Raw genomic sequence first — 288,358 nt, forward strand, 5'->3', positions numbered from 1 at the left:
GAGTAAAATAATGATGAGGATGAAGATCCCAAGTCCATTATGGGCCATTTCTCTCCAAGAAGTGTCAGGAGACTCAGGAACAGTTAGGAGCAAATGGTGCAGCTGAATCGTCCTGGGCTTTATAAAAATGAGCTACGGAAGCTGGTTCTTCTCTTGCTCACAAAACTAGTCAAAGTGCTTCTGTTGGCTGCAGTATAAGGTGGCTCCTTGTTCTCCCACCACAGGTTAAAAAAAGCTTCATTTTGGCTACACTTCTTGGCTGCTTTGCATTTTGACAGATGATTTTTATCCCTGGTACATCACATTTGGTTTTCCCTCCATTACTCCTGTACCTCCCAGAATACTGGTGTGTTTGGGAAGCCTAGTTTTTAAGTATCAGATTATAAACATCTGAAACTAATGGTGCTCAGTGAGAATCAAAAGAATAGTTCTTATTTAGAAGGCACTCTAAGGTTTACATAATTCTTTCTACACAAGGCCATGTAAGTTAGTACAAATATTTGTTTCTCTATTTTGCAGGTGTGGAAACTGAGGCCCAGAGTTATAAAATGAATTGCCTAGGATCATAAGTGTTAAAGCTAGAACTCAAAGTTTAAACTCTCTGATTGTAAATCCAGTGTCCTTCCAACTATATACTATATACATGGTCACCAGTATATAAGCCCCTATTTATTGAAAAAATATATAGTTATAGAATCTTAGAGCTCACTTAGATAAGGCAAATCAACAAGCTTTTATTAAGTGCTTGTTGTGGGGTAGGCACTATGCTAAGCATTGGGAATACAAAAAGAAACAGTCTAACCTTCAAGGTCCTTACATTCTAATTAGAGAATATATAAAAGGAATACTGGCCTGTGGGTCTAATGGGAGATTGCAACCTGGTGAAAAATGAAGAAATGGTTAGCCTGAGTGTCCTTCTTAAATGGAAGTCCTTGGAAGAGCCATCCAAACAGAAGAAAGGGCAGCAAGGGCAGAAGACACTTCTGAGGTGTGAATTCCAGGGCTAAAGTGACCTTCTAGTATATGGAGTATTCTGGGGCATAATGGAAGAGTCTAGATTACAGTCTAGTTTAAAAAAAATGAATTTACTCCAAGTTCATTGCCTGAATTTTCCATATTAGAAAATTAAAGTCCAGAAATAGTAAGTAATTTGACACAGGTCATTTGGTCAATTAAACATGAATTAAGTGCCTACCATGTTAAATACTAGGGATACAAAGAATGGCAAAGAATGGTTCTTGCCTTCAAGGATTTGCCATTCTAATAGGGGAAAGCACCACATAAAAAAGAAGCTGAAATCCAATCTGCGGTTGGGGGTGAGGCATGATGGAGTTCTGCAGAAAGGAACCAATGACTTGGCCATCCTGGGCATCTTCCTTAAATGGAGTATGTGAGAGGAGCTCTCCAATGTCCGCCCTCTGTCCTCTCTAGTCAGAGGGTGAGATGAGAGGAGCCCCTGAGGCAGGAGGTGCTGAGAAGGTGTGGGTTTCAGAGTTGATGTGATCTTCCAGGAGTTCCCAGAGATCAGTCATTTCGTGGAGGATCTGAAAGGTCACACTACTTATAAGTGGAGTGTGGTTGAGTGTGTGAACCCTTTTCCTAACTTCCAATTCAATGTTGTTGTTGTTTTTTCCAATGAACCAAGTTGCTTGCCTCAATTCATCCTTCTTTCCATTTCCCAAAAGTGGTATATAAATCATGGGAGAAGTTGACTGGTACATAGATGATTAAGTACAAGTTATGGATGCTTGGATATGTTGGATTAGGGAACTCTTCCTGTATTTACCAGGAATCATAGGGAAACTTGGAGAGAGGATATATTACAGCCAGAAATCCTTAACTTGTTAAAAGTTAAAAGTTTAACTTGCTAAAAAAGGAGGTATCTCACTCCTCAGGGAAAATATTTGCTTATAGATAAAATTTGCAAAGACATTTTCTTTTAATAATCATTTTAGTGAAATGAGACAGTGAGAATAATAGCTAGCACTTAAATAGCATTTTAAGGTTTGCAAAGTTTACAAATGTTAATTCACTTGATTTGCATTAAAAAGTACTGTTCACATTCTCAAGGGTAAGATATCTCTCTCTTTTCCTCCTATTAAGTTTAATTGTGGGCCCAGTTCACTGTACATCCACAGAGTCTTTCCCAAGAGACATGAGCTGATAGACCAATTCCATGAGTACCATTTCATATTATAAGCAATACAATAGTATTTGTTTTTTCCTGTATAGATAGCCACAATTAATTCCCTCTTTTTTTAAAAGGACTATAAAACTTACTTGGGGGTTCTGTAATGTTTTAGAAGGTTGATACAATTAGAATAATGGCATCCCAAACCTTCCCATCTATAAAAAATCCTTTTTTCCATTTGGATTCTTCACTGCTTCTCTCTGAAACACACCCATCTTTTTAATGCCAGTGTTCTTCAGGTGATCCCATATGGCTGCCAAGCAAGTAACACCACAGTTAAAGTTGTTAGTTGTTCAAAGGGCAACAGTAGAGAGATGCATGGTGTAGAAGGGTGGCCTAGAGTAGACTACCAACAAAGAACTATTAAGGCTAAGTGGTAAAAAAATATTCTTAGAAATGTATAATTGGCAGATGAAGTGTGCTGGTCACATGATGACAGTGAAAGATAAAAGATGTGAAGCTTATATACTCTACAGAGAGATCTAGAGGAAGTATGTTGGGTGGACATCTTTTGGAGTATTTACATGAGGGTATGGCCAACAACTACAGAGGATGGAAAGGACTACATGGGGTGGAATCTGTGCCATTAGGGAGAATAATAATGTACCTAAATGTATAAATAAGATATGTAATATATAATTATGCAATATATGAGTATATATACAATTTAATATTAGAAAATATTTATTACATTTTAATTATTAATTATATTTATATATAAAATTAATACAGAATATATAAATAGGTTAAAATAATAATGATGTACCTAAATCTACAAGATTCCAGAACTATTGAAGTGTTGAAAAAGTAGTGAGTTTCCCATCACTAGAAGTATTCAAGTGGAGGCTGGATGACCAGTCAACTCTTGTTGTGGACTTTAGAGGGAAATCTAACTCAGATTAGACTAGATGATCTCTGGGGTGCTTTCCAGTTCTAGGGCACCATGATTCTAGGTTGTAAAAATAGACATTGATGTACATTTGGGAATGGATCAATATTGTCTTTGGATAAAATTCTTCTCTTTGATTCAGCAGATGTTTTCACTCCATCTCCTAAATTCTCTTCCTGGGAAAATCCTGTGTAATAGTGATTTCATGCATGGAGAGGTAGCCACGGAAAAGGCTGGGTTTCCTTTGAATCTGGGTTGCATTCAAATAGGACCTGTTTGAGACAATGTTTCCTTTGTCCATACGAAATCCACAGATATTCTCTACCACCATCATCATTACCCTGCAAACATACTAGAGACGGTCTTTGGGTCTCTTTTTTTCCCAAAACACAAGGATAGAGGAAGGTTGATATAATGGGAAAAAATGCCAGAATAGAAGCTAGGAGCCCAGGGCTTGTGTTCTTGGATGGACTCTACCCACCACTGTGACCTTGGACAAGTCATTTTTCCTCACTGGTTACCCTCCACTATAATTCAACATCAGGCATCAGACTAAAGGATCTCTAACTGATACTCAATAAGCATTTATTAAATGGCTGCCATATGCAAGGCACTTTGGGGAAGGAGTCACAATGTATACACAGACAAGTAAATACAAAGCTTACTCAAAGGGGGATCAGTAAAGGACTCTCCCATTGGAGGCAGAACCTGGGCTGAGCCTTCAAGGAAGCTAAGGATTTCAAGAGATCATAAAGTAAGAAAGAAAAGTGTTCCATGCCTGGGCAAGGCTATGCATATGAGAGATGGAAGACTATCTGGGAGAACAATAAATAGGCCAGTGTGACTGAAACACAGATCTCATTTGGGCAGTAATGTGAAGAGTGTCTGGAAAAACAATCTAGAACCAGGGTGTCATTTTACATGCAAAATACAGGAGTTCATTTATCCTCTTAGATCCAACAGAGAGGCACTAAAAACTTCTGAGTGGGGAAATGACAAAGTCATACTTGTCATAGAAAGATTTTTTTCAGTAGTTATGTGGAAGATGGATTAGAGAGGGAAGGCACTAGAGGAAGGGAAACCACTAGAAAGCTATTTAAGTAATCCAAGTGAGAGGTGACAATGGCTTGAACAGGGGTGGTGGGCTTGTGAGTGCAGAAAACATGATGAATGCAAGCTATTGTGGAGGTAAATTGACAAGATTTTGCAAGTGGTTGGTTGTAAGAGTTAAGGAAGAAAGAAGAGTAGAGAGGATGATTCTGGGGCTGTGAACCTGGATAACTGGAAAGATTATGGGGCATTAAGCAAAATGAGGAAAATTAGTAGAGAAGGAACATTTAGAGAAAAATATAGTGAGTTATGTACATGTCGAGTTTGAAATATGTGAGACACACAGGTGGAGATGTCTAACAGACAGGTGGTAATATGAAACTGAAATTCTGGGGAGACATGAGGGTTGGATATGAAGAGGAGGCATTAAGTAGTGCAGTGGACTGAGTGCTGGATCTGGAATCAGGAAGACCTGAGTTCAAATCTAGTCGTAGGTGTTAATAGCTGTGTGAGTTGGGGTAAGTCACTCTTCTGCCTTAATATCTTCATCTATAAAATGGAGATAATAATAGCACTTACCTCCCAGTGTTGTTGTGAGGATAAAATGAGACAATATTTGTAAAGTGCTCTGCAGATTGTAAATGCTGTATATATGCTAGCTATCATTGTTATTCCTCTGATTCCTATGTTTGTGATTCATCTGCATAGCGATAATAATGGAAGCCATGAGAGCTGATGAGGTTAGCAAGACAGTGTGGACAGAAGAGATGAGAACCTCGGACACACCCTCAGGGAGCAGGTCATGGATATTGATCCAGCAAAGGAGATTGAGGAGTGAGTAGACAGGTAGAAGGAAAATCAAGGATCAATGTCGTGAAAAACTGAAGGAGTAGAGAGTATCTAGGAGAGGTATGGTGGGGTAGGTGGCTTAAGAAAGAAAAGTGAAGGTTTGGAAAAAATTTTCCCTCACCCAAAAGTACAGCAGAAAGTGGAGCCTGGCTGTGGTACAAAGTTCTCATTAAGGAACTAAAGTTGGAAAAATGAGTAAATCAAAGAAACCCCTAAAATTATACTAAATTCTTATAAGTCTCTGGGTTCCCCCCAAAGAGAGATTAACTTTATAACAAATGCAACGATTTTCTACAAAGATGACATTAAACATATAAGAAATGAAGCAAGAGACAAATAAATAAATAAAATAAATTATTTATTTTTCACAGCTGAGGCACATGAGAATAGTATACAAACACAGAAGAAGGGATGGAGGTGTGTGAGCATCAGATGAACCTTATTTATCTGAAATGGACGAATGAAGGTTGAACTCACACACACAGACGCAGATACAGACACAGACGCAGACACACACGCACACACTATTTGGTATAGAAATCCATATTCAACAGGGAAACAAGCAAGGATATTGAGGAGGAGGGAGATTAAGAAGGAAGGTAATCCAGGGAGGGAATAGTTGCAAACAAAACAAACATCCTGATGGTGGAGACACAAGTAGGATAAAGGATGAGAAAATAATTAGAATCCAAGAAAGGGGTTGGGCATCTAATATACAATTTTATACTTTTATACAATTAAGCAAATTGCTGAAAAATTATGGAATATGAATATAATGGAATATTATTATACCACAAAAAAATGAAGGACAGCTTCTGAGAATCCTGAATAGAATAAATTGATGCAAAGGGAAGAGGAGGAGAATGAGGAGAACAATTTATACAAAGAAAGCAACATTGTAAAGAAAAAGAACTTCAGAAAACTTCAGGATTCTGATCAATGCAGTGATTAGCCAGGTCTTCAGAAGACGTTTGATGAAACATGTTACCTGACAGAGAGGTAATGGACCCCAGGTGCAGAATATGATATCATTGTGTGGATATCACTGTGTGGATATCACTCTGTGGATACTTCTGGCTTGCTTGTTTATTACAAGTCTCCCCCTAGCCTTAATAATATCCCAAAAAGAGGACCATCAAAACCTTTTAAGAAGCAGACAGAAGAGAACAGAATGAAGTTCAGAAGCGAGTATAGACAAGCTGGGGAGTTTTAAAGTAAGGTGAATTGATTATAGGGGTTTTTAAAGCAAGGAGTTTGAAATGGAGATCCATGGTTTCATGTAGAATCTTTTTGTATTCTGATCTGTGTATGGAACTGCCCTTTTTTGGGGTGTTAAAGTTGAAAACAAATACATTATTTAAGTGCCTACTATATAACAGGTGCTAGTTAAGTGATGAGGAAGCAAATACAAAAGAGATAATTCCTGCCTTCCAGGAGCTTATATTCTTTTTAAAATTAACATTAAATTTTCTCTCCCTCTCTTCCCAGAAGAAAAGCAAAACCCTTCTAAGTACCATGCATAGTCAAGGAAAACTATGGCCATATCCAAATATGTATGTCTCATTCCACATATTTAATCTATCACTTCTCTGTTAGCAGATGGGTGGCATTCTTTATCATTGGTCCTCTGGAATTATGATTGGTCATTACGTTGATCAGAGGTCTTAAGTTTTTCAGAACTGATCATTTTTATAAGGTTGCTATTTTAATATACATTGTTTTCCTGGTTCTTATTGCTGCACTCTACACTAAATCCTACAAGTCTTCCCAGATTTCTCTGAAATGGGAGGAGCTAAATTTTAAGAGGGAAAGACAACTCATATGGGGAAGTGTGAACTAGGAAAAGTCTGGGAAGTCACAACAATGATGAGGAGAGTCCCAGGGCAATCAAGTGACCATCCTTTGATAGGAGGTAGTGTTAATTTGATTACTGTTTGTAGAACAACAGATGGAAAGTTGGGGTGTAAGAAGGTGAGGAAATGGCACTTCTACAGTGACATGGCAGGAAAAAGGCTGGTGCAAAGTGCATGTAAGGGTCTAGGGATAGCTCTAGGCATGGTAGGTTCTTAACAACTAGAAAAGCATTGCTTCATATCAGTAGTACCCAAAATAGCTTTCCTCCTTCAGGGCACGGTTACTTGAGGTTGATTAGGAGAATGCAGCAGCAGCAGTAATGTAAGGATGGCATGGCAGGTAGATGGTCAGGGCGTGGTCAGTGACAAAACCATCCTGATTTTCGAGTCTTGCTTCACTTTAAAGCACCAAGAGACTAGCTGTCTCAACTCAGGATGTTATATCTTGTTACGCCACCAGGTGGCAGAAGAAGTTATAGCTGCCTCAGGTATTTGTGGATAGAGCCCCTGGTCTAGTGAGGTGTTGTATTTGATAAGGCTAGATGGTGCTCAAAGACTAAGCTATGATGCCTCACTCCTAGTGCATGCATGAAATGCCAGTTTTTGCCAGCCTCCACTTTGCTTAGTGATTTCCTTGTCTCTTTATATAGACACTCTGGGCCAGACTTAATCTAAGCCAGTCTGGTGATTTAGACTTGGGAGTAAAATGCTTGTGGACCATAAAATACAATAAAAAAATATTTTGCTAATTAAAAAGGATATAATTCCTAAGGTTAAAAAGTTAGCAATTTGGATAAAAAATGACTCCTGGCTGCCTTCATATTCACCTTGGCAACAGGTCAAGCTAGGTTATTACCAGCCAGGCAGTAGCAACTCTCATGCAACTTTCAACTCCAGCTCTCTGTGGGCTGGGCAGCAAGAAAACCCAACCAAATTGAAGCCTGAGAACAATCTTTCTATCTTTGTAAAGGCAAACCAGTCCAGCCTACACAAAACAGGATAATTCATGAACCTGTTTAGCAAAAATAATCAAGCAAATGCAGAAAATCCTCAAAGAGGTATAGCGCTCCAAAAAAGGCATCACTTGTGTTTGGTTACTTAGGTTTTCTATGGGTAGCTAGGTGGCAAAGAGGATACAAGGCTGGTCCTGGAGTTAGGAAGACTCATTTTCTCGATTTTAAATCTGGCTTCACATTTACTAGTTGTATGACCCTCAGTGAGTCACTTAACCCTGCTTGCCTTAGTATCCTCATCTGTAAAATGAGCTAGAGAAGGAAAGCGCAAGCCATTCCAGTACCTTTGCCAAGAAAACTCCAAATGGCATCATAAAGAGTTGAACACAATTGAAACAGCTGAACAACACTTTGATTTCCTAGGGTATCAGGGAAGCCTTATCCTATAAGGATCTCATGTCACAATAAGGTAAATTTCCTACATCTGCTCAAAAGTAATTTTAAAAAATTACATAGACAAGCACTTGCAGGGTGCTCTTGGTGAATTTTTAGGCAGCAGTATTCTGAGAAAGCAATATCCATATTGCTCGTATCAGCTTCCATACTTGTAATGGGCAGAGTGATATTACAGATATCAGTACAAAAGCATTCAACTATGCAAAAAGTTATTTCAAAGAAACTTGTTTGACTTGTGAAGTAAACCCACTAGAAAATGAACTATCGAATCATAATTTAAAAATAAAAGGGCAAACAAGACTAAGTTTTTTTCCAGTGTATCCTTACAAGCTTAGGGCATCCAATAAAAAGAATCCTGGATGGAGAATTTTTTCCAGTGAGTCCTTGAAAATACTGTTAAGTCATGTCTGACTCTATGTGACCTATGTGACCTTGTCAATGGAATTTTCTTGGCAAAGATACTGGGATAGTTTGCCATTTTCTTTTCTAATGTGTCTCGATTTTACAGATGAAGAACTGAGAGATTTGCCCAGGATCAGACAACTGCTAAGCATCTGAAGCTGGATCTGAACTCAGATCTTCCTGGCTCCAGGCCTGGTGGTCTATCCACTATACCACCTAGTTGCCCCCCAAAATGTATAAGATATCCTAAATATACCTCACATGTAGCCTGAACAGTGTTTTACCCCTTCCAGGGACTACTCTCCCAATTCACACTCAAAGGTCACAAGTTAAATTCCTAGAAGAATGACTGCCCCCAAGTTTAAGGTACTTTGCGAACCCACACTTTTAAAAAATAACTCCTGAATCCCTATTGGTATACTTAGCTTTAATAGTCAGTCAGTTGATATAATTAGTTCAAAGCAAAGACATTTAATGACATGGCATGACAAGAATAACAACTACAAAATGTTTCTCCCTCAAAACTGGGGTATTCTTTTCCCCAAATACACATAACTTCAGTGGAAAGAATAGACACATAGAAAGGCAGGAGTGGAAGGAATACATAGAGTCCAAGCAACCCATACCACTGGTATTACAGAACTCTCACTTTGCTGGTATTGTCATGGTCCCCGGTTGTGGCATCCCTGCTCTGGGCAAGTCACTCTGATGAGTTCCCTGGGTTTTCTCTGATCATAGCTCTTCTCTCAATGGCTAGGACTAATTCTTTCCTGACTCATAAAGCTCCTCCGGTTTTATGCCTTGACTGATTCCACAGGATTCCCCAGCCTGGTCTCTACTGGGGGTGACATTTTCTATTGAGTGAGTAACTCTGCTTCAAGATACCTTGTCTAATGGACAGGGAAAAGAGTTGGGATGATGTAGTGGCTAATAATTTAGACTTGGAGCTAGGAAGGTCTGTGTTCAAATCCTACTTCAAAGATATTAGCTATATTTCCATGGGCAAATTATAGTCTCTCTATGAATTTCTTCACCCGTAAAATGAATGGGTTGGACTCAATATTTTCCAGCTCTAAAATATATGATCTTCTATGGTCCTTTCCCTCCCCCAATAACCCTCTAAGATGAGAATGGATTCTCTCTCAAGAGATGGTTCTCCCTCCATAGTTGACTTTCTGTTGCTGGGGGGAGAGGGGATGTCAGACTTCCAGAATTGCTTTCTGCTTCAACCTCCTTTGACAGCCTGTCTCACTATTCAAAGGACTACAAGGGGGTATGGCCCATTCTTTGTCAGCCAATAGTTAGCTGCCCTTTAATTCCATCAGTTTTGATTTGAAGAACTTCATAGCTCACAAAGGTAACAAAATGTAAGTCCTGGGTTCATCATCTGTAAAGTGAATGTATCAGAATTTCTTGACATGCGAAGAAAGCTGGCAGAGTAGTTGTTTTTCTTTTCTTTTTAAAAGAAGAATTAGAACTTATGAGAGGAACCATGAGGAGAAGAAACAAAACAGAACAACAGAGCAGTTATTTTCTATAATATTTTCCAAAACCTGAACATCAAAACAAAGGAAACATGTACCAGGCATAGAGTAATTAACAGCTGAATCCATGAGATAAGAAGACAGAACCCTAGTACAAAGCAAAAGCCTAAAGAATCAACATTGGGCAAGATAAATACATAGAAATCTCACCCAGGAATCCTATTCCCAACCAATTTTATATACCTGCCACAGTGAGCATTAGACTGTAAGGTCTTTGAGGGTAAGGATGATCTTTTGCCTCTTTTTGTGTCCCCAGAATTTATTTATTTATTTATTTGTCATTCTCTTATTTTATTTTTTTCATTAATTTTGTTTATTTTCAGTGTTCTACAATCACTACCATATAATTTAGATTCTTTCCCCCTCCCTCCTTGAGATGACATACAATTTTATATAGGTTCTACACATACATTCCTGTTAAATATATTTTCTCTACAGCCATGCTGTGTAGAAGAATTAAAATGAATGGGAGAAATCATATAACAAACCAAAACATAATACAAAAGAAAATGATCTGTTACATTCTGTGATTGAATTCCATAGTTCTTTTTCTGGATGTGGAAGGCATTTTTGCCTTAAAGACTATTGGGAATTTTTTACGTCCTTGCATTGCAATGAAGTTCCAAGTCTATCAGGAAAATCTCTCACACACTGTGGTCGTTGCTGTGCACAAAGTTCTCCTTGCTCGGCTCCTTTCACTCAGCCTCAGATCACATAAGTCTTTCCAGGCCTCTCTGAAGTTTTCCTGTTCATCATTTCTTATAGCACAACAGTATTCCATTACATTCATGTACCATAATTTATTCAGCCATTCCCCAAATGATGGGCATCCCCTCAATTTCCAGTTCTTGGCCACCACAAAGAGAGCTGCTATAAATATTTTTGTACATGTGGGACCCTTTCCCATTTTTACGATCTCTTGGGGTATCCCCAGAATTTAGCACAGTGCCTGTCACACATAGGTACTTAATAAACATTTATGGATTGATTGAGTATAACTCTGAGTCTGGCAATAGGATCATGGCAGTGACAGTATAAATCTTCCTGCCCTCTCCCCAACCCCACAAGAGATGACAGACATTGATTTTGCTCAGCCAGTGAAGAAAATGGATAGTGATTGAAAGGGGGAGCAGAGGGAAGAATGAAATCTGTGCACAATGCTGAGAGTCACAGACTAGAGGGAAGTGCACAGGAAACCCAGCTGAGGCCAGCCCTCTTTCCCTGGAGGTTACTCAGGAGGATACAAACCCAGGCAATTCTCATTTCCCCAGCACGATGAGACAGAGGCTACCCAGGAAGCTAGTCTTGGGAATTTGTATAGCAGAGGGAGAGGGAAGAACCAAATAGTGAGGATCCCCAAAGGTGAGTGACAGAGAATACAAGAAATAATCTGAAAAAACAAAGAAATCAAGAAAGAAAGCCTGAATAAAAACCTAGCTCACAAAGAGATTAACTAATAAGGAAGAGAATAAAAACAGAAAGAAGGATGTCTAAAACCTCATAGAGAAACCAAAGCATTTGATAAAATATTATAACATGAAGAAAAAGAAACCAGCATTGATGAAAGACTTTGTAGATTCTCCCAAAGAACACAAAAAACCAAGAAAATCTAGAATATTAAAAAAAAATAGAAACTTCTTAAAATAATTAATTAGAAATGAATCTAGGTCAGAAATCATAGCTCTCAATTCAGAACTAAAAACAAACAATAGAGAAAAAAGTAAGATTAGATATATGGAAAATATGTAAATGTTTCCAAATGAGTATAAGCTCTGCAAGTTGGAATAATAGAAATACTTAAATGGAGGAAAATTTGACAACTGGGAAACAAAAGAATTCATGGCTTCCACAAAAGCCAAAGTAACTAGCCTTGGGCGAAAGAATGCACAAAGATTTCTTAAGGATTATAGGTCTCCCAGAAGAATGTAGCAAATTAAAAAAAAAAAAACCCAACCCTGTACACTGTAATTCAGGAAACTGTACAAGAAAATTTTCTCTTTCTTCATACATATATACATACACACATATATGTATATATATATATATATATATATATATATATATATATATACGTGTTTGGAATATAGACAACAAAGAACTTTTCAAGAGAATTCCAGATTGCCATCAGAAAAAACAACGACCCACATTTCAAACTTCAAAGCATGTAGTGGTTAAATTTCATGGTTTTAGTGTAACAAACGTCTTGTAAGCATTCAGCAGAAAGGTATTCAAATATAAAAGAAAGATAATTCAAATAACAGAATTATTCCACATTCCTGAACAATAATGGGAGAGTGGGGATCTTGAAAAGCAAAGGGTTCAAGCTATAACCCAAACAGCATATTCTGCAAACTTAACTATCATTGAAAGAAGATGGATATTTAACGAGAAAGGCATTTCTTCAAAAACAAACAAAAAACCTGAAGAACAAATTAACTTCCAAATATTCCGACAACTGAAGCACAGTTAAAGTATCATTATTGAGAAAAGACTAAATGATGAAACTAATTCTTTCATAGCAATATAGGTTACTATTTTAAAAATAGATTGATTTGTAGTGTAAAAGAAAGGACAAAGAGGGCATCGCCAAGGAACAAAATGTACTAAAGGAGCTAAAATTGAAACAGAACTCAAGACATCAAGAGAAGGAAAGGTTGAAAGGTCTGTGCCTCCCTGGACAGCATTCCACCCTAGAAGAAAGACCGTATGAGTTTGCAAGGCCAACTAACACCCAGAGGAGCAGGGAGACGTGTCAGAGATGGAAAAATGACTTTAATAATGAATACTGACCACGGTGGGGATAGGACCAGATCTCATGATTTTGAATATAGTGTGATTTCCACCACACAATATTGCTTCTATCTGACATTTGCTCCCTTCATAAATTGATATTACATTTCTAACAGCAAGATGTAGCAAAAAAAAAAAAGCAAACTAAAAAAAAATACAGGGAAGGGAAAGGGATACGGTCTACAAAAGCAATGTCATAGACATGGGGTAGAAATGGGATTTGAAACCTATTATTGCAGAAGCTTTAACCTCAGGCACAAAGGATAAAAAAAAATGAGAAGAAAATAAAATTCAGAGTACAGAGTCTGCAGGGAGGAGAAACAGTAAGGAGGAAAAATCAAAGAAAAGCTAATTGGAAAAAGGACACAACAACAAAAAAAGTTACTTTAAGAGGATAAAAGTGAGGAGGGTAGAAAAATTTGAATTGAATTCTTTAAATGGTCAGGGAAAGAGAAGACCCAAAAGAAGCAGAGAAAGAGCTAAAAAGGAAGAAAGAGAAATGGACAATTTACATAAATTCAAAGGACTTGGTTTAGGGCAGTGAGTCTAAGGTACTAGACCAGTATCAAGTGCAAACAAAACTAACACATAGACAAAGTACTGGCTTCAAAGAGGAAGGGGATAAAAATCAATCCTAAAGAAATACATGGAGGAAAATGAAAGCCTAACAATCATAATTTAAAACATGAACAATAAAAAAATAAAATGTTATAATGTATAAAAACCAAAGCCCCAAAATCTGCTATATTCAAGAAATAAATCTGAAAAACAGATGTGCATGGAATTAAAATGATAAACTAAAGCAAAATTTACTGCTCATTGAATGAAGACAAGAAGGTAGGAGTTGCAATTATGCTGTCAGATATCAAGAGAGATAAAGTGGAGGTACTGGGCTGAATGATCTTTAAACTCCTTAATCATGTGAGCAGATGTTCCCAGGATATACTGAAAATATTACATTCTATCAACTGCATGTGATCAAAGAGACATGCCTTGAGGCAGAGGCAGATGATAACACTTGAGGAATGAGTTCAGAACTTTATTGATCACCCACACTGGTCATAACTGGGATTAGTATGTCCCACTTGGTTGACTAACCCACAGAATCAGCAGTAACAGAAGCAGAATTGCGAGAAGAATGTTGTGTCCTGTTCAAGGAAGGACCATTGTGTACCAGTGATTAAGTACACTCCTGGGCAAGGAAAGGGCAATCTCTGCCTGGGGCCAAAGAAGAAGGGTTCATGTTGGGAATGAAACAAGTGAAAACTGAATAGTCAGGCTGAAATTGGACCAGGGTATCTGTGGAGCGTGGAGAGGTAGGGGATGAGATAAATGGAAAGATTGGTTGCCAGTCTGAGATTTATGGTTAGGAAACCCTTTTTAGACCAGAAAGACAATATGCATGGAGTTCTACAAAGATGACTAAAGTTAATTCCCCAAAGTGTTAGTCTCTTTATTGTGGAAGTTTGCATTATCCCCATAATGTTCTTAGTTTATCAAGCCTCTGGTTGACTATGCCTCTTCATGTGAGGTACTTTCACAGAAGCCCTTCACAAAAGAAAAAACAAAACTTAAAATTTCTCTCAACACTTAATTCCCTACAAGGTATATAGATATAGGCCTATGCTATCTCATTCTCCCCAAAACTTTCCCTGCAAACCCCCCAAAATAATTTGGGATCAATTCTTCCTTATCACATATGTGCATTAATTCTTAAAATTAAAATATATTTTATCGTCAGGCTCCATGTCTCCAAATTATAACTTCCTTCTATTTTTTAGTGATAATTTTCCTTTTGTATCATCTTTTCCCAAGAGTCCTTTCTCCCACAGCAAGCCACCCTTCACCAAGGTAGATGATGCATTATAGTTTGACTGGAATATAGATTAAATAATGCATGAACAGAGGTGAGGGTAAATTTGGGCAAGATTGTAGAGGATTTCAAATGACAAGCTCAGCATTATTGGATTTCATACTATAAACAATGGAGAGGCATTTAAAATTCTTCAGCAAGAGACATGATCAGAGTTCTGTACTAATCTTCCTTGTGAGTGAAGGATGAATGATAAAGAAGAAAGACCTTTCATCCTCGGCCCCAATTTATGCTGATGGCCTTTCCCCACTCTTTCGCCCATACATGCACTTTCCATCTATCTCCTCATCTCACATCACTCAGATGTGTTTTCCCACTATTTCCTCCTTCCCTCCCTTCTTAGGTGAAAAGGTGACCTTCATCTCGCCAAAGTCAAGCCCTCTATGTTCACCTTTAGTTCCTTCCCTCCTTCTTTCTCTAGCATTTTGTTCCCTCTATATCTTATCTTCAGTCTCTCCCAATCTATTGACTTCTTCCCTGATTCCTACAAACACACTCAGATTCACTTCATCCTTTAAAAAAATCCCTTATTTAGTCATACCTCTCCTGTTACCTGTGTTTCGTTTGTCCTTCACAGTTAAACTCCTTGAGAAAGCCAGCTGCACTAGAAGTTTCCCACTTTCTCACCACTTACTCTATTGAAAACTCTCTGAAATCTGCTTCTGACCTCATCATACAATTGAGATTTCCTTCTCAAAATTATCAGTGATTTTTAATTGCTAAATCTTGTAATCTTTTTTCAGTCCTCAATCTCCTTGACTTCTTGTCAGCATGTGACATTGTTGGTCACTCTCTCTTCCTTGAAAGTCTCTCTTCTCTAGGTTTTCATGATATTGTTCTCTACTGGTTCTCCTCTTATCTTACAGTTCCTCAGTTTCCCTTTTTCATTCTTTTTCCATACCACACCCACTAACAATGAGTGTCCCCTAAAATGCTGTCTTGAACTCTTTTTTCTTTATATTATCTCACATCTCCAATAGATAAAATTTTCTCTTGAAAGATGATTCCCAGTTCTATATATCCAGTTCTATTATCTCTTCTGAGCATCCTGAATCACTAAATATCTTTTATATGTCTTAAAATGGATGTCCCATACGGATCTCAAACTCAATGTGTTCAAAACCGAACGTATCATCTTTCCCTTCCTCAAATTCTCACAATCCTTTGAACTTCTCTATCATTGTTGAAATCATACTTATAATTTCAGTCACCCAGGTTTACAGTCTATGCCATCCTCAACTCTCCAGTCTCACTCAATTTATATATTCAGTCCATCACCAAATCTTGTTGTTTCTCCCTTTACATCTCTCATGTATTCCATTCCCTACTGCCTGTACTTTGGCTCAGGTGATTACATCTTTATCTGGAGTATAGCAATAGTCTTCTAATTGATCTACTTTCTTCAACTTTCTCCCCACTCCAGTCCATTCTTCCCTAAGCTGTGAAAGTGATTTTGCTAGAGCAAAGGTCTAGGTCTAAGTATTCATTAATTTCCAATGATTACCTCAAGTATGAAATATAAAGACCTCTTTTTGACACTTAAAACTCTAGCCCTTTCCTATTATAAGATGTATGTTCTGGATCTCTGTCTCTCTGTCTCTTTGTCTCTGTCTGTCTGTCTCTCTCTCAAAAGCAACTCTTGTTAACATCTCCTCCTCAGGGTTCTCAGGTACTCTGATGTGATTGGGATGCCTCTTCTCTCTGCCATTGGCTTGAGTCCTCATTTCCTATTTTCTACTCATTTTTAGGGTCCAGTGACTAGCACCCCAGTTCCATTTAACCACTTAACATTGGATAGCTTTGACAAAAGAATATTGACTTCAAAGACATAGCCAGAACAAAATAAAAACATTTTCCCCAAATCTAAAAGGCATAATCCCTGCTTCACAACTTTGGGGAGGGGATAGGGATTAGCCTCCAAATTTAACTCAGTTGCTAGACAGCATTTGTCCCACCAAGTTCACATCCAAAGATAGCATTGCCGCTGGGTTCTGTGAGACTGGAGTCCCAAGATAATTTCAGATGATTTCTATATGTTCCTCAGGGGATAGGTTCTGGATTGGCTCTAACACTTGACCTGGATTCCTAGACTGCCAGATTTCTTAGGCTCATGCCTTAATTTTTTTTAATAGTCCCCAGGTTTGAAACTCCACTCTCTTCAACTAGAATAGAAAAGAATGAACCCAAACCCAAGAGAGCCCTGTTTCTCAGGGGTCACATAGCCTGGGATAGTGGGGAAGAAAGCCTATTACTATGCTCATTGAATGCCATAAGTGAGGGAATCATCTCCTCCCTAGAAGGAAATCCAGCAAAATAAGAACCAGACATGGCTTAGGTCCCTTTGAAAAAACAAAAAGTTGCAGTTTTGCAGCCAATGAAAAACGATTCCTCTGAACCACATGGTGGGCCAAACAGAATTAGTTACAGAATATCCATGCATGCTCTGGTCATCATGATTCTCCCAGATTCAGCTCCCTAATGTACTCCATGTGGAAATGCCATTTAACAAATTAATGGGGATCTGAACATGGGATCCCCATATGCTAATTTTCCAGTCTTCTTACACTTCATTCTCTTCCACAGGGTTATAATCCAGCTATATTGGGCTACGTGATCTTTGTTTGGGACCCTCCATCTCCTGTCTCCAGGCCTTTAGACTGACTCTCTCTTTTCTTTTTAATACTCTTCTCGTTTCAGTTTCTTGCCTTCCCTAGCTTTCCTCAAGACTCAACTCAAATCCTACTTTTTCCAGGAACCTTTCCCAGTTCCACACCTCTCTCCTGTTAATACCTTCTTTTGAGATGCCCTTCTCTCCACTTAGCTGGTTATTTACATGTTATTTCTCCCTTTAGACTGTGAGCTCCTTGAGTCCTAGAGACTGTCTTATTTCCAGTGCTTAGCATACTGTACTAGCATGGCAATACTAGCACTGTGCTTAGTGAGAGAGGTGTTTGTCCAAGAAGTCTTGCTCACTCCCTTTTCTATTACAAAACCCACAGTCTGCATGATTCTTCTAGGGAAGAAAAGATTAACTTTCTCTCCCAATTCTTTCTTTCCTTTTTTTTTTTTTTTTGGTAATTTTGGACACCATTCTGCTTGAAAAGAAAGGCGGTGGCCCTGAGCAAAGGCTTGGCCTATAAACTTCCAAAAAGCTGTGAACTCTCAAAACTGAGGTCAGACTGGGACCCCAAAGACCACCAGGAAGATCAATATACTTGGTTGTTTCTGGGGCTGGGAGTGACAAGGTAAAATCACAGAATCTAGAGCTGGAAGAGTATTTAAAGATCATGTAGTCCAAACTTTTCATTTTATACAGGATGAAACAGATCTAGAGAGTGGAAGTCAGTTGGTCAACAAGCATTTATTAAGCACCTACTATGTGCTAGGCACTGTGCTTAGGGCTGGAGACAAAAAAAAGGCATAATCACCATTCCTGCCCTCAAGAAACTCATAGGCTAATGAGGGAGACAGCATGCAAAAAACCAATGTACTTAACACGTAGGTAACTGTAAATGAAACAATCTCAGAAGGAAGGAACTTGCTCAGTGTCACCCAAATAGTAACTGAGCCAGGTTTTGAATCTTGGTCCTCTGAATGTAGATCCAAGACTCATCCCACTGCCATCCACTGCCTTCATTTCTTGGGACAGAATAATAAGTTATTATAAAGACAGCTTATGTCATCCACTTCCTGACTAAGCAGTTGAGTTCAGAATAGAAATTCAGGTGGGTGGCTGAATGGCCCCTTTAAAGACGAGGAGCACATTTATAGCCACTGCACAAACATTACTTTGAGCTGAATAATGTCTTGCTGGATTGGCATGGCATGAGGACTTTGGTTCATAGGTATCTGTTTATACCACTTTGTCCTTGGCCCAACAAAAGTTTCCATAAAGTTTCCCCAGAATCTCAAATTTAGACAAACAAGCCTGTCTAGGCTCCTTTGGAAGAACTTACAACTTTGTGGCTGTTTGTTATGCTGAGGATGGAAAAAGTAGGAAGGCTATGGCGGGACTTCTGTCACTGACCTGTTGCCAACCTCTGGAAACTCAAGTTTGGTGCATGGGATGGAGGAGGGTACTGCTGATTTATAAAACAACAGGAGCCTGCTTGGAGGATGTATATATATATATATATATATATATATATATATATATATATATATATATATATATATATATATATATATATATATACACATGTACATATAGTATATCCAAGATACCATTATGGGGCTGATTACTGAGATTAATGATAATGGATGTGATGAGGTTCAGACTCTAGGCGCGTCCTTGAGCTCCCCTGGAATTTCCTCACTTAACCTGGCTTTTCATACTCAAATTGAGCTCTCTGTTTCTCCTCCCAGAATCTGAACTTTCATATTCAAATTGATCTCTTCCTGTATCTCCTCACAGAATCTGGTCTTTCATACACAAATCCGTGATCATTGTCTGTTATCCCTTGATTGCCCTACCTGCTTCCCACCCAAACCCTCCATTGTCTATCTTCTGATAGCCTCCAGGTGTTTCCAGTCTTTGACCCTCCTTGGACTTCTCAAGACCCTTCTGAAACCCCTCCTCCCATCACCCTGGACTACCAGACCCCCGCCCCCCCCCCCCCCTCCACATCCCTCCTATACTCTTTTCTGTATTTAAGTCCCACCTTGCCTCCATGAAGGCGCTCAGATGCAATCCAGCTCAGACTCTGTCTAGCTGGGATTGTATCTGGCCCACTTGTGAATACAAGAGTCACAAGTGCTTAGGCTCCTTAAGAGGCAACCCAATTAGGCGAATCCTTAATAAACTTTGTTTTCTTTGGCTTTAAGAAGGCTTGAGTCGAATTCATTCGAGCACGACCCGGACCGTTGGTATTTTGGGGTCCCCATCACCATAAACCTCTTCAGATGAACATTAGACTTTCTATTGGGAGAATTCTATTTTCTGTAGGAGGACTTTCCTAGTCTCACACATTTCTTTCTAGTTCTCCCTCTCTGAGATTATCTCTGATCTCATACTATATATGTGTGTATACACATATATATACATACATACACACATACATATATACATATACCTATGTATATATTTATGTGTATATATATACACATATGTGTGTATGTGTACATATGTATGTTATTGTTGTTTTCAGTGCTGTGTCTGACTTAGTGACTCCATTTGGGGTTTTCTTGGCAGAGATGCTGGAGTGTTTTGCTGTCTCTTTCTCTGGTTCATTTTATACGTGAGGAAACTGAGGTAAAAACGGAGTTAAATCACTTGCTCAGAGTCACACAGTTAATGTCTGAGGCAAGATTTGAACTCATACAGGAGTCTTCCTGAAATGATTGTGCCACCTAACTGCCCATATGTACGGAGCTGTTTGCATGTTGTCTCTCCCATTAGAATGTAAGTTTCTTGAAAGCAGGGATTGTGATTGTTTTTTTCCCTCCCATTTCTTTGTATCCCCCACACTTAGCAATATGCCTGGCACATAATGAACATCTAATAAATCCTCATTGACTGACAGAGAGGGACCTTGGTTTAAATTCAAGCCTTGTCACTATTAACTGTGTGACCCTAGGCAAGTAAAGTTTTCCTTTCTGAGCTTCAGTTTTCTGATTCATGGGGAGACAAAAGTTCCTATACTAACTGCCTCCTGGTGCTACTGTAAGTGCAAGGGTGCCTGCTGTGACTGTATCTATATGTATGTGTATATATATGTATATATGTGTGTATATATAAATATATACATGCATGTATGTGTATACATATGCGTATGTATATATATATATATATATATATATATATATATATATATATATATATATATATATATATATATATATAAAATTGTTATTATTTTTTCCTTGGGCCTAGGGAGATGATGACTCAGAGAAACCCTACTGGCAGAGGAGGGGTGTCTGATGATCCTAACACAGAAGGGGATGTGTTACCCTGCCTCCCCCTCACTGGGGATCTCAGTGAACCCACATTTGTGAAGAGCCGGAAGTCCCATGATAAACGGAGAGTGATGTGATCCAAATGCACACGGCTCAGGTTTAGCATCCTCTCTTCTCTCTTTTGTCCTTAAATTGGGACGTTCAGGTAGCCAGGAAGACAACCAGGGTAAATGTGTCCAAACCACATCCAGTGTGGTTGTGAAGTCACGATACTAAGAAGGCAAAATGAACAGAGACCAGTCTCATGGGAGAATCTAATAGTGAAGCAGAGACAGCAATAGGACTCTCAAGGAAAGAAGATTCTCAGTCACCGATTCTGTCAATTTTTGTAAATCCTTGTGGGTAGGTTAGTTTTGGGGGAAAATGGGGGGGGGGGTGCAGTGGATAGAGAGCTGGCCTAGAATTAGGAAGACTTGAGATCATATCTCCCTTCAAACACTTCCTAGCTATGTGACCCTGGGTAAGTCACTTAACTCTAAACTGAGGACAAAATTAGCACCTGTCTCTCAGGGTGGTTATGAAGATCAAATGGGATCATATTTGTATGGGCCTGGCACACAGCAGGCACTTAATCAATGCTTGTTCCCTATCCTTCCTGCCCCCTCATCCCTCTCCCTGATGACATCGATTACTGTCCAGGGTCCTGAGATGTGGCACAAACATTGATTCCCCAGAAACTGTGGATATATATGGTTTAGAAATCCTCCTTGGTCACACACAAATACCCAAGATGGCAAGTTGGAGGAGCTGCAGGAAATGGCTGAAGGAGAATATCTCCATGTAGAAGCATTTCATCTATTTCCAAGGGTATACTGAAGCCAGCACAAACTAGCTTAAGAGAGCTGATTGTCAAAATTTCAATATGAGTATTTACACATAATCAAGGCTTGATTAATTGTTTTACTGTCTAGACTTAAGAAAAAATAAGAAAATGAGGAAGAATATTAATAATGTAGATTAATCTTTAAAGTATGTCAGGCACCTGCACCTGCACCTTCTGAGAGCTGGTTGTTAAATATTTACCAGCACGCTTCCATTTCCTTTCACTTTATACTACATAAAATAAACTCAGTGATCACAGTATGCTGTCTTCAAATTTGTGAATATGGGGGGTCCTGAAATGAGAGAGGGGAGTCCAGACTGATTGGGTGAGGTCAAATGGTCTAAGTAAAGACTTTATATTTTAATAATTTGAGTAATATACTATTTCACACTCTAGGTTAATTCCAAATCACACCATTAGGGACTGAACCAACACATCTGTTGAAGCTCTAGACTTGGCAGTAGGAGGAGTAGTCTTGGCACCTGCAGGCTAAGTGCCACCTGGTGGCCAGTGAGGATACTGCAGATTTTTAGGAAAGATTCCAAATTTGTGTTAGAGAGAATAAGATGAGGCCCCTTGGCTGATGGATCAAGTACAGCACCACATAGGGGACAACCCAGACATCGCACTTCATGAATAATTAATCCAGTAATAAAAGTGTTTTCTTATAGGCTTGAGAAAAGCATATCCTTAGTTGTATGTGCAGGTTTAAAGTGTCTGAATCTGTCTTGGAATCTGTGAATGTGAGGGGTCCTGAACTGAATGAGGGGAGTCCAGACAGATCTAATGGTTTGTACACAGACTTTATATTTTAGTAATTCGAGAATTATTGGCACAAGTTTCATATGAGAAAAGCATCTTGTGCAATTTAGAGTATCTTAGAAATATGAGATGATCACCAAAATTGTTGCTAGTGACTCCTCAGAGTGTACACCCAGCTTGTGGTTTTCCCCAACTCTCTTTTATTGATTGGCATATCCCTATTGGGTTGTTTGACTGGTTCAGTTCAGCACATGAACAGGCTGGGATCCTGCTTCTGGGGCGGTCATGGTGACATTGTGTATGAGTTAAAGGGATATGTGGACCTCAGAGGGAACATGGAACGTATGTGGTCATCCTATGGCTGGTTCTATTCGCCTGTCCCTCTAGGTAGGAGTAGCCATTTTTGATTGACTGAATAGTTAAAATTATCAGAGTCCTTGAAAGGGTGAGCATTGGTCATGTCTCTTCACTTTTATTCAGCAATTCACTCATAGCATTCTGTGAGACATCATACTATTGGGGCAGAAGCCTTGACTTTTAAGATGACGTGACCCTGAGACATGGGGCTTGCCCTTTGCCCTTTTTGTTTGTTTTTTCTGTTCTAGTTGAGGAGAACAGAGTTTCTGACCTTGAGAGTTTTGAAATGTCAGGAGAGTGTGCCAGGAGAGAGTCAGAGTTCAGGTCAGGCTTTTATGCCAGTTTGGCATCAATGCCCCAAGAAATAGGGAATAATTTTTGAGGGTAACCTTCAGAGCCCCAGTCTGGCAAGAGCTGGAATGAGAATTCTTCCAACAGCAAAGCCCTTGGATGTGAAATTGGTAGGACCAGGGCAATGTTGAAATTGAGCTAAGCTGCACGATTATTTCTTCATAGACCAAAGCAGTGTAGGGAAAAATATATCCTCTGAGCTGTTGGACAAGAAAGAAACATTTGTATCTTTGTTTTTGCTACATTTTTGAAGTGAATGGGTCTTTTTGAAAGATGCCTGATGTTGGGTGGAACTGGTCCATGGTTGTGGGGGGAGCATAGTTTGTGGAGGCTCAAACCAGTGGTAGTAAAGGAAAAACATCCAGGGGGCTCCTCAGGGTGATCTGGAGCACTGGTAGGGGCAGATGTAGTATTTTGCCCCTGGAAAAGTGAGCCAGTGCATGCTCACTACACAGTGGGGAAGCAGAGAGACTTCCTGTTGCATGTACAGCAGAAGTTTTCTTACCAGTCAATATGGGGAGAACACCTCTACCTTCTACTGGATAGAGCAAAAAGTCCAGAGGAAAATGTTCACTCCCTGACAAGTGACTAGAAGTCTGAGGGAAGTATCTGCTTTAGTTCATGACCATGAAGAGGGAGAGACAATCAGGGTTAGTTTGTTAAATGGGAGAAAAGTAGGAACTAGGAATACTGACTAAAGCAGTGTAAGTCTGGCACCAAGCAAATGCAACAACAGATAACGGTTGACAAATTTTCAAGTAGTACTATGACTGCAAGATTCCTGGCACTAAAATTTCATTGCTACCCTACCCTACTCCCCACCTCATCCCATCTGTCTTTTGGAGGAACTCACTTACCAAAGTCTTCTGGGAAGGATTAGAAGGATGCTATTTGGTTTGGTGGGGACAGTAGTGTGTGCTGGGATTGCTTTAATTATCCTTTCCTCACTCCATTTCATCCTCCATTCAGCTGGGCCTTCCCTCTGTGATTACCTTTCATTTACACACTCTGTGTGTGTGTGTGTGTGTGTGTGTGTGTGTTTTGTGCATGTCAGAACTTTGGATTTGACTGTGCAACATGGGACACACTGGCACAGGACCACTCAGCATGGCGTGCCCACATCAGAAAGGGTGCTGTGCTCTTTGAGCAAAGCAGAATTGAGACTGCACAAAGTAAATGCAGGATGAGCAAATTTGGGGTATCCACCCCAAATATTCACATGGACTATCTGCGCCCTACCTGTGCTAGAACATTCGGAGCTTGTATTGGTCTGATTAGCCACAGCTGGACACACTGAAATTTCACTTTATCATGGTGATGTCATTTTGGTCCTCTTCAAAGATGAAAGACAACAACCAACCAACCAACCAAAAGAATGTCAGCTCCTTGAGGGTAGAGATCATGCTTTTGCCCTTTTTTTGTATCTATCACACATAGAACAGTGTCTGGCACTGTTGTTGTTGTCTGCCTCTTTGTGACCCCGTTTAGGGTTCTCTTGGCAAAGACGCTGGAGAGGTTTGCCTTTTCCTTCTCCAGTTCATTTTACAGATGAGGAAACTGAGGCAAACAAGGTTATGTTACTTGCCCAGGGTCACCCAGCTTGAAAGTATCTGAGGCTGGATTTGAACTCATTTTTCTAACCCAGAGCTCTATCCACTGCACCATCCAGCTGTCTGGCACATAGCAAGCACTTAAAAAAAAGTTTGTTGAGTAGCACATCTAGGTGGCACAATGGATGATAAAGCTTTGAGTCTGGAGTAAGGGAAACCTGAGCTCAAATCTAGCCACAGACACTTACTAAATACATGATCTGGGGCAAGTCATAACCTCTGTCTACCTCAGTTTCTTCATCTATAGTTGCTGTGAAGATAAAATGAAGCAATATTTGTAAAGTATTTTGCAAATCTTAAAGTAGGAGAAGGGAAAGGGAATAAGCATTTATATAGCACCTACTGTTTGCCAAGTTATGCTTTGCAAATATTATCTCATTTGATCTTTTTATTAATACTATGAGGTAGGTGCTATTATTATCTTCATTTTACAATTGAAAAATCAGAGGCAAACAGTAGGTAAGTGATTTGCCCAGGGTCACACAGCTGGTTAAGTTTCTGAGGCTGGACTTAAACCTTTGAATTCCTAACTGTAGACCCAGTGCTCTATCCACTGCCTCGATTATGCCATATAAATGCGAGGTATTATGCTAGCCACCTGGTTGAACTGCTGAAGCAATGCTTCTAAAGCAGAGGGTCATATCGCCCTCCTATTTAATAAACTCTGGTAGCTGCCTATTATCTTTAGGATGAAATATGAAGTCCCCTGTTTGGCATTTAAAGCTCTTTATCACCTGGTTCCTTCCATCTTTTCAGGCTTTTTGCACTTAACTGCCTTCTGCAGATTCTCTGATCCAGCTGTACCTACTTGTACAGGACTCTCCACCTCCCATTCTGGTCCTTTGCAATTGCTTTCTCTCTGCCTGCAATATTCTCCTACCTTCTACCTCCTCCCTTTCCTGTCTTGCTTCAAAATTCAGCTCATGTCCCACCTTCTGCAGGAAGACTTTCCCAGTAAGATTTCCCAGAAAGCTAGTGCTTTCGGTTCTGAAACCACCTTCCATCTATTGTGTGCATATACATACACATGTGCTTGCATGTATATACATACACATATAACATGTATGGTGCATACATATGTATGCACACACATACCAAACTACATATGTACGTGTGTATGTGTATATTTATAGATAGATGTAGATATAGGTGTTATCGTTCATTCGTGTCTGACTCTTTGTGACCCCATGGACCAAAGTGGTCATGAGATTTTCTTGCAAAGATAGATACTGAAGTGGTTTGCTGTTTCCTTCCCCAGTGGATTAAGGCAAACAGAGGTTAAGTGATTTCTCCAGGGTCACACAGCTAGTAAATGTCTTCAGCCAGATTTGAACTTAGGTATTCTTGACTCCAGGCCCAGGTCTCTATCCATCTAGCTATCCGTCCCTCTCTCGCATGTGTCCAGTCACTTACATGCTAACTTCTCACTGTAGATTATAAGTGATGTGAGGGGTAGGAATTGTTTTTGCCCTTTTTTGCATCATAATCATTTGGCATTGACATTTGGCTTGATAAGTGCTAAATGCTTAACAAATGCTCTTTGACGATCATTACTTATTTCTGTCCCAAAGAAAATGTATTATTATTTCAAGTCTTCCCAGGAGAAATGGAAAGCTTTCAATCAGGAAAATGCAAAGAAAAACAATGACAGTGAGGGTGGAGGGGGAGCACTCTGCTATTTCTGGCACTGCCTGTGCTATTACTCAGGCTGCTTAAAGAGCACAAGAGGCTCCTACAAAATGCTTTGCTAAAATCTAGATAAACTAGCTCTGCATCATTCCTCAGATCTACCTGTCCGATAATTCTGTTATTTAAAAACACAAAAAGGAGATGGGGCTACTCTGATGCTTTTTCTTGATGAAGAGAGGCAGGTTCTTTGTGATTCTTGCTTCCTTTTCTACAAGTTAATACAATTCAACAAGCATTTATTAAGCTTTTACTATTTATTGAGAGGCACTGTGTTAGGCACTGGGGATAGAAAGAAAAAAGGCAGCCAAGTAATCCCTGACTTCAAGGAGTTTATGCTCCAAAGGGTTCAAGGTTGGGGAACCAGCAGCCTGGAGGCCACATATGATCTTCAAGGTCCTTGGGTGCAGTCTTTCAACAGAGAACAAGTTTTATAGAACAAATCCTTTTATAAAGAGGATTTGTTCTGTGAAGTTTGGATTCAGTCAAAGGGCCACACTTGAGGACCTAGAAAGCCACGTGTGGCCTCGAGGCTGCAGGCTCCCCACCCATGAACTCAGACCATGATCCTCTAGGATCTCCTTGTAAACGTTAGCTTCACTTAGGGAAGCTTCCCTCCCAACCCCCTCAGCTCCCTTTTTTTGATAAGCTCCTTGAGGGTAGGGATTATCTTTCTTTTCCCTTGTATTTGTGCCACTGGGATTAGTCCAGTGACTGAGACATATTAAGTACTTAATAAATGTTTTATCTTTCTGTATATAATCTTTCTGTTATCTATCTACATATATCTATCTGTTATTTATCTATCTATTTATCTGATACATCTCCATTGAAAAGTACATAGAAGGTGATTTGAGGGAGGAGAGAACATTACCAATCTAGATATTAGGAAGACCTAAACAGAATCCTCTAATGTGGTGTAGACGCAACCCCAAGTTCTCAAAGTCTATACCGTGAAATACAAGCTAAGGAAAGTGCTACCCTGCTTTAAGTATAGTCTTGCCAGAAATCATTGCAACCATTTGCCAAATGTGGTATAGTAGAAATTAAATTGGACCAGAAGATTCAAGTTCTACTACTAGGTCTGCTACTTTGTGACCCTGGGCAAGTATCATGAGTCATACTTTAACAATACAGTCTATAACTTTGCCAGGAATCTAGTCAAGTTCAATGGTTTATAGTTAGCAGACTCCTTCTTTCTAATATATTACAATATCCCATCTCATTCCATTCTGCCTGGGTAGAGGCCAATATACCTCTTTTCAACCTCCTGTCTATTCTCAGTGATTTTCTCCTTCAGGTGTGACTTCAGTTTGGGGGCTATTTCCTCTTCCAGTATTCTGTGGCCCCGGCCCTCCCAGGAGTGGTCTTATGATTAGTAGCTTTTATGCTGCTTGTCCTTGGCCAAAAACAGTGAGCCTTGACAGTCATTACTTAGGGCTCTTGTGGCTTTAAATGAAAGATCAGCTAACCTATACACCACACAGATTAGAATCATGGAATCAGATTCTATGAGGGGGCCTTTTTTGTAGTGGGAAAAACATTTGACCTGGTTTCATAGAGTTGAAAGGAACCCTAGCGATCCTTCAATTCTAACTCCTTTATTTTACAGAAAGGGGAAGTTCCTCATCTCACAGATAGTAAATATCAGAGTTAGGGTTGGAACTCAGACCCTTTGGCTCCAAACCCAGGGTTCTTTCCATCACATGGATAATGGACAATGTTCCTATGTTTTCCCAGTCACTAATGTAGTGAAGCTGAGCTGTGTACTTGCTCCTATGCTTTTTAGCATGATGTTTTCAGTGATGTCATCAGACACCTTCAAGAAGGATGATGATGGCTGTGGCATCAAGATCAGCTACCACATCGATGGTAAATTGTTTAACTTGAAAAGGCTACAAGCCAAGACTAAAAGGGAGGGAAAGTTGGTGTGCAAGTTTTTGTTTGCAGATGATTGTGCTTTCAATGCAGCCTCTGAGGCTGAGACAAAATAAGGATTCTCTGCGACTTCTGTTAATTTTGGCTTAATGATGAACACCAAGAAAACAGGATCTCCACCAGCCAGAACCATAACATCCACATGTGAAACCATCAGTTATAGTAAATGGAGAAATTTTGAATGCTGTGGATAAGTTAACTTACCTTGGCAGTATGCTTTCCAAGGATGTACACACTGATGCTGAGGTTGGTGCATACATTACCAGAGCTAGCTCAGTGTTTGGAAGGAAAGTGTGGGAGAGAAGAAGTATTAGGCTGCCTACCAAACTGAAGCTTTACAGAGCCCTTATGCTTACCTCATTGTTATATGCCTGTGAAACCTAGACAGTATACCAGTGCCAAATCAGGAAACTAGAATGCATCCATTTGAATTGTCTTGGGAAGATTCTGAAGATCATTTGGCAAGATGAAGTACGGATACTAAGGTCTTTTCTCAAGATGAACTGACAAGCATTCAAACTGTACTGCAGAAGATGCAACTCTGATGGACTGGCCATGCGTTAGAACTCAAAACATACATTTGCCTAAAAGACTGCTTTATGGAGAACTCACACAAGGCAAGTGCTCACATGGTGGCCAGAAGAAGTGATACAAGAACACTCTCAAAGTCTTTCTGAAGAACTTTGAGATCCATGGGAGACATGGGAGATACTGGTACAGAGCCATCCAGCATGGCATGCCTGCATCAAAGAAAGTACTGTACTCTATGAGCAAAGCAGAATTGTAGTAGCTCCAAAGGAAATATGCAAAAGGATATGCAAATTTACCTCCAGGCTTTCATATGGATTATTTGTGCCTGAGCCGCTGTAGAGCCTTCTGAGGTCATATTGGTTGGATCTGCCAGAGTCGGATGCACCATACCTTGGCTCCAAATTTTGATCCTCTTTGAGAATGAAGGACAACAACCCACCAACCACCAACCACCTAAGTCAGGGGACCTGAATTCAAGTCAAGGATGCTGGTCTGAAAGCTTAATGGGGCTATTAAACAGATAGACAAGCAGGCAATGGGCAACAAACATTTACTAAGTGCTTACTACATAATAAGCAGTGAGGATATGAATAGAAGCAAATATAATATAAAATGTAAACAAAAAATAAGACAGTCCATATCCTCAAGGAGTTTACAGACATTGAAGGCAAATGGAAAGAGGAATTGGGATAGGGAAGGTGGGAGGAGGGGCATGGTGGTGAAGTCAGGTCTTTCTGACTGGAGGCCCAGCACTATCCACTGTGCCGCCTAGGTGCCATCCTTTCAGATCCGGTGAGGGGATGATGTTTTCCCTTAGCTCTTCTCTAGGATTTATCTAAGAGCTCTCTCTTTCCCAAGTTTTCCAACAAAGAGTTGAGCTAATGTTATTCAGGAAGTCAAACATTTAGGTAACGTGCTATTTCTGAGTCTGCTTCTTTGAAATTTATTTTGAGGCTGACTGGGTTTCTTCTGTGGTGAACAACCAGCCTAGAAGGCAAGCACTATTTATCCTTGTTATACACAGAGAAAGTACAGTCCAGAAGGGGGAAAAATTCTTCATGATTACTGGCTGCGAGCCTCTGGAGGCTAAGCTTTGAGGAAAATCTCTTTCCACTTTGGACAAAAACAACGAATGTCTTGTCCTTTCTGAGCACTTGGTAGCCTGTGTGCCTCCAGTCACTCCCTTTCTAAACCGTCCTTCAAATACTGCCAGGTTAATCTCCCTCAGGCATTGCATTACAGTGACCGCGTCACTCCCCTGTATAGAAATACTTAATGGCTCTTTATTATATACTTAGTAAGATGTTCAAACTCCTTTGCATGGCATTCAAGGCCTTCTACAGTCGCAATTCAATGTGTCTCTCCAGCCTTATCTCACAGAACTCACTTGTTCTTCTTTTTCATTCTAGTCCCACTAGTCTTCAGTGGAATACACCCTGTACATGCCTACCTCCTTGCCAGTCCTTCAGTAAACTAGACTAGGTTTAAACGACCATGTGCAGAGCCACCCAACCCAGATTAGAGCCATCTGACCCAGAGTCTGAACCAGATCATGACCCTATCACAAGGGCTTTACTCAAGGCAGCCCCCCACTCACCCATCCACTCATACCTTCAGCTCTCCTGTTTGGAAAAAGAACATACTCCTTCCCCTGCTCTTGCTTCTCCACTGCCTTATTCCTATTCAACTCAGCCCCCTCCATCCTTAGCTCCTATTCTCTTTGGTGCCCTCTTTTCATGTGCCCTCTATAAAACCTATTCCATCACTAACTAATTCTTTCCTTCATCCTACGTCTCTTCCTCTAACTCTTTCAGTCTTCCTGTGTTCACTGAAACCCAGATTTCTACCAGATACCTTACTTCTACTCATCCCTTGGAATGTTGGTTGTCTCTTATCTCATGACCTCCAACACATGGGACCAGGAAGAGGAGTTGGCACACTCCTTGCTCCCCACTGTCACTTTCCCATTCTCCTGCTTGCATCACTATACAACCTCTCTTCCCTTGAGGTTTATTGCATCCATTTATATCAGCCAGTCCATTTTCTAATTACTTTCTTCTGTTGGTATATAGGTTTTCCCCCACTTTGCTCAATGACAATAATACACAATCAAAGTTTGCAAAAAGCTTTGTTCACAATAACTCTATGAGGGAGAGAGTACAAGAATTGTTATTCCTCCTACCCAGATGAGGAGACTGAGGTCCCAAGAGGTCAAAAGATTCATCCATAATCACACAACTGGTTAATGTCTGAGGTGGGGTTTCAAAACCAGGTATCCTGACACCAGGCAGAATTCCCTACAGCACATCACCTTTCAAAGAATTCCGTCCCTGGCTTCCCATCTTCCTTTCTGCCACACCTCTGCTCTCATATTTGAGGAATTTAATCTATCTCTTAATGTCCCATCAAACACCTGGGCCTCCAACTCAACTCAACTAAGCAAACATCTATTTAGCATCACACATATGTAAACATTGAGGGTGCAAAGACAAAAATGAGAGTCCCAGACCTCAAAGACCTTACATGAACCAACTCATCTCCAATAACCTATGTCTTCAAAAGAACCATCTTATCTTAGACTTCAACATCACCCCAAACTCTGTCACTTTTATAACACTGAACACTAAAATTTTTCCATCTGATCATGAGCAACAGTGCCTCCATTTCTCCTTCTGCCTTATTTCTCCTACATATAGTCTTCAGTTACATTCCTTCCCTCAGTGGACAGAGCACCAGTGCAGGAGTCAGGAGGACCTGAGTTCAAATCTCACCTCAGACACTTGACACTCACTAGATGTGTGACCTTGGACAAGTCACTTAACCCCAATTGCCTCATCCTAGGTCGTCTCTGGTCACTGGATTCAGATGGCTCTGGAGGAGAAGGGAGACTGGTGATCTGCACAGCATGGCATACCTGCATCAAAGAAAGTGCTGTACTCTATGAGCAAAGCAGAATTGTAGTAGCTCAAGAGGAAATAATGCTAAACAAAGGCTCCCAGACTTATATAGACAGAAAGCTATGTAGCCTATGGGATGATTTTAGGGTTTCTTATGGGGGTTGTAGATTTAGGGACAGGATAAGTCTTTCAAAATAAGGATATAGGATGAATGACACAAAATAAGGGAGACAAGGGAATCTTATGACCCAGGATGGGAGAAGACAAGGAATTTTATGATCCAGGATAAGGGGGAAGTCTTATGGTATTTCAAGATAAGGGGAGACTTTAAGGTGCCAGGGAAAGAGCAACTCAACCCTTAGGGAACCTTAATATCAGGAGAGTTTAGGGTACCTTTAGAGGATAAACCAGGGAAAGGGCAACTCAACCTTTAGAGCAGCTTTGTATCCACATCAGGGTGAACTTGAAAAGAGTACTGGAGGTTGCTGAGTGATTGTGGCAGAGGGAGGTGCTAAAAATGTCTATGGAAAGCAGCTCTACCTTCTAGTCCTTTGTGTCTAGAGCAGGGAAACCTGCAGCCTTGAGGCCACATGTGGCCCTCTAGGTCCTCAAGTGTGGCTCTTTGACTGAATCCAAACTACACAGAAGAAATCCCTTTAATAAAAGGATTTGTTCTGTAAAACTTGGATTCAGTCAAAAGGCCACAATCGAGGATGTGGAAGGTCACATGTGGCCTTGAGGCTCCAGGTACCCCATCCCTGGCAGAGATAAGTTGTTCAGTCATTCAGTTGTTTCAGTTGTGTCTGACTCTTTGTTACCCCATTTGGAGTTTTCTTGGCAAAGGTACTGGAGTGGTTTGTCATTTCCTTATCCACTCATTTTACAGATAAGGAACTGAGGCAAACAAGGTTAAGTGACTTCTTCAAGGTCACACAGCTAGTAAATGTCTGAGTCTGGATTTGAATTCAGGAAGATGAGTTGACTCCAGGCCCTGCGCTTTATCTACTGTGCCACCTGCAGAGGCTTATCTAGTCTTGGAGAGGGTGCCAAATGATGTGGTGTCTTCAAGAGAAAGATTGGTTTCAGTGAACTCCAGAAGATGGAAAGAATGTCAGGTGAACACCTATGGAATGAAGGACAATCTGCTAAAAATAGAAGGCAGAAGAGATTAGGAACTGGGGACAACCAGGAGCTAAGTTACTATGAGGAGTCTATCCCCAATAATTCCTGATTCTGGGCAGCCACTTGGCATGAGTCCACAAGGCGGGTCAGTGAATGTTTAGAGTTCTTTAAGAACCCAGCTTTAGGGCTGAAAGGATCTTCAAAATACAGAGCATCAGGGCTGACTGAGATTGGAGAGATCTAGTCCAAGCCTTTCATTTTATGGAAAAGAAAACTGAAGCCCAGAGAGAGGAAATGATTTGCCTAACGTCACATGGTTAGGTAGCAGTGGAGCTGGGACTCAAATTCAGGATTTCTGGCTATAAGTCCAGCATTTCTACTATTTCACTCCTCTGCCTTGAGGGCACTTGGGTGAGAATAAGAAAGCAAAGGTAGTGTATAGGCTGGTTACACTGAACCAAGATCAGTAGTTTCCAGCCAGGATGCATGTTGCTGACTGATGCCTCTATCTCAGCAAAAATTTGTTTTACTTTATCACTTCAAATCAACCCAATGGAATAAATATCCATTAAGAGTCTGCTTTGCAGACATCTGAATTCTGTTCTAGAAAGATATATGATCTTTTTCCATAGGAAGCTCACAGTTTAGGAGGGAGAATAAGACACAAAGGAACAATTATAACAGACATTACATGTCATGTACATATATGTGTGTATGTTTATACACACACATATTGTTTAGTCATGTCTGAGTCTTTGTGACCCCATTTAGGGTTTTCTTGGTAAAGATGCTGGAGTGGTTTGCCATTTCCTTGTCCAACTCATTTTACAAAAGAAGAAACTGAGGCAAATAGGATTAAATGACTTGCCCACTGTCACACAGCTAGTGAGTGTCTGAGGTCACATTTGAATTCAGGTTCTCTTGACTCCAAAAAGACTGTTTTCTGGAGAACTCACACAGAGCAAGCATTCACATGGGTAGAAGAAGCAATACAAGGACACTCTCAAGGTCTCGCTTAAGAACTTTGGAATTGATTGTGTGATATGGGAGGCACTGGCACAAGGCTGCTTAGCATGGTGTGCCCACATCAGAGAGGATGCTGCGCTCTATGAACAAGACAGAAATGAAACAGATCAAAGGAAACACAGAATGCACAAATTTAGAGAATGCACCCCAAAAGTTCACGCAGACTATTTGTGCCCAATCTGTGGTAGAGCATTCTGAGCTTGAATTGGTCTGATCAGCCACAGTCTGACACACTGAAACTTGACTCTACCACAGTGATGTTATTTTGGTCCTCTTCTAGAATGAAGGGATGGGCATTTTCCTTCTAGAGAGATCAGAAAAGACGCCCTGGAGGAAGTGGTATTTGAATTGCATTAGGTTTAGGGTACCTCCTTATTTTTCTAGTCTCATTTTCTCAAGATTGCTTTCTCTATTTTTTTCATTGTTGCTAACTGGCTCAGGGGATGGAGAGCTGGCTGGGCCTGGAGTCAAGAAGTTCAGATCCAGCCTCAGATACTCACTAGCTCTGTGACCCTGGACAAAGTCACAACCTCTGTCTGCCTCAGTTTCTTCAACAGTAAAATGGGGATAATAACAGCACCTACCCTGCAGAGTAGCTGTGAGGGACAAATGAGATAATTATTTGTCAAGTGTTTTGCACTGTGTGCCTGGCACATAGTAGGTGCTTTGAAAAATGATTTTTCTTACTAGTCTTTATCTTGGAAATTCAGAGCTTGTCCATCTCCCTTTCTTTCAAAGTTCAGTCCTTCCTCAGGAGTTTAAGATCTAAGCTAAAGGAGTCCTTTCCTGCTCAATGTGTTGCCCAGACAAGTGGTGGTGGTGGTGAAATGTTGATTCCTCCCTATGGTTAAGACAAGTAATATGGAAATTAATGTCTTGTTGACTAGGATTAAGTGACCTAAGTCCCAGGTACTCAAGACCCCATTTAAATATAGCCCATCTCCCAGCATGTCGACCAATCAGAGTTGATTGACATCCCAGGGTAGGGGAGCAGTTTTCCACTGTAACTCCCATGCAATGCGTGTCAAGCCAGCTTGAGAGAAACTAAACCGTGGACACATGCACCCTAAAATTTAAATTTTATTTTTTTGCCCAATTACATATAAAAAAATTTATAATTTTATATAAATATAAATTTTATACAAAAATTTTATATTAAAAAATTCCTTTAAAAATAATTTTTGAGTTCCAAATTCTCTTCTTCTCTCCCCTTCCCTTCTCATTGAGAAAGCAAGCTGTTTGATATAGGTTATACATGTGCAGTCATGTAAAACATATTTCCATGTTAGGCAGGTTGCCAAAAAAAAACACAGACAAAAAAAAGAAGAAAAATAAAGGTATGCATCAGTGTGCATTCAGACTCCATCAGTTCCCTCTATAAGAGATGGATAGCATCCATCAGGACTGTCTTAGAGCATCATGTTGCTGAGAACAGCTCAGTCATTCACAGTGGATCATCATACACGATTACTATTACTGTATACGATGTTTTCCTGATTTGAAAAGAGATAAAAGCGCTGACAAATAAGGGTAACCTAGTTTAGGGGTAAGAGCCCTGGACTAGGTACCAATAATTGCTAGCATTTATACAGCACTTCAAGATGTGCAAAGCATTTTACAAATACCTATGTTATCCTTACAACAACGCAGAGAGGTAGATACTAAGATTATGCCCACTTCATAGATGAGCAAAATGAGGCAGAGGTTAAGTGATTTACCCAGGGTCCCACAACTAGTTCAAATCTAATCCAGTACTCTATCTGCCAAGAGGGATTATGGCAGTTCTTGGCCCCAGAGGGTAGATTAGGAGCCAGGGCTGGGAATTTCAGAAATATACAATGATCTAAGGAAAACTTGTTAACATTTAGAACTGTCTCGAAGTACAATGGGCTGCCTTGGGAAGTAGTGAATGTCTCATTTCTCAAGTGGAGGCTTGATAAAAACTTGTCAGGGACTCTATGGAGTAGATTTCTCTTCAGGCGTACATCGGACCAGGTACTTTCTGAGGTCCCTTTCAGCTCCGGGATTCTATGAAATCTAACCCTGAGAGTGTTGGCTCTGCACCTGGCGAGCCATGTGACTCTTGGCAAATCATTTCCTCTCTCTAAGTCTTGGTTTTCTCATTTTAAAAATGGAGACAAGAAGGCTCTCATTCCCTGCTGTCACAACGCTGTTGGGAAGAAGAGCCTTTGTAGAATTTAAAGCATTATAGAAATAGAACTGACATTGGAAAGCAACGTGGTCATAGTGGGAAAAGATAGGACTTCGGATCAGAAAATTGGGATTCAAGGGCTGCTTCTACCACTAATTACTTTTATGACTGGGAAAATCGCTTCCCTTTCTTGAGCTTCCTCATCTGTAAAATGGGCAGAGAGATACCTGCACTACCTACCTCACAGGGCTATTAGAAGAAAGAGGCTGGGAAACTGAAAGTTGTATAAGAATATGAGAGACTGTAATTCTCCATGTACCCATCTTGAGATCAACTTTCTAAGCTTGATTTCACAAACAACATGATCTGAAAACTGACCCTGATGGGTCCAGGTAAACAGGTATCACAGAGCTAATGCATTCTGAAGGGAAAGATCTGAAGAAACTCTTCAAAGCCCACTAGATGGCAGAAAGACTGTGTCCAGTATAGACTGAATCCCACAGTGCACCCAAGGCTTCTGGTCAGAGTGGGGGTGGGTGAAACATTTCTTCAATTGCTTCATTAATTTTTTCCTTACCCACAGGTTTTAGATCCCTCCCTCCTCCTTCTCTTTCTCCTCTCCCACCCATGGATCAGTGACGTAACCACAGAAAATAGTACGTGCCGAGGCTCTAACCCTGTGTGTCAGATGGCCCTTGTGTCTCTAGGAGCATCTGACGTCACAGAGATTTATGAAGGAGACAGTAAGTCCTCCACTGTCCCCGACCTAGCAACTGGAACCGGGAACAAGCTCAGCTCTTACCCGTCAGATAAAGAACTTTTTTTTTTTTTCAGGATTTAAAAAAATTTTTTTTTATTAGTTTAGTCTGGGTAAAAAGGGGGACGGGAGGGAAAAAGTATTTTTTTTTTTTGGTGGTCAGCTTGTTTTTTTTTTTTTTTTTTATTAAACTTTTAACATTTATTTTCACACAATTTTGGGTTACAAATTTTCTCCCCTTTTTTCCCCCTCCCCCCCCAGACCCAAGTTTTCTAATTGCCCCTGTGACCTATCTGCTCTCTCCTCTCTCCTCCCTCCCTGCCCTTGTGTCCGTCTTCTCTTTTGTCCTGTAGGGCCGGATAGCTTTCTTGACCCCTTAACCTGTGTTTCTTGTTACCCAGTGGTAAGAACATTACATTTGGTCCTAACACTTTGAGTTCCAACTTCTTTAGCTCCCTCCCTCTCCACCTCTTCCCCTTGGAAGACAGGCAATTCAATATAGGCCATATCTGTTTAGTTTTGCAAATGATTTCCATACTAGTTGTGTTGTATAAGACTAGCTATATTTCCCTCCATCCTGTCCTGTCCCCCATTACTTCTATTTTCTTATGGTCCTTTCCCTCCCCATGAGTGTCGACCTCGTATTGCATTCTCCTCCCCATGCCCTCCCCTCTATCCTCCCCTCCTTCCTGCTTGTGCCCCTGTCCCCCACTCTCCTGTATTATGAGATAGGTTTTCCTATCAGAATGAGTGTGCATTATATTCTTTCCTTTAGTGGAATGTGATGAGAGTAGATCTCATGTTTTTCTCTTGCCTCCCCTCTTTATCCCACCACTAATAAGTCTTTTGCTTGCCTCTTTTATGAGAGATAATTTGCCCCATATAACTTCTCCCTTTCTCCTCCCACTGCTCCTCCCCTTCTCTCTCACTGCTTGATTTCATTTTTTTTTTTTTAGTATATGATCCCATCCTCTTCAATTTACTCTGTGCACTCTGTCTCTATGTATGTGTGCGTGTGTGCATGTGTGTGTGTGTGTACTCCCACCCAGTGTTCAGATACTGAAATGTTTCAAGAGTTATAAATATTGTCTTTCCATGTAGGAATGTAAACAGTTCAACTTTAGTAAGTCCCTTATGATTTCTCTTTGCTGTTCGCCTTTTTATGGTTCTCTTCATTCTTGTGTTAGAAAGTCAAATTTTCTTTCCAGCTCTGGTCTTTTCATCAGGAAAATTTGAAAGTCTTGTATTTCATTGAAAGACCATTTTTTCTCCTGAAGTATTATACTCAGTTTTGCTGGGTAGGTGATTCTTGACTTCAGTCCTAGTTCCTTTGACTTCTGGAATATCCTATTCCATTCCCTTCTATCCCTCAATGTAGAAGGTGCCAGATCTTGTACTATCCTGATTGTATTTCCACAATACTTGAATTGTTTCTTTCTAGCTGCTTGCAATATTTTCTCCTTCACCTGGGAATTCTGGAATTTGGCCACAATGCTCCCAGGAGTTTCTCTTTTTGGATCTCTTTCATGCGGTGTTCTGCGGATTCCTTGAATATTTATTTTGCCTTCTGGTTCTAGAATCTCAGGGCAGTTTTCCTTGATAATTTCATGGAGGATGATGTCTAGGCTCTTCTTTTGATCATGGTTTTCAGGTAGTCCCAGAATTTTTACATTGTCTCTCCTGATTCTATTTTCCAGGTCAGTTGTTTTTCCAATAAGATATTTCACATTATCTTCCATTTTTCGAATCTGCGCGGTATGTTCTGAGATATCTGTCTTTCTCGAAAAGTCCAGAGCTTCCATCTGTACCATTCCAGATTTGAGAGATCTATTTTCTTCAGTAAGCTTTTGAATCTCCTTTTCCATTTGGTTAATTCTGCTTTTGAAAGCATTCTTCTCCTCATTGGCCCCTTGCACCTCCCTTGCCAGCTGAGTTAGGCTAGTTCTCAAGGTGCCAATTTCTTCAAGATTTTTTTGGTTCTCCTTTAGCAGGGAGCTGATCTGTTTTTCATGCTTCTCCCTTATCCCTCTCATTTCCCTTCCCAGTCTTTCCTCCATCTCTCTAACTTGATTTTCAAAATTCCTCTTGAGCTCTTCCATGGCCCAAGCCCATTGGGTGGGCTGGGACACAGAATCCTCGATTTCTGTGTCTTTGCCTGATGGCAAGCATTGTTCCTCCCCATCAGAAAGGAAGGGAGGAAGTTTTTTTTCTCTGATAAAGTACCCTTCAATAGTTTTATTTCTTTTCCCTTTTCTTGGCATTGTCTCCACCTAGTGGCCTGACCTCTGAATGTTCTCCTCACACCCACCTCGCCTCCTGGTCCTCCCAGCCAGCGTTTGGGGACTGAGATTCAAATGCTGCTTCCCGCCTTAGGATTTTTGGCGGGGGCAGGGCTGCTATTCAGTGTTAAATTAGGCTCAGGTGCTGATGTCAGGGGCAGGGCCGCCTCTCTGGCACAATTCCCTCAGGGGGTTTATGCACAGACCTTCCACAATGGATCCAGGCTCTCGTCCGTTTGGGGAGCCCTCGTCCCGCAGCCGCCTCTCAGCCCCCACCTCCCGGGGGGGGCCCGAGCTATGGGGACACCTCACTCCCCTCTCAACCCACCAAAGAGACTCTCTCACCTACCCCCGTCAGTCACCTGTTGGTGGGGGGCCCGTGCAGCTGCTGAAGATCCCGCCTCCGGATCCCTCTCAGAACTTTGTCTCTGGGAGCCTCGGCCGCCGTCGCTGCCGCAGGTCCGGGCTGGGCACCGTGTCTGTAGCGCGACGGACCTTTTGCGAGAGGTTTGCAGGTCCCTCTGTGGGTGGGGGGACCCGCGTGGCCGCTGGAGACTCCCTCTTTCCCACGGTGTTGCTGCCGCGGCAGGGCTGCTCTCCTCTTCCCGCCCCGGTGCCCAGTCCCTGGCACGAAGGTCCCCCCGCGAGAGGTTTGCAGGTCTCTCCGGAACAGAAATCTCCCTCGCTCCAATATTCCGTGGTCTCTGGGTGCAGAATTCGCCCTGGGTTAGTCCCCTCTGCCGTTCTGTGGTTTGTGGGTTCGGAGCTATGTGTATGGGCGTCTTTCTACTTCGCAATCTTGGCTCCACCCCCCAGATAAAGAACTTTAAGATAAATGGGCTTCTTCAGATTCATCATCACAGATTCACAAAATTTTCAGCGTTGGAAAGGACCTCAGAGATCATCTATCCCCATACCTGTGAAGTGCTCATCTTGCTTTTACTTGGGACCTTCAGGGACAGGAAACCCAAGGCTTCCTGAGCCCCGCACCCCCATCCCATCTTGGGATAACTCTAACTGTTAGGAAGTTTTCCCTTATACTGAGCATAGATTTGTCTAGGTGTCATTTATGATTGCTTGTCATCGTGCCCTGAGAAAATAGAACATCAAATCCCTCTTAGACATGAAAGAGCTTCCCATACTTGAATGTCCTCTCTGACATCCCTCTAAGTCTCTGTCAGGCTAAATGCTTCCAGTTTCTACATCTGATCCTTACATATATGATTCTCTCCAAACTCCTCACCACCTTCATTAACCTCCTGATTACTTGTATGTCCAGTGATAGAAATCTTTTTCATTTATTTATTCATTCATTTGTTCATTCATTCACATTATTATTGTCTTTCCTAAAATGTGGTACCCACAAAAGGGCAAAGAACTCCAGAGGTGGACTTCAGAGCTAGAGAGACATTAGGACCATCACCTCTCTCTCAGATTTGTGGTTGTTATTCAGTCATTTTCAGTCATGTCTGACTCTTGGTGACTACATTTGAGATTTTCTTGGCAAAGATACTGGAATGGCTTGATATTTCCTTCTCCAGCTCATTTTACAGATGAGGAAACTGAGGCAAACAGGGTTAAGTGAATTTCCTAAGGTCACATAGTTAGTGTCTGAGGACAGATTTGAACTGTTGGGCCTACCATGTCATACTATTGACTTATATTGAGCTAAAAACAATTATGACAGTAATAATAATCCTTAAGGTTAGAGCTGAGACCTGGATCTCTAGCTGCATGCGTGACACTGGGTAAGTCACTTCCCCCACTCAAGGACTCCCTTTCCTGCTCTGTAAAATGAGACAGTAGGACAAGTGTAGGTGATTTAATTCAGTCCTTCAGAGGAAGTGGTAGGAAGTCTTTCTGAAGCTCTTGGCCAGTATTGAGCATCTGTATGAGAACTGGAAATGGCAAAAGCCTGTTATGTACGACTTTTCTAGATGAGAACTGGAACATAGGGGGAAACCTCCTGCTGCTTCTTATGCCAGGGGGAGAACTCTCATATCTTCTCCTCCTCCTCCCTTGAATAAAGCCAGGGATGTGCCATGGCCAGCTTGCATGTGCTCAGGAGAGCTGGTTGTTAAATTTTCAGTGTGGGCATTTACATTTTGGAAATAGGCTAATGATAAAAATTAAAATTTGAATTATTGTCTTGCTAATTGTCTAGACTTCAGAAATTGATGAAAATATTAATAATGCAAGTTAAACTTGTGTGTCATGTGTACATTCACCCCACCCCATACTAGAGAACTGGTTGTTAAACCTTTACCAGCATAACCCTGGTAGAGCACTAGATTTGGAGTCACAAAAACCTAGGTCAAATTCTGACTTAGACACTTACTAGCTGTGTGACGCAGGGCAAGTCATTTATTTAATCTTCCTCAGCCTCAATTTCAACATCTGTAAAATGGGGATAACAATATCTACCTTATAGAGATATTGGGAGGATTTTTAATTCAGTGCAATCCCACCCTTACAAGATCAAACAGAAATAAAGTGCTTTGCACATTATTATTCCTGATTATTTATAAGTTGCCTCCTTGGAGGACACACTCCTTGAGGGTAGGTTTTGTTTCTGCCTTCTTCATACCACTATTGCTTAGTACAGCATGGTTTAGGTAGCAAGCATTTGTTGACTTTGGTCTGAGTCTCCTTCCTTCTCTCCCCCACCCCCCTTCAAAGCCGGGTCTCCTGACTGCAGAGCCAATGCCCTTTTACCTGTATCATACTGTGCCTCCCCCCCACAGATACAACCACATCCATGGCATATCTCCTTTGAGGGTAACAGGGGAGGGGCTATTACCTCCCCTGCCCATCCTGTCATCATTGGGCTACTTGTGGTTGTGTTGCCATGGTGACTCAGCTACTTACTGGGAGGATGCTGGGAACTCTGAGAGGAATTACATTTAACCCTTTCTGAATTGAGAGGAACTGAGAAGAGGGTCTGGCCACCTGGAGATCTCCTCTCTCCTTTATTCCAGGGAGGTACCACAGTCTACATCACCTAACTTGGGCAATCCAGGAATGAACAGTCCCAAGGATTTCTGGGGAAATATCTTTATAGGTCCTGTGACTCCTCTTGTCAGTGGCATTTTAAAACCTCTCCTCTGTTCCTCTTCCCCCATCACTGTCCAAGATAAAGAGGTGGGACTAAGATAATTTGTCCTTTTTTGAGTTGGGGAAACAGAGGCTGAGCGAGAATAAGTGACTTTCTTGAAGTCACATAATAACATGATGAGGTGGATAATTTTAGGATCTCTTTCTCCATTTTATAGTCCAGGAAACTGAGACTTAGAAAAGATGAGTGATTTGCTCAATTTCTCACAACCAGTGTGTTGTAGACCTTGACCTGCAGCTCAGACCCATGGGTCACATAACATTTCCGTGAGTAAAACTTGGTAAAGCTCCCACAGGAAGTCACCTCATGAACCATGCCAAAAAACCCAACCAAAGAAACCTTTGGGATGTATCAGGATCTTGGTATGAAACTTCTAGGTCCAAACAGAGAAATAATGTTGATTTAAAATGACAAAGACATAGAAACCAAGGTACTTGGATAACTATTTCTTCCAGATCCGTCTTGAGCATTTGCATTCAGAGAACGAGGGTCTGTTTTAAAAAAATCTAAATCTTTTTCAAAGCCTTAGGGATTTAAAGTCAACGCCATCAGCACTTACTGCTCTGTGGTTTCAGGCTCATCCACTGTCTGATCAGCAGCAAATATTCAGCTCCCTCCATGGGCAGGTAGGGGAAAGGAGGGCAGGGAAGAAAAGGAGAGAGAGAAGGGAGGAACAGGGAAATGAAAGAAGGTACAAGGAAGTGAGGGGAAGAAGGCAGACACAAGCATTAATTAAGCACCTACTGTGTGCTGGGCATTGTGTTAAGTGCTTTACAAATATTATTTCATTTGACCCTTCCTGTGAGGCAGGTGCCATTTATATTATCAACTTTTTCCAATTGAGGAATCTGAGGCAAAGAGAAGTTAAGTGACTTATTCAGGGTAATATAGCTACTAAGTGTCTGAAGTAGGATTTGAACCCAGGTCTTCCTGACAAAGGGCTAGCAATCTATCCCCTGTACCACCTAGCTGCTTCTGAAGAAAGGAAGGGAGAGAAGTAAAAGGGAGACAAGAGAGGAAGGAATAGGAGAAGAGAGGGAAAGAAAAGAAGGGAAGGAAGGAAAGAAGGAGAGAGGGAAGGAAGGAAAGATGGAAGACAGAGCAAATTCACTAGGACTGTCAGGTAAAGGGGTCTCCAGGTCTTGAGACAATACTGCTTCTGGAAGATTATAGCTTAGGGTGACTCTCACATATAACAAACACTAATCATGATACATGTACTTTACGTCCCACAACAGGTGGGGGCAATGGGGGGGATGGTCACCCAAATGTTTACATGATCACTAGCAAAATGTTTTCTCCTTTTGTTGGCCTTTATGTTGGGATGGGATATAGTGACAATAGTTGTGTTATTAGATATAGAAAACTCCTCCATCTAGGAGGCAATTTCTAGGTCTGCCTTTCATCTATGTGTTGTGGTTTGGGGTACTGGGCCCCCCAAAATGTAAGGGTGGGGGGGAGGTCTGTCTTGAAAGAATTCAACCATTTAAGCCTTCCAGTCAAAGAAGAGAGTTTTATTACCAACACCAGTATGGCAGGCAAGATTTCTAGTAAATCTGCATTATTGTAACACCAGTATGGCGGGCAGATGGTTACATGGAGGTTCTGTTTAGCTTCTCCTATGTCTACTCTGCTCTGTGACATATTAAACACATTAAAGACTTGTGATGTCATCCATGAGGGCTCTCCCTTACATGATGCAGATTACAATTTCTCTACAAATTGGTAGAGAGACTTCTAGAGTAGCTATGGTTGAAAAATTCATCACCTGTACCAGCTTGTAAAGAACCTCTCTGAAATTTAGATTGCAATCACACTTTGTGGGACCCACATTGAAGCCATTATGTCACATTAAATCACACTACATTACAGTCCAAGACCTGACTCTGCTGGTATTGCTTTTAAGAATCTAGAGTTGCCTCCATTAGCCATTGGAGGAGTGCTCCAGTGAAGGATACAAAACACATACAACTCATTTTACCTTAATGGGTTGAGTAAAGTTCCTGGAGGTGAATGGTGTTTGTCTTGCTTCCTGGACTCAGGTAGGGTGGCTCTGGACTTACTTTACCAAGATGTCCATAGCTCTTGGCCATTTCCACACCACAATGCCAGCTAGTATAACATCCCTGCTTCTTCCTCTCTCCAGCTTCCTTTTATGTATTTGTCTTTCCCTGTTAGAGTATAAGCTCCTTGAGGGCAAATACTGGTTTGCTTGCTTGGATTTGTCTCCCCTTACACTTAGCACTATTTTCTAGTAAGTGCTTGATAAATTTTCTATCTAGTCCCTGATTCTAAGGGGGTGGGGGTGGTCAGAGCTGAGCCCTATAGTTGGTTGGTTGTTGTCCTTCGTCTTTGAAGAGGACCAAAATGACATCACCACTGTAAAGTGAAATTTTAGTGTGTCTGACTGTGACTAATCAGACCAATACGAGCTCTGAATGCTCTACCACAAGTTGGGCACAGATAGTCTGTGTGAATGTTTGGGGTGGATATCCCAAATTTGTGCATCCTACGTTTACTTTGTGCTGTCTCAATTCTGCTTTGCTCAAAGAGCACATCATGCCATGCTGAGAGGTCCTATGCTAGTGTCTCCCATGTTGCACAGTCAGAATCAAAGTTCTTGAGAGAGACCTTGAGAGTGTCCTTGTATTATTTCTTCTGGCCACCATGTTTGTCTGCCCCATGCAAGTTCTCCATAAAATAGTCTTTTTGGCAAGCATACATTTTGCATTCGAACAACGTGGCCAGCCCATCGGAGTTTTGCTCTCTGAAGCATAGTTTGAATATTTGGCAGTTCAGCTTGAGCAAGGACTTCAGTGTCTGGTACCTTATCCTGCCAGGTGATGCTCAGAATCTTCCTGAGACAGTTCAAATGGAAGCGATTCAGTTTCCCGGCATGGTGCTGGTAGATTGTCCATTTTTCACAAGCATATAACAATGAGATCAGCACAACAGCTCTGTAGATCTTCAGTTTGGTAGTCAGTATAATACCTCTTCTCTCCCAGACCTTTCTTTGGAGCTTCTCAAACACTGAACTAGCTCTGGCAATGCATGCATCAACCTCATTGTCGATGTGTACATTCCTGGAAAGTACACTACCAAGATAAGTGAAGTTATTCACAGCATTCAAAACTTCTCCATTTGTTGTAACTGATGGTTCCACATAAGGATGATGTGGTGGTGGCTGATGGAGCACCTGTGCTTTTTGGTGTTAATTATTAGGACAAGTAAGTGCTTGATAAATTTTCTATCTAATCCCTGATTCTAAGTGGGGGGGGGGGGGGGGGCGCATCAGAGCTGAGACCCATAGCAGATGGTAGCTGAAAGAATGGGTTCTATGGCCCTTGGTCAATGCTTTCCTGGTATAGAGGGTTGAAGTCAGGAAGTCCAGAAGCATCAGACAAACTTGCCAAGACTAATAAATTGGAAGAAGGGTAAGAAGGAGGACTGCAGGGCGAGAGACAGTAAGTAGTGTCTGACATAAGCCAGGTCACAACAGGAATCAAAATAAAATCTAAGGGAATGAATGGGTGGTGAGGTGTGGCTGCAATAATTCCATATAAAGAGAAGAAACAAGGCATTGAACTTGTCTTAGAGTGCTCTGACTCTGCTGTGCCAATGGGTCCCTCTGTGGGCATATTTTATACTGGGCTCTTCATAGTTGGCCCCAGCCTCTACCTTCTGAAATTCCTTCATCAGCACAACCCTCATTATTCTCTAGAACACTAGCAATGCCACCCAGAAGTGAAAAGAGTTAGTACTTTTTTAGCAATTGGGGGTACCAATTTGTAAAAAGAATTTTCTCAACAAGTCTACTCCTTCAAGTTTGCGTTCATTCAAAAACATAGCTCAAGAGCTACCCCTCTCCCCAGTGTATTTGTCTTTTATGGGTAGCTGAGTAAATTTGCCTTAGACTAGCAGGATTACTTTTTATTTGTTTAAAATGCAATAGGCATTCAGTGAATACTGCTTTAATAATTGAAGTTTAACAACATATCATACCAGAATTAAAAGGCTATAAAACTCACCTTCCCTTTAGTAGTCAGGATCTGAAGGAAGCACCCTGCAGGCCATTGGAGCTGGAAAATATTTCCTACAACCTTCTCTACCCTCAGACCAGTCTTTTCATAATTCAAATCACCAAGTTTGCAAAGCACTAAGTGAAACTGAGCCAAAAGGCAGCTTAACCTCCTTTTAAATCTTGACCAGTCAGTGAGAGGGCACAATTAGTTAAAAGCAAAAACACTGAATTAAATAGCATAGTTAAAAAAAAAAAAAAAAAGGCAATAAAATGGTTAACCCTAGGTCATACCCTCCCACCACCTCATTAGTGGAAAGAATGGGCCCATTTGGTGATACATGTAACCAGGTCCACAGGTGGAAGGGGATTAATGGGAATTCTTGTAGCTAAGAACACATGAGGAGGACAGCGTAAGTGAACAGTGCAGGTATGTCAATGTATTCTGGTGATGTCATTGTGGTGTTGTAGCTTCTGGTAAGGCAGCTAGGTGGAGCAGTGGATAAAGCACCAGTGCAGAAGTCAGGAGGACCAGAGTTCAAATCTCACCTCAGACACTTGACACTCACTAGATGTGTGACCTTGGCCAAATCACTTCACCCCAATTGCCTCCTCCTGGGTCATCTCCAGTCATCCTGATGAATATCAGGTCACTGGATTCAGATGGCTCTGGAGGAGAAGTGAGGCTGGTGACCTGCACAGCCCTCCCTCACTCAAAACAAAGTCAATTGAGAGTCATGTCATCATTTCTCTGACTGTGTGGTCTTCTTCAGCGATGAAGGACACACATACTCAGCTTCTGGTAGATGCTGTCCCTGGTGGTCCTGTGGAAACTGCAGGCCTTTATTGATGCACAACTTTAATTATTATTCCCTTTGGGTCTCATGACCAGTTGCTCAATATTATTCTTGTGGTGTCATGGCTTCTGCTGGGCATATGATTGTGGAATTCCTCTCTACTTCCAACATGTGGCTCCAGCTAGAGTCCTTAGCTATGAAGAGTTATTTCTTCCTCATAGGAGGATGGTGACCACTTCTCCAGATGGTTCATCAAATGATCATTAATCATCATAACAAGGGATCTGAAACCAAACTACTTGATTCTGGTGGCTCAGATCAACTTCTGTAGAAGACTACCATTGGATCATGCTGAGCACTGAGTAAAGGTAATCCACTGTCTCTCCAGGAATCTTCCCCATATTCCATATACATACCTACTGTCTTCCTAATTTCCTTGTTATTATCATCATTCTCCATCACTCAGGTTGGCAACTTAGCATCTTTGGCTCTTCCTCTTGGGCTTTTCCCCTCCCTTCCCCCATCCAGTAAGTTCTCAAGTCTTATTGATTCTATATTCTCAATATCTCCTGCATTTATCTCCTCCTCTCCATTATTAGAACCTCATTATCTCTTGCCTGAACTATCATAATAGACTCTTAACTGGTTTTTCCATTTTCAATCTTTTTTTAATCCAACTTCCACAAAACTGCCTATATAAACTCTCTAATGTACAGGTCTAATTATATCCTTCCTCTCATCAAAACCATCATCATCTTCAATTGTTTAGACAGCATGAAGTCCAAACTTATGGTCCTGGCAGTCAAGCCCTTTCATAATCTGAGTTCAATCTACCTTTTCAGCCTTATTTCAGACTGTATTTCCTTTCATACACACTAACCTTTAGATTAGTGACTCTGTTCAAATCTGGTCATTTCCCACTTTCATACTTTTGTACACACTATTTCCCTCCCCAGTCCTTAGAATTAACTCTTCCCTCGCTCTCCTCACTGATTTCTATCTGTTGACATTCCTTCTTGCCAGCTTAGAAGCCATGTCTTCAATGAAGCCTTCCTTCATACCTCTATCTTGAGGGTCTCTCCTTTATGTGAACTTCTAGTGTGTTCACATTATTTTGTCTTAGAATTATTATCTAATTTCCCCTACTAGCTTGAAACTCCTTGAGACCAGGAGCCTTAGAATATCAGAACAATAGAATATAGGTTGTCAGAATTCCAAGGGATCTTAAAGTATATAATGTCAGAATTAGAAAAGGCCCTAGAAAAAAAATACAATTATCAGAATGAGAAGGAAACTTTGCATGTAGAAGAGGATATCAGAGTCTGAAGGGATTCTGTTTTTTTGGGGGGAATATAGTTATATCTTTTTTTTGGAGGCAATTGGGGTTAAGTGACTTGCCCAGCTAAGTATCTGAGATCAAATTTGAACTCAGGTCCTCCTGATCCCAGGGTTTGTGCTTTCTCCACTGTATCTATTTACTGCACTGAAAGGACTTTAGAAGATTGAATGTTAGACCTAAAATGAATTTTAGGTCAGAGTTACTGAGAGAGACTTTCAGAAAGAACAGAATATTAAGTCTGCAAGGGATCTTAGGACATGGAACAAAATATCAGAGGTGAGAGGGAGTGTAGAGGTCATCTAATCTGAATTTCTTATTTTATTGAGGAATAAATTGAGGCCTAGAGAGAGGAAAATGATTTCTTCAGCATCACATAGCAGGATTGTTCTTTGTCTCCCCTATAATGCCAAGCACTGGGTTCTGCACAGAGTAGGTGCTCAATCAATGTTTATGCCAAGACTAAGTGAATATTTAATCAGTACTCTGGGCATCTCTCTTCATATAAAAAGTATGTATGCATACATTCATGTAAGTGTGGGTGTATATTTGTGTGTGAGTGCATTTGTTAAATCTGCTCCTGCCTGGCTATAATCCTTTGTCTGAGACCTAACCTGAATAAATCATAAAGCACATTTTCAAATAGCTTTGCTTGGCTCCCATTAGGAGCCTACTTATTGCTTGGAGACCAAATATCATCTTACACCGATCAGAAAGCTAAATGTTAGGCTCTGGGCAATCTATCCTTTATGGAAAGAGAGGGGAACTGCCTGTAGCCCTGTCCACACTCTCAGTACCCAGGGCTGAATCAGATATCTGAAAGGGACCTTGGAGATCCATGTAGACTTGCCCCTTCATCCTACAGATGAGGGCAGGATTACCCAGCTCATAAGCAGCAGAGCCAAGACTCCTACCCAAGCTGCTCAACTCCAGGTCTTTCTGTTGTGCCATACTATCTAAGTAACATCCCTAACCAGGGGCCATTCCAGGCAAGGGAGGGTTTAGGACCTTAAAGGTCTAGTTTAAAATCCACATGGTTTTGCACTCGACATGCTTTGCTCTTGTGCTGCACTGATTTTAAGAGAAAAATTGCATTTTATTGGAATGGGTGACATATTAACTCCTGACCTGTTGATCCTCTAACATTTCACAGGAATTATTATTTTCTTAAAGCAAATACCTACAAGGAACAGTGCAGTATAATGCCAAATGCAATGGATCTGGAATCAGAAGACCTGGGTCCTAGAATTTACTCTCCTACTCATACTATTAACTTGACCTCAGGTCTTTGGGTCTTAGTTTCTTCACCTGTAACATTAATAGATTAGGCTCTTGAAAGAAAGGTGATGGATTCAAGATGTGGGATAAGACATATACCTCTTTGGATGTGGCCAATGTGGGAATCTGTTTTGCTTGACTCTATATTTGTTACAAGGGTTTTGTTTTTCTTCTTTTATTTTCATTGAAGGGGAAGTGAAAAGGAGAGAAAGTAAATGTCTGTTAATTGAAAAAAATATTCTAGTTAATGAGTTGAGCTAGGTGCTTTCCAAGGTTCCTTTCAGTTCTAATGTCTATTAAGATCCTTGTGTTGTGGACCAAAATTTATTCAGGCTGGTTGGATGGTTTGGCCTGGATTGAAACAAAATGAGGCACTCCTATGCCATATAACACTTAACCAAATGTAGTTTACCTACCAATAGCGTGGAAAGTATATTCAACAAGGAGAAAGTACTGATTGAGTGACTCAGTATCTGGGCAGGAGGGTTCATTGGCTCTCAGAGTAGTGGGACATCCATCAAATCTGATGAGTGGATCCCTCTTCCACTGGATTAATCAATTGTCAGGGATTACTTCACTGTCATTTGAGGGAAAATAACCCAGCACACACGGCAGAGTCTTAGGAACAGGAGTTTTTGGACCTTACTTTACCTGGGTTTTACTCAGGGAATCTGGGCTTTCTTGACTTCTGAGGGAGTTGAGGGGATTAGGAGAGTAAGTAGTTAATTGTAGGAATTGAATGAATCACACTGACCCGATTTTGTGACTCATTTCTGGAGCTAGCTCCATTCCCTTTCTATTCAATTATGAGTCTAATCCAATTTTGGTCCTGAGAGAAAACTTCATTCAATTGTGGGAACTAGAAGAAAACTTTGTTGCATTGTTTGAACCAGACTTTTGTGGCTGGGAAGCTGGACCACCTCTCCTTCCTGTTTAGAGACTGGTAACCAAAGACCTAGGTAATGCTGACCAGAAAGTCAGTCAGATTCAAAGACGGATGCAAGTTTTTCTTATAATTGTACATCTTAAGCAATCCATATATCTTACCTGAAAACTGGCGCCAATCTGAGAAATCAGCTGTTTCCATGTTCCTTTGATTGCTTCAGACACCGTGGGGAGTGGGACACCTCTTTTTCTGATTTCAGAGAATTACAACTGCTCACTTTCCTCCTCCCATCTTGGAAAGTCACTAATCTTTCATCCAATTAGAAACCAGATTAGTCAATGTTCTAGTGTTTCCTTTTAATTAGGTTTTATTTTATTGTCTTTAATATGTGAAAATCTCTCTCCCCATTTTCAGGGTCTAGGCCTAAACTGAGGAGCTTTGTTAGGCAGTTGGCATGCGTTGCTTAATAAATCAAAATGCTGGAAAGATCAAACCTTTGTTTCATCAGTCATTTCATATTTCCCCCACCATACTTCATTTAGCAGAACAGAGAGGCTACTGGGATCCTTACTGAGATTTCTCAAGCAGGGCCCATTTGGTTCTACCCACCATAACTGGCATAGAAGTTGCCATAAGTGTCCTTATAGAAACTGACTCACAAGAATTTTTGATGGTTCTAACTTCAGTGGTCTGTGCCCCACAATTCTCCAGGGTGGCCTGGAAGACATCTATTGAGTCCTTAGTATGATAATAACCTGGTTCCCAGTATTCAGCAGCTCTTTATATTCAAGTGGGGAAGGAAACCTGGGACCAACTAGTCCAAATTGTTAATATTGCAGAAGAGAAAAACGAGCCCCTAAAGGGGTTAAATGACTTTCTAAGTGACTCATAGGCAGCAAACATCAGAGGTGGGATTTGAACACAGGTCCCCTGATTCCCAGAATGAGTCTTTCTTTCACTGTGCCATACTGCCTCCAAATCAGTTACAATCATCTTACACTTGTCTTTTTGACAACGGTATAAATAATAGATCTTGCACTGTGGAATAGACTCATTGATAAATGAGTAAACTGAGGACTGAGCAAATGATACAGTTTGCCCAATTTAAAAAAATGAGTTTGGGGAAAAATTTTGGGAGACCATATCCTGTATATTGTAGCAGTGTAAAGAAGTGGTTCCTTATTAATCTTTGAGAAAATGAGTCAGTTAAGGTTTGCCTTGCTTTAAGCAGATGACTATCCATCATGATTTCTCAAATTGAATCACCTTGTAGATCACAGGATCACAGATTTAGAGATGGAAGACACTTGAGAGGTTGACCAATCCAACCCCTTCATCTTGCAAATGAGGCCAGAAAAGACTTGCCCAACATGACATAGGTAATGTATGTGTTGTGAGCCTGGATCCTGATGGAAAAATTTTTAAGGAAGAGGAAAAAAATCACATTGGTTGAATGAATGTTGATAAGAAGAGGAGGTTTTGTCTCAGGAACCATAAAAAAAAAAAGCCAGACCTATTTTCTTTGATATATAGATTCATGGATTCATAGATATGTGTGTTGTGTTGCCTATTGGAATGAGAGGTCCTTGAGGGTGGGGACTGTCTCACATTTCTGTTTGTATCCAAAGCAAACAGCATGGTGCTTTGCATATAACCAGCACTTAATAAATGTTTTTCATTCCCCTGTTCATTCATTTCATTCATTTATAAATTACTACATGTGGAAGGGACCACAGAGCCTGTCTGATCTAACTCTATAATGTGACACCAAATCACCTTTTTATCCTTCTAATTGAACTCAAATACTCCCCATCTCATTCCTGACCTACCCTCTCCAGTTCACACCAAACACAATGGATTTCTGCTCAAGGCTCAGTTCAGTCATTAGTTCCTCCATGAAGCCTTCCCTATAATAGCTTCCCTCATGTTTCTCAAAGCACTCTATCTGAACATCTCCGTCCCCTTGTGTCGTATGTTCTTGTTTTTTCTCCCATTAGTTTGTAAACTCCCTGAAGCCAAGGTCTGTGCAATAAATATTTACTATCTAAAACCCAGCATCAAGCAGGGTGTGTTCCCTATGTGCTTAATAATTGATGAAATGAATTAAGTGGAATTCCATGATTCTGGTGACTTTTTTTCTGTTTTTAAGTTCAGATTTGTTTCTACAAGGCTTTTCTGTAAAACAATTTGTGTATAATGCTTACAAAAGGGTGCAGGGAATTCATTTCAGTGTCCTGCTGGGCTCCTGCTGCGAACGGTTTCCTACCTCACTCTGTGCAAAACACTGTGAATTGCTCCTTATGTTCAATCAGTGACAGCCAAGCAGGGGTTAATGCTATGCGTGATATTTTATTCATATTTTAATGTAAACATAACTTGCTTTGTAGGCACAATATAACCAAAGCTCTAAAGCAACAGGGACAATTAAACAATGTTTTAAATCACTTCAATCAGGCTTGAGTTCCAAAGAGGCCTTCACAGTTCCTTAAGGCAAATCAAGACTTTCCTTTGCTCCAGGAAAACAATTGTTTGACTGGAAAGAGGGTAATACAAAACAGCCACTGCAGTAGAGCTCACTTCTCTTCCTCACTGCCCCTCTCTCCTTGCATCTCTCTAGCCCCTGGAATCAGATTTCCTCAGGTTACCTGATCACACATGTTTTCCACTGGCACCACCTATGGTGCCTATAGGTAGTGTCTGGGGGCAGCACTGACCTTCCTGTCTTTGACTGGCACCATGGTAGTTACACTGGCAGGAAAAGTTGGAGAGCACGGGCACCCATCTTCCTTTTCCCAGTCACTGAGATCCCAAAGACCAATTCATTTCTAAACAGAGCTGAGCTCTAGGACTTTCCCCTTGCCATCCCAACTGGGCCATCCCACCACCACCTGACTGACTCTAGCTTTTCTAGTACCTTTCAGAGACGTGGGGTACATAGCTCTGTCAGGGTTCCCCTCAGCCTCCATTTTGGATGTGTTTCTGGGAGAGGTAAGACAAATCAATAAGACATAACTACAGAATGGGACAGAGCCCACAGTAAAGCCTGATAACAGCTGTCACTGCTGTGTGTTATATTTACATACACATATATACCCTTACAGTACACTGCCCATATCTCTAAGTAGTACTAGGATGGAATATACTTAACTCTTGACTTGGAAAAGGGAAAATTCTGTCAATATTAACTAGGAAATGTTTTTATCTTCCATGGAAAATTGCCTTTTGGTAAACTTCCAAGGGTAGTTCCTTCCTCCCCTCCCCTAAATGTATAATGTTACTTACTCATACCATGTATACAACCAAGGGAAACTCCATTCTGGCTTAGGTTTGGCACAATGAGGCATCTTCACAGCAGCCCTCTGCTCCTCCTCCCCCTATCCCCCATGCCTAATGTGAAAAGAGCACTATTTCTGAGGTTTTCAACATGCTACTTCAATGGAAAAGAAATGAGGGTATCTTAGGAAATGTGTAAACATTTTATAAAAGACGTCTTCATTCCCATCACTTTGGGGAGTGTTGGAATAAATATTTGTCATGACTGCCCTGGAGTTCTGCGGGAGAACGAGGGTCCCTCAGTTAGTTAGAGAGATGGGGCCCCACAGGAATAGAAAATGAGCTGAGGCATTAATTAGGCAATGCCAGCCCCTCCCTGTTTCCTATTTTGTTTGGAGGTGGGGGTGAACACGTTTGTCTATGGTGAAGAGAGGGTGGAGACAATTAATCTGAAGCACTTCTGTCTAAGGCCTGGGGATTCTACCCATCCTTGGGAGGTAGCTGTGTTAGCTGTTCCTTACAAAAGGGTAAGGGAAATCGTGTTTAATATTCTCAGAGGTATATGAATGATTAGTTGCTGATTTCAAAGGGATTTAGGTCATTCTACCTATTTGCTTCCAGTGCCAGACTCTGTGTCTGTCACTTAGGGACCAGCCTAGCTGTGTGTATGGGAAGGCTCATCACCAGAGGGTTGGTCACCATGGGATGGATGAATGTTTTTGGCCACAGCCACTTATAAGAACATCTACTAAGGCAGGGAAGGGCTGAGATTTGCATAAGTGAAGGAAGCACCCATACTGATGAAACTGCCGATTGTTTGAAATACTGAAGAATTGAAGGAGGGCAAGTCGTTCCAAAGAGTCTCTGAAATGGCAGCTCTCTGGGAACACCACATATTAAAAAAGATCCAGCTATTTTTGTGTTTGGCTTTAGTCAATGAAAATTTACCTTTTGAATCATCAACAAATGTTTAAGGTTGGCACAAGCTCTGGAAAAGGAAAGATGCCCACTGCAAGCTTCTGCTCCTTAGGGGATCAATACTGAAAGTGGCTTAAATACATCTCAGTTTGGCCTTCTGATGGCAAATGTGCAAAAATCCTAGTATACTTACAGCCTCTCAGGAATGAGTTTGGGCTTCCCACCTGCCACACTTTGTGACATAGTTTCATGAATTAAAAATGTGGTATATAGGAAGAACATTCTGTTGGAGATGAAATGTACCTTCAGACAACACTTGTCACTATCCCACCTCCTGTTTTCTCAGACAGTGCCATCCATTTACACCATCTTTCTTGAAAACCCACAACTTGCAGACCTTTTCCTTACTTCCTGGAAAGAGCCATACAGAAAGGTTTGGAGGAGGTTTCAAAAGAGAGGACTGGGAAATGACTTAACAAGCATGAGAAAGAGGCCCAGTAGTTAGGGAAAAGAATAGCGGTGGTATACCCCACTGGAATGGCTCCAAAAGGCCACTGAGCCATGAACCTTGTTTCTGGTCTACCTCATTTGAATCAATCTGGTCTACATATCCTAAAGTCAGCAATAGCATGACTGGGGCAGAGAGTAGCAGGGCTGGTCGGAAGAATTCTAAGACTTGATCAAATGCTTTTCCTTTTCTGCAAACTCTACCACGTTCATTGCCTGGCATAGAATCCTACAATCTTAAGAGCTGGAAGGGATCTTGGAGTCCAATCCCTCCCTGAAGCAGGAATATCTTTTAGGTGTTGGGCCTGTGGGCTCATCCTAATTTACAAGGCTGTTCTAGGAATACTGAGAGGGAACCACAATAGGCGGACCTCACTCACACAAGGAAGAGGGATGGCATGTCATACCAATGCCGAGATGCGATACTGAGCAGGGTGGGGTGGGCACTGAAGTTCAAAAAACAACAATCAACAGCTTTATAGCTTGGCAGACTGCAGACAAACACAACACACACGGCACTACGGCATTTGTTCACTGGCGCACAGAATAGATTCATTCCCCAGTCCGGTTCCCTTCCTCCATCATATCTTCCCTCCTTTCACTGGGCATGGGGACCATTACTGGATGAACGGCATCCGCTCCTTGTTGTCACTATCTCCCTCATGGTCCTCCTCCTCTTCTCCAGCCTCACTCGTCTCTGTGCTGTCATTGGCCATCTGTAATCAGAAAAATAAATGGTATGGTGGAGCTCTGGGTCATCTGTGATAGACTCTTGAATTTCCCTGACTTCTTAGGACCAGCCTAACTTGTGGCAGGCAGTCTCAGTTTTGGAGTGGTTCCCTCCTAAGTCAGTCAATAAGCATTTATGAAGCACTCCCTATGTGCAAGGCATTGTGCTAAGTACTGGAGATATGAAGAAACCTGTCCTCAAGAAGTTCTCAATCTAACAGGGGAGGCATCATGAAGATGACTATGTACATACACAATAGAGACAGAGTAGATGGAAGGTAATCTCAGAAGGCACACACTAGTGGTTGGGCATGGGGGAGAGGTGGGAGTGTGACTGGCAAAGGGAAATTTGAGAGCTGAGTAGTGAATGAAGCCAGTGAAGCCTGGCTTTCCCTAGCAACGGGGAAATTTGGAAGATGGTAAGATTCCAAGGGAAGGATAAGTTCTGCTTTGGACATGTTGAATTTGAGAAGTCTCTTGCCAAATGTCCATTTCTTCCTCCCTTATGTTTGCACAGTGTGGTTTTCCCCTAACCAATCCCAAAGTCTTTGCCCATATCAGAGAAGGAAAACCAATCAGACACATCTAAATAAGAACCTTCTTCCTAACCATAACCCCCTTTCTCACAGCCTTCCCTGAATCATAGAGATGCCCTGACATAGGGGCCTGGAGAGAGCCAGCTCTGGACCAGGAGTTGGCAGACACAGGGAGACTCTTCTTTGTCACCCTAAGTGGTTATCCAGCCTTGGTTTGAAAACCTCTAGTGACAGGCCTCTGAAGCATTCCCTTCCTTTGGGACAGCTCCAACTGTTAGGATATTACATTGAGCAGAAATTTGTCTCTGCAAGTTCTTTCTCTTGTTCACAGTTCTGCTCCCAGGGACCAATCAATACAAGATGCCCCCAAGTGTGCCTTGTTGCAATGTTAATGTAAGGTTAATTGTAGGTGGGGGGAGTTAAAGATCTTCCTCAACCACTAATAGGCCTCAATATCTTTTGTTAATTTCTATTGAGGCACTGGGTCAGAGGGTTGTGCCCTCTGGCTCTGAAAAGTGTATAAATACTCTGAGGTGAGGTTTTAGTTTGGGGCTTACTCATTGGAAGTATTTGTTTGGCCAGATGAGACTCTGAGTAGCCACTAAGGAGCACCCTCCCCACTTTGAAAATCCAGACATTGGTGCTTCTCTCTCTGGTAACTGTGTGTATACAATGATCAGACAGTTGGATCTGTCTGTTGATCTGTGATGTATGTATTGCTTCTGGTCAGACAGTTGGAAACCCTGTCTGCTGGTCTTTATTTCTCTGTTTGTATTTTCTCTGAAGTTCAGGGTGCTGACTTTTCCCCCTAAACTAAGTGAATGACTTTTGTGCTTGACTAAAATGATTGATGACCCCTCAAAAGTTGCTTTCCTTTTAGAAAAGCAGATCTAAGAACTTGTACAGCAGGCCCTACTGTGTATGCTGGGGGCCTTGCTGTTACACCTGTATTGCATCAACCTATTATTTTTTGGAAATAGTATTTTATTTTTTCCAAAGACATGTAAAGATAGTTTTCAGCCTTCATTTTTTATAAAATTTTGAGTTCCAAATTTTTTCTCCCTTTCTCCCTCTTGCCTCCCTCTCCCCAAGAGAGCAAGCAATCTGATAGAAGTTATATGTGTACAATCATGTAAACATATTTCCAGATTGGTGGGAGAAGAAGCAGCACAAAAGGGAATAGGAACAAAAACCAAAAAATGAAAAAAAGTGAAAAGAGTTTGCTTTGATCTGCATTCAGATTCCATCGTTCTTCCTCTGGATGTGGACAGCATTTTCCATCATGAGTCTTTTGGAATTGTCTTGAATCATTGTATTGCTGAGAAGAGCTAGGTCAGTCATGGCTGACCACTGCACAATGTTGCTTTTACTGTGTACAGTGTTCTCCTGGTTCTGCTCAGTTTACTCAGCATCACTTCATGGAAGTCTTTCCATGTGTTTCTGAAATTCTCCTGCTCATCATTTCTTCTACCACAACAGAATTCCATTACATTCACATACTACAACTTGTTCAATCATTCCCCAATTGATGGGCATCCCCTCAATTTCCAATTCTTTGCCACCACATAAAGAGGTGCTATAAATATTTTTGCACATATAGGTCCTTTTCCCTTTTTTATGATATCTTTGGGATACAGACCAGTAGTGGTATTGCTGGATCAAAAGGTACACGCAGTTTGATTGCCCTTTGGGCATAGTTCCAAATTGCTCTCTAGAATGATGAACCAACCTATTTTAAAGCTTAAAACTGCACTAACACTTTTAGGATTCACTGTTTAAGACCGATCCTGGCTCTTATTAGCTGTTTGATCACAGGCAAGATTATTTGCTTCTTTGAATCACAGTATTATCATCTGTAAAATGGGTTGATTCCTGGTTCATAGAAAACATAAGATTTAGGGCTATATTAGAACTTCAGGGGCAGTGACTTGGTCAAGATCAAGCTAGTAAGTAGCTAAACTGGGATCCAGACCCAGGCCTTCTGATTCTCAGTCTATCGTTTTATTTTGGGATTAAACTAAGCTCTTTCCACTATGTTCATTCATCAAGTCATCCCTAGGTTGGTGACAAAGTGGAGGGTGCCAATCTAGGGGTTTTGCTTCCTAACTTATTGCTTGATTCACTGTGCCAAACTCATACTTCCGCAAAACCTTTTAGGCCTAGCTCAGTGTTGGACACAGAGGAAGTGCTTAATTAATGTTCATTGGGTCACAGATTAATGAATACATCCAGATTCAGCTATCTGAGGGTCACTTTCAATTATCCTGGGATTTTATGCCTACCTAGATCCTGACTTAGGCAATGTGGTCAGGGCACATTCTCCTTGGCTGGCTGCTTCCCTTTTTATTCTAGGCCTAATAGTCCTAACGGTAACATTTAAACACATGTGCTGTGGCCAAGAAGGTGGTAAGGTCTCCATCACCAGTGATGTTCAGACAGGAGCTGACCAGTTACTTTGGAGGAATGATATGGAATGGATGCCTGCTGAGCTACAGAATGCACCATATTGCCTCCAACATCTTTCCTTACTAAGAATTCACTCAGGTTCTCTGTCTCCAGATCCAGCTTACTCTGTTCTAAGGTCCCATCCAATTTGACATTCTACATTTTAGGGCCCTGCCCAACTCCAGTGCCCTCTCTCTATTTTTAATTCATCCTATGTATAGTTTTTTGTACATGGTGGTTTGCTTGTTTTAGACACTGAGCTCCTTAAGAACAGGGATTGTCTTTTGTCTTTCTTTGTATGTTTAACACATAGTTCAGTGCTTGGCACCTAAGTAGGCACTTAAATATTTATTCATTCACCAACATCCTATATTCTAGTGCCACAGGTTCCTTCTAGCTCTGACATTAAATATGATAAGGTCCTTTTAAGTTCTGATATTCTAGGCTTCTGACACCAAATACTGCCTCTGTTTCTACTTCCTTCCTTACCCTGCTAATGAGGCACGTTTTACCCTGGTCTGGCTTTGAAAGAAATAGCAGCCTGTAATGGCAAGAATATAGAATTGGGAATCAGAGGGATGATAGCTTTGGTTCCTCAGATAAATCACATTCCTTCTACTAAAATATCTATAAGGTCTCCTGTAGCCATAAATCCTATGACCCTTGTGAAAAAGCCTGAGGTGCGTACCACAAGGGCTAAAGTTAGGCCTGGGAGTTTTCTACACAGGCAGAGGCTAGGGACTTCCAGGGTTCTCTCCTAAGCACAGGAGAGAACCATTCACCTTCTCCAATAATTTGTTCCATATCCTGGGTCTGAGGGACTCAGTCTTTCTCTTTCCTACTCACATTTTACTGGTCAGGAAGAGACAGATCAAGTAGCCACCAACTGGTGTGTCTACCTCTGTTACAAATAAACAATAAGATCTTGTCCTGATAGCATTTCCCAGTTCAACAAGGGAGGCAGAGCAAACATTTTTGGTAACAATTTCACAGGGGACAGAACTCCAGTTCAGAAAGGAAGAATGACTTGTTCAAGGTTGTTAAGTGGTATGCTTCTTACCTCTAAGTTCTGTGTTCTGTTTACTATGTGACTATGTCTCTCCATCTCCAAAGCTAAGGGATCATGGGATGTGTTAAGAGAAGCCTGGGAAGATCTCAAACAGAAACGCTCAGGAATCCCCAAGAGAAGACAATGCAGAAGAAGGGATAGAAATAGTACTCATGCCCTGTGATGTTTCTGTATAAATGCAGGTAATGTGTAATAAATAAATGAACACAAGGTTTGAACTCTGGGAAGTTAAAATGACTTCAAAGGCATTATAGACACTTGGTAGCATGAAATTCATAACTGAAATATGGTCAAGAAGGAAATGAATTTACTTTTTATTCAAGAAGATATTAGTCAGCTAACATGTATTAAGCACCAACTATGTGAGGGTCACTGTGCTAAGCAGTGGGGATACAAAGAGAAGCAGAAGACAATCCCTGCCCTCAGGGAGCTCACACTGTAACAGAAAGCAGGCAATTAGGTACCAACAAGATAAACACAAGATAAATTAGAGATAACCAATGGAGGAAATACATTAGCATTGGGAAGGATCAATTGCCAGGAATGCTAGGATGTGGAAATGAGGACAGCAGCCCTAGTAAATGCCTAGACTTGGGAGGATTGTCTAGCGAGAAGAACATTAAAAAACTAGGAGTCACCTTATCAGAAACTACAGGGAGATGGGAGGGGGAAGGTATGTATGGTATAAGAAAAATAGAAAGGTGTGGTGATGGGGGGCACCTTAGGTATGGATATGGATAGAAGAGGTGAGAAAGTAGCACTAACTGATAAGATGTATACTTTTGTGTAGGTACCTACAAACTGAGGATTGGGAGGAAGCATGGTGGAGAGCATTTGGATGAAGAGAAAAGGAAGGAGAAACAGACGCAGCATTGTGATAGTAATACATTATAGACTACTAGGCCAAAAGAAGGTGGATAATCAATTCCTAATGCAGATCGCATAGCAAGAATAGAGGCAAAAAACCAAAACAATAGTGAGGATTTTCACTCTGGTTATCTGCTGGTTGTTTTCGTCCTTCCTTGCCAAAGAAGACCATGTTATCAGAGAAATGACGACATGACTTGCCCTTGACTTTGTTTTGAGGAAGGGAGGTCTGTGCAGGTCACTTCTCTTCCAGAGCCCTCTGAATCCAGTGACTTGGATATTCATCAGGATGACTGGAGATGACCCAGGATGCACTGGGAGACCTTGGCCCCTGTAGGTGAAGGTCTTTGCAGGTACTCACTTAGGGTGAGGCAACACCCATTCATTGAATAGGACTCTTTAAGAGGTATCTGCTAATTATCTCTCTGACAAAGGCAGACTTGTTGATAACTTTTTTATCTGCCTTGCTGATAATCTTCCTCCTTCAAAAAGTATAAGAAGCACTGAGGGCAACTATTATTCTGGACTTTCTTCTGACAGCAAGGAGAAATTAATGGAGTCTTGTGAAGGCAGTAACCCCATCATCTTGGAGTTGTTTGTGATCGATAAGGAGGGAAACACTGGACATTCCTTTGTGCTTATAGAGTTCAGAGAAAGGAAAAGAAAGACCTCATGGCCTTAGACTCTAAGAAGAAGGCAGCTCAAAAGAGATGAGAGTCTCACAAAAATGAAATTCTGATGATAACAAAGAAGAAAAGTGAACCAAGAAAAAGTCTTTATAGAGAGTTTTTGAATTTACCAATTTTGTACTGCCTCAGATACTTATTAGCTATGTGACCCTGGACAAGTCACTTAACTTCTCTGTGCCTGGTTTATTTATCTGTAAAAATGGGGATAAGAATAGTACCTACTTCACAGCACTTTTGTGAGGATCAAATGAGATAACAAATGTAATGTGCTTTTCAAATCTTAAAGTGCTATATAAATGCTAGCTATTAGAGCTACTTTGTGAGGGATACAAAAGATGGAAAGAAAGGCATGAAACCAAAGATGGTTGCAAAACGTTGGCACAAAAGCAGTTCAAGCAAAATACATTTGGGAGTTGTAGCAGTTTCTACGCTCAATCTGAATCAAATGGACAATGTAAGAGTGAGAATAGCTAATGCAATCTTGGACTTTATGGAGGCATAGTGTTCTGAGCACACAGGGAATGATCCCAGTATACTCTGCCTTGATTGGGGCACACGAGGTATCTAGTTCTAGGTTTAACATTTTAAGAAGAATATTGACAAACAAGAGAGAGTTCAGAGAAGAGCAATCTACTTGGTGAGGGGGCTGAGACCACTGCAGGTGTGGACTGGTTTTAAAAAACGATGACACTTATTCTGGAGATGAGATGACTTTGGGGAACATGGCCATGTGCAAGAGAGATTAGATTTGTCTGCTTGGCCCCAAAGGCAGAACTTCCAGCAGTGGAGGGGAGGTTGTGGGGAGGCAGATAGGGAACAATTTCTTAACCACTGAAGCTGTCCAAAAATAGAATGAATGGGCTGCCTCTTAAGACAGTAAATTCTCTGCCACTGGAAGTGTTCGAGGAGAGGCTGGGTGACCACTTGTTGGCAATGTTGTAGAGGAGCTCCATCCATTGTGAAGCATTATCTTAATAGTCTCGAGTTCCTTCCAACTCTAGGATGCTATGACACACAAACTTTAATGATCTAAAAAACCCTTCACACTGTAATAAGGAACTATGAAAGTAGAGGTAGTTGTTTCTACCAATAGCAGTTAGATCAGGCATCTTGGCAATGATTGAAAATCACTAAATATTAGATCTAGATGGAGGATCTTAGAAAATCAGCCATCTCATTTTACAGAGGAGGAAAATGAGGCCCAAGGAGCTGTTTCTTAAGGTCACACAATGAGTTGGTAGCAAGACAGAGCCTTAAAATCCAGTTTCCTGACACCCAGCAAAGTTTTCTGTCCACTGAATTCAGTTGCCTCTCTTCAATTTTATCACTTAAGGGCAATAAGATTTCTGAGAATGTTCAGGAACTGGCAGGGTTCCCTGGAGCTGCCTGCTTCCCATCATATAAACAGAAATGGGTAAGATAGTTTTACCTTGATTATAGATATTCAATACAAACAATACAGAAATTCCATAGCAGCCATTTGGAGGCAGATGCTCATTCTGTTTGTAAGTTATAGGATTTGGCGGCCCTCACCCTGGCAGGAAAGAAAACCAATCTATGACTTATGTGGGCTTGGACTAAAGGATGACCGTGAATCTTGAATGATCTCTACTAAGCCTCCACATTTGCTGATTAAGTCACTTGTTTGTTCCTTTTTTCAACAAACACTTCTTAAACATCCACTGTATGTGAGAAACATGTTAAATAAAGTATTTATGGAGCTCACAATATAAATGATATTACAAGAAAAGCATAATAGAGAGGTAAAAACAAAGGGTGCTGAGCCTCTGAGGATAGAAGGCTGGTGGCAGGGGAGATCATCATTGACTGGGAGAAATTAGGGAAGCCTGCCTGGAAGAGGAGGCAGCTGCGATGGGTTTCAAAGGAAGGATAGGAATTAAAAAAGCAAAAGTAAAGGACAACATTCCAGGCACAGGGAAAAAGACTTGATATCATCTCTTTGCACTTTGGAGCACTGACCTGGGAAGGTGGATCCAGAAGGGACAATAAAAGGAGGTAGGATTTGTGTCAAAGGCACAGGCTGTGTGACAGCACCCCATATGACGTACAGTGGCCAGGCTCATAGACTTATTAGAGTAAATTGTAGATTTCCTGAGGGCGAGGACCTTGCCTTAATTGTCCTATCCAGCATAAAGAAAAAGTTCTGAACCTAGAATATATTAGTGTGACCAAGTCACTTTCAGGTGGGCCTCAGTTTTCTTAAATGGGAATAATCATAGTAGGACAACTTGCCTCACAGGGTTTTTGGAAGAAAAGAGCTTTGTACAGCTTAAAGTGGAAGTATGATGGGACAGTGGAAAGAGCACTGGTTTTGGAGCCAGAGAGCCTGAGGACACATCCTGCTTCTGCCCTTAATACTTGAGTGACCTTGGGCAAGCTGCTCACACTCCCTGGTCACAGTTTCCTTTCTGGTAAAAAGAAAGGACTTGACTAGAGGACTTATAAGGACACTGTCAGCACTAGTCAACAGGAATTTAATAAGCTCCTACTGTGTGCCAGGCACTGTGCTAAGTTCTGGGGATACAAAGACAGGCAAAAACCAGGCTTTTGTTCTCAAAGAACCCACAGGCCAATGGAGACACAAGATGCAGACGAGATCTATGCAGGATAAATCAGAAAACACCAGAGGGAAGAGGCCAGATGGCTGATTTTGTGATCCAAGAATACAGAAATATATCCTTAATATGGAAATGGAAAAGTACAGTCTTTTGATGGGGGGGAGAGAAGAGTAAGAGTAATAAGAATGTTAGCTGACACTTATATAGCACTTTAAGTGTATTTAAAAGCACTTTGTGTATCACACTATTGGAAGTTCACAACAACTTTGCAGTAGGTAATATCCTTACTTTACAGATGGGGAAACAGAGGCCATGAGAAGCTAAGGAGATTGTTTACTACCACATAGCACATACATGTCTAATTCAGGAACCAAATCTCTGTTCACAAAGTACTTGGAAAGGAATACTAGGTAAGGCAGGATCTCAGACAAATGTCATATATACTCAGATATACTCAGTAGGCAACAAGGGACTACTGTTAGCTTCTGAGCAGGACCAACATGACCAGAACTATACCAGGGATAACTTAGTGATACGTGTGAATGGGCACTCAACGAGCATTTACTGAGTACTCACTATATGCCAGGCACTGTGCTTCGCTCTGGGGATACACAGAAAGGCAAAAAATGGTCTCCGGTCTTGAGAGTTGGTATTGCAATAGTGCCAGCAGGTGACAGTGAGGTCCTGCCGTAGGCCAGTGGCAGTGAGAGAAGGGCTGTGGAAGGGAAGAGTGTTGAGAACATCCTCTCAATAAGACCTGCTAACTCACTGGATGTGAGAGGTGAAGGAGAAAGAGGAAACATAGACAACCCCAAGGTCATAAACACAGGGTCTTAGAGAAATGGTGGTAGCACATACAGAACGAGTGTAAACAGATCAGAAGGAGCAGCTTTAGGGGAAATGAAAATGGACTTCGTTTGGTGATGCTGAGTTTGAGGTGCTGGGGAGGCAGCTAAGTGGAATGTCCCATAGGCAGTCAGAGATGCAGGCCAGCTCAGGAGAGGACTCAGAGCTGGACACAGAGATTAAGGCACCATCTGCATAAGGATCATACTTGAATTCATGGGTCTGTTCGTTGTGGTTGCCTGTCTTTCATTCTCAAAGAGGTCCAATGACATCAGCAGGGTGATGTGTTGACTTGTAAATGAACTGGATTTAAGTGAGGTAGTGCAAAGTCATCAGTCCTACTCTCTCCTCCAGTCATCAGAATCAAGACATAGGTCAGGATGACTGATGATGGCCCAGGATGCAGTGGGAGACCTTGGCCTTTTCCAGGTCTCAGTTTGTCTGAAGCAATACCCATTCGGTCATTCAACTCATGGGTCTGAATGAGATTGCTAAAGGAGAGTTTGGAGAAAGGAGTGGAGAGAAGCATATTGCAGACAGGTTATTCCTTCAGACCTACCAATCAAAGGATACTGTTTTTTCTCATTAGGAAGTGGGATCAGGTAATAGAATTTGCCCATAACTTATGTTTCCATGTCCAGGGCTACATACTCACCAAGGGAGTTGGGGCCTTTTCTACATCCAAAATTAATTTTCCTATGTTGCCCCTGTCATGGATTCTCTGCATGGCCTCCTTCACCTGTGAGAAATGAACAGAAAGAAATGGTCATGAAGCATAAATCATAACCCAAGGGAAGAAGGGACTCATCAAACATTCACCAAACATCTGTTTACTGCCCACTTTGTATAGGAATCTGTGCTTAGTTAGCATGGCTAAGCATGGGAGGTTGCAGAGATGAATAAAGCCCACATACAGTCAAGGAGCAGGCTAGAATAATTCAATTTATTTCAATTCAATGAATGCTAATTGAGCATCTCCTATGTGCAAAACACTATGCTTAGTGATGGCAGATACAAAGTAAGTGAGACACCAAATCTGTGTTTAAGAAGCTCACAGTTCAGGGGAGAGCAGAGGTGGGGGAGAAAATTCAAAAGTTAAAATCTTATGGAAGTGAATGCTGAAAACTAAAAACAAACAAATAATAAATGTAAAACAAAAAGAAAAAGAAAGGACTATGAACCTCTGGGGGTCCACATGCGTGTCGGTTTCTCTTATAATAAACCTGTTTTTCAGTAAGTCTTATAAAAAAGAAAGAAAAAGAAGTTCACAGTTCAGATGTGTGTGTGTGTGTGTGGGGGGGGAGTTGTTGGTAAGACACAGATAACTCTAATACATAATAATAGGTGATAAGTTCCCAGAAGACAGGACACAAATAACTACACTGCAATTAGAATGGGATAAATGCATAAGAACTGAAAATGGTCATGACCAGTTGAGGGCCTCAGGCTCCAAATTCTGTGAAATTTTTTCCCCTCACTTATTGTATACTTTACACGAAGGTGATTGTGATGAAGGAACGCAGAGGCACTTCTTGTGATATGAGAAAATTTCCCTCTGCCCTTCTCTGTTTACCGGTTTCGTTCCAGCTGAAGTTCCCCACATAGCCCCTCCCATCTGATCCCTGCCCCACATTGGCTGACTTGTTGGGAATGAGAATAATGAATGGGGATCATAATAGTATAACTGATCAAGTATTTTGGGAAGTTTCTTATGTTAACTTTCCTCTAGATCTCAAAGAGATTTCACAAGCAACTGAAATGAAAAGAAATCCCTTTCAGATGATAAGCACCTCTTCTTTTAAAAGCAGCAGTGAGAAGATGGACAACACGGAAACATTTGGGTAAATGAAGAAATATCACCGTCTTCTTCTCTTTGCCAAATTAAAACCGGAGCGTTTCCTTCCCCTCTCAGACAATTATTTAAAGAAAACCTACCCTGCCAAGAACTTCCCCCCACCAATGATATGGATAAATTCTATTTGGAAGTCTAAAGATTACTTTTCTTTACTTAGACCGAAAGAGGGGTGCTTCGCAAATAGAAATGTATAATTGCCGCATCTTGACTTCCTGTAAATCAATAGCAGTGCCTGTCTCCAAGTAGTACATATTGAGTTGGTTAGAAATAGTTTTATCCCTAAACCCCATTGAGCACTAGGTGACTCAGTGAATTGAACACTGAGCTTAGAGTCAGAAAGACCTAAGTTCACATATGATCTCAGATACTTCCTAGCACTATGACCTTGGGCAAGTCACTTAAGGGCTGTTTGCCTCACTTTTCTCAATTGTAAAATGGGATAATAATAGCACTTCCCACTCAGGGTTGTTGTGAGAATCAAATGAGATAATATGTGTAAAGTGCTTAGCACAGTGGCTGGCCTTCACACTTATGTAACACTTTAACGTTTGCAGAGTGCTTCTTACATACCTGTCAAGGACATGCCGGCCAGTTGCTCCATGGCTCAATTTACCAGTTCTGACTTCCTGGGCCAAAACACTCTTCCCTAGTCATCTTTCTCCCCCTCCCCCAATATGTGCTGCTTTCCCCTACTGGCATGCAAAGTAAGCTCTTGGAGGGCAGAGATTGCTTTGTTTTTATGTAATTAATTTTATGCCCATCACTTAGCACAGTGCCTCACACTTACCAGTGATTGTTAAAGTAGAGAAACTGATTCCTTAGGTACTATTCCAATGGCTTTTCTCATCCTATGCTTGCTACAGGACCATGTGCTCTGATATCTGTGTGATTTTAATCGTAAAGCTATTTGTGTTAGAATATGAAAACATACCTCTCCTTCTTTCTCTCTCTGATATCTAGCACCTTATTAATGCTTCAAGGTTTGTAAAACACTATATGTTATCTCATAACCATTCTGTGAAGAGGGTGCTGTTATTTTCCCAATTTTACAGATGAGGAAACTGAGGCAGACAGAGGTTAAATGACTTATCCAGGGTTACATAGCTAGTAAATGCCTGAGCTTGGATTTAAACTCAGGTCTTCATGACTCTAGGTCCAGTGCATTACCTACCATACCACTTAGCTGCCTCTCACTAGGATTATCTATCATTTTTTAAAAAAAATATTATTTTGTTAAAATACTCTACTGGTCTTTTATTTCTCATTAACCCATGATTAAGTCTTGTCCTCCTTGTCCATAAACTATAGGTCCAAAATACAACAGTGCTCTCCGTTTCTCTGGGACAGTAGGAAGAACCCAGGCACAAGGTCTATGAAAACAAAGAGCTCACTATAAAGTAAAACTGAAGGCTGGTCTCTGACTTCCTGAGTTCCACTGGGTATAAATCTTGGAAACTGGGAAAATGACAAGAATGACAAGAACTTCACAACACATAGAAGGAAAAATGTGACGTCTCCTAGATATGTGTGCTGGGTACTTCCCTCTTTGAGCTACCTGGATTGGGGCAGACACACTGGACATTTGTTGTTGTTCAGTCACATGAAATTCTCTGTGACACTGTGGACCACAGCACACCAATACTGCCCATGGGGTTTTCTTGGCAAAGATGCTGGAGTTGTTTGCCATTTCCTCCTCCAGCAATCTGGACATACGTGGGCAAAAATGTTTCTTATGTGGTAAATGCCCATCCGAGATTCATTACATATTAAAAGTCAGCAAATCAGTGATGAACCACTGAATGGACAGTAGGTAGCTACAGCATGTAGTCATGTGGTGTAGAGAGAAACTCCTTATATTTGGAGTGAGAAGCCCTGGATTTTAGGCCTATCTCTGTTACCTAACTTGCAGTGTGATACTGGATAGGTCATTTTCCAAGTCTGGGTTTATAATTTCATCCTATATGAAAGGGATGCTAATATTTTTATTCCCTACATCACAGAGCTATCGAGAGAAAAGCACTTTGTAAATCTTAAAGTGTTATAAAAATATGAATTATATAATTATAACCATAGCAAGAGAAGACGAAACACCCCAATCAACAGATCAGACCAAGACAGGTCATTTTGGTGCTTACTTTTCCTAGGAGATCCCAGGAAACTGATAAAAGCTGTTTCTATTGCACTCTAAGGTTCTTACCCTGTGAAGCAGGAAGCATGAGTATTATCACTACTGCTTCAGGAAACTGAGGTTCAACAAGGGAAAAGAATTTACCCAATGTCAGAGGGCAAGTTAGTGCCAAAGCCAGGGCAGATGGGCTCCTAGGTCTCTTGACCCCAAGTGCAATGAGCTTCTCCATTCCATTAGACTGTTCTGTTTTCTCTTCTGCAAACTGAAGCTAATGATCTCTTTCCCTTAGCTAACTCACAACTAGTGCAAATACCAGCTTCCTGGCTCACATGTACTAGATGATGAATGGAAAGAACAGCTGATGCTATTTAAGAGCCTGAATTAGTTTTTAAGAATTTCTCTGGAGCAGTGGGAAACTCTAGGACCTGTGAGCAGGGACTGCAGAAACTGCTGAGGGTCAGGACTTCAGGCTGGTACACATATTAGCATAGCTCCCTTAGTGCTCACACAGAAAATTAGTTTTCATCGAGTTTTCTCTTGTCACATTTTGATAAAACATGCTTACAGGGCACAAATCAACATGGAAGCTGGACAAGATTTTGAGGTAGGCACCCCAGGTTTGGTTTCTAATGAAACGATATCATTCCATATTTCACAATGAACCCACACTGTTAATGCCAATTTTTCTGGGAGCCTTTCTTAGCTCATGCCCAAGGATAAGTCTGCCTTTCCAGAACCTGAGAGTGACTGGAGGCTTTCATGTTGTCTTCCACACACTAACTATGCTTAAAAATCTCCTCTATTCAATTTATAAACTGTCAAATAAATGATAAATACTTCAAACTTATGCTTGTGCCTGAAGAAATTAGATCACAGAGATGAGGCAATTTTGAAAAGTGAAAAGAAACTCTTTCAGATTTTTCCAATAACTCCAGCCAACACTGATGTCCTTCTTTTTTCTACATGTCCTTCTCCTTGCCAAGGCAAACCCTGGGTATGCACATCCTATCCCTTCCTGTCATCTCTGGCAGATCGTGCCCACTCTAATCTTCAATCTCTCCTTTTCTACTGGCTCCTTCGCTGCTATCTGCAAAGATGCCCATTTCTCCCTGGTTCTTTAAAATCCTCACTTTATCCCAGTCTCTCTGCTAGCTATTGTCCTATATCACCACTCTCCTTCTTTGTCAAATCTCATTTCTTTTCCTTAGGAGAGGCCTTCAAACACTCGGAGGCAAAGGTCATGCTACTCTTTGTCTCCATGTCTTCTTGTCAGGCACACCATCCTCCCAGTCACCCAGGCTCAGGCAACCTACGTGTCATCAAGTCCTCATCCTTTCTCACCCCCATATTCAAGTTGGCCAAATTCTGTTGATTCCCTTTACGATATTTCTCATATGTGCCCCCTTCTTTCCTCTGACACTGCCACCTCCCTTACAGAGGCTATTAACACTTCACACCTGGACTACTACAGTAGTCCTCTGCTTGGTCTCCCTGAAAAGTCTCTTCCCACTTCTGTCTGTCCTGTCAAACTGATATGCTTGATGAATAGGTAATGTTACCCTGCCTCATTCAATAAATACCAGGGGCTCCCATGACCTCCAGGATCAAATATAAAGTCCCTTATTTGGAGTTTAAAGGCTTTCATACAATTGTCCTATCCCTTTGGTTTTCTTACAGTTTCTTCTTTCTACTCTCCCCCACCCCCCAAATTCTGTAATTCATGACAATGGCTTTCTTGCTTTTCCTCACACAAGATACCTCATCTCACAACTCTGCAATTTAACCAGTTGTCCCCCATGTCTGGAATTCTTGTCTCCCTTGTCTCTGCTTCTTGGTTTCCTTCAAGCCCCAGCTAAAATCCCATCTTCTACAACTAATTTTGTTTTGATACCCTTTAATGCTAATGCCTTCCTGTGATTATTTCCATTCTCTCTCTCCCTCTCTCTCTCTCTGTGTCTCTCTGTGTCTCTCTCTATCTCTCTGTCTTTCTTTCTTTGTCTCTCTCTCTCTTTCTCTGTTTCTCTCTCCCCCCTTCTCTCTCTGTCTCCTTTCTCTCTCTCTCTCTTTCTCTCTCTCTCTCTCCTTCTCCCTCCCTCCTCACACACACACAAATACACACACACACACACACACACACACACACTCACACCCCACACAATTTTGTACTTAGTTGCTTGCATGTTGTCTCTTCTAACAGACTGTGAACTTCTTAAGGGCCAGGACTCTATCTGGGTTTCTCTTTGTATCCCCAGTACTTAGCACGGTGCCTGCACATAGCACAAGCTCAATAAATGCTTGTTGATTTCTCTTCTTAAGGCTAAACATCTCAAGTTTCTTCAACCAATCCTTTTAATGGTAGCTTCCACAGGCCTATCACTATCCAAGTTCATAGAATCACACAGACCTTCAAAGACTGCCTAGCCCGACCCTCATTTTACAAGTGAGGAAGCCAAGTCTTAAAGAGGGTGAATGATTTGGCCTGGGGTGCACAACAGGGAGGATTCCAGGTCTCTGACTGCAGAGGTGCTTCTTCTTCTCCTGCATGGACTACTTCCATTACCACCCTCTGTATTTGCCAGTGTTCTTCTTAAAATGTGCAGCCCAGAACTGAATATAATATTCCAGAGGTGGTCTGATTGGGATGCCTTAGATAGGATATAAGGAAAGGATTTTGTCCAGACCCCTAATTTTACAGATGAGGAAACTGAGGCCCAGAGAGTGGAAGCTGACTTGTCCAAAGTCACATAATAAGTAAGAGAGCAGGTATCTCTTCCATAAAGTCAGGTCTGGTTCTGCCTCCTTTGGAAGCAGAGATTCTGGGCTTTATAGGGTTTTCATCCAGGGCATGGTACATGCCATGCCATATCAGATGAGCCTGGATACTTGATAATTTTAATAGTGTGATACTCCTTCCACCAATATAGGTCCCAATCTCTCTATGCCTCAGTCTTCATGAGTTGCTTTGGCCAAAACAATTCATTCCCTGATACTCAATCTTCTGGTGATAAGCTTCTGCACCCTTAATTAAATGCATTCTGGGATGAGACAGAGTGCGTCTCCTGGCCCATAGTGAACATCTTTTCATTTGCCAGGGTTGATCCTTATCCTGCTAGTTAAGCCTTATGGGACCCAACGTTACTTTCACACTTTCAGAAAGAGCTAGAAGAGGGTGTCAGCTGAGGTTCAACACGTATGATGCTCTCTAAATGACATTATTAAAAAGTATGCCCCTGACTGTGGTGAGACTCATTCTTCAAGGTAACTACTTTGGTTTGCTGATTACCTGAGCTTGTAGGAGCTAGAAAGAGACATAGTGAGGGAGTATAACTGGTACAGAATCTTCTTACCTATACTGTGGCAAAGGCAAGGGGAAGACGATACTTGGTTCCTGCAGTGCCAAGGACAGAGAGTTTCATCCTTATCTAGTTTGGGTGACAATGTGGACAATCACTTTGGAGGATGGATTAATTTGGGTGATTACTGCTATAGAGGATATTTTTGAGGTCTCAAAGTGTGATTCTCCCTTTAGTCTTTTGTTTTTTAAGATTTCCCTTATGATTTCAAATGAATTTCTCAATATTCTGTCCAGCTCTATAAAGTCTCCTTCTTGGCAGATTGACTGATATAACACAAAAACAGGAAATTAGGTTGTATTATGACTCTGATCATATCGACATCGTTCAGCCTTGATGACTGACTTTCCCTAGTTATTTTCACTGTTCTTTATGTAAGGGGTGAATTTTAATTGTATCTATGCAGGCCTTGTGTGTGCCTTGTTGGAGTGGCAGGCAATCTGTTGTTCTATTTGTAACCCCTGGCTTTTGCTATTGTTCAGGAAGATCTGAGTTCAAATCTGACCTCAGACACTGATGAGCTATGTGACCTATGTTTGCCTCAGTTTCTTCAGCTATAAAATGGGGATAATAGCACCTACCTCCCAGAGTTATCATGAGGATCGAATGAGATAATAATTGTAAAATGCTTAGTACAGGGCCTGGCAGTAGTAAGTGCTATATAAATGTTAGCTATTATTGTTATGATATTTATATGCTTCTTTCTGGCTCTAACCTGCTGTGTCTCCTAGGATTCTATGGGAATAGGTATGTAGTATAGTAAAAAGAATGATGAACTTGGAGTCAGGATCACTGGACTCAAATCCTGGCTGAATTCAACAATAGATGCTTCAATTAAACATTTATTTCCTTAGAAATTCTGGGCTCAAGCAGGTTCATGTACTTGAGGAGAAATGAGGTGGCAGGGACTGGGGAAATGCCAGGATGTAAAGAGTCCTGGATGGATATTAGAACACCTGGCTTCCAGTCCTAGCCATGCCATTCCCTAGCTGTCTGACGTTAGGCCAATAGTGAGCCTCAGCTTCCTCATCTGTAAAAAAAAAAAAAAGAGAGGATACTAAATGATGATCTCCAAGGTCTCTCTCTCTCCTCTCTGTCAGTCTATTATTTGGTGTCTCCAAGTTTCCACCATCTGCCCAGCATCTTTAGAACTTTCTGTCATCTCAGTTGTTCTGACATTGTCGAAAGGATATTTGACTCCCAAGTCAGGAAATATGATGTCAGTACCCATTCTGACACTAATGACATAACTTTGAGTAGGTCATTTTGTCTTTATGGGCCTTGGATCTCTTGTCTGTAAAATTGGAGATAATACTAGCTCTGTCCCACAGGTTTACTGTGAAGAAAGCACTTTGTAAACTGTAAAGAGCTGTAGAAATGGGAGTTATTTTAATTAATAAAAATAAAGATCCAAAGGCATCATTAAAATATCAGCATGTTAATCAGCATTCACACATCTGGCATTTACTTGTAAAGGCAGTCATCTTTTATCATTGGAGTCCAATTGGTCAGGTCTCCCATGCTGGGATAATGAGACTTAATGCTATTTGATCTTTGTTTAGGCTTTCATTAATGTTTAATAACATTCCATTTCCTCTCAAAGGGTCTGAAGAGCATAGTCATTAGGGTGCCAGTGACGTGGCTGAATAAGTAAAACAACATCCTTCTGCTAAGAAAATGGGAGAGTATGTCCTAAATATAAATAGAACCACTTATCCCATATATCATGTAAGATTTATTTAAATGATAAATATAAAGCTTTTTAAAAATCAGAAATGAGTAATGCCATAATTAAGGAATATATCTACCCAAGTCATCCTTTGAATGTTATAGAATCATGGAATGTTAAAGTTGGAAGGAACTGTCAGGATCATCTAGCCCAACCCACTCATTTTACAGAAGAGGAGGAAACCACATCTAAGGAAGGATATTGATAAGCTAGAAAGCCACCAAAGGAGTGCAATCAGGATGGTGAAGGGCCAATGAACTGAGGATGTTTAACCTGAAGAAGGTTGGGGTTGGGGAAAGGGGCATGACAGCTATCATCTAGTATTTAAAGAGCTGTTAAGAAGACCCTGGGGTTGGAACTATAAGTTAAGTTACAGAGAGACAGATTTAAAAACCTACAGCTAAGAAATTTTCTGGGACACATGACTGGGAAGGGGAAAAAAGAGAGTTCACTTAAGCATTTATAATACAGGACTGTTCTGTTGGAGTGGCTCTCCTTGCCCAAAGTCACCGAATTAGACACACAGCAATCACTGAATCTTAAGATTATGTTTTTATTATGGGCATCAGCGACTTCATCTGAACTGAAACCATTAACCAAAACAGATGTGGATGATAATATAGTTTGTCATCAAATTCTAACAGTTAACAGTTTGAAGGGACCAAAGAGCTTAATCCCTGTCTCTCAAAGGGTCTGGAGGGCATAGTCATCAGGATACCAATGACATGGCTTCATAAGCAAAACAATGCTAAGAAGATGGTAGAGTATGTCCTAAATAGAAACATAACCAATGATCCTATGTAATATCCTTTATGAGCAGGAATATATCTCCAGTATTCTTGACAAGTGCTTGTCCAGAATCTGCTTGCACATTCATAATTACAGAGAACTCACTATTTCATAAGACAGTTGGTTCCACTTTTTTATGTTTCAAATTGTTAGGAAATGTTTTCTTACATCAAAGCAAATCTTGTTGACAGCTTTCTTTGGTTAGTCAAGTCAATAAGCATTTGGTAAGTGCTGACTGACTCTGTGCCACCATCTGTGTTAGATGTCAATGATACAAAGGAAGAGGAAAGCAATCCCTTGCCTTGAAGGAGCTCCTATGCTGAAGGGAGAGACCATGCGTGTGTAAGCAGGCACGTACAAGATGCTTATAGAGTAGCTGCAAAGTCTTGGGTCTGCCTTCAGTGGGTCACTTGTCTTCATGATGCTCTTCCAAATGTCTAAGCCAGGGATCACGTCCCTCCCACATCTCCTCCCCTGGCTAAATGTCTCAAACTCTATTAAGAGGTCCTCCTATGGCAGGTGTCCAGCCAAGGTACCACTCTCTCCATGCACTCCATGTGGATAGCCTTCCTAGGATGTGAGGCCCAGAATTGAGCACAATGGCAGACATGGCCTGACCTGGGCACAAGCCCGCTGGAGCATCCAGTCATCCAAGTTCCCAACTCGGGAATTATTCCTGCCTCTTCAGTGTTCCTCCACATGTTGGCAATTGCCAAGTCTTACAGATTCTACCTTGACATCTACCTCATGTCTCCTCTCTCTGTAAACAACAGTCCAGACCTTCAGGACTTCTCACTGAGACAATTGCCATATTCTCTTAATTGGTCTCCCTCCATTTAGTCTCTCCTCAATCTTGTTCATGTTCTAGATAGTACCTAAAGTGATATTCCTAATTCAGGCAGCTAGGTGGTGCAGTGGATAGAGCACCAGCCGGGAGTCAGGAGGACCTGAGTTCAAATCTCACCTCAGACACTTGACACTCACTAGCTGTGTGACCTTGGGCAAGTCACTTAACCCCAATTGCCTCATCCTGGATCATCTCCAGTCACCCTGATGAATATCTGGTCCCTGGATTCAGATGGCTCTGGAGAAGTGAGGCTGGTGACCTGCACAGCCTTCCCTCACTCAAAACAAAGTCAAGTTGTTTCTCTGATGGCACGGACTTCGTTGGCAACAAAGGACAAACACACATTCCTAACTCAGTCTGACCATGACGTTCCTCTGCTCAGGAGGCTTCAGTGGTGCCTTGTTATCTATAGAAGATTAAATAAGCCTCTGTGACACTCAAATCTCCTCACAGTCTGGCTCTAGTCTGTCTTTCCTGGCTAATTCCACATTTCTGCTCCTCATGAACTCTACCTTCTACACCAATTGATCTGCTTGCAATCCATGCCTTTGAATAGGTTATTCCCCATGCCTAGGAGACTTTTTCTCCTTGCCTCTGCCTCTTGGAACACTGAGATCCCTTGAAAACTGAGTTTGACACTTTGTTCAAGACGGTTTTCCTGATATTCCCAGTCACTGGTCCTTCTTTTGTCTATATCTCTTCTGTGAAGATCTAGTTCCTGGCCCCTCTCCCCACTTGGATGAAAGCTCTTGGAGAGCAAGGCCTATTTCACATTTGTTTTTGTGTCCCAAGTGTCTAGAACAGTGCCTTACGCATAGTAGTAGCTAAACAAACAAATGCTTGTTGATTGACTGAGTGCATATCAGCTTCCTGGTTCAGGACACTTGTCTTCTTTCCACTAAAGCAACCCAACATTAAATTAGCATTTTCTGCTGCCAAATCACTACGCTGATTCATACTGAGCAGACACTCCACAGAATTTGATCATCTCACTTACTGCACAGCACACCACACCCACACTATGGAGGGGGCAGAGATGGTAGTGATTTGCCTAACCCCAAACTAACCACCCAGAAGTATCATTTTCAAAAACTTAATTATAAACAGAATGAAAAGATTTAAAAAACAAATCCCAAATTCCCACAACCACCAGTGAATTAATCTGAATAAGAACAAAGACTTATGCTTAAAACTACTGAATTGGAACAAAATAAGAGTACGAAGGGATTCTCACAACCAAATTTAGCCAATATTTCCTTCAGTTCACTGACAGTCATAAAAAGACCTTATAAAATTCATTCATCCACTAAACATCTGTCAGGTGCCCGAGTTACACAGTTCATTGCAACAGCCACAAATATCAGATACAGTAAGGAACCATAGGGCAGACATTTTGAGTTGGGAGGGTCTTTAGAAGTCATCTAATCCAACATTTTACAGACAAGGAAACCCCCAGAGAAGTGAAATGACTTTCCTGGGATCACATAATTAGTTAGTGGAAGTTAGGATTTGAATCACAGTGCTTTGCACAACCAAATCCTTAATAAAAGTTTATTGAATATTGAATGAGTGTATCAACAAACCCAGGACTTGATTCCTAAGTCCACTGGTTCTTCAACTCTCCCTTAGAAACAAGTCTTATATAATAAACTTAGTGGGTACTTGATGAGCGTTTATTGAACGAATAAAGCAGCGAACGGGGACATTCTTTCAGGTACCAACAGAGATGCTCAGTTACCTGGTTCTTTTCTCCCCATGGGCAACTACAGAGGAAACAGAATTCATATTTGCCTTCTGCATAAGCATCCAATTACTTGAATTCCATCTAGCATATAAAAGAAGTCTCAGAATATTTTTTCACCCTTAATTAACTCCCCTCACTGTCTCCATTCAATAGCCCAGAGGAGCTGGCAGGGGAATCAGCAGTATCTTGCATGCAGACCTGATCTCCGTGGCAACAGATGGGTCATGTGTTGCATGGGCTTGAGGTAGAATAGGAAGGTTACTTTGGCAACGCAACAAAAGGGACCTGCTCTTGCTGAGTCTGACGCAGGATAATCACCTGCAAAAATGAACGAGCAGAAGCCAAGAACAGGTCTCAGCTCAAATCAACAATTGGTCAGAAGGGTCACGTTCACATTTCCACAGGAAATTAAGAAAAGGAAGAGTGGCTCATGTTTCTATAGCAAGTTACAGGGTCAAAATGCTTCGTGTCCAGCTGCTCATTTGATCTAATTATAACGTTAGGAAGGAAGCAGGGTGGGGATTATTAGCCCCCTTTTATTCAGAGAAGCAACAAGGTTAAGTTCAAACTTTTCCTGTTCCAAGTTCCACCTCCAAAAAATCTCTAGTTTCTGTTCTCTCTTTTGCCTCTGTTGCCTGGAATATTGTAATATCCCTCCTGAGTCCAGTCTCTTCTCTTCCTCACGCTTCTTCTAAATAGATCTGGTCCTCACTACTAGTCTCAAAAATCCTCAGTGGCTCCCTATTGCCACTTCAGCAAAGTTCAAACTCCTTTGCCTTGAAGGCTCTTCACACCCACAAGTCTCTATCTCATCTCCAGTCTCATATCATATTATTCCTTCCATGTACTATAAGTTTGAGTCAGACTCTCTGTTCCCTGAGCACACCTTGTTCTCTCCTCTGTGTCTATGTTCACGGTGTTCCCTGGGCCCAGAATGTCCTCCCCATCTTTGGTCCTGGAACTCCTACCCTCATTAAAAATGCATAATTGGACGTCTTCCTCCAACCTTTCTTTGATCTTTCAGCTATGTGTGTCTTACCCCTGACTAGACTGAGTGGGTAGGAGCTATGTGACGTTGCCAGGCCTTGAACTCGGGCCTCCTGACTCTTAGCAAAGTGGAAATGAATTAACATTTAAATTATTTATTCACAGTCATTTATTGGGGCAGAAGAAGGTTGGAAGGTAAAGATGATAGGTTAGTGTCTCCCTCTCGGCAAGGTTTCACCTGTGCCTCACCTGCACACATAGCAAGTTTCAGAGAGTCACCCCAGCATGAAGAAATATTTCCTGGGATATCAAAGACACATCACACTTTCTAAATCAGCAAATTAGTGAACAGCAAAACTGCAGTATACAAATTCTGATTTCTACTTGGCATTTCTTAATAATAATACAATAGCAAACAATAAAGTATATAGTGTCATACATGTCTCAAGAACTATGCTAAAAACTTTACAATTATCTCATTTGATCCTCACAGCAAACCTGGGAGGTAGGTGCTATTTTTATCCCCATTTTACAGATAAGGAAACTGAGGTGAACAGCAGTTAAGTGAATTGCTCAGGGTCACTCAGATAGTAAGTGTCTGAGGCTGGATTTGAACTCAAATCTTCTAATCACCATCCCACCTAGCTGCCTTTATATCTTGAAAGCAGTGTGGTACAATGGAGAGAGTGGTGGATTTGGAATCAGAGGATCTGAATTCAAAATATGAGCCTCTGACACTTGCTGCCAATGTCACTTTGGGGTTCTCTGGCTGTGGTTTCCTAACCTGCCAAATGAGGAGCTTGGGCTACATGATCTCCAAGTTCTCTTGCAGCTCCAGATAGATAGTCCTATGATTTCTACAGAGGCCCTCCCTGCACACACGGGATGGATCCATGGGAAGCAGGATGGTGTAACTAGTCTTGGAGTCAGGTCACTTGGGCTGGGATCCTACCTCATGGAAAAGCACTTGACCCCTGAGATTCCTCCTTTGTGTAATAAGGATGCTAATACTTGTTGTACTACCTGACTCATGGGGTTATTGAGAAAAAAGCATTTGGCAAACCAGAAGTGCTTGGTGTCAGTCATCGTTAATATTTTATATCGACTATTTGCTGGAAGCTCCCTCTTCTCCTTAGGTCTACATTTCAAATTACCTTTAATCACCCACTCATCTGTCCTCCTTCGTTCTCATCTCCGAGGAAGAGGGGTCCTTTCTTGCCAATAACCACCTTCTAAGTGGTCCCTTGATTTCCATCCCTGGACCCAACCCCCATCTCCCCCAGGATCTTGTTTCTTCTCTCATCCCCTCCCTCTGCTTAATTTGCAAGGTCTCCCTATCTACTGACTTCTCTCCTGCTAACTACTAATATGCCTAGATTTCCCCTTTCCTTAAAAGAACTTTTCCTTGACTGTATAACCTTTCAAGCTATTATCCTACATCTTTTCTTCCTTTCAGAGTCAAACTTGTAGAAATCTACAGTTCTTGCCTCCACTGCCTCACCTTCCACTCACTTCTCAACTCTTACAGTCAGGCTTCTGCACCAATCCCTTAATGACAACCAGTCAAACTTCTCTCTCTAAGGGCACCAACAAGCTCTTTGTTGCTAATCACAGGATCATAAATCTAGAGCTGGGAGGGCCCTCAGAGGCCATCTAAACCACCCAGTAACTTCAGAAACGAAGAGTCTGAGACCCAGAGATGTTACTTGCCCAAGGTCACACAGGTACTAAGTATAAGAGGGAGGATTTGAAGCTAGATCTTCAGTATCCAGAACCAGTATTCTTTCCACTGGATCATGCAGTCATCATCTTTATTGACTTCTCCATAGCATCTGACACTACTGACCACCTCCTCCTTTTGGGTAATCTCTTTTCTCTGGGTTTTCATGACACTATCCTGGTTTTCATACTACCTGTCTGACTGTCCCTCCTCAGCTTGCCTTTACAGGAACATAATCCATGCTCCACCTCCTAGATGTGGGTATACCCTAGGGCTCTGTCCTGGACCCTCTTTTCCTGGATACTTGACTTTGATCATTTCATCACATACCATAGATTCAAGCCCATTTTCAGTCTAACCACTGTTTCTGTAAAGGGACATTATTTTTCTAAGTTACCACCCCTCATATTTAATCAATTGCTGAATATTATCAATCCTACTTTCACAGCATCTCCCATATCTAACCCCTTCCCTTAATTTGTACCCCAATCACCCCAGTTCAGATTTTTCATCACCTCTTGTCTAATTTATGACAATAGTCACCTAATTGGGCTCCCCACATTCAGTCTCTCCTCTCTCACATATAGTCTCCATGTAGTTGTCAAAGGGACATTCTTAAAGCAAAGATCTAATCATGCAACTCACAAGCCCAGGAAGATACAGAGTCTCCCAATCTAATACAGAATCCTTTCTTTGACATATAAAATGCTTCACAGCCTGGTTTCCACCTAATTTTGCAGGATGATTGCCTGCATTCTACAATCCAGCCCAGCCGAACTACTTGCTGTTTCTTGTACATGACCTTCCCTCTTTGCCTCTGTGCCTTGGCATGAGCTGTCCTCCATGTTCAGGGTGCCCTCACTTGTCACTTTTGCTTCTTAGAACTCATTGCTCCCTTCAGGCCTCACCTCAAGTGCCTTGTACTACAAAATGCCTTTCCTGACTCTGGGATGATAGAGCTCCCTACCAAATTACATGGTTCCTTCCTTGGTTTCTTTTTTCCTTGGTTCCTTCCTTCCTCCCTCCCTCCCTTCCTCTTGTATTAATTTATCTGTGGATAGTGAAGGGCAACTATGGTTGGAAGTGACCTTGGTGGTCATCTAGTCCAATTGTCTCATTTTACAGAGGAGGAAATTGAGGTGGAAAGAAATTAAGTGATTTGTCCATGGGCAGTAAGCAGTAGAGCAGGATTCAAATTGGAATCCTGTGACTCCAAGTGAGTACAGGAACTCTTTTAATTTTTATATTTATATTCTCAACATAGTGCCTGGCCTGGTCTTTAGGAGCTTAAGATTGCATTAAGATTTTTGGAACATCTTCTCCATCTATGGACACATATGTATACACACACATACATACATATGTATACAATACATATCCCTTCCCTGATAGAATGTAAGCTCCTCAAGGGAAGACACTGTCTGCTTCACTTTTGTCATTGTGTCACAGATGCCTGACATCCAGTAAGCACTTCATGGTGCATATTAATTGAATGATCCATCCCTGAGTTCAGGGACTAAATCTTATTTAAGCATTATATCTATCCTATCAAAATACTCTGCATACAGCAGGTGCATAATAAATGTTTGTTGAACTGAAATGGATTGAATGGGCTCTGAGTGAAGACAGAGTTAACCTTTGCCTGCTAAGTCTCACCTGAATATCTGCCAATCAGCTGGGAAATGGTTTTCCAGAATGAAGGAAGATCTATTACCCTTGGCGATGAGTTGCCATGACAGCAAAACTCAAAAAAGGGCTCAAGATAGAAAAAAATGTCAAAGGACAGGAAGAAGATTCTTCCAGCGATTTCTGCTCCCTGTCAGATTCTCATGGCAGTTTTCTGCTGTAATGAAAACAGTGCGGGGTTGAGGCAGAGTGGCTCAGCAAAGGTTCTGGTTCTACTCTTTACTTCCTGTGTGACTGTGTGACTTCGGACAAAACTCTTGACCTTTCAGAGCCATCATCATTTCCTCTTCTGAAATTAGGGAGTCACACTAGATGACTTTTTCTTTTAAAATTATTTTTATCTTAAAAATAAATATTGACACCTTTTGGTTTTCTGTCACCTCAATTTCCTCTTGGATTTCTCCTCCTCCTCACTCCTAGAGAGCTGTGAATACCTCACTTCTGACCAAATGACTTGTATCAAGGTCCTTGCCAGTTCTAAAATCTAACATCCTATGTCAGGAGATCCTCTCTGTGGGATCAGGGACTCTTTCATTCATTTGCTTATATTATATCAAGTGCCTAGTACAGTGCCTGGCACAGTTGTGGCACTTAATAAGTGTGTGTTGATTGATTGACCTTAGAGCTGCTATTTGCTTACAGATCTCTGTCTGGTCTGATTTGTCCCACTTGGGCGCTAACTATGAAGGGGCAATGCCTCGAGCAAATGCAAATCAATGCAAATCCAGTCTAGGGACCAATTATTGAACCCCTGAAACTCAGACTTGGAAGGGACCTCAGAGGGCAACCTGTGCCTGAGTAGGAAACATCCTTGACAAGTAGTTTTCCAGAATCTGCTTAAAGAATTCCATTTATGGAGAATCTTCTCTCTTCTTAAGGGAGTATAGCTACTTTGGGACAGCTCTGAGTGTTAGAAATTTTTTTTAAACTGATATTAGATATGCTTCCTGACACCTTTAAGTCTCCTCCAGTGATCCTGACACATGCCTGGATTACTTGATCAGTTTTGCTTCTCATCCCCCAGTTTCTCCCCTTCCGTAGACAGTCTACTTGAATGACCTTTCTAAAAATCTTTCTCACAGTCACTTCCTGGCTGCGGTCTCCAATGACTCTTAATTCTATATCTATTATATGATCTATTTATTGAGCAAATCATATTAAAGGAGAGCATTCTTAAAGTTGGCAGGGACTTTAGAGATCATTTGGTACAGAGATTCTCTTTGGTCTCAGGATCCACTCATGCTCTTGAAAATGACCAAGAACCTCTCAAAGAGCTTTGGTTTAGGTGACTTATATCAACTGACATTTACCATATTGGAAATGTAAAAATCTTTGTATTATTATGAAAATAGGTTTGACCTCAAGGATCTCCTGAAAGGGTCCTTGATCAAATTTTGAGAACCACTGATTTAATTCCCTCATTTTACAAATAAGAAAAAGGGAGAAGGAGTGACTTGGCTACTAAGGACAGAGCTAGCATCTCAACTAGAATTATTTACTCCCGGTCCAGTGGTCTTTCTCCTATACTATAATGCTCCTTTTTTGCAACATGACCCTGGGGACACCAACTCTCATATTTTACTAATTCAATGTCTATCTCCTCACACACCCCACCCCCACCCCTTGGATATGCCTTGATGCCAATTATACTGTTTTCCTTGCTAAAATTCTGTATATAATACATACACACATGATTCTGTATACCTTAGGAAGAGTCCTCAGTTAAAAATAATAGATTGCAAAATCTAGAGTTATCTACCCTCATGTCAAATACTTGTAGTGAATTCTCTGACTTGGTACCAGTTTCCAAATGAAACTGTGGACTATGCAGACATTACAGCTCCCTTGTCCAGTCCCACAAATGGACAGAGACCAGTGAAGTCTCCTCAGGAATTTCCATTCTCCCAGAAAACACAAAGACAGGATGGGTTGGTTCCCACATCTGGAACTTACAAGTAGCCGCACAAAACTTACATATAGGGTGAATGAAGGAACAAAATCCAGTACCAACTTAGAGTGAAAAAGCTATGCAGAAGCCCTCAATCTGCCATCCATTCGATTTACATTTATGATCAATGAATTAGAAAGCATTTATTAAGTGCTTACTATATATAAAATACTGCTAAGTGTTTGGGATTCAAATAGAAAATCAAGACAGTCCCTGCTCTCAGGGAGTTAACACTTCAAAGAGGATGCAGTAACTGCTATTGCTCCCCACAAACAATGCATGCATTTTCAATAATCACCAGAGCAAGCCAACTTTTGGGACTATAATTTACCCTCCCTTGGGGTGTGTATGGGGTAACAGCAAGTCTACCCTTTTTACATCTCCTTCCATGTACCATGTACTGTCCATTCACACCAATACTATCTACACTGACATTGGGTCACTGACCCTTGGCTCCACAGGATTCTGTGATTCAGAATTTAATGAGACATGGTTCTCCCTCTCTTCCCTGAACTCTTACATACCTTCTTTTATACTAATTCACAGGAGGAAACTGTTTCCAGTAGAGTTGACTGCATTCCTTGCCTTCTGATCCCCATGATGGGACCCACTCAACCAGCACTCTGATGCCCTCTGCTGGTTTCTGCAAAGGGTATTAGGATACCCCAGGAGCAGTGACGTAGATGCCATCTCATGGCCTTTCTGGCCTCACAGGCCACTAATGGGACAGAAGTGCTGTCATAGTCTCTGGGCTTCTCTAAAGAAACATATTTGGTAGCTGTGAATTTATTTGCACTAGAGATGATGCTCATGTCTTGAGGATGCACCGTGGCAGGCTTCTTTGAATGCTCAGCCTTGGCTGCAGAGATGATTTCAGAAGCCTATTAGATACAGATGTTGCCTTTCATGGGTAGAGAACCTGCATCTAAGTTTCACCGATGAATGATTTGGTTTTGTCTTTGTGAAAGAGTATATAAAAGCTCTGACATAATTAAGGGAAGTAACCCTTGTGGATGTGTGACCTAGCAAGTGCCTCTGCAGGGTCGGCAGTCCCAGCATCCTCAGAAGTTACAGAGACTAAAGACCCTGAGAAGAAAGACTTCATTGCTAAAGTCCTTCGGATTGTCAAGTGGGTCAGTGTTAGAAACCAAAACAGAACAAATGGAAACGACATTGATGCAGATGCATTACTTTATCTCTGCACCTTCAGGATCACTGGCAGTTGGAGTCTCCTCTCTGTGTTGTTTTCCCCATTAGAATGTGAGTTCCTTGAGAGCAGGGGCTTCTTTACTTTTCTATTTGTATCCCTAGCAACTAGGGCAGCACTTTATTATATAGAATGTCTAATAAATGATTTTACATTAATTTTCATTCAAATATAAAACCTCTACCAAGCTGGACCTCAGAGCATTTTAAGAAGGCAACGTGATGGGGTGGAATGAGTTCTGGACTGGGAGGCAAGTTGTTATTGGCTGTGTTGCCTTATTTATAAAATGAAGGAGTTTAATCAAACATGACAATTTTTCTAGTTCTAAATCCTACGATATATTTTAGTGACGCAGGTATGTGTAGAGATTTGAACATTACAAATCCTGGCTAGTAACAGGTGCCTCCTGAATGCCAATGTCTGGATCCCTGGCTGAATGCAGATTTCTTTGTGTTCCTGAGTGGGAGTGTTGCCATCCAACAGAAGAGGTTTGGGGTTTTTGTGAATTGTACCAGAAGGCAAAACTTCTGAGAATGAAGAGTGTTGACTGATGGAGCTGATCCAAAATTATTTTGCTTGTCTCCAAAGAGGTTATGAACAGGGTCACTGGCAGGGATAAAAATTTCCACTGCAAAGTATGACTTGTTCCCTCTCACAAAAAAAAAAACCAACAAAAAACCCCCCAAAAAACTGTTTGGTAAGCAGGTTCAGATGAATTCCACAAACTAAACAGGGTCAATTCTTCTCATTCCTGGCCACGGGGTAAATACCAGGTGTGAGAAGTAGGAGCTATTTCTCCATTCCCCAGCTTGGAAATGGGGTGCCATAGGATTCAGAATTGGAATAGACCTTAAAAGATTATTTACACCAATGCTGTCATTTTACAGAGGAGCAAACTGAGGCAATGCAAGAAGAAGGGTGTTTCCCAAGGTCTTACTGGTAGTAGGAAGCAGAGCTGAGATTCAAGCTCCTGCCCTCTGCTCCCAAGTCAGGTTCTTGTTCCAGTACACTGCCCAAACTCTATAAACAGTGCAGGCTTCAAGAGAAATGAATGCCCTGGAACATTAAGTCAGTTTCAATGGAACACTGACTATTAGGATCTAAAGTGAGAAGGAACCTCAGGGGGTAGATAATCCAATCTGTACCTGAGCAGGAATCCCATTTTCAACATCTTTGGTTATCCAGTCTTTGTTTAAAAACCTGCCTCTGGAGGCTTCTCTGCTTATGGGTGCTCATTGTGAGGGGTTTTCTCCTTATATAGACCCAAAATCTGCCTCTGTAATTTCTACTTGTGAGTTTCAGGTCTGCACACTGGGGTGAAGCAGAGTAAATATAATCCCTCTTTCCTATGGCAATCCTTTGAACTCTGAAGAAGGTCATTGTTTCCTCTAATGTTCTACAGAAAACAAAAACAAAAACAGCCTCAGTTCTTTTAGCCAAGACTCATATGTTATGGTCTTTGGCCTCTTTGCCATTCTGGTCACCCTCCTCTGGTCATTCTCTCTCGTTAAAGTTCTTCCTGAAATGTGATTCCCAGAACTGAACACTTTCCTCTGAGGGAATGTATATATATATTTTTTTGCATGTCATCTCCTCCATTAGATGGAGGTCCTTTGAGGGTAGAGGGCTATGTTTTTAGCATTCTTTATATTCTCAGGAATAAGTATGGTGCTTAGCATCAGAAACCAGCATAGTGACTGACTTACTAGATTTGGGGGCACCTATGTGGTGCAGTGGATAGAGTGCCAGGCCTGGAGTCAGGAAGATCTTAGTTAAAATCCAGTCTCAGACACTTACTAGCTGTGTGACCCCGGGAAAGTCACTTAATCCTTTTTGCCTTAGTTTCCTCATCTATAAAAGAAGCTGGAGAAAGAAACAGCAAGCCACTCCAGTATCTGCCAAGAAAACCCCAAATGGGGACACAGAGAGTCAGATGTGACTGAGACAACAGTATACCATGGCTCCCTAATTCTTTAATTATGAATTTTTTTCATCCTCAGTGTAGGACTTTATATTTAACTCTATTAAATTTCATATTATTCAATTCAGGTCATCCTCCTAGCTGTAGGGATTTTGTTTTTTGTCAAGTTTAAAATAAAAAGGATGCAGTAGCCTGGGGAGAGATGGGGAAGGGGTGTGATTTATGGCCTACAAGGATTCTTTCACTTTTCAGATGAGAAAGCTGAGGAATAATTTGCCCAAGGTCACCCAGGCAATAAGTGGCAGTAAAAGCCAAGATGCAAAGCCAAGTTCTCTGACTCCAAATACTACTTTCACTCTAGGAGGTCACATAGACTCTCCAAAGCAGTAGCTACTGACTGTAGAAGAAAAGGAAAGAAAGAAACACATAAAGGGGATGATATGTCCACAGCAAATAATGTAGAGGTGCTTTGTGTGACCCACTGCTACATCACTAGGGGCAACTTCCAGCAAGGGACTTCCAGTAACTTCCAGCCCTCTCCAGATCCAGGGAAGCTTAAACACCCCCCTCCTCACAGGGACTTATAAAGGCGAGTTTGCCAAGTTCGTTCAAGATCCCCATTCTCCCAAGAACAATATGAGTCCTGAATTCTGGTGCATACCTTATTCTGAAAATAAGAGCAGAGATCACGGAAAGCATCCCTTTCTAATAATGATAATGATGACGACAATGGTGATTTCCATGAATAAAGTAACTTACAGCTTTCAAAACATGCTATCAAAACATATATAACTGAAACAAACAAAGCAACCTGAGTTCATATAACTCCCCCCTCTATGTCGAAGATGTATGATTAGTCAGTGTGGGAAGCGCCTTCACCAGAGACACTATCTATGATTTACAGCTTAGAGAGGTACAGGGGGCTCTGAGAGGTAGAATGACTTGTCCATGGACACACGGCTAACAATGGGCAGAGGCTATTCACAATGCCAGAATACCTCTCTTCCTATTTTTGTTGTTGTCATTCAGTTGTTTCAGTTGCGTCATTTGGGTTTTTCTTGGCAACGACACTGGAGTGGTTTGCCATTTCCTTCTCCAGCTCATTTACAGATGAGAAATTGAGGCAAATAGGGCTAAGTGATTTGTCTAGGGTCACATAGCTAGGAAATCTGCATTTGAACTCAGAAAAATGAGTCTTCTTGTGCCATCTAGCTGCCCCCTTCCCATTATTACAGTAAGATAAAAAAAGCTGATTTTTTTCTTACCACCAAGAACCCCATCAATGAAACCTTAACCACTGAAGACTTTCTGTCAATCAATTAAACAAGGAGAAAGAGTCTCCATACAAATATAAAGACCACACAGACTACTCATCCATAGACTTGGTGGCACAAAGGAAATATTTTCAGAGTACATCAGCCCAGTTGGAAAATTCCAGCTCTTATGGGTAGCTAGGTGGTTCAGTAGATAGAGCACTGCACCTGGAGTTTGGCTCCAGCCTCAGATACTTGCTGCGTGAGCCTGGGCATGTCACCTGACCTCTATTTGCCTCAATTTCTTCACTTGCTTCTTCATTTGTAAACTACTTCCCAGTGTTGCTATAAGAATCAAATGAGATAATAATCACAAAGTGCTTGGCATAGTGCTAGCCACATAGTAAGGATTATATAAATGTTAGTTTATTATTATCATTACTGTTGCTTTTGTTACCTTAGGAATATCACTATCTTCATCATAAAGATAGAGTCATCACTATCTTTTGATACCCCCAAATCATGAAATCTCAGGGCTGGAAGGGATCCCAGGGGCAACTAGTCTGAAGTACATGTGAATAAAAATTCTCCTTCTATCAGAGGTTCTTAACCTGAGGTCTGTGGAGAGCTTACAGAAAGTCTATGGGGATCTAACTTGAATGGAGAAAAATGATACTTTACTTTTACTAATCTTTTGATTCCTTTGTAAACCTATGTATTCTATTTAATGCATTTAAAAATATCATCCTGAGAAGGGCTCCATAGTTTTTATCAGACTGCCCAAAGAGTCTATGGCACAAAAAGATTAAGAACTTCTGCTTTACAATAATCCCTACTAGTGATCATACAGCCTTGGCTTGAAGACCTCCAGTGATGCATTACTTCCCAAGAGGGTATATTCTATTATTGGGCAGGTTCTGATCTTAGGAAGGTTTTACTAGTATCAAGCCTGAATTTGTCTCCTTGCAACTTCTATCCCAGATTTAGTTCTTTCCTCCAAGGTCAAACTGGGTGAATCTAATACTTATTTCATACGCAAGCTCTCCAGGTACTTGAAACTAACTATCACGTCCCTGGATTCTTCTCTAGGCTGAGCATCCTCAATTTCTTCAATTTCTTTGCCTTGCAAGTCACCGCATCCTCCTGGTCGCCTTCCTCTGAATGTATTCCAGAGAGTTTATACTCTTCCTGAAATGGAAGAGAACGGAATACAGAACCCCACCTGTGGTCTGACCAGAGCAGAGAACAACATGGCTGTTGTCTTCCAAGTTCTGGACTCTGCAGTTCCTTTAACCCAGAATAAGATGAAATTAACTTTTCAACAGTGTTGATTCAAACTAAATTTAGAATTCACTAAAACCCTCAGGTCTATGTCACACAAACTGCCATCATATAAAAAGGAAAACCATTTAAATCTCTATGAATTATTGTTTGTTTTATTGCTGATTGAGGTGAGGGATGTGAAACAAGTCATTTTCAGGGGCTTACTCTTCAATTTTGTTTTTCTTATCATAAAATAGTCTTTAAACACCACATCAGGGGGAAAGACCCAGACTGCATTTTTCACTTTCGCCAAACTGATCAGCTTGATATCAGTTGATAAAACAAAATAAATATAAAATAATCCCTGTCTGTAAGCTACAATATACTTATACTGCTTTGAGAACCAAGAGGAAGATATCTTGGTTACCATCTTTAGCAGGATAAGAATATGGACGAGAAATGAATCATAAGACCTAGAACCCAGATCAGTTTCAGCTGTAATCGTACACAGTTGACCAATGAGGAGGTATTCACGTTAAGTCCAAGCAATTAGGTTCAACCTCACATGATGATGATTTATGCAAAGCACCTAGCATACAGTAGGTGCTTAATAAATGCCAACTAGCTATGCAGTGAGATGTTGGACCATGATAAAGACAAAAAAGCAGATGTCTATGGTTATCTAGTGCTCATTATAAAGCAAGGTGGGTATCTTTCTTGGGAGGAATTTCCCTACAGAGAAAATGAAGAGCTCCCCAGAAAGACAGAAAAGCAAATTGCTGGAGATAGTTAGTCACTTAGAGTCATTAGGTGAGGTATACAACAGATAATAAGTGGATTACCCAATCTATATATTGGATTCCAGGGAACCACAAACAGCCATATGCAAAATCAAAACCCTGATGGGAGGAACTAAAGGTTTGGACAATGATCAAAATATCAAGATGAGATGAAGGAAAGGGGAAGAGGATAGAAGGCAGCAAGCACAGAGATGCTTTATTGGGTGAATGCACTGGAATTTCTGCTCACAAATGGAATGAGAGAGAGAGAGAGAGAGAGAGAGAGAGAGAGAGTTGATATCTATATCCACCCTTTCCCCAGATGCCCCAGAGCACCATCTAGGAGCAGGATTAAGGTGACAGGATTTCCTACTTTGCAAAGAATTCATCATGGGATGCATTCTTTCCTATGATAGCCATTTTTTAACTGATCCCACATCCCACCTCTCCCTGCCTGCATAAGAAACTGTGGCCAATTACTCTAATTCTAATTCTAGGATTGACCAATCAGTCCACGAGCACTTATTAGGAGCCAAAAACATGTAAGGTGTTGTATTAGGCTCTGCGGATGCAAATAAAAACCTTCCTATGCTCAAGAAATCTGACCTTCTATTGGGAGAGAAGACACACACTTACATAAATATATGCAGAATATATGCTCCAAATAAACATAAGGCAGTTATGAAAGAAAGGGCAATTGGAACTACAGGGGATTAGGAAAGGCTCATGTAAATTGTACATGGTGGCCCTTGAGCTAAGTCTTGATGGGAGTGAGGGATTCCAGGATGCAAAGGAAAAGCAGAAGTGAATTCCAGATGTGGGGGATGAGATAGAGACCGAAGATGGTGTTATATAGGAAGAACAACAAGATGGTCAGCTGAACTAGATCATAAAGTAGGGGAAGGAGAACAATGTGTAATGAAGCTGGGAAGTAGGCTGGGGTTAGGTTGTGAACAGCTTTATATGGCAAACAGAAGTTGATATGTTATCCTGGAGGCAAGTCAGTGATATGGTAGGATCTGTGATTAAGGACAATCTCTTTGGCAGCTGTATGGAGGATGGATAGGAGAGGAGAGAGACTTGAGACAGGGAGATCACTGAGAAGGCTACTGAAATACTCCAGATGAAAGGGGATGAGTACCTGTTGCATGAGAAAAGAGGTCAGATATGAGAGTTGTTGTGAAAGTGGAAATGACAAAATTTGACCACTGTTGTATATGTGGGCTGAGGGAGAGTTGGGAGCTGAGGATAATGCCCCGGCTGTGAGGCTGGGAGCCTAGAAGGATGATGATGCCCTAAGCAGAACTATTCCAGCTGTTGAATTCTAGGAGGATGGGTCCAGAGGGCTAGTTGGAAAAGTTTTCAGCAGCCACCAGAGTCCAAGCCATGAGAGGGACAGCAGCTGTTGGGAAGGACCTGGTCTCCAGGAAATCCCAAAGGCATTTCAAAGTCAGCATCTCCCAAACAAACTGAATTCTCTTTCCCTCTTAGACCTTCCCTCTTCTTCAAGGGTGCCATCACTTTCCTAGATACTCATGCTCACAACCTTGGTGTTATTTTCACTAGTCTCTCACGTTCACACCACAGAACCAATATGTTGTCTTTCTACCTTCACAGAACCTTTCATATACTTCTCTCCACTCACACAACCACAAACCTGGGGCAGGTTCCCACCAAATGGCCCTCTGGTGGATCTCCCTGTCTCATCTCTCCTCATTCTAATCCATCTTTTACTTACTGCCATTATTTTTTTCTAAAGTGCAGGCTTGACCATATCATTCTTTCCCTGTTGCTGCCTCTCACCTCCTACCACCTCCCCCACCAGCAGTAAACTCTGGTGGCTCCCTATTACTTCCAGGATCAAATATAAAATGCTTTGGCATTTAAAATCTGGTCCCTTCCTAACTTTCCAGTCTTCTGACACTTTACTCACCTTCATATACTCCATCATCCAGGGATACTGGCCATCTTGCTGTTCCTTGCCCATGATGCTCTGTCTCCCCTCTCCCACCTTTTCGCTGTCTGTCCCTTATGCCTGGAACACTCTGCCTCCTGGCTTTCTTCAAGACTCAGCTCAAATCCCACCTTCTACAGGAGACCCTTCCAGACCAACCTCTTGACCCCTCCCCCCACCCCTGTCCTGGTGCCTTTCCTCTGAGATTACCTCCCATTTGCATTTTATGTATCCTACAGGTATAGTTATTTTCTGGTTGTTTGACTCTAACATTGAGTGTGAGCTTCTTGAGGTTGAGGAATGAATCTTTTCCTTTCTTGGAATCACTAGGCTCAACACAGTCCCTGGCACATAACAAAAACTTAATAAATATTTGTTGCCTGAATGAACTTTGGTCATTAAGAGAAGGCTATGAAAAAGAATAACAAGTCCTATGAACCTGAAGCAGCTCCTACTATAAGCCAGAGCCAGTGTGTTTGTAACCTGAGACCTGCCTTTCTCAGTACAGGGAGATTATTCAACAGGATTCATTTTACAGCTTTGCAAAGTAAGTCATAAAAACAACCTATGAGCACCCAGAGGGTCTGGGATACATGTAGGTGGAGGGGGCGCCCACACAGATAAAATCATGGCTATTGTGAAGTCCTGAAATGTCATTGGGTATGGCTTGAAGAATGAAATGATTCCTCTCTGTCTCTCATCCAAATCTTTTTTTTTCAAGGACTGGGGGATGAATAATCAAGTACAATTTCCAAAAACAATGATTCACTGGAGCAGAGATGCCTTTTCTCAAGCCCACTCAATGCCAGCCCCTTTCCTGCTGCTGTTCTTATGGACAATGTGATTAAGACAGAGAGTCAAGCCATGGCCCTCACCCTGCAGAATTAACACATAAATTGGAGACAAAGACATTAAGCTCAGATAGCCTTGGGAAAGACAATGACAAGTCCCATCTGTCAAGAAAGTTTATTTCTGGGACATACAAAATAAGATTGTTCTGAAAGCTTTTGATTCAGTGCCTTTATTTCTTAACATGGGCCATTCTCTCTGCCTTCCTGTTGATACCAGCAAGTCAATGAGATGGCAAAGGCTTATGGAGTTCATACATACAGGTTCTAAGGCCTACAATTCCAAGTGAAAATCTTAGTTTTTTTTTTTTCTGGAATTTACCATTCTGTATTTCATGTCAATAGAGAGCTTGGCAAGGTGAAAAGGGCATAGCGTAGTGGAGCCAGAAGGCAAAAATGAAGGGAATAAGAATTTATATGGCACCCACTATGTGCCAGGTGCTGTGCTAAGCATTTTACAAACACTATCTCATTTGATCCTCATAACAACCCTGGGAAGTAAGTTTTACAGTTACAGAAACTGAAACAGACAGAAGTTAAGTGACTTGCCCATGGTCACACAGTGTGTCTGAGGTCAGAAGTGAACTCAGGTCTTCCTGACTCTAGGCCCAGCATTCTCTCCATTGTGCCACATAGCTGCCTCAATAAACCCAGAAGGGCTGAGTTCCAGTCCCTGCTCTGTCATTCACTAGCTTCTTGGCTTTGGAGAAATTCCTTCTCTTCTCCAGACTTGTTTATGCATTTGTAAAAGAAAGGATTTGGACGAGATGACTATTAACATTTAATATCCTGTGAAGTCTGTAAATCATAGAATCTCTAAGGCAAGGGCAGGGAGGAGACCCCAAGCTCTGGCACATAAGGATCACTTGAAAGAACTGGGAATATTTCAGAGTGAGGAAGAGAAAACTTAGGAGGAGCAGAATGACTGCTGCATGTGTCTGAATGGATCTCAGCAAGATGAGGGTTAGCCTTGTTCTGCTTGATTCCTGAGCAGAGAAATAGGAGCTGTGTGGTAGGAGGGGGACAGGGAGTGGGGAAGGGAGGGTTAGAACAGGTTTCAGCTCAAAATAAGCAAACACTTGACAACATTCAGAGCCAACTAACAATGGAAAGAATGGGTGCCCCAATAGGTAATGAGTTCCCATTACGACTGATCTTCAGTGGAAGGCCAGCAGCCTTGACACCATCTTTGAATTCACTTTTCCTCACCTTACATATCCCATCTGTTTCCTTGCAGTCTGATTCCAACTTAGCTCCAAATGATACCACCTTATTCTACATTCATCTCCTTCAGGCACTCTACATCCAGCCCAGTGGCTTTCTGGTTATGCCTCACATGTGACACTCCATGGTCATGTGAGGACACACAGAGGCTGTCCCTAGATCTTGAATATTCTTCCTCCTAACCTTCACTTCTTAGAATCCTTCATTTCCTTTTTGTTCTCAAAGAGAACCATGGCATCAAGATGATATGACTTGCAGTTGACTTTGATGTGAGTGAGGGAGGGCTGTGCAAGGTCCCCAATCTCACTTTCTTCTCCTGAGCCATCTGGCTCCAGTGGCCTGATATTCATCAGGATGGCTGGAGATGGCCCAGGATGCAATGGGAGACCCTGGCCTTTTCAGGCCAAGGTCTTATCACATTCTCACTTTGAGTGAGATACACCCATTTAATGGACAGGCCTCTTTAAGTAGTTACTCAAGGGATGGCTCCTTTAATCAAAAAAAAAAAAAGTCAAACTGGGAGGGGAAGACCCTCAGGGTTCCTGAGTAAAAGAGAAAGAATTACTATTTAGTAATTCCATTTAAATTCAAATGAATCACCACTAGAATGTACAGGGGGCCTTCCTTCCCTAGGGCCCTTAATTACTGGTGCCTCCTCTCAAATTATCTTGAATTTATTTTGTACGTGTTTGGAATATATTTTTATGTCCATATTCTCCCCTGAAAGAATGTAAGCTCTCAGTAGGCAAGGACTGTTTGGTTTCTGCCGTGATGTCACCCATGCTCAGCATAGTGCCTGGCGTATTATAAGGTCTCCATCAATGCTGGTTGATTGATTGCTAGAAGTTTGAATGACAGCTCATCCTGGATGTGGCAGAGGGATAATCACTCTGCTTGGCAAGCTGTCCTATGAGGCTCTTTTCAATGCTAAGACTCCCTTCTACAGTTTCCCCACCCAGGAGCTCACTGCATATGTAAACACAACATGGCCCTTTAAAATATCACTCCTGCAAAAGAACTGAGAGTTTAACAAACAGAAGGACGGCACTGCTGAGACTTTAGCTAAATGCAGTCACCAGCATATGTTTCTAGTTGGCTGCGCCAAATGATAAGAACACATAAAGTCCAAGCTTTCCTCTTGTCCCTAAGAGCTACAGACATTGTTTGCATGAAACGCCTTCTGGAAACAGAAGGTGTACAAGCCCAAACACAGGTGCTGCAAAGGGAACCAGCAAACAGCTATGGGAGATTTAGAATCCCCATATGGCAGAGCAGGAAGGGATGCTAGACCACAAGATGAGGAGAGGACTTTAGAGAGCATCTAGTTCAACACCATCATTTGACAGATGAAAAAACTGAGGGTTACAGAGGGAACTGACTTGCAGATCACAGCATATAAATGGCAAAGCTGAACCTGAACTCAGGTCTTCAGAATTCTATTCCAGGAGGAAAAGGAACAAACATTTATTAAGCATCTATCATATAACCACTCTGCTTGGCGAGCTGTCCTATGAGGCTCTTTTCAATGCTAAGACCCCCTTCTACAGTTTCCCCAACAGTGTGCTAAGCACTTTATAAGGATGACCTCATTTGATTCTAACAATCCTGGGAGGTGCTTTTATTATCTCCATTCTTACAGTTGTGGTTAAGTGACTTGTCCAGGGTCACACATTAAGTACCTGAGGCTAGATTTGAACTCAGGTTGTTGGGACTCTAGGCCTCATACTCTGTCCACTTTGCTACCTAGCTGCCTCTTTTCTCACTATACCATAACACCTCCCTGCTAGAGGTCATGGTAGCTTGAGGTATATCCAGGGAGGGCGGTCTTTGTATCTCCTGCTGGCCACCAGTCTGTGCCTGGCCTCTGAGCAGTCCCCTCAATTCCTCCCATTCTCTTGACCTCCATTCCTTCCTCTCAGTGTACCTGAAACTGAAGAAGGGTTTAAAATGATTTTTCAGGTAACTAAGGGAAAGGAGATAAAATTACTGAAATTAGAAAACATAGGATGTTATGTTATAGAGCATAAGAAACCTGCTTTAGAATCTATCTTTTATAACCAAAGAGGTTGGCATACCTGCCTGAGCTAATTAGCCTGATTCCTACTCACTCATGTAAAGACAATAAAAAAAAAATAATGATAGCTAGCATTTACGTAGCACTTCAAGGTTTGCAAAGCATTTCACAAATATTAGCTTACTTGATCCTCACAACAATCCTGGGAGGTAATGTGATTATGATCCCCATTTTACAGTTGAGGAAACTAGCTACCTTAAACTATTGTTGTAAAGTACTTTGTAAGCTCTAAGCACTAGAGAAATGTGAGCTTAGAGAATATCTAAGGGGATTTGGAGTAGTTGGTGGGACAATGGATAGAAAGATGAACTTGAGCATTTCCTAGTTGTGTGACTCTGGGCAAGTCACTTCTGTCTGCCTCAGTTTCCTCAACTGAGCCTAGGCCTCTGGATTTCCAGTCCAGTCTGCTTCTCACTGTAATAAAGGGCCTGTGCCTATCTGTGACAAGTCTGATGCTCAGTAGGAGGGGAGACACAAGGATAATTAAGGCAAGAGCCCTGTCCTCAAGGAGTTTACAATCTCACCCCTCATGAACTTTTGAGTCTGGTCCTCATAGGAAGTGTTCATGATAATCTCTGCCTATGTACTTGGCCCAAATCCCACTTCCTTTTCCTGTCCACTTTAGTCTTTCAAACAAACTTCTGGGTGCCAGCAGAGGGCCCTAATCACCATTCTGGAATACTTGGAGGGTTGTCATGTAGAAGAGGGATCAGAATTGAAGTAAAAAGTTGGCCATAAAAGACAGAACTAAAGCACCACTGTCTCATGTTGAGAAGCATCCAAAAGCAAAATGGCTTACGTTGGGGAGTGGTGAGTTCCCCATTTCTAGAAGTCTACAAACAGACCTCTGTTAACTCTCACTTGCTGGAAATGTTGCAGAGATATGTTGGCTTTTTTAGCTGGACCATATGACCTCTTAGGGTCCCTTCCAATTCTGGGATTCCATGTGCCCTCCCCAGCGGTCAGGCTGGGTTCCGCTGACCACCACATCTCACACAGGCCCCGGCCCTGACACCAGCTCCACTTATCTCTCCATGTGTAACCTGATGAGTTATTGTTTTCCTCTTCCTCAAGGATAAGGTCAACCTGCATTAATCCTAGGTTTCCTGTGCAAGGGCAGGTACATAACAACTCCAGTCTTTAGCAAGAGAAGGGAGAGTTCTTTTGACCATCATACATTAATAGCCTGGCCTCCTTCCCTGGTGAAAAGCATGTATCAGCCACAGCTTCATGATACCCACAAACTCAGCTGAATGGCAAAGAGTTCAGTCCCATTATCAGCTGTATTTATCTTCTAACTGATGTGAAATATTTGGCTTGCCCATATGATTGGTATCTTTCTTTTGGTGTTTTGTAACTGTAACTACAGGGAATGGTTTACTGTGGCTATAGATTTCTGTGGCCTTCTTTGCTCCCTTTATATGCTATGTTGGGGTGAAGGTTGGACAGTAGCAGATCAAATGGCAAGCCAGGCAAAGGGATTTCATGGAAGAGTAGAAAGAACACTGGATTTGGAATCTGAGGCCCTGGGTTTTAATCCTGGCTTTAGTCGTTTACTAGGTGGGAGACTTGGGGCAAATCATCTCTCTTCTCTGGACCTTTAAGATGGGGGCAAATTTCAGTTTACTGAGTATGCATTAGGGTAGATAAGACAAGATGAGACACTATCCTTGCACTCATGGAACTTCATTTGGTGGAAGGTTATCGATAAGAATGATACACAGCATTGGAGGTAAATGGATTAGAGCAGCACAGAGGGCTCTGTGAGGCCCAGTAAGGAAAGGTTGTTGCTAATTAAGGGTGATGAGGGAAGGTTTCCCAGAAGAGGTAAAATTTCAGTTGGGGTTTTAAGGATGGGTAAGAATTTAACATAGGTCAGCACGAATGCAGCAGGTCTAGCTCCTGTTTGTAGTCAGTCAGGCAGCGGCATTTATTAGACACTTGCTGTGTGCCAGGTATAGTGCTAAACGCTAGGGATACAAAGAAAGGCAAAAGAGAGCCCTTGTTCTCAAGGAGTTCATTTTCAAATGAGGAAAACTAAATATAAACAACTAGGTACAGACAAGTTATACAGAGTAAATGGAAGGTAACAAGGGAAGGCACCAGAAACTACTGGGGGAAGGAGAGGCATGTTAAGTTCTTCTGCAGAAGGTGGAATTGGACCTGAATCTTGAAATAAACCTGGGGAACTAAGGTGTGGAGGTGAAGAGAGAGGGTATTTCAGGCATAGGGGTGAGTCAGTACAAAAGCATGGAGGGAGGAGATGGACAGTAGTGGGCCCACGTGGCTGTTGTTGTTCAGTCGTTTCAGGTGTGCCAGGCTCTTCATGGCCCCATTTGGGGTTTTCTTGGCAAAGATACTGCAGTGGTTTGCCATTTCTTTCTCCAGTTCATTTTACAGATGAGGAAACTGAGGCAAACAGGTGAAGTGACTTGTGCAGGGTCACATAGCTAGAAAGTATCTGAGGTCAGATTTGAACTCATGAAGATGAGTCTTCTTGACTCCAGGCTGGCACTCTACCCACTGAGCCACCTAGCTGTTCTATCCACATGGCTGTACTGAAAAGTATAAGAAAGGGAAGGATGTGTAAGAGGGCGGGAAAGCTAGGATGGAACCAGGGTATGAAGAGTTTTAAATTCCCCCAAAGAGCAGTTCATCTTTTCTCCCAGAGATAATAAGGGACCTTTGGAGTTTGCTGAGGACTGAGGTGATACGTCAGGCCCTCACTTTAGGAAACTAACTTTGAGAGCTGAGCAGAATGGGGAGAGACTTGAGGCTGCTGCAATAGTCCAGGAGGTGAGTTAAGATGGGTTCGAATCTGACCTCTGACACTTGTTAGCTGTGTGACCCTGGGCAAATGACCTCACACTTCTGGATCTTAGCTTCTTCACATGTAAAATGAGAAACAGGAACAGCTACAACAAAGATAATAGCACCCATCTTTCAGGGTTGTGAGGGTCAGGTGAGAGAATATACGGAAAGCCCTTTGCAAACATTAATGTGCTGCCTATAAGCCAACTAATACTAGTGACTGTGTGGGCTTGGGAAAAACAAAAAATAAAAACTTTCCTTTTCTGGGTCTCAGTTTCCCCATCTATAAAATGACAGGATTGACCATTTCCTGAGCATGCAGGAAATGAATGTCTCATTTAAAAGTCATTATTTCTCCCAGTAATGGAAACTGCTCAAGGCACAACTGGTAATCAATAAATACTTGCTGAGTCACTTTAAGGGCTGGGCAGCGGTGATGCAGAAGTCAGAGAAAGAACAGAAATGATCACAGGGTCATAATGTAGGGCTGAAAGAAGACACTAGAGGCCATCCACTCCAACCTTTCTTGCTTTATAGATGAGGAAACAGGGTCAGAGGTGATGTGACCTGCTCAACAGGACCCAGAGAGGAAATAGCAGGGTGAGGATCAAGAGCCATGTCCTCTGCCTCCCAAAGCAGTGCTTTTCCCAATGCTCTATTTCCCTTTATAAGAGAGTAAGAGCTGAGGGCTGACTCTGGGCTTCCTGCCCAAACTCACATACACTCACATGTTTAAAAAAAAAATAATAATCCTTCAAATTGATGCAAGCAGTAGCATCTTGACTTTGGAAGAAAATAATTACAGCCAAGGTCTCTATGATGTCATTCAAAATGCAGCAAATAGCAATGTCAATCCGCCTCTCACTTGGCTCAAGAAGAATGCCAGCTTCTGGATTCTTTTCAGCCAAGTGACAGGCTTGACAACAAGGGTGCGCCTTCTCCTCATCAGGAACACCCATTCATCGTTCAGCTCACGGTCCTCTAAGAGAAGTGCCTGGCAGAAAAATATAAATCTGCCTTGGCCCAGTGCTCATGAGCTTGCTATAGGAATCTGATGAGCCATCCAGAGACTAAAGTCCCCCCCAAACAAGGGCTACTTTTACACTGGATGTTTGGGGAGGCAATGAACTGCTCATACAGTGGATGGATGAGTGTATGTGTGTGTATATATGTGCATATGTGACCCTGACAGATGGAGATGTAATACTATTTCTTCAAAATCTAGTTTTTATTGGACCCCTCCTGGCCTTCTTTACCCTACTAAGTATAGGAGTAGGGGACTACATAAGGTTAGGACTTTTGAAAGCTCCTTTGAATTAAAGCATGTCCTCCCCCCAGAAAAGTTTTAAAGTTTAAGAGAAATTGACTAAGGAGGAGAAAATGACAAGTCATAGATTCACAGACTCTCAGAACTGAATGGGACCTCAGAGTTCTCTAGTTCAACCAGGAATCCTTCTATAATATCACTGGCAAGTGTTCATCACCTGGACACCTTCAATTCATTCTATCTGGGCAAGGATGTTTTGGATCCTAGTTGTGGTATCCAATGAATTAGCGAAATCTCTCTTACTTCCTTATCATCTGTAAATATGAAAATCATAATATCTATTCCTGTACTCAAGTCACTGCTAAAATTCTGAAGATCAGTTCTTGAGGTTTTCTGCTAGATATTTGTCTCAAAACTGATTGTGGTTTATTATCAAACCATTTCCTGGGTACAATCACTCAACAAGATGGGGAAGTGGGATCACAATCCCGTGCTCAGACAAAAACCTGCGTTACTTTGAATTCACCCCTTTTTAGTGTACACCAATCATCAGTAACTTCCCCTAAGATCCCTGAAGTCATGCATAGATACACACAGGTGAACAGACATCTAGAAGAGGATTTTGCCCTTCCACACAGCACACAAAAGCCATCTTCTTTTGATCAATGTCCAGCGCTCTAGACACAAAGGAACAACACTCATGGACAGCGGCAAAGGGCAGGGGGATATTTAGCAAAGGTTATTACAGGGTAACTATGTTGTGTACTATCCTAGTCCCCAAAAGCATCGCTCTGCTTCTGCAAGCACCGAGGTTTTCCAGCCAAGGAAACCTTTCTGTTAGGTTTGATGGCCAAAAGAGCAAAGCCACTTTTAAACGGGCAAGGAAACTCCCTTGAAATGATCCTGACCTGAAAAAAACAAACAAATGCAAAAATGAAAGCAAAAAAAAAACCAAAACAAAACCCAACTGGATTACATACCTGTCACAGCTTCTGCCTTGTTGAGCAGGTTTGCTCCCAGTTTTCTCTGCCTGCCCTCCTCCTCATCTCCATGTGCCATCAAGGACTAATTCCAATGCCATCTTCCTCAAAGAAGCTTCACCCACACCTCACTCAGGAAGGCTGGAAGCCACTCCTCTTCCACCTACTTGCATACCACTTTATATTCTTCATGTATTAGTTAAAGCTTCCATTTAAACAAGCACCTACCAAAGATCTACAGTGTGTAAAGCATTCATGAACGTGCATTCTAACTCGCATTATTGTTTTGTGTTCAGTTTTTCACTGACATGCACCTCCCCAAGTGGATAGTAAGGGCCTAGAGAAAAGAGACCACATCTTATCTAATTCCCATATAACTTTATAACTCCCATAGTGCTTGGCACACAGTAAGCACTTGATCAATGTTTCATTTAATGAATGTTGATTGCTTGGTGAATAGTTAAGCCCCTGGGGACACAGATCTAGGGATACAGACCTAGGGACTTTAAGTTAAATGTTGATGTCTTTTCAATTGCCCTGATGAACCCTGTAGTTTCATCAACCTTTATTTCTTTGGTGTCTACCCTCATTCTACCTCAGTCTCAAATAGAGATGGGCATATCTTTAATCTCACCGTACTCACCCACAGATGTTCTCCCTCCACAATCTATAATTTTGAAATTCTCCTGGTTGACTATTTCCTAATGTCCTTCCTCTTCTTCCTGTGCCTTGCCCCTTCTAAGCCTTTACTACATCTTCACTGCACCCTCAAGTCATTTCTCCTCTAGCTACATGATCCTGGGGTTTCTCTGACTGACAATGCTTCCCCACCCCCACCCCACTCCCCATCTGTACCTTCTCTTTTCCCAACCCTGGCTTTTTTGCTTCCTTTTGTGTGTCCTCTTCTCCCATTAGATTGTAAGCTCCTTGAGGACAGAGACTGTCCTTTTCATATTTATATCCCCAGTGCTTAGCACAGTGCTTGGCACATGGTAGGTCATTAATAAAAGTTGATTGACTCTAGTCACTCCACTCCTTTCTGCTTTCCCAGGTTACCAACCCTGCTCTGGCATAATTTTCTTCCCTTCAAAAATTCTTCGGTAAACTAGCTTGACTGTCCTCAACTCTTCCACCCTTTGCCTCATTGTTCAATTGTTGACCTGCTGGCACCCATCCTCTTCTAAACCCCACTTCTGGATGGCCCTTTCCATCTTTCTCCATTTCTGGGCCTCCTTGCTGCATGCCAAACCTTTTGCTCTTCACTGATAGACTGTTCATCACACAGGGAATGTCCCAAACCTTTCCTTCTCAAGCAGCCTCGGTGAAGGACCTTTATTCACAATTCCCAGAGAATAAGGAGGCCATCATTTATGAGATTCCTCTCACTACCCAGGCCATCCTTCCACTTTCCTCAGTATCATTTCCCATCCTCTCCTCCTTCTCAGTCACAGAGGATCGATGGTCCTATAGCTTTTCTACATGTCTCCTTTATTTCCACCTGAATGCATCTCAAACTCAACGCATACAAAATGGAACTCATCATCTCTTCCTCTAAGCCTTCCTCTTCCTAACTTCCCTGTTTCTGTACAGAGCTATGCTCTTCTTCATTCACCCAGATGGAAACCCTCAGGAATTATCCTCAACTCTTTACTCTCATTCATTTCTCCCTCAAATCCATTAAGTTGCCAAATCTTGTCAGCCTTGCCTCCTCAACATCTATCCCTTCTTCCCACTTCAAGTCCTCCTCCTCCAGCAGCAGCTCCCTAATTGGTCTTCCTCCAGCTAGCTTCCTCCTTCTTCCAGTTCACACTCCCCACAGTTGCCAAGCTGATATTCCTTTAGCACAGAGCTGATGATGTTACTCCTCTGATCACTGCCTTTAGAATAAAATAGAAACTGTTCGGTTTGGCATTTAAAGCTCTTCCTAGTTTGGCTCCAGTCTGCTTTTCCAGGCTGATGACACACTGCTCCCCCTCAGGTACTTTGTGTTCCAGCCAAATTGGCCTCCCTGCTATGACCATCTCCTGTCTCTGGGCCTTTGTACAGACTGTTCTTATGCCAGGAAGGCTCTTCGTCCTCAGTCCCAATCCTTGGAATCCCTAACTCCCTTCAGACTTGGCTGAAGGACCACTGCCTTCAAAAGGCCTTTCCAGTTCCTCCAATGATCAGTCTCCACCATTATCCACCCTAAGAACCATGTATTTATTTTCTTTATGTCTGTGGACATATTGTATCTATCCCAGTAGAATGCAAGCTCCCTGAAGGGAGAGATTTGTCTCACTTTTGTATCTACATCTGTAATACAGTGCCTATCGCTGTAGTGGGTGCTTAATAAATGCTTGTTAAATGGCAGATAGACTTTTCTTCACATATAATCTGCCCACTAGAATTTTACAAAGTTAGTGAGCTCACAGAGGTGTCACAGGATTTTGATTTGGACCATCTACTCCAAACTTCTCAGCCAATATCTTTAAATTGATTAATAAATGGAGTATTTTTTTTTTGATCCATTAACAGATAGGTTCATAAACAAAGAATTGAGAATCTCTTAGCTGGTAGGGGATTAATGGTTACCTTGTTCCATCTGTATCTGAACCACAGAACCACTGAATTATCACAGCTATGAGGGACCTCAAAGATCATCTAGTTTCACCTGCACTATGTACTCATTAAAAGCCCTGTCTAAGGGGAGGGGAAGGAAGGGGAGAAAATTTAGAACTCAAGATCTTATGGAAATGAATGTTAAAAACTAAAAGTAAATAAATAAATTTAAAAAAGGAATACTACTCCCCACAACATATCTATACAAAGAACAACAGAAAAGTAACATTATAAAATAGTAAAAATGGAATGTTGCAAAATTATAAAGAATAAGCTTGGTCCCAAAGAAGAGATATGGGAATCCAGCTAGCTACCTCCACTCCTCTGCAAAGGTTGGAGTACAGGAGTGTGGAACATTGCATATAATATCAAATTTTTTTGGATGTATTAATTGGTTTTGCTGAATTTTTTTCATTCATTTTTTTTTTAAGATTAGAATTCTTTGCTATATAGGATTGCTCTCTGGGAGAAGGGAGAGAGAAATCTAGGAGAAACAAAAGCAAAAAACAAAATTTATTAAAAAGAGGACTATGTGTGAAGCTGTGAATCTCTATTACATACAACTTATTTTTTTAAAAAAGTATATAATAAATTAAACATGTTACTTTCAAAAAAAAAAATAGAAATCCCCTTTCTACAACATTCCCAACACGTGGTCATCCAATCTTCTTAAAGATTTAAAGCAGGGGGAACTTAAGACTGCCTAAGCCAGCCTGTTCTACTTTTGGATAGCTCTAATGGTTACACAATTTATCCTCACATGAAGCCTAAATCTACCTCTGTGCAGCTTCCACTCATTACTCCATAATTTTACCTTAGGAGTGCTAGTGAGAACAAGTTTAATCCCTGTTCCATATGAAAACCCTTCAAATAATTGAAGATAATTATCATGCTCCTTCCCTCTTCTCAAGCCTAGTCTAAGTCTTCTATTTTTCAGTCCGAATATTCAAATGACTGTCACATGGCGAGGTCTTAAGGTCCCTCATCATACTGGTCACCCTGCACTGGAACCTCTCTGATTTGACAGTGTCTTTTCTAAAACGCACCACACAGAAATGAGCATAGTAACCCAGATAGAGTTCAACTAAACAAGAGTCCAATGGGGTTACTACTTCAGATGTTCTGGATAGTATCTTTGTCCTAAGATTACATTTACTTTTTGCACTGCTTTGTCACACAATTAATTCATACTGAGTCTATACGAGTAACTAGATGACAGAGCAGATACCGTGCCTGGCCTGAAGTCAGGAAGTTCTGAGTTCAAATTTGGTCTCAGACACTTAGCAGCTATGTGAGCCTGGGAAAATCACTTAACTTCCTCATCTGTAAAAAATGGCGATAATACCAGAACCTACTTTTCAAGGTTGTTGTTAAGATCAAATGAAATAATATTGGTAAAACACTTAGCACAATGCCTGACACACAGTAGGCACTATATGAATGTTAACCATCATCATCACCATCATCTTTATTATCAATATCTACTAAACAAGGTGCCCAAATTATGGTAATCACTTAATAAACTCTCATTGAATGACAAGACTTGTTGACTGATTAAGTCCTATATTCTTTCCACTTGTCTAGACACAACTCCCTCGTTTTGTACTTATAAAGTTGATTTTTTGAACCCAAATGTAGGACTTTACATTTACATATGTTAAATATCTCTTATTGGACCAGGCCAATCCTTTTAGACTGTTCAGATCCTTTTGGATTCTGATTCTGTCATCCAATGTAGTTGTTAGCCCTTCTAACTTTGTGTCATTGACAAATCTGAGAAGTATTCCATTTATATCTTTATCTCAGTTATGAAAGAAAGTATTTATTAGCACAAGGCCAGAATGGATTCCTAGAGGTACCTGACCAGCAAGCTCCTCCCACTTTACATTGAGCCATTGAGGCCAAGAAGAAAAAGTTTGATCCTTTTTCCATATGATATCCAGTCAGATATTAGAAGACTTCTATCATGGTTTTTTCAAGTCTTCTTAAAGCACTTTGGGAAGCAAGGCATATTAAAGCACACCGAATGATCTTATCAGCATTATGAAATCCATACGCTCAACAAATATTTATGTATTTGACACTTGGGAAATAGACTTGGGCCCTCTCTCCATGGAGTTTATTGTCAGCAGGGGGAATGAAGGCAAAAGCAGCAAGAAGGCCAAGCTGAAATCTTCTGATCTGTGTAGCCAGACATTTTGTGCTTTGCAAGCCTAGTCCCTACAATTCCTTAGAATTCATAATAAATATAGAGATCAGTGGCTGAAAAGAATCTCTAGTGATGCGTGATGTTATTATCACAACCAATTAGAGACCAAGTAAAGTAGAGAAACTTTTCTTTGGGTCTCTCAGGGCTTTATATTTCTTGCATGAAGTTATAAAGTTGACTTCCAAAGTAATTTCTTGGGGGTGAGAATCATCATCAGTCAGCAAGCAAGTACTAAGTATTACAAACTGTCTTCTGGCACTAGGAAATTGTGTGGGCTCGATGACTCACTTTGTCTGACCCAACAGCGGCCCTGAACACATAAATGACTAAGTCTGATCCAACTCCAGCATTAAATGGATATCTGTCCATATTGCTGAAAAATAAAGAGGTCACTGCCATACAGTATCAGAAACATCCATTAGCATATAAAGGTGTGGATGCTGTCAATCATCTCTGACCCTGTAAAGCTAGTCCTTCCGGGATGTTGTTGTTAATTTGGAACTTCTTTTTAAAATAATAACAATAGCTGACATTTTATAGCACTTTAAGATTTTCAGAGTGCTTTCCATACAATATTTCATTTGATTTTCATAACAATCTTGTAAGGGACTAGTATGACTTCCATTTTACTAATAAGTAAAATGAGGTTGAGAGGAACTGACTTGTCCAAGCATCTGGAGTGGGATAGGAACCCAGGTCTTTCTGATTCCAAGGTTTTTGCTCAATTCACTCTACCACACTGCCTCCCCCAATTTTAGAAGTGGGCCAGAATCTTTTTCATTGTCAAGCAGGAAACAGTGAATGATATTAGAGTATTGTTCCTTTGGTGACGCCATGATTTTCTTTGTGTGACGTTCCCTCTCCAGATGAAGGATGCATTCCTCCCCCACCCATTCCTTACTGTCCTTTTCATCATCCAAGACGGATTCATCTTCTTTCTGCAAAGATGCCCAAACGCTTATCCCTTCTCTGCTCAATATGCTTCAATAGCTCTTTATTGTCTACTGAATAAAGTTTGAAATCCTTAGCCTAGCAGTCAGAACCCCCACATTCTGAAATTTTCCTTTTCAGCCTTTTGCCATACACTAATGATCTTATACTTTACCTTCTGACCAACATGTTCCCTGAATCTTCTTGAAGATCTGCTTTTGCTCTGTAAGCATAAGAAATACAACCCTAAACTTGAGGTAAAAAGACTGGCTGTCACATCCTTCTTCTGATAATTAGTAGTTGAATGACACTGGAGAGGCCACTTTACCTCTATTTCCCTTAAACCTATCCCCAGGATCTAAGGGCCACAATCTACGTCAATGGAAGGGTTGCTCACACAGAAGTTTCACACCCTGACAAGACTGGATACCAACAAATATTTGAAACAAATCATTTTCTCCTTGCCACCTGTTAAATTCCTGCCCATCCTTTTCAACCCAGTTTTACCATTGCTTATTTCATGGCTCCTCCCCCTTGATCCCTTCTCTCAGCCAGTAAATATATCCCCTTCAGAAATGACAGATTGCTTGCAGCTCTATGATACATTTATGAATTATTCTATATCATCAGTCCTTCTGTTTTGTCTGTATACTAGTAATAATAAAATAACAGCCAACATTTATACAGCTCTTACAAGGTGTCAGGCACAGTGATCACATCCGATCCTTACAACAACCCTGCGAAGTAGGTGCTTTTATTATCCCATTTTACAGATGAGGAAACTGAGGTAAACCAGAGATTAAATAACTTGCCCAAGGTTGCACAGCTAGCAAATGTCTTATGCTGGCTTTGAACGAAGGTCTTCCTGACTCCAGTCGTGCTTTACTCACTGCACCAACCTAGTTACAACCTCCATGAGGGCAGGGACTGTGCCTTATTGAAACTTCCTGTGACTGCAGCACCCAGCATATGGTTTTGATGCTTAATAAATGCTTGGATTGAATTGGGTCAGTCAGTCTTGTCCCTGTCTTCCTACAAAACTGCCAAGAGGATGCCCTCTGCCCTGCCTAGCACACAGAGTCTGTTGTTCCAATATTTGAGGGCTACCAGCCCAGCCCAGAGCCCTCTGCCTATCATGCCTTACCCTACTGCAGGATGTGGATGCTTCCTTTCCTGTCACATGTGTGCTTAATAACACTTTATGCAGCTATTCCAAGTCTTTGGCAATAATGCAATAATACGTGAGAGGGTTTGGTTCGTTTCAGTGACACCGCCTTCACTAATGATACAGTAGGGTCACATCTGTAAACCTAGTGTTGGGAGGCAGAACTAGCTCTCTGTCTCACAGGCCCACCAAATTCTGCCATGCTTTTGCTGTGTGAAATCATGACATTTTTGTTTTATTTCAGTTTCTTTAAGTTCCAAAGGGGACCCAGACAAGCGGGGCAGTTGTGGTACTATGATGTTCAATTTAATAAATACTTCAACAAACTGGACATAATAGAAATTCACAGGTGCACAGACTATCTTCTTTTTGTTCTTCTTTGGATATCAAAATGTTTATATTTGTTGGTGTGTGTTAAACTCAAAATAAAAAGGAACATTTTCTGTAAATGGTTTCTGTGACCAAAGCTCCTCCTCTTAATAATCCTTATCAATGCCATCCTATGAGTTCAGTCCTTCATTTTACAGAAATCACACATTCATCTTAAACAAAAGATTAGTGTAACTCATATCCCTTGATACTTTCAGGTACCAAGGCTCTTTCACCACAACCCACCAGGAGAGAAGTGAGTTCAGTGTTACCTTCTCACCCCCACCCCATATCCCATACCTGCCATTTTATGGGTGAAGGAACAGGATTGAAGAGGTAAGGAAATTTACTCAGTCATATTTCAAGGAAGTCATAGATCCAGGACTTGAAAACAGCATCGATTCTAATGCAAGAACTAACTTAGTTCACAGGACTTTTAGTTTAGAATTGGAAGAAACCTCAGAAATCTCTAGTTTAGCAATTCTCAAACTTTTTGCCATCAGGACCCCTTTGCATGCTTAAAAATGATTGAGGGCAGAGTTTTAGTTTATGTGGGTTATATCTATCAATGCCTACTGTGTTATCAAGTAAAACAACTTAGTATTATTATGAAACTAGTTTTGAGCCCACAAAACCCTATAGAAGGTCTTGTGACTCCCCAGGGGCTCCAGACCATACATACTCTGAGAACTGCTATCCTACTTTAATCATTTTACTGAGGGCTAAAGACACCAAGTGGCCTGTCTAAGGTTATAGAGAAAGTGAGTGGCAGACCTGAGATATAACCCTAAATCCAACTCCTCTGACTCCAAATCCTGGATCTTTGCACTATACTGTGCGGTTGGTTAACAAGAACCTGAAAAGCTAGGAAAGGGGATTATTGAACTCTTCCCTTCAGACATCACGTTGAAATATCAGTGCTGGCTATCAGAAAAGTAAGAATCTTACTTCTTCCAGAGCCCATAATGAGTCGACCATGGGTTTGATCTTCTTCTCGTTGTACAGGGCTATGAGTTTGTCCATTACGCCTTTAACCAGGTCTCCTCGGCCCTGTCTGAAAAGGAGGTTGAGGAGCGAAAATCCAGCCATGACTTTGTTTTCTTCATACAGCTTGATGGGGTTCACCTTCTCGACTTGCCACCACTGCAGACGGAAGTGACGAGAGCATTAGAAAAAACGGGGAACAGAAAGAGCCAGTCAAAGCGATGTGACCATGAGAGGGGAAGGGAAGGTGCCACCAAACTCTAAAACTTGGGACGTTTGAGATTTAATTCTTCCATTAGTGATGCCTCCATAACAAAAATAATGATATTACTGACATTTATATGGTATTTTAAAGTGTGTAAAGCGCTGTGGGACCTTGGGAAAGCATGTTCCCTTTATCAGTTTCGACTTCCGAAAAATGGGCAAATTGTAGATGAGCTCTAAGGTGTCTTACAGACTTAATATGCTACATTGTCAGGACCTTTCTAGGTTTGAACTTCTATGTTTGAAGACCTTTCCTAGCCCTAATGTGCAATAGGAAGTCATGGTTTTTCATCCTTGAGCCTTTCTCCAAGTAGCTGAAATCGCATTCCTTATGGAGCACTCATGCATCCTTTGACTTAGAATTTGAAGGGTCTCTGGAGATCATTTCTTCAAACCAACTCATATTAGAGATGTGGAAACTGATTTATCAGTTGTGAAGTTCAATGACTCACATGATGCCAAAAGACAGAAAGTGGCAGAAATAGGATTTGAAATGAGATCTTCTGACCTTCAGCCCAGAGTTCTTTACACTCCACCATGTTTGAAGGCCACCCACAAGCACATACTGCCATTGGCATGGTAATTCAGCCTGCTGCTGCTGCCAAAAGGACTCAGACCCACTCTTCACACCATATGCAGTTTCCAACAGGGACCCTTGTTTTTGTGAATGCTTCAGTCAAACATGTACACAATGCAATTATTGTGTTAACATTGTGCTTATGGGAGCTTGTATTTAGGGGAGAAAAGGGAAAACACTTTGTACAAGTGAATGTAATTTGGGACCAGTGTGCTTACCCACAGCAATCTGTCAGCATTGAGTTAATCACAGAAACATAAAAATAGCTATTCTTATTCTGAAACCAGTCATCAAGAGAAACATTCACAGAGGCATCTGGTCTTTTCATTTTTTTTTCTGGGACAAAATAATTATCCTCCAAGATATTAAATCTCAAAGGAAAAGAAACCTTTAATGCTTATCTCAGAAGGGTAAAGATTATATGAAATGGTTTCAATTAGATGGTGAGTAGAGGAGATGGTGGTAACACAGAGCCATGAAATTGTGGAACTGGAAGAAACCAGTCTCTTCTGCAATCAAATGAGGAGGTTGGAGTAGACAGGCCCTAAGCCTTCCTTCCAGCTCTGATGTTCTGTGTTGATCCTCACAACAGCCCTGGGAGGTAGGCTGTATTTTGATCTCTACTTCACAGATAAGGAAGGAAACTGAGTCTATGTGACCTGACCTAATTTGCTGTAATAGGAGTTAAAAATCTTCTCCATCTATTGATAGGCCTCAGGTGGGGCTATTGAGGGAGGCTTGATTTGGGAGAAGCTTGTTTGTATGGGGGCCCACACCTTTTGCTGGTTGCTAATGAGGCACTGAGTCAGAGGGTCGTGCCTTCCGGCTCTGAAAGGAGTATATATATTCTGGGGTGAGGTTTTACTTTGGGGCTTACTCATTGTAAGTGTTTATCTGGTCATATGAGACTCTGGGAAGCCACTAAGGAGGCCCCCAGCTTTGAAAACTCAGATGTTGGTGATTTTTTCTCTGGTAACTGTGTATGTATGTAATGGCCAGACAGTTGGGTCTGTCTGTTGATCTGTGATATACGTATCGCTTATAGTCAGACAGTTGGAAGCCATGTCTGTTGGTCTTTATTTCTATCCTTTTATTTTCTCTGTTGGTATATGTGATTAAAGAAGATTGTTAATCCCTCAAAAGTTGCTTTACTTTTAGAAAAGGAGATCTAAGAACCTGTACAGCAGGCCCTCCTGTGTATGCTGGGGTCCTTGCTGCTACACTTGCCTAGGATCATACAGCTAGTGTCTGAGGCTGCATTTGAAGAATAAGAATAAAAATAATAGCTAAGCTATATAGTGCTTACTATTGGGCCAGGCACTGTGCTAAGCATTTTATCATTCCCATCTCATTTGATTATCACAACAATCTGGGGGGTAGGTGCTATTATTACCCCCATTTGGTAGATAAGGAAACTGAAGCAGACAGAGGTTAGGTGACTTGTCCAGTGTCATGCAGCTAGTCAGTTTCTGAGGCTGGATTTGGATTCTCCAGCATAAATGGCACAGTGGATCATAACAGTAACTGTACCTTCCAATGTTGTTGAGAGGATCGAAGGAGAGAATATTTCTAAAGCACTTAGCACAGTTCTGGCATACCATAGGCACTTAATAAATGCTTGTTCCCTTCTCCTCAACATCTTATGTCCTAACTTCTATTGGGAGCTTTGACTCCGACATTTTATAAGCATGAGGCACCCAGGTTAATGTGAATTGATTCTTACACGACTGGAACTTCAGATTAACTACATTTCTGAGCATGATGATGTAATAGAATGCCATTAAGAAAATTACAGTCTTCCTGGCAATGGTCACCCCTTCTCAATCCTGCAAGTTGACATATATAATTCTTCTTCGCATCTGGAGTTAGAATCTCTGAACCCTAAAGCTGGACAGAAATGGTGAGGCCAACTAAGTCATACAGGAGATGAGATTCCTTTTACAATATCTCCTATGAGTGGTTGCCCAGGCTCTCCAGCATTGAGGACCTCACTACCTTCCAAGGTGATCCAGGCAGGGTTGGACAGCTATAATTATTACGAAGTTCTTCCTCACATTGAACCAAAAGGTATCTCATTGTAACTTCTACCTTCTGCTTTCTAAGGCCAAATGGCCAAAGTCTAATCCTTCTTAATAATGACAATTACTTAACAAATTCAATTAATGACACTTTGTGACACAATGAATTTAGTTCAACAAGCAAATGAGGTCCTTAATGATGAGTCTCTACAGTGGCACAAGACACATAAGACAGAACTATGGAAGGAGAGAATCTATCGTCCTGCAACACTCTGCTCTGGTGAGATGGCATCTGGAGTGTTGGGTTTGGTTTTGCATGACACATTTTAAACATGGAGAAACATGGAGAAGCTGGAGCACATCACAAGGACACTGGAGACCATGTCTTGATAAAGGGTTCAGTGAAAGGATCTTGGGAGAAGCGTAAGAGAAGGGAACAATATTTATTAAACACCTACTATGTGCCAGGCATTGTGCTAAGCACTTTACAAATATGTTCTCATTTGATCCTCACAACAACCTTAGAAAGTGCTATTATTAGCCCCATGTTATAGTTGTGCTAAGCACTTTACAAATATGTTCTCATTTGATCCTCACAACAACCTTAGAAAGTGCTATTATTAGCCCCATGTTATAGTTGAGGAAACTGAGAAAGAGATTAAATGACTTGCCAGAGCCACACAGGTAGTAAATGTCTTGAGGCTAGATTTGAACTCAGGTCTTCCACTTCCAGTGTTCTATCCATTGTGCCACTGAGATAACTACAGAAGAGAAGACTTAACACAGTGCCTTGGACATAGTAGTACTGCTGAGTCTTCAGTCATGTCCAACTCTTTGTAACCACATTTTAGGGTCTTCTTGGCAAAGATCTTGGGGTGGTTTGCCATTTCCTTCTTCAGCTCATTTTGCAGATGAGGAAACTGAAGCAAATAGAGTTAAGTGACTGCCTAGGGTCACACAACTAGTTAAGTGTCTGAGACTGAATTTGGACTCATGAAGATGAGTCTTCCTGGTTCCAAGCTCAGTGCTCTATCCACTGCACCACCCAGGACATGGAAGTAGGCACTTAATAACAAATGCTTATTATATTGCCTGGAGACATGTTAGCCATCTTCAAGTGTTTGAAAAGCTGTCACCCCAGAAAGATGAGACTCATTTAGTCTGGCTCCTGATAAGAGGTAGGAGCAGTGTTATAGGGACACAGACTTCAGATGTAAGAAACTGCTAATAATTACAGCTATCAGCAATGTGGGATAAGCCTTGAGAGGTGATAACATCCCCATCACTAAAGGTTTTTAATCCAAGGCTGAATGATTTCTTCTGGGGAATGTTCTAGAAAAGATTCCTATTCAGACATAGCTTGGATGAAATGCTTTCTGAGACACCATACAGACTCTGAGACTCTAGCTAGAACATTCAAATTCAGTAAAGGTTCTCAGTACATGGCAATGGGCCCAATACACAAGCAATCTCTGGTTAAATTAAATTGAGCATTTCTTGCATTTTTCCCCACCTACCACACCAGAAGAAAACTGGTGCTAGTAAATTCATTTTTATAGCCATTGTTCTGCTCCTTCAGGCTCTTAAAAATGCAGCATAAGCCTACCAGTGAAAATCAAACACTTTGCTAGGGTGAATAATTTCAGAAGAAACTGATAGTATGTCTGGTACATATATATCTATACTTACTCAACCCTCTAGCAGCACCTGTATTACTTCCAGCATTTGATTGGCTGTGTGACTTGTCCTGGACCTAGAGTCAGGAAGATTTGAGTCCAAATTCAGCCTTAGACACCAACTAGCTGTGTGTCCCTAAGTCACCTAACTTCTGTTTCCCTCAGTTTGCCTATCTATAAAACAGGATAAATAATAGAACCTTACCTCCCAGGGTTGTTGTGAAGATAAAGGAGATAATAATTGTAAAGCACTTAGCACAGTATCTGTCTGGCATACAGTAAGCACTATAATGTTAGTTATTATTATTTGAGGGCAGCCTCAGACACTTAATAGCTGTGTGACCCTGGGCAAGTCAGTTAACCTCTCTCTGACTCAGTTTCCTTATCTGCAAAATGAGGATCATAATAGCACCGCCCTTCAAATGAGAGAATATTTGCAAAGCACTTAGTACAGTGCCTGGCACATAGTAGGCACTTAATAAATGTTTGCTCCCTTTCTTTCCCTTCCCAGTTTCTGATCCCATCTGATCCCAATAGTTATGGGCTTGCATTTCTCAACACAGTGTCCCCTGCACATTCTTAGATTCCCTCCTCATTTCCAAGTCCCCTCTCTGACATTTCAAGAGTAGATAGCTTTCTTCTAACCGGAGTATTTTCAGACCATCCTCTGACACTATCATGGGGTTCCTTCCAAGAGGCTTAACATCCCCAGCTGCTTGGGCCTGAGGATTTTCCCAAGTGCTCTTCTGCTAACTGGCCTTTGTTTCCTCTTATTGCCTGCAGATCTCCAGCTAGAGCCAGCTTGGCTAGGAAGGCACCCTCATACATGAACATGTGCTGCATGTCAGATTTCTACAAATACTCACTGATTTCGCAAAGCTGAAGAAGCTCTTGGTCTCCCCTGTCACGGTGTTTGATGATCCTGTGAAGAAAGGACATGGGACACGAGCCACTGAGAAGAAAAACAGCACAGCGATGCAGTGAAGAGAATACTGGACAAGGAGTCTGAAAGCTAAGGGCAAGTTGTTTCTCCTGTTTTTGTCTCTGTTTCCTCATCTGTCAGCCTGGATGATCTCTAGGACCTCTTCTAGCTCCAGGTCCTAGGAAACAAATTCTTTGCGAAGCAAAAACATTTGTATTTGCCCCCAAATGAAAGGGTTGCCCTTCTTTGGATGCAGAACTGGAAGGAATTTGAGAATATTACACTGGACAGGTAACTTGAGGTAACTCCAAAGTTCCTTAGAAGGGAAGGGGATAAATTGAGAGCAACAAAAGAACTGAAGTAACTGGAGGTCACCCCGCAACAGCAGCAGTGGGAAACAAAAGGGACAAACACACAAAAAACTCAGAACGAAGAGAAGTCTCAGGGAGACCACAGCTTCCATCAGGTGGTAGAGGATCAAGTCTGGTCAGGAGCAGGAGCGATGGTGGAAGCAGAGGAAAGGCGGATTTCAGCTTCCTGACAAGTGGAATTCTCCCAAGGCAGTCTGAATGTCCCCCCAACTGTGGCAGGGCATTTTCTCCACCCTTGGGGCCTGCCATCGGCATACAGATGGCTGTTTCTGAGAGGCTGTAAAACAGACTCTTGCTTAGGTGGGATGGTCTCTTGGTCAGGTTAATGGCCTCTGAGACCCCATCCGACTCAGGCTAGTTATACTGAGCGAGGTGTCTGAGGAGGGCACAGAAGAAAGACACCAAATACAGTCTGGGGCTTTTGGTTTGGGCCCAGCTCTGCTGTCGATTGGTTGAGATGGAGGCTCTTCCTCCCCCTCCCCCCCCAATGCCCTCTCTACGGTTCTTAGTAAAATACAGATAGTTATTGTACTTGACACTAACCTCCTTTTTGTTCCTCATATATGTGACCCTGTCTCCTGGCTCCATGCATTGTCAATGGTTGTCCTCCATGTCTGGAAGTGTCTTCTTCCTCTACCTCCTGACTTCCTTCAAATCTCAGCTAAAATTCCACCTTCTGAAAGAAGCCTTTCCCAATCCTCCTTAATCTTAGGTGCCTTCCCTCTGAGACTATCCCCAATTTATGCTCCATGTATCTTTTTTGTAAACAGTTGTTTGCAGATTGTCTTCCATATTAGACTGAGCTCCTCATGAGCAGGGTCTATTGTTTTGCCCTTCTTTGTATCCTTAGTGTGTAGACCAGCACATGGCATATAGTAGGTGCTTAATAACTCCTTGTTGACTTGACTTCCTACCTCACAAAGTTAGTATAAGAAAAGCACTTTGTAAATGCTAAAGGTCTAGATCAGAGATGCTTAACCTAGAGACCACAGATATCCCTCACCCCACCCAAAGATAGATTTCAGTACATCCATGAACCTGGATGGGAAAAAGTTTGCATCTTTACTTTTATTAACCCCCCTTTTAAGGGGGAGATTGAATTCTCTTTAAGGATTTTTTTTAACTTAATATCTTCTGTTTCTTAACAGTTATCCCCAGCAATCCTTCCCTCTTCCCTTCCCAGAGAGCCATCTTATATAACAAATAGTATTTTTTAAAGAGGGGGAAAAATCAGCACAATATCCTAAAATCAATCAATATGCTGAAAAAGTCCAAAAACATGTATGCGGTAGCAGCTATGGACCGCCCACCTCTCACAAACGGGGGAATTACGGTTCTTTTCTTCTATCTCTTCATTCAAGTCATGCTTGATCTTTATGATTTTCTTACATTCACTTTTGATTTTTGGTGCATTTTTACTAAACTTTAATTGTGCACGCACGCACATGCACACACACACGCATGCACACACAAAACCGTTAAGAACTCTAGGTCTAGAGAAATGGGGATAATTACCTCCCTGGAATGAAAAATGACTCATTTCACATGATAACTTTTTTTTTTTTGTTATTTTTGAAAAAGAGACATCTAAGAGCCCTTTGAAAAAGTGATTTGTGCTGACTTATGTAAGCCCTTCAATGCAACATTTGACTGCCTCACTGAAATCCTTTTCACATGACACACTCTGGGACAGAGGGGCAAGGCATTCATGGGTCTAGAAATCATTCCATCTTGCATCTGCTGATAATTTTTTTTCAGTCTGATCTATCTTGCTCAAGCTGAAAGTACAGAGGCTCATCATGGATCCCACTCACTACTGATTAGCATCTGCTTTGTGGCCTACCTGAGCCAGTTCATGTCTTCTTAGGCAGCGTGGTGGTCCCCTGATACCAAGGGCTCACTGCATTGATACTGGACTTACTGAAAACATGAAACAGTTTAACTACCAAAGCTTGGAACTCCTGAGCTCAAGAGAACCACAGCTTTTCTAGTAGCTGGGATTACAAGCACAGCCATTCCTATCTAGGAGGGCTCTTACAAATTCTGGAACAGGGAATAAATCTTTCTAATGTCATTGTCATCAGAAAGGTCACTCCCTTTCTGCACCCCCAGGATCTTTGTGATGGGGACTGAAAAATGAAGTCTAAAAGAGTTCAAAACAATTTCTTCCAGGAGATCTATATGCAGCAGCAATGAAATTGGACAGTGTTTCCCATCATGTGTGAAAAAGAGCTCTAGGCTGGAGTCTCCTACTTCTGCCCCAAATTCATGTGTGTGACCTTGGGCAAAAGTCACTCCCTCTTATTGCGACTCTGCTTCCTCTTCTGTGACATGAGGGGATCAGATGGTTTCTATGATCCCTTTCAATTTTTAGAATGTATATTCTAGCTCTAACATTCTACATTTCATGTTCTAAGGTCACTTCCAGCTGGGACATACTCTGTTCTGACGTGTAAGGTCCCTTCTAGTTTTGTCACGTTTCGCTATTTGTTCTAAGGTTCCTTCCCGTTCTGCTCTTCTGTGTCCTGGGTCCTTGAGGTCTCTTTCAATTCTCACATTTTGGTTTATCTTCTGTGGTTCTTTCTAGCTCTGGCATTCCCTGTTCTCAAATCTTTTACAGGTCTTTTACAGGTCTATTCTCTGTGTTTTAAAGTTTCTTCCTGATGTGGCATTCTCTGTTTTCCTTTAACATCCCTTCTAGCTCCAGTACTTTGTGCTCTGTGATGTCAGGTCACTTCCAGCTTAAATATTCTGCATTCTGTGTTCTAAGGTTCCTCTCAGACCATATGCTGTGCTCTATGTTCCATGATCTCTTTCAGCTCAGTCACTTTTTGACTCACTATGCTCCATAGTGATTCATATCCAATCTCTCAAGCTCAACCAGTGTTCTACATCAAACATAAACTTTTAAGTTCCCTTTTATAAACCTCATTGTAAAGCCAAAGAATGTCAGAATTGGAAGGGAATTAGACTTGTCAACTGTTATAAGTGTCAGAGGTGATCTCATCCAAGCCTTCATCTTACAGAGGAGGAAAGGGAAGCTCAGAGGAGCGAGGGTGTGACCCCTACCCTGAGTCACACAATAATTTAGTGACAAAGCCAAGACAAAAACTGTTCTGAGACCATGTTCCCACCATGCCATGCTGTCTAATCCTGAAGCTATTTATAGAGTTAACTTTTGGGGCAACAGGTTGAATTAACATACTTTTATGTCCTTAGAATTTGTCCATATGAACTATAGTTCACCTGTGAAAACCATGATTTTCTTTTTTTGTAAAATATATTTTTTATTGTGAACATCAACAAACACAAATAATTTAATATAAAAAACAAGAAAAGGGCCTATATAAGAAATCGAGGGGTTCTGTTATATATGATTTTTGAAGAACATATATATATATATGTATATACATGTAAATATGTACATATAATTTAATAAGGTATTAACAAAGCTGTTAGGTATTTTTGTGTCCCTTTCCACATTTTTCTGTTTTCTTCTGTATGAATATCTCTTGCTACCCAGTCAAAATCAGGCCATGTAATCTGACAAAGTTTTTTGTTTTGTTTTGTTTTATTGTGCACCCCTCTTGCAAAGTCACCTTTAAAGAACACATTATACAAAGGCAAGGTGATGTGCTAGAGACAACGCTGGACTTGGGAAAGGGAGATGTGATTTGAATCCTGGCTCTGTCTACTGTCATGGGCAAGCCACTTTACCTGTTTCCTCATGTGTCAAACTAGGGATAATAATAACTGCCCTATCTATATAACAAGGCTATTGTGAGGGAAGCACTTAGTCCACTTTAAAGAATCATAGAAATTATACCATTGTTATTTCTTGTCTTGAAATTGAGAGCGCCCCAAGAAATTATTTGATTCCTTCCTCCCCACTGTTTGACCCTCCCCCTGATAAAACAAAACAAAACCCTAAACTTGACAGTTGGGTTATTGAGGATATTTTCCCCTTTTTTCATGGATGTGCCCATTACATCTTCCATACTCACCATATAAAATATATGTTCCCAGAGGTTTGAGAAGACTGAGACCTTTTCCTGTATTTTCTCCACACAGACAATCCAACACAATATCTACGCCTTCTGGAGAGATTCTGAATGGTGGAGAAACAAAATATAAGACAGGTATGCTTCAGGGAGCGGAGAAGATTATCCCTTTTTCCCTTCCCTCTTATTATTAGCTATAGATGCCAGAGCTCTGGGACTTTTGCTGAGTTGTCCCTAGCTCCAGAATATCATGCACTTGATTTGCTGCCTCTCTAGTTATCTCTAATTCACTAACTGGAAAGTTAAGGACCAAACTCAATTACAAATAGAATAATTTAGTCAAGAAAGAATATGAAAGGCCTGGAATTTAGGCCTCCCACAAAGTGCTGTTATTCTACCTTCCCAGTCTTATCTCACACACATGACATCCTCCATGTTCTGGCTAAACAAGATGCCTCATCCTCCCCATTTACATCTACTCTCTGATACCTGTGCTCACAATGACACCATCTTTCATCTCTCCCAGGTCATACTCTACTCATCTGTGAAGATCTAAATTGGATGAGATGACCTTCCAACCCTTTGATTCTATGATTCTGCATATTACAACTTTCTCCAGCAAGTGATAACTTTTCTCTTGTTGAGAAGGGCACATATTGTCCCAATTTTCAAAAAAGAGAAAAAAAAATAGGAATGTGCAGCCTGTAGAACAGAACTGTGAACTTGACTGTATTCCTAGGAATAATCTAGAACATTTTACTGAGGAGAAAGTTAAGGCAACTAATTGGCATAGGGGAGAAACTAGACTTGAAGCAAGGTTCAGATCCTGCCTTAGTCACCTAAATAACTGTGTGAACCTGAGCAAATGACTTAACTTCTCTCAGCCTCACTTTCCTTATGTATAAAATGAGTGAGTTGAACTTGATAGCCTCTAAGGTTCCTTCAGGGTCAAATTCTATGATCCAGTGATCCAGGAAGAAATGTAAAAGTAATAAATGTAAATGTACGTTTGGGCTCACAAAACCAAGTTTGCATGCATGAGACTGGAATGTTGTGTCTAGACAATTGTTTATTTGAAAACTATTTGGGGTTTTAGTGGCCTGAAAGCTTCATGGGTCAACAGTGTGATGTGCCAGCCAAGAATGCCAGTTCAATCTTTGCCAACATATAGTGTGGCATAAGGTTAAGGAATAAGGAGGTAGGAGATGGCAGTCTGCTCAAGGAAAGATGACACTGGAATAGGATGCTCCCCTGTGTGCCACATTTGATGAGCTGGAGCAGTGTCCAGAATGGTCTTGAATTCATGCCATATAAGGATTGGTTGAAGGGATTAGAAATGTTTAGCTTGACATAGGGAAGGCCTAGAGGGACATGATTCCTATTTAGTAGTTTTTTGGTCATTCTGACTCTTCATGACCCCATTTGGGGTTTTCTTGGCAAAGATCCATTTCCTTCTCTGGCTCATTTTATAGATGAGGAAACTAAGGCAGAGTTAGGTGATTTGCCCAGGGTCACACAGCTAGTAGGGGTCTGAGGCCAGATTTGAACTTAGGAGGATAAGTGTTCCTGACTCTAGGGCCAACACTCTATCCACCGTGCCACCTAGCTGTTTAGAAATATCTAAAAGGTTGTCATGCTAAGGGGGATTGGAATTGTTTTGATTTGAAGGCAGAATGAGGAATAATGGGTGAAAAGTGAAAAAAGTCAGTTGAGTTTGATAGCTGTCCAAAAGGAATGGGTGATTTCCTAAGGTAAGCAGTCTTCCTTCATCAGAGATGTTCAAGCAAAGGCTTGATGATCAGCTGGTGGGGATGATGACTTTTGGAGGGTGGGTGCTGGACCAGATAGCCCCTGATATCCCTTCCAATTCTAAAATTCATTCATTTTGCAGTTCTGTGTGCACCTGTACACAATGTATGCAATGCAACCATCATGTACTATGCTCTATGGCTATCTGTGTGTTCATTCTACGCCCTTATTATTTTATAATCCCGAAGAGAGTGGGGGCAAAGCCAATGACCTATTGAGACTGGAGATGCCTGCAGTCCCTGCAACAGTAGATGCTTCATAGAAGCTACTTGCATTTCACCTTTTCTCACAGGCATGGTGGGGTGAGAGGAGGACAAAAAGAGAGAATGAAAAGAGGGAGAGGGATGAAATGAAAAAGGAGGAATGGAGGAAAAAGGCAGGGAGAATAACTGGAAAAGAGCAAGAGGGAGAGAAAGAATCCAGAAGTAGAGTGTAGAGTAGGAAGAGAAGAATAGAGAGGCTCTGATTGCTATCTCCCCATATTCAAAGGGCTTTCACACAGAGGAAGAAATCAACCTGTTCTGCTTAAGTCCAGGCAGGAGTGAGGGGTCGGGTTCAGGGGAGGGGGAGGAGCTTGGTACTCCCTAGAAATTAAAAATGTCTGAGAGTGGAATGGGCTCCTTCTGGAAGCAATGAATTCTCCTTCCCTGGAGATCTTCAATGGAGGCAGGACAACCATGCGTGGGGAAACTGCAGAGGGAATTCCTGCTCCAGCTATGAATTGGATTAGATGCTTCCTGAGGTCCTTTCTAGCTCTGAGATACTGATATTCCATGAATGGCAGATTCCTTTTTCTAAAGCAGTATGTCCTTAGGCACAAACTTCAAAACTGCAAAATATTTAGCAGTAATTAGACTTTCTGCTTACAGCCTAATTATTGAGAAGGCAAAACCAAATTCCATTCATCTGTGTCTATTATAAATCACCCTGTACCAAAATGCCTGATCTCAGCTATCAGCACAGCTGTAAACACATCAGCAGCTCTCTTTAATTAAGTAATTAAGTTAAACAGCTGGGCCTTTCTTGGAAATGAAACCCCCTGAACAGGCCAAGTCCCAATTTCCTAATCCCCCAAATCAAGAACTACCTGGGTGTCCTTCATACCTACAGTGCAATTATCTAGTGGCTGAGCCTGGGGGAACATTTCTCTGTCCCTTCTTTCTCATACTTTAAGAAACAATGAACCAATGTATAGGTGACAACTGGAAAAACAACCCCCTGCTGAGAAATTATTTTTCACTACAGTTCCATTCTATCTCTTTAAGCCTTAATCTCCCTCCATCACAGTGTACATTCTAACTAAACTGGCCCACTCTTCATCTAGGCTCCTATCATTTTTATCTCTTCCCCATGCCTACAATGGTCTCACCACCCACCCTCATCTCCTTTCAAAGCCCATCACCTTCCTTGAGGATCCTGCTTACAATGATTTCTTATAGCTATATCAGACACTTCCTTATCATATTCTTGTTTGCGTCTTATGTCCCCAGGTGTATCTCTAATGTGCCCAAACTGATCTCACCTAGGTTATAAACTCTTTTGGGGTAGAATGTGTTTGATTTCATCTTGAAGTCTGATGGGTTTAATCTGAGTTTTGATGGGCTGAACTTGGACTGGGATTATCTCCTAGACTGCCTGCAAGGCTCCCCTCCCCACCAGGATAAGAACCTTTTCATTGTTTGGTCAACATGACCTGTACACCATCTAATTGTGAATGGAAAGCATGAAGCCTGTCTCATATCAAAAGCCACTTAGGCAATGTAGAGAATCAATGTTCCCTTGGAAACCATCTCAGCTAGACATAGAGGATGTTTGATATCATCCTTTTCCAGCGGCAGAAAACTCCTCCCTCCACCCCCATCCAAATCATTTGCCAAACCTGGTTGATTCTCCCTCCACAACATAGTCTGCATTCATTCATCTCTTTCTCTCCACTCACACAAACACCACCTAAATTTATGCCCTGGTCTTTTTTCACCTGGTTTACTGTAGCAGTTTCTAACTATTCTTCCTGCACCCAGGGGCTCCTCCTCCTATTCATCTTCTATACAGCTACTAAACTGATATTCTTGACATCAGTTCATTGACTCTGCTAAAGAAATGCCAGTGGTATGTGTTTAATAAGAATGTATATGTAGAACCCATATAAGACTTCACACTGTCTCGGGGAGGGAGGAGAGAAGGAGGGGGAGAAAAATCTAAGACTTATGGAAGTGATTGTTGAAAACTGAAAACAAATTAATTTTTAAAAAAAAAAAAGGAAAGAGAGAAAAGAATGCTAAAAAAAAAAAGAAACATCAGTGTAGTTCTCTACTGCTCCCTGAACCGAACACCCCTCCCCTCTGCCCCTAGCATTTAAAGCCCTACCCAATTTGGTACCAACCTATCTTTCCAGGTTGATGGCACATCTCTCTCTCTCTCTCTCTCTCTCTCTCTCTCTCTCTCTCTCTCTCTCTCTCTCTCTCTCTCTCTCTCACACACACACACACACACACACACACACACACACACACACACACACACACACTCTCTATGGTCAGCCAAGCTGTTCAATTTCTTCCCTGCCCCCCATCAGTGGAATGTTTTTCAGCCTCATCTTTCTTGCTCAGCTCATGTGCCACCTCCTCAAAGAGGTTGCTCTTGATTAACCACTGAAGCTACTTGGTATTCATTTTGTCTTTTTTGTAGACTTTTTTCTGTCCCTGTTGTATCCTCCCAGGAGAATGAAAATGCCTCAAGTGCAACAACAGTTTATTTTTTGTCCTTCTATCCCCAGAGTGGCTGCTGCACAGCCATAGTTAAATGGACAGGCAACTTGTCTCAGAGTCAAGAAGGCCTGGGTTCAAATTCTGCCCCAGTCACACAATGGCTGTGGGATCCCTGAGAAAGTCACCTTACCTCTCTAGGCAACTCTCTAAAATGATGAGTTATAGAGAAGCCACCAACCTCCACTGGCAGAAGGAGTCTCCCCATTCAGGAGTTCCCTGGATCAGTAAAATGTCAGGTCCTCCTATCCTTATCTCCAACACTCAGCATAGTACCTGGCACATGGTAGGCACTTAAAGGCCACTGAATTGGGCTACGTTGAATTTAGTCTTTGTAACTGAGTACCAGGCTCTAAACCCACCCAGCATTTAAAAAACATTGACATGAAATGCACAGTCCTTTAATTCTGTAGATTTCTCTGCTCTTGATTCTCCCTTTCCCTCTTGTCTTTTACTTTTCTCTTCTCTTTTTTCTCCAGGCTCTCTCCTCTTCCTTCTCTATTTTCTCTTCCTTTTTAAGTCTCTTTCTCCCTTTTCTTTTCTAAGGCTTTACCGCCATGATTTTGAGAGATTTCTGGAAAACATTTGATCATAAATTTCCCTGAATGGCCCTTACTTTGGGCATCTTCAATAAAACGGTCACTAAAAGACTCCTACCCCTTTCCTAGGGAATTTCTTTTTCTTAAGTCTTTCAGTTCCAACTTGGTCTCTGATTCTCTTGCTCAGTGAGCCCATCCAGTCTCAAGGCTCCTACCATTACCCAGTGCTGACTATGGCGATGACTCTCCAAATGAAATTTCTAGTCTTAGTTTCCCTCCAGGACTCCAGTTCCCAATCTACAAAAACTGGGGGACAATTCATCCATCTATAAAGACTAAACACAGAAAGTGGCTGGTCAGGCCTAGAGGAGACACAAATGACCCAGGATCTCATTTCTGATGCAAGGAACTCACACTTAGTTACCTCCGTTTCCTCAGACTTAACATGCTCCAAAGTGACTTCATCATACTCCCCCCCCTCAATGAGCTTCCCTTCAATTCCCTGCCTCTGCTAGTGTCACTATAATTCTCCCAATCAGCCAATCCCTAAATCTCACTCTGTTTTGTTTTCATATTCACTGCATTCCTAAATTTTCCCTCCAAAGTGTCTTTTGTATCTGTCCCCTCATCTCCATCCTCACCCTGATCCCTGATCCCTGTCCTCATCTCCTCATACCTGGATCCCTATATCAGGCTCCTGTCTGGGGCCTCCTCACTACAGGCATTCCCTGAGCCCCAAATCGGTACAAATTGTCAGATGTTTAATCATTCTTTAAAACTGATCTCATCTACTTAAAATTGAAGATGTGATTAGCTGATATCATTAATCCGCTAAAGCCTGGAAGATTCTAATTAAGTATGGGATTAATTTCCTAAAGGTTCATTAATCCAAAATTTATTGAGCATCACTAAAAGTGTCCTATGATTCCTTCTTATGGTATGAAGGGGACCCTGCTCTTTAAGGTTATGTCAGTAAAGCTTGGGTAGGTCCTACCAAAATGGAAGGGAAGTGAATAAAGGCACATTGTCCAAGCATTAGACCATTTAGGAGTAGAAGGGTTTGTCACCAGAGAGTGGGCTGCCAGAAGATGAATTTTTCATCTTAGCAACTCATAAGAACTATCTACTAAAGCACGAGAGATCACAATCTTCACTAGCAGAGGATATAGACACAGAGACAATAAAAGATCTTTTGAAATACTCAAGTATACACAGAGGGTTGTGTTCAGATTTAGGGGAAATGCAAAAATAAGTCAAAAACCATCCATATCTCCAAAAAGCTTCCAGTATAGTAGGGGTGATGAGACACTAACAGAGGTAATTATAAAACACTTTAGGATATGGTGACTGCACGAGTTAAAGTGCTATAAGATCCAATTTACGTATGAATAGATCAGGGAAGTCTTCTTAGAAGTGATATTTAAGCTGGAATTTGAAGGAAGGAGGAGAAGCAGCAGGTAAAGATATGGGGGAGTAGAAATTAAGAAGACTTCATACCTAGGGAAGGGTAGAGGCAAACACAGAGAGACAGGAAAGACTGGGACATGTTTGTGATAAGGACAATCATTCTGTTTAGCTGAACATAAAGGGAATCAGTGTGAGATCAGGCTGGGGAGGCAGGGTGGTACCAGACAGTGGAGGACCTTGAGTGCCAGTTAGGAGAGTGTAGATTTATTCAACAAACAATGGAGAGCCTATGATGAGTTTTAGAACAAAAAGCAATGGTATATAGAATGCACTGGAAGGAAAGATTAGAGAGGAAGGATTGTGTATTACAGGTGATTCCTGAAATAGCTAAAGCAAAGACAAGCTCAAAATGTCCCAAACTGGAGTCATCCCCCGTGATTTTCATGGCTCCATTAGATAGGCCAGATGGATACGATGAGGTAATCTTGGGGGTTAATGTCCTACCTTTTAACCTCCTGCACGTAGTCAGCATTCCTGTCAAAGAGGTGGGTGACTGAATCTTTGATGGCTTCATGCTTGAAGGAGGAAGCAGTCCCAAAGACTGTAACATTGGGGATGGTTGAGCAGAGCTGAGCAACAGCCTGGCCCTGAAAATGAAAATCATTACATTAGGCACTGATGGAACATGTTAGTGCCAGCCCCCCAGCTACTGTTCACAGGTCTTGGGGCCTTCACTCTCTCTCATCCTCCAGCCTATCTAACACACTGCTTTACTAACAAAAATCAGGTCCACAAATATTTATCTTCCTCTAATTCCCAAGTCTGATCCTATCACTGCCCTATGTCAAACCACTGAATGCCTCCCCATGGCCTTCTGGAGAAAAACCAAACTCATTATGGGGCATTCAAGGCCATCTATAGTTAATTTTCCCAGACCCATTTTAGAGCTATCACCTTCAGGTACCCTGCACCCTAGCCAAACCAGATTACAAACTACTTTGCAAACTTGGCTCACACTATTTCCTTCTACTCAAGGGACATGCTACTCCAGGAGCTGTTCACCATTTTTGTGTCCTGAATCCCATACACAATGAAACCTGTAAACTCCTTCTCAGAATACTTTTTAAAAAATGTATATAATACATAAGAATACAAAGAAAACAAAAGATTAATGGAAATATTTTGTTTTCTCATTCATGTTCACAGAACCCCTAAAATCCATCCATGGATCCCTCAGGAGTCAAAGGATCCCTGGTTAAGGATCCCTACTCCAGTCAAACTGAATGACTCCCATGCCTCAAACATACTCCCTGTTTTTTTTTCAATTAGGAACTTGACAAAAGAATATTTCCTTATAAAATGAAAAAAGATTGTATGACTGTAAATCTGTATGTACAGATATTTTTTAAGTATATGTAAAATTTAACACAGTATTGCCAATACTATTCCACTTGTCTGTGTCTTCAGAACCTTTTTCTGAAAAATTTTTTTAAGTGTTGCTTTTTTCTTTTCTATATTACTATAATAATCTTCCCATATACTCCCCAATTACCTCTCCCTGAAAAAAAAGTACCTCCTCTCATAACAAATAGTCAAGCAAAACAAAACAAAACATTGACCTTGTGTGAAAATGCATGTCTCATTCTGCACATCTAGTTCATCACCTCCCAGGTGAAAGGTGCATCTTTTGGAATCATCAGTGGTCAGGATATTGATCATAGTTCTTAAGTCTTCAAAGTTATTTTTCTTTACAATGTTGTAGTCACCATATGACTCACACCTTAATTTTTTACCTCTTTGTCTTTGTTCACACTGATGTCTATGACTGGAAGTCATTCCTTCCCCATATTATTGTCATTCAAGGCCCAGCTCAGATGTCACCACCAACAAAATTTCATTAAGTCTTTTCTGATGAAGTTACTTTTCTTTTCTTAGGCCTTTCAACAGTATTTTGTTTTGCTCTTCTTTTCTGGGTTAATTTAATGTTAAAATGATCTGAAATTGTTCCACATCCTCTTGCTAGAATGATTTGCATAACGACATGTCTGAAGTCAACTCTTTCCCACAAAACCCAGCACAGTGTTCTGCATACATTAATCATGGTTTGCTGAATTAAATTAATATTAATTACTTGTATTTAGTGACTAGAATTTAAGCTATTACTGAGGAATACAGGCACATGAAGAAAAGTTTATTATGTGATTTTTAAATTCTAAATGACCTGAGGAACATTATACTTGCTTAGAACATGTGAGATCAAGAACATGTTACTAGGAACTCAATTTCTTAGTACTGACCATGCATTTAAAGATACTATCACTGTTTCTGTCCAGGAGTTTATGTCACAAATGAAAGAGAAAACATTTCCATTTAAGTAAACTGCAGGAAACAATACTTGCTTATTGTATTAATTGCAGGTCTTTCTATTAGTTAAAAAATTAGACGGGAAATGCAATTTCTTCATCACTGTTAAAATGTTAGAAAATCAGATGCAGAATGTCAGAGTTGGAAGGACCTTAGAACATACAATGTGTAGCATGTCAGATCTGAAAAGGCTCTTTCACAAAATGTCAGAGCTAGAAGGTCCTATTTTCTCCAATTTCTTCATTTTATAGGTAAGAAAACAGTCTTGGAGTGGGGAATGACTGACCCAAAGCTACACAATCAGGTAGGTGGAGGTGGGTAATAAACCCATGTCTCCAACTCAGTTCACTGGTCATTCCACCAAAATTGCCTCCCAAATTTGACATTCTGTATTAAGTTGGCAAAAGAGATGCTTCTGACTCCTTACGAAAGTTTCACTAATATGCCTGCCTCATACTTGGAACTGAAAGATTTAGACTAAAAAAAATTTTAGTATGAACCTGTGTCTTACCTTTTAAGTCTCATCTCCCTTTTTCCATAAAGAACACCAGCCATACCAAACTACTTGCTACCCTCAAGTATGTCCTGCATTTTCCTACCTCCAACCCATTGCTCATTCCAATCTATATAATTTCCCTGGTTTTCTGTAGGTCCCAATTAAAATTCCATCTTTTACAGGAAGTGTTTCCCTACCCATTTTCATTCTAGTGCCTTCCTTCCGCTAATTACTTCCTCTTTTTCTTGCACATGGCTTATTTCGTATATATTTGTTTGCATGTTGTTGTTTCTATTAGATTACAAGTTCCTTGAGGGCAGGAACTGTCTTGCCTCTTTTTATATCCCTGGTGCTTATCATAGTGCCTGGCACATAGGAGGTGCTCAATATTTATATAAATATATATAGATAAAATATATAAAACATCTATTTTATAAATAAATGATAAATACTTATTGATCAATTGCCTGGAATGCCCTCTGCTGCCCCTCTGCCTATTGAGTTGTTAATCATCCTATAAGTGGCCAAAAGATATGAACAAGCAATATTCAAAGGATGGTCTGCAAACCATACGTGACCACATGAAAACATGCTCCAAATCACTAATAGTAAGAGAAGCAAAAATCAAAGCGATGTCCAAACTTTACTTCGTATAATACAGACTGAGCAAAGATGAAACAGATGACAGAACAATCCATGTTATAGGAGCTGCAGGAACAGAAGCACATGGATGCAGTGCTTCTACCTTCTTATTCCATTTATCATTATTTCCAAACAGATACCTACCATTTCCCCTCCCCATCAAGACAAACCAACATATCCAGCTGGTCTGGCAGTAGAGGCAAGGTTCCACACCAGTTCCACAGCTCTAGAGAGAAAGGAGGGGAGTATATTTCCTTCCTTCTTCTCTAGGGCTAGGCTTGTGGATTATGATTACACATCGCTCAGTCTTCCCTTTTTATTTATTCTATTTGTGTGGTTGTAGCCATTGTGTATGGACTTTGCTTACTTCATTCTGCAGCAGGCTGACACAATGCTGATGGAACTCTAAAGTCATCCCACTATTCAGGATTTCAACTTGAAATTAATGCAAGGAAAGTGACTAAGTTGTTGATAGCCTTTGGCACACACAATATGACTGGACATAACAAAGGTCTAATATGTACCAAAATATTCATGATAGCTCTTTGTGGTAGCAAAAAACTGAAAACAAAGTAGGGGCCCATTACCTGGGGAATGACTGAAAAAAATGATGCCACATAAATGAAATGGAATATTACTGTACAGAAAGACATGGTGAATAGAGGAATTAAGAAGCATTGTATAAATAGATGCCAAGCAAAATAATAACCAAGAGAAAAATATGCAAAATGACTACAGTCACATAAATGAAAGAACTCAAGATAAAGGAAGCTGAACTCTGAATAATGGAAAAACCAATGAAAGTTTAGGAGAAGAGATAAACCACACTTGCTCCCTTATAAATGAATAATGGGGAACTATTAGAATAGAATATTCTATACACTGTCAGATAATGTTTCTATGTTGGATGTTTCTGCTCAACTGTTTTTGTCACAAGGGAGGGTTCAGTCTGGATGGGACTGAGAAATAAATGTAAAATAAAAGCAAAAGTCATCAATAAAATATATTTCAACTGTTTAATAATTTTTTAAAAGTATCAGTTCAAATGCCACTTTTCTTACATGGAGTTCATGTTAGCCCCAGATGGAAACAATCAGGGCAGCTAGGTGGTGCAGTGGATAGAGTACCAGTGCAGGTGTCAGGAGGACCTGAGTTCAAATGTCACCTCAGACATTTGGCACTCACTAGCTGTGTGACCTTGGGCAAGTCACTTAACCCCAATTGCCTCATCCTGGGTCATCTCCAGTCATCCTGATGAATATCTGGTCACTGGATTCAGATGGCTCTGGAGAAGTGAGGCTGGTGACCTGCACAGCCCTCCCTCAGTCAAAACAAAGTCAAGTGCAAGTCATGTCATTATTTCTCTGATGGCATGGTCTTCGTCAGCGACGAAGGACGAACACACAGATGGAACCAATCTCTCCCTTATTCAGTCTCTCACATCACCTCTTGGACTTTTTTGATGTCATTTTCAAATTTTAATTCATATTTTTTTTAAAATCTCATACTGCGATTTCATTGGAAAAGAAAACTTTTGGTGAGGAAACTCCCTCTGACAATCAATCTCAGCAATTATTCTGCAATATTTCATTTGTTCCAGGTTACCTGGGCCTCTGAGAGTTTGAGTCTTGGCCAAGGTCATGCAGCCAGTATTTATCAGAGCTTAGACCTGAAACCAGATCTTGAAACTGCTCTTCCTCAACTCTTCCCATTGCACCCACCTGCCTCTTTTTTGCATTATGTTTGTCAAAAACGATTAAGAGTGGGAAGTGGGTGTTCTAAATGATATCTCTCCCAATCCATATCTGAAGCAGGAATGCTTTTCAAAACATCTTCAACTAGTATTGGTAAAACCTCCATTCAAAGACTTTTGGTGATGCAAGCTCATGAGCTCTTCTCTGTTGTTGGATAGTTCTAAAAACTTCATATATTAATTCAAAATTTGTTTTCATCTAACTTTCCCCTACTGCTCTAAGTTTTACCCTCTGGGGCAAAATTGAACAAGTCAAATCCTTCTTTCATGTTACAACCCTTAAGATAGTTGAAGACAACTCTCATGTCTCTCCTAAGGCTTCTCCTTTCCACGCTAAACCTTCCCAGTTCTTTCAATCAATGCTCACATGACATGGCTTCCAGTTTTTTCACCATTCTGGTCACTATTTTCTCCAGCTTGCCAGTATATTTCTTAAAATATAAGAACCAAATCCAGTATTTTAGATGTGTCTGACTGGTGCCATACACATCAAAGTTGTGAAGCATTCCATCATATATATGTATATATCATATATAGCATATCATATATATCTATATCTACATCTATATATCTATATCTATATATCTCTATGTCTCTATCTATATACCTATATCTCCTCTCCTCTGACACTGCTGACACCGTGGTGCAAACCTTCATCACATCACACTTGGATTACTGCATTAGCCTGCTGCTTGGTCTTCCTGTCTCAAGTCTCTCTTCATTTTTATTACATTTTATTCCATCCTCCACTTAACTGTCAAATTAATCTTCCCAAGGCATAGAGCTGGCCACATCACCTCCTTACTACATTCCAGTGTCTCCCTGTCACCTTTAGGATCAAACATAAAAACCTAAGTCTTCCTATGTCTTATATCGTCCTCCATCTCCAATACACCCAGTGGTCCAGTGACACTGGATTCCTGACTGTTCCTCACATAAATACTCCATCTCCAGACTTGGCCTTTTCATTGATTATTTTCTGTGCATGGAATATTGTCCCTCCTTATCTTTGCTTATTAGCTTCCCTGGCTTCTTTCAAGTCCTAGTTAAAATACCATTTTCTATGAGAAGTCTTTCCTGACCCCTCCCAACCTTAATTCCAGTGTTTTCCCTCCATTGATCATTTCTAATTTGTTCAGCACAAAGTTGATTTAGATGGAGTTATTTCCCCATTATTTCCCCCATTATACTGTGACCTTATTGGGGGTAAGGACTGTCTTTTGCCTATCTTTGTATCTCCAGCCCTCAGCACAGTGGGACTTACCATATAGTTGATGCTTAATTAAATGCTTATTGAGTGACCGATTACAGCAGAACTATCACTTCCTTCATGGCTATTATTAATGTGCCCTAAGAAGAAACCAGCTTTGTTTCTCCCTCTGTGTGTGTGCACGCATGTGTGTGCACACATCTGTAAATGAATTCTTACGACATGGGAGACAGAAATTTGCTTTTAGTTTTTTTTGTCCACTTTCTTTTCCATTTTCAGGAATCTTACTATCATTTTTTGCTCCTTTAAAATGATTTTCCTAGTAGAGGGCAAAAAAACAAGGCACAGTAGATTTGTTTTCAAAAGACCTGAATTCAGCTCTCAGCACCTGAGCAACCTTAGATAAACACCTTCCTTAACTTCTCAGTGCCTATTCCCTGCTTGATAAAAGGCAAGACTTGGACCAGATGGTTTTTAAGCTCCCTTCCAGCTTGAAATCCTTTGGTTCTATTTATCCAAATTTCTTTTCTTTTCAAATGGCTCTTATTATAAAGGAAAGCAGTTTTCCTAATGCAGGAAAATGGCTTGGCTCACTAAAATTGCTTTCTGGGACATGCAGAACAGAAGAGAAGGAAATATTGGACTTACAGGTTCGGAACCATATTGATCTTATTTAGGTTGTAAGGAAAAGATTTTCAAAAGCACAGATATGAAGAAGGCAAGTAGCATTGGCTAGCAGGGAGATGCTGGATGACAAAAGAGGAGGCCCCTTGGGAAATTTCTGATTTGAAAAAAAAATAATTTGTAAGAAGGGCAAACTGATGGAACTATAGATCCTGAATTCAAAGGAATGTAAAAGATTAGCTCATCCCATCTTGTCCTGAAGCAAGAATCCCAAACTGCTCCACAAATGGTCATCTAACCTTCCCCTAGAAGACAACCAGTAACAGGTGGTTCACAGCCTCTCAAAGTTTTCTAAAGCCTAAATCTGCCTCTCTTGAACTTTCAACTTTTGCCCCCAGTTTTGCTCTCTGGAGGTAAGCAAAGAAAAGTCTAACCCTTTTCCTCCAAAACAGACCCTCAAAACTTGAAGACAGGATCATGTGCCTCTCAAGTCTTTTATTAGGCATCACTGTGCCTGGCACATAGGAGCCACTTAATAAATTACTGATGATAATCCAGGCGAAACAAATCCAGTTCGGTAACTAACTATCACATAGCATGGCATCAGGACCCTAACCACCCTAGTCAACCTCCTCTGGATATATTCTAACTTGTTAATATCCTTACTAAAACGTGGCAGCCAAAATTGAACTTACATAATAGCTGCTTCCACTAATGAAAAATTATTTCCTTGCAAACTTATAATTAAACAAAGAGGAACCCTACTAATTTGGGCAATTCTTACACAACCTAATTCAGAGCAGTGCTATCAGCACACGGATGTAGTGTCCTTGACTCAAGCCTTCCACTGATGTAGTAGGAGGTGACAATGGGTTCCTAAAGGCTAAACCGGAAGGGTACAAGATCCAGTGGGTCCTACCAGAGATGGAAAATGACTTTCCCATAGCTAGTATGTGGAAGAAATGGATTTAAAATTCAAATATTCTGATTTCTACACTAGGGTTTATTCCAATGCTAGGCAGTAAGAGTGAGTTTCTGAAAACTGCTAGTTTAAGGAAAGCCAGTAATTTCAGAAAAGCTATAAAGGCCAGTGAAAAATCTCCATCTGGTTCCAAAGGAGTTGTTGAATGAGGAAGGCATCCAAGTGGGTTATTGAAAGACAAGCTAAAGGAGGTCAACAGGTAATTATTTTTAAAACAGTTCACATGTTTATAGTGCTTCAAGTTTTACAAAGCACATTATATATATATGTACGTATTTGTTTGTATATATTTACATACACACATACATCTCATCTCACTTGATCCTCAAAAAGATCCTATGAAGGTCGTGAGTACTATCACCACTTCACAAAGAAGTAAACCGCAGCCCAGAGAATACAAGTAATTTGTCAAAGGTTAGTTTTCAAGGAAGTAGCAGAACCAAGATCTGAATCCAGGTAAGTCACCGGGCTGCCTCTCCATGATGAGGTATCCCCTATATTGATAGGCTAAAACTGTCCCCATCTCTGAGAAGCATGGGCTGCATGAAGCAGGAAGGGGCTGAGTGGCCATGTGGTCTGCTGGCTTAGCTCTTGGACAATGAATTCAATAGCATCTAAGGCAGTTAAGATTATCTGCTGTGTTTGTAGGAGGGGGCTCACTACCCTGGAAATGACCTCTGAGGTCCCTTCCCACTTAAAGATTCTATTAATACAAAGCTCAGGAATGAACATTCATACCACTAACCATGTGGTAATTTTACAGAACAGAACAAGTACATTCCTGGCTTAAAATATTAACATTTTTGGTCTTCTTAATGAATTCTTTGTTAGAGTTTTTGCCTGATCTCTGAAAAGCAAATACTTTCTGCTCACTGGAGTCTTTGTTGAAAATTTTTAAATACCTTTGGTATAAAAATTGAGATTAGCTCTTGGCGTGGGGCTCAGGATATGGGAGTAGTTTGCACAGAGTAGAGGAAAAAAATCCTCTCTCTCTTTCCCTCCACAATCCCTTGACCATAGGGGTTGTCAAGTGAATTAAAGAATATAGATTCATAGATTTAAGATATTGAAGGAACCTTAGAAGCTAGAATGGATCATATACCATAGAATGTTAAAGTTGGAAGGAACCTTAAAACGTGCTGGAGCTAAAAGAAATCTTAGAACACAGAACATGGAATATTACATTCTAATAGACTACCTAGTTCAGCCATCTTATTCTATCAGATAAAGAAAGAGGCTCCCAGAGGGGAAATGACTTGTTCAGGATCACACGGGACAGAGACAGAAACAGAAACCCAGGTCTCCTGATAGCCATTCCCTTGCTCCTTCCACTACATCAATTGCCTCTCAACAAAATGTTGAATCACTGTAGTTCCATCCTTTGGATTGCTTTAAACTGCTGTGAGGAATATTTCACTTCCTTATCACTGTCACTGGCTGCCTCAGCTGGAATCCCACATGGTCTGTAAATCAGATATTGTACTTTTAAAGCTTGTACAACCATATGGATCATAGAGAAGTAAACATGAGCATATGGCTTATTAGAGCAGTTGGCTGAGACACAGACTGGCCTTGGTTCTAGACAAACTGGAAAAAGAGAACATCCAATAATTCTGTTGGTCATTTGTAATTCATTTATTAACTAGCAAAGCCCCACTCTAATGCCTCATCATGGTATGAAGAAGACACGAAACTCTCTTACATATATTAAGGGAAGGCAAGCTCTGGCATGTTCTACCATGCTGAGAAAACTTCAAGTATGGCCCAGAGTCTTCTATGGATCAGCTCAGCTAAGAATGGAGAAAGGCTCATCACTAGTAGGCTGAACACTTAGTGATAAATTCCTTATACATGGCAACACATGGAACAAAAATACAAAATGATCCTCAGTGCTATTGTGGGTGCCTTCTGCTTCTCCAGCAGCGGTGGGAGAGTGGTAGAAAAGGAAAAGAGGGAGCTAAGAATCACGTTGCTTTTAGATCATCTCTAAACATTGCCTTAATTTCTGGTACTCTAAATGTGACATCCCTGCCCATCAAGTGAACATACTGCTGGAGGAAATTGTTCTTATAGACCTTGACACTCTCACGATGAACAAAACAAGAAAATAAAAGGAAGTTGCAGCTTCTAGGTTCTTCTTGGATTGGCAAACAAATATGATGATTGAGATGTTTTTCTTGTATGCCAGAAGGAAAGAAGAAACATGATTTTAGAGGACATTGGTCATCTTGAAATTTCAAGCTCATTATAAGCATTTTCAGAAAGACCACCATGATGATAATGAGCTAATACACTATCACCAGTTGCAGAAGATAAAGAGATAGAAAAAAATATATGAGGAACTTGAGAAGACCCTGCAAATTAAAGCAACCTATATTTTGATATTCATTTATTTCAATGCAAAGGTAAGCATGGGCAATAGACAAAGTGTTGGAAAATATGGTTTATAAGTAGGAAATAAGAAAGGGCAAAGATTTAGAGACTACACAGATACTTCATGTCTATACATCAAGATTACTTTATTTAAAAAAGTATTCAAGAGGCACCAGACATGGTAAAGACTAACATTACAAAAATTAAATTGATTATATCCTAGCTGATAGGAAATGACTCATTGTTTTTGTGGGGATAATTACTAAATCATCTGTATGCAGTCACACCAGGGGCATGTTAAAGATCAAAATGAATAAAAAAAATTAAAATGGGAAAAACAGTTATGTAATTAAACGGACAACTCTAATGTGAACTATTTAAATAAGGCATTGAAATAAAAAAAGGGTATTTGACTGGAGGACAGACATTGATGCTGGTTACAACAATTTAGTTTATAGATTACTGATGCAAATCAGTTGCAATAGTGAAGAATTCAAAAGAGCCTATAAATGGTCTCATATGGTAAATACTTGCTATCCTTGCCAAGGGGAGCTATATGGTAACCAAGGACAACACTGGTTTAGAATATAAACTCACTTATAAAATTTTCTAGAGAAAAATGGTAGAAATATTGCCTTGAAGAATAGTGAGGCATAATGGAGGAAAAAACAGGTTTGATGAAAGCTTACTAAGAATCCTAACTAAGCAAAATCATGCCCAGGACATTCCAGGATGAACCTGGAAGCAGTACAATGACCAAAAGAAAAATGGAAAAGATCTGTAAAGATTTTTATAAAAAACTCTTTTTAATGTCAAGGACAGTGGAGTCATCATAATTAGTGTCTAATTTTATAGACACCAACATGTTGAGTCATGGAAGTCGCACTGAGGAAAACAAAGATGGGGAAAAAAGCCAAACTAGACAGAGGAGATTCATTCTGAAAAAGACAAAATATTTAAGGCATCGCGAGATTTACTTTCCAGACTTCTGAAAAAGATGAAGAATTCAAAAGTATAGAAAAATTCCAACCCTCATTATGCTCCCAAAAAGTAACTGAAAATATTAATATTGGCTAACCCTTATGCCTACTTTTCCACATATACAAAAATTTTATGAGCACAATCCAGGACATCCTTGATGATGCTATAAGAAAAGAACAGGAAGGCTTTCATAACTAACATATTACATTCCATAGTAAACCATATATTTTACAAACATACAATCGATTACAAGGTATTTAGAAAATACAAAATCCCTCTGTGGTTGACTATAAAAATTATGTGATTTATTGGAGCAAAACACAGCCTTACAGACTCTCCTAACATGCTGTCTTTCATGCATATATCAACGGTATGCATGATATCTTGAAAGATTTCATAAAAGTGGTATTTTTTTTCAACAATCCTCTGATTATGACTATCAAGAGAAGCATAAAACAGGAGATATATGCTTACTAAAGGTGTTCACTAAAGTCATGAAGAATGTATAGCACAAATGGAGGTGGGATTCGCTACAGGGCCAAGGTCCTCCAGATGCTCTTGTTTGCAGATGACTGTGTTGATTACATCAGAACTTTTAAGAACTTTGTAAAGACCAACTGCTCTTTTTGCTACTCCATCCCCAATTTGGCTACTCCAGTTGCAATATCTCCAGCAAGAAAAAAAAATACACTGATTTAACAAAACTAACCAAACCTCCAAGAGATAGGAGACCCCAAATTGTACAGAACATTAGCTTAGGTTTTGACTCCCCTCCCTGTATTTGCCTGTTGAGCAATACTCCTACTAAAATTATTTACTATTGACTATCTGTGTGATCAAGGAAGCAATTTGTATGAAAATGACCTAAGGGAGGTCAATGTTAAAAAGAACTGTCTGTTCCACATATACCAAAATATTTACAGCAGTAATTTTTGTAGCAGCAAAGGTCTGGAAGCAAAGTACATTCCCAATGATTGGGAAGTAGCTAAACAAATTGTGAATGTAATGAATGAAAAACGAATGAATGAAAAAGCACTTATTAAATATTTGCTATGTGCCAGACTCTGTCTTAAGGATTAGATATATGACAAATACAATTCCTGCCCTCAAGAACTTCTGCAAAGTGAAGCAAGCAAAATCAGGAAAACACACACAGTGGCTGCAACAATATAAATGGAAGTAACAACAAAAATTGAAATTGAATGCTGTAAAATTATAAAGACCAAACCTGGCCCCAAAGAAGAACTATAAGAATTTACCTCCCTCCCTTATTTGCAGAAGTGGGAGAAAATGGGTGTAGAACAATACCCGTAATGTTAGATTTGGTTGGTAGTTTGGTTAGTTTTGCTGCACTGTTTTTTTTCTCCTGATTTTTAAATTTGTTGTTATACAGGATATAACTTGGTGGTACAGAGTGTAGACTCCTAAACCAGAAGCCAAGGAGACTCAAATTCAAATCAGGCCTTGGTGACTTACTAGTGGTATAACCCTGAGCTAGTCACTTAAATCTCTGTTTGCCTCAGTTTCCTCAAATGTAAAATGAGGATAATAGTACCTACCTCACAGAGTAGTTTTGAGGATCAAATGAGAATATTTGGAAAGCACCTAGGACAGTGCCTGGCACATAGTAGGCACTATACAAATGCTTATGCCCTTCCTTCACCTACTAAGAATTATAGAGAATAAGGAGCATGACAGTGAATTGGAAAACTTTATTTAAATTCTAATTCTAACATTTACTTGCCTGTGACTCTAGGCAGGTCACTCCATCTCTATGAGTTTCTATTTCTTGGCTTCCCTGACTTCCTTCAGGTATCAGACAAGATCCCACTTCCTGCAAGACACTTTTTCAAGTTCCTCTTATACCAGTGGCTTCTTCCTAATATCATCTCCAATTTGTCCTATTTTTTTTTCCAATTTGTCCATTTCTCATTTGTACATAAACGTCTGCAGATTATCTCCCTCCTTAGACTGTGAGCTTCCTGAGACCAGTGATTGGTTTTTACCTTTCTTTGTGATCCCAGAGCTTAGCACACATAGCAAGTGCTTAACAAATTCTTGTTGTCTTGACTATCAGTCTACAAAATGGTAACATATGCATTATGTACCTCAAAGGATTGTAATAACGAAAATGCTTTGTAAACTGGGCAGTTGGATAGAATTCAGATCCAGCCTCAGACACTTATTAGCTATATGACTCTGGGCAAGTCACTTAACTGTGTTTGCCTCCATTTCCTCCTCTGTAAAATGAGGTGGAGGAGGAAATTGCAAATTACTCCAGTATCACTGCCAAGAAAACCCCCAAGTGGGGTCATGAAGAGTCAGCTATGAATGAAGAATGACCGAACAACATCACAACATAAACTGTAAAGCATCATAAAGATGTGAGCTATGACTATTCCTCTTTCAGAAGGGACATTGTACAATCTGGTGCACATTCCAAGGAAGTACACGAGTGGCTAACCAGAGCTTCTTTAGCTTTTTCCACTCGCGACCCCTTTTTGTGTTTTGGCAACGTTTGTTGGTGGTACGTAGCAAAGTGTGTATGCTTTGAGTTCAGAATGGAGGCTGCAGTGAAGTTGTGCAGTGCAACACAACACTGCCAGAAACACCTTGGATTCGTTATGCATTGGATTTTTAATAAATTTTTGGTCACTGCACATTCAGAAACCTTTTCTTGCTGTCCAATTTTCTGTGACCCCATACAGGGTCATGACCCACAGTTTAATAAGTGCTGCTAAACAAGAGGGTGCCATATCATGAGAGGAGCAGCTGAAGGATTGGGAAACGTTTAGCTTAGAGAACAGAACACTGGAGGCCTAGGGTGTGGGGATAACTGCTGTTTCCAAGACTTTGAAAGAATGTTGCAGAAGAGGGATCAGACTTTTCTTCTTTGGCTCTGATGGGCACAACTAAGAGCAACTAGTAGGAGTTGGAGAAAGGCAAATTTGAGCTTAATGTAGAGATACATTTCTAACTATCAGAGCCACTTCAAAGTGAATTGGGCAGCCTCATAAAGCAGTAAGTTCTAGATCGGTGGCAGTCTCTAATCAGAGGTTGGATGATTGTTTGTTGGGGCTACCAAAGAGGGGAATATCTACTTGAAGTCAAGCTTGGGCTAGATGTCCTCTGAGGTCCTTTAGGGCTCTGAATCTCTGTGATTTAACAAGATCTTATGTTGTAATTAAGCCACTCAATGAATGATTTACATGCTCAAAGGCTTAAAAGGAAGCTGTTTTATCCCCAATTCAAAGATGTATGAAAAAGACTCATCATTTGCTAAAGTAAGAGCAAATACATTCCTTCTAATGTGGCAGGGTCTAAAATCTGGTGAGATTTGCATGTGAACTGTAGAGAAAGAAACTCAAAGAAATTTTAATATAAGGAAGCTAGGACTTTATAACATAGTTCAGTTCCATGAAGAAGCATTTATTAAACACCCATTCTCTGCTCAGTGCTGAGAAAGATACAAATATGAATAAGGACTAGTCTCTGCTCTTAAAAGGCCCATTCAAGTAAGGGAGATGGCCACAGATAACTTGCCCAAGGGTAACATGGTCAAAAAGTGCCAGAGCTGAGAACCCAAGTCAGGTCTTTTGACTCCAGATCCACTACTTTCTTTACTACACTATGTTGCCCTTTATTAGTCCCAGTCTTCCTCCGTGGAAAGCAGGCAGGCAAGTCAATAGCAGGCATTGAACAATGACTCCACAAGAATTAAGATGCCAAGGTAGAATGCATATCCCCAAGCTCAATCTGTTTAGCAGTAAACTCAGCAGGTTGGAGTCAGATATAACATCGTCTATGATCTTTGGAATTTCTTGGTGGAGACCCCATTCTGTTGCCACTGCACATGCCAAGAGCACAGAAAGTGGCTGGCAAGGATGTTTTGACAGCCAAAGCACTCAGGTGAGTATGTATAGGTACTGGGATTGGCACATTATTTGCTATTCCTTAATTTTCCCCTTAACTAAAAGAGAAACAACAGTTAAGGAGAAAAGGAGAAGTCTCTTCCTTTTTCCTTTTCCAAGGAATATATACCGATTGGCATAAATTTATTGTTTGGTAGAGTAAAAAGATTGCTGGATATGGAATCAGACAACCTGGGCTTTAAGCCTCAATTACTCTTCCAGCTCTGGATCTATGGAAGAACATGAAGAAAAAGTCTAAGTAAAAGGTCATGAGATTAAAGAAGAGTTGGACCATTCTAGAGGGGTAGTAGTTGAGCTAGATCTCAAGCATGGAAATGATTTTAAGAGGTGGGAGAGTCCATTCTAGACATAGGAGATAATGAGTAGATGTAAAGAGACAAGGGAAGTTAGAACAAGGTCAGGAAATAGATACCAGGCTTATTTGCTGGGCACACAGAGGTGAGATAAGTCTTGAAAGAATATATTGGAAAGAGATATGAGAGATCCTTGACCACTGACTGAGTTTCTATTTTATCTTGACAACAGGGAGCCACAAAAACTTTGTGGGGAAGAGGGGAAAAGTGACACAGGTGGCTAGACCTGTGCAGAAGAATATGGAGACAATGGCAACTGAGGAAACATGATACAGAGAACAGGCTCTAGGGTCGGAGGACATAGATTCAAATCCTGCCTCTGACCTTGGGCATGTGTCCTTGGACAAGGCACTTAACCTGGATGGGCCTCAGTTTTCTCATCTGTAAAAATAAGGATACTGAATTAATGCCTTTTGAATTCCCTTTGATCTATATAGTTATGACCTTATGAATGGAGGACAATGGAGGCAAGGAGATCAGTGGAAAGACTTTGTAATAGTCCGAAGAAGATAACGATGAGAGACTAACCCAGAGTGGTAGCATTGGGGATGATTCAAACAACCATAACATCTTAAAATGATTTCACTTAAAGCATTTTTTAAAAAAACTTAAACTGGGCCTCATGTGAGGAATAATTAGATTTTTAGAGCTCATTTAGGATAAATGCAGCACTGTCTGTAGAAATATATGTGAAGAAGAATTTGCAAAGAAGACTGGAAAATGGAAAACTATGGAAAAATATTTTATTTGCAAAGGATCTCAATAAAATTATTAAAGTTGTTCAATACACATAATACAATTTAGAAATAATAACAGCTGAGATGTATGCAGCACTTTGGTGTAAAAAACCCCCAGCCATCACATTTCCTGACAAACCTACTTCACTTAATTCCCCAATTTCTGTCCAGGGGCATCACAATCCTTCTAGTTTCTGAAGCTAACAACCTTGGTCATCCTCAATTCAGCCCTCAAATCAGATCAAATCAGTTGCCAAGTCTTACTATTTCTATCTCCATAACATCTTCTGCATTTTCCTTTTTCTCTGCTCTCATACAAACACTCTTTGAGTTTAGGCTTTAATCAGTTCTCACTTGGGCTATTACACTAGCCTCTAAATTAGTTTCCCTGATTCAAGTATCTCCCAAGTCCAATTCATACTTCATAAGCTACAGAAGTGATTTTCTTAGAGCAGCTGCCTCAATTCAATAAACTCAAATGCCTCTAGAATCAAACACAAACAATGCTGGCATTTAAAGCACTTCCTAAGCTGTATTCTTTCTATCTTCTGAGTTTTCTGATATCTCCCTCCTCATCTCATACTCTATGATTCAGCCATACCTGCTTTATTCGCTGTTCCTCATACACAATGCTCCATCTCCCATCTCTGTGTCACTGTACTTCCTTTCCCTCGTGCCTGGAATGCTCTCCCTTGTCATCTTTACTTGGAATCGTTGGTTTCCTTTAAGACTCAGATCAAGGTCACATCTTAAACGAGGTCTTTCATGGTTCATCCCACTCTCTCCCTACAGCAAGTTTACTTTGTAAACTCCATACTTGGTAAGCTCTACAATTTCTCAATGTAACCTCTTTGAGAGCAGTAGCTCTGTCTTCTGTCTTTGTACTTTGTACTTCTTTTTACTTCTGTCTTTGTACCCTTAGTACCAACATAGTGACTTACATACACTAGTTTAATAAATGCTTGGTGATTGAGTGATTTCAGGTTTATAAAGCGTTTTATAAATATTATATCATTTGATCTTTTAAAATTTAAAATATCTTTTTTCTTTTTAATTTTTTAAAAAAAATTCATTTGATCTGTACCTTGTCAGGTAGGTAACATCCAGATATGGGAAATGAAGAACCTAAGAAGATAGTGTTTGAGAATGGGTTTTGAATGTCTGGATCCTGGATTTAAATACAGGCATTACAGATTCCTGTCCAGTACTTGACAAATGCTGTTAAGAATGCATTTACCTAGTTTCTTGCAAATCTAATCAAAAGGGCATTAAGCTAGAAGGATAGTATATACTGTCTCTGTATATATCCATTAAACCAGCCCTAAAGAATCGCTAAAATGAAGAATGACAATTGAGACACTCACAAGTTCATGGGAGACAAAAATCCAAGAAACAAGACATTAGCAAAACTCAAGGTCTGAATGTCTAGATGCAAATGTCCAAAGTTAGGCAATAAGCAAGATAAGCTAGCATTGTAAATGTTAGGTGGTAAATTTGACTGCATAGGTATCACTGACACCCAGTGTGATGAAACCCATGACTTAAATATGCCTCTAAAGGTTTCTAGAAAAGAAACATGAAAAGTAGAAGCCCCCATCATACTCTAACTAGAGTTATGCTTGATTTTGTATATGTCTTATCCCAATGGCTAGCAAGAACCTTTCATTCCCACAGGAACATGTTCGTTGGCCTCTCTGTCCACTAACTCAGTAAGTCTTTATTAAGTGCCTGCTATGTGAAGGCAGTATGGTATAGTGGAGAGTAGTAGCGTACTACTCATACATACACTCTTTGAGTTTAGGCTTTAATCAGTTATAGAGTACTTTAAAGTTTATAAAGCATGTTACAAATATTATTTCTTTTTATCCTGACTCCAATCTTGGAAAGTAGGTGCTATTATTATCCTCATTGTGCATATGAGGAAACTGAGGCACACAGAAGTTAAATGATTAGCCTAGCATCATAGAACTAGTAAATGTCTGAAGCTGAATTTGAACTCAGGTCTTCCTGACTCCAGGTTCAATGTTCTATCCACTGCCCTTTATGTTAGGAAGACATGGGTTCAAGGGATGCTTCTGAATAAATAAGTGAATAGAAAAGCATTCCTTAAGCATTTACTATATACCAAGAACTATGCTAAGTGTAAGGGATACAAATGCAACAAGCAAAGACAAATTCTACCCTCGAGTTGCTTAGGTGAAAAAACATATAGGACAGTGGTGGCCAAGAAGAGGCCCTTTGGTACAGAAAGTTATAGGGAAGGTATATGGGGGAAGCGGTGAATGGGCCAAGGGGCGCAGATTGGCATATCCCTTTCAGTGATCTTGGATCCCAAATTTATTGAGGAGGGGGAAGGATACATGCTTGGCAGATGACAAAAAGATGGTGATGAGGATTAGGAGAGGAGAAAAGTGAAGCACAACTGGTCCTTGCCTGAAATATTGGGCTGGATAGCTGTGTTATCATTACCTAATATTTCAATGCCCTCAGGAACTATGACTCTAAGTTAGAGGAGTTGTCAGTCTGTATTGGTAGAAGGTGTTTTTGTATCGAGAATTCCCTCTCACTGGTGAAATTGAAGCTTCTGACATCACTGGTCCCCCAAATTAGTAAGGCACTAAGCTAGACACTAGGTTGTAAAGACAAAACGAGAAACAGTCAATAGCCCCAAGGAACTTAAATTCTATCAGACACAATATTTATACAGATAGATAAATAGAAGAAAATTTGGGAAGACAGGGAAAACTATTGACTCAGCATCAGAAAAGGGGTGTTCACACTGGTTCTGAAGGTTGAGCAGAGGAGAGGAGGGGGATTTTCCAGGAATTTGAGGACAGTCTGCACAAAGACCTGGAGGTGGGAGATGGAATGCCAATTTCAGGAAGCTGGCCCATTTGTTTGGAATGTAGAGGGTAAAAGGACAAAGCAACAGGAAAGAAATCTGGAAATGTCTGAAGGGCTTTCAACACTGTTTGTTTACCAAACAAATTCAGCCCCTCTCCAAAGCTTTGGTAGGTGACTTCGTTAATTTCAGTGGCCAAAAAATTCATTACTTTATGGTCACCCTCGAGATAAGCCCCTCTGACCTTAACAAGTCTGATCCACAGATAAGAGAAAGACAATCTTTCTGGGCCTCCATCTCCAGGGCTGCCTCCAAAGCTTTTCTGCTTGGTGGTCATACTGGAGTATTTGTACCAAATGCATAGTCTTTGAGAAGTCAAGGTCACCTCCATAGCATAGTGAGGCATCAGCAGGGCTTTAGTGGAAGTCTTGGACACGGTTCACGCTCCATAATTTTTTGTTGAATTTGTTTAATAGAGAAATAGAACTGGACACTTAACCCAAGAGAGGGTGGTGTAGGTCAAAAACAGGAAAAAAGTGCCAAAATATTCACAGCAACACTTGGGAGGTAACAAAAATCTAGAAATGAGGAGTATGTCTACCAACTGGGGAATGGTTAAATGTTGCTGTTTTTGCTCAGTCGTGTCAGACTCTTTGTGACTGCATTTGGGGTTTTTCTTGGCAAAGATACTGGAGTGGTTTGCTAGTTCCTTCTCCAGCTCATTTTATAGATGAGCAAACTGAGGCCAACAGTGACTTACCCAGGGTCACACAGCTAGTAACTGAAGTCACATTTGAGCTCAGGAAGATGAATCTTCTGACTGTAGGCCAAGCACTCTATGCCCTCTGCCACCTACCTATCTCTAGAATGGCTGAATAAACTGCGGTAGATGAATGTAATGGAAGATAATTATTCAGTAAGAAATGACAGCCATGAGGAATTCACAGAAACCTGGGAAGATTTCTGTGAAGTGATGAGAAGGGAAGTAGCAGAGCTAGGAAAACAACAGACACAGCTACAATAAATTTTCAAAAAAAATGACCAAAAAGGAATTTAGACTCAGAGGAATCAAAAACCCAATAGTAGTTCTAAAGACCAGATAATGAAATGTCCCTCCCTCATCTCAGGAGAGAAAATGATAACTGATAGAAGAATGTTGCCTATGTCGCTGGAGGTCACTGTATTAACTGTTAGTTACAAGGGGGTGGCAACGGAAGAGGGAGGCATTCTACAAAGAAAAAACTGTGATACAAAAACAAGAGGTATTAAGAAAAATAAAACTACAGAAATCATTGCTTAAAGCCTTGGACAAAAGAGAAAACACAGGGTAAAACTCCATGAAGGCTTTATGGACACCCTATATGAGTCCTAGGGACTAGAGAGTAGCATGATTCTCATATTTTATGTAAAAATGTGCCAAATATACTTTTGACTTAACTGCAGGTCTATCACTTGGGTGGGGCGGACAGCAGCATAATTAAAGTGCTCAGAAATGTCTGACATTTAGAAACAGCGGAGCTGATTTTCCCAGTCAGCCACTGAAGCACACCCCATTACACTTTACATCAAATGCCCAGTAAATATCTCCCTGAGCCCATGATGTTAATGTATGGTTCTCTCTATTATTAATGAATGGTGTGATAGAGAGGTTTTGTTCTGTTTAATTTTTCAGTAGTTTCCATTCCTCCGGTCACTAGCTGCAGGGCTCATGGGAGTGGAAGTGCTGATGGGGCAGGCCTCCTGTGAACACGCTTGTGCAGTGCCAGGCTGATGGATTAAGAGTGGGGACCTTCTGTTCCCATCAAACACCACTCAGGCACTCTCCATCACTATCTCTTTCTTTACGCCTATCTCACATGAAGAAGTGGTTCTTCTTGCCAAGACAAACCTGTCTACATGCATAGACGATCTCATTTCATTTGGTTTTTTTCCAGCTGATTGTTCCCTCTGTCATTTCCTACACTCTCAGCCTGCAAAGTTTCTTTGTTCACGGGCTGCTTCCCTACTGCACACAGGCATGCCCATGTTTCCTGATCCCTTCATCCCCATTAACAATCTCTCCTGACTTCCTGGAGGAGGCTGTCTGCAATGCACTTTCTTTCATCTCACTCTTAATTTTCAGCTTCATCATTTAATTGAGATAGTTTTCTCTAATGTTCCAAATGATCTCTCCATCACCAAATCCCATGGCTTTTTCTCAGTTCTCTTTTTTCTTGTCCTCTCTGCAGCTTTTGGACTGGGTTAATTGCCCACTCTTCTTGGATACTCTCTCTTCTCTTTTTTGTTCTTCAAGTCACTGTTCTGTCCTCTTCTAGTTCTCTCTCTACTTGTCTGCTCCTTCTCAGCCTTTTACTAGATCTTCATCCAGGTCATGTTCATAAACCACAAATGTCCTCCCAAGGCTCGTCCAGAACCCTCTTCTCTTTTCCTTCTGTACTATTTTGCTTGGTGACAGAACTGGGTAGGAACACTAATACATGGGATAACAGAAATAAACTTGAAAAAAACTCACCCAGATGATGCCAATAACATAATATTTAATATGGATAATTCTGAAAGGCAGCTAGGTGGCAAAGTGGATGAACTTGGGAGTTGGGATGACCTGAATTTGAATCCTACCTCAGATATTTATCTACCAGCTATGTGATCCTGGGCAAGTCAATTCACTTCTCTCAGGCTCAGTTTCCTCATTTAAAAAATGAAGATAATAATAGCACTAGCCTCCCAGGATTATTGTGAGGATATAACGAGATAACATCTACAAAGAGCTTAGCAAAACCTTAAAGCCCTATATGAATGCTCACTATTGTTACAAATACAAATCATAAGATCACAGGTTCATCTAAAGCTGGCAGGAGTTTCAAAGGTCATACAGTCCAAGCCCCTCATTTTATGGACAGGAAACTGAAATCCAGAGAAGCTAAGTGAAGGGAAGGCAGGCAGGCAGGAAGTGTCACAGGTATTGGGTTGTTAAAAATTAATTAAACATGGGAAACAAAGTGGACACCTATCAAACAGGGAATGGATGAACAAACTGTGGTGTATGAACATGATGGAACGTTGTAGTACTGTGAGGACATACCCTCAACTCTCTTCAAGATTTCTCTTCTTAGGCTGTACCATCCTGGCAGGTTGGGGACAGGTGGTGACCACATTGCAGCTGCTCATTCTTAGGGTCTTTGGGTAACTCTGTGTGTGTGGGTGGGTGGGAAGGGAGGCCCAAGTCTATTATTCGCTAGCAGAGTTCCTGTACCCTCAGCAGGGAGCTTCCCCTTTAGACTGACAAACTCCAAATCCAGATTTCTGTCACATAGGACACACATAATTTTCCCATAGTTCTCCACAGATCTTTGGTTCAGTTTCCCAGCAATAAATGTCCACATCCTAAAAAACAGTCACGTATGTTACCTACTGAGAAATAATGCCCTGCAGCCATCTGTCAGTAAATTTTCTTGAAAGAGGAATGCTTTCATTCAGGTCCTTCTAGAACTGTCTGTAGCTCTTCTCAAGCAACTTTTCTCTGTGTTTCTCACATAAATGTTCCCTTTCTGCCCTTTTCAGTAAAGAAAATGTCCACATAATAAAGAGGCAGTACTTTACATAAAACTTGAGTAAACTGATACTGAGGAAAGAAAGCCGAACCAGGGGAACAATATACACGATGACTACGAGGAAGAAAACACTAAAAGGCAATGGAATTCATATTAAAAGCAATGCTCAACTTTTAGTTAGATACTCATCTGGATGAAGAAACATATTTCCTTCCTCTTGCTAGAGAGGGGGTAGACTATAGGTAGAAAGGGGTAGGTATACTATCAATTATAGTTGTGTGTCAGATGGTTTTGTTATTTTTATAATGGAGTGTGTGGGGAGATTACTGGGAAGCAAATATGGTGTAAAGCATTCTTAAAAGATTTAAAATGTTTTTAAAAAATCAAATGTACAAATATGTAACGGGGAAGACATTGTTTATTGACCATTCATTGAGAAAAGACCCGGGGTCTCAGTGATTTCAAATGAAATAACTCAATAATGTTACACAGCAGTCAAAAACCCTAATGCAATCCTACAGGGTATGAACAGAAGAAAAGTAGACCAAGCAAAGGACATGACAGTCTTGTTGTTCTCTGCTTTGGTCAGACCAAATCTGGAACATTATGTTCAGTTCTAGACAATGCATTGTAAAGACATCTACAGGCTGGAGCATTTCCAAAGAGGAGGGTGGCTGGGATGGTGAGGAGATTCAAAGCCATGATGGTTGAAGGAACTGGGGGTGTGTAGCTGGGAGAAGAAAAGAGTTAAAGTGAAAAGGACTGTTGTTTTCATTAATTTAAAGGGCTATCATATAGAAGAGGCCTTGTTTTGCTTCACCCTAGAGGGGGATGGGTGGAACATGTGAGGAGAAAGATTCCAGCTTAGTATACAGAAACACTTCCTAATACTTTGAGCTGTCCAGATGTGAAATAGGCTGGTGAGTTCTCCTTCAATGGAGGTCTTCAAATGGAGAATGGAGGACTGCATTTTTGGTAGGCTAATGAAGAAATTCCTGTCCAGGTACAAATTGGATTAGATTGCTTCTGAGGCCCCTTAACACTTTACAATTCTATGCCTTTATGAAATTTAGGGGGCATTAATGACTTTACATGAATCTCTAATAAAATAGACCACTTCTTATAAGGCATAGGACCATTCAGCAGGATCAGTTTTCTGCAACTGATTTGGTGTGTAAAACCTTCAATGAATTACATTCTAGATCATCATAGAAATAGTCTATGGTCATTAATTTCTCATTAGCTTTCTATCACTATTCTTTCAACCAAATTTCTCCACTTGCAGATAGTTTTACAGATTATAAAAGCATTTAATTCACAAAAATTGGAAAATTACTTGATATATACAAGTTCATATACTATTTCATTTCATGATCCTGGGAAGTTTCTACTTCTCCCTCTCTGAGTCCTTTGTAAGAGGAGGAGACTATACTAGATGGTACCCAAATTCTCTTCTAGCTCTGACATTTTATTTTCTTAAAATCTTTCTAGTTCAGTCACTCAATTCAATTCCATAGTTATTACTATTCTGTGCTAGGTATTATGTTGGGCATCAGAGATAAAAAGGCAAAACCAAACTAGTCCTGGACTTCAAAAGGTTACATCCTCCTGGAGGAACATTAAATATATAGAGATAAGTAAATACAAGGGAGGGGCAGCCTGGAGCCTGGGAGACTCATCTTCTAGAGTTCAAATCTGCCCTCAGACACTTTCCAGCAAGTTTAGACCCTGGGCAAGTCTCTTAACCTGCTTTGTCTGTTTCCTCATCTGCATAATGAGCTGGAGAAGAAAATGGCAAACCACTCCAGTACTTTCACCAAGAAAACTCCAAATGGAGTCGTGAAGAATTGGACACAACTGAAACAAATAAACAACAAAACAATACAGGGAATCAGAAGGAATGAAAGAGCACAAATAAACAGGAGGAAGAGAGAAGGCATCATGGATGAGCAAAATCCCAAGGTAAGATACAAATTATGAAAGGCAGAAATAAAGAGAGAATAAATTCCAGGAATGGGGGAAGTCTCTATTTATGCAAAGAGGTGGAATGTCCAGTATGGCTATGCTACTAAATGTAGTGCTTTAGTCAGTCAACTGTGACTTTTAAGGGTCTACGATGTGCCAGGCACTGCGCTAAACCCTGGGGATACAAAGAAAAGCAAACAAAAACAAAAACCAGCTCCTGCTCTCAAGGAGGTCTCTGTCTAACGGGGGAGACAACAGGAAAACAGCAACGTACCAAAAAGGTATTTACAGGGGGCAGTCTCAGAGGGAAGGGCTAAGTTTAAGGGAAGAGGTGGAAATAAGAGAAAAAGAGTTCCTGGCACAGGGTATAGGCAATAACTGAGTTTCCCATTTGAGGAGCAGCAAGGATAATGGGCTATCAAGGTGGAGACATCTGCTCAAGGCAATTAATGACTCAGGACTGGAAGGCCCCGCCTTGCTCTTCTCTTCTCAGTTCTCTCATTCTCTCCAAGATAAGTCTGCTGTTCTCTTATTGTAATAATGTGCAAGTCAATTTATTAAGTGCTTATTGTGTGCCAGACATGGTGAAGCACCAGGAATACCAAGAAAAGAAAAAACAGTCCCTGTCCTCTGGAAGCATACATTGGATGGGGATATGACATGTATACAGCAGAACACAAAGATGGAAACAGAGCACAGTGAATGAAAAGTAAAGCTTAAAAGAGGGGGTGATGGAGCCAGTTCCAACCTACTCAAGAGAGCTAACTGCAAAATTTTCAATGTGTGCATGTACATTGTGGAAATTCAAATGCTAAAAATCCAGGCCTGTTTTAGTATTCTGTTTATTGCACCTTTCCTCTGATGGTCATTCCAAATTTATCTTCTATATAACTCATTTGTACATAATAGTTTGCACACTGTCTTCCTCTTTAGACCATGAGCTCCCTGAAAACAGGGTCTGTCTTTTACCCTTTTCTCTATTTGCAGCACTTAGCCCAGAGCCTGGCACATAGAAGGTGCTCAATAAATATTTATTGACTGACTGGAGAAAGTGATTTAGAAAATGTAATTAATGCAGATTAAACTTATAAGTGGGCCTTGAATACGTTCTGCATGCTACCCCCCACCTCCAGAGCTGGTTGGAAAACATTTAATAGTATAGCCCTGCCTAAAGGGGATGGCACTAGCAGTTAGAGGGACCAGGAAAGGATTCCTGGAAGAGGTGACAGCTGAAATGAATCTTTAGATAGTTAATTCTTCAGGCAGCAATCTGATAACGAAGCAGCCCACAAGCAGACACGTTGTCTAATAATCCCAATCAACAATTCCATGGACTTTCAATTCTAAGTGGTTTGAACTACAGCGATAAAGGCAACATACATAATGAATAGAATTTAATAACTGAGTATCATTCATCTAAGTACATGTCCTGATTTCATTTCACAGATCTTTGGTGAAGGTGCTACAGGGAGATGAAGTCCCTGCTCTCAGTTCGCTGGTACTTAAACTTTTTGTAGGCAGGACTGAGAAGGGCAAAGATTCTTCATTTAGCCCTGCCTAGAATCTTCTCTTTGAGTTGGACTATAAGGGAGAATTGACATCACACCACTACAAGCCTAAATGACACTTCTAAGAGCTATCTAGGGGCACTGGGAGGCACTCGAACACTTCACAGTTCTATGATTTTATAAAACTTAGAAGGTATTAATGAATTTATATAAATCTCCAGTAAAATGGACCACTTCTCATAAGGCATAGGACAACTCATCAGGAAAAGTTTTCTGGGATCAATTCAGTGTACCCAAATGTACGAACATGGAATAGGAAAGACACTTTATTAACTATTCATGTAAAAAAGACGTGGGGTCTAGGTGATTTCCAATTAAATAACTCACACACTCTGTGTGTTCCAGCCATGTGGAACATTGGCTATTTCTCAGACTCAGCATTTCCCTCTCTTACTCTGTCCCATCCCAGTTTACTGGCATAAGCTCTCTCCTTCTTTCTGGAACGAACTCCCTCTTCAATTTCACCTCTCTGATTTCTTCTTTCTTCAAGGTTTAGCTCAGGCACCACATCCTATGTGAAACTTTCCCTGATCCTCCCATGGGCTAGAGATCTCTGCCTCCTCAAATTACCTCAGATGTACTCATTATTGCACCTGTAATCTCCCAGTAGAATATAAACTTCCTGAGGGTATGGATTGCATCTTTTTTGTCTTTGTATCCTTAGGGTTTAGAACAATGTCTTAGACTAGATAGTGGCTTCATGCATGTTGTCTGAATTGAATAGAGATCCATGAATTACAGAATCCAAGAGCTTCACAGAACCCTAGAAAACACAGCTTCCCTAAGAAGTGATCAGCAAGCTTAAAGCTCTCTAGGGATCTATCACCATCTTCTAGGGCAAACTATTCCACTTCAGGATATTTCTAATTGTTTAGAAAGGTTTTTCTTCAAGGTAAAGTTTAATGTCAACAACATCCCCCACCCCACCCCACCCTAACTTGGCCCTCTGGAGTCAATCAGAAAAAAAAATACTCTCTTGTATCATGATAGCCCTTCCAATACTTGTGAGTAACAGGCTTCCTCCTCCTTCTCCTCCTCCTCCTCCTCCTCCTCCTCCTCCTCCTCCTCCTCCTCCTCCTCCTCCTCCTCCTCCTCCTCCTCCTCCTCCTCCTCCTCCTCCTCCTCCTCCTCCTCCTCCTCTTCCTCCACCCTCAAAAGCTGCCTTTTTTCCTCTGGGTTTCTGGCTACATTTTTTGCTCCAAAGATTAAGCCTTAAACCCAATTCACTCTGGAGCTCATAGACTGGACCACAAGTTCACAACCACCTAGCATTGAGTGGATTTAAATACTAAATACTAATTGTTTCTCTTCTACCCAGGAACCCTGAGGGTCTTCCTGTCCCAGTGTGATTTTTTTTTTCTTTTGATTAAAGGGGCCATTCCTTGAGCAACTCCTTACAGAAGCCTATTCATTGAATAAGTATATCTCACTCAAAGTGAGAATGCTATAAGACCTCAGCTTGAAAGGATCAAGGTCTCCCATTGCATCCTAGGCCATCTCCAGTCATCCTGATGAATATCAGGCCACTGGACCCAGATGGCTCAGGAGAAGAAAGTGAGGCTTGTGACCCTGCGCAGCCCTCCCTCACTCAAATCAAAGTCAACTGCAAGTCATGCCATCATCTTGATGTTATGGTCCTCTTTAAGAATGAAGGACAAACACAACAACATCAATCACATGCCCTTTAAACCTTTCCTTCTCCAATCTAAAGATTCCCAGTTAAACTTCCTAGTTTGGAAGAGAAACATTCAGAGACTATTTGAAGAAAAAGAGAGAGGTACTTAGAGTTAATTTGGCAGAGCCTTGCTAGCAACTGAATTGTGAAGCAGTTTCCATTTGCATTAGGGCTTGGCAGGAATGCGTTAACTAGCACATCCAAAGCAGGTGGACCGAAGGTTTAACAAATCATGAGAAAAGGAGCAAAGAAGCCCACCGTAAATCAACGAAGACCTGTTCAAGAACCCCGCTGAAAGGAATAAGTGTAGCTTAAGAGGAAGTTTGCCAGGATGGTTCTCCATAAGAATAAGCCACAGAGTGCTACCAACAAGAACAAGGGTCTTATTTTAGCAGCCATGGAAGTCTAGGAGTGTTTTGTGTTTCTGCCAGTGCTATGGATGCACAAAGCACATGTTGGATTCTGATGCAGAGGAAGAAGGAGTCACAGCTGGGGGATTGCCTCTCTACATGTCACCAGGTTATTTAAATGAGGTCTCTCTTGAAAGAACAGAAAGAGAGCGTCAAAGAAGAAACAAAACAAAACAACCCTCCATTTTCAAGAACTCTATAAATTTGGAAGTTCTCAGAATTAATCTGTCAAGACTCACTAAGGCCAAAATCCAAAAGATTCTGATTTTGCAAGATTGTTTAATTATGTATAAAAACATCACCCAAGAATGATGTTCTAGTTCTCACAGAGAAAAGAGAAATGTTTGGGTAACAGTGAGGTTTAACACTCATGACTCAGTAGCCCAGGAACTTTTAAAGTCATTCAGATGGAGGCATCAAGAAAACCTTAGACTAAATCTTTTTCCTAAGACATTGACAGGCTATGGGGCCCTGTCTTTCAGTCTCTTTCAGTCTCAGTTTCCTCACCTATAAAATGGGAATAACAATAGCACCTACCTCATAAGGTTGTTGTGATGGTTAAAAGAGAGAATTCATGTAAAATGCCTTGCAAACTTTACTATCTATATACATACTATATATATTACATACACATACTATATATATATAATATTACACATATAAAATAAAATTGATTTTATTAAATAAGTCAAATAATAGAACTTTTCAGATTAAAAAAATTCAATCACTTATTTATAATTTCTAAACTGCATTTGAACATATTGGTAAATAAATGAATTCTACATGAAGTGATGAATAAAATGGCTAAAAAAAAAAAAAAAAAAAAGAATGAGATTCATAGGAGACCTAGCTTCAAATCCTGGCTCTGTCTGTGACTGTGAGTAGTCCCATCTCCTTTCTGGGCCTCAGCCACTTATCTGAAAAACGTGATGGTTGAACCACATGATCTCTGACATGCCATCTAGTTATATCATACTATGGAGAACATTCTAAGGACTCTCCCAACCCTGACAGTCCCTACTCTAATGTCCTTCCCAGCCCTAAGAGAGTCTGTTCTAACATCTCTCCCAGTGCTGAAAGTCCACGTTATACATTTTAAGATCTCATTAAGTACTCTTTTAACATTCTCCTATCCTTGTCTCTTTTCAGTTATATTAAAGTTTTCTCCAGAATTATGCTGAATTCTTCCAGTGACCTCCCTTGTCCCATTCTTGGGCAGGAATCTGACAGAAGTTTGGGTGTCCTCTGAACATCATCTAGACTCTTTAACTTCATTAAAGATCCTCTGTCTTAATAAGGTTAAATAGGTCATTTTCTGAGTTTGTTCAGTTTCCAGTCTGGAGAATGGAACAGAAAACACCTCACTTAAGGAAAGGCTCTTAATTGATTGGTGAAATGAAGCTACAAGGGGCACTTAATTCTAGAAGTAAGGTTATAAATGGGTAATGACTTAAAAGCATTACCTTGGGGTTTTGTGGCTTTACTGGGGTTTTGGTTATATTCTATTAACAACATTATTGGGAAATGACTTTGTTCAGGACTACCACATGAAGGATAGATCTTATCTCTTGATCTCTATCACTGTCATTTTTCTTTCTTAACAGCTATTTAAGATTAGTCCAACCCTTCCCAAGCCAAGAAACAGAGATGAGCTCTAAGCTGACTCCTTGTCTGAAACAACTGTAAGGCATGTTTCGAGAGCACTTTAACATTTACAAAGCACTTTGGTGTAAGTATTACTATTCCCATTTTGCAGATGAGGAAACTGAGGCCCTGGTCTAAGAAAGGGAGTGGCTTGTCTGAGGTCAAACAGATAATTATCAATAGAGCTGGGACTTACTGCTGGAGGCATTGGCAAGCAAATACATATAGCAGTGCTTTGCTGGTATTGCTGTGAATAAGTGCAAACATTATGGAAAGCAATTTGGAATTATATAAAAATGTCCATGAATTTTTTACTTCAAGAACCCACTGCTGGGGGGTTGTTGATAAAAAGAAAATCTCATATAAAACAAAATACTTATAGTAGCATTTTTTGTGACAGCAAAGAAATGAAGACAAAGGGGTTGCTCACTGATTGGGGGATGACTAAACAAAGTATGGCACATGAACATGATGAATACAAAGAAGCTTGGAAAGATTTCCACGAACTGATGCAAATGATGCAAAATGAGTAAATTCAACAAAGCCAAGAAGACAACATATACAATGACCATAACAATGTAAATGGAAAAACCCACAGAACAATTAAAAAGGGAATGTTTCAGAATTATAAGGAACAAGCATTGTTCCAAAGAAATGATGAGACAGCCCCACCTCATTCCTTTACAGAAATAGAAGGTCCACAAGGGAAATGCATTGCACATATTTTCAGACTTTTTCAATTAATTGACAGATTTTGCTGATTTTTTTTCCCTCTTTTAAAAATTATTCTTTGTTGTATTATATGGCTCTCTGAAAGTCAAACTCAGAAAAAACTGTCTTTAAGATCCAATCTCAGAAAGATCATCACTGAGACCTAAACCCAAAGAGACTATTTATGAGATTTCTACATATACTTAGACATTATCTGAGACCACACACACTCAGAGATGTCTTCTGAGATGCAAACCTAAATGAGCACCTCTGGAACCCTTTATATCTAGAGACAATCTGAGATAATTAATATCCAGAAAGACTATCTCTGCGACACCCAAACACAGAAAGACCATCTCTGAGCTTCCACAGAACTAGATATCATTACTGAGACCCAAAAACAAAAGCTCCCCTCACATTTTGAGACATCTTCTCTGAGATCTTTCTTATCCAAAAGGACCATACTGAGATGTCCACACATCCAAAGAGACTGAAACCCCTCTCCAAAACATGTCAGAGAGAAATCATTTCTCAAATCCCTCATACCCAGAGAGATCATCTCTGAGCCCAATTATTAGACCCTTTGATTTAAAGGGCACAGATTCCACTGACGAGTCTACTTTCCCCTGGCTCATGCCTTCCTGACCCCAGATGACAAAGCTACTTACCACGCCACCTCCAGCAGAGTGCACTAGCACCGACATTCCTTCCCGAAGGTTGGCAACCTCAAAAAGCATCATGTAGGCAGTTACAAAGTTCATAGGGAAGGCAGCAGCCTCAGGGAAATTCATGTCATCTGGGATCCTGTAGACAAATTCTACTGGTGTGCAAACAACCTCTGCCCATGCGTTGTAATTCACAAATGCCATGACACGGTCTCCAATCTGTGGGGGAAAATGCAGGGTGAGAGGAAGCTTCTGGAGACAACTTTAACAGAATTGAGAGGACCAGTAGCTCCCCTGCTGCATAATGACGACAATAATTGTTACAATTCTAAGGCACCAGCCACTTTCCTTACCACAACAGGAATGAAACCATTAGTATCCACATTTTATAGAGGATAACAAGACTTCAAGTTGGAAGGGCCCCGAGGAATCATCATAGCCCAATTCTCTTACTTTGCAGCTGGAAAAACAGAAGACCAGAGTGGTCCAGTGACTTACCAAACAACACACATAAGAGAAAACTAGCCAGGAAAGAGAATCTTGGTCCAGGTTGTCACAAGTGATGTGAATTTCATGGTAATACTGATCTGATTATTGTTCTTACAGCAATAGCTGGAAATGAGGTGAAGGGGGCAAAGGGGAGGTACAGCTGGTCAGGGGTTCTCTTTTGGAGTAGACCCAATTGTCTTGGTAGTAGGCTAGCTGGAGTATGAAGCATAGTCTGGAGCCAGTTAGACACTGTGGGTTAGGTGGGTTTTTCATTTACCTATCAATAAGGATAGCTCGCCCTCAGGAAAGAGTCCTAAAGGTGAATGGATGGATTAACTAGGCCCCATCCCCATGAGAGCAGGCAAATATCAGAGGCAGGATCCACATTGGGATTCCAGGTTGTCCAGGATAATGTATGTAAGGTGCTTTGCAAACCTGAAATCACCATATAAAGTTAGCTATTATTATTATTTTGTAGCAGGGGAAACTGAGGCCCTAAGAGGGGAAATGACTTATCTCAAGTCATACATAAAGGCAGCAGAAGCAGAGAAAGGATTGGAAACCAGCTCAGAGTTCTCAGTCCCAATAATGTATTTAAATTGACTTTTAAATGGCTATATAGCAATAGTTTACACATAAATGTGTATAGATATACGCACACATATGCATACATATATATATAAATTTCAAAGTTGCAAAGTGCTTATATCCATCTCCATAACAACTCTGTGAGGCACAGCTTACAAGGGTTATTATGCCCATTTTATAAATGAACAAACTGAGAAACGCAGAGATTAAGTGACTTGGTCCTCATCACAGGTCTCTTCTAACGTCAGTGCTCTTCCCATTATATCACACTTTGCCCCTCAGTCCATAGTAGGAAGAACCCTGAATTTCAAGTCAGATAATCTGATTTGGAATCATGATTCAATGACTAACTACCCAGGTAATTCACTTTATCACTTGAGCCTTTGTTGAACCCATATATAAAATCAAAGGATGGTCTAGCTCAGGCATTCTTAACCTGAGGTCCACAGACAGTGTGTAGATAGACTTTTGGAGATGGGAGAGAAGGGGAAATCTGGAAATTTGTACTAAAAAGAAATGTTTATTTTCACTAGCCTCTAACTGAAATTTGGCATTTCCTTCAATTATGAATGTAGATTACAACCCACAATGGTATTAAGTTTCCTCAGACTGTCCAAAGGGTCTGTGACATAAACAAAAGAGACCTTCCTGTCCTAAAGCCTTTGATTCTATGGCATGTAGCACATTTTTTCATGCGTGTTTCTTTGATATCACTTCCCTCTCATCAGGTGACTCCATATAATTTAGGCTCCTGAAACCACCAACCATGTAGTTACCTCATAGCCTTTCACATTGTCTCCAAGGGCTTCCACAATCCCAGAGCACTCAAATCCAGGGACCAAGGGTGTCTTTGGAGGGTTGTCAATGTTCCCTTGTCTCACCATCAGATCAATAAAGTTTAAGCCACTGTGGAAAGGAGAAAAACAAGTCAATGTGACAGTATTTAACTAAAAGAAACTTTAAAAGAGCTCTCCTGAAATGTGCCCAGGAACATATCCCTCTCAGACAGCACTTCTGCAGCAACCTCATCTAGGCCACACGCAGATAACACAACAGAGTATGGGAAATAGTATCATAGTTGCAACAAAGTCCACACTCACCTCAAGCCCTCACTTTACTGTTTTAGTCTTATTTTAGTGACAAACTGAAATAGCTGACTTATACTGTTTTCTAGCCCATAACAGATTAGAGTGGGGCTAGGAACCTGCTAAAGGTAAACACACTGGCAGCAGCAAAACCTGATAGAGAGGGAGGAGGCAGAAAAACTACAAAATATAAACATAAGCACTCAAAAAGCACAGTCATATGGGGCCATTTAGTGTCAAGGTACTGTTGTGATTTTCCTGGTCAAATCTTCCAATCCAGCAAGCTTTCTAAGTTCTAGCTCGTCCTTGCCTGATATTCCCTCCCTACCCTGCTTGACCTCTGGAATCCTAGTTGATTGGTGTCACCCTGACTGTGACCTCAATGGTAGGAAATCAATTAAACCCAGTGAAAAGACCTGAGCTGCCTTGATCCCAGTTTCCTAAACTTCCATGGAGCACTAAGTCCTAGGAACATCAATGGTCTTCTCACAAGAGCATTGTAGCCATCCTCCTCCTGTCAGGGATTGAAGACTGGTGAAATGGCTTCCCTCTCCTTCTCAGTCAGGATTTGAAGATGTCAGACCCACTACCCTGTGTGGGAGTTTGTGGGTTTCTCCCTTTGCTGTTTCTGCCTCCAGCTTCCTTGGGTGTCTTCAGCTAATGCCTGGGGTCTTCTCTTTTGAGCCCTCCCTTAAATATACCAAACAAAAGGGCTAGCTACTTTCAGCACTGACCTGGCTCATCTAGATTTCGCAGATCTCAAAGCTCTAACTCTAATTAAAAACATGAAAAGAGATGCCAGGCTCTGCTGACAACAGACATAATGTTTGTTGAATGAATGAAAGAATAAATAAATTCAATAAACTTCCAGAACTGATGAAGCCATATTGATGTTTTACCCCAGCTATACGTGTTCATTCTACCCTAAACAGTAACAATCATAGCTGATGTTTCCATAGTCTTGTTGAGGAAGCACTTTCCATGCACTCTCATTTGATCCTCATAATGGCCCTATGAAGACTCCCTTCTTTACAGAAGAGTAAACCGAGGCTCTGAGAGGGGTAGTGACTTGTTCAAAACTACACAGTGAGTCAGTGACAAAGACAAGTCTTCTGGGTATAAATCTAGTGCTCATTGTGCCGAAAGAAACTACAATCTGATACTTGTAGAACAAAAAAGATGCATGAATTTTTTGGTTAAGAAGATGTCAGAAAGGACTGACTCTGAATGAGGGACTCTGAGCTGTAGACTTGTGGGAAGGACAAGAGTTGACCCACCAACATGATCACCAATATTAGGGTGTTTTATTCCCTCAGGTCAGGGGTTGGCAATCTTTAGCTTAAAGAGGCCTTGATGGGACTACAAACTAGAGAATAAAAGTAAAGGAAGAGAGGGAGAGATAAGAGGAGCAAATTAAAAGGTGTATTAGGCTGCTTGCTGTCTCCCCATAACAGGACCCGCTCACATGATTCAGTGACCACACCATGCCTTCCTGCTTCTCCAAAGTCTGCCAACACTGTCATAGCAATTACTAATTGCTGGTATACTTTCCCAATAGCCTCCAACATCCTCCACCCCACGGCTGATATCATATCTACCACCTACTGTCATATATCGGTGCTCTATCCAATTCCTGATACTCCTAAAAATACCTCTGAGTAAGTGAAACCAACACTCCCTTCTCCCAATTGCTCTTGCTCTGTTGTGTACAGGGACACTCCCCATGGGAATGGCAACACCTATTCCTCTCTCCCCTTCTCAACTTCATATCACCTGACCTCCTGGAAGAAGGTGGATGCAGAAAAGAGAGGTGCAACTAATGTAGTACAAAAAGTATATATGGGCCTGGAAATCTGGAGACTTTGGTTTGAGGCCTGACTTTGTCACTATGTCACCTTAGGAAAATTGTTTCACCTCTCTGGGCCTATAGGGAGCTGAACTTGATGATCTCCTAGCCATCTTAAGAATGATTTTCTTATACTTCCATGTCTATACCTCTTCCCTAGCAGGCATAGGTGCAAAAGTGCTTTGTTTAGCTACATCTTATGAAACAAATCCCAAATAGGCCCTTGCTCTGCTTTGTGGATGGACAATGTCTTTCCTGGGGCCACTATATGAAGAGGAAGATGCAAATACCACCTATATCTCTGGACCATTTGTGAACATGGGTGAAGTGACTGCCAAATGTCACAGAAGTAAAAGAAAGAGTTGGCAAGAACCTTAGAATATAGAGAACGCAGCATTTCCTCAGAGCTAGAAGAGGATACAGAGGTCATCAGCTTCAACCCTTTTATTTTACACATTAGGAAGCACAAATCCTAAGAGGGAAAGTAACTAGCTCCAGGCAACCAAGTAAGAAGTAGAGGTAGAAATAAAGCCTAGGTCTCTAGACTCTTAGTTTGTGTGTGTGGGGGGCTGTCTTTCCACCAGTCTGCCACTAGTGTGAATCTAATATCCTAGCCTTTAGGGCCAGAAGCATCTTAGCAAGAGGCTATCCCAAACCTCAGGATGAGAGTATGGAGTTGACTTTAACTCAGAGAATAAAGAGAATCAAATTACAAAATCATTCTGCCTAATTAGTTCATTGAATTGAGATGCAGAAATAAATTAAGTGATTGTTTTTAGGCCTCGAATGACCAACAGAAAAAGAGAAAGGGAGAGACAGACAGATACACACAGACAGAGAGAAAGAGAGAGACAGACAGAGAGAGAGACAGAGACAATCTCCCTGGGAAGGCTATAGAATGATGTGATGATATAAAGGTAGATCAACAACAGTATCCAAGGAGTCAAGGAAATGTCTTCAAAAAGTAAAGCCCATTTGTGGCCACGATTCTGCCTAGGACTCATTCTGAGGATTCTGGACTTCAGCAATCAATAGCAGCTATTAATAAGGAACAAGATAAATAATAGTTTGAGCAGTGGTGTCAAAATGCAAATGGAAACAGGGGCAATTAAACCAGGCATAAGGATCCCTATAGGTCACAGACTGACTTAGAAAATCATATATTAACATTATCTATATTATACTGTATTTTTATTTATTTTGTTAAGTATTTGCCATTACATTTTAATCTAGTTCCTGCACTTCTGGGCTGCTTGTTTGACACCTCTGAATTAAAGATCCGTCAATGTACTACCTGGGAAATGATTTTCATTAAATCAAAAGAATTTCTGATTAGAATGTTTTGTCAATACCTATGTGGCCTGAGGTAAGTCACTTCCCTCCTTCAGAGATTTCATCTATGAAAATAAGGGGGTTGGTCTCTCAGCTCTGACATTCCGTGTTCTGATTCCTTCTAGCATCAACATTGTGTTCCAAGGTCCCTCCCAGGTCTTACATTTGATATTCTAAGTTGTTTTCTAGCTCTGATGTTCTGTGTTCTCATGCTTCTTTCACTTTTGACATTCTGTGTTCTAAGGTATCTTCTAGTTCGGATAAGAAGCCCCCTAGACTACCAGTTCTTAAAGTGTGATCTGATGAACCATTTTAGATGTGCCTGGGAACTCAAATTTATTTTCATAATAATACTAAGATGTTTTCATTTTTAATAAGTAAATATTGATAGATATAACCTATATAAATAAAAGCTCTTTAAGAGTCCTCAATAATTTTTAAAAGAGTTAAGGGATTATGAGACAAAAATGTTTGAGAACTGGGGATCAATGAAATCACAGTTCCTCTTGAAGCACAATACATTTGTACAGTCCCAACCAAAAGCCAAGGAACATGACATAAAGCATGACAGTAAAAGACTTAATGGACTGAGTGTTCTGTGTTCTGATAACTGTGGAGGGACCCAAGATAGTTCATATATTCAATGTGAAAAATGAAGCCACATAATTATTTTAAATGATAAAGACCAGATTGGTGTCTGTCTCAGAAAATATAATTTAAATTAGACTGTCGTGCACTATTGCATCATCCCAGTGTACCCTGATGGAGAGACAGGGAAGTGCCTCAGAAGAGATGAGTCAGATATGGACTGTTAAGCCTATTCTGGATCCACTCTATCATCACAGTTTTCCAGGTAATTACAATCAAGTTGGAGAATTTAACCAGTCCCTTCCTGAAACCTACAAGCAGATAAAATGAGTAGTGGCTCCCCCATTTTGCTGGGGGAACACACTGATGAAGTCCATTCACTATCACTCTAATCCCATAGATAGAGCCTATAGGAAGCCATATAGCTCACACATAGTGTTAACTAACACCACGATGGGCTGAGACCATGAAATAAAATGTTATATCCCAGATAACAACCACATTTCCCACAGAATCCTAGTGGCTGGTCCCACCCATTATCAGAATTGGTGGATTCTTTTGTTGTTGCTCAGTCGTGGCTGACTCTTCATGTCCCCATGGACCATAGTGCACCATTCCTTTTTATCCTCCGCTAACTCCCAAAGTCTGCCCAAGCTCACATTCATTGTTTCCATGACTCTCTCTCTCCATCTCAACCTCTGTTGTCCCCTTCTCCTTTTGCCTTCAAACTTTCCCAACATCAGAGTCTTTTCCAATGAGTCCTATCTTCTGACGGATCCTTGGCACTGCCTAAATTACATTGTCTGCATTTAGTCCCATAAACTCAATTAGCAGTAGCTTCCCTTATGTCTTCAATGCTCCTTCCAAGGTGCCAGTTGAACATCTCTTGTCCCTGTGTATAGATTTCTCCCTAGTAATGGCCTCAATGTTAAACAAAGAAAGACATGGTCACCCTTATTCAAGTAGTAGCTTTTGATGACATAGACAAAAACCCAATGATTCCTATATTATTATTATTATTGTTATTATTATTATTATTATTTTTTAGGATGGGCAGGTCCCTTGAAGAAATGCTGAATTATGTCAGACCAGTGCCTGCTTCAATCTCAAAACATAATGCCCTTTGATGCAACATTTCCATTTGCTAGTGTCTGTTTTTATCTCCTGAACCTTCAAACATGAATTTTTTCTTGCGCCTCAGTTTTAATATATCAACTGTAATGTCTTTTCTAGATGAGAACACACACATATGGATGAAACTAATTTGAGGCTACATGCCTTAATGCACTTTTCTAATACGATTTCTTTTTCTTGCTTCTAATCGAAAAGACAGTTCTATTTTTTGACAAATGCCAAGAAGTCAGAAAGGGTCACTGGTGTTGTCGGAGAAAAGGGAATCTAAGGAGACACCACTGTAGTTGTGAATATGACCTTTCAGATTGTATCTGTAGACAAGACACTATGACAATAAAAGGCATGGTGGCATAGTGGGAAGGCATTGATTGGTTTAAAGTCTCGGTGTTTACACTTAATAGTCATGGTTCGTAGAATTTAGAGATGGAATGAATCCTATAGTGCATATAGAACAACCCCGTCATTTTTTAGAGAATTAATCTAAGGTCAATAGAGGGAATGGGACTTGTAGCCATTGGTTGCCAGTTCCCTTTCTAAGCCTCAGTTGCTAAGCCTTAAGTTAGAAATAACAATACTGAACTAAATGTCTCATAGGGTTGTTTTGAGCAATACATTTTGCAAAGTGTAAAATGTTACAGAAATGGGAGCTGTTAGAATTAGTCTTAAGGAATAAGAGCGTCTTTTCAAATAAGGAATAAGGGAAACGAATCTCAATAACTTTCATGAAAATATTTGTTTTATAACTCCTATCAACCAGTCACTCTGGGCTGGGCTGGCTTCATGGGAGGGTGGCACACACACTGGCCCATAAGCTCCTCTGTGATTCTCTCACTGGACCTGCCTATTACACTGATGGCCTGTGGGACAGACTCTTTCACTAATGATTGTAATATTTCTCATTATGTAATACTTTTTCTCAGAACAACGATGAGATAGCTAGTGAAGTATTGTTTCCATTTGCAGCTGAGGAAACTGAGGTCTAGAGACATTATATGATTTGCCAAAGGTCACATAGTTTTTAATATCAGAGCTGGGATCTGGACCCAGATTTTTTGGCTATGTCTTTGCTGATCGATCATTATCTCATCCTAATTTGGGGAGTTCTTAACCTGATTGTGTGAACTTGATTTTAAAAAACATTTTGATAGTATTTGATATTATTTCAGTATAACTGGTTTCTTTTGTAATGCTATGTATTTTATTATGAGAATTTAAAAACATTATTCTGAGAAGGGGTCCATGGGCTTCCCCAGCCTGCCAGAGTGCCCCATGACATATAAAATGTTAAGAACTCCAATTCTAATGAACCATACATAGGCTTCCCATTTCCTCTCTGCATTCCCTCCCAATTCTATTTCTGTTTAACTCTGACTGGGGATTTCTTCTCCCTAAGAATCTTGAGAGGGACCAGACATCAATGGCTTGAGTAAATCATGGACTACTGAGCTCCTACCAAGAAAGAAGTGATTAATAAGACAATATGAACATCAATTTTTCCTACTCCTCCTTCCCAAATGAGACTATAATGTGAGTCACCTCTATCTTAGTAATCATTTTCTTTCCATCCATCATATGAATACTTAGCACTCTAAAACTTGACAATAACCCTGCTCTGGTTCTGTTTTGTTTTCAGAGCCTTCAGATATGAATTTGTTCTTGTGTTTCATTACAGGGGTTGAAGAATGCACCTGAGGCACCAGACTTTATCTATGTATGTTGAAGGGGGTGGGAAAGGAGGGAGGTGAAAAATGGAAAAGACACTATTTGTTCATTAAAATACTGACTCTACCTCATCTATGAGACAATGCACAACAAGGGGCTTCTTCAGGTGGTACGTTGAAAACAGTTAATAGATTTAAAGTGAGAGGCCTTTGGTTTTAAGTTCAGTTATTTATTGCATATGTGACCTTGGGAAATTCGCTTCCTCTCTTTTCCTCATCTGTAAAACAAAAGGGTTGAATGGGATGATGGCTAAGGTTTCTTTCAGTTCAAAATCCTAGGAAATGATGATCCCTCCAGAATCATCTCAACTTGCAAGGGCAGGGAGTCACGGTATCTCAGACTAGGAAGATGATGGTCCTGCTATTGTCTACCCCAGTGAGATCACATCTGGAGTAGTGTGTTCAATTCTGGGAATATTTTGGGAAGCTCATTATTAAGCTGGAGAGTGACCAGAGGAGGGCAACTTGAATAGCAAAGGACCTTGAAATCATGATATATTAGCCTTTGTTGAAAGACTTAGGAATGGAGAATAGATATAAACACGAGGGCTGCTTTCAAGTTTTTGAAAGGATGTCACACAGAAGGGGAAACAGGCAGTTCTGCTTGGTCCCAGAAGGAAAGCTAGATGCAATAGGTAGAAGCTGCAAAGAAGCACATTTAGGCTTCAAATAAGGAAAAATGTCTCGATAACTTGAGATGTACAAAACTTCAATGGACGACCTAGGGTGGAAGTGAGCTCCCCCTCATAGACGCTCTTCAAACAAAGGCTAGATGATTAACTGCCAGGTGCGTAGAGGAGAAAATTCTTGTTCAGGTCTGAGTCATACTAGATGCCCTTTGAGATCTCTTCCAAATTTGCTATTCTGTGCTTCTGTTGCCTGAACTCAAAACAGCTGACTGATTTTTTTTTATCCTATTTTCCCTCATTTTGATCTCACTGTGGACCCAGCTAGTCGTTGTTTTTCCTAAAAGGTGAGATCCACAATAGTACATAATACTACAAATCTGGAAGAGAGGGCAGAAGGACAATAGGAGTATTACATTCTTTGTTTTGGACACTGTTTCTGTTAATGCAGCCAAATACCACCAGATGTTTTTTTGATTTCCAAATTACACTGAAGACGTATAGAGTTTATAGTCCACTAAAAGCCCCAGATCTTTTTTTACAAGAATTATTATTTAGCCATGCTTCCATACATTCCATACTTCTGGCATTGATATTTTGAACCCAAGTAAAGGCATTTACATTTAAACCCGAGATCTTTTTGCAAGGTTAACCTTTCCATTCCTGCCCTCGACCCCATCTCAGGTTTTAGTCCTTTGATCATGTTCTCATGTTCATTGTCTCTGTCTGTCTCTCTGTCTGTCTGTCTCTCACACACACATGTCCCTTTCACCTTCCCAACTGTTCTAAACATACCCAGATTGAATAAACTATTTCCTACAATTATATCTCTCCTCCATTTCATAACCAAGTTCCTAAAAAAAAATCCATATTGGTTACCTCTGCTCCTTAATGGATCCACACAAGTTTTAGCCCTTTGTAATCAAGGTTCTGACTAAGAATACTTCCACCACAAGTTTGGATGATTTAATTGCTAACTCCAATGGCTTTTTCACAGATCTCATCCTTCTTGACTTTTCTGCAGTGATTTAAACTGTTGACTTTTGAGATAACCTCTTTTCTGGATTTTTAAGACATAGCATTCTCCTTTCTCTCTGAGCTCCTTCTCAGTTCCTGTTGACAGCACCCCCAAATCTCTATATTCATCCTTTATCTGTCTCTATGTCTCTGATCCCATACTACCAACTGCTTGAAGGATAATGCAACATGGCTAACTCATTATTTTTTCCCCTAAACCCATCCTTCCTCCTAACTTCCCTATTTCAAGGGCACCACCATCCTCCCTATCATCCAAGTTCATAATCTCAAACTCATCCTCAACTTCTCAACACTCCCTCCTTTCCTCTGCTTCTTGAAATCCTTAGTTCCCATAAATGCTCAGCTTAAGTGCCCTCTCCTGCAAAAGACTTCTATTATTTTATATACATTTATCTGTGTACATGTTGCTACACCGGTAGAATGTAAGCTTCTTGAGAGCTTAGACTTCTTCATTTATGTCTTTATAGCCTGGGACTTTACCCATTAGATGCTTAATAAATGTTAGTGAATTGAGTTGAATTGAATCACTATCCTTCTTTCACTTAGAATTGTCCAAATCTCAGAGCTGGGCCCTTAGGAGGCATCTATTGCAATGTGTTTCTGAGCAGAAATTGCCTCTATGATATCCCCAACAAGTGGTCATCCAGTGTCTGCTTAAAGACCTACAGGACAAAGTTCACTTCCACACATTCTCCAATTGGAGATGCCTGGAAGACCCCTAAAAAGGCAAATTCATTGTGGGAATTGATATACTTTGGGGAAAAAAACACAACACTTTACTGAGAGTCAGGAGAAGAGTCAGTCTCAGGTCTAGGGAATGACCCTGAGCAAATCACTTGTAATCACCGGATCACAGAAGTGAAAGGAGTTCACTGGACTTCAGAGGCCTTCCTGTTCAACCCAAGAATTGTCTCTACTATTCCCCCAATATTGGTTCACTCAGCTTCTATGTGGGAATCTATAGCGACAGTAAAATCACTCCCTTACAAGGAAAGTCATTCCATTCTTGGACAGTTCTACCTGCTAGGACATTTTTCCTATAGTTCTCTACAATAATGGTGTCAAATTCAAGTAGAAACAGAGTCTTCTAAACCCTTATATATAAGGATCCCTGAAGATCATATATTAATTTATAAAACCACATTAACATTATCTATGTTCTATTGCATTTTATCTATTTGAAACTATTTCTCAATTACATTTTAATCTGGTTTAGGCAGCACTTGGGAGTGTTGTGGGCTATGTGTTTGATACCTTCACTCTAGAACTTTCCTCAAATTGCTCTTAGTTTTGAGTCCTACCAAAACTTACATATCCAAATAAAAATTATTGCCTTCAAAGCAGATTTATTACAAAGCTCAAAACATACCTGGAACCTTCCTGGGAATCATGTTCCCAGAGAGCTTGTAAGAAAGTCTCATTGTTTCACAGGGACCCTCACTTTGGCTGAAAAATGAGATGTCCTAACTTGATCCCTAACTTCTTTTGCAAGATTTTGTTCCCAATAATTTTAGATTATTTCAAAAAATCAGATTCTCTCAAAGAGTGATTTCCTGCCACTGAGGATAAAAATGTCAAATTTCTCGTCCTGGCATCCAAGGTCCGCTAATACCCAATACCCCCAAACAACATCTTCATCAGCTTTTCACCCTTACTTCCTTAGCCTCTAGGAGAGTCACTGAATCCTGGAAAACTAAGACATCAGCAATCTGGTTTTTTCCTTCTAGCATGGCCTTAATATTAATCTCAGAGAGTGTCTTACATCATTCTATTGCCAGATCCCACAGAACAGATATGGGATAGAGGGAGTCCTGGATTTATTTTCAAGAGATTAATGTGTGCAACAACCTAAAAGGAGAAAAGCAAATGACCCAGTCCCTCAGGACTGATGCTCTACTGATGTTACTTGTAGCATGAGATTCTTATTGTTTGTACTTAATACCAAACCCCCCACTTCTAAATAAGAACAGAGCCCCTAAGAATGAGTTTTAGTCACATGATGTTCATTAATAAACATTTAAAACAGGGCTTATATACCTGGGTCTGTGAATTTTTTAAAAATTTCAATAATTGCATTTCAATATAATTGTTTTCCTTTGTAATTCTGTTTTATTTTACATATTTAAAATATTTAATCTGAGAAGGAATTTAGAGGCTTCCCCAGACTGATTGCCAAAGGGTCATAATACAAAACAGGTAAAGAACCCATTTTAAAATATGATTCTGCATCTGGACCAATAGCTAGGATTTAATTCTACTCTTCATGCCATAGTAATAGAACCTTGATGCAAGATAGACAAAATCCTAAGCAAAGTAATTTATTTGTCAGGTATTTGTAAAAGGTTGCTGGACTTGGTGGTGAGAGTTCTGCATTCAAGTTCTTATTCTAACTGGCTGTATCACTAACTGGTTGGTGACGTCATTTCCATCTCTGAAAATGTTTGTTCCCCTGGAAAATGTGGGTAACATTAGCACTACCTGCCTCACGGGACAGCTGGGAGGAGTGCTTTTTATAAACCTGAAATATCCTTTTCTGATAAAAAAAAAACAATTGTGAGTTCAAATCTGAGATTTAGTGGGGAATTCCCACTGTGCAGTCCCGTCCATCAATGATGTCAATTAGCAAGCTGACCATAATTGGGCCTTTAAGAGTTACCATATTATTGGGAGGTTATATCACCTGTCATGCTCCCACAGTTAGTAAGTGTCAGAAGCAGAACATGAACCTGATCATCTTGTCTCCAAGATCAGTCCTCCATCTATGTTGCCTTTCCTATTTTCTAATCCCTCTTGGCAAAGAAATGATCACTTTCCATACTTTTTATACAAAGTCATTTCAAATCTAGACTGAAAAGTCATAACAAGCAGAAAATGACTATAGCTATGCAAGGCCTTCTTGGTATATAGTTTCATGACTAAAGATGATCATGATATAATGGCTGAGAGTGGGACTCCATTTAGAGACAAAGTGACATATTGGAAGAATGAAAAACTTAAGAGCCAGAACACCTGAATGTGAATGTCAGAAAATTGTGTCTGAACCTCAGTTTCCTTCTTTGTAAAAGGAGAATACTTGCCTTCTCTTTCTCCAAAGGCCAATAAGAGGAAAGCTACAAGCCCAATGGAAATGAGTTATTTATTTTGTTCCCTGATAAAAGGGGATAATAGAGTAGGAAATAAAAGCTGTTCTGCCACTTTATCCTCTGCCAAATACTGTGGAGTAAGTGACACAGGCAGTTTGATTTGCTATAAAGAGCACTGCACCTGAAGTTAAGAGATCTGGATTAGAGCTCTAATTCTAACCTATTAGCTGAGTGACCCTGAACAAGTCAATAAAGTGGAACCTCAGTGATTTCATCTACAAAATGGGAATTGTATTAGTTCTTCTTTCCACCTATTTCTGCAGCAGCAGGCACTAGCATTTTTCTAGTCATCCTCCTGGTTCATCACCCCAGAATCATCCTTGCCTCTTTCCTCTCTCTTGCCCATTCTGTGCCAAGTCTTGTCACTTCTATAACCTATCTCCCATCTGCCTCTTTCTTTCCACTCACAGCCTAGTTAAGGCTTTGGTCACCTTTGCCTGGACAATGACAACTGTATCCTCTGATGTCTTACTGCCTTAAGTCTCTCCTCTCTGATCCATCCTTCACACAGAGGCCAAACTAATATTGCTAAAGCCCAGAAATGAGCAGGTCACATACCCATTCAAGAAGCTTCCAGTGCCACTCTCTTGCTTACAAGGATAAAATACAAACTCCTTGGTTCCAACTTACCTTTCCAGGCTTCCTGACAACCCTTCATGAATTCTATGTGCCAGTCACACTGGGCTACCAGTTGTTCCCCATAAACAACATTCTACTCCATACTCAGTGGTTTTGTATAGACTGATTCTTCTACCTGGAGTTTATTTCTTCCTTACACCAACTTCATGGAATCATTAGCTTCCTTCAAGGTTTTGTTCAAGTGCCACTTCCAATAAGAGGCCCTTCTTGATCCCCTCTGTACTGGTACTAACCTCCCACCCTCCCCCCAATACTTTGTACATGTATATAATAGATTTATTTATGTGCCTGTCATTTCCAGCAAAAGAAAGTTCCCTGATGATAGAGATTATTTCCCTTTTTTTTGGTCTTAGTATGCCTGGCATCTAGAACAGGGTCTACTCCCAAGAGGTGCTTAACACTTGCTGGATTGAACCTAAGAGTTGTAAAGCCCTACTGGAATGGGAGTGAGTTATTCTGAATCTCTGATCATTTATAATGGAATCCAGCTCATTCCCTGTCAGAAGAAAGAACATTCAGATGTTAAAAGGTTTACACTAAAGCCAAGTCAACAAATATTTATTAAGAGTGCCTGCCTAAGTGTCGGGGATACCAGGAAAGGCAGAAATGGCTCTTGTCCTTAAGAAGCTCACCATCTGCTGCAGGAGACAGCAGACAGAGAACTATGTACAAAGAAGATACATTCAGAATAATTTGAGATAATTGGAGAGGGAAGGCTCTGCATTAAGGAAGACCCATCAGAGTTTCTTGTAGAAAAGACTTTAGCTGCTACTTGAAACAAGCCAGGGAAGCTGGGAGGGGATGAGGACAATAAAAAAGACTCCAAAGCTAGCCTGAGTCATCCTAACCCCAGAGGACAGAGCTTTCTGCACAGGGAGAAACTGGGCAAGGCTAGGTTGGTACCATCAGAAGAAACCCCAAATCAGTCCCCATCACTAATTTTGCTCCCCAAATAATTTCACTGGGGCCTGAGCTGTTTTATAATCTCTTGTGAGAACTGTAAATAATGTGGCCTCTGTGTGTGTGTGTGTGTGTGTGTGTGTGTGTGCATGTGTGTGTTTGACAGAGAGGGAGGAAGGATGGAGAGAGAGTGGGAGGACAGAGAAAGAGAGGGGGGAAGAGAGAGTGGGAGAGGGAGAGAAAAGGAGAGGAGAGGAGAAGGAAAGGGAGGAGGAAAGAGGGGAGAGGGGGAGGGAGAAAAGGGGAGGGGGAGAAAGAGAAAAAAGGAAGAGAGAGAAAAAAGAGAACAGAGAAGACAGAGAGAGAGGGGCAGGGGAAGAGAGGAAGAAAGAAAGGGGGAGAGGGAGAGAGAACAGGAGGGGGGAGGGGAGAGAAGGAAAGAGGGAGGGAGAGAAAAGAGAGGAAAGGTGAAAGAAGGAAGGGAAGAGAAAGGAAGAGGGAGAAGGAGGGAAACAGAGGAGATGGGGTGAGAGAGAAGAGGAGGGAGGGGAAAAGGGAGGAGGGAAAGGGGGAGAGGGAGAGAAGGAGAAAGAAAGGAGGCAGAGAGGAGGGAAGGGAGGAGAGAAAGGGAGAAGGGAGAAAAGAAAGAAGAGCGGGGGCCCATATTTCTCTCCGTGTGTAGTATGGTCTAAGTATAGGCTCACATATCCTGCTTTGAAAATCAATCTTTTGTCCTTCGCCTTGACATCTCTTTTCCTGCCAGTGCAGAGGGCTTTAGCATTTAAGCAGTTAGAAAACAAGCCACCCTCCTCTCCCACCCCACCCCTATGGGCTCAGCTCCACAGACATGATTCTTTACTCTAGAAAACCTGATGCCCAGTACATCTTTGCCTCAAGAAGATTCATGATTCTGGGGAGAGATCACCAAATTTGGTTTGAGTCTCACTTTTTTGCCTAATACTGTGTGACCAAGGGCCATAGCAACCTCCCTAGGCTTACTATCTACCACACAAGGGTCCTGTGCAGCTAATAATATAGCTGATATCTCTAATGGCTTATAAGGTGATCCTTCCTCCCCCCAACCCCCAGCAACCAAGACAAATCGTAGCTTTAGAGTTGGAAGGGACCTTAGAGATCATAGTCTCCAGGTGCCTCATTTTAATGATTGGGAAACTGAGGCCCACGTACGCTCCTCCCTTCCCTTCTTCCTATTCCCATCCGTATCTCTGTTTTGTGATTCCCCAAGATCACTTTAGGGGTTAATGGCAGAGCCGGGATTATAACTAAACAATGTCTTCCCAACTTTAAATCTAATGCTTCCTTCCCAGTGCATGTATTATTATTTGTACCATTTTAGAGATGAGAAAACTGAGGCTTACAAAAGTGAAATGTCTTGTCAAAGGTGACACAGCAAGATAGTGTCTGAGTCAGGACGCCAAGACCAACATGCTCTCCTCCATACTACACTGCATACTTAAAGGAAGCTTAATATGTATGTGAGGACACTTGGTTAATTCAAAGTTTCTCAGGAGGCTGGTCAGTCTGAATTGTTCTTCTGTCCCAAGCTCTCTTTCCTTGATACAGGAGAACATGGGCTCTCATTTGAATAGGGCTACGTTAACTGTTTTATTCATTCATTTTGAAAACACAGCCTTAGCAAATAAAAAGTAAATACTTAATACATATTTGTTGAAAATGCACTTTTTGAACCTGAAAAACTAAGGTTCAGAATTTGGGTTGGAAGAGATAAAAGCAGGAGAAAAGGATTAAATCAATCATTTGTATAATTACAACATATCGAGATGAAGTCTAAGCCCTAAGAAGAGAATATTTCATCCATTTGTCAAATGGGCTACCACAATTTTCTGCTCTAGGGAGTGGCCAGAAGAGGACTGAGGTGGAAGAGAAAGACAGCAGGCAAGCTCCTAGGCTGAAGCCTCCAAGGGTAGTTAGGATGCAGGCTTTCACACAACTAATAATGCAATGCCCATTTCTAAGGTGCTTTAAAGTTTACACATAGCATTGGAAACAACCACTGTCAGGGGGTAGTTGACAGATAATTAGCTTCATTTTACAGAGGAAGAAATTGAGGTTGAAAAGAGAGGAATTGCTTAAGTTCACATGGAGATTTGTGGGCTCAGTCTTGGTCTGGTAACTCCAAGACCCTCACTGCTCTATCTACTACACAACACCAAGTCCACTGCAGCTATGGTCACTCTAGAAAAGAAATGGGGATAGAACAAATTGGTACCACTCTCTCTCTCCCCTTTCCCTACCATCACATCACACACATACAATCAAGCCAGGCTCCTCTTCGTTCAGGCTAGACCTTGGCAGTAGTTCATCTCAGTGCATCCCTTCAGACCCCTCCCAAATATTCTCCCCAGAATCACAATAGCTCTCAAGTATCTAGCACTTAAAAAAATCCACAACCCCATAACCTAATCTCCTTTGGTCTCCATTCAGCCCCGGGTGAATTTTATTATTCCCATTTTATAGCAGAGGAAACTGAGACTCAGAAAAAGGAACTTTCACAAGACCAATGAGAAAAACAGGATTTGAAAAAAGATCCTCTGATTCTCAACCCAGGGCTCTTCCTTTCCCTAGGCTATTGGAAGGCTGTGGTGCCAAGAAGACTTCTGGGCGAACACTCCCCGAGGTGTCACCAAGTCCTCCCAATACCTTCTCTTACACACTTTCTAGCCCCAGAATGGGAAGGGTCTGCCTGTGCCCTGGGCAGCGGGTGGGGGGAGGGGAGGTGGAGTTGGGGGGAAAATTGGAGAAGGTGGATGGAGATGAAGAGCAGCTGGACTTGTTTTCAGGGTAAAAACAAAGGTCTCTGCTCCTTCTCTATAGGCACCCCTCCCACACAGACACACAGACACACAGACACACACACACACACACACACACCTCTTCTCTCTGTGGGTGTTTCTGCCTGTTTCCAGCGCACACGCGTACACACACACACACACCTCTCCCACCCATACACACACAGACACACACACACAGACACACACACACACACACCCCTCTCCCACACACACACACACACACACACACACACACACACACACACACACACCCTCTCCCACCCACACGCTCGACACGGAGAGCACACGGACACACGCACGCACACGCCCCTTCCCCACAGACACAGCCACAGGCGGATCGGGGTGACCGGGGCATCGGGGGAGGAGAGGAGAGAGGCGATACTGGACCAGGCTTTGACGCGGATCTTGAGCTCGGCCTCCTGCGGCTCGGGCATGGGCCTGCGGCTGACCCTCAGCTTGCTGAGCCCGCCGAAGCTGGCCAGCAGCACCGCGCGCATCTCTTTGGCGTCCGCGGCCCGCGGGCTGCCTCCGCCGCCGCCCTGGGCCGCCTCGGGCCCGCCCTCCTTGGCGATCATCTGCTCCGTCTCCTCCGCTCTCTCCGCGCCTTCTTTGGCCATGGCGCGGGCCGGTGCCGGGGCGCTGCGGGAATGCTCGGCTTCGGGCGCAGAGCTGAGGATGCTCCGCTGCCGAGAACAGCGGCTGCTTCAGTGAGGCTCCCCGCTCCCGGCCCCGCTGCCGTAATCCTCAGAGTAGCAGCGTCCGGAGCCGGATCCCACTCCCACTCAGAGCGTCACAGCGGGGAGGGACCTCGCGCGGTCCGGCCCAGCCCCGCCCCGCCGCCACCTCCCACGCGCGGAGAAAACGAGCACGGGCCGTGTCTTCGCAGTCACCTGGCTCGGTGCTGGCGGATCTGTCCGAGCGGTGAAGAACTTAGAGCGCAGGGCAGAGAAGGAAGGGGGTGGCATCGACCTGCTTCTCTCCCTTGGATTCATCACACCCAGCCTCTTCCGTTTTTTGCATGCTTGCCCTAAGAACCTAGTTAGAACGGTAAAAGTACCGTTTGTGTAACTTTGTTACAACAGTAAATGTACCATCTGTGTAACTTTGTAAGGTCTGCGGAGCACTTTACAAATATCACTTCAGCATCCTTGGGATTTAGGTGCGGTTACTATTCCCATTTTACAGATGGGGAAACAGAGGCAGGCAGAGTCCGCCAGAGTCACAGGGCAAAACGTCTGAGGCTGATTGAAAACTCAGAGGTGGGGGCAGGTAGGTAGTTCAGTGGACAGAGCACTGGCCCTAGAGTCAGGAGGACCTGAGAGCAAATGCGCCCTCGGACATTTAGTGGCCAAGTGACCCTGAGCAAGTCACTTACCTCTGGTTGCCTCCAAAATAGCAAAAGAAAACAATAAAATAAAATAAAACTCAGATCTGTTCTGACTCAAGGTCAAGCATTCTATCTACTGCACCATCTAGAAAACATATGGGACCATTCCCTTTGCTCTTTGTACATTATAGACACGTAATTTTTTTACACTGAACTGAACTAGAAGAGACCTTAGAAGCAAAACTAGAGAAAGACCTTACCTTGTTTTTGTGTTTCATGGACCCCTTTAGTGGTCCTGATGAAGTCTATGTACCCTTTCTCAAAAGTTTTTAAAAGCATAACATAAAATATATAGAATTACAAAGGAAACCAGTGATGTTAAACCACCCTTATCCATTATCTATCTGTATATTTAAAAGCCAAGTTCATGTTCAACTCCTTCATTTTACCTGTGTTGGAGTGAACCTTCCTCTTTCTCCCTGAAATTGGAAAGTTCCCTTGATAGTGCAGAGGGATGACTCCCCATTTCAGTTAGACAGGCAACCTATTCAAATTCAAGTCATTACAATTCAGTTCCATTCAAGTTTATTCAGTGCCTACAGCATGCAGACCCCTGAGCAGACACTTATTCTGGGGAAGACACAAAGTTTAGACAAAACATGATCCCTGCCCTAGGGAGTTTGCAGTCTGTGATTTATACTAATTGTGAGTAGAGAGGCTCAAAATCCTCTCCAGATTTGACTGGCTGGATTCAAGTTCAATCAATATTGGACTATGTAGAAACTGTATACACTTCAGAATTCTGATAGAAATGGCAAGGTGAAAGCCAATTATCAATGGAAAGCAACAGTGCAAAAAGCATGTAAAGAGAAAAGACATGCTAATGTGATTTAATGACTTTTTTCATATGGACTATGGTGAAATGTTATGGGTAGAGTAAACTCAAACTAGCTCTCATTCTGAATTTTTATCCCTAATATATTTCTTCCTTTAATATTTTAACATTTTCACTGATGTAGGAAATCTCAGTTTAGAAATTTCCTTTAGTAACTTTTTTCTTAAGTCTTTGAGAGTTGCTGGGGGCATGGAGAGGTTAGTCACACAGCTGTGGGTGAGCCTGGACTAACCATTCAGGTCTTTCTGATTCCAAGCCCAACCCTCTATTAATAACACCTCAATCAATTACAAATTATATACAAAGGAATTTCAAGAGAGACAGATTGGAGGGGATTCTGTAAAAGGTAGGGCCTGACTGGTGGTTTGAAGGAAGCTAGACATTTTACATAGGTGAGAAGGTGAGAAAGATGTGAAGGATCACACATTCAAAAGCACAGAAACAGGAGATCGGGAAGAGCCAGCAGGCCAGTTTGACGGAAAGAGAGAATTTCTGAAAAGTAGTAATGTGAAATAATGCTAGAAAGGGAGGGAGAACCTGGGGAGCTCCTGGAGAGCACTGAATGGCAGGATGCGTATATTATAATTTATTCTAGAGTCGATAAAGAGCCATTAAAAATTTTTGAGTAGGGGAGTATATCAAACCTGAGCTTTCGCAGTATGGGAGGTAGCATAATACAGTAGAAAGAGTACTGATTCTAGAGTCATAGGAACTGAGTTCAAATCCTGCCTCTGTCATTTAATGCTTGAGTAACCTCAGACAAGTCATTTTAACTTTTCCTGGCCTCAGTTTCCTCATCTGTAAATTGAAAGGGCTTACTAGATGATGTTCAAATTTATGATCCTATGTAAGGCCCACAAGTATCAGACTGGAGAATATTGGAGAATGACTGGAGAATCTTGGAAACAAAGAAATCAATTAGGAGGCAATTGTAATAGTCAAAACAAGAGTCTAACATAATGAATTGAACAAACGTTTATTACCACCTACTATGTGCCAGGCACTGTGCTAAGTGCTGGGAATACCAATAAGAAAAAGAAAGATGTTTCCTGCCCTCAAGGAGTTTACAATCAAATGGAAGACAACACCAAAAAGAGGCTGTAGGAGGGGTTGGGGAGAATCCTCTTGTTCCAAGAAACTGAAATCAGGCAGAGCAGCAGATGCAAAGTGGAGTGAGCAACAAGTCTGCTCTCCATAAAGGAAGGCATTGGAAAGAGTCTGGCACCCCACCCCACAGCCCTCCAATCAGAGGGGACAAGGTTGAGGGAGGTGGTATGCAAGTCTGAGTTAGCAACAGGGGATGGGATTAGAAGAGATGAGTCTAACCTGGGGACTCAGGTCTTTCAGTAATTCTTTAAAAATAATTTTTAATTGATGTTGCTTGTTTTGCGTTGACTAAATTTACTGTTGTATTCTTTCCCCCAACTACAGAACAATCCCATATAACAGTATTTTTCAAAGAAAAAGAAGAAAGAAAACAATCTTCAAAGCCCATCAATACATAAAAGAATCTGAAAATATACACAACATTCCATATCTTGACAAGGAGTCAGGGGTGGGATGGGGAGGTGTCTTTTCATACTTCTTTTTGGGTCTATTCTCATTTTATGGTTTTGTGGAGTCCTTTTCATTTCCATTGTCAGTCCAGCAATTCTTGTCATTGGAGGACTTAACCCTTTCAAGACCAGAACTTCCACCCTAAGGCCTCAATCTTTGGGTTGGGGTTGCTTCACTATACCTAGGCCTGGGCTCCAGCCAACCTTTTCTTCATTCCCCTGGGTTTCTCTGCACCAACTGACATGCTGTTCTTATCCTTCCTCCCCCACCACTTTGCCAGTTCTGTAATCATAATCAAATTAAACCTGCTCTTCCCACTGGAAAGGGTGTGCCAATCTGCTCCTAAAAGCTCCACTCACCATCCCCAGCCTTTCTTGACAGAAATACCTATCTCTGGCTATCATTTCCTGAAATATGTAGTATTCCCTATTGGAATATCAAATTCCTTGAGGGAAAGAGTTGTATTTGTTTTTGCATTCTGAATCCTAGTGCTCTGCACAATGTGTGGCATATAATAAATGCTTAATAAATCTAAATAAATGCTTTTTAATTCATTCAAGTGCTCTCTTTCCCTGTCCCTCCTTCTCAGGGTCCTCTACTTGATTATATACGGCACAGAGCTGAGAAAGACTTGGAGCACAGAGATGGGGAGGGATGGTAGGTGGTCTGGGAATAAGGCCATACAACTAAAGAGGCTTGGTCTTTTTCACTTCTATATTGGGGTGGGATGGGGGCTGAGGAGAATGGGATGCAATAGATGGGGAGAGAAGGGAATATTGGACTCTGACAACTACATCGTGTTTTCTAGAGAGGTTATCCTAAAGAGAGCCAAAAAGACATTTAGTGAGTGAGAACTGGGTCAGGAGAGCAGGGCTTTGAGTCATGGACTCTGCCATTTGCTTGTATTACAACTAAGGAAATCACTTTTCCTTTCTAAGCCCCAGTTTTCCCTTTTTTGAATCAAGGGGACTAGACCAAAATGGCTCCTAAGTGCCTTTCTATGTCTGGTGTTGTGTGTAGGCAGAAAGAGTCCTGAACCTATGGACAGGGCACCTGGGTTTAAGTTAATCATAACCATAATGATAGTATTTATGTAGCACTTTAAAGTTTACAAAGCGCTTTACATACATCATCTCATTTGAGCCTCACAGAAACTCTGTGAAGTAGATAATACAAGTATTATTTCCATTTTTCAGATAAAGAGAGGCTCAGGGGACTTAAGTGTTACACCATTAGTAAGTATCTGAGGTGAGATTTGAATTAAAATTTTCCTGACTGGTTCAGTTAAGCAGTGGGAGAGGCATATGGCCTTAGAGTCAGGAAGACCTGGGTTCAAATCTCTGAAATCTATTGGAACATACTAGACCTTCTAGAGAAACTACCTCTGACACATACTACTGGCTATGAGATCCTGGATAAGTCACTTACCTCTTGGTTCCCCAGGCAGCTCTCTGAGACTATATGCTGCAGAGAAGGAGGTCACCAGCATTGGTAAAGGCAGTTTCCTCATTAGGAATTCCTATGGTCCCTATCCCTCTTTACTGTAGCCTAGGGTTCTATCCATTGTACCCTGCTATCTTTTTAGCTAGTAAGCTGTATGACCTTAGGCAAATTACTTTCCCTCTCTAGTAGCTGCAGAGCAGGAAGGGACTTCAGAGGTCATTTGTCCAACCTCCTGCTCTATAAAACAAGGAGGTTGGACTAAATGACTTCTGGGTCCCTTCCTGCTCCAAAGCTATGATTCCCTGAACCTACGGAAGAGACCACCAAGGTCATTTAATCCAAATGACCCTTCCCATAATCAGCATCTTCTCTATAGCATCCCTGCCAAATTCTCATCCAGCCACTACTCAAAGACCTTTAGTGATAGGGGAGTCTACAAGCTTCTGAGATTATCTATTTCACCTTCAGAAAGCTCTATTAAGCCTAAACCTGCTTTTGGCAGGTACACTGCCCCCCTCCCCTCCATTGGTCCTAGTTCTGCTTGTGGGTGCCAAGAATAAAAAGTCTAAGCTTTATCCTGACCACTCTTCTGACAGACAACAATGATTCCTGATGAAGTAAAAAGAACACTACATTTGGAGTCAGAAAATTCTAACTCTGCTGTTTCCTCCTTACTACAGAAACGACTGAAAAAATTAAAGATATTTGACTTGGAGAAAGAGCAGTCATTTTCTCTCTCTGGGCCTCAATTGCTCATGTATAAAATGAGGTTGTTGTTGTTTCTAATTCTTTGTGACACCATCTGGGGTTTTCTTGGTAAAGACAGTGGAGTGATTTGTCATTTCCTTCTCCAGTTCATTTAACAGATGAGGAAACTAAGGCAAACAGAGTTAAGTGACTTGCCCAAGTGTGTGAGGCAGGATTTGAACTCAGGTCTTTCTGACTCCAGGACTGGCATTCTATCTTCTTTTCCACCTAGCTGCCCCATAAAATGAGGGGGTTGGGCTAAATAATCTTCGAGGTCCCTCCCTACATTTTATTCCATACATACGCTTGTTCTATAACTCATCCTCCCTTCTCCCTACCTCCTCACCCCCACCAAGTTGCTCTCAATCTTCTCTTCTCTAAATAAACACCAACATTTCCTTTAACTGATCCTTCTACTGCCTGTCTTCCAGTCCTTTTAGCACCCTGGTCACCCTTCTACGGATGTTCTAGTTTGCACATGTCTCTTCTAGAATGTGGTGCCCCAGTCTTACCTTGCTTCTGAATCTTCTAAGAAAAACTGTCTTTCATTATAAATTCAAAGAATCATAGCATCTCAAAGCATAGGTCTGAAAGTATTTATGGACTGAGGACCAGAGAGAGAAAGTCTTTTCTTGGGACAGGATTTGTCTAAGAATCACATAGCTATGTTAGCTGAGCCACAGCAAGGGGCTTATGCTGGAAAGAGCCCTGGGCAGAGTAAGAAAGGGGTATCAGTTGGACTAGTGACTTCAGGGTTAGAGGAAACTCCCAGTGAGAAAACTCAGAGCAATCCCAATATCTCAGAGAGCATCAAGTCTAGTCCCTATCTGAGCAGGCATACCATACAGTAGTCATATAGTAGTAGTCTGAGTTTCCATTTTACATCTGGCCTTAAACACTTATTAGGTGTGTGACTTCAAGCAAATCACTTAACCTTTGTCAGTTTCCCATCTATAAAATGAGGATAATGATAGCACCTACCTCCCAGGATTGTTGTAAAGATGAAATGAGGGGGGCAGAGCCAAGATGGTGGAGTAGAAAGATGCACATACACTAGTTCTTCACCCACAGCCCATAAAATACCTGTAAAGAAAGGCTCTCAACAAATTCTAGAGCAGCAGAAACCACAGAAGAATGGAGTGGAGGAGATTTCCAGCCCAGGGTGACCTGAAAGGCCGATGGGAAAGACAACCCAGAGTTAGCTGTGGCATGGTGAACTGAAGCAGGCTTTGGGAGCAGAATCACCAGCTGGAGTAGCAGCGATTTGCAGATCCCTCAATGCACAGGCACCAAAGGTCAGTGAGAGGGTTTATTCAGCTACCTGAGAAGGGAGCAGGGTCTTCCCATAGCAGAATCTTCATAGGGCAGCAGCAGCTCCCACAGCAGCCTGCATCCATTGTTTAAAGCCCCTGGGGGAACTGAGCAGCTGATCCTTACCTCAGCCCTGTGTGGCAGCCCTGTCCGAACCTAAAGCCCTTGGGGGAATTGTGCAGCTTATCTGAATCTCAGCTCCCAGTGCTGTCTTGGTGGTTGTGGAGAGGAAATTACTACTCACTGATTCTGGGCACAAAAGACTCTGGTTGCTCCCAGACCACTGTACACACTTGACTGTGCCACCTTGGAGGAACTGAGATCTTACAGATCCCCAGAGTAAACCCTCCTCTTGACAAAGGACCCCAAAGTTAAGTAACTAGTTGGGAAAATGTCCAAGAAAGGGAAAAAAATAAGACAATAGAAGGTTACTTTCTAATAAGACTATAGAAGTCAAAGGAGCTAGGACTAAAACCAAGAACTTCTATAGAAGACTATAGAAGGTGAACAGATATCTTCTCACACCCTTTCAGATGAAGAAGAACAATGCTTACCATTAGGGAAAGACATAAAAGTCAAGACTTCTGTATCCCAAAATAAATATTCAATGGTCTCAGGTCATGGAAGAGTTCAAGAAATATTTTGAAAATCAAGTAAAAGAGGTGGAGGAAAAATTGGGAAGAGAAATGAGAGAGATGCAAGAAAAGCATGAAAAGTGAGTCAACAACTTGCTAAAAGAGACATAAAAAATGCTGAAGAGGGGGAGGAGCCAAGATGGCGGAGTAGAAAGACGCACATACACATAGCTCCGAACCCACAACCCACAGAACGGCTAGAGGGGACCAACTGAAGGTGAATTCTGCACCCAGAGGCCATGGAGTGTTGGAGCGAGGGAGAGTTCTGTTCCGGAGAAACCTGCAAACCCCTCCGGGGGGTCCTTCGAAGCTGAGTGCAGCCCTGTCGTGGCCGTGGCACCGTGAGGAAAAGATCCGAGCAGGGCTACGGGGACGGGATCTCCAGCAGCCACGTGGGTCCCTCCACCCACAGAGGGACCTGCAAACCTCTCGCAAAAGGTCCGTCGCGCTGCAGACGCGGAGCCCAGCCCGGACCTGCGGTGGCCGCGGCTCCGAGAGGTATAGATCCGAGCAGGCTTCAGGAATGGGATCTCCAGCGGCAGCACAAGCCCCTCAACCCACAGGGGACATGGCTCGGTGAGAGAGTCTCTTTGGTGGGTCGAGAGGGGAGTGGGGTGCCCCCATGGCTCAGGCCCCCCCGGGAGATAGAAGCTGAGAGGCAGCTGCAGACAGGGGCTCCCCAAGCAGGCAGGAGCCTGGATCCATTGTGGAAGGTCTGTACATAAACCCCCTGAGGGAACTGGGCCTGAGAGGCGGCCCTGGCCAGACCTGACCACCTGAACTTAATTCTCACACTGAATAGCAGCCCTGCCCCTGCCAAAAGCCCTAAGGCTGGAAGCAGCATTTGAATCTCAGTCCCCAAACGCTGGCTGGGAGGATCAGGAGGCGAGGTGGGGGTGAGGAGAATATTCAGAGGTCAAGTCACTGGCTAGGGAAAATGCCCAGAAAAGGGAAAAGAAATAAAACTATTGAAGGCTACTTTCTTGGAGAACAGACATTTCCTCCCTTCCTTTCTGATGAGGAAGAACAATGCTTACCATCAGGCAAAGACACAGAAATCAAGGCTTCTGTGTCCCAGCCCACCCAATGGGCTCAGGCCATGGAAGAGCTCAAAAAGAATTTTGAAAATCAAGTTAGAGAGGTGGAGGAAAAACTGGGAAGAGAAATGAGAGTGATGAAAGAAAAGCATGAAAAGCAGATCAGCTCCCTGCTAAAGGAGAACCAAAAAAATGTTGAAGAAATTAACACCTTGAAAACTAGCCTAACTCAATTGGCAAAAGAGGTTCAAAAAGCCAATGAGGAGAAGAATGCTTTCAAAAGCAGAATTAACCAAATGGAAAAGGAGATTCAAAAGCTCACTGAAGAAAATAGTTCTTTCAAAACTAGAATGGCACAGATGGATGCTAAGGACTTTGGGAGAAAGACAGATATCACAGAACATAGTGAGAAGATTGGAAAAATGGAAGATAATGTGAAATATCTTATTGGAAAAACAACTGACCTGGAAAATAGATTCAGGAGAGACAATGTAAAAATTTTGGGACTACCTGAAAACCATGATCAAAAGAAGAGCCTAGACATCATCTTCCATGAAATTATCAAGGAAAACTGCCCTGAGATTCTAGAACCAGAGGGCAAAATAAATATTCAAGGAATCCACAGAACACCGCATGAAAGAGATCCAAAAAGAGAAACTCCTAGGAACATTGTGGCCAAATTCCAGAATTCCCAGGTGAAAGAGAAAATATTGCAAGCAGCTAGAAAGAAACAATTCAAGTATTGTGGAAATACAATCAGGATAACACAAGATCTAGCACCCTCTACATTAAGGGATCGAAGGGAATGGAATAGGATATTCCAGAAGTCAAAGGAACTAGGACTAAAACCAAGAATCACCTACCCAGCAAAACTGAGTATAATACTTCGGGAGAAAAAATGGTCTTTCAATGAAATAGAGGATTTTCAAATTTTCTTGATGAAAAGACCAGAGCTGAAAAGAAAATTTGACTTTCAAACACAAGAATGAAGAGAACCATGAAAAGGTGAACAGCAAAGAGAAGTCATAAGGGACTTACTAAAGTTGAACTGTTTACATTCCTACATGGAAAGACAATATTTGTAACTCTTGAAACATTTCAGTATCTGGGTACTGGGTGGGAGTACACACACACACATGCACACACGCACACATACATAGAGACAGAGTGCACAGAGTGAATTGAAGAGGATAGGATCATTTCTTAAAAAAAAAATGAAATCAAGCAGTGAGAGAGAAATATTGGGAGGAGAAAGGGAGAAATTGAATGGGGCAAATTATCTCTCATAAAAGAGGCAAGCAAAAGACTTATTAGTGGAGGGATAAAGAGGGGAGGCAAGAGAAAAACATGAGATCTACTCTCATCACATTCCACTAAAGGAAAGAATAAAATGCACACTCATTTTGATAGGAAAACCTATCTCACCATACAGGAGAGTGGGGGACAAGGGCACAAGCAGGGTGGGGGGGAGGATAGAGGGGAGGGCATGGGGAGGAGAATGCAATCCGAGGTCGACACTCATGGGGAGGGAAAGGATCATAAGAGAATAGAAGTAATGGGGGACAGGACAGGATGGAGGGAAATATAGTTAGTCCTATACAACATGACTATTATGGAAGTCATTTGCAAAACTACACAGATTTGGCCTATATTGAAGTGCTTGTCTTCCAAAGGGAAGGGGTGGAGAGGGAGGGAGCTAAAGAAGTTGGAACTCAAAGTGTTAGGATCAACTGTAATGTTCTTACCACTAAGAAATAAGAAATACAGGTTAAGGGGTAAAGAAAGCTATCTGGCCCTACAGGACAAAAGAGAAGAAGGAGACAAGGGCAGAGAGGGAGGATAGAAGAGAGAGCAGATTGGTCACAGGGGCAATTAGAATGCTTGGGTTTGGGGGGGGGGAGGGGAGAAAAGGGGAGAAAATTTGTAACCCAAAATTTTGTGAAAATAAAAGTTAAAAGTTAAAAAAAAATGCTGAAGAAAATAACACCTTAAAAAATAGGCTAACTCAATTGGCAAAAGAGGTTCAAAAAGCCAATGAGGAGAAGAATGCTTGAAAAAGCAGAATTAGCCAAATAGAAAAGGAGGTTCAAAAGCTCACTGAAGGAAATAGTTCTTTAAAAATTAGAATGGAACAGATGGAGGCTAATGACTTTATGAGAAACCAAGAAATCACAAAACAAAACCAAAAGAATAAAAAAATGGAAGACAATGTGTAATATCTCATTGGAAAAACAACTGACCTGGAAAATAGATCCAGGAGAGAAAATTTAAAAATTACGGGACTACCTGAAAGCCATGATCAAAAAAAGATCCTAGACATCATCTTTCATGAAATTATCAAGGAAAACTGCCCTGATATTCTAGAACCAGAGGGCAAAATAAATATTGAAAGAATCCACCAATCACCTCCTGAAAGAGATGCAAAAAGAGAAACTCCTAGGAACATTGTAACCAAATTCCTGAGTTACTAGGTCAAGGAGAAAATATTGCAAGCAGCTAGAAAGAAACAATTTGAATACTGTGGAAATACAATCAGGATAACACGAGACCTATCAGCTTCTACATGAAGGGATCGAAGGGTGTGGAATATTCCAGAAATCAAAGGAACTAGAACTAAAACCAAGAATCACCTACCCAGAAAAACTGAGTATAATACTTCAGGGGGAAAATGATCTTTCAATGAAATAGAGGACTTTCAAGCATTCTTGATGAAAAGACCAGAGCTGAAAGGAAAATTTGACTTTCAAACACAAGAATCAAGAGAAGCATGAAAAGGTAAACAGGAAAGAGAAATCATAAGGGACTTACTAAAGTTGAACTGTTCACATTCCTGCATAGAAAAACAATATTTATAACTCTTGAAACTTTTTTCAGTATCTGGATAGTCAGTGGGATTACACACACACACACACACACACACACACACACACACAACACAGGGTGAGTTGAATAGGAAGGGATCATACCTAAAAAATAAAATTAAGGGGTGAGAGAGAAATATATTGGTAGGAGAAAGGTAGTAATGGAATGTGGCAAATTATCTCTCATAAGAGAGGCAAGAAAAAGACTTTTCAATAGAGGGAAAAAGGGGGGAGGTGAGAGGGAAAACGTGAAGGTTAATCTCATCACATTTGACTCAGATAAAATGCATACTTATTTTGGTATGAAAACCTATATTACAATACAGGAAAGTGGGGGAGAAGGGGATAAACAGGGTGGGGAGGATGATGGAAGGGAGGGCAATGGGAGGAGGAAGCAATTAGAAGTCAACACACTTGGGGAGTGACAAGGTCAAAAGAGAGAATAGAAGAAATGGGGGGCAGGATAGGATGGAGGGAAATATAATTAGTCTTACACAACATGACTATTATGGAAGTCATTTGCAAAACTACACATATATAGCCTATATTGAATTGCTTGCCTTCTCAATGGGTGGGGAGGGAGGAAGGAAGAGAAGTTGGAACTCAAAGTTTTAGGAACAACTGTTGAGTATTGTTCTTGCATACAACTGGGAAATGAGAAATACAGGTAATGGGGTATAGAAATTTATCTTGCCCTACAGGACAAAAGAGAAGATGGAGATAAAGGAAGGGAGGGATGTTAGAAGGGAAGGCAGATTGGTGGTAGAGGTAATTAGAATGCTTGGCATTTTGGGGTGGGAGAGGGGAGTGATGGGGAGAAAATTGGGAACTCAAAATTTTGTGGAAATGAATGTTGAAAACTTAAAATAAATAAATAAATTTAAAAAAAAGATAAAATGGACACTATTTGTAAAGCCTTTCTTAAATCTCACAGTACTACAGAGATGTAAATCATTGTCATTGTTTGCCCAATTTAACACTTCAAGTAAGTAGCAGACCCAGACCTTCTGACTCCAATTCCAGTGTTCTTTACTCTAGCAGCAATGGCATAATTAATTATAGTTCCTTAAACAAAGTCTGGGAAGAGCTTCTGTCTAGCCCTTTGCCCCTAGAAAAATCCATGGCCATACTTAGGTGCTGGCAAATGAGGAAGATTATTATTAATAGTAATACTATTTTGATTCTCATAAACATTTGTAGAAATGGAAAAATAAGCATATGACACAGTTATTTTAACTGACCTTTCCTGATTGTTTTCTTTTTAGTAAGTAACAAGAACTGAGATTTTTTCCCTAAGCATTTGGTTGCCTCCCTGTCTTTAAGATATGTTAAAAATCAGTCCATCAAAATGATGCAACCCCCATCATAGGCTTCCTCTTTGTTCAACTTCAGCTGCTCTTCCTATCTTTGTTTTTTTTCTAGTGACATTTCTAATTCCCTCAACAGCCAGTTAACAAGCCTTTATTAAACATTTGCTATATTCCAACTGCTGTGCTAAGTTTTATGGAGACAAAGGCAAAGGCAAGTACGTAGTATCTTCTCTCATGGAGCTCCTGTTCAAATGACCTCCATGCAAATAACTATGCACATATAAGATATATGTAAAGTAGATGGAAGGTACTTTCTCATGGTTAGACCCTTTGCTCTTAGAGTCTAAATGTGGTAGCTTCACTGTCATTGATGAAGATAAAGGAATGTTATGGAAGCATCAACAGCTCATTTCTATTTTCATGGTCCTCCTTCCCTGCTCATCCTTTGATACTCACAAGAGGACGTGGGTCCATTGGGGGTGTCACCAAGCTCTCTGTAAGCCTATTTTCTCCACACATTGTTTCATGTTACTTTGTGAGGTGATGTTATTCAAATATTTCTCCTCTTTAAGTTACAAGCAAAAGTTTGTATTTCAATCCATTATTCCCTTGGCTGCTGTCATTTTTGCAAGGACATCAAGAGCTTATTGACTAAAATAATTTTTAGACTCTTCTGTTCTCCTCATTGCAATGATTGATTTATATCAATTTAACTTTCTTAAGAAATAGTGATAACTTGTCAAAATCTGTTCTTTTATTCATTTCTCATTTTTTTGGTATTAACAATATTTAGAAATAGGTCAATTTGGAAGTGCCTAAATTACATTCCATATCTTCTCATTTATATTCCTTCTACTTTTGGTTTTTGCTCTAACAGATCAATGATCTGACTATACAAAGATGTGTCATTTGAGAAATGACAAATGTGTAATTAATCATTTCTTGTTTGTTAAAATATTATTAATATCATTAAGAGTGTTTAACTTAGACAAGACCTCCTGATGTTGAAAAAAAAAAGAGTACACTATTATAGGCCTGGGGCTTGTATACAGTCTTCCTGTTCTGGCTTGCCTGGTTTCTTATTTCCAAACCATGATTTTCATCAAATTTTATTCTTTCTCTTTCACACATTTGCATTAAAGTCTCCAAGTGTTAAAATATACATTATTCTATTATGACCCAACAAGAAGGACTCCCTCCTGAGATGGGGGCATTAGGTTTATTGTCTGCCTTTGCTTCCTGCCAGTGGATTCATTTGCTGTAGGTACAACTACAAATAACTAGTCTTAGCCCTGGTGCTCCTGGTTCATGCCTAAAGGACGGGAACTACCAATAGGTTCCCATTGGGTGAAGGCAAATATGCCCAGTTCTTCAGATACTCACTGGGAAAGACTGTGCTGGCAGCAGGGAGTAATGCATTAGTCACACTTTAATAGGGCACAGAGAGTACAGGGACAGTGCCAGGGCGGTGCAGGGAATGGGATAGATGGTGGAAAGAAGCAGACTAATCTGAAACAGTGCAGTTTGGGAACTGGGTGGTAAAGAAAAGAAGGCAGCATGAGGAAGAGACAGGGAAGAGAGAAAGGCACAGAGAGTCACTTGGACTCAAGCATCATAGACCCACAGTAGGTAGAGGAGCACTCAAGGGGCAGGGTTTGGGGATCATTGGTAATATTGGTTGAGGGGGACAGACTAACTCTTATCCACACCACCTCAACGTTTTATTTACCTAATTTTTATACAACATACAGTTATCCTTTCCACATTGCAGGGGTTAGGGGCATGGCACCACTCGCAATCTGGAAAATCTATGTTCAAATTTTTGACCTTCTCTTCATACCAGAGAAGTAGTCTGAATTACTGCGGTATTAAAAGACAAAATATGTTGATGTTCTGCAATACTATACATATATTTTATGCATTTCTGAGTTTCTAAACTTTTTCTATGTTGTCTGCTGGGCTTCATTGGTGGAGTCTGGAAAACTCTGAAAAAATTCCCATTTAATGTCTTATTGGACTTGTAACACTATCAAAACCATGATGAGGAAAGTCACAATGTGGATGGATAATGATATATGATTTACATAATATTGAGATTGCCTGGAGCTTATCTGTAGCTTAGAAACTGAGGATCTATGTTGGGCCTAGCTGGCTTCTCCTAATTTAGTACACAGTCTTAGGATATAGCCTCAGCTAATTTATGAGATAGGTTTGCAAGTCATTTTCTATGTTCTCCTTTACACTTTCATTTTCTATTATTTTTATGTTATGCTGGCTACTTATATACTTACTATATATTATATGCGTATATATACACATATATATGTATGCATATGAATGAAAGCGCATTTATTAGGTGCTTACTGTGTGCCAAGTTCTGTGTTAAATACTGGAGATACAAATGCAAGTAACCAAGATAATTTCTGCCCTTAAGGAGCTCATATTCTAATCAGAGAAGATGATACATTTAGGCCAGTGGTGGCCAAGGAGGATTTGGGTGGGGAAGTCAGAAAAAATGGTGGTCAGTAATAGGGCAATTGACTGATACATTCTTTTATGGAATAGTAGTGTTACTTTGATTACTACTTTCAGTGCTAGACTTCCTAATGTTATAGTATGACATGGAGATGTCTGGGAAGTGGCATGGTGAGCCTGGGTACAGGTAAGATAAGCTTGAATACTTACAAACCAAAAGCCCAGAATCACAGAGATGGACTGGAGTGAAGGGAGGCAAGAATACAGGTGGAATGGATAGCTGGGAAGTGGCATGCTAGGTCTTCTTAAATTCCAGTGCTAGTTTTACTATGCTACATTGCCTCTTCCCTATTCTTTCCAATTTGGGGTGGGAGAATGTCTCAAGACATTATTACTGCAAGGATACCCTTTAGGGAATGCCATAGAGTAGGAAGTGGAGGAAGCCCTGGATGGGCAAATATGCTGGACAAGGGACAACTAGATTCTGGAAAAATACTGGGAACATCAAAGAACCTTCTGCTCCTTGCTACACTAACAGAAAAATTCCTGAGGGTACCATGCTCACCAGAATTATATTACCTGTAATTTTCTGTTCTCCAGGCTGTCTACTAATCTAGAACAAAATGCAGTTTTTGGGACCTCTGACTAAACAGTATCCAGCCACAAAACCATAACTAAAAACCTTCATTTTGAGCTTGACTAGCATATCACAATAAAATGTCACTTAAAATGAGAAAGAAGCCAGGTCAGGTGCTAAGTTTTGTGAAATACCATAATTTCCACTGAGCACAAATATTGTGATGTGACAAAGTATATTTCCATTTGCAGACCATTGACCCATTTACTTTCTATATTAATTGATGGGGTAATCAGAGACTAGAACAAGATAAAATTTCAACATATGTGTTTTTATTTGCAGAGTCTTAAAGAGTTTGTAGAATTTTTGTAGAATTTATAAAACATCTGTATAATTATTCTGTCTTAAACCTTTGCAACATATGTTGGCACATAAGCTACTATTATTTTCATGGTGATCTTTTTACAAATTCCTATTTTATAAACACTTCAATGAGAAATGACCACGTATTTCTTAAAATGAAAATTTTTATCTTTAGATACATGATAAAAGCCAACCCTGTGAACTCCTTTATTGGCCTCTCCCAGGAAAATCTCTGAGTCATCTTTTCATTCAGCAGTAACTTATATGATGCTAGATTTATCCTGGAAGGAATCTCAGAGGTCTTATAGTGTAACCCCCTCATTTTACATATGAGGAATTGAAGCCCAGAGAGATTGTGTTCCTTGCCAAAGGTCACATTGGTGGTAATAAAAGGCAGACTCAGAATTCAAACCCAGAGCCTATGGCTCTAAATCCAACATCACATGATCTCCCTGACTGGGTTATGTTTGGATATTCCTCCATCATTCTCTACCCTCACTTTCATTTTTCATGCAGAAATAATAGAGAGACAGATATATTAGATAGATGGACAGACAGAGGATGGATAGATAGATGGATAGAAAGATAGATGAATGGATAGCTAGAAGGATAAAAGGATGGATAGATAGAGGGAGAGATGGATTGATAGATATCTCCTAAATATGATCAATATCACTAATTAGTAACCCATTACCATTTATATTTTACAAAGGCATATTTACTGAAAAGGCATAAAAAGAACAAAAATACTTAGAAATCCCTTCTCCCCTTTACTTTAGTCAATGTGGAGTGGGATCAAACTTAAAGAAGTTGTTTCAAAGCACTGGCCCCACCAAGTTCACTTCAGAATACAAGGTAGCCACTGAACAAGTCACTCTCTTTCCCTAGGACACTTCCATTAGGTTACAGGGCTGATCTATACAAGCAGGTTGTTCCTTGAGCTTTCCTGGTGTGCTGGGCTCAACTGCCATTGAACTCTGGTATGAACTCCTATAACTAGACAATTGTTTCTACAAACTTTTATTGTTATTCAAGATCAATCCTCCTTTATCCAAGAACAAGATGACTTTTCTGGGAGTGTAGCTGGAAAAAGGTGAAGAGCTAGATGAGTTATTGTATTGAGGGGATGGTAGGATCATGGGGATTTTTTTATATGAGGTAAACCTAGACGTATTTGTAGGCATGGGGAAGCAGCCAATAGATAAGAAAAGATTAAAATGAGAGAGCGGTAGATTAGACAAACTTCTTTAGAAGAAAAGAGAAGATGAAAACAAGAATATAATTAAAGAGGCTGGCCTCAGCAAGGAGAAGAGACATCTCTTCAAAGCCTAAAACAAAGCATGAGAGAATGAAAGGAAATGTAGAGTTATTTTGAGATCTACAGTAAGGGAGAAGGAACTCATGGCAAATACCCCTCAACAAGAGAGATCCTTTGCTGAGAGGAGAAAAGAAATAATGTAGGGACTCTGAGGAAAAAGAGAAGGCATCCATTTTGGGAAACTAAATCAATTAGAAATGAATAAAAGAGTTGCTTCACAGAAGTCATATATATATATATATATGAAGCCTCTCAGTGGAGGCTAAATAACCAAAAATAAGTCTACACTATTGTGTGAATTTCTTTAGCAGCATTCAATAGCACTCAAGTAGGATGAGAGAAGATAGAGGATGAGGGTAATCCAAGGTTGGGGCTTGGTAAGGCATAAGTACCTAGGACAAGGGGGTCAACAATTTAAGTGTATAAGACAGTGTAATGTTGAACTGGTCAACCGCAGAGAGGACTATGAGGAAAGAAAACAAGAGGGAGGATAAGAAGAGATGAAAGACCCTGGATGTCATAGTGAGAATCAAAAATAGGTTTAGGAGGACTGAGGCAGAGGGAGAAATAGAAAGACAAGAAATGGGAATTTCAGTCAGGGGACTCACAGAAGAGGATATTAGAGTTCAAGATAATCAAGATAGCATAATTCAAGATCATTAAGATATCATTGTCCTTGTTGGTGAATGGTGTAGGGTAAAAATGTAGCTCATGGAGGTTGATAGGACTGATGAACTGGTTGGGCAGAATGTTTGAAGACACAAAATTTGAGGGCATGGATCAGGATAGAGTAGAAGAATGTGAGCCATGCACTGAACTTTTTTTTAAGTCAGAATTTTTATTTTCTTTTTAAAAATTAATTAGTTTAGTTTTAGTTTTCAACATTCATTTCCACAAGATTTTGAGTTGCAAATTTTCTCCCCATCTCTCCCCTCCCCCCACACTATAACACCATGCATTCTGATTACCCCTTCCCCAAATCTGCCCTTCCTTCTATCACACCCCTCCTTTCCCTTATCCCCATCTTCTCTATTTTCTTGTAGGGCAAGATAGATTTCAATAGCCCATTACCTTGTATTTCTTATTTCTCAGTAGCATGCAAAAACAATTCTCAACATTTCTTCCTAGAACTTTGAGTTCCAACTTCTCTCTTTTCCTCCCTCCCAACCCATCCCCACTGAGAAGGCAAGCAATTCAATATAGGCTATACATGTGTACTTATGCAAAAGACTTCCATAATGGTCATGGCATGAAAGACTAACTATATTTCCCTCCATCCTATCCTGCCCCCCATTTATTCTATTCTCTCTTTTGACCTTGTCCCTCCACAAAAGTGTTTACTTCTAATTACTCCCTCTTCCAATTTATCCTCCCTTCTATCATCTACTCCACATCCCACTTTTCCCTTTCTCCCCTACATTCCCGTAGTGTAAGATATATCTTCATACCAAACTGAGTGTGCATATTATTCCCTCCTTAAGCCAAATGTGATGTGAGTAAGCTTCATTTTTTCCCTCTCACCTCCCTCTTTTTCCCTTCCATTGAAAAAGTTTATTCTTGCCTCTTCCATGAGAGATAATTTTCCCCATTCCATTTCTCCCTTTCTCCTCCCAATATATTTCTCTCTCACCCCTTAATTTTATTTTTTAGCTATCATCCCTTTCTATTTTACTCACCCTGTGCCCTCTGTCTATATGTATATAATCCCTCCAATTACCCAAATACTGAGAAAAGTCTCAAGAGTTACAAATATTATCTTTCCATGTAGGAATGTAAATAGTTCAACTTTAGTAAGTTCCTTATTATTTCTCTTTCCTATTTACCTTTTCATGCTTCTCTTGATTCTTTTGTTTGAAAGTCTAAGTTTTTATTCAGTTCTGGTCTTTTCATCAAGAATGCTTGAAAGTCCTCCATTTCATTGAATGACCACTTTTTCCCTTGAAGTATTATACTCAGTTTTGCTGGGTAGATGATTCTTGGTTTTAATTCTAGTTCCTTTGACTTCTGGATTATCATATTCCAAGCCCTTTCATCCATTAATGTAGAAGCTGCTAGATCCTGTGTTATCCTGATTGTATCTCCATAATACTCGAATTGTTTCTTTCTGGATACTTACAATATTTTCTCCTTGTCCTGGGAACTCTGGAATTTGGCTACAATATTACTAGGAGTTTTTTTTGGATGTCTTTCAGGAGGTGATTGGTGGATTCTTCCTATATTTATTTTATCCTCTGGTTCTAGAATATCAGGGCAGTTTCCTTGATAATTTCATGAAAGATGATGTCTAGGCACTTTTTTTCATCATGACTTTCAGGTAGTCCCATAATTTTTAAATTTTCTCTCCTGGATCTATTTTCCAGGTCAGTTGTTTTTCCAATGAGATATTTCACATTGTCTTCAATTTTTTCATTCTTTTGGTTTTGTTTTGTAATTTCTTGGTTTCTCATAAAGTCATTAGCTTCCATCTGCTCCATTCTAATTTTTAAATAACTATTTTCTTCAGCGAGCTTTTGAACTTTCTTTTCCATTTGGCCAGTTCTGCTTTTTAAAGCATTCTTCTCCTCATTGGCTTTTTGGACCTCTTTAATCATTTGGGTTAGTCTATTTTTAAAGGTATTATTTTCTTCAGCATTTTTTGGGGTTTCTGTTAGCAAGCTGTTGACTCACTTTTCATGACTTTCTTTCATTGCTCTCATTTCTCTTCCCAATTTTTCCTCCACTTCTCTTACTTGGTTTTCAAGTAAGCTTGAAGCTTGAGATCTTCCATGGTCTGAGACCATTACATATTTATTTTGGAGGTTTGGGATGCAGAAGTCTTGACTTTAATGTCTTCCTCTGATGGTATGCTTTCTTCTTCCTCATTCAACAGCATGGAGGAAAATACTTGTTCACCAAGAAAGTAATGTTCTATAGTCTTATGTTTTTTCCCTTTTTGAGGCATTTTCCCAGCCAGTTACTTGACTTTTGAGTCCTTTGTCAAGTGGAGGGTATGCTCTAGGGACCTATAATTTCTCAGTTCCTCTGAGGTGGCACAATCAAGGGAGAGGAGTTTACTCCTCTCCTGTCCTGCGTTTTGGTCTTGGAGCAACTGCAAGCTTTTCTGCCCAGGATCTGCAAGTACGGTTTCCTCTCCACAACCACCTCCAGCTCCACCAGGCCAGGGCTCCTCCTCACCCCAGAGCATCTCTCAGGGCTGAGATTCACATCAGCTGCTTGATTCCCTCAGGGGCTTTAGACTGAAATCTCCTAAAATGGACACTGCTGCCTCAGCAAATGCTGCCACCCTGGGGTGGGGGATAAACCACATTCCTTTCTCACCCAGGTGAAAGAGCTTTCTCACTGACCTTTGAAGCTGTTTTTGGCATTTGTGGGTTAAAGAATCTGGGAATAGCAGCTGTTACCCCGTGATTCTGCATCCTGAAGCCTGTTCCAGTTCTGTGCTGAGCCATATGACCAAGTCTGGGCTGTGCCCCATGGGCTGTGCTCTGCTCCAAGCCTGGTGTGATAGACCTTTCCTGTGGGCCTTCCAGGCTGCCTTGGGCTGGAAATCTCTTTCATTATGTCATTTTGTGGTTTCTGTGGCTCTAAAATTTGTTTAGAATCATTTTTTTACAGGTATTTTATGGGCTTTGGGGGTAGAGCTAGAGCAGGTCCCTCCTTCTACTCTGCTATCTTGCCTCCAGCCCCCATGTACTGAACTTCTTGAAAAAGGGGGGAGAAATCTGCTGGGGGTGGGTAAGTGATTAAAACAATGATCCAGACAGGAGCAATGAAAATGGAAGGAGGGAACCTCAAATAGAAAGTTACTGAATGATGGTAAAAGAATGAGCACAGGAAAGTGACAGTGGTGAACAGGGGCAATGCCTCTTCACTGTGTCAGGACCATGAGAGAAAGAGCAATCAGCATGGCAGGCAATGAGGTGTTTACTGGATAAAGTCAGGTTTCCATAAGCATGTGAAGATGGGAAGACTGTAACAGAAAAACTTCTACAATAAAGGGGAATTTGTTAACAATAGAACAGGGATCTGTTATCTACTATCTATCTGTTATCTATATCTGATATATATGTAAAATTATCTCTATATGTATTTATTTATATATACACACACACACAAATGTATATATATGAGTATAGATGTATATATGTGTATGCATATATACATTCATTTACATGTGTGCATACGTATACACATACATACATACATACATACACACACATACATATATATATGAAGGAAGGAGAAGATAGAAACTGGGGAGAGTTAGAGGAGAGATGAAAGGGGATAAGTGCTAAATAAATGTTTGTTGAATTGAATTGTTCATCCAGATTCTGAGTGAAGACCATAAAAATGAGAACTCCACTATTTTCAAAGACAACAAATTTTAGATACTCACGTACACTTCCTCAATTTAGCTAAAATATAAAATTTGTGGAGTGGATTAATGCAATATGCAATATAACAAATGAAAACATATGAAAAAGTTAGATTTAGAGCTGGGATTTTCCAATAATCTTCTAGAGTAACATCCTCATTTTAAAAATGAGGAAACTGAGATGCAGAGAGAGAAAGAGACTTTCCCAAGGTGATACTGGGAATAAATGACACAGCCAAGATTTGACTAGAGGTTTTTTAACTCAAAATTCAGTGCACTTTTCATTGCAGCATACTGTATTCTATTGTGGAAGGCCCTGAATGTCAGAAAAAAAGAATCTGAATTATAGCCAGTGAACTATAAGGAGCCAGTAAAAGCTACAGAGCAAATAAATGACAACTTACTTCTCTTATCTCACAGAGGCTTAACAATTTAAATCCTGTAACAATTCATAACTTGTGTTGCTATGGTACTAATCATTTTTCATGAGTCTTATGTCAAATAACCCACCTTTATGTTAGCTCTGGAATTAAATGATTGTGATACTCCAAGCCATCATTCACCTTCTTTAATCAGTACTATTTGGGCAAAGGAAGCTATTCTTTCAGTCAAAAATGATAAAGTCAGAGAGGAGCTATTACTAATATTTATGAAGTTATAAACGGCATAGCAAAAGTGAACATGGGCTAAGTCCCAGGATTATAGAATCTCAGCGACAGAATTCCAACTTTGACACTTATTATTGGTGGGATGGCCAAGTTACATAAACCTGCAGGCTCAATATCCTCATTTGGAAAACAGAATAACTGTTCTATCTACCTTACAAGGTCATTTCTAATCCAAATTACATGCAAGGAAGTGAAAACTTTCCATAAATCCCAAATGACTACACATGTCTAAGGTAGTAGTTTTCATTTGACCCAGTAACACTCAATCATCTTCTAAAAAAATTCTTATTGATGCATTTTGTTTTTATACAACTTTCATTGTGCAATAATTCTCCCAACCAATAGTAAATTCCCTTGTGAAAAAGGGGGAAGGGGGGAAATCAGTTAAGCAAAACTGCCTGACAAAGTGATTGCAACAGAGTATGTAAGGTTCTGAATTTGTAGCATACCATTTCTTACAGCAATAAATTCAACTCGACAATTCAATAAGCATTCATTAAGTACCTACTGTGAACTGAGTACTGTGTTAGGCACAGGGGATTACAAAGATAAAAGATGAAGCATTGCTCGGCCCTCAAGGAGCATACATTCCTTTTGGAGAAGGCAACATGGATGCAGAAAATGAAATACGCTATATAAACAAATTAATTTCCAGGGAGAGGCTCTAAGTGGATATCAGGGTAGGCTTCCTATAGGAGGTAGAAGTTGAGCAGAGCTTTGATAGAAGCCAGGAATCTTACAAAGTAGGTAAGAAAGGAGTCCATTCCAGAAGTGGAGTGCACAGAGACAGAAGACTGAATGTTCATGAGGTATAGCAAAAGGATGAATTTGGCTGGGCCACTCAGATAGGGGAATAATGGGTAATATCAAAACAGAAGCCTTTGTATTCTGACCCAGACACAACAGGGAGGCCTAATAAACCACAGGTCCCTGAGTCCCAATCTGCTCCTTTGTTTACCCCACCAGGCTGCCTTTCCTCCTTCAGTTCTCTTAGTCCAGTCATCCCTACATCAATAAGACCAATTTGCTTTATAGCATAACACCCTAGACCATGTTTTCTCCATAAAATGCTGTGTTATGGCTGTAAAGTAAATTGATTTTATTGATGCCAGAGGGAAGGGCCTAGCTCAAGGCCACACAGCCAGCTGGGCAATTGATTTCTTTTCTCTGTACTTGACTTTCCTCCTCTATAAGATAGGGATAACCCATTCATTTAGTCATTCAACAAATACTTATTAAATGACTGCTAAGTCAATAGCACTACAGTAGGCCCTGGAGGAGATACAGAATTTAGATAAGACATAACTTCTGCCTTCATGGATCTTAGAGTACAATAAGAGTATAAGACATGGACACAGATACCATTATACATGTGATAAATAACAATAATAGTAACCACACTAATGGCTAGCATTTTCATAGTGTTTTAAGGTTTTAAAAATGCTTTACAAATATCTCATTATACCCACAATTCTGGGAGGTATTATCATCATTTTATAAGAGAAAACTGAGGTAGACAGAGGTTAAGTGACTTGTTTACATTCATACAACTAGTAAGTGACAGGCTAATTTTGAAGTCAGGTCATCTTCAGTATATTAGAAAGAAAGTGAACACAGTGTCACATGAAATATGAGAGGAAAATAATTTTTGTAAGCAGGATCAGGGAAAATTTCTTGGAGGAGGTGGCTTTTGAGTTGGGCTTTAAAGGATGCGTAGAAGTTCCCCAGACCCTTCTGGCATGCTAAACAGAAGTAACAACAAAGTTGTACTTCTCGCCCCTAACAGGTCAGACACTGAAAGAGAACATGGTATAAAATGATTGCTCGTTGACTTTATTTGAAGTCTCTGAATCAGAATCTTTTTAGTGACATTTTCTTGTCTTGGCCATAGGAATTCTCAGGTGACTTTTTCTTGAGATACAGGGAAGAGCTCAGGTTTTGGTGGTATTCTTTGGGCTTCCTATAGAATTTGCAAAGAGAGAGTACATCACTCTCACAAAACTACACAGAATGTGAGAGCTGGAAAAGAGTTCAGTGGTCAACTAGTCAAACCCAAACTGAAGAAGAATCCTCACTACAACATATCCAACAAGCAGTCATTTTTCTGATTAAAGACTTGCATTGAGGAGGAACCCACTACTTCCTGGAGCAACCACAAGTTTTCTTTTAGCCAGCTCCAATTATTAGGAGTTTCTCTCATGACAGTAATCCTAAATTCGCTTGTTTGTAATTTCCATTGTTCCTGGTTCTTCCTTCTGGGGTCAAGCAGAACCAGACTAATTTTCCTTCCACATGACAACTTTTAAATTCTGGAATATAACTATCATATATGTTCCTCTAGGACTTCTCTTCTCTAGGCTAAATATCCCCAATTCTTCAACTTATCCTCACATGCCATGGATTCACTTCTAGATTTTTGTCATTCAAAAATTTATACAAGAAATATAATCTTAATATATATACATGAAAATATATATATTTATACATGAAATATACATCTGAAAACATGAAAATGTATATATAATGTGTATATGTATATATACATATATACACACATATGTATATATATGCATGTGTATATATGTATGTATTTATGTATATTTCTTTGCCCAGGTCACTAAAAACTGTTACATAGCTCAGCGCCAAGCATAGATCCCTGAAATACTACTCTAGAGACCTCCCTTTAAGTTGACATTAACTTATTAATTATTATTCCTTGTGGTTCAAACAGTTCTAAATCCAACTAATGATATTAATGTCTGTCCCAAATCGATCCAAGTTGTTCACATGGAGAACAAGGGAGACTCTCTCATGTATTTTTCTGGGGGAAAAAAGTAAATCATTTTACAGCATTCTTCCGATATACTAGACAGGTGATCTTGTCAAAAAAAAATGAGGTTATTCTAACACGACCTACTCTTGATGAAATTTTATGTCTCTTTTTGATCACTATCTGCTAATGAATACATTCTGGAATGTTGCTAAGAACTGAAGTCATAGAGAGTCTACCATTTCCTGATCTTGCTCTCTACTCTTTTCTGAAAATCTGGACAACATTTGCCCTTCTCCAGTCTTGCAGTATCTCTCCCATCCAATACGACCTTCTCAAGAACACTGACAATGGCTTAACCATCTCACCCACCAGTTCTTTCAGTACTCTGGGATGTAATCTGTCTGAGTCTGGAGAACTGAACTGATCAAGGGCAGCCAGGTACTCTCTTATTATCTTCTTTCTTATCCTAGGTTTCATCTCTGCCTTAGTCATTTTTGTTCTGTACTTTACAGTCCAAAGATTATTCTCCTTGGCAGAGAAAACAGAAACAGAATAAGAGATGAGTAGCTCTGGCTTCTATCCATCATCTGCTTGGCCGAGCTAGGAACTAGTAGAAGTGGATGCACTGGCTCCTCCCCAAGTCAGGGGCTGGGTTTTAAGGCCTCCTTCCCCAGGAACATGTTACCCTGGATTCTACTCAGCTCTGAGTCACTGCAACAACACTACCACCCTGTGTCACTATGGAGTTGCAGTCCTAGAGCAGAAAGGCTAGTGCTTGACCGGTCCCTGCCCCCACCAGCCTCAGTTCAACATCTGGGCCCCCACAGTCTGCCACTCTTTTGGATTGAGTTGCTGTAACACTCTTGAAACCCTCCACTGAGTCCCACCATTGATCACACACGCCAGTGGGGATCTCCTCTGGCAGTGCACTGCTGCTGTGTTTGAAGGTGAGAACACCTGGGTTTGAATCCTACTTATGTGATAAAAGGAGAGTCGCTTCATTCCTTGAGCCTCTGTTTCCTCATCTGTAAAGTGAGGATAACAATAGCTGTACCACCTACCACACAGCATTACTCTGAGGCTCGAATAAGATAGCATATGTTTAAGTGCTTTGCAAGCCTTGAAGCACTGTGTACATTTCAGTTGTTAGTATTAGCATTTCTCCCTGGACTTTCCATCACTAGACCCAGGAGGGAGGGCACTTGTCTTGTTTTGGAACTCTTCTTGATGCAGAATCTACTGCCCTGGACAGAGGCCTCACTTTCTTCTTACTGTCATCAAAACAATGCCAGAACTCTGTTGACCACTCAAGTAGGCAGGGTCCTCTGTGAACATTAATGCTTCTCCATCAGCACTTAGTTCTCTCTTCTCCATCGCTGGTCTCGGGAGAGACAGACTTGAAACGCTCTTGGGGATGGACTGTGTGGGAGCTCCATCTGCTCTACTCTATATGAACATCTACTCTAGCACTGTGATCCTGTGACCACAGCAGTGATGTAGCTCTTCCTTACCACTGATGCCTAGACACTAGATTTAGGAGTTGGTACTATCTGTCGCATGTGAGGAGGCACTACCTACTCTGCCTTACTTAAGTGAACTATGTGAAGAAAGTAACAATGTCTTAGCTCTCCATGACTATACTAGACTTCTTGCTACCAAGACCTCATCCTCAGATACTAGAAGCCAACAGTATGTTCTATAACATATTCTTTCCAATTTTTTCTTTTCTTCTAATTGACTGCTTTTGACCTGCTCCAATCAATCAATAACCTGACTACTCATGGACTAGTACCACACTGATAATCATGTTTTTATCTATTAAGAAACAGTCAGTTTTCAAGTTCCTGCCACGGCTAGTACCTTATGATTCTTCCTTGGAATAATGTTTTTGTGATGTGTAAATATGATGCTTCTGATTGGCCTATAAAATTTTTCACTCGTTTTTTGAATCCAAAGCATATTTTACAAAAAAGGTTTTGCCACCTTTCCCTTCCCCTCCATAGTTTCTATCTCCATCCTTCCAGTGTCTATATGTGCACTGAAGTCACTCAGTATTAAGGTATATGTTAACTTAGTTTGGAAGATCTCAAGTTCTTCATGCTTTTTATTCTCTATAACAGATGTTTATGCTTACTCTGCAATTATCTTCAGGGTGATCAGTTTACCCATCATGATCATCATAAGTGCTTAAAGATGAGATTGTCAAGTAAGAGCTCCATGAAATGGTGTTTTCTATTGTCACTGGGCACAAGGGCAGCTAGGTGACTCAGTGGATAGAATGCTGAGCCTGAAGTCAAATAGAATGGTTTGTCATTTTCTTCTCCAGTTCATTTTACAGACGAGGAAACTGAGGTAAACAGGGTTAAGTGACTTATCCAGGGTCATACAGTTAATAAATATTGAGGCCAGATTTGAACTCAGTAAGAGGAGTCTTCCTGACTCCAGGTCTGGCATTTTGTCCACTGCATCATCCAGCTGCCCTTATAACAAAAGTAGGAATGTAGAAAAAAGCCATTGCAGGAGGGTGGGATGGGAGTCTACCTGTATCTTCAAATCTTGCTTCAAATATATTTACATCACAACTAGACAAATTATGGGTCTAAAAAGAACCTTGTCACCTCAAACCCAATCCTTACCATTTTGCTAAGTGAAATGTTTTGAACGAATTCTGACTAATGACCAGGAATATGACAGGAATTAAAAGGAAATCTCTCTCAACTCTAATTCATTCTTCATACAGATGCCAAGGTGGTTTTCTTAAAGTGCAAGTTTTATCAGATGACACCTCTACTCAATAAACTCTATTGGTTTCCTATTACCTCCAGGATAAAATTCAAGCTATTAAAACTTAAAACTATGCTAAGACTTTAAGACTTTTGGGATAACCTGTATAAAGACCTCTGTCTGGCACTTAAAGTCCATCATAATCTGACCCAATCCTATCTTTCCAATTTTATTATACTTTACTCCCCTCCATGTACTTCATGAGCCAGCTATACTAGCCTACTTGTCAAATTGAGAGGTCGGAAAACTTTCATATTTCTGCCTTTTAGGAGTCATCCCTATTTTGATGCTGCTTCAGTGACTCACGTATCCCATGATATTAGGTAAGATTTCCCCGAAGAATTTTTTTCTAGTCTCACTAACTGATAATGGAGACAACTCCAAATGCTTAACCACTGTGAAATAGCCACTAGTGCCCCAGTATAACAGCATAAAGTATGGGATTTAGCATGACATGAAGCACGTCTTTTGAAGCATGTCCAAAGGAGTTTAGTTCCTTGAAGTATCAAATGGATATCATCATAATATGACCTTATAGAGGTCTGGGTTACAACATTATTCCAACGGGATCACTTTTAGTTGCTTTATTTAAAAGAAATAGAAAACAAAATTGGATAGCTAATAAAACTCAGTTATCTCTTTAGTACTAACAGTCAATCCCAAAGGAAATTTAAATACTTTGGAAAAAACAGAATTATAATCAGAGCTGAAAGGGAATTAGAAAATAGAATGTAGAATGTCAGATCTGCAAAGGACCTTAGGGTAAAAAGAATTTTGTATAAAGGGTTGTACCCAGGAGGATCTTGGTCTAGGTTAACTATTTGTTAACAATGTTAATTAACAAGGTTAAAGGAATCAATAAACATTTGTTAAGTGCCTACTACATATTTGGCACTGAGGACACAAAAATGAAAATGAAATCATACCTATTCTCCATGAGTTTATATGCTGTTAGGGAAAACATACTGTATTTATGTGTATATATATATGTATATATACTCACATCACATATACACATATACATACATATACATATATAATATATGTATGTGCAAATATGTAAAAAGTAAATGCAAAGTATTTGAGAGGCATTAATAGTTGAGTTGGGGGGTGGCAAGGAATCAGGACAGATCTTTCATAGGAGATGGCACTCTATCTAGGTTTTGAAGAAAGTTAGGGATTTAAGAGGTATAGAAGGGAGTGCATTTCAAGAAAGAGGGATAGCCTGGGCAAAGGTGCAGAGATGGGAGGTTGTGTATGGGGATCAACAACTAAGACAGTTTGACTGGAATGCCTGAAGGAGAAAAATGTAGAGCAATCATAGAAAGGAAGGCCAGAGCCAAATTATGAGGATCTTTAAATGTCAAATGAGAATTAATGCTTTATCCCAGGGGCAACAGGGAAATCAGTGGAGGTTTTTAAGTAGAAGAGTGATGTGGTGAGACTTGTAATTCAAGAATATCATGTTGACACCTCTTTAGAGAATGGATTGAAGGTGGGACAAACTTTGGCAGACAGACCAATTAGGAAGACATTTCAGTTGTCCAGGTAAGAACTATTGAGGACAGTATGGATGGAGAGAACTGGGAAGAACCAACAGACGTTGTTGAGGTAGAATCAAGATTTGACAACTGACTGGATATGAAGAATGAGAGAATACAGAGTTAGAAATGAATCTACAATTATGAACCTTGGTGATGGGAAGGATGGTGGTACCCTGGACAGAAATTGAGAAGTTGGGAAGAGGGGTGAATTTGAGGGAAAGAAACTTTTGTTCTGGCACTGAAGGTGTCTCCCTATAAAAGATGTAAATATTCCCATAAACATCACAATTGAGGATAATTGATTTAGTCCTGACTAGTAGTACACCTGAGCTATACGTTTGGACTTGATTTTTAAAAGGAAGAGGTAAAGAGGGAGACAGATGGGGGAGCCACAACTGAGAGAACATAGGGATAGGAGTTTGAGGACATCCCCTGGGGTGAGAACTATTATTGGTCCTTCTCTCCTAGGGAAAGCACATAGTAATCCTCCCTAAGGTGAAAAGGAATAGTTGATGGTAATTCTGCCCCAGGGTGTGCATGCAGACCTGGACTAAATCCTATGCACAGATAATGTGGGAGACACAGTAGGCTATCTATACAGACTCTCAGTTATCTAAATAGGAAGTCTGCACATCTGGGAGGCTCTTCTAGGGAAGAGGAGGAACCATAGAGCCCCAGACATGGCTGTGGTCAGAGGCAGCTAATGAGTTCCCCTGCTACAAGACCACCACTGCTCCAATCCTACTGGTTTATGCTCCCATAGTCCCAGGTTAGCTTAGGAGCTCCTTGCCATTCTTGCTACCTTCAACTATCCCCACCTGTGTGCCATGCTGTCTAGCCTTGCTTTTTAGGACCTGTAGTCTATTTGCCCAACCAGCTTCAATTTGGCTAGCTCAGCCCTGGTTCTCTCCACCTTCCCTCTCCAGGTCTCTCCAAAAATAAATTTATTAAATAATAGATTGATACTGGAACATCTCTGAATTACTATAATTGGATGCAAGTATGAATGTCTAATAATTTTAACCTATATTTGTGGTAAAATTTTAATATGCAGATGATATCCTCCTAAGAGCAAAAAATTAGAAAAGGTAATAAGACAAAGATGTAATATGAAAGTTTTCTAATTGAATGGGATAGTAAATTTTGAGAAAAGCAACAGGATTATACTGTTTTCTCTAAGAACGATAAACAGATATATATGAATGGTTTCCAAAATTTATCTGTGATGGAAATTCAGATTTTGAGCATGTTTTGGTAATAAGTTCTCAAAACTGGATTTAGGAGTTTACACATAAATTGTATTGATAATGGTAAAGAAAGTGAAATTATTTTCCCATTTTTAAAGTATCCATCTTATAACTTCAAAGGCAAAAGAACTCATTTTATAGTTGGAACTTCATAAGTTTTTAAGATTCTTATGTCAGGTACAGGATTTAGGTAAGAATAGTAACAACAAATGGTACATGAACTGAAATACTCTGAAATTTCAAAATTGGAGAACCAAATTTAAATGATATTATTAGCAGAATTATCTAAGAAACTCTAGATTTGGAACCAGAGAAGCAGAGCCCCTTTTAGAAATGTCCTGAAAATAAACGTATCGTCCAAGAAAAGATATCTAAAGACCAGATAATTACATGAGGCATCTGGTCCTCAACATGTAATGATTAAACGGATATTGAGAAGGGGTCACCAGGATACAAGGAGACTTGATGTTAGTTAACATTGGTGATAACTATTGTATTGCTTTGCTCTTTTATTTTAAGATGTTTAAGTGTTCTTGGTTACTTTGGTGATGTGTCTTAGAACTAGTCATTGTGAGACCTCTAAGTAGTTTGTTTGATCTGTACCTGACAATGTAATTACACAATTATGGGAATTATGAGAAAACTTTATCGCATTGTTTGTACCTAGTTCTGCATGGCTGAAGAACTGGAACATCTCTATGGGCTGTTTAGAGATCCTCAACCAAGGACCTATGTTATTCTGCCCAGAAACTGATTCAAAAATTGGTGCAAAGAGTTTTTTTCTAAGGGCCCCTACCAGGTCCTTCTGACTACTCTCACAACTGTCAGTCTTGTGGGTGTGGACTCTCAGATCATCTGAAGAAAGTTCCTGCTCCTGAGTGAATAGCAGGAATCTCCAGGGACATCAAGGTTCACCTTGTATGGACCCAGAAGCAGCTGACATCCAGGTGAAACAGCTCCCCTAAGATTCTGGATGAGTGTTGAGTATACAGTCCTAGTTTTTTTCTTCTCTTCTCTTTTTGTTATGTGCCTAACCACCAAGGCCCTAATTCAAGCGTGTGTTGGCATCTTCTCCTTCTATATTCTTGCCCCCTCTTACCCCTCTCTTTTCTGCTTGTTAGCAATGATACCTGGAATATACTTCTCTGATAGGTCCTCTAACTAATTCCCTGGGCAACATCTCATCTTGGCCCAACTAGTCTTTCATGACATCTTGACTTATACCTGCCTCTTCTTTATTGGCCAGAAAGGTAGGGGATCTCTCAGACTCCTCTCCATTTGGTCAAAAGGAGGAAATGTCAAGATATTAGGAGTCACCCTGTTTTCCAGAGCTAAGACCCAGTAAGTAAGCTGTGCCCTGAGATTGAAATAACATCAATCCTTTGCACTCATCTTCTGAATGATTTCACCCTCTGGCAAAATCACATAATTATTGTATTGCTTTTACCAGCCTGTCTGAGCTCTCATTAAGCCCTGCTATGAATCAATCTTGTCACACTGTTGCTGTTACCCCTCATTGTCAGGGCTACAGCTCACTGCCCAACCATTGGTATAAGCATTGAGATCTCCCCACACTGCCTTAGGTTCCCAGACCAGGGGCAGGGGCCCCCAGCACATATGCCCTTGCTTTGCTTGCAAGCCATTTCCCTGACTTTGAAATTAAATTTCTGTTTGATTCCTGACTCTCTGGTTTCTAGACTGCTCTGTTCAGCTCCAGCCACCCAGAAGTTAGAGACCAGTTCTTGTCAGCTGACAAAACCAAGGGTGTAGCTCATGGATACCTTGGAAAGAACATGGGCTTGGGAGTATGAGGACCTAGGTTCAAATTCTAGCTCTGCCTGATGTCATCTGATGAACTTCAAAAAGTTAACCTAATTCTCTAGGTTTCAGCTTCCTCAACTGTGAAATGAGGTGGGTGGAATTAGTTGACCTTGAAGGTCACTTCCCGCTCTAACTCTGTGATCCTCTTCTGATCAAAAGGAGTTACAATGAATATAGAGGAACAGGAAGAATACTGTCCATGTGTAGTATACACAAAAGCAAAAAGGAATAGAGGTGAAATAGATCTCAACACAAGCAAATTCCAGCTCCCAGGTATTATTGAGACTGAACTACAACTGAAATATGGCTCAGAAGGAACAAGACAAGCAAAAGGAGAGGAAGTTGATTCAGTGCTGTAAATTAAAATTATAAAAGAATATGAGGAAAGCTAGAAATAGCAAGAAGTATAGCAGAGAACAGCTAGGTGAGGATCACCAAGGGAGAAAACACACATGAGATTATCATTAGAGTTGATGCATTTCACTTGGATGGAAGAAGGAAACAGAGTAGGTATTTAAGCAACAAATCACATGTCAAGTACAGAGGCAGCTCCTATTAGTGATGTCAATTATCATCTATCAGTTGGCACTCTGATAAAAATAGGACAGCTAAAATTCTTGACATGACAATGGCAACCAGGTCTTTCAAAAGGTGGTGGAAGCTAATGGAAGGCTGGGGTGCTGCCATTTTGGACTTGATTTAGAAACTGGAAGCAAAAACACAAATGATGGGAACAAATGATTGGTATAAAGAGACAATTCCATCTTAGAACTCATAGTAGAGGAGAAGAGGAAAGGTAGGCATGGTCTGAGAGATTGGAGTAGGTGGTTGTATGTGATCCTTGCAACTACTCTGTAAGGTGGGCAATAATTTCAAAGTGATTAAGGAAATCAGCCATGGTCACATAGCTAGTAAATATGAGATATGAAATTTGAAGTCAGGTCATAGAACCTAACTTGGAGAATAACTTCCATGCCTATAATTCTCTCAATGGACTCACCAGTTTCTTTCACAACTCATTTCAAGACACTTTCTACAGGAAGTCTTTCCTCAAGCTTCTCCCAATTCTTATCCATCTTTCACTTTGCTATCAAAGTAATTTTCCATAATTGCAGATCTGACCATGTCACACCCCTACTCAATAAACTCTAATGACTCCCTATTACCACCAAAATTAAATACACCAGAAGGCTTAGTGCAGTTCAGACTATTAAAGTGTAAAGCTTAAAACTGCACTAAAACCTTCGGGACATCCTCTATGAAGACTCCTGTTCACAATGTGACCCATTCCTCTCTTTCTAATGCTATTGCACGTTTCTCCTCTCCATGAACTTTATCATCCAGCTACACTGTCCTACATGCTGTTCCTCCCACTTCTGACTCTGTGTCTTTTCCCTGGGTGCCCCTCATGGAGATGTCCTCTACTTTATATCTGCTACCCTGCCTGGTTTCAACTGCACAGAACAAGATGCCCCCACTCTGGATACCCCTTGGTGTCCCATCCCCCCCATTTTCCTGCCTCCTTTTGTGTACTGCTTTTACCCTTCCCCTTCATTAGTTTGTAGTCTCCTAGGGACTGTCTTTTTAGTGTTGTTTTAAAATTTTATTTATTTTTAAAATTCATTTTTGTACAGTTTGAATTCCAAATTCTCTCCCTCCAAATATTCCCTCACTCAATGAGAAGGGAAGCAGTATGATACCCATCATACATGTGAAGTAATGCAAAACATATTTCTATACTAGTCATGTTGCAAAAAAAGAAAGTGGAAAAAAGTCTGCTTTAATCTGCACTCAGAGTTCATCAGTTCTCTCTCTGGAGGTGGATAGCATTTTTCATTCTGGGTTCTTTGGGAATTGTCTTGGATCACAGTATAGATCAGAGTAACTAAGTCTTTCACAATTGGTCATCTTTACAATGTTACTATTACTATGTGCAATGTTCTCCTGGTTCTTTCCACTTCACTTTGTATCAGTTCATATAAGTTCCCAGGTATTTCTAAAACCATCTTGCCCATCATTTCTTAGTACAATAGTATTCCATCACAATTGTATACCACAACTTGTTCAGCTATTCCACAACTAATGGATATATCCTAAATTTCCAATTCTTTGCCACCACAAAAAGAGATTGCTATAAATATTTTTGTACATTACAGGCCCTTTTCCTTATTCTTTGATGTCTTTGGGATATAGCCCTAGCAGTGGCATTGCTGAGTCATAGGGCAGATAGTTTTATAAACCTTTGGGCATAGTTCCATACTGTTTTCCAGAATGGCTAGACCAATTCACAACTTCATCACCAATTCATTTGTGTCCCAATTTTTCCAGATCCTCTCAAGCATTTGTAATTTTCCTCTTCTGTCATGTTAGCTAATCTGATAGGTGTCAGACCTAGTATCTCAGAGCTGTTTGAACTTGCATTTCTCTAATCAATAGTGATTTAGAGCATTTTTTCATGTGATTATTGATAGTTTTGATTTCTTCTTCTGAAAACTACCTATTAATATCCTCTGACCATTTATCAACTGAGGAATGGCTCTTATTTTTTTTTTTTATAAATTTGGCTCAGTTCCCTATATGTTTGGGAAAAAAAGTGATGTCTTTATCAGAGAAACTTGATGTAAAATTTTCCCCCAGTTTTCTACATTCCTTCTAATCTTGGTTGCAATGATTTTGTTTGTGCAAAACCTTTGTAATTTCATGTAATCAAAATGATCTATTTTACTTCCCTTGGTTCTCTCTATTTCTCATTTGGTCATAATTTCTTCCCTTATCCATAGATTTGACAGGTAAATTTTTCCATGCTTCTCTAATTTACTTATGATAACGTCCTTTTTATCTAAATCATGTACCCATTTTAATCTTATCTTGGTATACCTACTTTCTGCCAAACTGCTTTCCAGTTTTCCAGCAATTTTTCTCAAATAGTGAGTTCTTGCTCCCAAAGCTTGGATCTTTGGGTTTATCAAACACCAGATTACTATGGTCATTTGCTACTGTGTACAGTGTACATAATCTATTCCACTGATCTACCACTTTATTTCATAGTCAGTATCGGATTGTTTTTATGGTTACCACTTTGTAATATAGTTTGAAATCTGATACTGCCTTCTTTCACATTATTTTTCATTGATTCCCTTGATATTCTTGACCTTCTATTCTTCCAGATGAATTTTATTATTTTTTCTAGCTTTATAATAGAATTCTTTAGTAGTTTTGTTGCTATGGCAACTATATGAGTAAATTAATTTAGATGGAATTGTTATTCTTATTATGTGGGTTTAGCCTACCTGTGAATAAGTAATGTTTCTCCAGTTATTTAGATCTGTCTTTATTTGTGTGGAAAGCATTTGTAACTGTGTTCATGTAGTCCCTGGGTTTGTTTGTCTTAGCAGGTAGACTCCCCAGTATTTTATATCATCTACAGTTATTTTAAGTGGAATTTCTCTTTCTGTCTTTTCATGCTGAGTTTTCTTGGCAATATATAGAAATCCTAATGATTTACGAAAGTTTATTTTATATTCTGGAACTTTGCTAAAGTTGTTAATTGGTTCAACTAGTTTTTAGTTGATTCTCCAGGGTTCTTTAAATATACCATTATATCATCTGCCAGGAATGATCATTTTGTATCTTTATTGTCCACTCTTTCAATTTCTTTTGCTTGTCTTATTGCTATAACTAACATTTCTAACACAATATTGAATAACAGTGGTGAAAATGGACATCTTTGCTTCATTCTTTACCCTCTTGGGAAGACTTTTAGTTTGTCTTCATTACAGATAATGCTTGCTCTTGGTTTTAGATAGATACTACTTATCATTTTAAGAAAGACTCTATTTATTTCTATGTTTTTTAGTGTTTCTGTAGGAATGGGTGTTGTATTTTGTTCTGCATCAATTATTGTAATTACATGATTTTTGTTTTTGTTATTGATATGGTCAATCATGCTTATAATTTTCCTAATACTGAAACAGCCCTGGAATTCCTGATATATATCTCACGTGGTCAAAGTGTATGACTTTTGTGATATATTGTTATAATTTTCTTTCTAGTGTTTCATCTCAATTTTTACATCAATATTCATTAGGAAAATTGGTTTTCTTTCTCTCTTTTTGCTCTCCCTGATTAGATATCAAAATCATGTTTGTGTTATAGAAGTAATTTGACAGGACTCCTTTACCTATTTTTTTTAAACAGTTTATATTAGCATTGGAATTAATTGTTCCTTAAATATTTGGTAGAATTCACTTATAAATCCATCTATCCTGAAGATTTCTTTTTCCTTAGGTAACTGTATTTCTTTTTATTAATTGTATTCCCAAGCACAGTGCTTGGCACATAGTAGGCACTTAATAAATGTTTATTGGATTGGATTGGAGCATGTGTAAGGAGCAGCATGAAGTCCAGTTTGACTGGGTTGTAGGGTATGTGTATAGGGAAGTAACATACAATAAGGAAGGAAAAGTAAGATGTGGACAGGTTGTGAAGACCTTTAAATGCCAAAAAAACAGGAGCTTATATTTGATAATATTCATGAAAGGACAATGTTCTAGAGGAAATAAAAAAACTTTTGAAATTTATTGATTGTGAAATGACATGGTCAGACTTGAGCTTTAGGAAAACACTTCGGTGAAACTTCATTAGCTTTCCCACATCTTTCAGGAAAGTAGTGGATGGAAAAGAAAGTTGACCCCATTGGGTGCCATTCTATAGACAATCCCTGGGAAAATGTGGAGAGAAATAAGGAGGGAGACAGCAGGAAGACTCTAATTATGAAAAGAAGCTGAACAAACATGATAAAAGTTGGATCCCATAAGAGAGTTGGGATCCTCACATAACAGTCACAGTGTGTAAGCTCCAAGAAGATATAATACAGGGCAACTCTTGGGAAGAGGCAAAAGGGGGACAGTATATTCTGCTGAGTACACTGGGCAACATCCCTTCATCTTGGAGGAGGAGGGGACCATAGCAATGAAACTAGGGAGGAATGGGACTATGGCAAAGCAGGTTCCAGCAGAAGTGAGGTCAGACCCTTAGGGTATCTTTCAGTGCAGGACTCAAAGAGGACTGGGAAACTCTGGGGCAAGGGCAAAAAGAATGTGGCTTTCTCCCCAAGTAGTCTACCATTTACCAAATGTATATTACTTACCAAATGTATTACCTTAGACAAGTTAGAAGATAGCAAGATAATTTGCCATAATTATAACTTGCAGTGCAGTTGAATAAATGTAAGAAAACATAAGAAAATGGGAGATGAGAGAGAGAGAGAGAGAGAGAGAGAGAGAGAGAGAGAGAGAGAGAGAGAGAGAGAGAGAGAGAAAGGATGGGAGAAGAAACAGAAAAAATATGGGTGAAAGCACAGGAAGTACAGAATCCTGGAGTGACTGCCCACACTGACCCACTCTTTCAGGCAGATCCCAGAGTGCCTCACTTAACTCTTTATTCCTGAGCCATCTTCTCAATATCACCAGAGGCTTTGACATAACAATGTGGATAGACACATAACAAACAGTGAACTGAATGGAATTGAACAGATCTTTGGCATGACTTCTAGTCTCCTTACCAACCTGGTAACCTTCCTTTGGTTGTGTTCCCATTATTCAGTGTTCTTCCTAAAATGTGGTGCCCAAAATTGAACACAAAATCCTAGACATAGTTGAACCTGAGCATTGAGGGTCTGTTATGTTGCATTTTTTGGACACTAGGTCTCAATGAAGCTTCAAACTGTTAATTTTCTCTGCTCACCATGACTAGGGGTTGAGTTTGTAGTCCACCAGATCTTCCAGATCTTTTGCATGGGAGCTGTGGTATGGTCATGCATCCTGCTACTGTATTTGCATGGTTAATTCTTTGGCTGCCCCATGGCATTGCTGATTGGTTTTGGCTTCATAGTCCCGAATGAAGGAAGAGCACATTGGGGACCTCCTGTCTCTCTCTAACTCTTCAGCTACAAAGGCTGCATATTTCCTATTCAGCCTTCCCCCCACCCTCTCCCCAGTGCCTCTGAGCACTATATCACCATGGAAACAGATTGTGGACTGCAGGAGATGCCACTAAATCCTATTAGACTTGCAATCATTTCAGCAAAATCTGCAGAGCAATTTGGACTTTGTTGTCCACAGCACCCTGCCTTGAGCCTACCTTTTTACTTCTATTCCACTCAACTTAACCCCATAAAGTATTTATGTCATCTAATTCCTCTTCTATCACCCCTGTTGTTTGGGCTTGTATGGTCCTGCCTAAATCCCTGCTCTACATGGAAGGATTCTGGCTTAATCTGCACCAAATTAATTTTAGCATAAGAATGAGCCTGTGTGCTCCCAGGTCAATACTATGCACACAAAATGGAACAAAACATGTCTATCTACTGAACTAATTGGGTTGACTTCTGAATTTTTTTTTTTAATGTTAAATGGTTCTGTATATCTACATATTGCTGCAAAAGAAATTATAATTAAAATATTGGTCACATTCATTCACTTAAACACCTACCAAGTTTTTGTGTATTAAGCCCTGTGCTTGTTAGTGGAAAAATAAAGAATCGAGAAAACACATGCTCCTTGCCCTTATTGATATCACAGTCTACTGGGGAGCAGGGCAAAAAATGAAAAAACATTCTATATCTAAAATCCATACCAAATAGTATGTGATGAGAGCACCAGAGCAGTGCAAATAAAGTGCTCTATGAGGTGCAAGGGGAAGAGTGCAGGGACAATATGATAGAAAGAGCCCTGAGCCTGGTCTAAGGCTTTGCCAAGGAGTCATTATGTGACCTCTGACAAGTCGTATGCCCTTCCTTCCTCCTCTGAGCCATAAAGAATTTGGACGAGATGACGTCTAAGATCTTGACCAGCTCTAACATTCTAGAATTCTGTGAAATAACTTTCCCTATAAGAACTTTCTCATGTATACGATAGAGATGACAATAGCAGCTCAGCATTGCCTCCCTCATAGGGCTGTTGTGAGGAAACACCTTAATGTTCAAGGGATCTTTTACTTCAATGGGTGAGGCTGCTTCCTCCCCTGAAGAAGAGAGATCATAACATTATCACTTAGTAGATAGTTTTTCTGATTTGCTGTAGTTCGAGAAAGCAACAAATATCATCTGGTGGCCCCTAAGTCATCATATTCTTTGACCCTGCTGTATCTTTTGGCACTGCTGATCACTGTCTCCTCCTCAACACATTTTCGTGACAGTACTTTACTTTGGTTTTCCTACGTGTTTAACTGCTCCTTCTCAATAGCTTTTGCTAGATAATAATAACTGTTGACATATGTATATATATATATATATATATATATATATATATATATATATATATATATATATGCATGTATATATGTGTATATACACATATTGGATATTCTCAAAGTCTTAGCACAGTTTTAAGTTACTAAAGCTTAACTATGTTTTAGGCTTACAAAGTGCTTTACTTACATGATTGTCATTTGATTCTCACCATAACACTATGAAGTGCTTTATGTTTCTTATTATCTCCATTTCAGTGACAGATCTAACAAGTGAAGGAAGTGGGCTTTGAAGCCAGATCTCCCCTGAATCAATATGTAGCACTCTTTCCATTACATATATATAAAGTCCTGTGCCACAGTTATTATTATGTGATACAGTCTTCCATCCATCATCAAATGAAAACACTGAATCTTATCTGTTCCCCAAGCTTGTGTGTCCCCTAGGGCTGAGTCTTGGACTTTTTGCTCTTCTCTCTCTCTACATTCTTTCTTTATTACTGCATCTTCTCCTATGGGTTGAATGATCACCTTTGCACAGATGACTACTCCCTATCCAATGCTATTTTCTCTACTAAACCCCAATCTGGCAGTGTTGACTGCATTTTTAGCTGAATGTCCTTATATTCCATATTGAACCTGGAATGGTTGGAATGTAAGAGTTGGTGCCAGGAAGACCTGAGTTTGATCCCTCCTTTGACACTAGTTTTGTAATTATTAATAAATCACTTAATGTCTCTAAGGATAAACCAAAGACTGCTTAGGATGGCATTTAAGGTCAGCCAAGATCTGGTTTTAAGACCTTTCTAATCCTATTTATCATTATTCTCCTGTATATAGTTTATATTTCTGTACTTCTGGACCATTTGGACTACTGTTTGCTCCCAATTCTCATCTTACATTCCACTGCCACTAGACATTCACACACACACACACACACACACACACACACACACACACACACACTGTTTTCTAAGTCTCTAATACATTTCTTCCTCATCTCTGTCTGTTGAACTATTTCTCTTCTTTCTGGATCAAACTCAAGGACTACCTCCTCCATAAAGCTTTCTCTGATTCCCCCAGTTAAAAGTATAGAAGCACTATGCAAAATAGAAATCATTCCACATTGCCTAAGTGACATTGAGCTCCTCAAATTTTTCCCTAGCATATTTTCTCACTAGCCCCATCTCACTCTACCGAGTATGATTTATACTGATGGGCCCATTTTATTGCCTCCACTCCCATACCAGTACATAGTCAATTTCTTTTTTTTTTAAATTTATTTTTAACACAGTTTATAACAGATAAAGCAATTCAAACTTTTGCTCAGGTGATAACATCTTTTTAAAGCATTAACAATATGGACCACAAAAGTTTTTTTTTTTAAACATTAACCAACTGAGACACAGATAATATTTATGTTGCTAATTTCACAAGCTCTTGACCTAATTGTCTCCACAGTATTACTAAGAATTAAAGGACCCTAACTTAATGTTGTTGGTCTAAAGTCCTATGCCTAATAGCTTAATTTTAGACTTGACCTCAGATGTTCCCCTACCCATAATCGATAATTGAATAGATCTGGTATTAAGCTTACAAACCTTTTGACCATAGGAAATTGCCACCAATAGTAAGGACATTGCAGGAATACAATATCACTCCAACTTCATGTCAGTTCCAGGCAGAATTAGATTATCCACTTGCATTCAATCAGGCTTAAAGTCTGCCAGGTGTCAGTGGGGAAACTGAGTCAGGAGAATCCCACCTCAGCCCAGGCTGAAAAGCCGCTCTCCCACCCTTCCCTTGAGATCATCATGATGCAGTTCATACCGGCATCTCATGAGCTAACTGGCATCATGTAATGGAGGCTCAAATTTCCTTTCTTGCTTCCCATACCTGGAGTTAGACTCAGAAGAAGTCATTTAATAGTCCCATAGCATCTAAAAATGGGAAGTTTCAATAACCAGGTTTCAAATATGATTATAGTTTCACTTTGGCTAAGGAACATCTTTTGAGGCAAGTCTTAAGTGGCGTACATGTCTTTTTATACATGTTCTAGTTCCTGATTAAGTGTCAATCATAAAATCAAATTTACCATTAAAACCTTGACTTTTCCATCAATGCCAAATTTTACCTTCCTCTAGGAAATTTAGACTGAAATTCTTTTCTCCAAACTAAAGATGTCCTTGATTTATTCTCAGTAATTAATTCAGTCTATTGTTTTAATACTAATTGCTTTTACCTCACTTTGTGACATGTCCAATTTTTCTGTCCATCACTCCCCTCCCCCCACTTCCTAATACCTTGCATTCTGATTACTCCTTCCCTCAATGTACTCTCCTCTCCATCACACCCCACCCCTCTCCTATCTCCATCTTCTCTCTTTTCTTGCAGGGCAAGATAAATTTCCATACCCCTGTCCCTGTAGTTCTTATTTCCTGATTATATGCAATAAAAATTCTCAACATTTGTTTCTAATACTTTGAATTCCAACTTCTCTCCCTCCCCTACTTCAGCCCCACTGAGACAGGAAGCAATTCAATACAGACTAAATATGTGTTGTTTAGCAAAAGACTTCCATAGTAATCATGTTGTGTATTGTGTATGTTGCCCTCTGACCTACCCTATCCCCCCTTATTTTTCCCCCCTACAATTGACCTTGCCCCTTCTCAAAAGTGTTTATTTCTAGTGACTCCCTTCTCTCATTTGCCCTCCCTTCTAACATTCCCCTCACTCTACTTGTCACCTCCTCTCCTACTTTCCTGTGGTGTATATAAATTTTCATATCAAATTTGGTGGGCATGTTATTCCCTACTTCACCCACACATGGAGACAGTAGCTTTATTTTTCCCCCTCTCCCCTTCTCCTTTATCTCCTCCATTGAATAAGATTTTTCTTATCTCTTTTATGAGTTATAGCCTGCCCCATTCCATTTCTCCCTTTCTCTCCCCAGAATTTTCCTTCTTCATGCCTTAATTTTTATTTTATTTGTGTGTGTGTGTGTATCATCTCTTCTGATATAACACACCCTGTACTCTCTATCTATGTGTGTGTGTGTATGTACAATCTCTCCAACTACCCAAATACTGAGAAAAGATTCAAGAGTTAAAAATATTTTCTTTCTGTGTAGTAATGTAAACAGTTCAGCTTTAGAGAGTCTTTTATGATTTTTCATTTCTGTTTACCTTTTCATGCTTCTCTTGATTCTAGTGTTGGGAAGTAAAATTTTTAAATACAGATATGGTCTTTTCCTCAACATGAAATCTTGAAAATCATCTATTTCACTGAATGACCATTTTTCCCTTGAAGTATTATATTCAGATTTGCTGGGTAGGTGATTCTTGGTTTCAATCCCATTTCCTTTGACTTCTGAAATATCCCACTCCAAGCCCTTCAGTTGCTTAGTGTTGAAGCTGCAAGATCCTGTGTTATCCTGATTGTATTTCCACATTACTTAAATTGTCTTTTTCTAGCTGCTTGCAGTATTTTCTCCTTGATCTGGGAACTCTGAAATTTGGCCACACTATTCCTAGGAGTTTCTCTCTTCTGGTCTCTTTCAGGAGGTGAACGATAAATTCTTTCAATATCCATTTTGCCCTCTGATTCTATAACATCAGGGCAGTTTTCCTTGATAATTTCATGGAAGATAATGTCTAGGCTCTTTTTAGATCATGGCTCTCAGGTAGTCCAATAATTTTTAAATTATTTCTCCTGGATCTGTTTTCCAGGTCAGTTGTTTTTCCAATGAGTTGTTTCATCTTATCTTCTATTTTTTCAAATTTTTGGTTTTGTTTACTAACTTCTTGGTTTAACTCATAGTCATTCATTTCCCTGGACTCAATTTTCTCTTTCTTTCTTTTTTTTTTTCAATTTAACTTTAAACATTTATTTTCACACAATTTTGGGTTACAAATTTTCTCCTCTTTTATCCCCTCCCCCCGCCAGACCCAAGCTTTCTAATTGCCCCTGTGACCTATCTGCTCTCTCCTCTCTCCTCCCTCCCTGCCCTTGTCTCCTTCTTCTCTTTTGTCTTGTAGGGCCAAATAGCTTTCTTGACCCCTTAACCTGTATTTCTTGTTACCCAGTGGTAAGAACATTACATTTGGTCCTAACACTTTGAGTTCCAACTTCTTTAGCTCCCTCCCTCTCCACCCCTTCCCCTTGGAAGACAGGCAATTCAATATAGGCCATATCTGTTTAGTTTTGCAAATGATTTCCATACTAGTTGTGTTGTATAGGACTAACTATATTTCCCTCCATCCTGTCCTGTCCCCCATTACTTCTATTTTCTTATGGTCCTTTCCCTCCCCATGAGTGTCGACCTCATATTGCATTCTCCTCCCCATGCCCTCCCCTCTATCCTCCCCCCCACCCTGCTTGTGCCCCTGTCTCCCACTCTCCTGTATTATGAGATAGGTTTTCCTATCAAAATGAGTGTGCATTACATTCTTTCCTCTAGTGGATTGTGACGAGAGTAGACCTCATGTTTTTCTCTTGCCTCCCCTCTTTATCCAACCACTAATAGGTCTTTTGCTTGCCTCTTTTATGAGAGATAATTTGCCCCATATAACTTCTGCCTTTCTCCTTCCAATATTTCTCTCTCACTGCTTGATTTCATTTTTTTTTTAAGATATGATCCCATCCTCTTCAATTCACTCTGTGCACTCTGTCTCTATGTATGTGTGCGTGTGTGCATGTGTGTGTGTGTGTGTGCTCCTACCCAGTACCCAGATACTGAAATGTTTCAAGAGTTACAAATATTGTCTTTCCATATAGGAATGTAAACAGTTCAACTTTAGTAAGTCCCTTATGACTTCTCTTTGCTGTTCACCTTTTCATGGTTCTCTTCATTCTTGTGTTTGAAAGTCAAATTTTCTTTCCAGCTCTGGTCTTTTCATCAGGAAAATTTGAAAGTCCTCTATTTCATTGAAAGACCATTTTTTCTCCTGAAGTATTATACTCAGTTTTGCTGGGCAGGTGATTCTTGGCTTCAGTCCTAGTTCCTTTGACTTCTGGAATATCCTATTCCATTCCCTTCTATCTCTCAATGTGGAGGGTGCCAGATCTTGTGCTATCCTGATTGTATTTCCACAATACTTGAATTGTTTCTTTCTAGCTGCTTGCAATATTTTCTCTTTCACCTGGGAATTCTGGAATTTGGCCACAATGCTCCTGGGAGTTTCTCTTTTTGGATCTCTTTCATGCGGTGTTCTGCGGATTCCTTGAATATTTATTTTGCCTTCTGGTTCTAGAATCTCAGGGCAGTTTTCCTTGATAATTTCATGGAAGATGATGTCTAGGCTCTTCTTTTGATCATGGTTTTCAGGTAGTCCCAGAATTTTTATATTGTCTCTCCTGATTCTATTTTCCAGGTCAGTTGTTTTTCCAATAAGATATTTCACATTATCTTCCATTTTTCGAATCTTCACGCTATGTTCTGTGATATCTGTCTTTCTCATAAAGTCCTTAGCGTCCATCTGTACCATTCCAGTTTTGAAAGATCTATTTTCTTCAGTGAGCTTTTGAATCTCCTTTTCCATTTGGTTAATTCTGCTTTTGAAAGCATTCTTCTCCTCATTGGCCCCTTGCACCTCCCTTGCCAACTGAGTTAGGCTAGTTCTCAGGGTGCCAATTTCCTCAAGATTTTTTTGGTTCTCCTTTAGCAGGGAGCTGATCTGCTTTTCATGCTTCTCCCTCATCCCTCTCATTTCCCTTCCCAGTCTTTCCTCCACCTCTCTAACTTGATTTTCAAAATTCCTCTTGAGCTCTTCCATGGCCCGAGCCCATTGGGTGGGCTGGGACACAGAATCCTCGATTTCTGTGTCTTTGCCTGATGGCAAGCATTGTTCCTGCCCATCAGAAAGGAAGGGAGGAAGTGTCTTTTCTCCGAGAAAATACCCTTCAATGGTTTTATTTCTTTTCCCTTTTCTTGGCATTCTCCCCAACCAGTGACCTGACCTCTGAATGTTCTCCTCACACCCACCTCGCCTCCTGGTCCTCCCAGCCAGCATTTGGGGACTGAGATTCAAATGCTGCTTCCCGCCTTAGGGTTTTTGGCGGGAGCAGGGCTGCTATTCAGTGCGAGAATTAAGTCCAGGTGGTCAGGGGCAGGGCCGCCTCTCTGGCTCAGTTCCCTCAGGGGGTTTATGCACAGACCATCCACAATGGATCCAGGCTCCCGCCCATTTGGGGAGCCCCTGTCTGTAGCCGCCTCTCAGCTTCTATCTCCTGGGGGGGCCCAAGCCATGGGGGCACCCCACTCCCCTCTCAACCCGCCAAAGACACTCTCTCACCTATCCCCGTCAGTCACCTGTTGGTGGGGGGGCTAGTGCCGCCGCTGGAGATCCCGTCTCTGGAGCCTTCTCGGATCTGTACCTCTCGGAGCTGCAGCCGCCGCCGCCGCCGCCACAGGTCTGTGCTGGGCTCCGCATCTGCAGCATGACGGACCTTTTGCGAGAGGTTTGCAGGTCCCTCTGTGGGTGGGGGGACCCGCATGGCCACTGGAGATCCCGTCACCGTAGCCCTCTCGGATCTTTTCCTCACGGTGTTGTGGCCGCGGCAGGGCTGCCCTCTGCTCCCCATCCCGGCGCCCAGTCCACGGCACGAAGGACCCCCTGCGAGAGGTTTGCAGGTCTCTCCGGAACAGAAATCTCCCTCGCTCCAATATTCCGTGGTCTCTGGGTGCAGAATTCACCCTGGGTTAGTCCCCTCTAGCCGTTCTGTGGTTTGTGGGTTCGGAGCTATGTGTATGTGCGTCTTTCTACTTCGCCATCTTGGCTCCACCCCCCTCAATTCTCTCTTTCAATGAATTATTTTGTTCAGTGAGCTTTTGAACCTTCTCCTCCATTTGGCTAATTCTGCTTTTTAAAACCTCCTTCTCCTTGTTGGCTTTTTGGACCTCTTTTTTCAATTGAGTTAGCCTCTTTTTAAAGCTGTTATTTTCATCAGCATTTTTTTGGTTCTCCTTAGTAAGCTGCTAACTTGTTTTTTAAGGTCTTCTATTGCCTGAGCCCATTTAAAGTTTCCTTTGGGGTCAGAGGCCTTGACTTCCTCTGACAGTATGCCTTGTTCTTCCTCCTCTGAAAGGATGGGCGGAGACACCTGTTCCCCAAAAAAGTAACCTTCTATGGTCTTAAATTTTTTTCCCTTTTCTGGGCATTTTCCCAGCCAGTTACTTGACTTCTGAGTTTCCTCTCCACAACCACCTTGCCTCCAGTTCCTCCCAGCCAGTGCTTGGGGGCTGAGATTCAAATGCTGCTCCCAAGCCTCAGGGCTTTAGTGGGGGTGGGGCTGCTATTCAGTGTGAGATGAAGTTCAGCTGCTCAGGTTGGGGCAGGACCGACACACAGCTTAGTTCCCTCAGGGGGTTTACTCAGAGACCTTCAATAATGGGCTCAGGCCACTGCCTGCTTTGGGAGCCTCTGTGTGCTGCTGCTTCTGCTGCTGCCTCCTGAGGGGGCCTGAGTTATGGGAACACCCCACTCCCCTCTCAGCCAGCCAAAAAGACTCTCTCACTGACCTTTGATGCCTGTGGGTTGAGGGACCTGCCCTGCCACTGGAGATCCTGTCCCTGAAGCCTGCTCGGATCTGCTCCTCTCGGTGCTGCACGGCCAAGGCAGGGCTGGGTTCTGTGTGGCAGACCTTTCCTGTCAGTTTTTCAGGTCTCTCTGGAACAGAAATCTCCTCCACTCCATTGTTCTGTGGCTTCTGCTGCTCTAGAATTTGTTGAGAGTTCTTCTTTACAGGTATTTTATGGGCTGTGGGGTAAGAGCTAAGCATCTGTTTATCTTTCTACTCCGCCATCTTCTAGACAGTCAATTTCTTTAGGGAAGGAATTTTTTGTGCTTTTCCTTCCTCAAATCCCCAGCATCTGGAATGCAGGAGCCTAGTAATTGTTTGCTGAGTTGAGCTGAACTGAACTCTGGTGATAAGACTCTCCCTACTTATTTCAGCTCCAACTTGGACAACACAGACATAATCCAACACTAGGCCAGTACTCAATCTGCCAAAGCTTACCCTTTGCTAGAATGACTTTTGAGGCCTACAGTTACCTCTGTGTCATGAAAGAATATTAGTGCAGGGTTGGGAAGAAAGCATTAACTGTAAAATACAATATATATATGAACCATTACCAGTGTAATTTATTTCTGCCCTTATTCTCTTTGACTTCTTTGGACATTCTGACACCTTTGATTACCTACTCTTTCTAGGCGTCGTCCTCTGCTGCTTGTGTGACCCTGCTGTCTTTTCCTTCTCTCCTCTTTCTCTAATAGCAACTTCTCTGTTTCATTTTCGATTCTTTTAATGGGGTCTTCAATATCATCACAGGATCATAAGATTTAGAGACAAAATTTTCTTTGTCTAATCCCTTTATTTTACAGATGAAGGAACCAAGGTCCACAGATGATAAATGTCTTCCCTAATGTCATGCAGATAACAAGTAGCAGAGCCAGGATTCAAACTCAAATTCTCTGACTCTGAATCTAGTTATCTTTCTAGTACGTTTCATTTAGAATTCAACAGAAAAATTATCACCCCTGCAGTAATCACAAGTATCACATCAATTTCATTTATTAAAAGTGTAATTGTTTTGTTCCATTTAATTAAAAATGTTCTATATAAGTCATTTTCATTTTACTGTGCATAAAATCAGATGAAGCAGCTTAATCAGATGTGATTAAGATGCCAATAATGGGTAAAAAGCTCGGAGTTTATTTTCAAGTCTATTTTGCTGATGAAAGAAAAATGAATTGGCTTTTAAGGTTAAATTTCACCCTCAAATTTTATCCTCTTATCTTTTTATTTTTGATCTAGACTTGTGATTTCATTAGAAGGCAAAATTTCCTCTGAGGAAGTTTCCTCTACCAATGCAGTTCAGAAATTTATCTCTGATTTAGAGAACTGAGAAGTTAAATGACTTGCCTAGGGTCATATAGCTAGGGAGTGCCAGAGGTTGACTTACACTCAAGTCTTCCTGATTTTGTACTTTTCTCACTTTTTGCCACTATCAACATAAAATGTTTCCATTTTTTTTACTTAAATGCAATATGTAAAGCAGCACAGTGCTTGACACATAGTAAGTGCTTAATAAACGCTGGTTGTCTGATTACCACCTCAAGTAACTTAATATAATGCAAAGTAATGATGAATCTTCCACAACAAATCTTCCAATCTTCCAATGATCAATAATAATAATAGCTAGCATTCATATATATATATTACATTAAAGGTTGGAAAATCTGTTTCTTCTTTTGTAAAAGAGGAATGATAATCTGGTAATGGCTGTGACAATATTTTGTAAACCATAAAGGACTATCTATCTATCTATCTATCTATCTATCTATCTATCTATCTATCTATCTATCTATCTGTCTATCTACCTATCTATCTAGATATGTAGATATAGATAGATAGATAGATAGATAGATAGATAGATAGATAGATATAGATATAGATATGTATAAGGTACTGGACACTATATTATATCTTTATTATATGTTCCCAATTCAACCTTGATACAGATTCTAAATTGATATTTTTAAACACAAGTGTGATTATGTTACTCTCCTGCTAATGAAGCTTCAATGACTCCCTGTTGCTTCTGGGATAAAGTACACTCTCTGCTATTTGGCATTTAAAACCTTTTAGAGACAGGTTCCAACCCATCATTTCAAACTGATTTCCTATTATTTCCCATCACATTCTTCATCCTGGCCTAACTGGCCTATTTGCCGCTGCCTGCCTCTCCTACCATTGTAGTCTCTTCTGCCTAGAGTGATTCACTTCCTCACCTCTAGCACATGGAGGCCCTGGCTCCTTTCAGGGGCTAAGGACCTGTGTTCAAGACACCTTCTACATATGAGGCCTTTCTTGATCCCCCAGTTGTTGGTGCTCCCCACAAAAATCACTTTTTATTTACTTTGTATACATCTATTTATGATGAGTGTATACTTATCACAAATAAGTAAACAGAATATAAACTTTTGAGGAAAGGTGCTATTCCATTTTTATCATTGTATTACCAATACTCAGCATAGTGTATACATAGTAGGAATATAATAAATTCTCACTGCATTGAATGGAATGGAGTTATATAGTGGCTAGAAAACTGTTCTCAGAGTCAAGAAGACCTCGGTTCGTGTTCCGCCTCTGAATCACACATGTGAGCAGTGTGACCCACCTCTCAGATGAACTCTCTTGCTTCAGGCAACTCTCTAAAGCTATAATTTACAGTGCAGATATCAAACTACATAAAGAGAGGGAATTTCTCCACTTGGAATTCCCAATAACACTGAGATCATAGGTTTGGACCCCTTCACTTCCACAAAAATCTCCTATTGTGTCCTGTCGCCATTGCCTCTTAACAAAAAGGTGACCTAAGTTCTTAAAAGTCTATACTAGCAGAGGGCAAATTTTGACAAGACCTGACAGAGGTTGGAAAGATACAGAACCAAGTTGAGTTAACAAGTACTTACTAAGTGCCAACTATGTGCCAGGCACTATGCAAAGTGTTATGTGAGAAATAATTCATTTGGACCCCTACTACATTCCAGTCAACTTGATATATTACACAAATCATATAGGGATAGATAGGTTCTTTATTGTGGACCTCAAACTTTAATAAAATGAATGTAGTGGATGCCACAAGTTATGAAGCTCACTTATAGAATCACAAGAATGCTGACAAAGGTATCTCCACCTTATTTTTTTCAAATTCTATGTCCAAACCCAGCATGAGTGGGGTGCCTTGATGCTTTGGAAAGTCTCCCAATTTATTTTTGAATCTCTGGACCATTCTTTCCTGTCCAACATGACCATCTTATGACCACTTAGTCAGTGGAGATGCCCCATGTTTCACCTAACCAGTGATGAGTGAATCTAATATGTTATTTTGGGCCCATAAGAGCAAGATCTATCAACCAATGAAATTCTGTATTTTCCCATGCCTCTTTTGCATATTTGGGTATTAAACCCTATAAAAACAAGGTACTAAAAGAAGGGGGCATCTCAGATTGAGAGGAAGATATGAGGTCCACTTCAATAAAGTGCTATTGGTTCAAAGCTCTACCTCAGTCTTTTATTTTAGGTTGGAAAATTTTAATCACCACAGCTGGAAATACAAAAAGAAGCAAAAAGAATGGCAAAGCCTGTACTCTAGGAACTGACATTATAATGGAGGAAGAAAACATATAAAAAGAAGACTAAAAGTGGCAAGGGGAAGTGTAAAGAGTGAAAATGGTTGGCTAAACCCTTTCTTAAAATGGAGGTTTTGGGAGGAATTGACTTATCAGAGGAAGGGGCTGTAAGGGCAGAGATCTTTCAAGATGAGAAAGTTGCTGAGACATGATGGAGAAAAAAGTCTAGAGAGTGATGAGCAGAGACTAGAAAGGAATGAAGAAGTGAACATAGGTGGTCTGTACCCTTACTCAAACTAGAGATTCCAGAAGAAACTAACCAGAAGAAGGAGCCATGGGGACTAAGAGATCTTCCAGAGTGAGAAGACTGTCAGAAAATGGTGGAGAAAGAAGTCCACAGTCAGGCATTGAGCCTAGAGATGAATGAAGGAGTGGATCTTAGGATGGGCCCTGGGTCACTATCTGAAGACAGAATCATGGAATGCAAGGGATCTACAGGAACTCAGAGATATCTAATCCAACCCGTGACTGAACAAAATCTTTTCTATAACATTCCTGGTAACATTCATGTAATTTTTTTTTTCATTTTTTAAATTTTAAATTATTTTATTTGTTTTCAGTTTTCTACAATCACTTCTATATATCTTAGACTTTTCCCCCTCCTTCCCTCCTTTCTCACTCCCTCCCTGAGACAGCATGCAATCTTATATAGGTTCTGCACATACATTCCTATTAAATACATTTTCAACTTAGTCATGTAGAAGAAATAAAATGAATGGGAGAAACCATAAAACAAAACAAAACACAAGAAAATGGTCTGCTTCATTCTGCAATGCAATTCTGTAGTTCTTTCTCTGGATGTGGAAGGCATTTTGTCTCAAGAATTCACTGGGAATTTTTTAGGGCCCTGCATTGCTGTGAAGGACTCACACGTTGTGGTTGTTGCAGTATACAAAGTTCTCCTGGTTCTGCTCCTTTCACTCAGCATCAGCTCATATACGTCCTTCAAGGCCTCTCTGAAGTCTTCTTGTTCATCGTTTCTTATAGCAAAATAGTATTTCATTACATTCATATACCACAACTTGTTCAGCCATTCCCCAAATGATGGGCACCCCCTTGATTTCCAGTTTTTGGTCACCACAAAGAGAGCTGGTATAAATATTTTTGTACATGTGGGACCTTTTCTCATTTTTATGATCCCTTTGGGATGCCATCCTAGAAGTGACATTGCTAGGTCAAAGGGTATGCATATTTTTGTAGCCCTTTGGGCATAGTTCCAAATTGCTCTCCAGAATGATTGGATCAGCTCACAGCTCCACCAACAATGAAATTAGTGTTCCAACTCTCCCACATCCTCTCCAACATTTATCATCTGCCTGTTTTGTCTGGTTAGCCAATCTGACAGGTGTAACATGATACCTCAATTGATTTGATTTGCATCTCTCTAACCAATAATGATTTAGAGCATTTTTTCATATTACTATAGATAGCTTTAATTTTTTCCTCTGAAAACTGCCTGTTCATAACCTTTGACCATTTGTCAGTTGGGGAGTGACATGTATTCTTGTATATTTGATTCAGTTCTCTATATATTTTAAAAATGAGGCCTTTATCACAGAAACCAAAATTCTTTCCCAGTTTTCTACTTCCCTCCCAATCTTGGTTGCATTGTGTTTGTTTGTGCAAAAACTTTTCCATTTAATGTAATCAAAATTATCCATTTTGCAGTTCATAATGTTCTCTATCTCTTATTTGGTCATAAATTTCTCCATTCTCCATAAATCTGACAAATACACTATTTCTTGTTCCTCTAATTTGTTTATAGTATCAGTCTTTATACCTAGAACAGGTATTCATTTGGACTTTACTCTTGTGTCAGGCATTGGTCTATACCCAGTTTCTATCACACTGTTATCCAGTTTTTCCATAATTTTTTGTCAAACAATGAGTTGTTATTCCAGAAACTGGGGTCCTTGGGTTTATCAAACAGCATATTGCTATATTCATTGACTACTGTGTCTTGAGTACCTAACCAGTTCTACTGATCTACCCCTCTATTTCTTAGCCAGTACCAAGTGATTTTGATAATTGTTGCTTTATAATACAATTTGAGATCTGGTAGGGCTAGGCCACTTTCCCTAGCATTACTTTTCATTAGTTCCCTTGATATTCTGGACTTTTTCTTCCTTCAGATGAATTTTGATATTATTTTTTCTAGCTCTAGAAAATAATTATCTGGTAGTTTGATTGGTGTGGCACTGAATAAGTAAATTAATTTAGGTAGAATTGTCATTTTTATTATATTGGCTCTGCCTACCCATGAGCAGCTGATATTTTTCCACTTACTTAGAACTGACTTTATTTGTTTGAAAAGTGTCTTGTAATTATGTTCATATAGTCCCTCGGTTTGTTTTGGGAGGTAAACTCCCAAATATTTTATAGTGTCTACCTTAGCTTTAAATGGGATTTCTCTTTCTATCTCTTGCTGTTGGTCTTTGTTAGTAATATATAGAAATGCAGATGATTTGTCTGGGTTTATTTTGTCATTTGCAACTTTGCCAAAGTTCTTTATTATTTCAAGTAGTTTTTTCACTTGATTCTCTGGTGTTCTCTAAGTATATCATCATATCTGCAAAGAGTGATATAACTTAGTTTCTTCTTTGCCTATTCTAATTCCTTCAATTTCTTTTTCTTCTCTTATTGCTAAAGCTAACATTTCTAGTACCATATTGAGTAACAGTGGTGATAATGGACATCCTTATTTCACCTGGAAATGCATCTAGCTTATCCCCATTGCATATAATGCTTGCTGAGGGTTTTAGGTAGATATTACTTATTATTTTATGGAAAGTTCCATTTATTCTTATACTCTCCAGTGTTTTCAATAGGAATGGGTATTACATCTTGTCAAAAGCTTTTTCTGCATCTATTGAGATAATCATGTGGTTTGGTTGTTGATATGATCTATAATGCTGACATTTTTCTTAATATTGAACCAGCCCTGCATTCCTGGTAGAAATCCTACCAGATCATACTGTATTATTCTCATGATAAGTTGCTGTATTCTTTTTGTTAATATTTTATTTAAAATTTTTGCATCTATATTCATTAGAAAAATTGGTCTATAATTTTCTTTCTCTGTTTTGGTTCTTCCTAGTTCAGATATCAGAACCACATTTGTATCACAAAAAAGAATTTGGTAGGATTCATTCTTCCCCAGTTTTCCCAAATAGTCTATATAGTATTGGAATTAACTGTTCGATAAAATTCACTTGTAAATCCATCTGGCCCTGGAGATTTTTTTCTAGGGAATTCATTGATAGTTTGTTCAATTTCTTTTTTCTGAGATGGGGTTATTTAAATATTCAACTTCCTTTTTTAATAATCCAGGCAATTTATATTTTTTAAAGTATTCAACCATTTCATTTACATTGTAAAATTTATGGACATACAGTTGGACTAAGTAATTTCTAATTATTGTTTTAATATCCTCCTTGTTGGAGATGAGTTCACCCTTTTCATTTTTGAAATTGGTAATTCTTCTTTCTTTTTAAAATCAAATTGACCAAAGGTTTATCAACCTTATTATTTTTTTCATAATACAACTCTTACTTTTATTTATTTGTTCAATAGTTTTCTTATTTTCAATTTTATTAATCTCTCCTTTGGTTTTCAGTATTTCTAATTTGGTATTTTCAATTTGTTCTTTTTCTAGCTTTTTCAGCTGCATGCTCAATTCATTGACCACCTCTTTCTCTATTTTATTCATGTAGGCATTCAAAGATATAAAACTTCCCTTAAGAACTGCTTTTGCAGTATCACATAAGATTTGGTAAGTTGTCTCATTATATTCATTCTCTTGAATGAAGTTGTTGATTGTTTCTATGATTTGTCTTTTAACCCACTCACTTTTTAGGATTAGATTATTTGGTTTCCAATTAATTTTTGGTTTATCTTTCCATGGCCTTTTGTTACATACATTTTTTTAATTTAATATATTTTTATTGCATTATCACCTGAGAAGGATGCTTTGACTATCTCTACCTTTCTGTACTGCTTTGTGAGGTTTTTATGCCCTAGTACATGATCAATTTTTATATATGTACCATGTACTGCTGAGAAAAAGGTATGTTCCTTTCTATCCCCATTCAATTTTCTCCAGAGGTCTATCATACGTACTTTATCCAGAGTTTTATTCACTTCTTTAACTTCTTTCTTGTTTATTTTGAGGTTAGATTTACCAAGTTCAGAGAGGGGGAGGTTGAAGTCCCCCACTAGAATAGTATAGCTGTCTATTTCTTCGTGTAATTCCCTTAACTTCTCCTCTAAGAATTTGGATGCTATACCATTTGGAGCATATATGTTTAGTAATGATGTTGCTTTGTTGTCTATGGTGCCTTTTAGCAAGATATAGTTTCCTTCCTTATCTTTTTGATTAGATCTATTTCTGATTTTGATTTGTCTGAGGATTGCTACCCCTGCTTTTTTTTACATCATCTGAAGCACAATATATTCTGATCCAACCTTTTACCTTTACCCTGTGTGTATCCCCCCATTTCAAATGTGTTTCTTGTAAACAATATATTGTTGGATTATGGTTTTTAATTCATTCTGCTTTCCATCTCCATTTTATGGGAGAGTTCATCCCATTCACATTCACAGTTTTGATTACTCTCTGTGTCTTTTCTTCCATCCTCTTTCCCCCTATTTGTGCTTTTAGTTCTTCCTTCTCCCTTCCCCTCCACAACAGAGTTTTAATTTTTGACCAACGCCTTCTTCAGTCTTCCTTCCCTTCTTTCAGCCCCCCTCCCTTTTACTCCCCTTTTCTCTAACTACTTCTTCCCTCCCTTTTAGCGTCCCCTCCCTTTTCTTTCCCCTTCCCCCTCTTACTGGCTATAGAGCTAGTTAGATTTATATACTTAACTGATTTTTTTGTTCCCTCTTTGAACTAAATCAGATGAGAGTAAATCTCAAAAAATGTTCATCTACCTCCCCTCTTTCCCTCTACTGTAATTTATTTTTGTGTCTCTTCCTGTGATGTAATTTACCTTTTTCTGCCTCTTCCTTTTCACATCTCCCATTACAATCCCTTTGTTCCCTTAAATCACATTTTTATCATCACATCATTTACTTTATATCCACTCCCTCTGTTTATGTATATCCCTTTTATATATCATAATAAATATACAGTTCTCAAGATTAACAATCTTCCCTTAACAATCTTCCCTTGTAGGGATGTAAACAGTTTGCCCATATTGAATAACATTTTCCCCCCTATTTACCTTTTTATGCCTCTCTTGAGACTTGTGTTTGAAGATCTAATTTTCCATTGAGCTCTGGCCTTTTCATCAGGAAGGTGTGGAAATCCCTTATTTCATTTAATGTCCATCTCCTTGCCTGAAATATTATGCTCAATTTTGCTAGGTAATTGATCCTTGGTTGTAGTCCCAGTTCCTTTGCCTTATGGAATATCATATTCCAATCTCTCTGATCTTTTAATGTATAAGCTATAAGGTCCTTTGTGATCTTAACTGTAGGTCCTCAGTATTTGAACTATTTCTTTCTGGCTGCCTGCAGTATTTTCTCCTTCACTTGATCTGGAATTTGGCAATGATATTCCTTATTTTTAGTTTGAGATCCCTTTCAGGAAGTGACCAATGGATTCTATCGATGGCTATTTTGCCCTCTGGATCTTGGACTTCTGAACAGTTTTCTTTGATGATTTATTGGAAGATATTGTCCAGGCTTTTTTTTTTTTTTTATCATGGCTTTCTAGTAGACCAATAATTCTTAGATTTTCTCTCCTGGGTCTGTTTTCCAGATCAGATGTTTTTCCAATTAGATATTTTATATTTTCATCTATCTTTTCATTCTTTAGATTCTGTTTGACTGATTCTTGATGTCTCGAAGAATCATTAGCTTCTACTTGCCCAATTCTAATTTTTATCAAATTATTTTCTTCAATTAACTTTTGCATCGCCTTTTCCATCTATCCATTTGTTCCTTTTAAGGAATTATTTTCTCCAGTTAGTTTTTGTACTTCCTTTTTAATTTGTCCAGTTTTCCCAGTTAGGTTTTGTGCTTCCTTTTCCATTAGTCCAATTTTCCTTTTAAATTCTTCCATGATTTCTTTTTTCTCATTTTTAAAATCATTGCCCGGTTTTTCTTCTACTTCCCTAATTTGGCTTTTAAAATCCTTCTTGAGCTCTTCCAATATGCTCTTTGGGCTTGAGACCAGTTCATATTCCCTTGTGAAGTTTCAGATGGGAGTACAGTCTCAATGCTGCCCTCTTTGGCATTAGTGTTTTGGTCCTTGTCCCCATAGAAAGATTCTATGGTCTTATCTTTTCTGGTTTGCTTCTTACTCATCATGATTGCCCTTTTTTTTGGCCTTTAAAGTGGATCTCTGCTTCTTCTTCTGCTTCTAGGGCACAGGGGATTCTGTCCCACTATTCTTGTGCTTAGAACTTGAGGCTTTATGTATTGTGGCCTCTGGTTCTTTCAGCTAGAGGTTAGAATGCTGTAGCTTACCTGGTGCTGAGCTGGCTGACATGCCAAAGCAGAGACCAGGCAAAGTCTTTCTGATTTTCTCCAGAGTTGCCCTGGAGCTAGTTGCCTTAAGTGTGGAGTACGGGTGGTCTGGCCACAGGAGGTCTCCTCTCCTGAGCACAGGCAGGCTTAGTGGTTGGTGAACTAGTGTTTGTACTAGTGTCTTCCCTATTCCCTTGGCTGTGGTGAGGCACACCTGAGGTCCTGGTGTTTATAATTGTGGGCTCCACCTCCCTGGGGCTCAGGATCTCCTCCCAGTTGCTGAGGTGAGGCTGTCTGGGACAGGTTCAGTCCTGTACTGGTCCCCTTCAGTCACAGCAAGGGTTACTCCCCCCACCTTTGTGATTTTCCTAGCCACATGGGCTAAGAGACTGATTACTCCTTTGGCTGATCCCGCTGTTCCAGGATTTTTCCTGGGGAAATAATCTCTGGGTTTTTCAAGGTCAACAAGGGGAGGAGGATAGCATTTACCAATCACTCTGCCATCTTGGCTCTTGGAAGTTCAAGTAGGTGTATTACAGACATTTAATCTGCAGGGTGATAGTCTCAGGAGTGGCTGCTGCAGTTATCTGGGTTTCTATGCTTCTTTCTTGCTCAGTTCCACTGGATTCCTGACCTAGGACAATATATTTGAGATTCCGAAGTGCAGCTGCTGTTTGTGACTGCCCGGGGCTTCCTCCTTGACTTTGCTATGGTAGGGTCTGCGCTGGTACAGCCTGTGGGCTGTATTCTCCTCCAGCCCCATGCAACAGATCCTTTCCATCAACCTTCCAGTCTGTCCTGGGTTGGAAATCTGCCACATTCAGTCTCCTATTGGATTCTGCCACTCTAAAATTTGATCAGATTCTCTTTTTAGAGGTATCTGAAGGAGTCTGCTTTACAGCTTATGTGAGTAGTTGCTCTCACTCCACCATCCTGGCTTCACCCCCTGTTCATCTAATTTTTGTTTGAAGACATCCAAAGAGAAGGGACTCATTACCTCTTGAGGAATCCCAATCTACTTTTTGACATATCAGGCTTCAATTTATCCATTATAACTTCTATCTAATTCTCCTTTTCTGCTCTCTGTGACCAAAGAGAACATGTCTGATCCTTTTTTCCACATGAAAATCTTTCAAATATTTGAAGACAATTATAATTTCTTCCCTAAGGAAGTCTTTTCTTTTTTAGGCTAAACATTCTAACATTCTTCAACCACTCCTCTTCTAGCATGTTCTCCAGGCCCTTAACTTTTTTGCTCTCCTTACAGCTTATTAACGTCCTTCCTAAAAAGGGAAGCACAGAACCAAACACAGTACTTTAGATGTGGTCTGACCAGGGCCAAGTACAGAATTCTTAACACATTGCTACTCTATGACAATTATACTTCTTATAATTCTGCATAAGATTCCATATGCATTAAGTTTGTAGTCACTAAATCCTGAAGACCGCTTTCAGATGCACTGTTGCCTACCCTTCCCCATCTTTCATTTGTGAAGTTGATATTTTGAAGCCTCGCATAAGATTTTACATGATCCCTGTGAGATTTTGCTCTATTATATTCAGCCAAATGCTCCAAGTATATTTAATGGATCTCTGTTAGCTTTGGCCTTTTTGACTTGGCCAAATGTTCTAGCCTATAAGGAGCTTTTTGGATACTGTCATCTAGTGTGTTAGCCAACTCTCTCAGCTTTATGTTGTCTGTAAATTTAAGAAGTATGCTATTTATATGCTCATCCAAGTAACTAATGAAAATGCTAATCATTGGGCTAAGCACAGATTCCTGGGGCACACCATTAGAGAGATCTTTCCAAGTTAACATCAAAACATCAATGGCTACAGTTTAGGTCCAGCCATTTAATTTGTTCAGAATCCACCTAAATGCATTATTTTTCTGGCCCAAATTTCACTATCTTTCTCACAAGAAGAGCATGAGAGACTTTTACAAATGTTTCCTAAAAACTAAGTGTATCAACAACATCCCTCTAATCTACTAGTTTGCAGTACTAATTCTATCAAAAATGCAAATGAAGTCAGTTTGTTATTGACAAAGCCATGCTGGCCCATGTGATTACTACTACTTCCTTTTCTAGATGTTTATTAACTGTGGCTTTAATAATGCACTCTAGAATTTTTCAAGGAATCAGTCAAGTTTCCTGGCCTCTAGTTTGCGGATACCTTTCTCTTCTCTTTGAAAAGTAGTATGTTGGTCTTTCTCTAGTCTTCCCATGATGCTGTTTTCCACAATTTTTCGAAAACCACTTACAGTGGCTCAGTAATTACATGACAGAATTATTTTTTTTTTCTGTACCGTGTTTACCCTTTCATGCTTGTCTTGATTCTTGTGTCTGAAAGTCAAATTTTCTGTTCAGCTCTGATCTTTTCATCAAGAATGCTTGAAAATCTTCTATTTCATTGAATGAGTATTTTTTCCTTGAAGTATTATACTCAGTTTTGCTGGGTAGGTGATTCTTGGTTTTAATCCTAGTTCCTTTGACTTCTGAAATATCCTATTCCAAGTCCTTTGATCCCTTACTATAGAAGCTGCCAGATTCTGTGTTATCCTGATTGTATTTCCACAATACTAGAATTGTTTCTTTCTGGTTGCTTGCAATATTTTCTCCTTGACCTGGGAATGCTGGAATTTGGCTATAATATTCCTAGGAGATTTTTTTTTTTTGGATGTCTTTCAGGAGGCAATCGGTGAATTCTTTCAATATTTATTTTACCCTCTGGTTCCACAATATCAGGGAAGTTTCCTTTATAATTTCATGAAAAATGATGTCTAGGCTCTTTTTGTCATCATGGCTTTCAGATAGTCCCATAATTTTTAAATTGTCTCTCCTGGATCTATTTTCCAGGTCAGTTGTTTTTCCAGTGAGATATTTCACATTGCCTTCTATTTTTTCATTAACTTTTGGTTTTGTTTTGTAATTTCTTGGTTTCTTATAAAGTCATTAGCTTCCATCTGCTCTATTCTAATTTTTACAGAACTATTTTCTTCAGCGAGCTTTTGAACTTCCTTTTCCATTTGGCCAATTCTGCTTTTTAAAGCATTCTTCTCCTCGTTGGTTTTTTTGGACCTCTTTTCTTTAGCCATTTGGGTTAGTCTATTTTTAAAGGTGTTATTTTCTTCAGCATTTTTTGGGTTTCCTTTAGCAAGCTGCTGACTCACTTTTCATGACTTTCTTGCATCACTCTCATTTCTCTTCCCAATTTTTCCTCCACCTCTCTTACTTGGTTTTCAAGTAAGTTTGAAGCTCGAGATCTTCCATGGCCTGAGACCATTGCATATTTATATTGGAGGTTTTGGATGCAGAAGCCTTGACTTTTAGGTCTTCTTCTGATGGTATGAATTGTTCTTCCTCATCCAAAAGGATGGAAGGAAATGCCTGCTTACCAATAAAGTAACCTTCTATTGTCTTATTCTTTTTTCCTTTTGGGGGCATTTTCCCAGCCAGTTACTTGACTTTTGAGTTCTTTGTCAAGAGGAGTGTATACTCTGGGGATAAGTTCTCAGTTCCTCCAACGTGGCACAATCAAGGGATAGGAGTTTAATCCTCTCCTGTCCTATGCTTTGGTCTGGGAGCAACTACAAGCACTCTTTTCTGCCCAAGATCTGCTGGCAGAATTCCCTCTCCACAACCACCTCCACCAGCTCCACCATACCAGCTAGTGCTCCTCCTTATCCCAGGGTCACCACTCAGGGCTGAGATCCAGATTAGCAGCTCAATTCCCCCAGCATCTTTAGGCCAGGGCTCCAACAATGGAAGCTATCACCACCTGTGGTCAGAGCTAGACCACTTTCCCTTCTCACACAGGTGAAAGAGCTTTGTCACTGACCTTTGAAGCTGCCTTTGGCATTTGTGGGTTGAGGAATCTGGGAATCGCAGCTGCTGCCAGTGGTGCCTTGAAGCCTGCTCCAGTCCTGTCCCTACTGCATGGCCAAGGCTGGGCTGTGCTCTGCTCCGCATTCAGTGCAATAGACCTTTCCTGTCAGCCTTCCAGGCTGCCTTGGGCTGGAAATCTCTTTCACTATTTCATTTTGTGGCTTCTGCTGCTCTATAATTTGTTTGGAGTCATTTTTTACAGGTATTTTATGGGCTATGGGTGGAGAGCTTCTAGAGGTGCATCCTTTTACTCTACCATCTTGACTCTGCTCCCAGCCCCTCCTGTTCTCTAGTTTATTCAGCCTATTTTTGCAGTGCTACAGTTTCTTTCATATCTACTAGAAATTTCTCTATGATATTTGGGTTTGGCCCTTGAGTCCACTCTATGTATAAAACTAAAGTAGAATGGAAGAGGTAGAAAATAGTTTGGAGACCTGGGTTGTAGTCCCAGTTCTGCCACTCATCAACTACATGACTGGAAAGCAACTGGGCCTCAGTTTCCTTATTTGTAGAAGGAGGAGAGTGATCAGAAGAAACAATCTCCAAGAGCCCTTTTGACTCTGACAAACTATTATTTTATTCTCTTCCATTCCTTTTATTAAGCACCTATCCAATGCGTTCTTACTAGGCACTCTAAGAGGTCTGGGTAGGGTTCTAAGCATGGTGATACTTTCTTGGAATTAACAGTTTGAGAATTTCACATAAAGTATGGTGAGTCTAGTAGCATTAGAAAGCAGGGTACTTAGCTTTGAGTTCAGGCTCTACCATTAACTCATTGTGTGATGTAAGGTAAATCAATTCTCCTCTTTGAGCTTCAGTTTTGCCTTCTATACAATGAGGTGGTTGGGATAATCCATTCGTTGAATATGATTATGCCATCCTATTTCTTCTAATTCCTACCACTAGTAATAATAATAATAATAATAATAATAATAATAAATCTGGTGCTGTCTGACTTCCAACCAAGCTGGGTAGGGGAGAAGAAGCAATGTGCTGCATGCTGTCTCAAGAATATGCCTCTGAAATGGGGTGGGGATGGAGGTGGAAAATGCAGACATGACCTTATATGACTACATGAAGAGTAGACTTAGTATGAGAGCTTTGTGGTTCCCAGCTCTCTTGAAGACTAATTCGAGATGTGGAGAGAGACAGACTTTAAAAGATAGACATTTAGGTAAAGTTGGCTTCTCAACATGTCCTTGATCTCCAATTTGCTTCCCTAGAGATTTCTGGAATTTCCCATGGGTAAGAAAAGGCTCTCATTCTTTACTGGGAACAAGATCTCATATTGCTCCCATTCAAGAAGTTTATTCATTTCTGTGCATTTTCTAATATATTCTGATCTGTAAAACTTGCCACATTTCTTTTTCTTTTTATCTGCTTAGATAAGTTTATTCAGTACTCACTTATATGATGTTCTTTTGTGTAAACAGCATTTGATGGGAAGGAGTCAAGTGTGCGGGTATAAGCTGGGGTTATCTTTTCCATTAAAAGGATAGAAACCATGGGAACTAGTAGTTTTTCTTTTTAACTCTCTCCCTCCTCCCCTCCAAAATACGCCACTATACCAGCAATATTTAGGGGGGTGGCGCAGATAGATATTATTCTAGTCTGGCATTTCTCTCTCTCAAAGAACAACAAACCAGTCTACTTCATGGCCCCCTCTTCCGCTTCCTAGGAATCTTAGTCTCCCCTGGAGAGGGGCAGGCAGTTTTCCAGAGGTATCTATAAATACCTCTCTGAGAACCCATCATACACATCACATATGGGCAGCACACACCTACATAAGGCTTTGCAGCTATATAGACCTTTATATATGCTATCTGATTAGATCTTCACAATATCCCTGGGAAGCAGATAGTATTAAATATCATTATGCATATTTTACAGATGAGAAAACTGAAGTGTTGATGGAGAAATAATTTTGTCAAGGTCATTCAGCTACTAAATTGTGGGATAAAACATAGAAAGCCAGTTCACACTAAGAGGCTATTTATGATGCTTTAGACTTCTCAGTGGTACTTGCATTTGCTACACTTTCTTCAACAGTCTCTATGTCACATTAAAAGGATCAAGTCTTCAAAGTTGGATACATGTCGGTATAAAATAAAAGTTTTATTTATGCCATAGCTTGGAGAGAGGTTGTTCAAATAATAGTACTCCTCTATTATCTAAGGAAGTTTCCTTCTCTGTCTGATAAACCATAACATAGTATCACAAAAAAATGAGAGATAATGATGAGTATCATAAGTTGTTTGAGATGGCCTTAAGATAGTTTATTGTGTTTGGGAAGAGAAACTGGGATTTGGTAATCTGAATCTGCACTGGGAAGTGTGACAAAATGTATCTTCTTTCTCTGTGAACCAATCTTGCAAAATAATTGAGGCAAAAGGAAAATTAGAGAAGGGAGATATGCCTGCTCACTTATGCTTAAATGGAAGCTATTTTAAAGATGGAATTACTTGTTTTACATTATTTTTTTCTGGCTAATTTTTAAAATTTAATTTTTTCTCAATTACATATAAACAAAAATTTTCAACTTTTTAAAAGATTTTGAGTTCCAAATTCCCTTCCACTCTTCCTCCCTGGAGAAGGCAAGCAATTTGATATAGATTATATATGTGCAGTCATACAAAACAATCTCATATTAGCCATGTTGCAAAAGAAAAGACAGACCAAAAATCCCTCAAGAATGATTTTAAAAGTTTAAAAATTAAGTTTCAATCTGCATTCAGACTCCATCAGTCCTTTCTCTGGAGGTGTATAGCATTTTTCACTGTAAATCCTTTAGAACTGTCTTGCATCATTGCATTTCTGAGAATAACTAAGTCATTCACAGTTGATCATTGCATAAGATTGCTGTTTCTGTGCACAACATTATCTTGGTTCTACTGAGTTTATTTTGTATCAATTCATGTAAGTCTTCCCAGGTTTTCCTGAAAGCATCTTGCTTGTTATTTCTAAGCACAATAGTAGATGAAATAACTCTTGTTGAGAAGACAATACAGGACCCCTACGTTTGCTTCTATACTAGAATCAAGGCATGTCAGAGCTGGAAGGCAAATCAAAGATCATCTAGCCTAATTCCTTCATTTGCAGATCAGAAAACTGAGGTCTAAAGTGTGGAAAAAACTTGCTCAGGGTAACAGCGAATCAATAGTGAAGTTAGGACTAGAACTTATGCCTCCTATTTCCCAACCCAGGGTTTTCCTCATCATTACAAGCTGACTCCCACTTCTTTTTATATAAATTTGAAAAAAAAATTGACCTTAAACTTCAGAAAAAGAGCATTTCCATACACATACCAGAACACAAAAATAGGACTGTATATGAAAGCATGAATTTCCATTTCACACTACTTTTTTTTTAAAGTACATAAATTCCACAGATTACTTTCAATACAGTTTTGATGTCCTTCTAGTCTTTGCTTCCTTCTGAGCTTCTTTCTATTCTCTTCTCTGCATTTTAACAAAAAGTTTCAATGGCCTTTTATTGGGTATCACTATTGCTAACTCTCCCTGCAATGTTACCTTCTCTTCAATTAAAAATAAAGAAGAGAAAAAAAAACCCTTGCTACAAATAAGCACAGTAAGCAAAACAAATCCACATACTAGTCATGTCCAAAAATGTGTCTCTGTCCCTTAAGGCTAACTTGTCAACACCTCCTGAAAGAAGGTCTTTTATCATAGTTCAGAGGAGTCAGTTGGTTACTGCATTGATCAGATTTTTTAAAGTCTTTCAAAGTTATTTTTTCTCTACATTGTTTTTGTACTTGTATAAAGTATTTTCTGAGTATTGCTCACTTCACTCTTTATCGGTTCATACTGAAGAAGTTCTTTGCAACTGAGCCTTGTCATTTCTTACAATGCAATAATATTCAATTATATCCATATATCACTATTTGTTTGGCCACCTCCAATTAATGAGCATTCCCACAGATTCTCATTTTTCCCCCTTTTAGTCCTTCCCTTCAAAATCAAGGTTTTTTTGTTTCTCTCTTTGCTTTTTAGCTTGTTTCTATTCCCCCCTCAGTATTATCCTTCCTCAATACTGTCCCCCATTCCCATTTGTTTCCCTATTGATTTAGATGTATTTCTACCCCAAACTGTTAATGTGTATGTTCAGCTCTCATCTGTCTATTTAAGATAAGTGAGGTTCATCTGAAGCCTGTTTCTCCTATCTCTTTCTCTATATTTCAACATTTGTCTCATTCATCATCATAATGACAAATATCAAGTTTCACCCTCTTCCTCTTCCTCTTCCTCCTCCTTTCTACACTAGTTTATTCCTTTTACTCTCCTTTCTCCTCTTAAAGCCTTCAGAAGAGAACCAATCCACTCCACTGGGTCCTTTGTTTTTCTCATTTAACTCCCTCAATACCCTTTGAAGACATTAAGGTTTTGAAGAGATATTCGTTTTTTTGCCCCTAAAAGAATGTTAGCACTACATCATCATACAGTCTCTTCCAATTCCTCAAATAAACTGACTTTCCTAGGTTGCTTTTGAATCTTGTGTTTGCATTTCTGAATTCCTACTTAGTTCTGGTCTGGTCATCACAAATGCCTGAGAATCCTCTGTCCCAGGAATGGGGAACCTGCAGCCTCGAAGCCACGTGTGGCCCTCTAGGTCCTCAAGTATGGCCCTTTGACTGAATCCAAACTTCACAGAACAAATCCCCTTAATAAAAAGATTTGTTCTGTAAAACTTGGATTCAGTCAAAAGGCCACACCCAAGGACCTAAAGAGCCACATGTTGCCTTGAGGCTGCAAGTTTCCCCTTCCTCCCCTACCCCTTCCCCGCCACTCTATCCCCTCAAAGTTCCATCCACAGCCCATCAGATTTATACTCAGCTTTTCTGAGTAAGTTATTCTTGATTGTAAATGTATATATTTCTCCTTTTATAATACTGTGTAGCAACACCTCTCATTTTTAGAAGTTGCTGGGTCTTACGTGATCCTGATTGTAATTCTTTGGCACTTATATGCTTTCTTCTCTCCCTCCTTCCCCTCCCCCCCACCTCCTCACCTCCATTAGATGCCTGAAGTATTTTTTTTCCATTGATGTGGAAACTCTGAATGTTGGCCATCACATTCCTGGGACTCTTATTATTGGAGTTTTTCAGGAAGCTATCAGTGAATTCTTTTTATCTTCACTTTGTCTTCCAGTTCTAATAGATCTGGGAAGTTTTCTTTTATGATTTCTTGAAATATATTATGCATGTTTTTAAAAATTATGGTTTTCATCAAGTATGATGTTTATTTAATTCTCTCTCCTTGATTTGTTTTCAAGGTGAGTTCTTATATTTTCTTTTTTTTTTAAATCTAGATGTTCTAATCATTTCTTGAAGTTTCATGAAGTCATTGATTTCTGGTATATTTTAGTTTTCAGGAAGTCCATAATTTTGGGAAAATCTTACTATTTTCTCTTCTAAACTATTTCCTCCTAATTCTTTCTCCTAGAGTTCTTATTTCATTTTTTATTTCTTGCTTTATTTTATTTGACGTATTTATGCAGTTTGTGGAGAGCTCTTATTTTCCATTGAGTTCAATGTCGTGGAGTTACATTCTTCTTTTGGGGGACCTTTAGATTTGTGATAATATTTGATACTGGATGGTGTTTTCTTTGATTTACATGTTTCTCCATCTTTAGTTCCTGAACTGAGACTCTCTGCCATATCAGAATTATGGGTTGGAGGCAAAAGACCCAGGTTTGAATCCTGGCTTTGCTAACAACTACCTCTTTCAGCTTGGCCAAATTATTTAATTTCTTAAGTTCCTTGTAACTCTTAATCCAACGAACTATAAGGTACTCTATAATGAACATGATTCCTGGCCTTTATGTAATGTGGAGATCCTTGTAAAAAAAAAAAAAGGCCACGTACTAAACTGGGTAATCACAAGAATTACCAAGACTACAGATACTGTAGAAACATTCTGCCTCTGATCCCTGTTTATAAGAATTTGTCAAAATCTGACTCAATGATTAGCTATTTTGAAGAATGTTGGTACAACCAAAGGGGTTAGTCATAAATATGCTATCATTTCAACATGATCAAAATGCCTCTTAACTGATGATATAATTGGTAAAAGTTTTAACTTTGTTTTAGTACACAGTCCTTCCAGGAGAATGTTTACAGGAGTACAACTGAGAGCTAAAAGCAAAATTAATATTTTGGAATCTGGATCCCAAAATGCAAAAAGTTCTATTTGTTTTTATAACATGCGAGGGCAAACAATGACATATTGGACATCCAACTACCTAATCAGGATAGTGCCCAGAGGACAAGGACCAAGAGGGTTAGAGAAGTAGAGACCATACTATATGAGGACAGGTTGAAAAAACTGGTGTTTATTCATCTGGACATTAAAAGACTTTAGGTGGACATGAAGGTTATTTTCACATATATCAGGTATTGTCATGAACAAGATGGGATGGGTTGTCCTGCATGACCCTAAAAGAGAAAACTAAGATCAAGAGGGATAGCTACAGGAAGACAAGACTTCAGCTCAGCATATGAAAAAGAGAAGCAATATGCCATGGTAAATAGAATGCTGATCGTGGAGTTGGGAAGACCTAGGTTCTCACCATAATGCTATATGATTATGGGCAAGTCACTTAAAACTTCCAGTGTCTTAAGTAACTCTAAGTTATGGAGAGGCTGCAGATCTTCAGCGGTGGAGGGACTTCAACAACTGGAATTCCCCACACAGATGAAATCATATATCTCTACCTTTCCAAAAGGACACATTTTATAAAAAATGAGAACTGTGTAAAAGTAGAGTACATTGCTTTGTAAGGTAGTGAGTTTTACATAAAAAGACTTATTTAATTGGGGGCTGGATGATAAGACACTTGTTAGAGACACAGCAGACAGTATTTGTGCTTTGAGCAGGGACTAGATGATCTCTCAGATTCTTGCCAGCTCTGAGATTTTATTTCTAACTGCCAAAAATCACAAAATAAGCTATTATATACTGTATATATTATGAAATTAATAAGAATCACAAGACTGAAGTTGTACAATTTTATGTCTTATTTTATATTTACTTATATACTTTACAAATATACAAATGGAATATCTGTCAGAAAATTGATACTGATTAAAGCATAATCAAATTAGTTCAGTGCTATAGACAACCTGTCAAGAAAATACATTTTTCAGTTCAATACACATTTATTTGCAAGGCACTGGGGATACAAAGATGAAAAACAACATAATCCATAAATCTCTCAACCTAGACTTTCAAGGAGTCTACAGTATAATTTAACCCAAACATCAAATCGGGTGCCAGGAGGAGGAACCTTTGTTTGAGAATCAGTCTAGCACATGAACAAGTACCTAGATGTTTCCATAACAAGTACCTGGATGTTGTTTCCATATCTAGATCATAACTTGCTCTTGATGATTCTGCACATCTTTACAAAGGATTGTTCAAACGATGAAATAAGATCACCGACGTCATGTTCAACATCAAAGGAAGGTTGCTTTTGTAAAACAATGAGTGCAGTCAGCAGTGCAAACTCTGCTGTCAACCCCCAGATTTTATAGATTGATTGATTTTGGGGATCCATGTAGCCAAAACAATGAATGAGACAACGGTGATCAAAAATAGAAGAGTGAAAGGAATAGTATGTACATGGACTCAGGAAATACTCCAGAGGCACCAGGAACACCTCACTCACTTCATGTGGATTAGGCTGGGCCTGGAATGAACTGTCTATAAATCCCACAACTGGGGTTACCATGGCACCATTCTGAAAGTGGAGCATAGCCAAAGAAAAATTAGGACAAAATGAATCAATAGGACTTTCCAACTTCTATCAAATCCAATAATATATCACTGTGAAATGTGCAGAAGGAAATCATAAAACTGTGCTGAGTCTACTACATATTCATGCTATCTAATGTCAAGTGCTGCACAGCAGGCCTGTCTTTCATTTTTGATTAACTTTATTACACTCTTCACAATGCCTATTCCAAACTTTTTTTCTTCTCAGGTACCCAACTCTACCTCTAGCTCCCTTTTCCTCAGCATATGATCTGACAAGAAAAGACTATCCAACATGAGCTTTCCCACCTCTGCTCTTCCACATTCCCAAATCTCTCAATGTCCCCAGCTATAACAAAAGAATTGTCCATCTTTCTTGCTAAACTCTCTCCTCCATTTGTACTATTGATTCCTTCATCCCCTTCCATTCCTCCAACACCTCTCTCCAATAATCATGATGCCTTCCTCAGGAATCTTCAATCTCTTCTTCTCTACCACCACTATGGAGGCACTTAGTTGGTGCAGTGGATGTGGCAATGGGCCTGGAGTCCAGAAGAACTCAGTTCAAATCCATCCTTTGACATTTATTAGACATGGGATCCCAGGCAAGTCATTTTACATCTGTCTGCCTCAGTTTCCTAGCACCCACCTCACAGGTGTTTTGAAGATCAAGTGAAATAATATTTGTCAAGTACTTAGTACAATGTCTGGTACATAGCTGTCTCTCATTGACTGCTTGTACTCTCCATCCTCCACCCCTCCCCTTACAGACTGTTTCCCCTCTCCCTACAAATATGCTCGGGTCATCCTCTCCTAAGAAAAGTCTTTCCTTGATCTTAACACCTCATTAAGTTATTGTCCTTTCTCCTCATTATAACATCACTCTTTAACCCTTTGTCATTTGCCTTCTAATTTGACTGCTCTAGTGAAATAACTTTCTCGAAGTTTCTCCAAGACCTCCTTATCACTAAATCCAATCAGGTTTTTTTTCCTGCTCTCATTTTCCTTGACCTCGCTGAGGTCTTTCACACTACAGACAACTTATTTCCTTGAGTTTTTTTTTCCCTTGGCTTTTGTAGCACTGCTCTTTCCTGGTTCTCCTTTCAACTTTTTACTGACCTGACTTTTGTTGTATTCTCCTGATCCTTAAATTTGGATATTCCTTAATGTTCAATCTTAGGCTTTTGTCTTTTATCTTCTCTCTTGGTGATGCCATGGCTTCATCTATCATCCATCTTCTCTCTCTCCCTGTCCCTCTCCCTCTTCCTGTCCCTCTCTCTCTCCCTCCCCCCCTCTCATTCCCTCCCTCCCTCCTATATTTTCACTTCCAATCAATCCTCTAAGCTCCAGTCCTTTATTTCATTACCTATACCTGAATCAGGATCCTGATGAATATCTGGTAACTGGATCCAGATGGCTCAGGAGGAGAAAGTGAGGCTTGTGACCTTGCACAGCCCTTCCTCACTCAAAACAACGTCAACTGCAAGTCATATCATCATTTCTCTGATGTCATGGTCTTCTTCAAAAACAAAGGATGAACACAACAATACCTGAATATCTTGGAGTAACACACTCAATATATCCAAAATTGATCTCCCTGTTGAAATTCTACCCAACCTTAAAGCTTTATCTCATATGCTTACCCTTCCCTATGTTTCATAAAAACTGGACAGGTCACAATCCCCTCTTCTCATCCTGTCCTTCCACATCTCCTGATATTTCCTCTAACTAAAAAGGTCTCCTTCAAACCTCACCTTGGCCTTTTCTGACGGCACCTAATCCATGAAGCCTTTCCTCAGCACCTCCTCCTAGCCCCTCAAAACCTCAGCTCCAGATGAACTTTTTCTTCTTTAATTGCTTTAACCATGCCCTCTGGATCTTTCTTATGCACTTTATAAGTTGTATTAGAGTTTTGTGTAGTTTTGTCTTATTTGATTACTAGATTATAAATTCCTTAATGACAGGGACTGCATTTAATTTTCATCTTTGTATTTCCCTTAGGAGCCAACTACATGATATTGAAGATGGTTTGTATTTAATAAATTTTAAATGAAACCTAGAAGCTGTGTTCGTTTAATTTTGGTTCCCAAAGCTAATCATTTGCTTCAGAAGTTGCACTATAATTAAAGGCTGATATATGACATTGTGTAAATCAAGTATATTTTGTTAGATTTGTTTGAGAAGTTGGTTAGTTTTGATGAACCACTGAGTCTCTAGGTAGAGGAGGAGTAAGGGATATATTTGGAAATGAAGCTGATGTAAAAACAAAAGATATCGATAAAAATTTTCCATAAAAGGAATTCAAGTATAATTATGAAGACACATGTCCATGTTTCATTCTTATTTCAAGTTTACCATGCACAGTGCTGCTAGAAAGGACTACTGATGTTACCTCATCCAACTCCATTTTAGAGAAAGGGAAAGTGAATCACAGAATGGTAAATTAACGTTTGTTAGGGAAACTTCAGTTATTACCTTTCTGCTTTTTTTCATCATCCTCTCCTTTCCACTTCCTTGACAACCTCTCTACTACAAGCCATCATTATCTCTTATCTATATTATTTCAGTATCCTATGAATTAATCTTCCTGCTTTCAATATCATACCATTTAGTATACCTTGCATATGCTATCCAAGTAATCATCTTAATGCACAGATCTATGTCAAGACCTTGCTCTCTACTATCAAAAATAAGCAATTAAATTTCTCAGTCTAGCAACCAAAGATGCAGTGCAAATTTGGAATACAGCCCTAGAGTTGGTGTCAGAGAATTTATGTTCAAATCCAAGCTCTACCATTACTGTGTTACCTTGGCCATTTTCAGTTTACAGACTCAGAACCAGGATATTCAGAGTCATTTAAACAAATCTCTTCATTTTACATATGAGAAAATTGATACTGAAGAAAGTTGAGGGATATGTCCTAGGTCACAGAGCAGGTAACAGGAAGTCTCTTCTCCTTTCTCAGTTTTAGTTTCCTCATCTATAGAATGAAGGGGTGAGACTAAAAGACTATAAGGTCCCTTCCAAATCAATCTTCCAATATGACTTTGTTTTGGCATTATTTCATGTGATTCCTCTCCATATATAAGTACTCTCTGTTGCAGCCAAACTGAATGATTTCTATGTTTCCTTACATAATGTGAACTTTCTTGCCTCTGTGCATTTGCTAATACTGTCCTCCATGAATCAAATGTCATCCTTGTACCTCTTCTTGCCATCACTCCTCTGTATGGGTTGCATATCCCTAGCAGAATAGAAGCAACTTGAAAGCATGCTTTTTTAATTCTACATTAAGCACTTAGCACTGTTCTTGGCACACAGTAAGCACTTGAAAAATGTTCTCTTTCTCTCATTCTCTCTTTCTGTTCCTCTCTACCCATCCTCCCTCTCTCTTCTATTTTCCTCCTTCTCTTTCTTCTTTCATCTTCTGTCATTCTACCTTTGCTTCAGTGTCCAAACTAGTTACCACCTCTCCCATAAAAACTCCTCTATAGCAACTCCAAGCTAGAAATTCTCTCCTATTCCTCTGGATTTTCAGAGTAGTTTTTACTTCTTTTATGCAATATGATGTTTCTTCTGTATTACAGTTCTATATGAACACATCCCTTACTAAACTGTAGCTCAGAGATTAAATCTCAATTAGCTTTCTGTCATTTAAAATCAAGCAGAGAATCCTTTACAGAATATATTTAATACTGGACCAAATCTGCCCTAGTTCTTCTTATCCTTCTGAGTATTTAAGGCAGAAAGAGAAGGTAGGGTCTTGTACTAAGGTTGGGTGGCAGGAAGCCTCATACAGATAACTGTAATGCAAATTAGATTACAGTACATGATTAAGAGGAATTCAACCGCAGGGAAAATCATTTTGTGGCAGTTGAACTAGGTCTTGAAAGATGGATAGGATTTTGATAGGCAGAGATGACTAGGAAGAGAACCCACTCTGGAAACAGAAAATAGAACAAATGGGGGCCCAGAAGAGGAAATGTTTAAGTTGGTGAATAATCTGATTTGGATAGGACAAAGATAACATGTCTGTGTAGTATACTGAGATAAAAGTTAGAGATGAAGGCAATACCTTAATTGTGGAAGGCACTGCATGCTAAGTAAGGTAACATGGATTTATTTTGTAGACAATGGACAGCAATAGAAAAGTTTTGGTTAGAGAAATAATGACTTGATAAGTCTTGTATATAAGGAAGATTGCTTGGGTAGCATGTGAAGGATCAACTGGAAAGAAGAGAGACTAGAGACATAAAGATAACTCAGAGGAGGTGATTACAATAGTACAAATGAAAGGTAATAAGAACTTGACCTATCATAGTGACAATATGAGTGGATAGCTAGACCAGATGAATTCTAAGGTTCCTTTCAATTTTAATACTAAAATAAAACAAATGAAATGAAAGCCATAAAAATAATCTAATCCTCAAGAAAAACATGACAAATAAATAAAATACTCCTTAAGTTTTGAGTCTGCTCATTATTCTATCCTACCAAGATATTGGCTGGCTTCCAATTTCCAGATAGAACACGAATCTATCTGGATATACTAAATAATACAAATATTTACTTTTAGCCAAGACCCTGAAGCCCAGGCTGGGTGCCCAGAGTACAGGTGGTTGTATAACCAAACCTCACAGGCAGTAATTTTTCAAAACAAATTGCTTGCAACTATTTTGTTCCCTGGCCATCATCCCAAAAGTCTGACAGCCTGTCTGCCTTTTCTCCCACCCCTTGTGTATGAGGGCAGAGGTAGTAAGGATCAGGAATCAGGATACCTACTTCTATGCCATGTGACTTGAGAAATGTTCCTTACCATCTCTGGGCTTATTTCCTTTTCAGAGACTTGGATTCAAGGTCTAAAGAGTTTTTAAGCTCCCACATTCTATGATCTATGTTGTAAGGTCTAAGCTTAGACATTCGGTATTCAGATTTCCCTTCCAGCTGACATTCTATGAATATATGAGACCTTGTAATTTATGAGGATTTTATGGGTTTGCAGACTTGTCTGTGTAACAGTAGCAATGTGAATGACTGAAACATCTTGAGACTTTTACTTAACTATTGCTAGAGAGAAAACTATCAGAGGTCTTGGTAGTCACTTAGTCCGGTCCCTACCTAAAATGAATTTCCTCTATCTTCTCCACATATGATCTCTGTCTCAGCTTGAAGCCCTCTGCCAATAATTAGCTGTAATACCATGGGAGAATTCATTTTCTCTCTTTGGGTGTTGGTTTCCTAATATATTACATGAGGGGATCAAGCTGTATGATCACTAAGATCCCTTCAAGTGTGAAAGCATTAGGATTGTAATATTTCCCACTGGATTTGGAGTCAGAGGACCTGATTCCAAAGTTTGACTATGTTACTTATTATTTTTGTCATGCTTAGCATGTCATAATCTCTTTAGGGTTCAGTTTTCTCATTTGTAAAAATGAGCAGAGGTGAAGGAGGGGTCAACTAGATCATCTTTAAAATCCCTCATAACTCTAAATGCTCTGATCCCGAATTACTTCAACTGATCTTCATATAATATCATTTCCACTCCCCTCAGAATTTTGGTATTCCTTTGGACATGTTCTTATTTGTTGATATTCTTTCTAAAATATAGTGCTAAGAGATGAACACTATATGTGATCTTATGAAGATATGAAGCAGGGCTATTACCTCCATCACTCTGGATACCACATTTTTCTTAACACAATATAAGAATGTGTTAGTCCTTTTATCAGTCACAATATTGTTTCATAATGGTATTGTCTTATAATAAACTTGGAGGTAACTAAAATCCTCAAGTCATTTAAATATTAACTAATGTATACTAGGTATTCCCTGTCAACCTGAAAATGTTACAATTAGGGGGACCTTAGAGATCATTTAATCCAATGTTGTCTCTTTATGCTGGTAAAAATATGGTCCAGAGAAATTAAAAAACTTGCTAGTAAATGGCAAGACTCAAACCCAGGTTTCCCAACTCTGAGCCTGATGAATTTGGGAGCTTTATTATATGAACTTATATACCATACTTCTGGTTGCTTTGTTGCCTAATTGTAGTATAGAGATGATCCTCATGCTCCTGAAGATTCTGCCTGTAAAATTAAAGTTCTGGCAGGTCCTGTTAAATTGGAAATTTTGTCTGGTGACTGACGCTTTGTGTGTTTTTCAAGAACCAACCTAGCTAAGGGTGGAGAGAGTTGGCTATCAAAGGATTAATCTTTCTCAGTGGATACCACTCATGATGCTATCTATGGAGCAGCTGGGATCTGTACTAGGTGAAGGAATAATCACATCACTAAAACCCAGAGTCATTTAAAGTATTAATATACAACCAAACCTTACATTTACTGCTACTGAATTTCATCTTGTTGGTACCAGTCCAGTTTTTCCAGCTTGTCATGATTTTAAACCTTAGTTCTGTCACTCCTCCCTTCTAGCTTCATGTCACCTTAAAATAAGTATATCTTGTGATCAAGACACAATTGAGAACAAAACTATTGGTTCTGGTCCATAATTTTGCAAAAAGCAACAAGTAAGGCTATTAGTCTGGATTTAATTAAGATCAATGAAATGGAGAAATGACAATGATGAAAGGTAACAGAAAAACTGGGGAGAAAGGGACTCGGACATATTAAAGTCTACAATAACAAAGGAAGAGGATGTTAGGCATGGTGTCATGAGACATGAAGTCCTAGGCTGTCTCAGAAAGGCTCAGTCCTTACAAGAATATGTATCCCTTCCCCTTGGGTGAATCCTTTGTGGATGGCATACTGCTTTGATAAGAGAAACATCAGAACCATGGTCAGTGGTTGTGAAAACTAGCATTATTCAATGGTTCAGCACTGGGGAAGTGGACAGCGCTAAGCAGTTTGCAACTGAGAAGTTAGCATTTCAGCCTTGCCCTAGGAATATTTAAGAAAGAGCAAGGGCTATTACCCTTTACGTACCTTAAATGTAATGAAAGTGTACTCTCTAAGTCTTCTTTCTCTAGACCAAGCATAACCAAGTCATTTATCCTATCCATATGTATGGAGGATCTCTAGCCCCCTCACCATTCTGATCATCCTCTGCATGCACTCCAGTTTGTCAATATCCTTAAAATATTATGCTCAGAGTTTAACCAACATTCTAGATGTAGTCTATCCAGGGTAGAGACAAGTAGGACTACCACTTCCCTCATTCTGAATGCCATGCTTTTCAGAGAGGGGATATCACAAGATAAAGTTGGAAAGACACAAAATTCTAGCCCATACCTTGGTTATACATGGCACAAGGCGACAGATGACTTCTACTTGGTGTGGCTGAAGTCCAACTTCCTCCTGGGCTTCCCGGAGAGCTGTGGCTATTTCATCTATGTCTCCTGGCTCACTCTTTCCCCCTGGGAAGCACACTTCCCCTGGTGAGGTACGTAACTAAATATTAAGTGAAAATTAATAGATTATTTAGCTGTGTAGTTATTCATGGCAGAACTTACAAATTTATGTCTTTTATATTTCATATCCTCTACTATGGGCTCACTGACAATGTGTATCAGTCATAGTGAACCAGGTAGCTCAATGTGGAAAATTCTATCCCCAGAGCTGGCCATGAAACTCTTGGATATTTTTAGACAATATCTATGAAGACTGACTGCTAAATTTGGTAGAGAGGGTACTGGCACTAACAATAATAATATTGATCTTGTGAAGTGTTTAAGAAGTACAGGAATACTGAAAAATCTATGGGCCTGAGGCATACAGTTGTAATATGTCAGAGGTGGAATTTGAAGCCAGGTCTTCCTGAGTTCTAAATCTGTAATCTTAAAATGCCAAGGTCACATAGGTAATGGCAGAGCCAGGATTTGAACATAAATCCTCTGACACAACTCTAAGGCTGTCCTCCAAATCCACACTGCATCCTTGAGTTCTAGACTGAAAATTTTAAATGTTTATTTCCTGACTTCAAGTCCAGCACTCTATCCACCTTACTTCTATTAACTTAAAGCAGGTTAAAGAAATATACTTTTAAAATATATCACTAAGTTAAGAAAACAGTACTTCTCACCTTTCCCCTCCTTACCTCCTAATAAGAGATAAGAATGCAAAAGTAGTAATCCCTATCATAATCCTCTTAAAAAGGACAGAAAAAGTAAGAAGTAATTAGGTAGTGAGAAATGGAAGTTTTCAGATAAGAAGTATTTATGAAATTTCTACCATTTGCAAAGCTCTGTTGAAGAAAATTTTCTTTTAAAAACCAGTTACATTCCTATAATAGTTTCCATTTTACAAAACTTCCCTAAAAAAAGATCTGAGTTAAGGACTGCAGTAAGAATATACCATTTTACAGAGAAGAAACTGTATTTAGAGAAGGCAAGTGTCTTGTCCAAGGTCAAAGGGCTAATGAGAAAGAGTCAGAATTTAGTTCTTAGGGTTAGGGTTAGGGTTAGGGTTCTGACTCGGTCAGAACTCAGAACTTAGACTCAGGTCACCTGATTACAAGGCACCATATCATAGTGCAACTTCAAAATGTAAGACATGTAATGAGTCCAGACAAAAAGGGGGCAGGTAATAATTTGTCCAGTTTGACAGAAATGTAGAAGATAAGAAGGAGAGTATTAGGTCAAGCTCTAAGATGAGTTAGGTGGAACCTATTAGCAAGGAATGTAGAAAGCAGAAAACCATTGAAGGTCTTTGGGCAGCAAAGTGAAATCATTAGATCTGTGTACTATAGATTATTCTTTTTAAAGTTTGTAAACATTTTCTTTTTACATCACATTTATTTCTTCATATCCCATCCCCACTAGCCCAGTGAACTTTCCTTTGTAATAAAGTTGTCAAGTTTTTAATGTCAGCAAAACCAAATGATACAATAGCTAAGTCTGACAGCCTATGCAACATTAGGAAAATTATCTTTGCATATTTGTGAAGGATGGAATTATAGAAAAAAGGCTGGAGGCAGAAAGGCCAGTGAAGAGTCTACTATGACAGTTAAAATAGTCTAAATGATGTGGCAAATGCTCTAGCTCTAGGGTTCCTTTGCCTAGCAGAGAGGAAGAGGCAGAGAAGAAAAGACATTGGATGGTGAGGCAGGGGACCTGGTTTCTAGTGATTCTCCTCCCCTCTCTCCAAAATGAGTTGGTTGGACTAGATGATTTCTAAGGTCCTCTCCAGTTTTTATAATCTCTGGCTCTAGGATCATCAGCCTGAGACAGAAAGTAGAGGAATGTCTGTAGCAGAGAAGTTTACTTCTCTGGGAATTGTACGAAAAATGATAGAAGTCTCACAGGACAGTCTAGTACGAATGCCAATTGAGTTAGGGCTTAGAATATCTTCCAACTATCTTTGATGTTCTCATATTCTAATTAGCTACAATATAATTAAAACTGTTAATCTGTTAATTGTCAATTTAACAACTGTCAGTTGTTAAAATTGAAATGCTGGATACAGGCATATCTCCTGTGACTAGATATATCTGAAATGTAAGGTATTACCAAGGTGGTGAATGAAAAGACTACTGGAACTGGAAGAAGAGGACCTGAGTTCAAATTCTAGCTCAACCACTTTCTACTTATATGACTTTGGACAAGTCACAACTTCTTTGGGCCTCATTTTCCTCATTTCTAAGGTTTTCCCTAAGGTCCCTTCCAGTTCTACTTCTGCAATCTATGAAAGGTGGCATGATTCACTGGGAGAGTGCTAGATATAGAAGATATGGATTTAAATCTTGGATCTGATTTCTTTCCTCTCAGTATTAAGATGGTGGACTGCAAGTGGGGAATATTTCATATACTGTGAGATGTGGCTGCTGTGTAAGTTGATTTTAACTTTTTCTTCATGGAATGGGTTTTATGAGAAGGAAGTGGTTATTGGAAAGTAATTGTGAGGTAAAAAGCAAAATACATCAAACAATTTAAAAACTTGGCTCCCTTACATCTTAGCTATGTGACCACAAAAGAAGGCACTTCACTGCTCTGGTAATCTATTATTCATTTTACATAAAAACAAAATGATACTTGCATAACTTCCTTCACAGAGTGATTATGAAAATAAATAAGATGATAAAAAGAATGTATTTTGTAAACCTTAAAATTAAATAGAAGTGGAAGTTACTATCATTATTGCTGTTTGGAAAATGAAATTTTTTTTAATCTTATTTAATATTTTTTCCAAATTACACATAAAAACAATTTTTACATTCTTTTTTCAAATTTTGAGTTTCAAATTCTCTCCCTTCCTTCCCTCTCCCCCACCTCATTGAGAAAGCAAGCAATTTGACATAGGTTATACATGTGAAGTCATGCAAAAACACATTTCCAAGTAAGTCATTATATGAAAGAAAACATAGACTAAAAAAACCCCAAGAAAAATAAAGAAAGTAAAGAAAAAGTATCTTCGATCTGCATTCAGGCTCTACCAGTTCTTTCTCAGGAGATGGACAGCACCTTTATAAGGTCATATGGAATTGTCTTGAATCATTATGTTGCTAAGAATAGCTAAGTTACCCATAGCAGATCATCATTTGACAAATGAAATCTTTATCAGACAAACTCACTGTAAAAAATTTTTTTCCACAGTAATGATTACCAACTATGTATTTTGCTCTATCCTATTTTCCCAATTTATCCTACTCTCTTATTCTCTTTTTACCTTGTCCATTCTCAAAAGTGTTTTGCTTCTGACTTTTACCTCCCCTAAACTGCTCTCCCTTCTATTAGCCCTTCCTCCCTCTCATTTCCTTTCCTTCCTACTTTCCTGTATGGTAAGATAGATTTCTACACCCAACCAAGTGTGTATATTATTCTCTCTTTTTCAATGAGAGTAAGTTTCATGTGCTCCCGTCCCTGCTTCCCCCATTTCCCTCTCCACTGTAAAATCTCTTTCAGGTCTCTTTTATGTCAGATAATTTATCCCATTCTACCTCTCCCTTCCCCCTTTCCCCAGTGTATTCTTCTTTCTCATCCCTTAATTTTATTTTTTTTAGAAAATCATACCATCACATTCAAGTCACATCTCTGTTTTCTGTCTATGTATACTCCTACTAATTGCCCTACTTAATAATGAGAAAGTCTTCAGGAATTGTAAATATCATTTTCCCACGTAGGAATATAAACAGTTTAACCTTATTACATCCCTTATGATTTTCCTTTCCTGTTTACTTTTTCATGCTTCTTTTGCATTTTGTACTTGAAAATCAAATTTTCTATTTGACCAGATTGCTGGTCTTTTCATCAGGAACATGTGAAAAGTCCTCTATTTTGTTTAATAATAATTTTTTCCTGAGGTATTATGCTCAGATTTGCTGAGTAAGTGATTCTTGGTTGTAAAATCATAGATCTTTTGTCTTCTGGAATATCATATTCTAAGCCCTCCAAACATTTAATGTAGAAGTTGCTAAATCTTGTGTTATTCTGACTGGCTCCACAGTATTTGAATTGTTTCTTTTTTGGTTGCTTGTAGTATTTTCTACTTGACTAGAGAAGTCTGGAATTTGGTTACAATATTCCTGGGAGTTTTTATTTTGGGCTCTCTTTCAAGAGGTGATTGGTGAATTCCCTCAATTTCTATTTTACTCTCTGGTTCTAGAATATGAGGGCAGTTTCCTTGATTATTTCTTGAAAGATGATGTCAAGGCTCTTTGTTTTTGAGCATGACTTCCAGGTAGTCCAGTATTTCTCAAATTATCTTTCCTGGATGTATTTTCCAGATTGGTTTTCTATTTTTCATTCTTTTGATTTTGATTGTTTCTTGATGTCTCATATTCTAATTTTTAAGGAATTATTTTCTTCAGTGTGCTTTTGGACCTCCTTTTCCATTTGGCCAATTCTACTTTTTCAGGAATTTTTCTGTTCAGTGAATTTTTGTATATGTATATTTTTCCAATTTGGCCAACTCTTCTTTTCAAGGCATTCTTCTCTTCATTGGATTCTTGTACCTCATTTACCATTTTGGCTATTCTGTTTTTTAAGGTGTTATTTTTTTCAGTATTTTTTGTACCTCCTTTACCAAGCAATTGACTCTTCTTTCATGATTTCTTCCATTACTCTCATTTCACCTCCCAGTTTTTCCTTTACCTCTCTTACTTGATTTTTAAAAATCCTTTTGAGCTCTTTCATTACCCAAGACTAATTCATATGGACCAATTCATGTTCCTGTTTGAGGCTTTGGATGCAGGAATTTTGACTTCATTGTTTTCTTCTGAGTGTGTGTTTTGATCTTCCTTGTCACCATGGTAACTTTCTACGGTCAGATTTTTTTTTTTTCTGTTTGCTCATTTTTCTAGCCTATTTTGTGACTTTTAACTTGATGCTCAAGTTGGGCTCTGCTTCTCAAGTGGAAGGGGCACTCTCCCAAGCTTCAGGTTTTTTTGTGCAGCTATTTCAGAGGTAATCCTGGGGAGCTATAAGTTTTTGGCTCTTCCAAGGTGGTATGATCTGGGGAGGGAGTGTGTTTACTACTCTCCTGTACTGCGCACTAGTTTGTGAGCAACCACTGGCACTCATTTCAATGCTGTAACTAATCAGGGTCCCTACTCCCCTGCAGTCATAAGCTCTGCTGGGCTACTGCTTCTCCTCACACTGGGACTAAGACCCAGGGCTGCAACCCAGATCCAAGTAAAGGAAATGCAACCCATGCTGCCAGCAAAGGGACCCCTATAAATTTCCTTCTGACCTTACTGTGAGCTGAGAGACATGGACACTTCTACCTCTGTCATTGATTCAGTCACCCTAAGGCCTGCTCCTGGTTTGTTGGGGCCCAGTCTGCACTTGTGTGGCCTGCCCTCTTCTCTTACCCTAATTCAACAGACCTTTCCTGCCAACCTTCTAAGTTGTCTTGGGCTGGAAAATTGTTTCACTCCGTCTTTTTGTGGGTTGTGCCACTCTAGAATTTTAGTCATTATTTAAAAGTATTTGGTGGAGACGTCTGAGGGAAAGCCTTTAATTTGCCATCTTGGCTCTGCCTTGAAAGTCAAGTTTTTAAAAAAGACTTCAATGGCCACATTAAGCATTTATAAGTTTATAGTATTTGAAGATGAAAAGAAAATATGATATCATATAGTCAAGCCCTCTCATTTTACAAATGAAGGTACTGAAGCCCGGAATGATTAAGTAACGTTCCTAAAGTCAAATAGTTAGCAGGTCCTTTGATTTCAGATCCAGTGCTCTTTCCATTACACAATAACAATTTATAAGATAACCGGATTTAAATATTTCCATCAATCCATTTAAAGGTTCTTCTGGGAACTTTTGTGCTAGCAACTATGATATTTGTAGTTTAATGAACTAAACTAGCAATATTCCCTTTATTCACCTTTATTGACAATAATATTTCATATTTACATGATGACTTAGAATTTACAAAGTACTTGATATACATTATATCATCTAATCAATATGAAAATGCAATCGTTAATACATGAGGGAATGAGTTTCCCATACTGGAAATCTTTATTCAGAGGCTACATGACCACTTGATATTTTGTAGAAGAAATTCCTGCTTTAGGTACAGGCTGGACTAGACATCCTCTGAGATTCTACAATTCTAAGTACTTAATTGCCTATTACATGCAGGAAGCATGTAAAATAAATATGTGGCCCCTGACCTCATGGATGGTGAGGAAAGACCTAAGCAGATGTAACAAGAATGACCAATCTGATTAAATTCTATAGGTCTTCAGAGAATCAGGGTAGGTTGGAATAGTTAGGTAAAATTTCATGGAAGATGTCCTGGGATGGGGGGAAGGGAGAGATGAGGAGAAAATTTTGAATTCAAATTCTTGTGGAGGTGAATGTTGAGAACTGAAAAATAAATAAATTACATATTAAAAATATTTCATGGAAGATGATCACCTGTCCAAAGCTAAACATGTTATCTTTTCTCCCAAACCCTCCCCCTTCTAAACTTCTCTCTTACCAGCACTCATCTCCCACTTACTTGGTTTCACAACTAGATGTCATCCTTTATCCCTCACTCACTTATCCTCTATGGCTAATCTGTAGCCAAGTCCTGTCAATTCGACCTTTACATCTTCTCTTTGACCCTGCTACCACAGTAGTGAGGTATGCCTGTCTCAAAGTCTCTGCCTGCTACAATTCATCCTTTACTCAACTATCAAAGCAATATTCCTAAAGTGCAGGTTTGACACCCCCTCTCCCCAGCCCCCTAACTTCCTTCAATAAATTCCATCAGAGGTGGGGAACTTGTGGCCTTAAGGCTACGGTGTGCCCTTCTGGATCCTTGGGTGAGGCCTTTTGACCAAGTCCAAGTTTTACAGAACAAATTTTTTTTTAAGAGGATTTTGTGAAGTTTGGATTCAGTCAAAGGGTTGCACTTGAGGATCTAAAAGGCCACATGTGGCCTTGAAGCCACAGGTTCCCCACCCCATTCTAGATGCTCCCTATTACTTCTAGAATAAAACATAAAATCTTCTGTTTGGCTTTTAAGCGCTTCATAACTTGACCCTTCCTACCTTTCCAGCGTTCTTACACTTTATTCCCCTTCACATACTATAAAATCCAGGGACACTGACCACCTTGTTTATAATCTTGTTTGTAAGAATAGCATATAAGATTTTGTTAATGTTTTGCTAACATCTAAATAAATTATATCTATAGCAGATTTACTAGTCTAGGGACAAAATTTTTAAAAGCACATGATGTCAGCCTGATATGAGGTGTTTTTGAAGCCACGCTGGCTCTTAATGATCATTTATTTGTTTTGAAAATATTTGGAAACTATCCTTTTAATAGTATTTTAGAATTTTTGCCAGAAATCAAAGTCAAGCTCATTGGCCTACAGTCTGTAGACTTTATTCTTTTTCTTTTTGGAATTAAAAGACTTCTAATTATCTTCCCTGTTTTAATTAATACATCTCAGCTACTTCAAATTATCCTTAATCTAGACAAAATCAAAGACCTACTAAATAAATATTAAGACCTGCTAAAATTGTTTATAACTTGGATGAAAACTGATTTTTTTCCAGTTATTCAATATTAGAACTGAAAGAGAGCTTAGCTACTATCTAGTACGAGCTTTTCCGTGAGCATTTAGTGCTACCCCCAATAGAATCCAAGCTACTTGTGGGTAAATATCGGTTCATTTTTATATTTGTATCTTCAGCACCAGCACAGTGCCTGGCATAGCGTAGATTCTTAATAAATGCTTACTGACTGACTGATTCATCAAGTGGAAAGCCTACAGGAAATGGAAATCTCATCTCCATAACACCTGAAGTCCCTGGGCCTCAATTCCTTCATCTACAAAATAAAAAGAGTGGACCAAGTAATCTCTATAGTTCCTTTTATCTCTAAATCCAATTATTCAGTTTCTACTTGTAGACCTCCAGTGACTCACCCCAGGAAACTCATCCACTCCTGAGGTAGTATATTATATATTTTTGATAACTATAATTATTAAAAAGTTCTATATTCTGGGCCCAACTCTGTGAGTTCCATCCAACAACTGTAGCTCTATCCTTTGAGGCCCAGGAAAACTCATCTAATTTCACTTTTATATAACAGTTCTTCAGCTACCTGAAGGCAATGATCCAATCCTGCTTAAATCTTCTCTTCCCAGGACAAACACTTCCACTTCCTTCAATTAATTCTCATTTTTCCTGGTCTCCAGTCCCCTCACCAAGATGGTCATAACAATCTGAACCCATTCCAGTCTGTGAATGTACTCCATGTGGTATCAAGTATACAGATATGCCATAAGCATTGAACAATTACAATGCAAATAAAGTTGGAATTACATTAAGTTCTTGCTTATTTAGGTATTTGTATTTTTGGACACATACTAGGTATATGGTTACTTAAGAATCTTTCTTAATTCATTAAATGGATATAGAACAGATGAGTGTTTTAACCTAGATTGCACTGTTTTCAATCATTCCATAAAGAGGCAGTATAGGGCAGTGTGTAGTGTAAAAAGCACTAGATCTGGAATTAGAAGAGGTAGGTGGAATCCTGGCTGTTTTAGCACATGAACAGGCCTCAGGCAAAAAAGGTCAAGTTCTTCCATTGCATCCCAGGCTGTCTCCAGTCCTCCTGGTGAATAGATCTGGTCATGGGATTCAGATAGCTCTGGAGGAGAAGTGAGGCTTGGTGACCTGCACAGTCCTCTCTCACTCAAAACAAAGTCAAGTGCAAGTCATGTCATCAGTTCTCTGATGTCATGGTATTCTTAGAAAACCAAGGATGAACACAATAATTTATTAGCTGTGTTACCTTGAGTAATTCACTTATTTTCAGTTTCTTCTGTAAAATAAAAGAGCTGGTTTCAGTGATTTCTTCCTATATCCTACAGGCACTGAACTTTGAGAAGGAAAACCTAAGTGCTAATTCAAGCCCCCCTACTGAGCAACACAACCCTGGACGAGTCATTTATCTTCCCAAGGTCTCAACACTTCAAATTTAACTTACTATTTCACTCTGTGTGAAGAATAAATCAGAAATACTATACTAGCCCTAAATGTAGCCCCACAGAAGGTCAGTAGGGGTCAAGGCACACATAGTGAACCAAACTGTTATGGCACTCAAAATACAGAAGGACAGTTTATTGTGTTGTAGCAGCAGCAGCAGCAGCAATAGCACAATGTAGTAGGAGAAACCCTGCGCCTTGTGATCTTGTCCTAACTCTGAGTTTCCTCCTCTAAAATGGGTATGACAATGCTTGTACTACCTACCTCACAATGTTATGAAGAAAGTGCTTTACAAACTTAATGTTAATTATTACTGTTAGAATTTTCCTCAGATCACTCTGAGTGGGAAGGTGCTTTACCTACCTTCTTTGATCGCACTGTGAACAGCAGATAAATCTTTCCTTCTTTAACCAACAAAGGCAGTAGGACAGCAGATTTAGTTGATAATGACTGGGAATACTTTGTTCCAACATCATGCTTTCTTAATCGGCCCTTAGCAATATCCTTGGTCAAATGTTTGCTAAGATAAAAACAAATTCATGAATTTTAGCACAGGACTTCTCTTAAAAAGTTCTAGTTTTGGGGCAAATTACTTTCACTCTCTGGGTCTCTGATTCTTTATTTTGTAAAATCTAAGGATATAAAACAATTAATTTAGCTCTCTTCTAACTCTGACATTTTATATTCTAAGCTTCTTTGAAACTACACAGAAATGACAACATAGATCATTAAGTGCCAGTATGGCTTCAAGAACTAACTTCCATTTATTTATTTATCTATCTATCTGTCTATCTATCTATCTATTTATTTATTTATTTACCTTGGGGCAGGGTTACTAGACTGGTGGATCAGAGGAATGCTATGGATATCGTATACCTGTATTAACAATAAAGCACTGAACAGTCTCTCATAATATATTTGTGAACAAGATAAAATGTGATTGGATCAGACACTCCATGTCTGAGGCTGATTTCTTTCGGTCAATATTCTAAATTGGAATTTAGGGCTTCTTTCCAACTCTACTGTTTTATGTTCTAAGGTCCTGTCTAGGTCTTATATCCTATATTTTTAAGGTCCTTTCCAACTCGAAATTCCATGATCTAAGAAAACATCCAAATGTGGCTTTTTTTATGTTTCAAAATCACCTTAGTTATAAGATTCTAATTCTTGGTGAGGAATGTTTTTTAAAAATTCAATAGTTAAGAGATATTAAAAATGTAAAAATTACATATTAAAAATATGTAAAAACCTTTACAAACAAAATTAGCTACAGCAGATACTCTGAGTAGAGGGCCTTCAGCAGTTTATAGCATAGTAGAATCAGATCAAAATGTAATTGGGAAATATTTGACAAAATACATAAAATACAATAGAATATAGGTATTATTAATATGGGGTTTTCTAAGTCAGCATGTGGCTTATAGGGATCCTTACCTAACTTTTTTTTTCAACTGAGTTAGACAACACAGACATAAAAGGGGCCCAGACCAATACTAGGAACATTCTTCCTGGATAACCACACCCTTCCTTCAATCATTCCCCCACAGACATAATTTCAATTTGCATATTCCTTTGCTGTCTTGGTAGCTGCCCTCACCTCTGATATATATGTCTTTCCTATTCTCCATCAGACTACAAATTATTTTAGCTAAGGTTTCTTTGGTGTCTCCCCATAATGCCTGGAAATGATTACATAAGAGCTGAGTAGGACTTTAGAATTTAAGAGTGGCAGAGCTGGAAGGGACCTTTGCATTGCTTCTAACTGGTAAACAAAGTAGCATATGTCCAATAACAGAGGATTTTAACCTTTGTGTGTGTCATGGACCCCTTGTGGAATGGGGTCTGGTGGAGCTTGTAAATCCCTTCTCTGAATGGTTTGGAATCATGAAGACCTGTGTTTAAATCCAGGATCAAACACTGGGCAAACCATGGTCTGCTTCAGTTTCCTCATCTGTAAAATGGGGTGATAACAGCACCTCCTTCCAAGGGTTGTTGCGAGGAATAAATGAGATACTTGTAACGCGCTTAGCACAGTTACACATAGTAGGCGCGATACATTGTTACCGTCATTCTCCTGTTTCTTCAGGAGCTGTTGTGAGGAACAAATGAGATACTTGTAACGCGCTTAGCACAGTTACACATAGTAGGCGCGATACATTGTTACCATCATTCTCCTGTTTCTTCAGGAGCTGTTGTGAGGAACAAATGAGATACTTGTAACGCGCTTAGCACAGTTACACATAGTAGGCGCGATACATTGTTACCGTCATTCTCCTGTTTCTTCAGGAGCTGTTGCGAGGATCAAATGAGATACTTGTAACGCGCTTAGCACAGTTACACATAGTAGGCGCGATACATTGTTACCGTCATTCTCCTGTTTCTTCAGGAGCTGTTGCGAGGAACAAATGAGATACTTGTAACGCGCTTAGCACAGTTACACATAGTAGGCGCGATACATTGTTACTGTCATTCTCCTTTTTCTTCAGGAGCTGTTGCGAGGATCAAATGAGATACTTGTAATGCGCTTAGCACAGTTACACATAGTAGGCGCGATACATTGTTACCGTCATTCTCCTGTTTCTTCAGGAGCTGTTGTGAGGAACAAATGAGATACTTGTAACGCGCTTAGCACAGAGCCTGGCACATAATAGTAGCAATAACTATAGTTATTTAGTAGGTACATAGTTTATAGTATACTAAACTATATATAACAATAGTAGCCTCAGTTTCCCCAAATTAAAACAACAACATCTACCTCCCAGGGTTGTTGTGAGGATTGTGAGATCACACATGTAAATCACTTTATCAACCTTTAGGAGCTATATAAATGCTAGCCGTTATTATAAAATACGCAGGGTTATAAAGGAAACCAACTGAACAGTGTTCCAAACATATTAAAAACCTGACACAAAAAGTTCCCGGCCCGGGCTCTGAAGTCCCGGCCTCCCGGGCCCCCGGACTCCACCCCGGCCAAGGTCTAGGGGCAGGTGGAAGGAATAAGGAGGCCGGAGGGGGCGGTGGGCGCGGCCTCGGGACAGCGGGGTCCGGAGCCCCGTTCTCCTCGGTTCCCGTAGCGCGTCACGGCCCGTGGGGCTGCGGGCGTCCTGCGCTGCCGCTGGGCTCCCGCACGACCCTCAATGTTTTTCTTGGGACGGCCACAGCCAGAGGGGAGTGGGAGCCCCCACGGCGGGACCGCGGACGCGGCCTGAGACTCGTCCTGACAGCGAGGGCCTCACCATTGCAGCTCCATAGGCTCCAGCTACCCGTCTCAGGTACCGTCAGACACATGCGCAGAAAGGCTTCCTTCTCCCTGGACTTCTTCTTCAGGGCTGAGGGCTGGTGAGCATGCGCACAGGGCGGCTTGAGGCCGAGCATGCGCAGAGGGTTGCAGCACGTTTAAGGCAATTTTAGATTGTCAGAGTCTAGATGACTCATGCTCCCCACTGGCTCTTCTACTCCCAACTATTCCCGTCCCCCCCTTTCCCCAAAAAAAGGCCGTCTCTTTAAGAACTTGGGGGCCCGGGTCTGAGTATAGAGTTGGGAGAGTGGGAGGAGCCAATTGCAAAGTCCCACCCCATTGGCCCTTCTCGGTCCCTCATTGGCCCTGTCCTCACTCTCCCGTGCAAATTGCACTTTATCCTCGCCCTCTCACCTCCTTTGAGTCCTTGGGATGATTTAATAGACTCAGCATGACTAATCATGGGGACAAAGGGCAGGTAGCAAGCCGGTGTACATAAACCCTCCGCCAAACTAACTCCTCCTGGCCTTTCTTCCACCTAGCTTCCCTATTCCCATCTCCTGCCTTTGCCTTAGCTGTGCACCATGCCTGGAATGCACCCCCTTCACACCTTGGCCCGATCCAATCCCTCACTTTTTTTCAAGACTCAGGTCAAACATCACCTTACCTGAATCCTTTGCTAGGGCTCTCATTCAATCAACAAGTATATTTTTAAGCACCTACCATATGCCTTGCAATGTGCTAGAGGCGAGGATGTGAGTGTAATGAGTGAAACAATCCTTATTCTCAGTGAGCTTTCCCTAATCCACTTTGTACTGATTTTGTGTGTGCGTGTATAGAGGGACAGTTAGAGATAGAAACACGTGTGTGACCCCTTATGAGGGGAATTCAACATACCTACTGACTCTCCTTCAAATACCCTATTTTTAGTTCCTCAACCTACTCTCCTCCAATGAGCTCCTCCTCCACCCCAACTCAACCACACACTAAGATGGTCATGCCCACTATCTTGCTATAATCCACCAATATACCACTTTCAAGAATTCTCAAATTCCCCTTATCCAACCATAATCTTTTAGCTTTTCACATCTCCCTCTGTCTTCCCTTATAAAACCAGAGCTTACATCCTAATTGTGATCTCCAATCCCTTGATCTCTCAACTCTCCCAAGCCATCTCTCCTGCACTAATTACTCTTCACTTTCCCCTCATGACTCATTGGTGAAACAACTCAGCTCTATATTGTCCTCCTGTTAAGCCCAACCCCCCTTATCATATCACCAATTATGCCTAGCCAAGCCTCAGCTTTGGATCACTCCCACCATTCATCACCCTAGTACCTACACAAAAGCTGAATGAAGATGGAAAAAGCCATACAACTGTTCTGACTGAGTCCAAATTTATGTTGCACAACTTTAACTGTACCTTCACTTTTACTAGGCAATTTTGTACTGTACCTCCCTTATCAATTAACTATCCTACTCTACAGCAGCTTTTCCAAATCTTTTCATCCTTCTTCAAACCTCCTGTGGCTCCCCTTCCTCCCACTGTCAGCTGAAACCCTTGTCTCATATTTTACAGAAAAATTTGGGGCTATTTGTTGTGAACTCCCTCTTCTCCCCTTTCTCAATATCTATTACTTACTATCTCTCTATCTTTCTCTACTATCTCCTCCTTTACTTCTGTTTCACATGATGAAGTGGCATTACTCCTTACTAAGGCTAACCCTCTTCTCTGTTCAAATTCCATTCCAGCCCATCTCCTGCAACAGATTGCTCCCAATCATTCTCACTCTTTCACTTATTTTCAGACTCCCCTTCTGTACTGGTGCCTTTCCTATTATCAACAAGCATGTCCACATCACCCCATCCTAAAAATAACAACAAATAGCAGCAAACCCATACTTACTCCTTCTATCCCCATCATCCTATTTTTCTTTTGCCTTTTGTAGCTAAATTCTGAAAAATCCATCTACAGTAGGTACCTCTACTTTTTCTCTTCTTGCTCTCTTCGTAACAGAGATAGCTCCTTATAATATAACAAAATTTATAATCTGTCTTCTGACCTTGTCTTTTCACCAAAACTGTGGTCTCCTAGTTACCAGATTCAGTGACCTCATTCTCCTTGACCTCCCTGCAGCCTTTGGCACTGTTGCTCATTCCCTCTTCCTTGATATTCTCTTTTCTCTAGGTTTTGAGGATACTACTATCTCCTGGTTTTCCTTCTACCTATAAGAGTATGACTTCTCTATCTCCTTTGCTGTGATCCTCCTCTAGATCACACCCTCTAATTAGGGTTCTCTCCTAGGTCCCCTTTTCTTCTCCCTCTATACTCCTTCATTTGGCAAACTTACCTGCTCTCATGGATTTAGTTATCTTTTTTATACTGATGATTCTCAAATTTGTCTTTCCTGCCCCAGTCTCTCTCCTGACCTCCAATCTCACATCTCCAACTTCCTTTCAGACTTCTCAAACTGGATGTGCCCTAGACCTCTTAAACTCAATATGTCCAAAATAAAGTTTACCTTTCTCCCTAAGCCTCCCCTCCTCCACCTTCCCTGTTATTATAGAAGGCAACACTATCTTCCCAGTCCTTCAAGATTGCAGTCTAGGAGTCATCCTGTATTCCTCATTATCTTTCACCCCCATATCTAAGCTGTTGCCAAAGCCCATCAATTTTGCCCTTGACATCTTAGACATTGCCATCACTCTAGTACAGGCCCTAATCACTTCATGCTTTGATTACTGCAATAACCTGCTCATGGGGCTGCCTGCCTCAAGTCTTTCCCCACTTTGACCCATGCCCCATTCAACCACTAAAGTGATTTTCCTAAAATGCAGATCTGATCATGTCACTCCCCTACTCAGTAAACTCCAGTAGTTTCCTATTGCCTCCAGAAGGAAATACAAAATGCTCTGTTTGGCATTGAAAGTCCTTGATAACCTAGCCCCTCCTACCTTTTCAGTCTTCTTACAGCTTACTCCATCCTTCAACACATACTCTTTGACCCAAGGACATTGACATTTTCTCTGGTTGTCCCCCTTGCCTAAAAACTACTGACCTTACTGGTTTCCTTTAAGACCCAATCAAAATCCCACCTTCCACAAGAAGTCTTCTTAATTCCAGTGCTTTACCTGTTTTAATAATAGTTGTCCCTAGACATTCATGAGGCTCAGGATACAGGACTTCTGCAAATGTGAAAAATTGAGAATAACTTTAGGCTTTGCCTCAATTTTTTTTTTAATAATTCTGATAATATTTTTTAACACAAAAAAACAAAACATCACACTGCACCCATAAAACAGTTGCAGTATCAATGGAAAAAAATTAGTATCTCACACACTATGCAGAGTCTTTATAGCTGCCAGTGCAGATGTAGCAATTGCTTTTCCTTCTCTTACAAAAAACACAAGATATAGTGATCAGCTAGGTGGTGCAGTGGATAGAGTGCTGGGTCTCAAGTTCCAATATGATCTCAGACACTTAATAGTTTTGTGACCCTGGTCAAGTCACTTAACTCTGTTTGTCTCAGTTTCCTCATCTGCAAAATGAATTGGAGAAGGGAATGACAAACCACTTCAGTATCTTTGCCAAGAAAACTCCAAATGGGGTGACAAAAAATCATACACAACTGAAAATTACTGCACTGAAACAATAAAAATCAAGATTAGAAGTGAGGAGTTTATCGAGAGGACATCTTGTATGGAATTGGAACCAGGTATATCCCCTCTTATAGAATGTAAGCTCCCTGGAGTTGTAGGTATTGGATTTTTTTTTTCTGTAATGCTTGTGGATAGATTGGTTGAATGCCTAAAGATAGATTTAGGAAGATTTAGGAAAAACTTCCAAACATTTAAAGCTGTCCAAAAGTGGAATGGGCTAGCTCAGAAGGAACTGGACTTCCCCTCGATGGAAATCTCTTGGCCAAGGCTGGATGACCAGTGTGCTCTCCAGAGTATTACAGAAGGGCTTCCTGCTGAATCACTGTTGGACTGGATGCCTCTGAGGCTTTTCTAACTCTGAGATTCCAAGAACCAGCCTAACCTGCTTCCCCACTGTACCTCAGTTTTATAAATGAAGAAACATGAGTTCAGAGAGAAGAAATTTTCCCAAGGTTGCACAGTGGAAGAGCTGGAATTGGAACCTATCAATCAGCAAGAATCTATTAAGTGCCCCCTATGTGCCTGGCATTAGTCTAGGATAGTTTCTGCTCCAAAAGTACTTAGAGTATAACAGGGATAGTACATGCCTCTCTGACCAAAACAGAAACAACTGCTATTTACACTCATTCTGAGCCATCAAAACCCAAAAATGATCCAGTGAGATTAGGCTGAGACCTACTGTTGGCCAGTCAGTGAGAACCAGAGTGATTTGTGTTCAAGGCATGGTCAAGTAGCTTCATTTCAAACCCAGCGGACTTTATTAAAGCCTGGTTTTCCAGTGTTGTATTTCAAGAAATCATAAGTGAAACTACATGGGGCAAAAGAGCTAATCTTGAATTTATTCTATTATTTAATTCTCAAGAGGAAGAGGGCAGCAATGAGGAAATTTAAGCTTTACAAAAGAGGGAAATTTAAGTTTTAGGGAAAAGGTTAACAATTGGGAGCTATCCAAATGTGGAGAGATAGTGAATTCCCCATTACTGAATATCTTCAAGCACTTGTTGGGTATGTAATAGTGAGGGTTCCTTTCTGGATGGGATTAAGTTAAATGGCTGTTGAAGTCCCTTCCATTTCTTCAATTCTATGATAGTTTCTGAGGCCCCAGTTAGCTCTGCTTCTTATGGTGTCACTAATGGGGCTAGGAACCCAGAATATAAGCCATTAGGATTCTGGAATGTCTATGGACAAGGAAATAGCAAGACTATGAAGCAGCTCAAAATTAAAATCATCATTTCAAGCCTGTCTGTGTACGCTGCCTCAGATGGTAATGCACTCCCTGTTACTGGAAGTGCTTCAGACGAGACAAGATGTCAGGATATTGTAGCTGTGATTATTGCTTCAGATAGGGATTGGACTAAATTCTCTCTTTAGTCCCTTTCAGTTCTGAGATTCTCTGGCTCTATTTTTTGGGACATGAGGTCATCGAGAGAAATTATCTCTATGAAAAATACCGTGAATTTATTTCTAGTAAGTACAAACAAAGTTGTGAAGATTTGGGACATGTGTGTACCTGGCATTTATCACTCATTTTATTTTCAGTGTCGAACAATAAAACAGATTTATGTTTGAAGAGTGAGCAAACAATTATTTAAATTCCTGGGAACCAGACATGTCAGATAATGGCCCAAATGAAAGGGGATGGTGGACGGAGGGGCTGGGGTGGGGGGGGAAAGCCGTGAGAAATTCACCTTATATCTTATACAGTTCCTATAATGACAATCATTCTCACTGCTATGAAGCTTTGTAATTACAGCATGTTGTATTTCATTTGAGGTTCAGCATAATCTTGTGAAGAAGACAGAACAATGATTATTATCTCCATTTTACAAAGAATGAGGCTCCCTTTTCTAAGGGAGATAAACTGCCCAAGGTCCCACAGGGAGATAATAGCAAAACTGTGGCTCCTAACGCCAAATTCAGTATTTTTTCCACCATTTCCCACTGCTTCATGTTTTATTTGTTTCTCTGCACTCTTACAAATGAGATATAGATTAATTATGTTTAGATCCTTCATTCTAAGTTTCCTGGAATAGTAAGATCGGTTAACTTCAATTACTGGGAACCATTACCCTGGAAAACGTTTTATCTCATTGATTAGTCACAATGACAGGTCAAGGAGGGAAGCCAGTGCTCTGTCCTTAATTGGAAGCAGTGTGATGTACTAGAAAGAGTCCTGTACTGGGATTCAGGTTCTGACTTAAGCTGCATAATTTTGGCCAGCTCACTTCTCTTTTAGTCTATGAAATGGAAATAGTACACCTATCCTACATATCTCAGAGGGTAGATGTGAGGAGGACATGAGGCAATAAATGGATAGCCACAGGTGGGAAACCTATGGCCTCAAGGCCACATATGGCCTTATAGGTCCTTGGATGTGGCCTTTTGACTGAGTTTAGGTTTTACAGAACAAATCCTTTTATTAAGGGGATTTCAGTCAAAGGGCTGCATTCAAGGATGTAGAAAGCCACATGTGGCTTCAAGGTCACAGGTTCTCTACCCTTGGATTGACAGTGTCCTGGTATCTGGCAGTATGAATACATAATGATCTATCCAAAGTAGCATTTTCTTTTATTGTGTGGAATGCATGTATCTCAGAATCTCAGAGTTGGAGAGGGGTTCAGAAGTTATCTAGATTAACCTGTTGGGGCCACTAGGTGATGCAGTGGATAGAACATCAGGGCAGGAGTCAGGAGGACCTGAGTTCAAATCTCACCTCAGACACTTGACACTCACTAGCTGTGTGACCTTGGGCAAGTCACTTGACCCCAACTGCCTCATCCTGGGTCATCTTCAGTCAACCTGATGACTATCTGGTCACTGGATTCAGATGGCTCTGGAGAAGTGAGACTGATGACCTGCACAGCCTTCCCTCACTCAAAAACAAAGTCAAGTGCAAGTCATGTCATCATTTCTCTGATGGCATGGTCTTCTTCGGCAATGAAGGACAAACACACACAGATTAACCTGTACCTTAACAGGCATTCTCTCTATGTTAGTTCTACAAAGAGTTGTCCAGTTTCTGCCTGAAAACTTCCAATGTTGGGGAATTCACCATCTAATAAGAGAGGCCATTTTGTTTTTGAGCAACTCTGATTATTAGGAAGTCTTTCCTTACTTCAAATAAAAATCTATCTCCTTATAATTTCCACTGATTGCATTCACATTTGACCCAGGGAGATTAAATGATTTTCCTTTCCTTCTTTGCTTCCCTCTCATCCTTCACACAGGTGGCAAGTAGCAATTTTAGAATTTAAACTCATACCTTCTGAGGCCCTTGATTACAAATCTAGTACTCTTTCTACAATACCATATTGCCTTACTGATGTAATCTGAATCCCAAAGCCCATTGGCATATGACTTTCTCCTCATTGATGGAGATCAATGCATCATGCCTACATGAGGGCATTGATCTCCTTCAGTGAGTTGATGAAGTTGGTAAGATCAGGAAAGAAAGGAGATACAGTAACTTCAGACTCTTCTGTCTTACAATTTTGAAGGAGAAAATGGACAATTCCAATCTCACTTCAGGTTGCTGAAGGGAGAAAAAGATTATGGGAAGAAACTGACATGAGAAGAGCTAGCAACCTCCAACATTTGCCTATCTCCAGCTTGTTACAATAGACACTTTAAGAAACTTTCCTCTTGGGGTGAGATCTGGTTCTTTCTAGGTTGAACTGAGTTCTCCCAATGGGAGAGCTCCTTCAACATACATTGTTTGGTATATATTCTCATATGTATCCTTTCTTTGATTTCTATTTTGCTATTGATTTGGATAAGCGGGTTTCTTTCCTATTTGCTGTGTGTGCTGGTTGTGGAGCTGCTATCTATTGGGAAGGAAGACAAAGTGTTGGATAATAAAACCTGGGGTCCTTCTTTCTCCATTAAGACATAATGACCAACAACTATGAATAACTTCTCAGCAATCCAACGACCCAAGACAATTTTGAAGGACTTATGATGAAAAATGCTACTCATCTCCGGAGAAAGAATTGATAGAGTCTAAATGCATATGGAAGCATACTTTTTCTTTATTTACTTCATTTTTCTTGGGTTTTTTTTTTTTGGTTTGTGTTTTCTTTCACAACATGACTTACAGGGAAAAATGTTTTGTTTGGCTGCACATGTATAACCTATATTAAATTGATTGCCTTTTCAATGAGTGGGGGAGGGAAAAGAGGAAGGGAGAGAATTTAGAACTCAAAATTTGAAAAAAATAGTGTTAGAATTGTTTTTACATGTAATTGGAGGAAAATAAAATGTTACTTTGGCAGCTATGTGAAGGATAAATCAAAGAGGTGAAACACTTGGCATATTATACTATTAAGGTAATAATTATTTATAATGATGAATTAACATTTCAACAAACATGATAACAAGAAATAATGGACAAGAGTTTAACTTGAATCTGAAGATCACATATCCCAGACTACAATATTTAAGGGAACAGATAGAATAAAATTCTAACCTGCTATCCCCTCTCTCTGAGGAGATCAGAGCAGCCAGTTGCTTTGGGAGTAGCCTAGAGCCTTGGAGAAGAGTAGGGGGAGGAGATGTTAGAAAGATATCTGTTCATGCCCTACTATAAGTCACATCGAGACAGCCTAGGTCATGAGTCAGTTGGAGATAGTCTTGCTACGCTTATTTTGAGATTGCAATATAATTTAACAAGTATTTATTAATGTTCTATGTACTAGACACCATGTTAGGCACTGGGGGATATAAAGGCAAACGAAAAATGTTTCCTGCCCTCAAGAGGCTTACATTATATGGAGGGTTACAATATGCACACAGATAAGGAAGTATAATAAGAATATGGGATGATATCAATGGAAACAATGCTGTATCTGAAGTGAAAGGTCTTCCTGAATCTGAGGAGAGTTCTCTATCTATTCTATTGTCTTTGCTATCTAACCTGCTACTTATCTCTCCCAGCTTCAAGGACATCTATAGATTTCATTTCCAACTTACTAGTGATGAACTCCATTGCTGTTTGCTAGGCTGGTCTTCAGACAGTATATTCAGTCTGTCTCTAAAATTATATTCTTTGAAATATAGCCCCATTGTTCTATCCTGTTGAGATAGATTTTTTGTTCATTGTCTTTGTCATCCAACCTGTTACTTATCTCTCCCCATTTCAAGGAAATCTATAGATTTGATAAGAATTATTTCAATAGTTTCATTCAAATAACTACTGAAAACATTTAACAGAACATGGGGAAGGACTGATTTCTGGGACATTCTATTAAAGACCTCTATTCCCAGGTTGATCTTGATAACTGCTCTTTATGTCCCTTCATTTAGCTAGTTCTAAATGTACATTTACTGTCCTGTAGCCTATATGATTCCCTCTTCTACAATGGCAGAATGAGATAACAGTTTTCAAGTGCTTTGCTAAAATTTACTCATACCTCTCACCCTAGCGTCTCATCACAAGTGATGGAATCATGACAGGAATTCGGGTGTTCTAGCTCCATGTCCGGGACTCTTTTCCACAATTCTCTTTACACCTCTCTCATAGGCTATTATAAATATTGTGGAATGTTTGGTTGAGTGGCCCCTTCATTCCAAGAAAGGGGACAGGGGCCCCAAAAATGAAACATAAAATCATAGGTTGAAAACTGGAAGGGACCTTAGGAAGCAACTAGTCCAGTCCCCTTCATTTTATAGATGATATGACTATGGTCAGAGAAATAAGGAAACTTACCAAAGACCATATAGATAGTAAATTGCAGGGCCAACATTTGAACCCATGCTTTCTAACTCCAAATCTTGTGCTGTTTCTACTAAACCATAATGAGTCTTTTCTCTTTGTTAATGGAGCATGATAGTGGTACCGGGATACTGAGGTGCTACAAATAAGAGATCAGCTGAGAATAGGGGTTGACTAAAGGACTTGTTCAATACCTACATGGCAAGAGATGGCATCTAATTTTGATAACTTGACAATTACAGCCTCAAAAACTATTCTTGGTGACATCACAAAAACTATATTAATTCATATCCATGGGCATTCTAAAAGTAGCACCTGGGGTACTCCCTCACACATGAACCTCTAGAAAAAATGCTCTCAGATTCAAGTTAATGTGTTAGGTCAGCACTCATTCAAAAGAATAGCTCACAACCCCCCTGTATTGACAAGTGATATTTGCTTATTGTTAATGTAATTTTTGCTTCTTAACAGGAAGATCTTTCCCATTCATTAATAGGCCCTTGTGGCCTGCCTGGGTTATAGGGAGCCTGTGGTGGGAGGAGTTTGTTGAATGGATGAAACAGGAAGAGGTGGAGTGAGAGCAGAGCTGAGAGGAAGTTAGTCGTGAGAGCAGTCAGAGCTAGGAAGGACGCAGACTCCTGGGTAGTGTGAGTGCAAGAGTTTGTTTGTGGTTTTGTTTAATGGAGCTGGTTTGTGGGAAACCTGGCAGGGGGAAGCCTTGGGGATGGTGTTGTCCTCTACATTGTTAGTGTGTATAGATTTTTGTTACTATGATGGATTTGGCTTTCTGGTGTTTGAACAGATGTTTTGGTTCTGTCTTCCATGTGGAGAGTCTGGTATTCCATGATTCAGAATTGCATGGGGATATTCATGGCTGCCGTAGGCATATATCACATTAGTGCTATACCCCACTGATGTGTTTCATTTTTAATAACTAGCAATAGAACACATTAGTGCAAACAAAAGACATTTAATCCAAAAACATAACTAGTAAAATGACAAGAAAATATCTTTTCATTCACAAATAGAGTCCACTCTTCTATGAATTACTTCAATACTGGTAGGAGAGACACACATGGGAAGACTAAGGACCTTTCATAAATGGTGCACACATAGGGAATATATGTGAAGAAATATATTCTTGGAACTTATGTGGGTAGGGGACACATTTGGCTAGGTCAACTGGGAACTTTGATGTTGTACTGATGTTTCTGGTGATGTCATCATACTATTATCTGTTGAATACATCATCTTTACTGGATATCTTCATTGATCTTATGGTCACAAAGTTTCTCTCTGCTGCCACCTTTTGGGTTTCAGCTCTTTGAAGTCCTCTTCTAGACCAGGGGTGGGGAACCTGAGGCCTTGAGGCTACATGTGGCCCTCTAAGTCCTCAAGCAAGGCCCTTTGACTGAATTTGAACTTCACAGAACAAATCCCCTTAATAAAAGATTTATTGTGTAAAACTTGTACTCAGTTAAAAAGTCTCACCCAATGACTTAGAAGGTCATAATTCCCATCCCTAGAATCTAGGCTCTTGTTTTTCATCTGATATGGGATAGTGACTAGAAAGCCTTTCTATTACAAGGGCAAACTAAAGCTCTTTAATACATAAGACAAAGCTACGAGCTACACAGTGCATAGCCAAGAGCAGTCAACAGAAACTTGGCACAATGCTCCCTCCTAGACTGAGGTTGTCTATTCTTTTGGATTCCTGTTTCAGGTGCTGATTTGAAGTTTATATACTAGACAACTACTTGAATTACAATTTGAAAATTCCATATAAATCTTGTTTAACCTCTGAGGAAGATCTTGTATCCTTGAAACACATTTTGGAAATCTTTAAAAAAAATCATAGAAGCCATTTGGATGCTGAGTCTATAAAGCCCCCTTTGTTCCCAGCAGCTTCATAGATAGGTATGCAAATGAAGTTGAAGAACAGTCTGGTTCTTAAATACATATTGAATTGAATGGAATTTGTTAAACTCTGGTGAAACTATACCAGGAAAATTGTATTCACTTTTGGAGTCACATTTTAAGAGGGCTATTGTCAATTGGGAGCATATCCAGAAGAGGATAATTAGGATATGGAAATGCTTATTTCTGAGTATCAGTTGAAGGAACTAGGAATATTAACTTAGAGAAAAGAATGATTGGCATGAATGCTGCCTTCATATGTCTGAAGGGCTTTCATATTGGAAAGGGATTATAGTGTTCTGGCTGGCCCAAGAGAGCAGAACAAGGAGTAACCGGTGAGAGTTATCAGGGAGAACTCATTTCAAAAGAAGAAAGACCTTTCCAACAACCCAACAATGCCTTCAAGGTAGGGAGTTTCCTATCATTGAAGGTGGTCAAGCAGAAACTGAATAATCACATCAGAAATGTGTTTTCAAAAAGACATGGAAAGACTTACATGAATTGATGCAGAATGGAGTAAACTAAACCAGAACAATTTATACTATAACATCAAAATTACAAAATTGATTAAGCTTGAGGACTTTTCTAAAATGTTTTAATGAAATCAGCAGACACAGGAGAACAATTTGTAATAATAACACTACAAAAACAAACAAACAAACAACTTTGAAAGCTGTAATAACTATGACCAGTACAATGACCATTCATTCCAGAGGACTAATGATGAAACATGCCACCCGTTACAGAGACATGAAAGATGCATAAATATACACATAGATACATATATGTACCTATGTACATGTAATATGTATATCTACATATGTAATTCTGTACCCTGAATCTGCCATCTCTATAACATATATATATATATATACTCATATGTGTATATATACACACATATATGGAATATATACATGTGTACATATGTGATGTGTATAGCCATTGAGAAATCTTGTTTTGCTGTAGCATATGCTTACTTATTAGAGGAATTTTTAATCTTTTTTTAATGAGATAGGAAGTAGAAAGAATTAAAAATAGATGTTTATTACTTTAAAAAATTAGAGGTGGAGGTTGGTGCTAGAGATGTGAAATGCATGTGTTTTCAGATGAGGACACTGTATTATTAGCTTTACTTTTATTTTTGTTATAAAAGACCTCTCATGAAATAGGAGCAAATCTGTAAGTGTCTGTAATGTAAAAAGAAGCACATTAATAAAAAGAAAATATAATAATAGCCTCTACCTCCTTTGGTTGTTGTGGGCATCAAATTAAATGAGATAATGTATGTAGAGAATTTTGTCAAAACACTATATGAATGTTTAAAGCCGTACATAAGTGTTACCCAGCATTATTATTTTTAGAGGGTGCAATAGGACACAGTGATTTGGAAAGGAAACATACACTTTTCCATCCTGGTCACAAAGAGAAAGAACTGAAAATGTGTTTATGTAGGGTGGGTTTTCTGTGTGACTAAAACAAGCAGTGTCAAAGCCTGGGCTATTTTTAACCCTGGTGTTTTTAATTTAGAGAGAACATTTCCCCCTTGGATCAGGTCCAAGAACATATGTTAAAGTCACCTAATTGAAATAGCAAACCAGGTTTCCCGATCTATGCAAGGCACTGGCAGGTTTGAAGCCAAACCACTGGCACCTACTCTAGGGCCTTTATATTCCAAGACAGACAGAGGCCCATCTCTGCACTCCCCATCTGATGCCAAGAGAGATTCCTTGAGGAGGCTAGGGATGGGCTAGCCCTGAATTTTTTACTTCCTAAGCAGTGCTGCATGGCTGAAATATTACAGAACTAGAAGTTCCTCATGTAAAGTATTTAACCTCAGTTATCACTGAGACTGGGCAGGAAAGATTCATATCTGAAATATGACTCTGGATGACTATTCCTGATTTAAAAGGAACTGTTTAGGTTAAAAGAAGCAGGAGGCAGAGAATCATTGTATAAAAAGATGGGTATGAGAAAAGTGTGAGGAAACTCAGGAACCAGAGGGGTGAAGCATGACAAAGGATATTTGGGTGCAAAGCAACAAACAGAAAGGATATTGACTTTGGAGCATAATGCAGGTCAGCTGGACAGCAAAAGAAAATAGATGAGCAATTTGGGAAATAGATTACAAGCCTGGCCAGGAGGCGTGATATAGTAGTGGTAGGAAATTTCGAGCTGGACATCTGTGGGAGCTTTCTTTCAGCTCAAAGCAGAGGAGCTAATAATTCCTTGAGTTATCTTAATTACATCATCCTTCAAAAGGAAGAGGGACCCTTGAACAGAAAGGCTATTCTCTCAGTCTGGAAAAACTGATTTCTGAAATGGAAATAAAAAGGAACTTGGTGATAATGTAGGGATGGGAAATGACTACTTCTTCTAAGAATTCCTGATAAAGAATGTAAGAAAATCTAGGAATAATCCATTGAGGTATGGCTGAACAAATTATGGTATATGAATGTAATGGAATACTATAGTGTCATAAGGTATGATGAAAGGAAAGGTTCCAGTGAAACCTAGGAAAACTTGTAGCAGCTCATGTAGAATGAAACAGGCAGAAGAAGGAGGACTATTTATATAACAACACTGTGAAAACAAACAGCTTTGAAAGACTTAAGAACACTGATCAAGGCAAAGATCAGCTATGATTCCAGGGGACCAGTAAGGAAGTTTGCTTCCCACTTCCTGACAAGGAGGAGATGGATTCAGGGTAAAACATGACACATATATTTCTGACACTTAATCAATGGAGGAATTGTTTAATTGACTATGCATATTTGTTTCAAGGGTTTTGTTTTTCTTCTTTTTTCAGCGGTTGAAAGGATGGGAGAGAAAATTGATTTTTGTTCACTGAAAAAAATTAGTTTCACAAAGTTGGGGGGGGGGAGGAAGAGAGAAATTTTCAAAGGGCTCAGAGAATCAATAGGTACAACTCCATGGCTCAAAACTGTACAGGTAAATATACTCAAGGGGAAGTAAAAATTCTCAAGAATGAAATTCCAAAGGTAGGAAAACAATACTGAGGAGGAGAAAGGGGAGTTGTCTAAAGAAATTAATGTGTGGATTCATGAATAACTGTTGTGGATATGAACTCTTTAATGACTATACTATATGGTAGAACTTTGAGCAGGATGAGGAGCAGGCCAATCAGAATGATTTCTGAGGCTCAGAGCTGCTTGACGTACCAGTGATCTTTTGAGAACTTGGTGAACATGACCTCTGAGGGTGGACCAGCCTTGAATGGCTCAAGGAGGTCTTGAACAGCAGCTGCAAACATAGGGCCTTCCAAACACCTTATTACCTGGCTTATCTTATCTACAGATGTCTTCTTCCTTAACATCCTCTGCCAACCCTCTCCCTGACAAAACCTATAGAAACTATATTATTTCACCCCCTTTCCCACTCCCTTTTGAGCGTTAAAGAACTCTTTCTGTACTCCCTTGTAGGGTCTTCTCTTCCCCACAAACCTTTTGCTGGGACAATAAATACTTTTAATTGGTGATTGGACTCTTTTATTTCAGGGTCCCTTTGTGGCCTTGGGGTTCATTTGTTAACACTACACACACACACACACACACACACGCACGCACGCATGCATGCACACACACATGCACACACGCATGACTCTATAAATCCATGTGCATATTTATTGAAGACCTGACCATAAATGAAAAAAGGACAGGTAGTATATACAAACTTGTGAACCAATTCTGAAAGAAAAACAATGGGATTGTGAAAGCCCATTGTGAGCTGTTTGAAAAGTACAAAAAAAAACCAAACCCAAACACTAAGTGCCCCTTCCCAAGGGTTTTTATTGTTTGTAACTATACTGAGGAAAGATAAAGAAAAAAAGACACAGTCATTACTCAAGGTTAAGGAGAAATGATGATAATGGATGAGACAAGCTCAACTCTTCTTTTGTTACTATAGAAATTCATCTTTCATGGTGACTACAAATGTGATTCATGAGCTTTGTGTGATTTCTCCAGCCACTAATGCTCTCTCCTTCTGATATTCCTAGACAAAGTATGCTTTATCTGATATCTCCCTTGACCCTTCATTCCCTACCCTATTTAATAAAAATAGTTGGCATTTACATTTTTAGTTCTAGGCGTTTATATTCAAGATTGGCTAAGTACTTTATATTTCTCTCATTTTAAGTCAAGGATTTGATCCTCACAAAAATCCTATGAGGTAAGTGTTACTATTATCTCCATTTTACAGATGGAGAAAACTAATTTGGAAGAGGTTATGACTTGCCCAGGGTCACACAGGTAGTAAATATCTGAAGCAGGATTGGAACTCAGGTCTTCCTGATATCAAGTCCAGCATTATATCCGTCATACCACCTCACTGTATTATCCTTATCTGTATTCATGTTGCATCCTCACTTGAGAACACAAACTCCTTGCAATTTTTTCATTTTTATCTATCACTTTAGAGCCAAAGAGAGTGCCTTGCACATAGCAGTCATTTAATAACTATTGAACTGGACTTAATGGAATAGAATTAAGGATCCTTTTAGCTCTGGCATTCTATGTTCTGATTTTAAGTGTGCTTCCAACTCCAACAACTTCTATTCTTTGTTTTAAGAGCCCTTCTGTGCCAGTATTCCATCACTCTATCTTGGCCATGAAATGTTGGAGGAAAACTTCTTGGTATGTTCTACTGAATTAGTACTCTCTGAAATCCATTTGCTAAATTTCCTATAGATTTGTACTTGTCTGAGCATGATCATTTTATAGTGCCATTGGCAGTCCTCATAGAGATTTTTATGACATTTGTGTGAAGATCTATTCTTTGTTCCCAGACAGATAGCCATTGAGAAACACTACTGCTAAGTTATGAGATCTTAGCCAATAGATCAGCTATGGATGTTGCAAGCCCAAAGTGGGTTTGCCAGATATACATGTATAGGTCATCTGTACCTCCAATTGCTCTAACCAGATGTGAACATAGGTGGACAGGCAGACAAAACAGGTATACTATTCAACATAAAAACACAATTGTAAATTTTTCACTGGCAGAATCATTTTATTTAGTGAGAAGCATGTGTTGTAGCAGAAAGAATATTGGAAGGTGTTTTTGACAAAATGCCATTTCTACTAAAAACACTCAAAAATATGGGAAACAATGGAACTTTTCTTTAAATGTTAAGTAGTATCCATCTAGAACCATCAGGGAGCATTATCTGTAATGGGGATAAGCTAGAAGCTTTCTAAGTAAGATCAGTGGTGAAGCAAGGATGACCACTATTCTTGCTTATCACAGCAACCACTTTTATTCAATATAGTACTAGAAATGCTAGCCATAGCAGTAAAAGAAGAAAAAGATATTAAAGGAAATAGAACAAGCAATAAGGAAACAAAGCTATCACTCTTTGCAGGTGATAGGAAGGTACATTTAGAGAGTACTAGAGAATCAACTAAAAACTAGTTGAAATAATTAACAACTTCAGTGAAGTTGCAGGATATAAAATAAACCCACAGAAACCATCAACATTTCTATATATTACCAACAAAACCTAGTAGGAAGAGATAGAAAAAGAAATTTCATTTAAAATAACTGAAGACAATATAAACTACTTGGGAGTCTACCTGCTAAGAAAACCCAGGAACTATATGAACACAATTACAAAACACTTTTCACACAAATAAAGTTAGATCTAAACAACTGAAGAAATATTAATTGCTCATGGGTAGGCAGAACCAATGTAATAAAAATGACAATTCTACCTAAACTAATTTACTTATTTAGTGCAATGTCAATCAAATTACTAAAAAAATTATTTTATAGAGCTAGAAAAAATAACAAAATTCACATCGGCAAACAAAAGGTCAAGAATATCCAAAGAATCAATGCAAAGAAATGTGAAGAAAGGTACCCAGATCTCAAACTGTAATACAAAGTGGCAATCATCAAAACAATCAGGAACTGACTAAGAAATAGAGTGGTGGATCAGTGGAACAGATTAGGAAAACAATGCACAAATGTGAATGACCATGGTAATCTAGTCTTTGATAAACCCAAAGATTCAAGCTTTTGAGGCAAGAACTCAGTTTGACAAAAATTTCTGGTTAAACTGGAAAGCAGTTTAGCAGAAATTAGGTATAGATCAACATCTCACACTGTATACCAAGATAAAGTCAAAATGGGCCCATGATTTAAGCATATAGGACGATAGCAGAAGTAAATTAGGGGAGCATGGAAATTTTTACTTGATAAATCGATGGATAAGAGAAGATTTTATGACCAAGTGAGTGATAGAGAGCATAGAGAGATATAAAATGGACAATTGTGATTACATTAAATTTTTAAAAATTGCCAAAGAAAGCCAATGCAGCCAAGATTAGAAGGAAAGCAGGAAAAAGGGGGAAATTTTTTTTACACCAAGTTTCTCTGAAACAGTCCTCATTTCTCATATAGAGACTTGTTGAACTCTGAATACAGATCAAAGCATACTTTTAAAACTTTATTTTTCTTGTTTTTTTAAAATGTGTGTTTTCTTTTGCAACATGATTAATATGGCAATATATTTTGCATAACTTCCCATGTATACTTTATATGAAGTTGCTTGCCTTCTCAAAGGGAGTGGGGGAGGGAGGGAGAGAGAGAATTTGGAACTCAAAATCTTTGTTAAAATGAATGTTAAAAATCTTTTTAAAAGGTAAATAAAAAAAGATTTTTTTTAACAAAACAAACAAGAAGAATATTAGAAGTTGGAAAATCTAGCTTCCTGTCCCATCCCTGCTCATTACTTATTATGTTAGTGATTGTTGTCCTTTGTGCTCAAAGAGGACCAAAATGACATCACTGTGTTGGGGTCAAGGTGCAGCATGTCTAATTATAGCCAATCAGACCAATATGAGCTCAGAAGGCTCTACTATAGGTTGGGCACTAATAGTTCATATGAACATTTGGAAAGGAGATATCTCTAAATTTATGTATCTAATTTTTCTTTTGGACTATTGAAGTTCTGTTTTGCTTATAGAGCACAGAGCCTTCTTTGATGTGGGCATGCCATGCTTGGTGGCCTTATGCCAGTGTTTCCCATGTCTTATAATCAATTCCAAATTTTTTTAGAGTGACCTTGAGAGTGTCCTTGTATCACTTCTTCTGACCTTGGTGAGCACATGCCTTGTGTGAGTTCTCTGTAAAATAGTTTTTTAGGCAAACATATTGGCTCACGTTGCATCCTGGGCCATCTCCAGTCGTCCTGATGAATATCAGACCACTGGACCCAGATGGCTCAGGAGAAGAGAGTGAGGTGACCTTGTACAGCTCTCTCTCACTCAAATCAAAGTCAACTGCAACTCTTGTCATCATCTTGATGTCATGGTCAAAGGACAAACACAACAACAACAACAACATTTGGCATTTGAACAATGTGGCCACCCCATTTGCAGTTTCTGCAGTAGAATTTGAATGCTTGGCAGTTCAGGCTAAGAAAGGATCTCAGTGTCCAGTACCTAATCTTGTCAGATGATCTGCAGAGTCTTACTAAGACAATTCAAATGGAAGCAATTCAGTTTCCTGGCACAGTGTTTGTATACTGTTCAGGTTTCACAGTCATACAACAATGAGATCAACATAAGGATTCTGTAGACTTTCATATTGGTAGGAAGTCTAATACCTCTTCTCTCCCACACTTTCCTTTAGAGCCTCCAAAACACTGAGCTAGCTTTGACAATGTGTGCATCAATCTCTTCATCTATGTACATAACCCTGGGAAGTATACTGTCAGAGTAACTTATTCCGAGCATTCAACATTTCTCCATTTTCTGTAAGTGATGGTTCCACACATGGATGATGCAGTGCTGGCTGAACCTCTGTTTTCTTGGTGTTAATTATCAGACCAAACTTAGCACAAGTGGCAGAGAATAAATCCATGCCCTGTTGCTTCTCAGCTTCAGAGGCTGCATTGAGAGCACAATCATCTACAAACCAAAAATCATGTACCAACTCTCCCTCTACTTTATTCTTGAGTTGCAGCCTTTGAAAGTTAAATAGTTTACTATCATGGGGGTAACTGACCTTGATGCTATTTACATCCTTGGTGAAGGCATCTGCCAACATCGTTGAAAATATGCTAAAAATCATGAAAGCAAGCACACTTTCATTGATGACTGGCAAAGCTCAAGAACACCATCCATTATCTAGAACAATGCAAACATGCCATAATGAAATTTACTACATGGCCTTGGACAAATCACCTTTCCTATCTGAACCCTAGTGTCCTCTTTTCAAAATGGAAAATAATACTTTTGAGAAAATTGCATTATAAGCTATAAAAGTGTTGTTGAAGTATGAACTGCTGTTAAACTGTAAAGGGTACACTATAAAACTATCATATCTGGGCAGTTATTAAGCTACAGGAAATTTAACTGGGAATTTAGAGGACATTAATTCAATAAGATGGAATGTGTGAGTCATTTTACTTCAGTGTTTCATTGCTGAAGATTCTGCTTCTTCCCATTTATCAGAACTCCTGAGGCTGAAATAGACTGATAGAATGTTAGAGCTGGAAAGTGATCTTAGAGCAAAGAACAAAAATCATTTTCTTAGGGCTTGACATATAGTAAGTGCTCAATAAATGTATTCTGAATTTTAAAAAGCACAGGTTGTTATTGTTGTTTGTTTTGGGGTTTGTTTGTTTTTTTAGTAGCCATGAAACAGATCCCTGATTATACATTACCGATTTCAGTGTCTTATTCTTACTTAACCTGTCTTCTTCTGGATCTGTGCTGAATGAAACTATGGGAAGAAAAAATCCTTTCTAAATTTCTTCATAATGTTTAGGAACTCAGAATTAGTTAGTGTTGTCCACTCTTATTTGGTCTTATGTCTAAAATAACAGAGCTGCAATGAGGAAGGGACACTTGAGCTTTGTCTCAGGGTACAGAAGTTTAGAAGGGTAGGAAAGCACTTGTACTAAAGCAAGTAGAAACAACTGAACTTAGCAACTAGTTAGAAAAAGAAATAGAGTTAAAATAGGAAACTAGTTGATGATGATTTTCCTTCCCTTCCCTACCCCATGGTCACACTTCCGGTTAGCTCTGGACCAGTCTGACCATACCCTGTACTCTCATACCACAACTGCCTTCCCACTAATGGCCTCTTGGTGGCCCATATTTTTGAAGCCTTCACTCCCAAAAGACACTGTCTCTTTGTCCTCATGGAAACTTAGGCCCAAGATCCCTTCTTGAAGTCTCTCCTCTAGCCCTCAACTAAATTGCTTTCAAAAAGATGATTTGAGTGTACCTTTCAATGCTGATTACTTTGGTACATCCTGTGATACTTGCCCTGAGAGCTAGAAGTGCTCATTGAATGGCTGGAAATCAATGAAAATACATTTAAGTTTCTGCTACATAGCAAGCACTTTGTGAGGCATTTGGCATACAAATATATAATGAGAAAGTCCCTGCCCTCAGAGAACTTACAACTTAAGAGAGAGAGAGAGAGAGAGAGAGAGAGAGAGAGAGAGAGAGAGAGAGAGAGAGAGAGAGAGAGAGAGAGAGAGAGAGAGAATACATACAGGGGCTATAGTGACCAGAAAAGGGAGCTTTGGTCTGGGGAGGTGACCAGGCATGATGAGTAGGGCCATAAGGCAGCTGATCTCTTCTAGCAGCCATATTTCCAGGACAAGAGGATGGAAAGATGCCAGGCATGGGCCCTTGTTTCCTAGTAGATGGGTGGATGGGATGTAAAGCATGGTTAGGGGATACCTAAATATATAGTAGGTTGTCTGACTTTTAACTCAGGACAGCTCTGGTCCAGAAAGACACTGTTCCAGGTAGAGGAAAGAGAGACTGTGGCAGCACAGATGGTATGATCTAAATAGGCCCTGTTTTCCAGGTAGTTGGTTAGATAGGAGGTGATATTTATTGTTCTGTGAGAGAAAAAGGAGAGGTATTTGATTGAAAGGGTACAAATATTAGATCTGGGGTCTTAACAGATTATAAGATCGATATAATTTAGTAGTATGACAAGCTACATGACTGCCCCTCAAAACTAATATGTTCTCAGTCTGTTTCAATAGAGGCCAACTGTCCAGAATAAAGAGCATGATAGGCTCATTATACTCTACTTTGGTCAAATTTGAGAAGGATAGAAATGGATCCTTGTGGGCCACCTATTCACTTAGAAAACTACGAACTAATTTCATCTATATTTTATTGTATTTTTACTTATTTTATTAAATATTTCCCAATTATATTTTAACCTGGTTCTGCCAAGAGTTTTGTCAGGGCCCTGAGTCTGACAACAGTGTCATAGAGGGTATTTCTGATCAGGCTGAAGTGAAACTAGGTGATCTCTGTGGTCCCAATAATATCTAAGGCTTATCAAGGCAGGGGTAGGCTAGAGCTAGTTATAACCTACTCCTGAGAGCCAAGTGTTAAATTTTTGGTGTGCACATCTAAGAAGAAGGCACATACTACAAATCAGGGCTTGTTTTGTTGATTATCTAGATTAAGAAAATTATAGATAAAATGTTATAATTGAAGATTAAATTGAAATATAATATAGGTACTTTTTTTCTTCTTCAGAGAGATGGTAGTTAAACATTTACCAGCACATTCCTGTATTAAGATAATGGTTCCTCTGCACTCATCCATTCCTTAAATATCACCTTCAAGTCCTTTAGGAAGGACACTGAGAAACTGAAATGAGGGCAGTGGGAGTTGGGCAAGGGACCAAATGTGGATCAACTGAAGGACCTGAGATTGTTTTTCCTAAAGAAGCAACAACTTTGGGAGAAGATGGTTACAGTTTTCAATGTTGGAATATGCAAGAAGTATTAGCTTTGTTATTTCTGGGTTTAGAAGATAAAATTACCAGCAACGAAAGGAAGATACAGAGGGACAGATTTCAATCTGAAGTAAAGACAGACTTTGTACTAATTAAAACTGTCCATTGCCTGGAAAATAGTTCCTCATTATTGGAGTTTTCTAAGATGAGTGTATATAATTTCTGTCAAGGCATTTGTGTGGAGTGGATTTCTACAGTGTGCAGAAGTTTGGATGAAATGATAGTTAAGGTCCTTCCCATCTCTGAATTCTAACATTCCACAATTTATCCAGAGTTATGCGGCATAATATAAAGCTCAGGGGCCTCAGGTCAGGAGATGAAGATTTATTGACTTGGATACTGCCTTGCAATAGTTCAGCAAGCAAGACTGTTACCTTACTTGAACCTGCCTCCTGCTCTGTAAAAGGGGATAATAAATAATTAACCTAACTCACAGGACAATTTTGATTAAAGTTCTTTGTAAACCTTAAAGTGCTACAGAAATAAGAGATATCCAAGAGAAGATAAAATGCTACTTTTTGAAAGGCTCTTATAAAAACAGCTACACTTTAGCAGTAGCATGAAGGGTACAATGTAGACCTAAGAAAGATTTCTGGATACTGAAATAGAAAGCCAAAGGAACTTGGAATGGATTAATGAATGAGTGAATGAATGAAATGATAAAGCATTTATGAAGTACTTACTTATATGCCAGGCACTATACTAAACATTGAGAACTCAAATGCAAGTAAGCTAGAGTGTCTTTCTCCACAAGGAGCTTATATTCTAACAGCGAGAATTAATCTATGGGAAGTTAGAAAAGGAGGGGAAGACAAGACTCATGTAGGTATGATTTGGAAATGTATTGGCCTGGTTCTTGGCAAGGTAAAACAAAAATTCACCTTCTAGAGTCCAATGTCCTGGGACAGAGAGAGACCAATTCCTATGGGAGATAGGAGGATAGCCAAAAGATAAGCTTCATGGGTTGGACATTGCTTGGAAGTAATGTATTAGTCTGATTTTTAGAAAACTTGTGGGTATTTGGAAAGGGCATTGATTCTTATCTTGCTAGATTAACTTTAGTATAGCCCAACCTGAGGGCAAAATCATAGGGATAGTAACATTTAAAGTTGAAAGGGACCATTGGGGTTTTATTTTACAAATGAGGAAACTGAGGACCAGGGAGGTTAAGGAACTGGCCAAAGTCACATAGGAAGTAAAGAAAAGAGGCAAGATTTAAGCCCAGGTCCTGGAAATTCAAACCCGATGCTATGAATTCACCATACCACATTGCCACTTAGGCTGCAGTTGCCCTGTGGGGTAAGTAGTTGAGGTACTATTGTCTACATGTTACAGATGAGGAAACAGTTCAAGGACTGGCCAAATTTACACAAGTAACAAGTGGCAGGGCCAGGATTTCATCCAAGGTCCTCCCTCTAACTGTTTCATTTCATTCCCTTCTCTGTGACCATTTTCTCCACAACCTCACCAACCACCTCAAATCTATATCAGGGACAATATCCTGGAGGAACATCCCCCTATGCATCCCTGCTTTCCTGGTTGGTGGCTTCTTCCAGGCCACTATTTTCCATATTGGGAAAGCCCTAGCCACACTTCA

General features: G+C 40.1%; 3 protein-coding genes across 4 annotated transcripts in view; all 3 read right to left on the reverse strand.

Annotated features, from left to right (window-relative positions):
- The window catches only part of CLEC3A (C-type lectin domain family 3 member A), a 7,240-nt gene extending 7,171 nt beyond the window's left edge, over positions 1 to 69 (reverse strand). Inside the window, exon 1 of the mRNA XM_072645958.1 lies at positions 1 to 69. This exon is cut by the window's left edge and continues 61 nt beyond it. Coding sequence (XP_072502059.1) covers positions 1 to 48 — 48 coding nt within the window. The 5' untranslated portion in view covers positions 49 to 69.
- Positions 70 to 52,855: 52,786 nt separating this feature from the next.
- On the reverse strand, positions 52,856 to 176,145 carry VAT1L (vesicle amine transport 1 like). 2 transcript variants are annotated; one of them, XM_072635873.1, is made up of 9 exons: positions 175,787 to 176,145; positions 159,290 to 159,419; positions 157,440 to 157,655; positions 126,463 to 126,605; positions 119,442 to 119,545; positions 115,011 to 115,066; positions 109,574 to 109,768; positions 65,640 to 65,723; positions 52,856 to 55,940 (listed from the first exon to the last, which is right to left on the reverse strand). In XM_072635873.1, exons 1-9 carry the CDS (start codon positions 176,014 to 176,016, stop codon positions 55,842 to 55,844), a joined length of 1,257 nt encoding a protein of 418 aa, XP_072491974.1. In that variant the 5' UTR covers positions 176,017 to 176,145; the 3' UTR covers positions 52,856 to 55,841. The 2 variants fall into 2 exon arrangements, with proteins under 2 accessions (XP_072491974.1, XP_072491975.1); XM_072635874.1 differs by lacking the exons at positions 52,856 to 55,940; positions 65,640 to 65,723 and adding an exon at positions 73,145 to 73,350.
- A 68,141-nt stretch (positions 176,146 to 244,286) lies between these two features.
- Positions 244,287 to 264,919, reverse strand: NUDT7 (nudix hydrolase 7). The gene is made up of 4 exons (XM_072635875.1): positions 264,670 to 264,919; positions 261,797 to 261,953; positions 252,289 to 252,447; positions 244,287 to 245,023 (listed from the first exon to the last, which is right to left on the reverse strand). The coding sequence occupies exons 1-4, from the start codon at positions 264,681 to 264,683 to the stop codon at positions 244,655 to 244,657; spliced, it is 699 nt and encodes a 232-aa protein (XP_072491976.1). The 5' UTR covers positions 264,684 to 264,919; the 3' UTR covers positions 244,287 to 244,654.
- Positions 264,920 to 288,358: the final 23,439 nt, after the last annotated feature.

This window comes from Notamacropus eugenii, chromosome 1 (assembly GCF_028372415.1).
Source record: "Notamacropus eugenii isolate mMacEug1 chromosome 1, mMacEug1.pri_v2, whole genome shotgun sequence".
Classification (NCBI taxonomy): Eukaryota; Metazoa; Chordata; class Mammalia; order Diprotodontia; family Macropodidae; genus Notamacropus; species Notamacropus eugenii.

Excerpts from the sequence above, each read along its gene's own strand:
- NUDT7 (XM_072635875.1), bottom strand. Across the intron at positions 252,448-261,796 it reads TCACAGTGCGATCAAAGAAG|TTACGTACCTCACCAGGGGA; the intron begins GTAGGTAAAGCA and ends CTTAATATTTAG. Across the intron at positions 245,024-252,288 it reads TTGTGCCATGTATAACCAAG|AATGGTGCCATGGTAACCCC; the intron begins GTATGGGCTAGA and ends CTCCACTTTCAG.
- VAT1L (XM_072635873.1), bottom strand. The coding sequence starts at position 176,016 with ATGGCCAAAGAAGGCGCGGAGAGAGCGGAGGAGACGGAGCAGATGATC. Across the intron at positions 157,656-159,289 it reads ACAATGTGAAAGGCTATGAG|ATTGGAGACCGTGTCATGGC; the intron begins GTAACTACATGG and ends TTTCCCCCACAG. Across the intron at positions 119,546-126,462 it reads TACGTGCAGGAGGTTAAAAG|AATCTCTCCAGAAGGCGTAG; the intron begins GTAGGACATTAA and ends TCCACCATTCAG.